General features: G+C 42.5%; 1 protein-coding gene and 1 pseudogene across 1 annotated transcript; both read left to right on the forward strand.

The window, feature by feature from the left end:
• Positions 1-32,483: 32,483 nt before the first annotated feature.
• LOC126263787 (5S ribosomal RNA) lies at positions 32,484-32,601 on the forward strand (annotated as a pseudogene).
• Positions 32,602-217,932: 185,331 nt separating this feature from the next.
• LOC126263343 (Krueppel homolog 1-like) lies at positions 217,933-222,769 on the forward strand (the record flags this gene model as incomplete). Its single annotated transcript, XM_049960432.1, has 3 exons — positions 217,933-217,934; positions 217,979-219,342; positions 222,666-222,769. Coding segments are annotated over 3 exons (1,470 nt in total), but the record flags the coding sequence as incomplete, so codon positions are not given.
• Positions 222,770-288,358: the final 65,589 nt, after the last annotated feature.

Here is a 288,358-nt window from a genome sequence, read left to right on the forward strand (position 1 = left end):
CAGCAGCCATCTGTTGTGACTATGCAGGTGCACAATCACCATTGAAGAGTCTTGCGGATAATAGAGCAAGTCCATAACCACCACTTGTGCACTCACAAAGTTTTTGAATTGTCCTGAGAACCAGCAATGCTGTTAACCAGTCCCTTGCTGAATTAATAACACACGTGCAAACACTAACAGTCCCTACTTCTCACATATTGTCCATATACTATGACCAATAGAAACATGTGCAGTGAAATGTAACTTACAAGTTACTTAATTTGATGACCTGGTGTCAATTACAATTTTATAACAGAAGAATACAATTACAAAGGTACAAAATACATCATTAAAGCACATAACAATACAGATAACATTTGTAGTACAGGTTTTACAATAGAATAGAAATAAACATATACATCAGTGTTACAAAAATAATGACATAAGTACATACATAAAGATCAGAATAAATTTTGAGACATCAACTTCACACATGAGCATTAAAACAAAACAGAATAAATAATGTCTAAACATCTTTACAAAGAAAATAACATATTATTAATGCAAATTATATTTGAGGATAACAGTATTCCTCATCATAGTGAATGTAGCTTAGTATTAGAAGAGAAAAAAAATTCTATGAAACAGTACACAGAGACAGGAAGAAAACAGATACACATGGGTACACAAACACATAGAGGGATGACACAAAAGGAATGGATAGGGTTCGTTTACAGTGTAACTTTTGGTACTGCAGTATTGTGCGAACAAAACCTTTTTTGTTCTTGGAGATCTCCCTGTGTTCATCATTATTCCCAAAAAGTCCTATCTGTACCTCTGTTCTGTATTCCAACCATAAGTCTTTCAAAATAAATATGGCTCATTGTACAATACTCATTTAGGCCCAAATCTTTTTTTATATACCTTGTCAATGCATTGCTTCCAATTCATCATAGTTAGTTTCTTATATAGTCTACCCCCTCTTAAGCTAACTTAAATCTACTGAGCTCAGATATATATACCAAGGGACGAGGCAATGCAGCATCACATAAAACAATAAATATGAACAGCAATGAAAAAAAAACGCAGATTTGCGAAGCAAGCAGCCTTAAGAAATTAGCAAAGCAATTGTAATATTACAACTAATCTAAGGCAATGTGCAACAAATAATAACAAGAAATCATTAGTAAAACTGGCTTAACAGAATAATACAAAGTCAAATTCAATAACACTATGCCTGGCAAACAGCAGCAACTTATACCTAAACATGACATAGCTCAACCAGAAAAAATATCACAGTAAAAATGGCCATGTTTAAAACTTACGTCACATCTTAACACTAGAGTGATGCATCACAAAAACTTACTCTACGAAAAAAATTAACAAGTAGTTGAAAAGAAAATTATGTATGCAGTTCCTGTTATTAGTCCCTTCTTATTGGTCTTTCCATTCCAAGAGCTCCTTTTTCGAAGAATGTGGGTCATAAAATAATTATTTAATAGATCTGTTGACAGAAAGTGTCCACATTAGCAAATGAATTTTTTTTTTTTATAAAACCTATGCTGCAACACAGCTGGAAACTAGATATCAAATGAAATAAGCAACTATGAAAGGCAAAGCATAAAAAATCATTCAATAGTCATGTGACATTTCATAAGTTAGTGGAAAAATCTCTCAACTAGAGAGACAGTAGTCATAATCAGGTGTATAGACATAAAAATATTTCTCGTCATTTCATTAGGCATCCAGTGTAATCATATGTTTTCAAGTTCGACGGTGTCGTTTTTGCGATGCTTTCTACAAAAGAATGTCAGAAGCGAGGTTAATGGCCTCCCTTTTTGTTTTTCTACCTGTGCCGCTGGAAGGCTAATGGCCTTTTTCTTTTTTTTTTTTTTTTTTTTTTTTTTTTCGGGCGGCTGTCGCCCAGGTGGGTGCCCGCGACGCATTACGTGCAGGTGGTCACTTAACTTTCGTACGGAAATATTTACGACAGCAGTTTTCGCTACAATGGCAGTCTTATATAAAAATTTCATAGGTCAAGCATTTGTGTTACAAATCTGTAGAAACAAAATCCTATAAATATAAGTGTCCAAAAAAAAATATTCGTCAGCATTGTGATACATTCACGCATTTACACACATTTCATAATTCTAAAAGTACGATTCTCGGTTTCCAACATCCTTTTCCACAAAGCAGAGTTCCTATCCACTATTCATTACTCCTTACCTTATTACACATATACAAATTCGTCGACGCTTCTTCAATATTTCCTGTTAATAAATACGTAGCATAATCAAATAACTCATATAGCATCAGCTTCTTGACCATAAACATACCTCAGCAGCATAATACATATCGTCGTCATAAAAATAACATCATAACACCTCAGTCAAATCTCAAAATCGTCGTAGCTTTCTCCAATAATTTCAAAACCTAGAAAAATTCTCTGCTCATTTCAAAAGTGTCATCTGCCTCAAACATACTTTAAAATCATGATTCCATACCAAACACATCATTCAAAGCTCACATTGTATCACAATGGTTCCGAAAAAATATGAACAGTTTACAAAGTACAGACAAAATACAATTTCATACGTATGAAGTTATTCAACTGTGTAATTACGTAAACATCTGTCACTGACGTAGTAAAAAAAATGTTTGTCTCTCTCAGTTAAATGATCTGATAGCTGTGTAATACTGTGTTGGAGAAATATGGTACCGATGTGTAAAGTTGTATAAGCAAATACCATATTAGCTAGGGCTCCTTGTGCTAGCCACACACATAGTACACAAAGTAGGCGTGTACCCCCCTGAGGATTAATGTAATTATACCCTCAGGTGTTACAGATTACAGCAATGGAATGAAATGTATCACAGAAAACTTTCTTTGTAAAAAAAAAAATCTTTAAAATAAATGTTTTAAGTATAAAATTAATCACTCAAATACGTGTCCTGTAGCGCTAAACTGTGTGTCATGTCGCAACATAATCTCTGTGGAAGTCTCGTAGTTATCGTCCTCCGAAAGCTAAGTTCTGCAGAAGTCAATGTACTTACCTGATGATACACAAAAGTGAAATGCTTTGCGTATAGATATCTTAGTTATCACGCTTATTGTTGTGATGAAGAAAGTACTGTGCTGTAACGTATTGTTGTGCTACGGAAAAGGCTGCCTCATTGTTGCTATACCACAAAAGTTACTACTAAAACATGTTTTACTTTCCAGAAGAATTCAGAAAAACTGTGCAGATATAAAACAGAAACACTGAAAAAGCAACATTGTAAATTGTCACTCATTAGTAGCGTCGTGATAAAATCGTGTAGCTTTCAAATAAACTAACCACTGTGTCACCTGGTATCTCTCAGAAAGCACCTTGAATCCATAATGTATTTGCAAGTAAACCAAAATGTTGCATTAAAAAAAAAAAGCAGATTATCTTTCAATAAACGGTTTTACGTGTGAAATGTGGTGTAATCCTTTACTCTTCATAGTACGCAGACTTTCAACTGAAAAGCAATTGTCATGTTTTATACCCTGCTGTGCGAGTCATTGTCTGTCTCTTTGTTGCCGCGCGCCGTTATTGGGATTAGGAGACCTAACTTCTACAAATTCACTCTGACGAGAAGGCCCAGCTCTGTTATAATCCCGCCAGTTCTGATGAAATTCAGGTCTGTCGTTATGTCGGTAGTTTACATAGTTTCTTGTTTGTCGGTCATGTGGTGGAGAATTTCTCCCGGAATCGTAACTGCGCGCTGAACTGTTGCGTCTGAAAGTATTCTGTCTCCCTTGATAATAATAGTTCTGGTTACCATATTGTCTGTTTCTAAGGTAATCTCTGTGATAGTCATTACCGCGGAAAGGTGATCTTTCCCTGTAATTATTACTACTCTGCCAACGGTTGTTATACGGGTGGTGTCTGTTTCGGTCACGATTTACGTTATAAGAATAGCCTTGTCGTGTATTATTTCTGTCATCGCGGAATTGTGACAGATGTGATCTGTAATTGTTGTGCTCGTGCATTCCGCGATTGTCAGTGTCAATTTCCAGTTCTTGTAAGAGTCCTTGAAATGCTTCAATGTCGTCTTTGCAACGTCCTGCCAAAATAATGTGTCGTAAATGTTCAGGTAATTTCATTAAGCAAATGCGGATGAGTTCTGAGGGGCTGTATGGGTTTGACAGGTACTGATTCTTGTGCAACATGTCTTCAAAATATTTCACAAGACTGGAGAATTCAGATTGTTCGAAATGTTTCATCATTATGATGCCATGTTTTACTCGGTCTTGTGTGGCTTGAGACCAATATGCTGAGAGGAAGGCATGGTAAAATTCTCCTTCACTGTGGCAATCGTGAATGACCGATCGCATTCTTACAGCTGGTTCATTCTCTAAGTAGCCACACATAAATTCTAATCTGTGTTCTAACGACCAGTTGGGAGGAAAACAATGAGAGAATTGATGGAGCCATGCTTGTGGATGAATGTCGTTGGCAGAATTTTTAAACGTTTTGAATTTACGTGTAGTAATGAACAGCTTATAGTCAAAGTCATCATGTCGGCGAGTCGCATATCGGTCATTGTTAGGTCGTGTCGGCGGTTCCATCTCAAAATTCGGTGTGCCTTGCCAATTTCTTTCATAGTTTCCGAAGTGTCCTGTGTTCTTATTTTGTGGTTGTTCCGTATTTCTATGTCCCTCTTCCCGTATTGGGGCGCAAGTGTCCTCTGAAATACGTAATTCATGTACTACCTGTGTCAGCTGATCTTGTACTTCCCGGATTTCTCTTTGGTGTTGATTCAGATTTTGTTTCAGTTTCCTAATTTGTTCGCACTCTTCTGTGTCATTAAAGACTACCGGTTTTGTGTCGTTCAGATTATCATCTACCTTCGTAGATAAATTAGTGAACTGATCCGAAAGTTCGGCTACTTTCTCCGATAGTGTACTTATTTCCTCAGTGTATTTTTCTGAACCAAGTTTCAGAGTATCTACTGTGTCCTTTAAATTTTCTTGAGTTTTTGCAAGTTGCGTAACCGAATCGGTAAATGCAACTGAGTCAATTTTAGCCGACAAGGTCTCATGATTTTCATGAACAATGGTTTGCAGTTCTTTTATAGCTGCTTCGTGATTCTGTAATGCATTTTCATGCCGCGAAAAAATAGGTTGGAAATGCTCACAAATTTGTGTTTTTACGTCATTACAGACTTTTTGACATTTCGATTCAATGTGATGTAACTCAGTAGTTAAATCTTCACGTGTTTGTTCAACCGTGGAGTCTAACTTTTGAAGCTGTTGCTGTGTTTGACTCTGATTTTGTTCCATTTGTTTCTGATTTTGTTCGATTGTGTCTAATTTTTCAAGCTTTTGTTGTGTTTGTCTCTGATGTTGTTCCATTTGTTGCATTAGCTGTAATAACAATGCATTAGTGTCTGGAATCTGTTCCTCTACGCTTTTCGGCAGTGCATTTGCACCGGCAACATTCACATTTTGACAAGCAGAAAATGTGTCTTGACTTATTTGAGAAAACGGTGAGGATCCAAAACCTGAATCTACAGTATTTGTGAGATCGTCTCGTGTCATTTCGGATTCCTGAGCCGCGCTATTGCCGACCGATCGATCGATAATGCTTCCCTGTTCTCTAATTGTTTCGCTGTCTACACCATTGTTTGCAACCCGCTCCATTTCCCTATGCGCAATTACCAAATTACTACTTTGAACGTCTGTTAATTCATTACACAGTGGTGCTGGCAAGCTACGCTCGTCGTCACTATTATTTCTCAGTTTGCTTTGGAGCCTAGTGTTACGTTTTTCACACGCCATTATTGTCACAGTATTTCACACGACAACACAGAAAAACTCAATTTGAAGAGCAAAAATAAGAGAACACTTTAACATAACACTGAAAATAATATCTAGTTAATTGCAGCTGCGAAATACTTGGTGCAAATCTACATGCATACCACAACTGTTTTATTGTACAACAATGAAAAACTACAACTACAATGGAAATTCTCTCTACAATTACGCGCTAGCAATAAACAAAATCTACACTAATTACACAAACTACAAGAAAAAATCAGAAGATTCCAGTGAGGTATCCTCGGCTAAGGGTCGACATATGTAACGTCCCCTTTTAACAATTTTACACAACTGTGCTTAAACTGACACACAATATTTATAGCGCAACGCAATCTGACTTTCAACACACAATATTTTGTTAGCGCAACGCAATCTGACTTTCAAAACACAATATTTTTGTTAGCGCAATGCAATCTGACTTTCAAAATTCTCTACAAGAGAATGGCCCTGACTAACATTAACCTGTACCTTTCACAAATCACTAAATCACTTACCTCACAATAATCTTCGTTTCTCCCACTACTGCAATACAGCAAGCGCCACTACTGCCAGCTAAATAAAAGATTCAAACTATGGAAGGCACTAACTACTGATAGGGATAGTTAGCAAATGAAAGATATTAATAGAGAACAAACAATGTATTTACCTTGATATCATGACAAATTACAAAACTCCGCCATCTCTCTCCCCACATCCACCACTGCTGGCGGCTCACCTCCAACTGCGCAACGCTACGCGCTGTTCACAGCCAGCTGCCTAGCACTACAATGGCGAGTATTACAACAATGCAAAGCAGCCACAGACTGCACACAGCACAGCCAGTGATTTTTTTTATACAGAGGTGGCATTACCAATAAAAAAACCTAAACAGCCTACTTACAATAGTAGATGTACTGATAACGATCTCAACGTCGTCGGCCAGCAGCTAGCATAGTCGCATAGCTGCTAGAGCGCCATCTGTGTCCACTCTTCAGTACGGTCTGCTCACGGCCAGAGGGCTCAGTGTGGGGCAGACGTGTAGAGCAAGCAGGTAACCATGCGTGGGGAAGCACACGTGCTTCCTACAGCTAACTGAGCGAGTTTGAAAAGAGTCAAATTGTGGCCTTCCGACTGGCGGGATGGTCATTTCGGAGAACTGCCACACAAGTTGGGTGTGCCGCGTCAGTTGTGCAACGATGCTGGTTTCAAGTGAACATTCTCACGCCCTTAGACGAGATTCTGGACGTCCATTAAGCACACACGAACGTCGGAATCGTCGTATTGTAAGCGCAGCAGTGGCAGATTGTACAGCTTCCACAACACAGGTAAGAGGGCTTGTGAGCACAGATGTGTCAACACGAGCTGTTGCGAACCGGTTATCAGCAGTGGAACTATGGGGACGTACATCTCTAGCCTGCCTTCCACTCACGCCGCGGCATCGACGTGCAAGGCTTGACTGTTGCTGTCAGAGGATCACTTGGAAGATGGAATGGCAGATCGTGGTCTTCAGCGGTGAAAGCAGATTCTATGTTCATGCAAGTACGAAGCAGACCTCGTGAGCGCTGTCTCGTAGAGTGCATTCCCAAGGTACGCTGGCCCCTGCCAGGTCTTATGGTCTACGGTGCAACTCTCGTTCACCTTTGATGACTCTGGAGGGGACGCTGAAGAGCTGGGTAGGTGCAGAACATTGTTAGACCCTTTTTTTCTGTTCTTGTGATGTTCCAACAGGATAACACTCGCCCACACACTGCACGTGAAACTCAAAGTGCTCTGTAAGACGTGCAGCAACTTCCGTTGCCAGCACGATCTTCGATCTTGTCTCCAATCGAGCTCATGTGGCATATGATGGGACGAGAAGTGGCTTGGGAGACTGGTCAATAAGTAACTCTACGTTACCAGGTCGAGCAGGCGTGGGAAACGTATCCCAGGATAGCATACGACATCTGTACGATCGACTGGATGCCGGAGTCAGCGCCTGCATTGCTGCCCGTGGAGGCTTGTACCTGTGTTGACACCTGGTATCTCAGAACCGATTGTGCAATTGGTCTGTAAAGGTAATCGCTTCGTGTACTCCATAAGCGCTGTTGCAACAATAAATCTTGAGTGAAATGGAAAACTCTAAAAGGGTGTACTAATTTTTTTCCGTCAGTGTAGTTGTTTGTCAGTTTTACTGTATAGTTTAAGAATGCCGCTCATATTTACAAATGATGATATCTTATCTTTGTTGGGGTTCTGTAATGAAACGCTGCAACTGTTTGTAGAGAATGCGGTAGATGATTTTCTAACCGCAGAGTATCATATTGACACTCGTATTTTCACTATATTGCGTGAGACTGGTGCTGTCCCCAGCGATCTTAGTAGAATACACTGTTCGAGCCGGCCGGTGTCGCCGAGCGGTTCTCGCCGATTCAGTCTGGAACCGCGCGACTGCTACAGTCGCAGGTTCGAATCCTGCCTCGGGCATGGATGTGTGTGATGTCCTTAGGTTAGTTAGGTTTAGATAGTTCTAAGTACTAGGAGACTGATGACCTCAGATGTTAGGTCCCATGGTGCTCAGAGACATTTGAACCATTTGAACACTGTTCGACAAGAACAGTCAGAAGAATACGGTGGCCACTAAGTATGCACGGCCTCTATCCTTATCATACACAGCGACTATAATGAATTCTCTCTACTTTAAATGATGTAAGTATGTGAATGCAGCTTGCCGCTAACTTGGTGTAATGTTTTGTCTGTACAGAGGTGTATCTGTCGCCTTTATTACTCCTTCACTCTCACACATAAATCGGTACAATAAAGTCAGGGCTTCGTGGTTTATATGTAGGCTGATCCGTGAAAAGACAGACAAACAATTATGCTAATGGAGGATTCTGAGTATTTTCTAGAATTTCATTCGCTCTCTCTCTCTCTCTGTCCTTTATCTGTATACAGTTTAAATATATTATTTACGTGAAATCAGCCTAGTAGAATCTCTGGTGGAGCCCTTCGTCTTAATATTCAGCGGCTGGCTGCTGGAAAAGATCTTTACATTTGTTATTATTATTAAGCGCTGCATTCAGTTGGGAAAATCGATCGTTTGAACAATTCGTTCAGTTTACGACAGATCTAAAATTTCAGATGTGGACGAAGCCTTTTTGGACGATTTAAAAAAACTCAGAGATTGCAGGCTCTCTTCGTCACAGCTGAAACTTCCCAATTAAATACAGGGCCCAGACAATCATCAATGATTCAGACAGAGAACTCATTCGTCATTCACTCTAGAATAAAATGGTCACAAACCTTATTTCTGAGGAAAACTGTATATTGAATCCATCTCCGTACATGTTCCGTTTTCTGTGGATTTCAAGTCTCATATAATTTGCTTTTACAGGTTTTTCTTTCTCTTTATCTATCACGCTAGCGGCACAAACGTTCCTAGCTCGCTTTAACGCGAAGAAGAGTAAATATATCTCTTTTAGCAATCCGACAATCTTCCAACTGATACTTCCGAAGCTGTTCCCTTCTCCCTCTATAATAACCATGGAGCATACATATCTGTACCTCTGTTGTTCCAAAGAATAAACGTACTAGAAAAATACCTTGGCGTCGACGAGCTGTCGGCGCATATATTACTAGAAAATCCGATCAGATACTTTTCAAACGTAAATAAATGTGGATGATTTGATTGACCATTATTAATTATTGCGTGGTAGAGGGTAATTTTCCGTGGGGAGATTACAATGCCCCTCGCAGCGAGCGAAGTTTGTGAGCTCAATTTTGATTCATCGAACACACTTCGCGAGCTATCTATTAGCGTGGATAACCCGGAAGTGACGATTGTCAGTCCTCCGACTGAAAAAGAATATTATGTTTGAGACAGACGAAAAAAAGAAATGTTGAAGACAGAAGAAATGAAGAGACAGGTACCGCGGCTGTATTGCTTTTACGTGCATCTAGTTGTTATGTTTACTGTGCACAACCAAGGAAGATGATCTTTCATGAACTGTTGTCAGGGTCTACCCATTCGGGAACTTTCTTAAGCAGGGAAACCTTGGAAAACCTCTTAAGCCTAGACCCCCCGCCTACGGTACATAGAAGATAGGAAAGCCTATAGAAGAAAAAAATATAATTTTGAAATTCATAGCTAAAGGAAAGACAGGGATCAATTTGTATCACGATTTGGAGAAGAGTGGTTTGTGCCTCTAGCAAAAAAAAAAAAAAAAAAAAAAAAAAAACGTTTTACAATAAATAACGTGAATTCTCGTTTTACAATCCTGCTCCTAGGACAATATCTTGCGGTGCTAAACTCCCCCGGGTCTTGCATGTCCCCGACGTCCACATTTGTAGTCGGTCTTCTACGCGGCCCCCTTTGTAGTTGATCTTCTACGCGGCCCACAATGGGAAGAGTAGAAGAGACAGGGATACTCGAATTCACATGCAACATTCATTCCAAAAGAATTAGCAATGACCAAAAGGGAAACTCTTCCTGTAAGAGAACTGGTTAGGTTGCACCGTCCAAGATTCTCCTTTTTGAAAGCAAAATCCTTATGGCTTCATGGATCCTTTTTGTTACGACGTACTTCAAGGAATTCAACCATTAACTAATGATGTTGCCAAAAGCATCATCAGATTTACTCTCGTTTGAATACTCCTTTTGACTTTGCCTCCCCACTTGTGCTTATAAGTCCAAAAGTTCTAACACATTTTCTATCACTGATTTGTTCTTCGGAATTTAAAGGATTCATGTAACTTACTATAGATTTTGGATTCAAATCATCGAATAATGGAAAGTGTAGTTCATTTTATACCAAGACATCATCCATATTTCCTTGATAAGTCATATAATTTTGCTATATTCAAAACTTTTTATTCCAAATACATATATTTCTTCGCTTGAGTGCTGAAATGTAAAAGTTATTAACATTGAGGAATGCGGATTCACTTCTTTCATTTACTCTCTGATTCATACGGCGTTCATCCATGCTCATATATGGAAATGGATTTTTTCAAACAAAATTCTCAAACGAACACAAACCATTAAATTACTACTAATTCTATAAATATTACTTTCTTTAATCATCCATTAATAAATTAAAAACTCTTAACCTCTAATTATAACACCTATTCCTTTTAAAGTTCAACATGAATCAGTTTATCCTCGCGTTTGGTGCGAGTCTCTTACAAAGCACATCTGTGTCGTCTATATGGATTTTAATTCTCGCGCCGACGTCAACTGTTTTGCGCGGGAAATTATCTTTGCGGCGTTAACCGTCACTCATGATTCACTACCACAATACATCCCTTCACACGTTTACACATGTAAGCGTTCACATGAGATTATATATGAATATTCACTCGGAACCTCTTTTGATTATTCAGCGTCATTTGCGGTAAACATTTCATTCTTCTTGAAGGTCAGTTAGATCCTTAATCATTCTTGATGACATTAGCAATGCTAAAGTTCTATGTTCACCCAAACCACAGGTGAAGCCTATCTCCACTATCTTCTTTACAACACTCGATAATAATAGTTAGTCACTATTTCTATACTCTGTCACTGATTAACTATTTCAATTTAAAGGTTTCTATCACTACACACACAGTTTATTGTTATGTTTTTTACGAGCGTTCATTTCTGTCACTTGGAACACCATTCCTCACTATCTTCTAATCTTCATTATATTTTTTTAAGTCGTTATGAGAAAATAACCCTTTTATTTTGTTCGCTCCCGGGTATGCTAACAGATAAGCCCCCGGATTCGGAATTTGTAGGATAATGTATGGTCCAGTATATAGAAACTCCCATTTCTTTATACTTTTCTTTATTACGGATTATTTGGTATGTCGTTTAACTAGTACCTTCTCTCCGACATGGTATGTCTGTACCCTTTTGATTAATTTGTCATATCGTTGTTTTCTCTGATCAGCCTTTTTCGTCATATTTATGATAGCTTGTCTTATTTTTTCTTCCCAAGGCATCTCAGTTTCCTGAGTTTTGGGGATATGGTCAGTCCAGAAGTTTTCCTCTTTTGCTTCGAACATCAATTCACGAGGTGTATATCCAGTTGAGGAGTGGGGCATGTTATTGTATATTTGCTCAAACTCTTCCACATAATTTGCCCACGCAGTTTGCTTATTATGGCAATACGTCCTCATAAATCGATTGAATTCTCTAAAAATCCTCTCAACCAAATTGCCTTGTGGGTGGTAAAATGATGTTAGTATGTGTTTCACACCGACTTGAGACAAAGTCTGCTTCCATCGAAGTCCCGTGAATATTTTAGCATTGTCTGTTATGATTGCCTTAGGTGTACCAACATGTGGAAGATAATCTCTTATCAATCTTAATACAATTACTTTGGCTGTAGCCGCCTTTATCGGGTACAGCTTTACGTATTTCGTACACACATCGAGAAATGCCAACACATATTTAACACCACCTCTTGAAGTAGGTAACGGTCCACACAGATCGCACGAAATTAATCCTTTTGGTTCTTGTACTAATATAGAGCATAATGGATGCTTAGTCCCTTTTGAATCCGGCTTTGTTTTTTGACAGATTATGCATCTCTTTAAGACCTCATGCACTCTGCGCGTCAGGTATACAGACACACCAACGGACTTTGTTTGGCCTTCCACAGCGGAAAAATAATACGCCATTTACCAGCTTGTAATAATTTGCCATCTGATCCGAAGGTTGCTGTTGTAACATTTGAATGACACTTCCCCATTGAGCATCTTTTTTCTGTAACTGGGCCATATGCACACACAAATTGACGTAGTACGTCTTAAATGGATTTTCCTGCAGCAGCAATACAGGGAATTCTGAGGTAGTATTTACATCAATCTCTTTTGTTAAACCCTGCGGTGACCTTGATAGAGCGTCAGCAATAATGTTTTGCTGCCCTGAGACATGTACGATCTTAAACTGGTATTGTTGCAGAGCGAGCGTCCATCTAGCCAGTCTGGGGTGTAACAGTTTACACGTTTGTAACAACGTTAGTGATTGGTGATCGCAATATACGATAGTCTTCGACCCATATAAATAATAATGAAATTTTTTAAATCCCCAGACGACCGCAAGAGCCTCTAATTCTGTCGTCGTGTACGTTCGTTCACAGTTGGACAAAACACGACTAGCAAACGCAATAGGACAAAAGGTAAGCTGTCCGTTTATCTTGCGTACTTGGAAAAGGCACGCTCCAAGACCCACATTTGACGAATCTGTTGACAAATAGAATTCCTCTTGCATGTCCGGATGGTACAAAAGCGGTGCCTTTACTAGTTGCTTCTTTATCTCTTCGAATGCTTCTTGACACTCTAATGTCCAGAGCCAGGGCACATCCTTCTTCAGCAAACTATTTAGAGCTGCTGCATTCATGGCCTGATTCGTTATAAATCTTCTAAAAAATGAGGCAAGACCCATAAACCCTTTTAATTGCCTCCTATTTCTTGGTGTTGGAAACTTACTAATCGCAATTAGCTTCTCCTTGGTTGGTAAAATTCCCTTTGCGTCAATTATATGCCCCAGGAACTTTATTCTGTTTAGTGCAAAATGGGATTTCTGTAGGTTAGCAGTTATTCCCATGGTTTTGAACACGTCCAACACCCGACTCAGTAAGGTAATATGCTCCTCCCAGGTCTTCGATGCAATAAGCATATCATCAACAAATACTGTTATCCTGCTTCTTAGTTCTGGGCCTAGTGCATAATCTAGAGCTGCTATAAAGATTCCAGCACTAATGTTGAGTCCGAAAGGAACTACAGTAAATTGGTAACTTCTTCCGGCATAAATGAAAGCTGTATATTTCCTTGATAACTCATCCAGCTTGACCTGCCAATAAGAACTCCGCAAATCAATGCTCGTCAAATATTGGACATCCTGGAACCGTTGTATAAGTTCGTCTATGTTTTCCGGATGTGTTCTCACTGGGATTATGATTTTATTTATTTCTCTGGCGTCGAGTACCAGTTTCACAGTCCCATTTGCTTTTGGCACGACCAACAATGGGGAGCAGTATGGGCTTGTAGAGGGTTCGATCAGACCCCATTTCAACATGCGATCTATTTCTTTTTGAACTTGAGCCTTTAACCTCCAGGGAACAGGATAGAAAGTTCTACAATACGTTTCGTGCGGCTTAACGTAGAGATGGCATATGTATCCCTTAATAACTCCTGGCCTTTCATCAAACACGTTTTCATACACTAATAATAATTCTTTGAGCTGCTTCTTCTGATCTTCAATAATGCAGTCTGATTCATTTAACTTCTCATACACTAATTGACCGAAATCTCCTTTGACTTGGAACTCATTCCTTACGTGCTGTTTAGAATTTTGTGCAGTCCTGATTACTTGCACACTGATCCCACTATTATATTTTCTGGTAAGGCTTTCTTTTTTCAACAAGTCCAACTCAATTTCTTGTTTATTTACATTTAACCAAATTTTTCCTGTTTTAAAATCTATTCTGCATCCGTATTGACGTAGGCTGTCGACTCCGATAATGCAGTCTACCACCAAATTTTTCACAACAAGGAATGTGCTTAATATTGCTACATTTCCTACTTCTACACAAAGTAGTGACTGCACTTTTACATTAGCCGATCTAGCCCCAACGGCGCCTATTATTCTGCAATTTTGTACTGGAAAAATTGGTACTCGTCTTATATTTCTGATCTTGTTGAATAGAGCCTCCGAAATAACATTTGTGGTTGCAGCTGTGTCTAAAACCGCCACTATAGGTACAGTCTCCAAAATGACTTGCACTTCGGCTACTGCCACCTGTTCCTTATCCTCATCTTGGGGTTCTAAGTCCTCGGTCAATTCATCTGCCAGTAATCGTCCATCATTATACGTTAGCATGGGTACACATATCCTGTTGCCCCTCAACCAATTGTTGACCGCTCCTCCGGGGCACGAGTGGGTCCTTACAAGTTTGTTGGATTTTGATTCGCCTGGTGGTTAACATCGTCCGTCACTTCGGTAATTACCGGTTGATTCGCAGATGTCCGTCCCCACTGATGTTGGTTATTTGAGTTTATTCCCCCCGGTTGGTTCCACTTTCTATTACTGTTATTGTTCCAGGCTTGCGGTCTAAAATTCCTTTCGTTCCCCCATACGGGATTGTATCTTTTCCCATTCCTGTTGTTCCTTGGATAGCCCCTCGCAAGACTATTGCCGGTATTATTATTGAGATTTTGAGGGGTTTCTCCATTATTTATCGATCTCTGTGCGTTCCCTTGCCTACCATTTGGCGGAGGTTCTATCTCCCTATATTGGAATCTGTTGTTACGGGCTTTCTGGTTGTTCTCTTCTATAATGTCTATATGATCTAACGTCGTGAGGAACGACTCCAGGTCTTTATCGTTCCCGTAAATTAATTGATTCCGGATGCTAGTTGGTAATCTTGCCTTAAGTATGTTTATTATGTCTGACAAAGGCATAGGTCTGTCCCAATATCTAGTTTTATTTATATATTTTTCAAAATACTTCCTAAGGCTTCCCTTTGAAAAAGAGAAAGTCTCTGGGTAGAGCACCTCCTGCCTTAGGCGTTCCTGTACCCCTTCTGACCAGAATTTTGCTAAAAACGCTTTCTCAAAATCGTCATATGTCGAGCAAACAGAAGTCATGTCCGAGGCCCAGATCGCCCCCGAACCTTGTATATACCCCGTAACGAAACTGATCTTCTGCCACTCCGACCAATTTCTGGGTAGCACTCCTCTAAAACTTCGGATAAAAACAATCGGATGGACCCCCCTTTTGTCAGTGTTAAAAATCTGAAATTGCCGATGCTTTATCATTTTTTCTTCGGCATGGCAAAGGCTTTCGTAATCTCCGTCAGATAAAACTTCACGCGAACAACTAGCTCGTGGCAATTTAATATTTGAGTTACTCACACAAGTCGGTATTGTGTGCGAATGTGCAGTAACTGGCTCTATCGTCGCTGCCAACTTCTGCTGCTGGCCTGTATTTATTTGTTCTGAGCCTTGTTGTGAAACGCGTATCGACTCTTCTATCGTTTGTTTCCAATGCTCGAAATCAGCACCTAACTGCTGTCGCACTTCCTCAAGTCCTTTCGCAAACAAATTCTCTTCCTGTTTGCCACATAGACTCTGGAATGCTGCTTTAACATTTTGCTCAACGTTTTCACACATTAGCCTTTTGTTTTCTAATGTGATTTCGGATAATTTACCCGTTAATACATTAATTTGATGGTCTATAACGTCTTGACGTTCTGTCAGATGTTTAACACTTTCTTTTAGGTTCGTCTGCGTACGTGCCAATTCAGGAAGTTGCGCAATTGCACATGACATGGCATCTTGCTTTTGTACTAATTGCGGAACCATTTCCATCTGTTCGCGTACGGTATCTATCTTAATAGCCACATACTCCTTCATTTCTACACGTACGCGGTGAGTAGATTCCTCACATTGAGCTTTCACCAATTCTATTTGTGCAGTTAATTTTCGTTCCGTCTCTTCGGCCTGATCTTTAAGTTCCTTTGTCTTTGCCTCTATCCGCTGCTCTAATTCGGAAAAACTGTCGTGTAACTGCTGCTTAATCTCAGCTTTCAGATTTTCCTGCCCCTCAGTAACTGAGGCTAATTTCGCGTTCAAATCATTTTGCCCTTCATTAACTGAGGCGAACTTCGCGTTAATGTCGGTTTTCAAATTTTCCTGCCCCTCAGTAACTGAGGCTAATTTCGCGTTGATGTCGGTTTTCAAATTTTCCTGCCCCTCAGTAACTGAGGCTAATTTCGTATTCATATTATTTATGGTCTCAGTTATCATCTGCATCTGCCTCATGATAATGACCAATGGATCTAATCCATGTTGCGTACTTGCTGTTACATCTCCAGCTGTGTCTACCGGGCGTTCTATTGCGCTATCTGTAGCGATCGGTTCTACAGCAATTCTTACTACATCATTATTATCAGTGCTCACAGCTGAAGGCTGTTGCGTATTGCTCTGCTCTGCTTGACTCATCTTAAACATTGCCCTAGTTAAATCCATATAAATGTTCTACCGTCAATATGTATATATCTCCCTTCACACAAGAATACTTCTGTGGCTACTTTCTTATAGTACTTATACAGGTAAATGCAACTAGGGCAGTTCAATCAAACTACATCTGGCATGAACCCAATTAGTAAATGTTCAAATTTACGTCTACTTCCTCAATACTAACGAGCTTTAATAAAAAATTATAGAACTGGCCGTTTTTCTGCGCCCAGCGTGCTGCTTTAATTTGTAGATCCACTTAATTCGACTGCGAGTATTTCTTCTCTTTTCCAAGTTAAGTTGTCTCGTCGTAGTTCACATGAAACAGAGAACAAAATTATTTTAACAACGTCCAAAATCGTGTCCTGTCACGGATTGGCCATTATAATGAATTCTCTCTACTTTAAATGATGTAAGTATGTGAATGCAGCTTGCCGCTAACTTGGTGTAATGTTTTGTCTGTACAGAGGTGTATCTGTCGCCTTTATTACTCCTTCACTGTCACACATAAATCGGTACAATAAAGTCAGGGCTTCGTGGTTTATATGTAGGCTGATCCGTGAAAAGACAGACAAACAATTATGCTAATGGAGGATTCTGAGTATTTTCTAGAATTTCATTCGCTCTCTCTCTCTGTCCTTTATCTGTGTACAGTTTAAATATATTATTTACGTGAAATCAGCCTAGTAGAATCTCTGGTGGAGCCCTTCGTCTTAATATTCAGCGGCTGGCTTGCTGGAAAAGATCTTTACATTTGTTATTATTATTAAGCGCTGCATTCAGTTGGGAAAATCGATCGTTTGAACAATTGGTTCAGTTTACGACAGATCTAAAATTTCAGATGTGGACGTAGCCTTTTTGGACGATTTAAAAAAACTCAGAGATTGCAGGCTCTCTTCGTCACAGCCGAAACTTCCCAATTAATTACAGGGCCCAGACAATCATCAATGATTCAGACAGAGAACTCATTCGTCATTCACTCTAGAATAAAATGGTCACAAACCTTATTTCTGAGGAAAATTGTATATTGAATCCATCTCCGTACATGTTCCGTTTTCTGTGGATTTCAAGTCTCATATAATTTGCTTTTACAGGTTTTTCTTTCTCTTTATCTATCACGCTAGCGGCACAAACGTTCCTAGCTCGCTTTAACGCGAAGAAGAGTAAATATATCTCTTTTAGCAATCCGACAATCTTCCAACTGATACTTCCGAAGCTGTTCCCTTCTCCCTCTATAATAACCATGGAGCATACATATCTGTACCTCTGTTGTTCCAAAGAATAAACGTACTAGAAAAATACCTTGGCGTCGACGAGCTGTCGGCGCATATATTACTAGAAAATCCGATCAGATACTTTTCAAACGTAAATAAATGTGGATGATTTGATTGACCATTATTAATTATTGCGTGGTAGAGGGTAATTTTCCGTAGGGAGATTACACGACGTTAGAGAAGAAGATGGATGACAGAAATCTTCTGCTTGCTAAACAAAACCGTGGTGTAGGGGTGAAGCTATGGAAGCTCAGTATGTGTAGTCAGGGGACAGGCATGTCACTTTTTTTACTTTATTTATTTATTTATTTTTTTTTTTTTTAAGGATGAGATCGAAAGAAAAGAAGGAGAAAAATCAAGCAGGGTAGCATCTCGTATTAGTAATCAAAAAGTTCTGGGTCGCAGGTTCCAACCCAGCTACTGCATAATTCTGAATAAAAGCATCGGAAATGGCGCTCAGTGCAACGATACGCCCTCGTCCTGCCGACGGCCTTGTCAAAGAGGGAGGAGACGTGGACAGAATCTCGGGGCAACCTCTCGCCCTAGGGAAGGGAAGGGGAATCTGCGTCTAAAAAGTGGAAAATTGGAATGTTGTTAGTCTAAACTAACACCGCCTGAAGTAATCCTTTTGAAGTGCTCTGCGAATTAGATGTTAATTGTTTGTTTTCGGTCTTAAACGTACTGCAGTTTGTGCGTTTCCCTTTCATTTACAAAGCATCCTGCGTGGTGTTTGGCTTTTATTATACCATTTTATGTGTCTTGAAGGAGGTAGGCTTCTCCCACTGCTAGCGAGAGGCAACGAGACCGTTAAATGCTTCTTCAGAAACTACCTCAATATTAATGGAATCAAAACGCCGACTCTGAGGAATATGTAATGCTAACAACAATGATGGGAGTAACCGACGCTGCAAAACACACATGTAGTATCATTTTTGACGGCGCTCGAGCGATATTGAAAAGTACTGGCGGCTATTTTACAACATAATATCAGCAAACATGATGTTGCTATGTGATGTTCCTCGTGCGCTGCAGTGTAGAAGCTCCAGCTGGCGACTTTGGAGGGGAAGGGAGGCTTTGGTTCCCGTCTCACGAAACTATTTACAGTTTGCTATTTGTGACTTGTGGAAGGTTCTGGGATATATGTTTATAGAATACTGCCCAGTTTTATCTCTTGATGGTTTTCTTTTAGGCGGCAGGAACCCAGAGGGCACAAACCTTGAGTACCCCAACTGCCCAAGTGTGTCAGCTCTACCAACAGAGATGTCAAGCTGAGCATCGAGTTTCTTGACTGCAATTCGTCGATCACCTCGAATGAGAGTGTCCGCACGTTCCAACATTGCAGAAGTCATAGCTGTGTGCGGCCGACCGGCACCCGGGAGAACGAGCGGGTTTGTGCGACCTTGTTGCGATGACGACTGATTTTGTTCTGTGACAGGTCTGCATAGACATCCTGCAAGCGCGTATGAATATCTGAGATGCTCCCGTTTTCCACCAAAAGAAGTTCAATGACAGTTTCCTAGTTGGAAGCCACCTCCGTTACAGATGCCAGTTTGAAGGCTACATATAGTGCAGCCACACACTGCAAGTTTATGAAACTAAAGGGGCTGTAGCGGGAATTGGCAAAGAAAAAAATGTGACTTCCTTTACTTATTCAGCGCTCCTCGTACTTCTTGTGCCGTTATTCCGCACGCTCATTGTCAGTCACGGCCCGTCGGCTTCAAAACGACCAAAAATGGTTCAAATGGCTCTGAGCACTATGATATTTAACTTCTGAGCTCATCGGTCCCATAGAACTTAGAACTACTTAAACCTAACTAACCTAATGACATCACACACATCCATGCCCGAGGCAGGATTCGAACCTGTGACCGTAGCGGTCGGGCGTTTCCAGACTGTAGCACCTAGAACCGCTCGGCCACAAAGGCCGTCTCAAAACGCCTACTGCGCTGCTCCTGCAGTTAGGCGAGATGGGATGAGAACGCGGCCTGTTCCTTGAGAAGGAAACGGTGGTACTCTAGAGAGAGAGATTGAATGTGTTTCTGGTCTGGGCAGCAAGAACTTAACCGTGGACAGCTCTTTCGGGCTGCGCAGATGAAGCAGCAACATCGGAATGGACGACTGGGGGCGGGCGAGCAGTGGGTCTGCACTTGGACAGGGGTGCAGAGTGCATGCGAGTGGTTCCTGGCACGGATAGTGTATTCGGCTCGTCGCTTCAGGACTGCTACGGTGGTAGTGTAGGGTGCTTGAAACTAGCGGTCATTCGCTCAGCGCTGCTATAATTGATTTTGGCCTTATGAAACAGATCCGCACATCTGCGACCTTGGACTGACGTCAACTGTATGCGACACACGAAAATATGTGCCGAAACGGGGCTCGAACACAGATTTCCCGTTTGTCGCGAGCGACCGCCTTAATCATTTCGCCTATCCGAGTACGCTTCTGGAACTGATACAAACTTCTGTACGCCACGTATTCACAAAACTTACGCTCGCACAAATTTTCATGTGTTGCAAACAGCTGGCCGCCCGCTGTGACCGAGCGGTTCTAGGCGCTTCGTTCCGGAACCGCACTGCTGCTACGGTTGCAGTTTCGAATCCTGCCTCGGGCATGATAGTGTGTGATGTCCTTATGTTAGTTAGCTTTAAGTAGTTCTAAGTCTAGGGGACTGATGACCTCAGATGCCAAGTCCCATGGTGCTTGGAGCCATTTGAAGCAAACAGCTGACGTTAATGCATGGTCGCAAAATTCGAATCTGTTTCGCAGTGTTCAGAACAGCTGTAATCGTCATTGTCACTATCTGTTTCTTGTGGTATTCTGGCATGGCTCGCTATACTATTTTCTCTTTACATATATTAAATTCAACATCGGTTTTCACTACAGTGGTTGCCTTGTTAGAAGGGTAAAGAGCTAACGGTATACAAAATGATGTATGAAGTATCCATGCCTCAACGAACTAAAACGACGATATAATATTTGTCTTCCTGTGCGGGAATCAGGAATTGTGCGAGCATAAGGGTTGTGACTGTGTGATGCATGGAAATTTGGATCAGTTCTGGTGGCGTGCTGGGATAGCCAAAGTGATTACGGTGGCCGCTCCCGATAAGCAGGAAGTTCGAGTTCGAGTCCCGGCCCTGCACCAATTCTCATGTATCGCAAACAGTTGACGTAAGTGCATAGTCGCAGAATGTGGATCTACAGGCACTGTATAAAAACAGACATTGTAACCATAAATGATGATTTTGACGTTTTCTTATATCTTGGTTTGTGGTGTTTGTCAAGATCCTTTCTGGCGTCAACTGATTTTATCGCCACCCTAAGTGCGGCAGATGTTATTGAAGCCCATCTATTCCAAGATCGTTCAAGTTTGATTTATTATTTTTATGAAGTCAATTTTGAATTTTTTCTATTTCTAAATTGTTAAAATGCTGTTTGTGAGGATTCTCTTGTAACTAAAGTTGTCTAATGGTTGAAGAAATGCCTAAATAGTCGGCTGGTACACAGTGGTAAACATTTTGTATACCGTTAGCTCTTTACACTTCTAACAAGGCAACCACTGTAGTGAAAACCGATGTTGAATTTAATATATTTAAAGAGAAAATAGTATAGCGAGCCATGCCAGAATACCACAAGAAAATCCCTCAAAAACGCAGATAAGTACCTCCCAGCTTCGACCAAGACAAACAGACCGAAAGCTGAATGTAATACTGAATGCTATCAACCTGATGCGCACAGATAAACAGACAAAGAAATTCTTGAACAGAGAACATACACAGTCTCCAAATGACGAACCTCCGCTACAGGAGAAGCCAGTGCCGAGAACTTGAGATGGATTATCTGCAGGAATCTGAATCGCAACAGAAAGGGCATAGCACCAGTGAAAGCAAACCTGATCGAGTGGGGCTTTATAGTCGAATATGACGATAGATAAAATTCTCGCGAATAGCTGATATGGAACACCTCCTGACCTGACCTCACTGTCTCAGTAAATGTGGCCTTCAGTGAATCTTGGCAGGTATTCAAGGAAGCACTGGACGCAGGCCAAGTTTGCGCTGAAAATCGTTGACAGTCTAACAATAAAAACTAAAGCGAAGTAAGTATAACGAGACCTCAGTGAAACATTCATGGTTGAGAGGTTATTAGAATATCTCTTGCAAACGAGGTCAACGTATACATGGAGTTACATAACTGCAGTGGTAACAAAAACAAATTACAGTCGGCAAATGGAAATACATAATTTCGTCGAGCCTCCTCTTACATCGTTCCCTATTGCGATACGAGTTCAAATGCTACCAGGAGCCGTGCTGCAGCTTCTTTGACAGTTTTTGAACTCATAGCACGCTTTTCACTCATTCAATGAGGACTCACTGTTCTTCAACAGCGTTTCGACAGAATCGCATATCGAAGGATCTTTTAACGCCAGATTAAGTGGAAGCTTAAATATTTTTTGTCAAAATTATGTAGCTAGATTTAAAAGAGTGATTCCATGAGTCGATGTGGAGAATATGTACAGCAAACTAGTCAACCCCTTCCGTACTACATATGCTCATAAAAATTATCTTGATGACTTTACCCAAGGAGCAACTAGCGTAGCTAGAATCTCCCCCGAAATATAACACTTTTCCTTCTCTTAGTAGTTTAAATATTTTGCAATTTGTCAAATATTTTCTCTTTTTGCTTTTGTCTTACTCGTTCTTCTTCTTTAATGTAATATTTCTGCGCTTTGTTGAACGTTTCCTGTCTTGTCGTTATCTGATTTTGGGAAGAATGTGTTGTATCTCTGTGGTACGGGTATGATTTTTAATCTCTTCTTTCTGTCATAATTATCCATTTATTCTTATTCGGTACCTGAAAATTAAGGTATCTCCTTGGAACTTTCCTAACGCATCATAATTGGTTTCTTATCGGACTTAAAATGATTCTCTTTATATTATAATTCTGTCATGATATCGCACTTCCACTATCATCCTCTTGAAGCTTCAGAAATGTTGTAAGTTTTCCATTCCATTTCTCTTCTGGCATCTCAAGTTGTATTGCGGGCTGGTTTATATCTCAACTATCTGTAGTAAATGGAATCATCACTGGTTTAGGAGGCCATTATTCCAATGGTTAAAAATGCCTATTTCGTATGGTATCCTCTGTTGTGTTTATTATCAAAATAACATATATCACTGCAATTTGGCTGACTGAAATTGTCACTTAGCTTTTAACCTAATTATGTTGTAGGAAGTTTGCAGTGAGTGGACTCAAATCCACATCAGCTACTAAAGATCACTGTCACTGTAAACGGAAGCGTTGGCCCACGAAGCGGCAAGTAGATGAAACACAACTTGTTCGTGCTGGTCGTTCCGGGACCAATCTCAAACTGTAAACGAACGCAGTAGCTGCCCCTTCATTTAAAAAAAGGTAGTGTCATGTAGCCTACCTTCTGTGTGTTAAAGGTTAAGGCACTCTTACTACGTGTCCATGTAGTTTCGTGCTTTTCTGTAACATGTCATATAATTGCTATTCCAAATAATTGTTAGTTTCTCTCCGCACAGATGTATAAGTTAGATCATTCATTTCTACATGAAACTGGCTAAAAGATTTATGCTGACGTCATGGACAATGATGGGCGACATTCATGGAAATCACCAGAGAGCGTATTACCCTGAGGTGACAAAAATCATGGCATAGCGATGTACACATGTCCAGTACACGGGATATAAAAGGGCAGTGCATTGGCTGAGTTGTCACTTGTACTCAGATGATTTGTGTGAAAAGATTTCCGACGTGGTTATGGCCGCACGACGGGACTTAAAAGACTTCGAAGGCGAAATGGTACTTGGAGCTAAAGGCAAGGGATATTCCGAGATCCACTGTGTCAAGAAAGTGTCGAGATTTCACGCATTACCTCTTCACCATGGACAACGCAGTGCCTGGCAGCCTTCACTTAAAGACCGAGAGTAGCAGCGTTTGTGTAGAGTTGTCAGTGCGTGAAATAACTGCAGAAATCAATGCGCGACGTACACAAACGTATCAGTTAGGACACTTCGGCGAAATATGCCGTTAATAACTATGGCAGCAGATGAACAACATGAATGCGTTTGCTATCTGCACGACATCGCGTGCAGCGCCTTTTCTGTGCTCCTGACCCTATCAGTTGGACACTAGACGACTAAAAAACCGTGGCCTGGTCAGATGATTCCCGTTTTCAGTTGGTAAAGCTGATGGTAGGATTCAAGTGTGGTGCAGACCCTACGAAGCCATGGACTCAGGTTGTCCAGAAGGCACTGTGTAAACTGGTGGTGGCTCCCTAATGGTGTGGGCTGTGTTTACGTACAATGCGCTGGGTCCTCTGATCCAACTGAACCGATCAATGTCTATAAATGCTTATGTTCGGCTGCTTGCAGACGATTTGCAACCATTCACGGACTTCATGTTCCCAATGAATGATGTCATGACACCGGACTACAGTTGTTCGCGATTGGTTTAGAGAACATTCTGGACAATTCGAGCGAATTATTTGGCCACCCAGATTTCCCGACATGAATCACATGATTTATGGACGTAATCGAGGGTTCAGTTCGTGCACAGTATCCTGCACCGGTAATCCTTTCGCAATTATGGACAGCTATAGAGGCAGCAGGGCTCAATGTTTCTGCAGGGTACTTCCATCGACTTGTTGAGTCCATGCCACGTCGAGTTGCTGCAGTACTCCGGACAAAAGGAAGTCCGACACGATAGTAGGAGGCATCCCATGGCTTTTGTCACATCAGTGTAAAGACTATTGCACTCCAACAAAACAATAAAGGCTTACGGTGGATCTAAAGACCGACTCCACTCAGTCTTTCATGACCAGTCCCGAAAGAAGAAATTTAGTTAGTAAATTAAGACATTTGCTTTATAGAAAAAGCAAAATATACTGATTAATTGGTATTGTTGTTTCATTTATTTTTTTGAATAATAGCCTTCGTAAATGGAGTTTGTAGATCATGTGCGTAGATCCCCGTCACAGTCAGCCTTTGGGTTTTTATATACATGCATATCTAGTCCGTTATAGGGCTAGTGTTACATTAACCTCACATATTCTGTAATCGAGTTCCAGCACTGTTAGTTCTCTGTATTTGCGACAGCCGTGCCCCATGCGTGCATTGAGTGATGTTAGCTATATTCTCCATCTTAGCTGTAATAAACAGTGTACTCCACTTAATCTTGTACCATCAGAAAGTTTCATCTACAATGAAGAAAACCTGCCGCCCGGGAACATAACAGCCAATAATATCATAATGTTTACTGTCATTGGCAAAAATGGTTCAAATGGCTCTGAGCACTATGGGACTCAACTGCTGAGGTCATAAGTCCCCTAGAACTTAGAACTACTTAAACCTAACGAACCTAAGGACAACACACACATCCATGCCCAAGGCAGGATTCGAACCTGCGACCGTTGCGGTCGCGCGGTTCCAGACTGTAGCGCCGGAACCGCTCGGCCACCAGAGGCCGGCTTACTGTCATTAATAGACCTTTTCCTGTTATCTATTCGTCTTCGAAGGTCACTTCTGCTTTGTGTCTTAATTTTGCGTTTAACACGCTAGTGAAATAGAAGTACGTAGTTACATGTATGTCTCATGATAGCATTTCTGTTATATTCAAACAGCTGTTTAACAGTGACACAGTGGTGAGTGAGTTCAGTATCTAACTATCATCCTCAATTAAAAGACTAATAGGAAATTGTTTCTTATAAAGCATTTACAGCTTGTTTACTTAGTGTAAATGTAATGAATAACACAATATATGAGAAATCATGTACGTGGTATGGTACCGTAGTGTTGCTGTGCACAAATCAGAGCGGAAGTATGCGGCGGAACAACTGTGTAGAATCATTCTTTGTTTTCCTATTCTGCAAATTACGCATCCAGGTAGTTCTAAAATATTCATTGCATGGCGTTGAAGGATAAGGTATTGGCAACTGTAACTGAACTGTGTAAAATGATTTTATTTACGTGACATAATTTGTTAATAACTGAACTGTAAAATGGAAACATGCACCTTTCATAGGCAAAATTTTTAACTTGCATTTCTGAATTTAGTGATCAATTTTGCTAGATAAGTTCACTATGACCAGTGCTTTCTGAATGTGCTTGCGTCTACTGTTTCAGCCGTATTAACACACTGCCCTTTTATGATGCGTCATTAGGGAGTAATTGCTGTAGTTAGTGAACCAAGAAGGTTACCTTTTGTAAACGGTAGACACTCGAATGGTGTGTTACTGCCAAGAAACATACATCGAAACTTGGATCAGAGATAAGTGAAAGAAACACGCTGTGAGACGAACACTTTTATCCGAAGACAATACGTACAGTGAAATAACACAATTTCAGAGACTTTACTGGTCTCAGACAGATATGTCTATAGACTGAAGCTGCGAGTGAAAATTTGTGCCAAGGCCGGGAATCGAACCCAGCTCTCCTGCTTACTAGGGATGTGCGTTAACCACTAAGCCACCTGGGCACAGCGGTTAACACAAAGCCTCCCTCCTCGAATCAAATTAAAGTAGAGTGGGGCGCCAGTGAGAATTTAGGTCAAGGAGGGTAATTCGTACAGTTGTGCGGACTGCTGTGCCAAGATAGCTCAGTGGCTAACGCACCTTCCTAGTGAACAGGGTACGAGGGTTACATTCCCGGTCGTGGTACAAATTTTCACTCGCAGCTTCTGTATATAGCACATAAAATACTTACACTGAAGTCACAGAAATTCATGATGGTCCCTTTGACATGAAAAAAGCCGGGAAATGGTTCTTAATAGGATGTGTGATCATCACAGAGCCAGTGCCTGCTCTGCTACGTGTTCCCATGCTGGCCAAAAGGTTGGTGAAGAGCTCTTGAGGTAGGGCGTTCCATTTCTCCAACGGCTGGATGGTTCAAAATGGTTCAAATGGCTCTGAGCACTATGGGACTTAACATCTGAGGTCATCAGTCCCCTATACTTAGAACTTCTTAAACCTAACTAACCTAAGGAGATCACACACATCCGTGCTCGAGGCAGGATTCGAACCTGCGACCGTAGCGGAAGATGAGTCGGATTAAGTTATTATTCCCACAGAGGACTGTGGGCTCTCGGCTACCCGCATCATATATCTATAATTAATATTAAATGAACACTTGAACGAGAGGCGTTTGTTATCCAGTATCAGGCTTCAAAAAGTGAAAATTAAAATACTAATTTATTTAAAAAGTTTAGCAATTAAAACTTAGAACTTGTAAACAACGTCTGTCAGTATCAGCGAAACCTGTGGCTAGTCATGGCATCAGCTGTCAACTCAAAATTTTTTTCAAGCATGTGTTATCCTAGAGATTGCGCTAGTCCTTTTGGAATGGAGACCGCCGATTTCCTTCCCCTAAACAGAGTTTTTCCTCAGTATAGGACGTGTAATATTAATTCTTTGCGTTCTTTAATTTACGTTGTGAAAACTGACGTGTATACAACATTTCACAATGAAACTGATATGTGAAACACGTACGAAGGTTGGACTGGAGAGGCATGTTGCACTGTTGACATAGAAAAAGCGTATGGTAATGTTCCCAACAACAAAGCGCATGAAAAGTTGAAAGAGACAGTATTAGATCAAAAATTGCTAGAGGCTGTTATCAAGTTATGTGAAAATAACATAGCGACAGTAGTGATTGGGAATGGTTGGTCATGAAAATTCTGGGTGGAGGTAGATGGAGCAGTAATTGTACGTGTGGAAAAGGCAAAATTCTTGGGGGTATTATTTATTAAACAGAGCACAAGTAACGGTGAAATCATCAGTAGGGTTAATAATGAACGAGCCGTAACAAAAGCGATGAATTCTGTTCTATGGAACAAGGAGGTAAGGACAACGAAGAACAAAAGGTCCAGAGCAGCGGTCGTCAAACTGCTGCCCGAATCAACTATTCGTGCGGCAAGTCGTTCTAAGCCGATGTCATAATAATATGCACCTAGCAAGTAACTGCCGATTGCAAAAATTTCAACTAATGTCAAGAGCGCCTTTTCCTGCTGCGTAATACACAGAAATTCTTAAATACAGTAATATTGTAAGATGCACTTAATTTTAATTAGCGTTGGTGAATTCGGCCGTGAACTGAGTAAAATTATTGGCGGCGTACCTCAGAAGCAGAAGGGTAATTAGCACACCGACTGCGGGTTTGGGGGAGGTGTCACGGAAAATGTTTTATTGTTTGTCATCCAGTACTGACAATTCGCAGGCGTGTACGACGTGGACCGTTAAGAAAATTTCAATCGGAAGTAACATGATTCGGGAACGTGAATAACAGAAACGGTCATCTTCAAGGCAGGTGCACATTGCGACGAACTGCGGTGCTTGCCTTGTGCCCCACTTATAGGTGTCGGAGCCTCGTCTGCCGCGAGTCGAAAGTTAAAATCAGACCACCAGCAAATATTTGTTATTCAGTGTTTATTATTTCCAGCATGATTCTGAAGTATATTGGGAATAATCGATATTTCTGTCAAAAGTCTATCCAGGAAGTCAGTTCTGTTTGTATTCACACTGGTGTTAGTAATAAAAGTGCTTTCAACTACATCTACATCACTACTTTGCAATTCACACTTAGGTGCCTGGCAAAATGGTCGTCGAACCACTTTCACACTATTTCTCTACCGTTCCACTCTCTAACAGAGCGCAGGAGAAACGAGCACTTAAATCTTTCTATGTGAACTCTGACTGCTCTTACTTTATTTCAATGATCATTTCTCCCTGAGTAGGCAGTATCAACAACATATTTTCGCATTCGGAGTGGAACGTTGGAGACTGAAATTTCGTGAAACTATCAATCTACAAACGCTTTTGTTTTAATGACTGACACCCTACCTCGTGTATCACGTACGTGATACTCTCTCCTCTATTTCGCGATAATGCAAAACAGGCTGCCCATCTTTGAACATTTTCGATGTTCTCCGCCAAACCGGTCTGAAAAGAATTCCATATATGGTGAAAGAAGTGTCTGACATTTCGCTGCAGTGGAGCACTGACTGAACCCAACGGTGACAGACGAAAATTTGTGCCCCACTATGAGTCGAACCTGGATTTCCTGCTTTACGCGAGCGGTCACCTTAACCGCCTCGGTTATCCAACCGTGTCCCTGCGCTGAACCAAATCTCCACATGCGTCACGCTGCAGAATCGCGTCCCCCTATCCATTAATTCATTTGCTCGCACCGTAAATGTATTCCCGCAAGGGCTCAGATAATGTTGTGCATCTGCACTGAAATATAGTAACGCAGTAGGTCATATAATATGGATGGTACCCGTTCTTTTGGACGTGCACATTCGAAAGAACAGACGCCATCCATATGACAGAAATCCCATATTGGAAGCAATACCCTAACAAAGGACGGACAAGCGCAATGTAGACAGTCTCTTAAGTGTTCTGTCAATAAAACGCAGTCTTTGTTCCCCCCTCCCTCAGCATTATGTTATCGTTCCAATTTAATTTGTTTGTAATTGTAATTGATAGGTATGTAGTTGCATTGACAACTTTACGTTTGTGTGATTCACTGTGCAACCGAAATATAACAGATGCCTTTTAGTACTCATGTGGGTGACCTCACTTGCAATTTATAGTCATTTGCCACTTTTCACACCATATAGGTATCCTGCCTAAATCATTTGCAATTGTTTTTGATCTTCTGAGGACTTTATTAGATATTAAATCACAGCATCATCTGCAAACAGTCTAAACGATTTCTCACATTGTATCGTAAATAATTTATACAGATAGGAACAGGAGAGGGCCTATAATACATCCTTCAGGAACGCCAGATATCATTTCTGTTTTAGTCGGTGACCTTCCGTCAGTTACTACGAACAGTGATCTTTCCGACAGAAAATCACGAACCCAGTTGCACAATTCAGATGATAATTCATAGGCACGGAATTTGGTTACTAGTCACTTGTGAGGAGCGCCATCAAAAGCGATTTGCTAATATAGAAATATGGAGTCAATCTGAGATCTCCTGTCTGTAGTACTCATTATTTCGCCAGAACAAAGAGTTAGTTTGAGAACGATATTTTCTGAAACAGCCCTAAGTGTCGTACAGTTCACATTTGGCCCTGCCTTCGGATGTAGACTTGCTCTTGGTTTCGACAATATCCGTACCAAGGAACAATAAAACTTAAATACGTCTCTTCTAATACAGCAGAATATGTACAATGACACTGAAAACATTCTCTAAAATTTATGACCGTGTCTTATATTGCAAAATGCAGTTAAATGGAAGTAAGGGTGGTTATAAATAAAGTACAGTTATTCAGAGAGGACCAGTATGGCCTGTAATTATCGTATAGCAGCGAAAGGTGACAGATATTCTGATGTGTTAACACGGAAATTAGTTCCAGTTTTGGCCACCAGGTGAAAATCTGGTGCTGTGCATGCAAGAAAGACATATAGAAATGTTTCCTTATGGAATAGATTAGGAACGGGAAGTGGACAGAAAAGGTCAAACAAGCGAGAAAAGCACAATGTTGATGACATTATGAATCACCGCTTACACAGTTCGTCCCTTGTCAGCACCAGAGACGTCGACGAGATGATTTAAACGCCATATTTGCACCTGGAGGAAAAAATTGAAACCAATTTTTTCCAACTTAAATCGGTTTGGCATTAATACATTGTAATATCCATTGGGGGAACTAATTTATGTAGGTTGTCAAGTAATAATAAGATCAATACATGAGCGGTTCGTCCGCAGCTCGTGGTCGTGCGGTAGCGTTCTCGCTTCCAGCGCCCGGGTTCCCAGGGGGGGGGGGGGGGGGCTGTCAGGGATTTTCTCTGCCTCGTGATGACTGGGTGTTGTGTGCTGTCCTTAGGTTAGTTAGGTTTAAGTAGTTCTAAGTTCTAGGGGACTGATGACCATAGATGTTAAGTCCCATAGTGCTCAGAGCCATTTGAACCATTTGAACGATGAGCGGTTGGAGATACGCTCCACAATGTAAATATTGGCTGTTGGGCAAAGAAGTTTGACGACCAGAGAGTAGTTTTGCACGGAGCAGAAGCCTGAGAAGTTAGCAAAAAGACGATAATAATAATAATAATAAATTTCTGGGTTTCTTTAGAAGAAGCTCAAGATGTATTAGGATGGACGGGAAAAATATAACATAGACAAAGCGTGAAAATGAACAGGGATATCGATCATGACATCCAATAAAAACAGCTGATGTTGGTTGGCCATGTGAATAGCGCGAAAGAAGTCAGAATACCAGATAGGGTACTGAGTTGTATACCTTCGCACCGGAAGAAAATGGTTCGCCCGCAAGGTGATGCGGAGGCAGCAATGGGAGCAAAGAAAATGAACGTTGAGAAAGTCAAGACAGAATAATATGGTGAATGGGGGTGGAGAAACCACGCCAACCGTAGATAAACTGCAAGAAGAAGAAGTGGAAACCAGCGCATTGTGATAATGAATTATAGCAGTCCTTGCCGATATCTCGGAACGCAGGAAAGCAGTTATACCGGTAGCCGAGTAGTACGAGACGGCTTTTGAAGTAGAGTAAAGCCTTGCACGTGGGATATGTAATGAGGGCAGTGGAGTGCGTGACCGACGCCTGTCCGTGTTGCTCTGCAGGCAGTGGCCGCACCGGTCGTAGCACTCAGCGAGCCAGCAGCTCCGTGCGGGCGATAAGGCAGTCCCTGGTGGCCTAATGCCCCAGTGGCACCCACCTACCTGCAGCTGCACCTGCCGCAGCGCCCACCGTGATAAGATACCAGCTGGCGTGGGTGGGTGGGGGCGATTCCAGCGCCGCCCCCCCCCCCCCCCCTCCTCACCACCGAGGTTCTACGTGGCGAGATGATGAAACACTACCCAGGTAGGCGGCAGACCTCGACTCCTCTCTAACCTGAAACACCGCTAGCAGCCACTATCAACATAGTTATTTACCTTCCTTAGTATTTCCATTACTCAATCACGCCAAAATAATCGTAGCTCTACGAGAATCACTCATGTATAAGCCGGACTATCGCAACATAGCTTTTTGTTATCGATAGATACCAATACAAGTGCAATGAAAAACTTTTTCCAGTTCATAGCGGAGATGGTACAGCAGCGAGTAACTTACGCCGAAGAAACATACAGTCCTGACTGCAGGGTTATAATAATTATTTATTTAACAATGACGCGTTTCGCCTGTATCAGGCATCTTCAGGTTGGATGATATTCAATTATGTACACGGCCATCTCCTCTCCATCCTACCACAATTGATGCCCTAGCACAGTGTTTCACAGCCTGGGTGTAATTACCGCCTGAGGGGTAAAATAAAAGTTATAAGGGATAAAAATTAAATCATTCGATTCTGTTTCAGTCACGAAACTAAACTATTTTCAAAAGATTATTACTATTATCACAATTTCGTAAGACTTCAGTAATAATTATATGAGTTATCAATAATTGGCAACGGTCTTGCCACAGTGGCTACACCGGTTCCCGTCAGATCACCGAAGTTAAGCGCTGTTGGGCGTGGTTGGCACTTGGATGGGTGACCATCCAGGCCGCCATGCGCTGTTGCCATTTTTCGGGGTGCACTCAGCCTCGTGATGCCAATTGAGGAGCTACTCGAGCGAATAGTAGCGGCTTCGGTCAACAATACCATCATAACGATGAGGAGAGTGGTGTGCTGACCCCACGCCGCTCCTATCCGCATCCTCCTCTGAGGATGACACGGCGGTCAGATGGTCCCGATGGGCCACTTGTGGCCTGTAGACGGAGTGGTATCAATAATTACTTTTTCTCATTTAGTAGCATTAATGCTGTGGAGGTTACAAGTTCCTCACATACTCCACTAACTACATACATTATGTTGTGCTTTGTCCCGTACATTGCAGGTGATAAAAGTGAGAAATATACGTACAAATGCTAAATATCTCAAGAAAATATCTTCTCCAAGTTATACGTAGTACCTATAGTAGTCCAAAAACGGCTTCATTACAAACTTCGAAACGTATAAATGAATTGACAAAACGACACAGCAGTAATTATATATGGGCTACTATAGTGCCTTGCAGATTATTATTATTATTATTATTATTATTATCATTATTACCATTAATGGGCATGGTCAAACACGAAGCATTACAGCCAGAAGCCTTCCAACTTCTGCCAGTTCAGAAATGTAAGGAGAGCAGCAATCAAGTGATTTACAAACAGTAGGTATAGTGCACACATTTTAAATTGGTTGATTTTAAATGGGGTTGCAATGTGCAGGTAAGCAAGTGCCGCAATGAAGAGCAGTGATGAAGGGGAAGTACGTTTTGCAGTAAGTGGATAGTTAGCTTTCTTATCTGAGGAGTTGTGGGTAGTACTTGCGATGCACCCAGAATTCCTTCGTCATTCATTCCAAAACACACCACACACAAACACACACACACGCACACACACACACAAACTAAATATCATTCATCTTTCATCATTTTGAAAATAAAAGTGTTACAAGAAAAGTATTTCATTCTACAGTGTAGTTAGGTTTTAAAGTGTGTGTGTGTGGGGGGGGGGGGCTGCAACGGATGACTGGGGAGGGGAGTACTAGCTAATGTCTGATTGCACTCAGGGGTAATGTTCTAAGAGAGGTTGAGAACCACTGCCCTGGAGCAAAGCATTCCACTCGACAATACGCGAGTCAAATGGTAAATGTGTAAGTTTCTGTTCGAATGACTCTCGTATATTTACATGCGGTGAGCAAGCATTCAGTCTATGGTGGACGATAAATGGTGCACAAGTCCCGTTTTGGACCCTTCATTCGAGAACATTGCGGAGGCATTTAAAACTGTCATGGCGCCTTCATAGATATAGTAATAATATTTTAACTGACACCTAGAAACAATGAAGCTGCCACCATGGAAACTACTGTTGGTGGTGACCTGGGAAAGATAGCTACTGAAACTGTTGGAACAAATATGCACTTCGTGTGACTATTTCAAATCGTGATCGACCTCATCTTAATGTCGGATGTCAGAAGATGTTCTAAATTGATATGGTCTGATGCAGGCTGTATTTTTTACAACCAGGATGCTGGGGAACATTAGCACAACTTTAGCACATTTTTATTCATTCTTCGTTACTACATGGGCAGACTGTTAGTAAAAGAGTGAATGGCCTTTCAGACCATGATTCATAAACTTTAACACTAAAAGACTTTTGTACTCAAACAAATGTCACATATAATTACAAACAATGTAGGAAAGTTGATCCAACAGCAATAGAGAGTTTTTTAAACCTCGTGAAGTAATAAGAGTGGCAGGATGTTTATAGTGCCGATAACATAGATGTCAAATATTATGCTTTCCTTAAGAAAAAAATGTCTCAAATAGCTCTAAGCACTATGGGACTTAACATCTGAGGTCATCAGTCCCCTATACTATTTAAACCTAACTAACCTAAGGACATCACACACATCCATGCCAGAGGAAGGATTCGAACCTGCGACGGTAGCAGCCGCGTGGTCCCGGACTGAAGCGCCTAGAACCGCTTGACCACCGCGGCCGGCTTTCCTTAAGACATTTCTCATGTTCGTTGATATCTGCTTCCCATTAGAACGTTCAAAACAGAGTACTAGCAGTAAAAGGCAACCTGGTTATCCGACTAGTAGGATAAGGTCATCATGTAGAACAATGTGGGAATTCATTAAAATTATAGTTCATAATCGAGCTACAGTAGCCCATTACAAGCAATACTAAGGTGCTTAAAAATGTTATTAGAAGGCAAAGAGAAAGTGATATGTAAATAGAGTAGCTAAGTACCAGGATAAATTAAAACTGTATGATCAGTCGTGAAGGAAGTGTCTGGTCAGCAGCACAAGGTCGAGGATATAAAGTCAATACGTAGTGATGATGATGTTTGGTTCATGGGGCCTCAACTGTGCGGCCACCAACACCCGTACAAAGCTCAAATTTTTACACATTCCAATTTTTTGACACTGTCACGAATGATGATGATGATGAGATGATGTGGAAAACACAAACACCCAGCCGCCGGTCAGAGAAAAAACCCCAACCCGGGACCCCGTGATCCAGAGGCTGCAACGCTAGCCACTAGACCACGAGTTGCGAACATCAATACGTAGTAAAAATGTCTCTGATATTAATAAGTCAGATACAGGTACAATATTTAACACTCACTTTCTGAACATAGCTGGTGAAATAAATAAAACCTAGGTTCTACAGGAAATCGTATAACTCTATTGAAAAACGGCTTTCCGGGACTGATATCTGAAATACTCCTCTGTGATACTGACAAGGGAGAGACGGAGGCAGTAATTAAATCACTGAAGACTAAGGACTCTCATCGATGTGACGGAATATCTAGCAGAATACTAAAGTACTGTGGTGGACATGTTAGCCCCATACATAGCCATACTTTCAATTTTTCTTTAGGAATGGTCAATTTTCTGAACGATTAAAGTACTCTATACTAAAGCTGATTCATAAAACGGGAGAAAAGAATAATGTAGACAATGTTAGACCTATTTCTATGCCACCAGTGTTTGCTGAAGTTATTGAAAAGGCTGTGTCCGTAAGGATAATTGATCATTTCATTTTACATTGATTTCTGTCAAATGTACAGTTTGGTTTTAGAAGTGGTCTAACAATTGAAAATGCTGTATTTTCTCTTCTCTGTGAGGTACTGGATGGATCAAAAAAGTATCTCGAACGCTAGGCATCTTTTTTAATTTAACTAAGGCGTTTGATTGTGTTGATTACAAAGTTGGACCGTTATGGAATACAACGAGTAGTTCAAAATTGGTTCACCTTTAAGAACAGACAACAGAAAGTCATTGTCCATGTTGTTGTTGTTGTGGTCTTCAGTCCAGAGACTGGTTTGATGCAGCTCTCCATGCTACTCTATCCTGTGCAAGCTTCTTCATCTCCCAGTACCTACTGCAGCCTACATCCTTCTGAATCTGCTTAGTGTATTCATCTCTTGGTCTCCCTCTACGATTTTTACCCTCCACGCTGCCCTCCAGTACTAAATTGGGGATCCCTTGATGCCTCAGAACATCCTACCAACCGATCCCTTCTTCTAGTCAAGTTGTGCCACGAACTCCTCTTCTCCGCAATTCTGTTCAATACCTCCTATAAGTTATGTGATCTATCCATCTACTCTTCAGCATTCTTTTGTAGCACCACATTTCGAAAGCTTCTATTCTCTTCTTGTCTAAATTATTTACTGTCCATGTTTCACTTCCATACATGGCTACACTCCATACAAATACTTTCAGAAACGACTTCCTGACACTTAAATCAATACTCGATGTTAACAAATTTCTCTTCTTCAGAAACGCTTTCCTTGCCATTGCCAGTCTACATTTTATATCCTCTCTACTTCGACCATCATCAGTTATTTTGCTCCCCAAATAGCAAAACTCCTTTACTACTTTAAGTGTCTCATTTCCTAATATAATTCCCTCAGCATCACCCGATTCAATTCGAATACATTCCATTATCCTCGTTTTGCTGTTGTTGATGTTCATCTTATATCCTCCTTTCAAGACACTGTCCATTCCGTTCAACTGCTCATCCAGGTCCTTTGCTATCTCTGACAGAATTACAATGTCATCGGTGAACATCAAAGTTTTTATTTCTTCTCCATGGATTTTAATACGTACTTCGAACTTTTCTGTTGTTTCCTTTACTGCTTGCTCAATATACAGATTGAATAGCATCGGGGAGAGGCTAAACCCCTGTCTCACTCCCTCCCCAACCACTGCTTCCCTTTCATGTCCCTCGACTCTTATAACTGCCATCTGCTTTCTGTACAAATTGTAAATAGCCTTTCGCTCTCTGTATTTTACCCCTGCTACCTTCAGAATTTGAAAGAGAGTATTCCAGTCAACATTGTCAAAAACTTTCTCTAAGTCTACAAATGCTAGAAACATAGGTTTGCCTTTCCTTAATCTTTCTTCTAAGATAAGTCGTAGGGTCAGTACTGTCTCACGTGTTCCAACATTTCTACGGAATCCAAACTGATCTTCCCCGAGGTTCGCTTCTACCAGTTTTTCCATTCGTCTGAAAAGAATTCGCATTAGTATTTTACAGCTGTGACTTATTAAACTGATAGTTCGGTAATTTTCATATCTGTCAATACCTGCTTTCTTTGGGATTGGAATTATTATATTCTTCTTGAAGTCTGAGGGTATTTCGCCTGTCTCGTACATCTTGCCTACCAGATGGTAAAGTTTTGTCAGGGCTGGCTCTCCCAAGGCTGCCAGTAGTTCTAATGGAATGTTGTCCACTCCCGGTTCCTTGTTTCGACTTAGGTCTGTCAAACTCTTCACGCAGTATCACATCTCCCATTTCATCTTCATCTATATCTTCTTCAATTTCCATAATATTGTCCTCAAGAACATCGCCCCTGTGTAGACCCTCTAAATACTCATTCCACCTTTCTGCTTTCCCTTCTTTGCTTAGAACTGGGTTTCCATTTGAGCTCTTGATATTCATGCAAGTGGTTCTCTTTTCTCCAAAGGTCTCTTTAATTTTCCTGTAGGCAGAATCTATCTTACCCTCGTGAGATAAGCCTCTACATCCTTACATTTGTCCTATAGCCATCCCTGCTTACCCATTTTGCACTTCCTGTCGATCTCATTTTTGAGACGTTTGTATTCCTTTTTGCCTGCTTCACTTACTGCATTTTTGTATTTTCTCCTTTCAGAAATTAAATTCAGTATCTCTTCTGTTACCCAAGGATTTCTACTAGCCCTCGTCTTTTTACCTACTTGATCCTCTGCTGCCTTCACTACTTCATCCCTCAGAGCTACCCATTCTTCTTCTACTGTATTTCTTTCCCCCATTCCTGTCAATTGTTCCCTTACGCTCACCCTGAAACTCTGTACAACCTCTGGTTCTTTCACTTTATCCATGTCCCATCTCCTTAAATTCTCAGCTTTTTGCAGTTTCTTCAGTTTTAATCTACAGTTCATAACCAATAGATTGTGGTCAGAGTCCACATATGCCCCTGGAAATGTCTTACAATTTAAAACCTGGTTCCTAAATCTCTGTCTTACCATTATATAATCTATCTGAAACCTGTCAGTATCTCCAGGCTTCTTCCATGTATACAGCCTCCTTTTATGATTCTTGAACCAAGTGTTAGCTATGATTAAGTTGTGCTCTGTGCAAAATTCTACCAGGCGGCTTCCTGTTCCATTTCTTACCCCCAATCCATATTCACCTACTACGTTTCCTTCTCTTCCTTTTCCTACTATCGAATTCCGGTCACCCATGACTATTAAATTTTCGTCTCCCTTCTCTACCTGAATAATTTCGTTTGTCTCATCATACATTTCATCAATTTCTTCATCATCTGCAGAGCTAGTTGGCATATAAACTTGTACTACTGTAGTAGTCGTGGGCTTCGTATCTATCTTGGCCACAATAATGCAGTCACTATGCTGTTTGTAGTAGCTTACCCGCACTTCTATTTTTTTATTCATTATTAAACCTACTCCTGCATTACCCCTATTTGATTTTGTATTTATAATCCTGTATTCACCTGACCAAAAGTCTTGTTATATAAACTTGTACTACTGTGGTAGGCATGGGCTTCGTGTCTATCTTGGCCACAATAATGCGTTCACTATGCTGTTTGTAGTAGCTTACCCGCATTCCTATTTTCCTATTGATTATTAAACCTACTCCTGCATTACCCCTATTTGATTTTGTGTTTATAACCCTGTATTCATCTGACCAAACGTCTTGTTCCTCCTGCCACCGAACTTCACTAATTCCCACTATATCTAATCTATCCATTTCCCTTATTAAATTTTCTAACCTACCTGCTCGATTAAGGGATCTGACATTCCACGCTCCGATCCGTAGGACGCCAGTTTTCTTTCTCCTGATAACGACGTCCTCTTGAGTAGTCCCCACCCGGAGTTCCGAATGGGGGACTATTTTACCTCCGGAATATTTTTACCCAAGAGGACGCTATCATCATTTAATCATACAGTAAACCTGCATGCCCTCGGGAAAAATTACGGCTGTAGTTTCCCCTTGCTTCCACCCGTTCGCAGTACCACAACAGCAAGGCCGTTTTGGTTAGTGTTACAGGGCCAGATCAGTCAATCATCCATACTGTTGCCCCTACTGAAAAGGCTGCTGCCCCTCTTCAGGAACCACACGTTTGTCTGGCCTCTCAACAGATACTCCTTCGTTGTGGTTGCACCTGCGGTGCGTCTATCTGTATCGTTGAGGCACGCAAGCCTCCCCACCAACGGTAAGGTCCTGGGTTCATGGTGGGGTCATTGTCCATGGTATTGAGAATTTCTATGATGTGGGCCGAAGTGGGGCATGGTTAAATTGGGGGGGGGGGGGGTTGCTTCATGGGTCTGTGCTGGGGCCACTCCTGCTCCTTATTTATATAAAATATAAATGACATGCCTTCTAGCGTTACAGGTGATTCTAAAAGATTTCTGTTTGATAATTGGTAGTAAAGGATGTTGTGTGCAATGTGTGGATTGTTTCAGACAGTCCAGTTCATGACATAAGTTTGTGGCTTGTAGAAAATAATTTACGCTAAATCACAGTAGGACTCAGTTTTTACACTTCATAAAACAATTAAACAAAACCAGACGTTTTAATTAAAGAGAAAGAGCATATGATAAGAGAGACTGAACAGTTCGAATTTGTAAGTGTTCAGATAGATAGTAAACTGTCGTGAAAGCCCACGTTCAGGATTTTGTTGAAAGACTTGATGGCGACAGTGTCATTCACTGACGACATATAGTATTATATTTTTTGGTATATCTTCCGAATATCAAAAGGTATTTTTGGCTCGGAAATCCGGAGTTCGGGCAATAAGTGGTGTAAGTTCGAGAATCTCTTGTCGATCCTGTTCATAAGTCTGGGTATTCTGAACTGGCCTCTCAATATATATACGCTCTTTAATGTCGTTTCTTGTTAACAATGTCAGCTTATTCCCAAAAATTAGCTGCTTTCACTCAGTTAATATAGGCGGAAATGCAGCCTACATTTCGATCGCACCTCCTTGACTCTTGTGCAGAAAGGTGTGCAGTATTCTGCTGCGTCCATTTTCAATAAGCTAACAGAAGAATTCAAAAATCTTAGCAGTAATCCCCCGCATTCAAATCCAAACAGAAGAGTTTCCTCATGGGTCACTCCTTCTATTCTGCAGAGGAGTTCCTTGAAAAATTAAGCTGATTCCTGTGCTACATTGTTGATTGCATTTAAATAAACTTAGAGTTTGCCGTCTTCTTAGGATTCGTAAACATTTTATTTTATCTATTATTACTTTTTGCTGTAATTTCATGCACTAACACGTTCCATAACCATGGAGATTTGCTCCTCTATTTGGTCTTCCGGAACTAGACGTATAAAAGAAAGCAAGAACAACAGCGTATTTTTTTTAAAGCTACAGAGATAGCCCATGCGGCGACCACATATTCTGTTCATGAGAATTTTTGTAGCCAGTCGGCAATCACACACGTCACAAGAATCGAGACTATATTGTTGCGTATTTTGAGGAAATATTTTACAAAGACAAAGGCAGACGTGTGTCACTGGCATTCCAACATAAAACAGTAAAACAAAGGCAACGACATAAGGTGTCAAACACTCAATTTATAAGTGCAACGAAGCGAGAACTGCAACCTCGTGTGTATTAATAGACCCTAGCCAATCAGCAATGAACGCCCAAAATAATATAATTATCGTATCTCGAGAAATTAACGCTGTTCAAGAATGTAACGAAAATTATAAACATCTTTACAACACTAAGTATGTCACTAGCAAAATCTATATAAGTGCATTTGGTGGTCAATCATAAATTAAAAAGTCGCATTCACATATGGCATTTGTGATGAGGCATGAACAAACAGGAGGGACCAATGAAGGAAACATAAACACCGAGACATTTACAGTGAAATAGTCCGGAAATCAACCATGATCACTAATCATACGTGGCCTTCACGTAATGTAGGTGGCTGCAAAAATTGGTAGTCACTTATAACCGTTTTGTCTGTGTTTTCGTAAGATGTGTGACATGTGGTACAGGATTTATGGCTCTGAGCACTATGGGACTTAATATCTTAGGTCATCAGTCCCCTAGAGCTTAGAACTACTTAAACCTAACTAACCTAAGGACATCACACACATCCATGCCCGAGTCAGGACTCGAATCTGCGACCGTAGCAGTCCCGCGGTTCCGGACTGCAGCGCCTAGAACCGCACGGCCACCGCGGCCGGCGGTACTGGATTTATAATAGCATTTTGACGTAAGTATCTCTTTACGACTGTTACATTCTAACTTTTGACCTTCCAGGTCATGTCTGTCACTACATTATACACTCCTGGAAATTGAAATAAGAACACCGTGAATTCATTGTCCCAGGAAGGGGAAACTTTATTGACACATTCCTGGGGTCAGATACATCACATGATCACACTGACAGAACCACAGGCACATAGACACAGGCACAGAGCATTCACAATGTCGGCACTAGTACAGTGTATATCCACCTTTCGCAGCAATGCAGGCTGCTATTCTCCCATGGAGACGATCGTAGAGATGCTGGATGTAGTCCTGTGGAACGGCTTGCCATGCCATTTCCACCTGGCGCCTCAGTTGGACCAGCGTTCGTGCTGGACGTGCAGACCGCGTGAGACGACGCTTCATCCAGTCCCAAACATGCTCAATGGGGGACAGATCCGGAGATCTTGCTGGCCAGGGTAGTTGACTTACACCTTCTAGAGCACGTTGGGTGGCACGGGATACATGCGGACGTGCATTGTCCTGTTGGAACAGCAAGTTCCCTTGCCGGTCTAGGAATGGTAGAACGATGGGTTCGATGACGGTTTGGATGTACCGTGCACTATTCAGTGTCCCCTCGACGATCACCAGTGGTGTACGGCCAGTGTAGGAGATCGCTCCCCACACCATGATGCCGGGTGTTGGCCCTGTGTGCCTCGGTCGTATGCAGTCCTGATTGTGGCGCTCACCTGCACGGCCCCAAACACGCATACGACCATCATTGGCACCAAGGCAGAAGCGACTCTCATCGCTGAAGACGACACGTCTCCATTCGTCCCTCCATTCACGCCTGTCGCGACACCACTGGAGGCGGGCTGCACGATGTTGGGGCGTGAGCGGAAGACGGGCTAACGGTGTGCGGGACCGTAGCCCAGCTTCATGGAGACGGTTGCGAATGGTCCTCGCCGATACCCCAGGAGCAACAGTGTCCCTAATTTGCTGGGAAGTGGCGGTGCGGTCCCCTACGGCACTGCGTAGGATCCTACGGTCTTGGCGTGCATCCGTGCGTCGCTGCGGTCCGGTCCCAGGTCGCCGGGCACGTGTACCTTCCGCCGACCACTGGCGACAACATCGATGTACTGTGGAGACCTCACGCCCCACGTGTTGAGCAATTCGGCGGTACGTCCACCCGGCCTCCCGCATGCCCACTATACGCCCTCGCTCAAAGTCCGTCAACTGCACATACGGTTCACGTCCACGCTGTCGCGGCATGCTACCAGTGTTGAAGACTGCGATGGAGCTCCGTATGCCACGGCAAACTGGCTGACACTGACGGCGGCGGTGCACAAATGCTGCGCAGCTAGCGCCATTCGACAGCCAACACCGCGGGTCCTGGTGTGTCCTCTGTGCCGTGCGTGTGATCATTGCTTGTACAGCCCTCTCGCAGTGTCCGGAGCAAGTATGGTGGGTCTGACACACCGGTATCAATGTGTTCTTTTTTCCATTTCCAGGAGTGTATTTCTTTTTTTTATTTTGTATTTCTTACAGTAGCGTGAGCATGGTCTTCGACTGAAACCGGATTATCAATAAAATGCAACTCAGCATTGCGTTAATCATTTTTTTTTAAAAATATTACCACTAGCCTCGCATCTAACAACGCAAAATACTTGAAAATAATAATTTTTTTAGAGAGTAACCTATACATATTACTGTCAGCTGCTGTGTGCTCTGTATGTAGTAAAATAAATGTGATGTAATTGACACACGTATAGTAATGTGGGATGCGAAGTATCCAAACCAAATCCCAATAAAAAACATGAAAAAGAGCATATGTTCAGCAATAATTTGTTAGGTCATAATGGCTTCCAACAGACACTTATAAACCGGCCGACCAATGGACTGTAATCAACTGCGGCTCCCGTATTGCAGTCCAGTGGCTAACCCCTGATTGATGATACCCTCCATCTACAATTATACGAACAGATGGTAAACATGTTTTCTGCGGTTAGCAGCAAAAAATACTTGGTATTTTCATATTGCTCACACTGGAATTTTTGGGAGACATTTTACGAAGAGACAGTAAAAGCGAGAAAAATGTGTCCATTGTAATGTCACCGCACAATCATACTTTTTTCACGTACGCTCAACGCTAGTTCCGCTTCCATACGCCTTACAGCGTAATGGTTCCGTTTGCTCATAGGTCTTACATCCATCCGCGTATTTTATCTTTCTCCTTTCAGTACGAATTTTGCATACTACAGTTGAACGATGACTTCACAAAGGTCGTGAAACACAGCATTGAGCGAGGTTCTGTTGGCTACAGCCTTCTACACCTCGCAAAAAAGCAGATGCGACTGACTGTCACATGATCCATAGGCATGCATACAGAAGACAGTATAGTATTACTGATATTTAAAAAGAAATGTGATATTATATTTATCGCTTTTGCTGGTGGCAGTGCTCCCGAAATGAGAATGGTGCATAGAAAATTTTTACGTGTTGATAATGAAACTATAGTCAAGCATCAGATTCCCATCAGACCGACGAGAACGTTGACCGACAGCATTGTTTAGGGGTCAGTGTCCGATCCCAAAATTACGCAGTTTGCGTCATTACCTTGCCCGGAAACTGATAGAAACGATCGGTAAAAGACATCTGAGGGACGCTGAAATAAAAGTTTGATAAAGTAAATGCCGATTGAACACCAGTAGCGTTCGACTGTGGCCACTAAAATTTTCGTCGACAACTCTCCTTTCCTGTAGCCTGAAAAAGTTCTAAAATGCAACTAAAATGAAATTGGCATTAATGGAAGAGGAAAGTGGGTTCTTAATTCAAACGCGGGTATTGTAATTAAATTAGAGTAATTATTTAGCCAAAAGTTACAGACACGAGAGCGGCACTTACATTTTGTGAAACAGCCGTCGAAAACAAACGAGAGAGAGAGAGAGAGAGAGAGAGAGAGAGAGCGAGCTCACAGCTCCTTCTTTTATACAGTCCAAAACAAATTATGGCGACTGCCTTCAGCTTGTTCTACAGAGCAACATATAAACGTTTTTCTGGAATATTCTTTATCTGAACAGCACAAAAATAAATTCCCTACATTAAGCCGTGACCTTTCCTCCTCACTTTAGAGATTTATATACACAGAGAAAATTTATTCTTAATGTATTTTAGCCATAATCGAACGATTGGGGCATATTCTATTTATTTTTCAAAAAGCAATATTTCATGGTGCTCAAATAAGTAACAAAAACCAAACCCAAAACACGTTTTATAATTCTACAACAAATGTGTGCCATTGATATAGAACTGTAGTTGTTCGCTCTTGTCCTGACGCCCTTTTTGCTTACTAAACGACCTGTGTCTTTTTTTCAGACAAAGGAATCTATTTTTACAGATACCTACAGCTACTCCTAAAACAGGGCTACTTATTTTGCTCAACAGGTACAAATTCGTGCAAATATTTCAAAAGCGATGATCGTCAGGTGAAAAATGAAAGTTTTAAAAACAAATAAGTCACCGGGACGGGAGGAAACCTAGTTCGATTTTACAAAGTGTATTCTGCGGCATTGTCCTCTTACATGGCTTGCATTTGTGGTGAATGTCTAGCCCAGCATAAAGTTCCAAACGACTGATAAAAAGCGCAGGTGACTCCAGTATATACGAAAGCTAAAACAAAGGTTGGTTGTTTTGGGGAAGGAGACCAGACAGCGAGGTCATCGGTCTCATCGGTTTAGGGAAGGACGGGGAAGGAAGTCGGCCGTGCCCTTTGAAAGGAACCATCCCGGCATTTGCCTGGAGCGATTTAGGGAAATCACGGAAAACCTAAATCAGGATGGCCGGACGCGGGATTGAACCGTCGTCCTCCAGTAAAACAAAGGACCTGCAAAATTGCAGACCAGTATTCCTAACTTATGTGTGCCGCAGAATCCTTGCCCATATTCTCAGTTCGAATATAACAGACTTCCTTGAGATTGAGAAGTTTATGTCCACGAATCAGCATGGTTTTCGAAAGCATCGCTCGTGCAAAACTCAGTTTGCCCTTTCCTCACTTAACATGCTGAGAACCGAAAAGCATTTGACATGGAGTACCGTTACAGGCTGTTAACGAAGGTACGAGCATTTGGAATAAATTCACAGATATGTGAGTGGCTCGAAGACTTCTTAAATAATAGAACCCGGTACGTTGTCTTCGATGGCGAGTGTTCATCAGAAACAAGCCTATCGTCGGCAGTGCCCCAGCGAAGTGTGATAGGACCGTCGTTGTTCTCTATATACATAAATGATTTGGCGGGGAGGGTGGACAGCTATTTGCGGCTGTTTGCTGATGATTCCGTAGTGTACGGTAAGGTGGCGAATTTGAGTGACTGTAGGAAGATATAAGACGACTTAGATAAAATTTCCAGTTGGTGTGATGAATGGCAGCAGGCCCTAAATGTGGAAAAATGTAAGTTAATGGGGATGAGTAGGAAGAGCAAACCTTTAATGCTCGGATACAGTATTACTAATGTTCTGCTTGACACAGTCAAGTTGTTTCAATATCTGGGCATAACGTTGGAAGCGATATGAGGTCGAACGAGGATGGGAAAACTAGACGGGAAGGTAAATGGTCGACTTCGGTTTACTCTGAGGATTTTTGGAAGGAATGGCTCACTGTAAAGGAGACCGCATGTAGGACGCAGGTGCGACTTGCTCTTGAGTACTGTTCCAGTGTTTGGGATCCGAACCCTGTTGGACTGAAGGAAGACATCGAAGCGATTCAGAGGCGGGCTGCTATAGTTCTTACCGGTAGGTTCGAACAACACGTGTTACGGAGATGGTTTGGGAACTCATATGGGAATCCCTGGAGGGAAGGCGACATTCTTTGCGAAAAAAACTGTTGAGAAAATTTAGAGAACCGGTATTTGAAGCTGACTGCCGAACGATTCTACTGTCGCCAACACACATCGCGCGTAAGGACCACGAAGATAAGACATGAAAAATTAGGACTCACGTGGAGGGATACAGACAGTTCTTTTTCCCTCGCACTATTTGCGGGTGGAAAAGAACGAGAAATTACAAGTAGTGGAACAGGGTATCCTCCACCATGCACCGAACTGTGGCGAACGGAGTATGCATGTAGTAGTGCGATATTCCGCAAGGATCTTCACATCCAGGTTGATGGCAGAGAGAGCTGCTGACGAAATCTATCGCCCAGCAAATTTGGGAGGTTAACCTTACTCGTCACTACATGTCATTCTATTTCATCGCTCAGTTACATTAGAACTTCAGCTTACATATGATGTTCTTCACCATGTTCACAATAAGTAAAAATGCTTTATTAGAAAACCACTGTTAATTGCAGTTACAATATGAGATGGAAGGGGGAAAAGCATTTAAAGCGTGTACGAGTATAAAATCTCTTGCTTCATCGAGGAAGAATCAAAGAAGTTACAGCTGCTACTTTTTTTGAGATCGACAGGGCATTGAAAACTTTGAGCTGAAAAGTGATATCCTTCACATCAACAACTCTACTCCGCAAAACCCCCTTGTGCTTTTGCGTGGGGTATAAAGTTTACCAAGCTGTTGTCGCATTCCTTTTCCATTGAGCAGGTGGTACGCAGGTTACACGTCAGTACAAGGCCCCATTTTCTCTAATTTTATTGTCCTGTCTGTAAAGCGACAAGTAGTAAAAGGTTCTAAGAGAAAATGTTCCTCCCTGGTTTTACCAATGCGCTGCTGCTGTTGCTGCTGCTAGTGTTCTATGTGTCAGACACAAAATCTGTCATGTAACAATCACTTTTCGTTTTAAGTTTGTTACTATTTCTCATAAAATATTATCAAGTATTAATAATGGATACACGTGAACATTCTTTGATTATTTCAAGAGTTATTTTTGTCTTCAAACGTAAACTGCATTTGAAGTATAATGGTTGATCTGCTGTCAGTAACCGGAATAGCGATGGCTTTTCTCTTTTCTCTCTGAAAGGTAGTGCAAGACACAGACAAACACTACAAACACTTTTACGAAACTGAAATGTAGATTAGAACTGTATCTACTACCATAAATCATAAAACGTACCGTGTTGTACGCTAAAAAAGAATTTTTCAGAAAAATGTGTACAGTACGTGATAGCGGTTAGCAACTGGTAATATGATGTGTTACATAGGGTAGTGGAACCAATGCGAGAGTGGTGTTCTTGTAAGGAAAGCACACAACCGCTCAATGAAATATAAATATACACGACATGCTACTAGGCGGGATGTGCAAATAAATTTAAGCTGTGCTGTTTGGTCGCAGCATTAGCACCACAGCGGAAATATCGACAGATTCCGAAAGAAGTGCCAAAAGTATGTGACAATGATTGTGAAACTCTTTGCTACTCGTATCGCAAACTAATTTTAAGTTTTGCGCAGGTGCATTTTACTTGGACTATATTTTACGGCAATGTGTGGGCGCAAAATTATTGCCATCAACACGGGTGCACTGTGGCTACAATGCACGGTACACCAGTGCAATGTTGCTGCTGGAGCGGCTTATGCAGGCAGTCGCCAAGGTATGCCTGAGATGTCGCCGGTATCGTCGGTCTGGGGTGGAGAATGCTTGGAATGGCTGTGCCATGTCTGTGTACTTTTCTGTAAATGCTTCCCTCTCACCCTCAACGCCCCCTCTATCTCAGGCCGAAAGCGCTGGATTACAGAGGCGTAACAGTAACTGCCTCAGCATCCATACTATACAAACCACTGTGGAGTGAATATCAAAAGTTACTTGCCCCTGTACCAGTTATTAGGGCATCTTCCTTTTCCTATTCACATATGGAGTCTAAGAAAAATGATTGCTTACATGTCTCTGCACACAAAAATTAATTTAATCTTGTCCTCAAGAGCCTTATGGGAGTGATGTTCCTCACTTAAATCTGGTCCTTAAAACTTTTTAAGCAGTCTTTTACGGGATAGCTTGCGTCTGTTCACAGCGAATACCAGCACATTTTTAGGGCAGTTCCATGATGTTGTTGCATATTTGTAGATTCGCCACGTAAAGTGGATTTATCGCGGTTTATTAGCAGGCTTTTTCGGAATAGGCTGCGCCAATCTTCCGGCATCTGCCAGTTCAAGTGCCTTGAGAATCTTCATAAAGCTCTCAGAAGGGGAAAAAAACTGTGACAAATTGTGATGCCCTCTTTCTTGTATGCTTTCAGTGTCTCGTGTTAGTCCTCTTAAGTACGAGTGTCACACATTTTATCAATATTCTAGGATCAACTGCACGAGTGTTTCCTAAACAATCTGCTCCTGTAGGACCCCTCGTATTTCCCTGATTTTCTACCAATGAACCGCAGTCTGCCTCCTGCTTTACATGCGACTGAGCGTTTCGAGCTGGGGCAAACGTTTCGTCGTACAGATAAAAGTATTCAAAATATTACAATAGAAACTGAGTACAGATTTTAAGCTGTTATCAGTTTCAATATATTGTTGCCTTGGACACCATTGCACATGTCTCACATCAACGCAAGCTTAAGGGATTCAGTTAGACCACTTCAACGCACTGGAACTCATCGACCAAAAAGTGCTTACCAGCAATAATTTCTCTGTCTTCCAAAAGATGTGAAAATCAAAATATGACGGGTATGTATGTGCGGAGGGTATCAAACGTCACTTAGCGCAAATTATTGTGCTAAAAGGTTCCTATCTAAAGATACAAGGCAGTGTATTGTAGGGAATAAAAACAATTTCATACAAGAATATACATGACTCCTTAACGTTAGTCATTCATTTCGCTGGGCATGATACTAATTTCTTTAACGGAGCGATCAACCCGCTACAACAAGCGTTCTCAAATCTATCGACGCCAAGAACATATTTCCACCAACTGTGAACAACAGAGACCTTTTAAAGTGTCACATCTTCACATTCTAGATGTATTTTATTTTCTGGTTGAGCTATGTTTGAGCTCGTGAGATCATTTTGCATTTTAAGTGAGAGAAAAACTGTGTTTAGTTGTAACTAACACAAGGCTTATATGTCCTGGTGCTTTCAACCTCATTAAGATACTTGATAAAACTAATGGTTCAGGTACTGGTAAATAATATAAACTGAAAGCAGTTACGCTGTGAACGATTACGCAGAAATTACTATTTGTGGAAGTAGTAAATTAACATCATTCGTACTACAGAAGGTGAAATATGTAAAAAGTAAAACAACAAAAATGCTTAAATTTTTTGCTCACATTATGTATAATAATGCTCCACTCGGCTCCACTATGTGCTGTCACAGCAGTCTGATTACAGGGAATTATGTATGATCGTTTCCATTAAATATTCAATTAGCACAGCCAACATCGCTTCAGGACATATAGTATTAGGAAGCATTCGTATACTTTGTGAGTGACTGCTACATTATCATCATGAAAATCTCGTACCCCGCCTTCTGTCAACCTTTCTAAATTAAGACGTATCAAAATCACTTATTGAAGTATGAAGAACTATTCACTAATACAAAATTGACTGATTCTCCACTTAACAGCTATGAGACTATCGTTAATTGTACTTGCTTTCTTCATGCCATCAACTTTTTGCTTTTATTTTCATTATTTGTTTGCATTTAATTATGGAGACGTCATATGTATCAGTGTACACATGGTTCCATAATATTAATTAATGGCTTGATTGACATTAAGTCTGTAAATGTATTACTCTGATTTATGTGAAATTGAGTCTACCTAAATAGCAAATTACTTAATGAGACAGTACGTTACGTTCTTTTCCAATGATCTCACAACATTTAAGTTATCCTTTGTTTTCTCCTTGAAAAATTAATTGCTACAAAAATTCTAATTTGTACGATGTGGATTAGCACAGGTGTATCACACAGGTGAATGTTTCATATAAACCTATAAGTTTATATTATGTTTGTTATAACCAGAAAAAGAAATTCATCTTAGCAAGATCAATCATTTAAACCTATTACATCCTATCGAAGGAATCGAGAGATGTGGAATTTTTCGTTTATTCAATTAATTATAGCAGATCAGCATGCAGTTTGTGAAGATAATTGTATGGCTTGTCTGTGAGAGATGTATAGTGATTCTTGAAGTCTCTTGCTCTAATCCAGGGGTGCCAAAACCGTCGATCGCGATCGTCTGGTCTATCACCACAGCTTCGTAAGTAAGTCTTTCAAAACCTTTGTCCAAAATCTGTTTAAATCAGCTGTTTTTGTAATATTCTACACTACTTGCCATTAAAATTGCTACACCAAGAAGAAATGCAGATGATAAACGGGTATTCACTGGACAAATATATTATACTAGAACTGACATGTGATTACATTTTCACGCAACTGAGATATCAGTACCCAGAACAACGACCTCTGGCAGTAATAACGGCTTTGATACGCCTGGGCATTGAGTCCAACAGAGCTTGAATGGCGTGTACAGGTACAGCTGCCCATGAAGCTTCAACACGATACCACAGTTCATCAAGAGTAGTGACTGGCCTATTGTGACGAGCCAGTTGCTCGGCCACCATTGACCAGACGTTTTCAGTTGGTGAGAGATCTGGAGAACGTGCTGGCCACGGCAGCAGTCGAACATTTTCTGTTCTGCTGAAATGTAGGGTTTCCCAGGGATCGAATGAAGGGTAGAGCTACGGGTCGTAACACATCTGAAATGTAACGTCCACTGTTCAAAGTGCCGCCAATGCGAACAAGAAGTGACAGAAACGTGTAACCAATGGCAACCCGTACCATCAAGCCGGGTGATACGCTAGTATGGCGATGACGAATACACGCTTCCAATGTGCGTTCACCGCGATGGCGCCAAACACGGATGCGACCATCATGATGGTGTAAACAGCTAGTGATACGAGGCCATTGGGATCCATCACGGCGTTCCGTATTACCCTCCTGAACCCACCGATTCCATATTCTGATAACAGTGATTGGATCTCGACCAACGCGAGCAGCAATGTCTCGATACGATAAACCGCAATCGCGACGGGCTACAATCCGACCATTATCAAAGTCGGAAACGGGATGATACCAGGCAACCCCGGTCAACTGCTGTTTGTGTATAAGAAATCGGTTGGAAACTTTCCTCATGTCAGCACGTTGTAGGTGTCACCACCGGCGCCAGCCTTGTGTGAATGCTCTGAAAAGTTAATCATTTGCATATCACAGCATCTTCTTCCTGTCGGTTAAATTTCGCGTCTGTAGCACGTCATCTTCGTGGTGTAGCAATTTTAATGGCCAGTAGTGTAGTTTGTTGCCAGTGAGTGTTTCGCTCGCTATTTGTAGGAAAATCTGACAATACTGTCTTGTCTCTTTCATCTCCATGTGCCTTTTACCGCTTTTAACGCTCGGGCCAAGCAACAGTGTTTTGTTCTTGCATTGTGAGGTTATTGCTTGCGAAGTGTAACTTGGCGCATTGTGAGCAGGTGTTGCGGTGAGCGGGGAGGGTTATTAGGTGCGGTGTGCGGTATGGTCAGAGGGAAGGAGCGGGGTGAACAGGCTCCGTCTCCAGTAGGTAACATAAACCTCTGTCTTGGAGCCTCCACGAAACAACATGTGCTACGAAGGTAATATTCAGTTAAATACTTTGTATTATCGAAGCTGAGATTGTTGTATGTGTCGATGTATCAAAAAACCGCCTCATCACTCATTTTAGAAAAAATCGCGATCAAAATTGCGCATCGTTATACACCAAAGACACAGCACAGCTTTTTAGTGACAATGCAGTCAACACCGGCAAATAATATGCTTTACAGTGCACTCTTTCCTTTTTTAACGAGATTGTGCATTCATCCTGTTCACGATATTAATGTACATCTTTTTCATATCCACAAATACAGGGTGTTTCAAAAATGACCGGTATATTTGAAACGGCAATAAAAACTAAACGAGCAGCGATAGAAATACACCGTTTGTTGCAATATGCTTGGGACAACAGTACATTTTCAGGCAGACAAACTTTCGAAATTACAGTAGTTACAATTTTCAACAACAGATGGCGCTGCGGTCTGGGAAACTCTATAGTACGATATTTTCCATATATCCACCATGCGTAGCAATAATATGGCGTAGTCTCTGAATGAAATTACCCGAAACCTTTGACAACGTGTCTGGCGGAATGGCTTCACATGCAGATGAGATGTACTGCTTCAGCTGTTCAATTGTTTCTGGATTCTGGCGGTACACCTGGTCTTTCAAGTGTCCCCACAGAAAGAAGTCACAGGGGTTCATGTCTGGCGAATAGGGAGGCCAATCCACGCCGCCTCCTGTATGTTTCGGATAGCCCAAAGCAATCACACGATCATCGAAATATTCATTCAGGAAATTAAAGACGTCGGCCGTGCGATGTGGCCGGGCACCATCTTGCATAAACCACGAGGTGTTCGCAGTATCGTCTAAGGCAGTTTGTACCGCCACAAATTCACGAAGAATGTCCAGATAGCGTGATGCAGTAATCGTTTCGGATCTGAAAAATGGGCCAATGATTCCTTTGGAAGAAATGGCGGCCCAGACCAGTACTTTTGGAGGATGCAGGGACGATGGGACTGCAACATGGGGCTTTTCGGTTCCCCATATGCACCAGTTCTGTTTATTGACGAAGCCGTCCAGGTAAAAATAAGCTTCGTTAGTAAACCAAATGCTGCCCACATGCATATCGCCAACATCAATCCTGTGCACTATATCGTTAGCGAATGTCTCTCGTGCAGCAATGGTAGCGGCGCTGAGGGGTCGCCGCGTTTGAATTTTGTATGGATAGAGGTGTAAACTCTGGCGCATGAGACGATACGTGGACGTTGGCGTCATTTGGACCGCAGCTGCAACACGGCGAACGGAAACCCGAGGCCGCTGTTGGATCACCTGCTGCACTAGCTGCGCGTTGCCCTCTGTGGTTGCCGTACGCGGTCGCCCTACCTTTCCAGCACGTTCATCCGTCACGTTCCCAGTCCGTTGAAATTTTTCAAACAGATCCTTTATTGTATCGCTTTTCGGTCCTTTGGTTACATTAAACCTCCGTTGAAAACTTCGTCTTGTTGCAACAACAATGTGTTCTAGGCGGTGGAATTCCAACACCAGAAAAATCCTCTGTTCTAAGGAATAAACCATGTTGCCTACAGCACACTTGCACGTTGTGAACAGCACACGCTTACAGCAGAAAGACGACGTACAGAATGGCGCACCCACAGACTGCGTTGTCTTCTATATCTTTCACATCACTTGCAGCGCCATCTGTTGTTGAAAATTGTAACTACTGTAATTTCGAAAGTTTGTCCGCCTGAAAATGTACTGTTGTCCCAAGCATATTGCAACAAACGGTCTATTTCTATCGCTGCTCGTTTAGTTTTTATTGCCGTTTCAAATATACCGGTCATTTTTGAAACACCCTGTAAATATTGTAACATTTTAAGATGCTTATTATTTCACTGGAAATCATAGTAGATTGGATATTCTCAATTAATTTGTTGATTTTTATTCATAAATCTGTATTTCCTTGTTGACTGACATTCTGCAGCGAAAAAGGTTGGAAATATGACTCAACTGCTGCACTCTTAAACAGGTGTTCCTCGCAGTAAGGGATACCTTCTGAGGTTCCTTACACAGCTGTAGTTGTTATAATGACCCAAATAACAAGAACAGTCTCCGTCTCCTGCAGCTGCTATGTTTACACAGACTCTATACATAAAATATCGGACATTACTATCAGTTCAAAATAAGCGGAATGGATAGGTTCACTGCCCAACCCAATATTTCATGTTAAGATTTCTTCTTAATGTTAATTACTATTAATTAATATTTAATAATTAATTAATACTCAGCATATAATCATACTTAAACTTCCGCCCCTTAGGTAAGGTACACACAACCAAAAAAGAGTATTGTGCTAATGCCCTGATACAGTATTAGCATCTGCAAACCTTATTTCTCCTATGTGATCAAGAATAATTTACTGTTTGTCCCTCCATTCTGTATAATGCCAGTTAAGTACTACTTCTTAATCTTTTAATTACAATAGACAGTAATCTGACCCTCTCCCAAACGGCCAGTGAGTTGTCAGAATATTCAGAGTAGAGTTTTCACAACATAAATACAAAAAATGTGCGTCTGGTGTTCCTTTTTCACTTTCATTTGTTAAGGACGATCGTAAAATCGGAGCACTATACAAATTTATTTTCTGTTACAGTCACTGGGTCAGTTAATATTACTGCTTTCGACTATGGTATTCTGGTTACAAGAAATGGTCCCTTTAACAATGCCTACAACTTTCTTATTACCTATCTTGCACCTCACTGGGGTACCTTCCTGCCATTCCGTTTTCCATTTGTCTTCTTCTTACATTAATGATCCCTTACTGTTTCTCATTGGCAGTGATAGAATGGCAACATTATCTTCTGGCCAATCGATCCACTTCAGGATTGGTTCCTCCTCTATATGTACTCCTACAACACTGCTGGAGAAACATTGACAAAGTTTGGTAATTCGTTCAGTACTTTTTCAAATTCACTTACTGGTTCCAGCCACTTCGAATGTTTATTTGCAGAATAAATTCAGCTTAATCTACCTACCACACATGCATGACTCTTTCTTACTGGATTACCCTGTGGGCGATATCAGAAAGTTAAAATATGTTCTACATTTTCCCAAGCTAAAAATTCCTTTAACTGTCTGGCCATAAGTTGTGTTTTCTTGTTGGACAATAGAGTCTTAAGTTTACATTTTTGAAATAATTATCTAACTGAACGATCATACTAAGTGTTATCACATTTTTTGGAGAATATGGTTTTATTCGCAATGACCAGTATTCTGTACAAAACAAAGATGTATCACATTCCTCCTCAGCCTCTAGGCAGTGGACTGTAAAACTCTACTACTACCAATTCCCATAGTTCTCCTGGAATAATCAGACACAGCAATGATAAAAGCATTTCAAATGGTAATACTAATAATAATAGTAATAGTAGTATTAATAAGAATAATAGTAATAGTAGTAATAATAAGTGTTTCATACACTCCTTTGGTCCCAAATGTGCATAACCTATGCGCACATACCTTGTTAGTCAGAATGAGATTTGTGTGCGCTGATATGAAACTTCCTGGCAGATTAAAACTGTGTGCCGGACCGAGACTAACTCGGTTCGCAGAACAGCTTCTGTAAAGTTTGGAAGGTAGGAGACTAGGTACTGGCAGAAGTAAGGCTGTGAGGATGGGGCGTGGGTCATGCTTGGGTAGCTCAGTTCGTAGAGGACTTGCCCGCGAAAGGCAAAGGTCCCGAGTTCGAGTCTCGGTCCAGCACACAGTTTTAATCTGCCAGGAAGTTTCATACCTTGTTAGTAATCACACACTCTCTCTAGATACATGTAGTAACCATTTATCTGTTTTGTTGTCCTTATGAAACCAAATTCTTGTCTTTATTTTCCCAATTTTTACTGTTGCTTATGTTGTTTTGCTGTAAACATTGAGTGTGGACGTTTAGATTGAGACCTTGTCTCTGTAAAGTTCCTACCTTATTCTAATAGCTATGTGTGATGTTTTGTTGGTTACTGTTATTGCTATTGTTGATTTCTTACCACTATTTTGAGTGTCTCTCAACAGTGTCTGTTCCAGATATTCTAGTAAATTATTGACTTCATCCAACTTTTTCCAAAAATGTAGTCTCTTTCTCCCCAGGGCAAGCAAGTGATAATTACTTCCAACAGATGTTCCTCCCTTATGGAATTGTACGTGTATTTTGTTTTATTAATATACCAGTCAACCAAATCTCTCTAACCCTTCCAGGAATTAGTGTTGTATGATTTGAAACAAAAGAGTTCTAGATGTGGCTTCTTCTATGCACTATCAATCGAATATTTTTATGTAAAAATGTTTTGAAACTTTAGCAAATTTTGAAATGTTCTAGTTGTAACATTCTCCATTGTGCAGCTGTGTATCTTGCTACAACTTGTATTTTATTGTAACCTGTCCACATGGCTTTAAAAGATTTCAGAAATAAAAGTGGTTGTATATCTCCTGATGGGGAAAAATTATGAAATTCGTTATTTAGTTCTTTTCTTAACATAGCAATTAAATCATCACAACTATTACTTCATGTCTTACTTTCTGCCAATAAATCTTCAGTCTCTCTACTTCTCGTTTTGCATGCTGTAGATTTAAAATATTATTATGTAATCTCTATTCTTCAGTGTTTATGTAATTGTCATTGCTGTTAGTTGTTGATCCTGTGTCAAATATGACTACACTAACTGATGTGGTACATTCTAAAAAGGGTCCTTAGGTTTATAGTGGATTTCCTTGTTTCATTATTCCAGCTATAATTCAGGATTCTCCAATCTAGGTTCTGTTTCATTAATAACTGATAACAGTGATTCAGTATTCTTATTTGTAAACTTTTGAATGTGTTTAGTTTCTTAATATTTCTTCCTCTAAAATAAATTTCAATTTTTTGAAATAAATTGTGTGGTTCGGACTTTATTGTATGTACATCTTATGTACATATTTTCTTAAACAGTGATGACTTGTTAGTACACATTTAAAAGAAGTGTATGTCACTTTCAAGTTCTAATATAAGTGTCAAAATTTTGTGTTTGGAAGTTGCACATATTTATGTATTTGTATATTTCCGTTTCTCTGTTTGTAACTACTCTGTGTGAACTTCTTATTAATTTTCCATATTTGTTTATGGTACTGTACGAGTACATTTTCTAATCAGTAGTAATTGATTAATTTCAGAATCATGGTTCGTTCTTCTTCTTGTAATGTATTGCTGTTGTTAATACGATTATAATTTCAGTTCCAAGACCGTGTACCTATTTGTGGCTCGGACCTCATTTCTTGAAGCAGGATTCTTTATTAAGCGGTTGCCAAGTGCGAGAGTTTGCAGCTTTCAAACACTTCTGTATTTAACAAAACTCCTCAAACTCCCGAAAAACACTCCTTAGTTTTTCATAAATTTGCGACTCTACTAAAGCAGTAGCCCAACAACTTGAAGATAAATGCATAGTTTAATCTTCTCTTAACATACAGTGACTCTGGGTTGGGTCTGAAGATTTACAATAAATAATTTAGGAGCTCTGCAGAAAAACAGCAGATATGTTGAGGTTGATCTTGTTTTGTTACATTGTGTTAGCTTTACTTTTTTAGTGTTGGATGGGGCTTGGGCAGGTGGGATTACGTCTGTTTATTATTTAATAATAACCATTCAAATGAATAAATCAGTGTACACAATTGTTATGCTGTGTTACCTTTTACAGCAGGGAAGGAAAGGAAGTGAAACGGATTAATTCCTGGCGAGTTTGGACTGTGTCAAAATGACGACTTGCGCGGTGCGTAAAAACTGAGCAAGTATAATTCTTCCCCTTTTCAAGAGCTTGTGGTATCTGACTTTCCGATTAGTTTTCTCGTAGTCCACTCGTCAGTGAAGCCCTCTGCCTCCTGCATGCCGATCTAAAGGGAGACAGGTATTTATTTTTTCTAGATCGTAAAACTAAACACAATCGTAAAATATGGCACTAGAGAATATGCCCCCTTTCGTATCACTCTCGCTAGTGTATATCCCTTTTGTGTTCTGGGTCTAACGATTCCATCCACAACCATCCTCAAATGCGGGCGTTCCTGATTTTCAAAACTATAAAATTATTTTTCTCTCACTTCGCAGCTGAAATCTCAGTGCACGCCCGAGCATACAACTTAACGGGCGGGAAGAAGGTGGAGGCTGAGTTTACAGAAAGCGACGAACCAAATGGACCAAACTTACATTTTTTTCTTTTTTCAAGACAAGTAATACCTCTTTAAAATAACAAGTTTAACATTCACAAAAATACAGCTCGAGAGCTCTTTAGGCATTAGTAAGATTTCAACAAGGTAAATCCGACTTCACTACAATTACAGAAAGAGCATTACCATAACTTGAAAATTTAGATAGTGAACTTCAAACAAGGAAGATGGCCCTTATTTAGAAAAAAAATTTACAAATTCAGGATTACCATTAAAATAACTCTATGGCGATTTTGGTGCTACCAATTTAGGAACCTTTCAAACAGGAAGTTAACAAAATTCAAAATTTTATAAGTTCAGCCGTTGACAATATTTTAAAATTTACAAGTCTAGGATTACAACAAAGATTTGGAATGCCCTTTGGTAACAACGATTTTAAAATTTACAGCAATCCAAAACTAAGAACTGAAAGATCTTCAAGTCAAGCAGCAATACCAAGACGAGGCCGAGCTGGCAGAGGCAAAGCTTGGCTAGAATGGCTTAGGGTGGCGGACACCTTGATTTATACATAATTCGTAGATACATGCTGTGGTAGGCGAGGAGGCCACGCCGCCTCAGTGGCTACCGCAAGAGAGGAGGCGCGGAGGCGCGACACCACGCCGCCCACACGTGCTCAGCCGCCGTGGACTAGCCACGCCCGGTGAAGCAGCGGGTAGTGGATAACACGCCGTAGACAACGGCTCTAACGCTGCGACCAACTCGGGGAGCCGAGGGCAAACATATTATTCATGCAACACTGAGCATCAAATAAGTGAATTCCCAAGGACCAACACAAGAATACCAAATGCAAACGCCGTCCCAGACACCGACCAAAATGAAAGTCTTACAATGAGTGCATAATTAAAAGAGAGATTAACCTGTTAATCGTTTAACAGTACCGTCATTTGAGGTTACTTTGCTCCACTTTTTACAGATTTTTCAAGAAAATGGTTTCAAAACAGGGGTTCCTTAATATTTTTGTTTCTCAGAATGATTTGATTAGTTACAACAGTCTTTTGCAAAGTAATCTGTATTTATATCTCTTAAAATAAGCTCTTATTTCTATTTTTTATTGTTTTTTAAAAAAGTGGTGCAAAGTTTTCTTACCCTGGGGATACCTCGCACCAGATGCCTAAATTTCATTAAAAATGAGAATTACAGAGGTCTGAAGTTATGTTTGACCATAGGAATGAAAGGGAATAAAGCCATTACTAAAGAAATAAGGACTACAGAGTACTGGAGCAATCATTGACCATCAGAATTAAGAAAAATAACAATCTCGTTAGCAGAAACAAATTTTATAACCAAAATAGTTTAACAAATTAAACATTTAACACAAAATGTAGCCTATATTGTGAGTTAATAGGTCCAATATCCCTCAAGCTGCCACGTTTGCTTATCTGTTTTGGAGGCTGAATGGTGCAAATTATTTCATCGAAGTCATACTTCATTTCATCTTTCGGCATTGGCCGCTTCCATGATCTTAGACTTTTGCATTGAACTTATGGTAGCTCCGTCATCGCTTACATCAGTAATTAATCCAGGAAACTATTCCCCCTCATATCTGAAGATCACATACTGGCCCACAGTGTGCACAACTTCACCAAATTCGGGACTTTTCTTCTTCGACCTTGTTATTAACTGGGTTTCATCCACTTCAGACTCTACAGGTGATGGTGACCTGAATAGGGATCTCAGATAATCCTCATCTTCAGAAGAATCTCAGAGAGATGGCGTCAGAATCTTCTCCTAAACTGCTATCTTGAGTTTTGTGACTTCTTCTGTATTTCTTCAAAACCCTTTTCAGCATTACTGTCACACTTTTACCAGGTATGACTGAAAGCTTCTTTCTTCCTCTGTTACTGGCAACACCAATAGTCCATTCAGTTCTCTTATTCTCATGGGCTTCACGAAAAAGTCTTGTACCGCATCTTTGTCACAAGTTGGTGACGGAAGATGTCAAAGAATTTAATCAACATTGATTGGATAAATGCTGTACTTTTGGAAACCTGTCATTAGGTTCTTTGCTAAGTTCTTGCCAACTATATCCATTAATCTCTTTAACAGAAATGGGAAATGCTGTTTCTGCAAGACAGTGTCTTTGAAACCTTGCTTGCTACTTTTCCACTCTGCAAGGACCTGTCTCCAGGCCACTTTCATGGGCTCGAAGAAAGAAGCGTCCAAAGGCTGTGTAATGTGAGTACTGTTTGCTGGTAGACAGATGAACGAAATGTTATTCTCACCACAAAGCTCTAGAACATAAGTTGTCAAATGTGAGGACAAATTGTCACAGATTACTACTTTTTTCCTTCGAGCTTTCTCAGTCTTGGTAGCATCAACTTGGTGAACCACTCCCGAAATGTATTACTGTCAAACCATCCAGTAGGATTATGTGAGTAAAGGCAGCCAGTGGGCCCATTTTCTGTCCATGTAGACCATACATGTGCTGATTTGTAAACAAATGGGGGCAAAACTTCTCCCTCAGCATTGCCAGCAAACATTACAGATATGCTGCTATTGGAGGAATTACAGATGTTTTCTGAATATTTTGAACCTCTTTTTGTGAATACTTTCTTTTTCCCTGCATCGTCAGTTAGGTTGGTTTCATCAAAATTCCATATAGTACTAGCTGGCGCATCTTTCAGTTCAACTTGCAAATGTTGAACATATTCTCTGAGAACACGCTCATCAACTGCAGCTCTACTCCTTTTAATGTTGGTTGCAAAACGTACAGAAAGTTCAGTGTGGCGTCTGGTGAAGCCCAAGAGCCATTCATAGCCTGGAAAAGTGTCTTTGAATCTAGGAATTTTACGTCCCTGCCTGGCAAGGTATGACTTCACAATCATTCGGAGTTCCATTGGAGTAGTAGGGAACCCATGTTTACTCTGTTCCAAAACACATTTTACAAACTCTGCTTCTTCGTCATTAGTAAAAATCTGTGGGAATCCTGGACGTGAATTACTTCCTTCCTTTGACTTCAGTGTATTAATTATGGTTCCTCTTGGGATATTAAAAAGTTTTTCAGCTTTCGTTAGTGATATCTCCTTTCTCCTAATGGCTTGTAGGCATTTCTCCAGAGCTTCTGGGCTGTAATCACAGTATCGCCTACTTATACTTCCGTGGCATTTTCACCAGTCTGAAAGAGATTACAAACATTGTTCCCTGCCAGCAGCACACTACGGAGGTAAAATAAGTCAGAAATGTTCATAGATGTGGAACAAATGCACTCTGTGGAGACTTTGCACCACTTTTTTGTGGTGCAATGTTTCCCCAAAGTAAGAAATTTCGTAATCTACAACAGTAAATTGAAAATGAGACAAACAATAATCCATCAAACGAAAAACTACGATACTTTTCAGCAGCTAGACGTTCTGAGTAATTAAAATAATGGTGACTGACCTTCACGGTGACCAGTTCACCCTGTGAAAAACACAGATTTCTCCAGATTAATTTTATACACACTTATGAACGTCTTTACTAAGATGCTCGTGAAAAATTCAGAATGGCCGACAACTGAACATGCAAGCAAGGGTGCCCACCTGTAAGTGCTACCTTTCATAAAAACATTGTTCACGGATATACAGCAAGTAGTGTAGCATCTATGAACCAAAGAAACTTTTTTTTCAAATGGAGAAAAGTTTACCGTATGGAGCAAAGTAACCTCAAATGACGGTAATGACCAAACACAGGAATTAATTTTTTTAAACAGCCAACTGTTAACAAGACCCCACCAAAAACACAAATTTACTTAAGTAAGCTTAAAAGTAAAAAGAAATGTTAAAGCGCTAATACCTCAGCACGAGATCACATTAGTAAGAAAATATACAACAGTAAAACAATAAATTCCTTCTATTATGAGAAGTGCTGGATTTCACCAAGACCCTCCAATGTGAGTACAGAAAACGAGCCAACATTCATCGGGCCACTGGCATTTGCTTACCACGACCATACCGGATGTTACAATTCATGCACAAGTCGGGCAGAACTTGATACATTAAAGGTCAGGCTCGATATTCGACCTCAGTGCTCACTAATATATGCTCAAGAACATATTACAACCAAATAAATTTCACACCCAAGCAACAATGAGACGATCACCGAAACGCTGAACAAATTGTAGTTAAAGGAAACAGTTTAAATAGACTCAGTTACATCACGCATACGGGGAGTTCACACAGAGAGATGGAGAGCGAATTCAGTAACGTGAGTAAGGAAGAACGGAGAGCAGCGGGGAGACCAGCCTAACGAGAGCAACTCCAGCACCGGAGCACAGGTGCCAAAATCCATAAACAGCAGTACGTTAGCCAAAAATAAAGTAGGACGGGTGGGGCACCACGGAAAATCAACGTGATCACGACGCCCACATCAGCAGACAGCCATTCGCCAGGCGCAACAGCGTAGAGCCCAACATTCCACACCAACACACTTCCATTCAGGTAGCCACCCACTTGGACGAGCGACTGCCGATCATGCCCCGTAATCGCACGCTCACCGTTCGTCATACGTTCCTCTCTCCCACTGCCCCACCGTCCGTCAACAACCTGCGTCCAACTTCATCTAACGAAAGAACCAACTACAAGAAGACCGAAGCGCCGCGCGGTGGCATGACGGGAAAACGGATCACGCTAGTAAGCAGCGATATAACAGCTCGGGAAACGAGTCGACATGGCTCAGCAGTCAACAATTTTTCTGTTCCCATCAATAAACGTAAGACACAGAATACGAGATTTCACACTGGCGACAGATTCGATGACGTAAATATATACATATTTCTCGAATTTATTGTATACGTATGTGTAAAGCAGCAATACTATTGTTACATAAACGTTTGTTTGTTTCGTGCTATATGTAACAGAGCGCATCAGGTCGGGTGAACTACAGCAATACGGAAATATTTTCCAAAATTCTGAGACAGTAAAACCAGAACATAAAAATCTGAAAAAAATTCGATTCTGAAATATTTTCCGGACAGCAGCAAAACAGCTCGTGAGGTAAAGAACAGTCGTAGCGCTTGTTAAAGTTAAATGCGGGAATGGCACTGACTTTTTATGACACCCACTGTGCCTTACACATACAATTAGGTTTCTTACTTTTGTAATAATTTTTGATTACGTAAATGATTCAAATGGCTCTGAGCACTATGGGACTTAACTTCTGAGGTCATCAGTCCCCTAGAACTTAGAACTACTTAAACCTAACTAACCTGAGGACACCACACACGTCCATGCCCCAGGCAGGATTCGAACCTGCGACCATAGCAGTCGCGCGGTTCCAGACTGTAGCGCCTAGAACCGCTCGGAAAATGATTCACAAGATGCAGTAACGCGCAAACACGCTTAGTATGCCCAAATAGTTTTGCAAATAAACATTTTTCGGTAGCAGAGGTAGGCTACGGCTAACCGCCATCTGTGAACTATTTACGTACTGAACATAAGACGAATAAGAAAGAGAAGGTTATTTAATCTGCGAGAGTCAGACAAGTTTTTATGGTTAAAACTAAGTTTGAAACAACAACCGTGGAAAGTTCAGACGAAGAGACCACTTCAGATTCTGTACCCGAAAACGGTCAAAGAAGCGGTAGCGATGATGTTGCGCCACGAAGTGACGCAGCCTCACAGCCGGTGAACAGTACTAGTTCCGAAGTGGCAAATCCTACACCTGAAACTTTTTTGCTATTATGTGATAGGATAGAGGCTTTAGTCAATCAAAACTTGACGAATACAATGAAAAACTTGATAAAAGATTTGGCAAAAACAATCAAAAACAGCACAAGACTTCAGCAAAGTTCGAGGCTTCGACTGACGATGTTAGTAATCTTCCTGGAATGCAGAACACTTCGAAAACAGACTTTGCGAATCACTTCATTGAAATAAAACGTGGCGACTTAGAAGAAATAACTAATGACATTTCAACACTGAAAACTGCAGTAAAAGACATGCCAGAACAGATTAAGAAACTGACAGCTAATTTTGATACAGTGCGGTTAGAACACACAACATTACAGTCCACGGTTCAGCTGGTAGTCAGACAAGTGGGTAACATAGCAGCAAAGCATGAAAACCAATTTGATCATTTTTTACAATAAACTGAGACTTGAACTGATAACAGGTTAGAGACAGAGCTACAGAAGGCCTTTGAGCAAACGATTAACGATGAGTACACAGGGCACTATACGTCAGTGTTAAAGATATAAACTGAGTTACGTCAGATACAAAGAACACTTACACAGGATCTACCTAAATGGATCATGTGAAAACACAAATAGAAATGCAATTAGAGAAATCAGAAGAAGAATGGAAGAACATTAAGGAGCAAGCAAGGAATGATAGTAGCTGTACGGTATGAATAATGATGAATGTCACAGTAAGGTTTCTCATTCAAATGTATGTACACAAGGAACAGTAGCTAGCACAAACATGAATCCACAAAACGGTGTTACATTTTCAACAATTATACTAGGAGAAACTCTTTTAAATTATTGTCGATTACAGGTGTTCATCCCGGATAAGAAATCTGTTCACCAGCTATTTTTGTAAAAGCTTTTAGAAGCGTGTTGCCTAAAGTTTGGTCAGAACAACAAAAGATGCAGTGTGTATTAGGTTTTACACAAGATAAGGTTGCACTTTGGACATCCGAGGTGCAGAGGGCTGTCACACAATGGCACAATTTGGAAATGCTTTTCTTGCGAAATCTTGGTCGCGTTGTTTGCAGGAAAGATTAGGAAAAGAAGTATTTAGTCCAGAGCCATGCAAAATCAGGCACGGCACGTTAAGAAAATATTTCGAAAAGCACATAAATAAAACTCGTTTCTGGGATGAACCCTTGGCTCTTAGTGAGGTTCAACATATTTCAAAAGGACAAATTTCACTTCACATTAGAGAAAAACTGGCACAGGTCTCAGAAAACAACCTACAATACTCTTTTCAGTCCTCGATGCTATTCGAGGACTGAAAAAAGGATTGTAGGTTGGTTTCTGGGACTTGTGCCAGTTTTTCTCTAGTGTGATGTGAAAATTTCCTTACAAACAGAGATATGAAGGCTACTAATAACAATAATAACCAGAATGGGTATCGTAAAGGTGGGGCCGGAGGACAGGGTACGCCCACCCGGCCGTAGTATAACGGCAACATTCAAGGGCGAGCAGCTCACGCGCGTCCCGCCTGTGTTGACACACAGCAGCCTGCGTCCATGACAGTGCCTGGCACAGCCGGCGGCAGCTCTCCGAATCATAAAGGCAGATGCAGGAATGATGACAGGTATTATACCGGTTATTCGAACCAGGTTAACGGCAACTGGAATTTCAGAACAACAGAAGTCAGTGGAGACCACCACATATAGTCACTTACAGTACAATACAAATAGGAATTTTCAGAATCCACACTGACAATACCACCAGGGAAAAAAATGGTTCAAATGGCTCTGAGCACTATGGGACTCAACTGCTGTGGTCATAAGTCCCCTAGAACTTAGAACTACTTAAACCTAACTAACCTAAGGACATCACACACATCCATGCCCGAGGCAGGATTCGAACCTGCGACCGTAGTGGTCGTGCGGTTCCAGACTGATCAGGGAAACCAACCACAATTAAATAAGGGGGAAAAACACTTACCAGCAATCGGATGCAGTCTAATGGGAAGTCACAACAGGGAAATCCAAATCCAGCAGTGAATATAATCAAGGTCACCGATAACACACATTCGGTGGCTACAAATACATCAAACTAGAATTGGTCACATTATACCCTCCGGTGATGACCATGGAACCGAGTGGGGGCCTTCACACGTGAAGAGTAACCTGTAAAGGTATAACAAGGAAGTCGATATTAGAAAGAAAACTAACAGCAGTGACATTGATTGTGTAGGTAATACCAAGACCAAAAAATAGTGAGAACAGGCTATAGATCGGAGCACAAGATTAAAGAACAAAATCACAACAATGCAAACAAACTGGTGCTATTCTACCTTATACACAGTAGTTCAGTAAAACAAAAAATTGGTACACTTAAGTGGCAAATGAAACTGGATCATGAAAAGGAAATTGTACTAGGATACATTTGTTACTAGCAGGTAAGAAGCGAGGAAATGTACTTATAATTGTCAGGCAAGATGGTATATTGATCACTATAAGTTAAGTAATAGAGGAACCCGGAGTCTATGGGTACGGAGTCTATGGTCAAGATGAGTGGACAAAGGATGGAGCAAAAAATTGACCTCCTTAAAGGAATGGTGTAAAGGGAAGGACACAGGCAGATTTTTCTTCGTGTTTGCATAAATACACGTAATCCTTGCGAGTTTCACGCTAATATTACTCTCGACACAAACAACAGATGACTGCTCGGAACGTACAGAAAAGTACAAATACTGTTAAGCACACTAGTTAAGCTTTACGTTTATTTTTAAGATAATTGTATGAGTGATCAGGCCTAAATTTTGGAACTGGAAAGAAAAATCACTCCTAACCTACAGAAGAATAGAAGTACAAACCACTTTAGAATCAAGGAATTTTATTTTGTAGTGAAGGGCAGGACCCAATTGTTTATACATTTTTAGCATACACTGGTGCTCTGACAGAAGTATAGAAATTAATGAGAAGACAGAAATATATGTAGCAGCACGAAAAGAGCTCAGCTTTAGCTCACACTATTTTCATTTAATAGGTACGATCTACGTAGCAAGCCCCTGAAGGCGAATTAACAGAAAGGTAAGTAAAAACTCAGTGAAATGAACACAAACATAACTGACACAATCAGATCAGTGGATTCGGTGAATCTTGTAGGAGAATAACAAACGGTGCACATTTAAATCTAAAGCTACATGTATGAAGACGTCACTAAGAAGGAACAAAGAAAGAAACGTTAAATAATCTTCTCTCCCCCCCTCCCCCCCCCCAACTCCGAACGCTTGAAGGTGCTCCGACATTTTGATGAAAATGTCGCCAAACAATTAAGCAAAGCGCATTTACAATGAGGAAAATGAGTGCTGTAACCTTACAAGGCGTGCTTTCCATACTACCCGTTTATTCACACGATTCGTGTTCCGGTAAGCTGGATGCACAAGGCAGTCTCATGTAATCCGTTTTTGCTTACGCTCTCAGCAACAGTGAGAGGAAACCTCAAATAATCGTCTTGTAAATAATAAATTGTAGATAAATGCGTATGCGGTTTGTGATGTTCTCGAACAAGTAAGGGTTGTACCCTTGAGCGAGGGCAATACGAAAGAAGATTGTTATGAACTTAAATTAGAAAATTATTATAAACTGAGTGACTACTTTCGGGTAGTGCAAATATAATGAAGTAAAAGATGTGTTTTGAGGAAATTTTGTTCCCGTTGAGGAGGAAAAGTCGTTCCGGGCTTGCAACAGTGGACAGTAAATATTTCTAAAGGCAGCATGGCGTATGCATAAGCCTACCATACATCCAGTAACAAACTGACAGTCCTCTTTTGTGGATCAATTGTGCGGCGTCCCCGTAATTTTTTTCGGGATACACAAATATCCCGTGTATTAAAATTCTACAAATACATTTTATGCCACAAACGCTGATTTATATTAAAGTTACTTATAATTGTCTGAAAATGTTGGGCTCTATTACTTTGAAAGTACGTCGTAAAATTACCTTATTTTCTAGGTTATCGCTTTATTTATTTTTGTTAGATTTATGTTGAAGTAAATGTACGCTTCCACACAACACTACAATGGTCAACAATCGCCTCCCCTCCTTCCACACCTTCCACGCCTCCTATATCAGAACTGCAGTAAATGATGCTTGACTTAGCTGAAAAGTAAAACTATTGCTTAGCGAAGGTTTAAATTTAACCACATATTTTGTTTCTTTATTTGAATATCAACAATTCTTACTTATTTTCTGTGCATACTTGTGCCGACCTCAGCTCAGTGGTGACTGTTGAGTGTTGAATGTTTTAAGTGGTGCATGTGCTCTTGTTCAGTTTTGTGAATCATCATTCCAGTATTGTTTTAACATTCAGTATTCTTAAAATATTTTTCTGCAACATATCTACAAATTACGCCTAAACGAAAGTGCATGTTTTCATCTAAACTCAGGGAAATGTATCCTTTCTGGAAAGCACCAAAATATATTGCACAACTTGCCACAACACATTTTATATTGCACATCGTGAAAGTACAGACATTTCACAGCATGAGAAAACTAAGAAACAAACTGCGTTCAACAGCCGCTGCAACATCATCTTCCCCAGTACAACATTAGGTATGTTAACAGAATATTGTAATACTGAAACCTTATACTTATTATTAACTATTGCAACTTTTTTATTTTATTACTAACTTTTATAAATTCCTGGTCTTAGGCAACGAAGATTTAAAATCGGTTGTGTCAGAAGGAACTTTTGCATATCACACTGTGTGTCAGAGTCACAGCTGTAGTTCCACAGATAACACATCGAAAATGATTAAAAATCTTTATGACATCATGTTTAGTCATGCAAGGACAAAAACAGAATGTACTGTTAATAATGTATTGGCTCCATTGTGCAAAGAGCTTTTTACTGAGGACCTTAATGAAATGAATTTCATAAGCATTTTTATCGATACCAGCAATCATAAATAACTAAATTACTTCCGCTCATTATCAGATATTCCAAAACCCGAAAGTGGGGCATATTTAAAGTTGTTATATTTCTGTTCTGTTGAAAATGAAATATCAGCTGTCTTATCACAGCGTGTACAGCACGTCCTACAGGCCCATAATTTGGAGTCAAAATTTGTATGTCTCTCAACTGATAATACGAATAGTATGTTTGGTGGGGTTAAGAGAGAAGGTAAATAAAACCTTTTCAGCAAATTTGAAGTAAGTCTGAAAGAGTCTCTTGTAGGGAATGGTTTCATGGCACATATAAATCACAACAGCGTAGAAACAGCAGTAGACCAGTTACCAATAGATACAGAAGATACTGTGTGTAAAATTTCTAAATATTTTCATATATACGAGTACAGTGTTAGGGTGGAACAACTAAAGGAATTCTGTGAACTTGTGAATACTGAAAATCAGCAACTGTTGGGTTATAGCAGCACAAGGTGGTTAGTATTTTGCCTGCACTTGATTGGGAAACTGTATCCTGGTTCAATATCATTTTTCCTGTCAGAATCAGGGTGCCCTGCTGCTTTGTATTCATTTGTCAGTAACGAGGAATCAGTTATGATTATGGTTTTTGCAATCAGCCAGAAACTGAAAGGCAGAATATTTGTGTTGCAGAAGCATTAGGGTGTTATAAGCAACTAAAAAGAAAGGTAAAATGTAGGAGAGAGAATTTTATGAGTCTCCAAGTTTAAATACATGTTATTGGGGTTGTTTGAGTGTGACCGCCCATCTCAAGACAGATTTTATTCATTTGTAAATATGTTCTACAGTGTAACATATGATTGTCAGTATCATGGAGTCAGAAGTTTCCACATGGGACTGACTTCGTTGGAAACAAAACCGAAATGGTCAGATGTGGATGCCTGTATTCAACAATACAGGGTAGAGGTAATGTAATCCTTGACTGTTCACTGTTGTCTGATGAATTTTGTATCGCTAAAACAATTGTAGTAGTAAGTGGCAGATGGGTGGAAATTTTCAAAGTATTCAAGGAGAAAAACATTGCAATAACAGTCCTCCCTGGGGTTATAGAATTTATCCTTTGCCTTCTAGGTTCCAATGCACCCATTGAAAGTATTTGTTCAAAAATGAATAAGTACTGGTCATGAGAAAAGATCAGTATTTTGGAATCTACTACTGCAAATTCTTTAATGCTAAAACGTAATTTACAATTCCATGCACGGAAACGTGTGACAAATTGTTGCGTGTCAGAAAGATCTGTGAAAATATTCACTCCAGTGCAAAATATGTAAATAATCAAACATGAATGACTGCATGAGGTTTGTCCTACGCATGAAAGATTTGTGAGAAAAGTTAAATTGTTGTAAATTTGATACTGCTCTTTCTTTTAACTACTTTATACAAGTTTTATATAAATAATGATGGCTTTTTATTGTCTTTGAAATGCTATTTCCTTATATGAATACCGACGGTAAAGGTCGTCATCATAATATTCCAGTCACAAAAAGCCATTGTTGACTGGTTTGGGTTCCACTTAAACGATATCCATAAGTCATTTCAGTGAATGTCCAGGTCGTCTTCGTCCCCGAGGATGATACTAGAGTATCTTTGAAGGTGTCCCGTCCATTTAAAAAATATATATGGGAGCCTTATGCATGCACATAAACATGAAGCTGTGCTACTTACCGGGATCTAGTAGTAAAGAAGGGACTCTCGACTTCTTCAAGAACATTGCTACTCTTCTCTGGATGTGGTGGAGCCCAATGCACATAAAACCATGATGCAAGGAAGCTCTCGGGAACCCACGCTCGTAACACACGACCGGTTATAAAGTACGCCGCACCGCTCAACTATGATGAATAAGAAGACCAGTTGCTTCGCTGTGGTACCGCATTGGTTGTTGCGTACGCACTCATGTTCGCCCCAGATTCTTCCGTCTAGAGGACATAGGGGGAAATGAGAATTTAAAAATAGGAGCGAACCTCACACAAACACATTTGCTTGTTCATAATGAGGGAATCTGTAGAGAAATGAATAAATGTATCCTTACTAAAAGTTCATGGGTTAACGCAAAAGGAGAAATCCCGAGAGACTCCAGACCTACGAGTACCAAGAATGAAATGATGATGCAGTGAAGGAGAACGTAGAATTTTTATGTATATGTGTATGAAGAATAAGATCTTATCCAATTTCTGTTAAAATACACTCCTGGAAATTGAAATAAGAACACCGTGAATTCATTGTCCCAGGAAGGGGAAACTTTATTGACACATTCCTGGGGTCAGATACATCACATGATCACACTGACAGAACCACAGGCACATAGACACAGGCAACAGAGCATGCACAATGTCGGCACTAGTACAGTGTATATCCACCTTTCGCAGCAATGCAGGCTGCTATTCTCCCATGGAGACGATCGTAGAGATGCTGGATGTAGTCCTGTGGAACGGCTTGCCATGCCATTTCCACCTGGCGCCTCAGTTGGACCAGCGTTCGTGCTGGACGTGCAGACCGCGTGAGACGACGCTTCATCCAGTCCCAAACAAGCTCAATGGGGGACAGATCCGGAGATCTTGGTGGCCAGGGTAGTTGACTTACACCTTCTAGAGAACGTTGGGTGGCACGGGATACATGCGGACGTGCATTGTCCTGTTGGAACAGCACGTTCCCTTGCCGGTCTAGGAATGGTAGAACGATGGGTTCGATGACGGTTTGGATGTACCGTGCACTATTCAGTGTCCCCTCGACGATCACCAGTGGTGTACGGCCAGTGTAGGAGATCGCTCCCCACACCATGATGCCGGGTGTTGGCCCTGTGTGCCTCGGTCGTATGCAGTCCTGATTGTGGCGCTCACCTGCATGGCGCCAAACACGCATACGACCATCATTGGCACCAAGGCAGAAGCGACTCTCATCGCTGAAGACGACACGTCTCCATTCGTCCCTCCATTCACGCCTGTCGCGACTCCACTGGAGGCGGGCTGCACGATGTTGGGGCGTGAGCGGAAGATGGCTTAACGGTGTGCGGGACCGTAGCCCAGCTTCATGGAGACGGTTGCGAATGGTCCTTGCCGATACCCCAGGAGCAACAGTGTCCCTAATTTGGTGGGAAGTGGCGGTGCGGTCCCCTACGGCACTGCGTAGGATCCTACGGCCTTGGCGTGCATCCGTGCGTCGCTGCGGTCCGGTCCCAGGTCGACGGGCACGTGCACCTTCCGCCGACCACTGGCGACAACATCGATGTACTGTGGAGACCTCACGCCCCCACGTGTTGAGCAATTCGGCGGTACGTCCACCCGGCCTCCCGCATGCCCACTGTACGCCCTCGCTCAAAGTCCGTCAACTGCACATACGGTTCACGTCCACGCTGTCGCGGCATGCTACCAGTGTTAAAGACTGCGATGGAGCTCCGTATGCCACGGCAAACTGGCTGACACTGACGGCGGCGGTGCACAAATGCTGCGCAGCTAGCGCCATTCGACGGCCAACACCGCGGTTCCTGGTGTGTCCGCTGTGCCGTGCGTGTGATCATTGCTTGTACAGCCCTCTCGCAGTGTCCGGAGCAAGTATGGTGGGTCTGACACACCGGTGTCAATGTGTTCTTTTTTCCATTTCCAGGAGTGTATTTCTTTCATGTGAACTATCATTTGAGAAAGAGGTGGACATTCCTCAAAAGCAAGAGGTACCATGGGGAGTCTTGGGAACCGAAAAATTACGGATGTATCAAAGAACAGTCCAATTACCCATACCATCCCTGATTCATCCTACGACTTTAACCAAAAAGACACCCGAAGGGAACATACAGTTGTGTATGAATTTTGTCTTGCATTTTTTATCTTATTTCCGTTTTAAGTGCGAGAAACTGTGAATGTTTTACTAAAAACATTTGTTTTATTGTTTTATTGAAACATGAATGTATAAAATACATACAAAGAGAGAAATCACCTTGAAACAAAGCTAATGCGACGAAAGGCAGCTTCATATTACTGTAAAAAATTATATCTGAAAGAACCACGTACGAGGCCACCTAACCTCAACGAAACATGGACAATAATGAACACAAAGATTTTAAAATACCCGAGGACGCTCTGACACAAGTGAAAGACAGTACGTAACAAACACTTTGTGAAGTGAATCACAGGGCTCACCCGTGTGAGTGTGAACTCCACAGACTTCGCCTAAGGGGGCAGTGAAGAGTTAGAATAAATAATTTCTGAGCCAGATGAAACATTACTCTATTTATAGAAAAACAGTAGAAATATTACGGTTGATTTTGTTTTGTCACACTGCGCAATCTTCACTTTTATAACATTGGATAGAGCTTGGGCAGATGTCAGTACGTCCGTTCATTATTGAATAATAACCAAATGAAGAAATCGATGTACACAATTATTACTGTCCTGTCCTTTTACTGCAAAGAAGGCGAATGAGTCATGTGTTCTTCGAGGTCTTAAAAGGAGGTAAGTGAAAAGGGATTAATTCCTGGCCTTCTTTTTCTAGACGTAAAACTAACTACACCGAAGCGCCAAAGAAACTGGTATAGGCATTCGTATTCAAATACAGAGATACATAAACAGGCAGAATACGGCGTTGCGGTCGGCAACGTCCATATAAGACAACAAGTGTCCACCGAGCGAGGTGGCCCAATGGTTAGCATAGTAACCTCGCATTCGGGAGGAGGACGGTTCAATCTCGCGTCCGGCCATCCTGATTTAGGTTTTCCGTGATTTCCCTAAATCACTCCAGGCAAATGCCAGGATGGTTCCTTTGAAAGGGCATTTCCTTCCCTGTCCTTCCCTAATCCGATGAGACCGATGACATCGCTGTCTGGTCTCCTCCCCCAAACAATCCAACCCAACAAGTGTCTGGCGTAGTTGTTAGATGGGATACTGCTGCTACAATGGCAGGTTATCAAGGTTATAGCCGGCTCATGAGCGATGGATCACAGCATCTTCGAGGTAGAGATGAAGTGGGGATTTTCCCGTACGACCATTTCACGAGTGTACCGTGAACATCAGGAATCCGGTAAAACATCAAATCTCCGACATCGCTGCGGCCGGAAAAAGATCCTGCAAGAACGGGACCAGTGGTAACTGAAAAGAATCGTTCAACGTCTCAGAAGTGCAACTCTTGTGTCCTTGATGACTGCACGTCACAAAGCCTTACCCCTCGCCTGGGCCCGTCGACACAGATGTTGGACTGTTGTTGACTGGAAACATGTTGCCTGGTTGGACGAGTCTCGTTTCAAATTGTATCGAGCAGATGGAAGTGTACAGCTATGCAGACAACCTCATGAATCCATGTGAAACGCCTGATTAAATCTGCAGGACAGAACAGGTGTTGGAATTGTGGAAAGGGGGCAAAAATGAGCGGCTGTCAGTTACACTCGAACACACATAACTTTATTCAGTTGCCCAAACATTGCAGTGCAAATTTACGAGATTAAATATCTACTGAATACGTCACACAATCTTATGGCTCAAGGGCACAATCTCTTTAAGTTTTAAAACAGCTGAAGGTCCATGATTTAAAACACAACTACAATAAATTTTCAAAGGCCGAAAGCGCAAGGCTTTATCCTTAAATAATATTTCAAATGAGGCTGAAGGCCCAAACAATCTAAGACCTGACAAGTAAGGAATGTTAATTTTAAAACGGCTGAAGGCCCATAATTTAAAAACACAATCACAACAAATTTTCAAAGGCAGAAGGCCCAAAGCTTTATCCTTAAATAATTTTAAAAAAGGTGGCTGAAGGCCCAGGCAATCTAGGACTTAACAATAAGGAATTTTACTTTAAAACAGCTGAAGGCCCATGATTCAAAAAACAACTACAATAAAGTTTTACAAGGCAGAAAGCCCAAGGTTTTATCCTTAAATTTTTTTTAATGACACTGAAGGCCCAAACAATCTAAGATTTAACAAGTAAGGAATTTAAATTTTAAGATGGCTGAATGCCCATGACTGAAAAACACAGTTACAATGAATTTTCAAAGGCAGAAGGCCCAAAGCTTTATCCAAAAAATATATTGTAAATGAGGCTGAAGGCCAAACCAATGCAAGACTTGACAAGTAAGGAATTTTCTATTTTATAGCGGCTGAAGGTCCATTATTTAAAACCCAACCGAAAGCATACAAATTCAAACCATCGGCTATGAGCCATTAAAATACACAAACACCAAAAAGAAAAGGTAGAACAGCCAGCGGCGCTCAGAAGTTTCCGGGGGTCGGTCTGCACTTGAAATATTAACGTTCGATTAGGGGAGACAGGCAGTCGGTCCAACTATATCGGATGCACCGGCAACCCAACCAAGAGAGTCAACGGACCCACCGACAAGACGACTTGCTTTCCACCCGACTAGTACACAAGGAACTCCAAAGCCAAAACATAAAAGGCGTAGCCGCCCACAACCAAGTATGCATAAACTGTCAAAACTACACACACGTGTTGGACAGCGACAACACGGTGAGGAAATAACACTGCCTGAATTTTACGCCAGCGGCCAGGGCAGGTAACCGCAAAGCTAACGGCCACAAGGAAGAAAATTCCGCTGGTGCACGTGGGCTTCAAGTAACCAAAGTAACCAATATACAGTTAAATTCCACCGGATGGTGGCCAAACTTTCGTCACTCGAACACTCGCTATTGCTCACGGGAATACCCCCAACAGCCAACCATGAAAACCAACGGCACAATGTGAACAGACTGGCTTCGGTAATTAAATCACCTCTCAACTTTGATGTCCTGGGTCGGTGAGCCACGAACCTCGCACCAGTCGGAACGGGTCCCACAAACTCCGACACTTGCGTAGAGACTGGCAGCGGGCTCGGCCCACTGTGCCGCATGGAGATTTCCTCTGATCCACACCAACCGACCGACTGCCGCACACCGGCTAGCCGCAAACTATAAGCCCCAGACCAAAGTTAGTACAAGGTGCGAATATCGATACACACCACTGCTGCCACCCGTAGAAAGAGGAAGAACCACGGTATAATCGCAATAATAGTGGGAAACCAAACGCCGAGTAACAGTCAAGGTTTAAACTATAAGCCGGGGCCAGCACCGCTCAACCACCCACCCTCAAACTTAACCCAGGGAGGTGGTAATCCAAACCCTGAGCCACTTGAACTTAACTTGAACAAGCTGAACCTGATATTGCTTACCTGAGCTGTTCTCCTCGACCAACAATATATGCATGATAGTGCAAGGCCCCAAAAAACGAGGAGTAAATTTACTAAAGATTCCCACCGCTCACCTGCCTCCCCTGGAAATTGCGAACATAAACTTGGTTCCCCTGCCTGCCCTTAAACGTTTCCCGATTACGATAGTTCGCGGGCCAACCCGGCGTCATCTATTGGCTCTAGGAGCACGAGGCTGAACACAGGAACGTACCAAATGAGCCGTACTGCCGCATCTGAGACAACGCCGGGGTTCCCTTTTGATAGCTTCAACGGACGTAGATAATCCGGAATCGGCGCCGACGTCGCGCGCCTTAACCTCCTGACGTACATCGTTTTCAAGGGGTAATGCGAATGCTGCTATGACCACATCACGGCGCTCTCCCCAGGTTGTAGGCTGCTTACGGAAAACAAAATGCGACTTACCTCATTTCGACTCATTCCATGTTTTTAGAAATTTCAAAGCAGCGCAATATTAAAGGTAGGAAGTCGAAATTCGGAATTTACATTCTCTTTACAGGAAAAACAATCTATAGAGGTTTTCATTAAGCTACCTATTTTACTTTTCTTTCTAAACTCAACTTGTCTTTATACATAAGATACAAAGCTAAGACGACAACACTGAGTTTAATGTATATAATACTGAAACTACAAACTTTCACTACGATATTAAAATTTAACAGAGGTGCAGAAATTAAGAAACAGACAGTTCAGAGGTCACTATTTACTCTCGAATCTGTTTGAAAAATTTTGGAAATCGAAAGAGTTATCGAGTACATATTTACTTAAAAAAATTGTGATCGTTGCTAGTTTACAACTAACAAGGATACAGAGAGCTACGCGCTCGTTTGATGTTACTGTATTGCTACAGTGAGATGGCTTAGTTCTGATGATGACATGTATACATGTTAGTGGATTTTGGAGTTTGACATGTGCTGAAGCAAAATCTTTTGTATTACCGTTTGATAATCGCCCAAAGGCTAAAACAACAATAGTGAAGTAGTTTCTGCAATCAACAGCGAACGTGATGATCTTAGTCGACGCTGTCGACGCTGAAAGTGGTTTTGGAGCGAATGTTTCCTTCGCCGTCCGCACCAAGAGAATATGAAGACCGAAGCGACTACACTTGGGAGGTTATTCGATCATCTTCAGTCATAAGGGAGGTGTTAGGCTCCGCTGCAGAATGAGCCGTGATTCTGTTCGCGCCCGGGTCCGCTTAGCCTTAGATGGCGTTAATGTCAACTAATTGCTTTTCAGTCGAATAAGAGATGGCGCTTATCTAGTGCAAATGTATGAAATTCAACTAATCAAATTAATGATTTACTGGCAGTTCCATGTATCGTTTTCGATATTCTGTTTCGTGCACCGCCCGCAATGTTATAGAAAACTGCGTGCCAAGTAGAATAGATTTTTTCCACTTTTAAGGTGGGCAGTTAACTTTAAGCAATTAGGAACAAACAGGGTAAATCCTCTCTAAACTATGTAGAGTTCTGAGTTCGATAGGCCAATCTTAATGATTAGAAACAACTAATACTTGTGCGTGTGAATGTTGGTCAGAAGATACTGCTTCGTTAAAGGACAATAGACCTCTCCTCCGCATTAAGAGAGGTATAACATTTTAGTTCAGTTTTGGTGAGCTGAGTTGTGGACCTGCGGACTGACGATCACTGAACAGTGCGTTCTCTATCGCTTTCTGGCTGTTGGCACAAATAGTCATCATGCCCTTGTAAAAGACAGTGATATCCAAAAATAGCAGGAAACAAGACTTACAAAAATTTCGGATTTCAAGAAACATTCAAAAACCAAATGAACAAACCAAGTAAATTAATTCTACCCGCCGCCCCGCAAACTCTGCTAGGGGCGCTTTGAATGAGGTGTCTAAATGTCTGCGAAGGAATGGCGACCCGTTCTTCATCTAGAGACGAAAAAGAAGGTAGTGATGCTGGGCGCTGGGGTCTGGAGCGGAGAGGACCCCCTAAATGAGGGTAAAGATGTTCAGGTCGGGATTTCGGGCAAGCCAGGCCCTTTCACTATTGTTATTGTTCGCAAATTGCTGCCTCAGAGATGCTGCATTATGGTACCTTACAGTACATTGCCATGATGATGAAAACAACCTTCATCTCCAAACTGTTCCTCTGCTATACGGTATACACGATACTGTGAAACGTGCTCATATTCTTCTGCATTTAGCGTTTTCTTAAGTGCAATAAGGGCACCACACCCTAAGCACGGAAAAAACTCCTATACCGTAACACAGCCGCTTCCGTACTACACTGTTGACACTTTACACGATGGCGGGTAACATTCTCCATGCATTCGACAAAAACAAATTCTTCCATCGGATTGCCACTTGGTCTATTGCAATTCATCACTTTAAATCATTCTTTCTCCATATGGTTAATCGGTGTGCTAGGTGAACTGTTGGTTGTTGTTGTGATTTCAGTCCTGAGACTGGTTTGATGCAGCTCTCCATGCTACTCTATCCTGTGCAAGCTGCTTCATCTCCCAGTACGTACTGCAGCCTACATCCTTCTGAGTCTGCTTAGTGTATTCATCTCTTGGTCTCCCTCTACGATTTTTACCCTCCACGCTGCCCTCCAAAACTAAATTGGTGATCCCTTGATGCCTCAGAACATGTCCTACCAACCGATCCCTTCTTCTAGTCAAGTTGTGCCACAAACTCCTCTTCTCCCCAATTCTTTTCAATACCTCCTCATTAGTTATGTGATCTACCCATCTAATCTTCAGCATTCTTCTGTAGCACCACATTTCGAAAGCTTCTATTCTCTTCTTGTCCATAATATTTATCGTCCGTGTTTCACTTCCATACATGGCTACACTCCATACAAATAGTTTCAGAAACGACTTCCCGACACTTAAATCCATACTCGATGTTAACAAATGTCTCTTCTTCAGAAACGCTTCCCTTGCCATTGCCGGTCTACATTTTATATCCTCTCTACTTCGGCCATCCTCAGTTATTTTGCTCCCCAAATAGAAAAACTCCTTTACTACTTTAAGTGTCTCATTTCCTAATCCTAATTCCCGCAGCATCACCGGAGTTAACTCGACTACATTCCATTATCCTCGTTTTGCTTTTGTTGATGTTCATCTTGTATCCTCCTTTCAAGACACTGTCCATTCCGTTCCACTGCTCTTCCTGGTCCTTTGCTGTCTCTGACAGAATTACAATGTCATCGGTGAACCTGAAAGTTTTTATTTCCTCTCCATGGATTTTAATACCTACTCCGAACTGTTGGTAGCACTTTGGAACTCATGAGTGAGTCTGTCCAATGATACCAAGTGAGTTTTTACTACTTTCCCCGGCAATTCTTGACAGTCCTTATCCATCAGAACATGAGACCTGCCTAGTCTTGGTATAGCTGCCGTTGTTCCTTCACGTTACCACTTCGCAGTCATCGACTTGGGCAGCTTTAGAAGGGTTGAAATCTCCCTGATGGATTTGCTACTTGTGTGACATCTCAATGAGTAGTCCACGTCACAGTTGTCCCGACCGACGAATTTTGCTGCTAACGCTTCGCTGTTGACAACACAATACTCCTCACCTACCTTTACAATGGCGTGTCCGCCTCTAGGACATCTAGTGGTCAATTCCACGTTACATACGAGTCTCTTGGTACTTTTCGATCAGTTGGTGTAACTTGTCTCTCGAAGTGGTTTTTCAGCACGAAAGAAGTAGTGGCTGATGGAGCTCTTCGACATCTCACGGCATATGCAGTGACCGATAGTGAGATACGAGTGAACAGTGTGGCATTACATTATTTAATAAGTTATTCGTAAAAAAAAGTGTTGTATACCAGGAGTAAATCTAATGACTGTGAATACGAATTAGCTTATTTTAAATTGGTCTAAACTTGTAAATACTTTGTAAATACTTTGACATGTCCTATATCGTCGTAAAAAGATATCTACGGATGAATAATGCTACTACTACTACTACTACTACTACTACTACTGTTTCATTGTCATCGCGTCGGCCATTCATCGAGGATCAGCAACATGTCAGCATACTCGTTGGAAGCGAATGCTGTATTTATTGCGCATCAGTATACGTGGCAGACCTGAATCTCATTCGTTTGTGCATTCCGACCTGCCTTGCAGGCGGCAATTTAAGTATCAATTCTACAGACTGACAGAATATGACTTCAGAAACTGCGTCGATCAGAAACTGCATGACACCTGATATTTCACCATCTTGTCCGCTGGTAGTGTCGAAGGTTCATTGGACTATGCATTCAGGAAAGCTGGAATTCATTTGAGCACCTCACATAAATCAATATATCGCCACCATAACATCCAACTCTAGACGCCGAATTACTTAGTGTTTTGCATCCGCCCCTAAAAGTATAAATATTTCTAGCCTCATAACTCAAATTCGTATCAACTTTTATTTAAATTGATATGCGCACGATTTAAATTTATCAGCTACATAACAGAAAAAATTAAACTTCTGTCAGAATTTAACGTTTCAAGCTAACATAGACCTCAGGCTAAGCCATACGTCAGTACTCCTACACAACCAACATTTCAACGAGAGGTGGGGGATTGGGGAGAGGGTGCGAGTGCGCTAGCCCCGTCTAGCTTATTGTTGTTTTAATTTCTTTGTTAAGTGACACGAACTGAAATAACGAAATAGCTTATCCGAAAATTATGTCAGCTGTTTTACTAAATATTCAGGAATGCTTGTTTGCTCTCACCTCAGCGCTGCGCCACTAGCATTAGCACACTTTCAGTCACTTTTGTCACTACAAAATACTGTTCCAATCTAAAATAGCAAGTATTGTTCTTTGGTGTCTGGAAGAGGAGAAGCACAGCATGAAATAGGTGCGAAATGCAAGTTGTACTAAGCACATTACACACAAGAGAAGTTTGTCAGCCTGCGGCTCGACACCATAGAGGTTATGCATTTTGTAAACAACTGCTTCTGCAACAGAATATACACAATTGAATCGATCTGTTATGCCTTTCATAATAAGAGTGTAACTGAGAAATACTTACACCATTAGAACGTTGCTTTGCCCTTTTTGTGTCGTACTAAAATCTAGCAAAAAATTCGTGAGTGGGAACCACCATACTCTTGGGAGGTATGCGGCTGCAGAAGCGCATCCACTCTCCTCATCATGTCGTTTTTCTTTCTTTTTTTTCTGGTTACTTCTGCGACGTAGTTGGACCTCAAAGTTTAAAATTTCGTCTCGCAAGCTTCGGCGGTCGCACCTGGCAAAACTTTTCCCACCTCCTTCGTCCCTTAGGCTCCCAGCAAGTAAACTTCTTTGGGTGCTAGAAAATACAGGATGTTTCAGCCATACTTCTGTCCACATGTGTAAGTCTGCTTGCATATACCTATAATGTAAAAATGTAAAGACAACATAAAATTATCTTCTTATGATATAACTAATGTTTTGCATCAATAGGCACCTTTTGATAATCTGCTGTTAGTGCAATTATAGCGCTATTTGTCCATTTCATTGCTAAAAAGCACCACAAAATTATTGATTTCTAATCATTATAAATATACTGTGATTGCTTCAAAAACTGGAGTTAATTTATTAACAAATGATGATGAAAACTCACTGTGTAGGTTTAATACAGTAATCGTTACCACGTGCCTCCTGCTAGATATCGCTGTATGTAAACATACACGCCACAGCACGTGCTTCTGAGTACGCGCAGCATTGAGAATATTTGGAATTTTAGATCCCCATGTTCAGCACAGTCAATCGATCATTGACGTCAGTGACATACTGGGAACGTGGTTGGCAGCTGATTTATTCGCAGGCACGCGTCGCGCACCCACTGCGAAAGTGGATTTTGGCCAGCAAGTCGTCTGTGTAAAACGATCTTAAGGATGGTCAGGAAAACATAACACTGGAGTCGAAACTGCCAGAGAATACAACAGGAAAGGTAATTCTGTACCTTGCGAAATGCGAAGAAGCGCTTAGTTCCACCAGCCACAACAAAACACTTCATACTGCGCCCCCAAGCAGTCCATACATATTCAGTAATACTCAAGTCGAGTGATTAGGTGGACGAAAAGGTAATAAAGTTTTACCGCGTATTTGGTAAACGAAACTTGATAAAAGGTACTATAAAAACTGATGAGATGGCCAGTTTGGTTAACGTTTCTAATGGAAGAAAAACCTATCATTCCTGGCTGTCCACTTGATAGTCAGCGTTTCGAAACCAGGGTTTTAGGATTGGTCGATGTGGCTTTTGTCCGTCCTGGAGCTGTTGGGTTAATCTTTCCATGATACGTCTACAGTGGTTTCTCGTCACAGCCTACTAGGCTGGCTAAACGCCTACAAATTTCTCCATGATCGCCATAACTGTTGGAAATAATTTAGCGAGAAGCCGTGACAGAATGTTGGTACTAGTGTGGAAGGAATGCATTTATTCTGTTTCTGAGGTTCACTGGCAGAAAGGTCTGAATATTCAAACCCTCTTTGGGTTTGGAAGTATCTTGGGAGATCAAGGAGTCGATCTGCTGTCCTCTGTTGTATAGGAGGTAGGTAGTGTGCCGTCTAGGGACAAGAAGGTGTCTAGAACTGTTTAACATTTCTGAATTCGATAAATATTGATCACCAAAGCAACAAGATTTCGAGAGTACGTTCCCATGTGCTGAAGTAAATCCTTATTAGTGATTTATCAGTTTTCTAAGCGAACGTTGCGCTTAAGTGAGCGAGCACATTCGGTTTTGTATTAGGGCGAGGGGCAGTTGGCTATCTGGAGGTAGTATTTAATGAAAGAGATGGACTTAGTGAGATCTATGTGAAGTCAGTATGCTAATATAAGTTCGTAGGCTTCCAGGGCCGTGTCAGTTTCAATAAAATAGTTTTGGGTATTAGGTGACATCATTATGAAACACGAAAGCAACTAAAGTACCGACGTTTCGACCGACTTTGCAGCGGTGCTCTTCAGGACGACTGCTGCTGTATTCTTGTGATGGCCTTCCCCGATGTACTGTCTCATTTCTATTGTCTGTTGGCTACCGAAGTCACACACTGGGATGCCATTGTATAATTCGAAGAAAATTTTGCTATGAAGGAGTGGCCGTACGGTAGGTTATTGTCTGTATTCTCCGGTAGGTCGTTGGCAGGCAATAGCGAATCGGCAGCTTGTGGTGAACGGCACTCGTATTGTTTTCGCTTGTTTATAGCGTTGAATCCGAATCATGTGGAGCTGCTGGCCGGAGAAAACTTGCGGCCCGCTAGCCTGGGATCGCTAGCAGGCAGGCAGTCGGTATCTTGTAGCCAACCTCCCTGTTCTTGTTGTAAAATTCAATTATTTCGACACCGTGCCTCATTTTTCGTCGCTGCATCCACGGCTAATGAGCAAGCACACGAAATTCTTGAAAATTAATAGACGAGCCGCAATTCTGCTGGTGTTCTGCTATAGCCGATTTGCTGCGTTGCACCAGTCGCGCGTAGCGTTCATTTTTTGACACCCGGGTGCTAATCGATCCCTCAGATTGCCCACACAGGTTTAGAAGCACTTTCCGGTGCTATAGGTAAGTGTTGCTTTTAAGTCAGCGTGTATATACCGTCCTTACACCAGGTTGCGAAGTCTGTAAATAGTTGGACGACTGGGAACAAGATGGTGAGGTTTAGCAAAAGCCAAAAATTTATGCTTGTTTAGAATGAAACTTGAAATTGATATTTGTTTAGGTGACTCTTTCCCTGTTTACTCTGGAGTGGGTTCCTGTTTTGTTGTTGTGATCAGTATCAGTGGAATTTGTGTGCAGCCAATTGGAGTTGGTGTATTGAAGTGTTAACGATGAACAAATTCGAGTCCAGTGGTTGGACCTTGGAATCTTTTCAGAAATTAGTTGGATAACTGCAGAGATTTTAATTATTGAATTTGGAATTATGAGAAGTTCGACCCTGTCTTGTGAGTCAACGCAAGTTTTGCCTCCTTTATCTGCTTTTCGTGAGTCACTCTGTTTAGAGTATGTGGCTCCTGTCTGTGGCAGCAAACAGGGTTCGATGTGAAACTGCAGAAACTCCGAACAATGGACGAAAAGGAAAGAATCACCTGGAGGTCCTGTCGGGATTGGAATAACCACATAAAACTTCATTTTCACCTACTGGAAGCATAAACCGTCGCATAATCGCCGGCTGGAAGCATTGGTCATGCGCTGCACGTCAAAGAAATCATTGTGAAGTTTATGCTAGCTCATTGCGTTTAGAGAATGGTAGACAGGAAATTTTTTTCTTTATTCCTCTGTCTTTGTAGTTAGTACTGTGGGCTGCTGGAATGTGTGTCGAATATGAACGACTTACTGGGGAAATGGTTGAATAAGTAGTTCGGAGCTCTTATCACACTGATTTCTGGGAAGACACAAAGAACGAAGATGGCGGAAAGGTAGTTACCTATTCAGGAAATGGTTATCCCAGTTCAGCAAATGGTGGATGAAAACCATCAACTGTGCAGACAGACTTAAAAGGGTGGACGTGGGGAAGAAAGGGAAATGAAAAAGAAAGAGGAAGGGCAGAATGAGAAGGAAAAAAAAGTCAACAATCCGGAAAGAAAAAGAGAAAGAGATGAAGGTGAATATCAAGAAATTAGGCCAAGATATCCTGAAAGTCCTAGCGTAAACTGAGAAAATGGGGAAACAAGAAGGACTCTTCTGTAGGAACAAGTGAGACTATAAGAGAAAGTTTGAAAGAGGATGACAAAATTTGTGATTATGTGACATATGAAGTTTGCTGCACGAGTCAACGTGGGGAACGCCTGTCATCTAATAATCAATTAAAGCTCATGTGCTGAGATTCCAGAGAAAAAGAGTTTCAGTCATGAAACTTACATAGAAACTGAAACAGAAGTAATAAATGAATCTGAAGAAATGAAATCAAAAATGGCTCTGAGCACTATGGGACTCAACTGCTGAGGTCATTAGTCCCCTAGAACTTAGAACTAGTTAAACCTAACTAACCTAAGGACATCACACACATCCATGCCCGAGGCAGGATTCGAACCTGCGACCGTAGCGGTCTCGCGGTTCCAGACTGCAGCGCCAGAACCGCGCGGCCACTTCGGCCGGCTGAAATGAAATCTTCTAGGGTTCTGGCCGCATCTGGTATGGAGGCCTGTCAGAAATGAGATCTGTGTCAATGTCAAAGCTAGAGCGATTATGTTCCGCATGATTTGATGGAAGACACGCCAATGTTTAAAGAGATCACGATCTTTTGAAAGATCGTTTGAAGAATTAGAATCTTTTATCCAAACGAACTTGATAGATCCTGACTCTCGCCTCAAATATTAAACGTTTCGTAACTGGAATCGAGAGAGATTCACCATAATCAGAGGATAATTTGGACAAGCTCAGAACAAGGATCGAAAAGGAACATTTTAACTGGAAGCAACACTTAATAATGAGAGAAAACTGATGTTTGATTGTCAAGATTAGCTCACTTTGAAAAACGAATAGCTGAATTAATGCGACACAAGTGGCGCTGGAATTGTCAGCATTCAGATGGAACTGTTTCCACATGTAGTCTCTAAATGTAGACACTGACACATCAGCGGCCTGGTCTGTCTGTGATCCCTACGAACAAACCGGTAGCATGGCCCAGATCGTCCCAGAAAAGAAAGCCTATATAAACGATGATTCAGACAACGGTTTGATCCTATTAGTGCCCCTTGGCCTTGTTTCCAGTGCCAGGATCAATTGTGTGCAGAGGCAACTGTCAGACATTCAAGTGGGGTGCTGTGAGTTGCTACAGTTCAGCAGGATAGCCGTTGTATCGCAGTATTGGTGTGGTGGCAGTGCTGTTCGATGGTATTTTTTTCTTTCTCCCGCTATTCTTTAGAATAGAAATACGACTGAGAGTTACCCCAACTATTTAGGTAGCCACGTTCACCTTGTGGTGTGGTCAGATGTGATCATCTCGTTCTGGGAGAGGCCGTGACATTACTCGAAGCGTCATTCGTGGCCATGGAGTGCATGCGCTTCTGGTGAACGAGCCTAATTACGACATGCGTTGCTCTGAATACTGCATCGGAAACGTTCATTAGCGGTCCCATATCAATCGTGTTGACTGGTACACTTATGAAGTAGTCTTGATATGGGTCACAATCTTTGCTTTGATTTGCAAGATAGGGTTAAACTCGTTGGTGTTCCCAAACAAATCCCTGAAGCACTCTAACTGCACTCAGAAAAATGCCAAGGTCCGACTACTGGACTTGAAATATATGCCGCTAATGACGTCCGGCAGCTACCGAGAAATTCCTGGCACTAATCTAAACAAAGGCGAAACGAGGTAACAGTTTAAAGTCAACATGCTAACAATAAAAAAATACCATACTTCATATTACTATGAAAAAAACGAATTTAGCATAGTGAATAGTGATTTGAATAAAATAAATTTGCGTATTAGGCCACGTCATAATGAACCAGTAAAAAGAAAATACCGACCTTTTGACAGTGTCTGCAGCGGTCCTCCTCAGTGCAGCCAACTGGATTCAGGTGACAGCTTCCTCTATGCACTGTCCTATTCCGATTGTCAGGTGGCTGTCCTACAGACTGCCTCACTTGGAAGCAGAGAAGATGTGACAACAAACAGAAAATTGTAGAAGCAAAATATCCAAGGCAAAATATTTCACTTCAAGAAAGAGTGGCCCTAAGTAAACTAAGGTACAAAGCAGATATTGAAGCAGACAAAAGTAATGCCGTAGTAGTGATGGACATTATTATGTATGAGGCCAAAATACGCGAGATTATGAGACGGTTCTAGAATCGATGTTGACACAGTCAAGATATTCAAATCGACAATTCCAGTGCCACCAAGAAAACAAAGGGCACTAAAAGTGCATGAGAGGTTCTGTTCTCTAAGACCGATGGTGAATGGGATCAACGCTCCCGCATATTATCTGGTGAAACATCTGGCTCAAACGTTACACCATCTGGTTGGCCACATGGAGTCTTATGTTAAGGATTCAACACATTTCACTCAGCTCATTCAGGAACAGCAAGTATTAACTGTGGTTATAAGGGTCAGCTTTCATACAAAATTTCTGTTTATCAACGTGTCTAGAGCTGAAATCATTAGTGCTACAGGAAGAAATACCACCAGACATCTGCAGCTCGATGTAGTTGTCCTTGTCATCAACATATTTTAGCTGGCAGGGCAGTTCTATGAGGATACAGACGGATTGTCGTTGGGTTACCCTCTTTTAACCTGGATCAGCTGACATAGTCGTGGAAGCATACGAAAAAGAAGCGTTAAGTTCCACTCCACTGTACCCACGTTGTTAACTGAGATACGTAGACGAGACGTTCGTCGTAGTGCCGCATGGCGAAGTAGAACTGCAAAGATTTCATCAGCACCTCAACAGCTTATATAGAAACATAAGAGTTCGCGCTAAAAATAGAAAAGAACAGAGCGATACCTATTTCGAACTGGGGACTCCACAACACATCTAGTGGCAAACTACAACATAAAGTGTAAAAGAAGCAGATGGACATCAATAGATATGTGGAAACGCACCACCATCCAGCACGAAAGAACTCTTGTCTGCATAGGCCGACACGAAGCCACCGGATTAGCGACATGTCAACCTCGAACACGAAATGAAAAAGCTCTGGACAACGTTTCATGTGAATGGATGTAGTAACAGAATCATATAAGGGACTATAATGTATAGTGAAGATGGAACATAGAAAGGAATAGAACTTCTCCCTGTTCCACGCTTACCTTATGTGAGAGGCCTGAGCCCCGTGTAGGCAATGTGCTGCTCTGTGGAGGAATTAAACCAATATTCCACAGCAGCCCAAGACACGAGGTCTTTCGAGCCCCACGAAAGATTCCGAACACGCTTTGACTTCGGTGTAATTCTGGTCTTGGAATATATGTCTCATTTCTATTCGTATCATTACGTTTTTCTTTCAGTTAACTTCTGCGCTACATTGTAACACTTCTTTTTATCTATGGTGCAAGTTTCACCGAGCTATGTTACTTGGCAATGATAATCTTGCAAAATATTGTTTCGTCCTTAAGATTTGCATACCAGCGTATTTTAGTATTTTATGACATGGCAGTACATTGTAAGATCCTCCCCTGTCATTCTCTCGCTGGATATAATTTCCGTCCACCTTCTGATGTGTAGGCTACATACTAAGTAAACTCCTAAATTTTATTGGTAGATCCTGTGGTGCCAGGTCGCTGGTTACGACGTAAGTCGACCAATGCAGTATAAAGATTACGTTTATTTTGTTGTTGTTGTGGTCTTCAGTCCTGAGACTGGTTTGATGCAGCTCTCCATGCTACTCTATCCTCCGCAAGCTTCTTCATCTCCCAGTACCTACTGCAACCTACATCCTTCTGAATCTGCTTAGTGTATTCATCTCTTGGTCTCCCTCTACGTTTATTTTATTGATTCCAAAAAAGTCTGTTGTGACAGTTACCATATTTTTTTCATAACCATGTGCCACCACCGTACAGAAAGCTGTATATGCAAAACACAAAGAATGCTAGTCTGCAGTCTTCCGCGGCCATTGTCACTGAAGTTAAAATCTTCTGCGTTATTAGGCCGCGCCATATTTGCACTAAAATGATCGACGTTTCTACAGCTCTGTTGAGATCTTCCTCAGGATCTTCTGGTATTCTAGCAGTAGTGGACATCAGAAGATCCTGAGGAAGATCCCAGCAGAGGGTTCGAAACGTCGATCTTTAGTAGAAATATGACGCAGCCTAATAACCCAGAAGATTTTAACTTCATAAAGAATGCTATTCAGTTAACGCTCCAGATGAGTGCGGCCTGCTAGCCAGGTGTCCAAGCAGCGACTCACTCTCAAGCATACTAAGCACGCCAGAACGGTATATTACTCAAAGAAGTGACCGGAAACCCACATTCAGAGATAGGGTAAGATAAGGCAATTCGGCAATATTTTCAGTAACACGTACTGTTTTATTAGAGCAAAATTTTGTTAAGCGACTACGTATATGAGCCACAGTTTATAAACGTGTTATAATATTCTCATTATTGACACTGTTCATAATTGTAGATAAACTTAGAGCACACGCAAGAAAGTAATTTTGCAATAGGTAAGGTAGTTCTCCCGTAGTGGTAAGGTTTCATTCAACCTACTGCGTCAGTCCATCTTGAGAAGTGGAGTATTCACAACACATATCACATTAACAGCTTCCTTTGTCAGATTTTTTCTGGCAGCTTTCATGGGAGGACGCTAAGCAAAAATGTCACTGTGTCCACGGTTCAGCCGGCCGGAGTGGCCGAGCGGTTCTAGGCGTTACAGTCTGGAACCGCGCGACCGCTACGGTCGTAGGTTCGAATCCTGCCTTGGGCATGGATGTGCGTGATGTCCTTAGGTTAGTTAGGTTTAAGTAGTTCTAGGGGACTGATGACCTCAGAAGTTAAGTCCCATAGTGCTCAGAGCCATTTGAACCATTTTCCACGGAGCACCAGTTTTTTCCTTCACATAAGATAAGTACATCTTCAAATCTAATCATCACTTTACCTGTTGCCGCTGGCCGCTGTGGCCGAGCGGTTCTAAGCACTTCAGTCCGGAACCGCGCTGTTGCTACGGTCGCAGGTTCGAATCCTGCCTCGGGCATGGATGTGTATGATGTCCTTAGGTTAGTTAGGTTTAAGTAGTTCTAAGTTTAGGGGATTGATGACCTCAGATGTTAAGTCCCAAATGCTTAGAGCCATTTGAACCATTTCCTGTTGCCTGGACATTGTTAGGAAGGAATGACGGGAACTTCTGGGGCCTTGTGTACAGTTGGTGGAACTGGAGGTTGATGAACTGGAACCTTGGTTGACTTCAACTACTGAGTCGTTAAAGGAGCGTCTCTGCCATCGATATTAGAGGGACTTGCCGCGACCACAATGTGGCGAGTGTTACCTGCGACCAAGGCGGTAATGGAGTAGCGTCGGCCGGCGCAGGGTCTCCTTAAGTTAACCGCGGGCGAGTATGCCAACGCACTGCCGGCAGGAGTGGGCTGAAAAGCAGTCAGCGTGTCTACAGAGCCACCTAGGTGCAATCACTGAGCTACGTGGACAGTGTCGAGCTGCTGGGAGCGGGTACAGGCCGTCATTGATCGCTGCCGTGTACGGAGTACGGCGTCCGGATGGGTAGTGTGCAGATACTGGCAATGAATGCAGGCTGTGTGCCTGTCTTTGTTCTCTGCCGTGTACGTAGCACGCTGCCCGCCCATATTCTCTCTCTGGTGGCTTTGAAGTACAGAGCGTACGTTCATGCTGCCTTTGTTGCGTTCACGTGGTATCAGCATGTTTTGCAGCTACCATTGCAAGAGAACGAACAGCCAGCACACCACTCATCACCGGAGTGAAGTCATTGACTGTTTCTTGTGGATGACCGAACGTCTCTTCTAGTAGATTATCTGTCTGTTTTCCTCTTTACTGCTGCGTACTGGTACGGTCGTGTGGCTGCTACCTCTAGTGTGGGTTAACAGTATTTAAGCAACGTTGTGAGCAACCACTGTGCTTTTATGTTTTGAGTGTCAGCGATTGGGAGGCACTGTGATTTGTCAACGTACAAGCCACACTTTTAAGTTGTCCTGTCGTCTGTTACGGCGTTTTCATTGTTGGTTGTGTCTTTTTGGTTACGTTGGTGCCAAGTATTGCTCCGCATTACTGTTCTCTTCTGAATTCGTGTCTCTTCATTGAAATTAATACAAGAGGTAGAGCACATCAAAACAAATGTATTTAGTTATGTTACACGTGGTCCCTGATGGCAATTTCTGTTACTGTAGATATACACACAGAAGGTAGTTTAGCAAGCTAATTACAGCCATGGCATTCATAGGAAATGCTCTGAAACCTGATTGGTAGGTAGTCAGAGAGCGCACAGGATAAGGTTAAGATTGTGGATGGGGCTATAAACAGTTATTGTGAGTTGCACAATCAAACATACAATTTTATTTTTCTAAGAACAACTTATTTACACATTGGCTTAAAAGATCACAACTAAACAATATGGCTGAAGGCCTAGTTAAACAAAACTTGAGATACTTTATGGGGTGAGAGCCCAAAATCACACAGCAAACACAAGAACGGCTGAAGGCCTGGCTTAGAAATCAAAAGCAATTAAAAATAGAAGGTAAATATTGTTTTTTTTAACATGCAATGAAAACAATTAACAGCTTAAGGCACATTAATAAACAATTTTTTAAGTAAGAAAATTTCTTTTTAATGGCCTAAACCTGATTAACTTTTTGTACGGTTGAAGGTCACAAACAAATTTGAAACAACGGCTGAAGGCCTGAACAACAAGTCAGATAAATAATTTAGAATAAACCCCTTGCTTCTTACAAAAAAAATTCCTTTAGAGAATACACACGGTTGAAGACCTTATTAAGGGGTTCACGCAAATCCTCGGCTGAAGGCCACAGATAACACATGGAACAACTAACGGCTTAGGTCCTAGATTGCAAACACTTTCAGTTAGAACAATTCCTAAGAATTAAAAAAAAATCTAAAACAATCAATACAATTCCTAAGAATTAAAAAAAATTCTAAAACAATCAATGTTCAAAATTTTAATTTAACACGGCTGAAGGCCTTTATGTAAAATTAAAGAAAATGGCTCTGAGCACTATGGGACTCAACTGCTGTGGTCATAAGTCCCCTAGAACTTAGAACTACTTAAACCTAACTAACCTAAGGACAGCACACAACACCCAGCCATCACGAGGCAGAGAAAATCCCTGTAAAACTGAATTAATACACGGCCAAAGGTCTCGCACAATATTTCAGCTAAAATGAAAATCACAGTTTAAAACAAACAGAACAAGTGGTGCTCAGAAGTGTTCCAAGGGTCGGCTTGGGAAGGTAGCTCTAACGTAAAGTGAGGTGAGACAGGCAGCCAAGAGTTGAATTTAGGTAATCAGATGACAACCCAAACTAGCGATGGCCCATGGACCGACCAACAATTTAACCAATGCCCTTCCGTCCGACCAACGGCACAGTGATGGAGAATATCGGCCGAGGATGAGAATACAAACAGCACTACGCCTCCAGAAATTGGCGTCTAAAAACAGCCAGCGGAACGATAACCACTCTAAGCAAATATGAACCAAACAACTTAAAAGGCTGTCGAACTACACGCCGTGCTGGACAGCAACAACACGACGAGGAAAAGGCACACTGCCTACAAACTATGCTAACGACCAGGGCAGGTATCTGGAGCGTTAACGGCCACAGGGCAGAAAATACCGCTGGTGCACTTCACTGATAAGTAACAGTCAAATTAATAATTAATCACAACATAGGAAGATGGCTGCAAGGTTTTGCCAACCCCAACACAGCATACGATGCTGCTCGCCCGAACTGCCAAAGGGGCAACAACCAGCAAATGAACGAAGAGATATCACAGTAGCTGATGTTTCATAACAGATTAACTGATCAAGAACTTGTCGATCTCGCAGCTAGCGCCTCACGATTCGACAGCGTGTGCACACCGCCAGCGGCCCTGGCCTCGTCTCGCGCAGCGGAGACTTGCTTGCTGCCCGTCCCAACTGACTCCCTAGCACATAGCACCACCACCCGGAAATACTAGTGGTCACATCAAAGGTAGTACGACAGTACTAGTATCGATAAGCGCTGCTGCTGCCTCTCAAGGAGGCAATCCAGCAACTTGGTTACGCCAGTAAGTAAAGAAGAAACAAGCCACTCGATGTAAAAATATCAAAGAACCAATGGCATGAATGACAGCCGACTACTGGCTGGTACACACACAGTACATTTTCTAATCATTGACTGTCCTGTCCGTTCGAAGTTTCTGTGGCATGTTGGCAATGGCGCCAGCAGCGACGTTATTTCTAGAGACGAGGTCTTCTTCTGTTTCCACAACAGTTTCATACACCAGCTGCTTCAGACGCTCCCAGAGAAACAGACAAAGAGGTCAGGTGTTCTGGGTGCACCTCCGCTGATCCATCGACTCCAGAATGTGGCTCACAGGAATGCTGAAATGGGCTGACGCCCAACTGTGCTGGAAGTGCATCCTTTGTCTAACTTTCAGAGGTACATCCTCCAGCAATTCTGGCAACACGTGTTTACATGTCCCACAATGATGCGATATTTCCGACTGTAGAGGTGGAATGCGTAATATTTCCGGCTTAGTCAGCCGTCATATTAGGCTCCAAGAAGCTGTTCCCAGAGCAGTAGAGATGCAAGAAGTTTATAGATCACGAAATGTGGTGTGAGGTACCAGTGACAGATGTTAGATTCGGTACCATTCCCGTGAGAAAGACCGCCTGCATAATGCTACTGCTCTGTGATTGGCTGCTGTGTTCGGAGTAAGAGCGCCAAAACGTTAAAATTTTGTTATTATTATTAGATAAACTACTCATTGGAATGACTTTATTTTTTAATATAAATATCTCTCATCAGCTGACTATCAATCAGCCATTTTAGAATTATTAAAAACAATCTAAATCAAAAACAAAAGACTGACGAAATTGCAGACGAAGCACTTCGGAAGCGTTCGCGTCACGCCTTTTCGCCGGCCAGTGTGGCCGAGCGGTTCTAGGGGCTTCAGTTTGGAACCGCGCGACCGCTACGGTCGCAGGTTCGAATCCTGCCTCGGGCATGGACATGTGTGATGTCCTTAGGTTACTTAGGTTTAAGTAGTTCTGAGTTCTAGGGGACTGATGACCTCAGATGTTAAGTCCCATAGTGCTCAGAGCCATTTGAACCATTTGAACCACGCCTTTTCTGGTGTGGCGCGCGAAGTGTTTCGGCCTGTTCGCCACTCTGGATTAGGCAGTCCAGAAGAACAGACATTTTGTCTGTCGTAGGGTGTGTTTCCAATTTTTATTTAAGTTCGTGTTCGTCACGCTGGATTAGGCAGTCGAGGTGTACAGTCATGTTGTCTGTGGCAGGATGTGTTTGCCAGTATCCATTATTAAAAGATTCACTTCAGTAGTCATGAGGCACAAACACGTGCCACAAATAGTGTAAAGATACATTTTCGTAAACATTGTGTTTGATCATATACTTTGCTGTATCAGAAGGTGTTGTATTAAGATCATGTAGTCTTCTCGTGTGGCTATATTCAAATATGCGAGTGGCATCCCAAAGAAGTGATAAATTATTTCAGAACAGAACCTCGCTAAAAGTCAGTTTCAACCTCAAGGTACAGAATCTACGATCTGCGTACTGTTTTCTGCGCTGCGGACATCAACTTGAAGACAGCAGGTTAGTGAAGTATAACAGAACCTTCGTATTCCACACAGCGCAGTGGAAACAACTAGACAGGCGCCTCACGTGTACTGCATGCACAGAAGAAATGTGCTCAGTGACATGTCATCTGCAGTAATGCAGAGGATCGCTATTAACACCAACAGTCAATTCATCCTTCCTTTCTTCTCGTCAATGGAAGAACTTATGGTCCAATTAATCTTCATGATCGTCGTCACAAGGCGGTGATGCTTGTGAATGAGTCCCGGTGTGTTTCCACGCAGACCTCAGAGCCAACAGTACGCACACAGAGGTGTTTTGAATGTCAGTACCCATTGTCAGTCAGCGACACAGACACAGTATCCAACGTCAGCACCTCTAACGAAATGCTCTCTAACATTACAAGCTGATTTCAGAGACCATATGTCCCTGGTCGACATATTTTTGTTTTGAAATTCTCTACCTCCTGGATTAATTTGAACGAATAGTTTCGGGATGCCATGTATATGTTAGTGTAATTGTATTTAACATAAGTGAGGGGCTGGTTTACAGTGACAAGATTTTTCATCGTCCTCCCCTATTTTTATTAAGTTTGGTTTCTTTTCCATTGCGTATTTAAGTGATGAAAGCCAATCCGATGTTACTTGAATTACGGAAGGAAATTTGATTCTTTTGAATTTGGTGTTCGCTGTTAGTACCAAGCCCGCATCTCGTGGTCGTGCGGTAGCGTTCTCGCTTCCCATGCCCGGGTTCCCGGGTTCGATTCCCGGCGGGGTCAGGGATTTTCTTTGCCTCGTGATGGCTGGGTGTTGTGTGCTGTCCTTAGGTTAGTTAGGTTTAAGTAGTTCTAAGTTCTAGGGGACTTATGACCACAGCAGTTGAGTCCCGTAGTGCTCAGAGTCATTTGAACCATTTTTGTTAGTACCAAGAGTGTGTACACAAGATGCCATTTATATGAGAGGGCTATCATGTTCAGTGTTGAATCTGATGATCACCAGGTAACTGTTTTGGTGTTAAGATTTAGAGCGTTTGTTGCAGTAGGGCTATGCGAAGCATTCAAGATCTGTGAAATAATTTGGTGAATATTTCTTTACATGTGTTTTAGACATATGTCGAAAAGTTTTTTTAAAGACATGGATAATTAAGTTGCTCCTGTAGATGCAGAAATTTTTTTATGATTGGCAACTTCAAAGATTTGTTTAACTTACTGCCTAGTGTAACCAATTTCAAATGCCTAATGAATTGTGTCGTAATTATTTGTAAAATCGCTCCAGCTGCCAAGTAAGAGAATACAACGTTTATAAATAAATAATGACCTTGAAGTATGTCCAGTAAAACCTCCAACAGGTTCCACATCCGTCCCCCATCCCTCCCACCCACCTACTGTATTTGGGCAATGATTGCCTCTTTACCCTGCTCTGCCACGGTGTTGACGCCTTAGATGCGTTATGGTCCACCTCAGTGGCTGTGTGGTCATTGTGGCTGGATGTCAATCGAAGGGCCCGCGGGTTCGATTGCCAGCCGGGTCAGGGATTTTTTCCGAACGGAGACTGGATGTTGCGTTGTCCACATCATCGTTTCATCATCACCTACACTCAAGACGCCTAAATGGCATCAACTAAAAAGATTTGCACCGCTTAGCAAAGTCTTCACACGGAACGGAGAGAGGTAAAGAGAAAGAGAGAGAGAGAGAGAAGAAACGCATTTGGAATCTTCAAGATATCTTCCACAATTTTCAACAACTTGTTCTGTTCAGGTAAAGGTGTAACTGAATGCTCTTCTCCCATATTTTGCAGACAATTGTTTTGGGCTTCACTGCGTCATTTATCTCAGTATCCAACGTTCCAAATTCGACGTGACTCCTTTTTATGCCCAACTTGGTTCACAGAGCATCCAGATACATAAAATTATCACTTGCTCATTTCTCACTGATGGACAGCTTCTCTGTAACTCTTTACTGAAACCATGAATTTTTTTTGTTTTCACTAGCAACACTTACTAGCTACATGCTCTCTTCCTTGGGTTACAGCTAAATCGTACTCAAGTTTTCTGAGTTGTATCGTGGTTAATCCAAATACGAACACTCGTATCTCAATAACATTGTTGGCAACACAATGTTCTGCTTCACCTGGTGAAACAAATAGCCTGCCGAGTTTTTGCATTTGTGGATGTTCAGTGTCTCATTGCCCACCAAACCCTTTTGATTTTATTGTAGAGAACACCATTCAGTTTCGATACTTAGTATTAATTTTAGTATCATGTTTCCATACTCTTCCTGAAAGCAAAAGATCCGAAGATTAGCAATTTCCGCACACTTCTTCACTTTTCATTTTATTCGTGTCTTTAGTTAGTTTCTCACGTCTTCCTTGAAAATCAGTAGCTTTTTTTTCCTTAGATGAGATGTATAACCAAGTCCTGAAAAGATCGAGACAATATTAGCAAAAAAAGTTGAAAATAGGTTTTAATTGGCTGTATACGTACCAGATAATTCTTTTTTGTAAGGAAGGTAGTTTAGTAACTGTAAACTGAGGCTTAGGTAATTTGTTTATATTTACGTGTGTGGAATACAGGCCTACGGTAATATTTGCAACAGACGTCTTTCAGAAACGAGTTGAACTGATGTAAGAGCATCATGAATAGTCGCCCAACTGAATGACCCAACATGGAGTCCAGTTAGCGTAACGCCAAGCATTGACTTTCTGCACATAGTTCACAAAATAAAGAAACTAAATTACGTGCGTAAAGCTATAGTCTTGATAATGTCTGTTGTGTATAAATAAAGTGTATTTTCTTGCTTCTTGCCATTCTAAAATGGATTTACAACAACGATGGGACATATTTAACAAAATAATGAAAGTCTTCACATATTTCATAAAATAAAGCAACTAAATTATTTACGTAATACTATGGGCTTCTTAATATCTATTGTGTATAAATAAAGTGCTTTTACGTGAGAATATGGGCTTCATAAAGTCTATTGTGTATAAGTAAAGTGTATTTTACTTTCTTCTTACAGTACTACTGTGGGTTTCGCAATATCTATTGTGAGTAAATAAAGTGTATTTTACTTGCTTCTTGCAGTTCTAAAATGGATTTACAACAACGATGGAACAAATCACCTTGGGTCACACAACAGTAACTTCAGTCATTGCTTTTTACGGAGTGCGAGAAAGCACAGTTGTGGCGCTACACGAAAATACATTGTCACGATGGCATCTGCTGCAAAATTAAGAAACATTAATGTCTGTTGTGTTTAAATAAAATGTATTTTCTTGCTTCTTGCCGTTCTAAAATGGATTTACAACAACGATGGGACATATTTCATAAAATAATGAAAGTCTTCACATATTTCACAAAATAAACCAACTAAATTATTTACGTAATACTATGGGCTTCATAATATCTGTTGTGTATAAGTAAAGTGCTTTTACATGACACTATGGGCTTAATAACGTCTATTGTCTATAAGTAAAGTGTATTTTACTTGCTTCTTTCAGTACTACTTGTAACAACAACGACGTTGTACTATTGTACATATAAATAATTTTTTTTTTCATCTGAATTTTCGTTAAACTTGTGTAATTAATGTTCTGCTTTCATTTCTTTTTTTTGTTTCATGCCATTGTCTTAACAAAACTGTAAACAAGTTTCAATGTGAATATTATTGTTTATGTCAAATGTCAAGCAATATTGTAATAGAATTGAATTGCAAAAAATTTTGGAACTGTTGTAAGATGTTTAAAATTGTAACTGTGCGTCTGGTCTATACGTAGGCAATGTGTTAGGATATGTAGAATGCAAAACCTCCGGTGAATACCCTGTCTATAAGGGAGCGGTAAATGGTGGATGGCAGGCGAGCGCGGGAAAATGCGCACGGGCACTGCACGGCACAACGGGCTCAGCAGTAGTAGTTGGAGTCTGGCATTGGTTTGAGCAACACCTTCTGGAGCGAGGAGGCTCTCCTGAAAGACGTAGTTTCACTGAGCCTCGGGTATGCCGTTCCAAATCCCACATAGCATGGCAAAATTCCATAGGCACTAAATGGAGAAGTATTGCGACGCAAAGAAGAATTAAAGTGCCGATACGTCAAGAGCCATAGCTGGGGTTGTATGTGTGCTCTGTGCCTTGCCATCTCGCCGCCCGCCAACCGCCGCATCGATACAAGCGGGTTGAAACTTTTAGTACTGTATTCGTATGGACCAGAGAGTGAACGGTTCAATAATAACCTAAATTTTACCAGAACTTTCCCATCATTCAATTATCCTCACAACTAACCTAGACAGGGTCCTTTCCAAATGTTGTGCAATCCGAGTGTCCCGAAATGAAAAATAAAATTTTGTGTTAATAATAATTACTTGCACATCTAACTAAGTTAGAATGGTGTTTAAAGAACTGTTTTGTCAATGAACCAGTAAATGAATAACGAAGGTCTAACGAAGTTGAAAGATAACTTTAATATTGATATAGTAATGAAGTTTAATTATTTCGAGACAAATTAAAGGTATTTAAATGAGAAGTAAATAAGATAAAAAGAGTAGTAACTCATATTCTGGAAATCTTGAACGCATGATAATTTCAGTAATCAATTTTTTTTATATATAGTGATCATAACAGTTTCAGGGTCCCACCCCCCACCCCCCCCCCCACCCCCTCTTTTTATTCATTTGAATTCTGAAGTGTTCTAAATTGATTTGACCAGCAAAAGTTAAAGTCAATATAAAAGCCAAAATTTATCAGTGTTTTATCTTTATCAAAATTGACATTTTGTGTGTGGCTCGAAAGTGCTATTTCTAGGGCAACCTATGGCCGATTTTAATCAGATCAATAGACAGTACGAAGTTTTGTAGTATACATTATAGTGTAGTGTTATGTATTCATGGTTTTTCCATATCAGTGCAGAACGTGAAACTATCAGTTCAATAGATTTTCTGGTTCAAAAATTCTACTATATTATGCAGTGTTACTACGTGTTGTTTTGCGTGAATATACACCAACTTGTACAGGGAAGAAACTCAGTTAATGCCTAATTAGGCTGGCGACCGTATTCTGGTTTGCTTTTGGTCCATCCTGACGTGTAATTGCATTTCGAACTTACTTGACGGATCATTGTTGTTACAGAATGGGTGTAAGTCTGATTTGCCACCATTCAGGTACACGCGGTCGATATCTATACGAAAATCCTTTCTCATAAAGTGAACCCCGCTCAATTACCATAGCACAGGCTTTAACGAGTATTGTGTGCCCCAGGCGAACGTTACATACTATAGGCTTCATAATATCTATTGTGAGTAAATAAAGTGTATTCTACTTGCTTCTTGCAGATCTAAAATGGATTCACAACAACGATGGAACAAATCACCTTGCGTCACACAAGAGTAACTTCAGTCATTGCTTTTTACGGACTGCGAGAAAGCACAATTGTGGCGCTACACGAAAAGACATTGTCACGATTGCATCTGCTGCCAAATTAAGAAACATTACAATCGATGGGTTTATCGCAGCAAGCTTGAAAATTACCTATACTGTCTAATTGCCTTACTTACCCTACATCACTCAGAAAATTGGAAGACCTGAAGTTCACGTATATTTCATAACACTCAGAAGGATTCTAATGAGATGAACCATCGGCGACGGAAGCCTCCATAGTTCTATTTCATGCTACAGCTTCATTGTGGCCGTGGCGATTATCAGCTCAGAAATACGACTGATTGTTTCAGAACGCAACACCTTCGACATTTTTCACGCTCCGGGCCTTGACAGTGAGGGTGTGTCACCGAGATCGTTTACATCGACACCCGGAGCAGCAAGTGCGGACGTGCGGAGGGAGGCAGCTGTCAGTAACGGCAGAACAGATGCCCCGGTGGCCACGCGAATGACAGAGCGGCTCCAGATTAGCCGCTAGCCGACTTATGTCGCGGCGCTGTACCAGCGGATGGTCGGACAAAGGCCGGGTGCCGAGATAAATAATGAGGCCCGCATAAAAAGCTGCAGGCCGGCTCGACAGGCGAGCCTCCCCCGGCAGAGGTTGCAGGCGAGGCGAGGCAGCCGAACCGCGTGTACAATGCGCTGCCCTGCGCTGCCCAAAACTGGTTCCCAGCCCAGCCGGTCACCGCTCCTCTCGCCGGCTTTTATTTGGGACGTTTAGGCTGCGACCCCACGGCTGGGTCGTACGCTCGTGCACCGCCTCCCCCGAGCTCGATGTGGCTGTCCTGTGCCCAGAGCACTCGCCCCGGGTACGTCTGCCCGAGCCAGTTCCTATCGGCTTCTAAAACACTGCTCCATTTTTACAGCAGAGCTCTTCGCCCTCTATCAGGCCACCCAATACATCCAGTGACACAGGCTTTTTAATTGTGTCATATGCTCCGATTTTCTCAGTGCCCTTCAGAGCCTCTCTGTGCTGCACACAATCCGTCCCTTAGTGCAACGGTTCCAAGAAAGTTACCACTTGCTTGTTTTTGAGGGCGCCACCGTGAGGTTCGTGTGGGTTTTGATGGAAAACGAGGCTGCTGACGCTGCTGCCAAGGCTGCAATCCTCCTACCTCAGCGTCCTACCTCGGCCTGCTAGTTCTTTCACTCTTTCTTATGATCTCCGTGTTGCCGTCAGTCGGCAGATGGTGTCACTTCCGCATCGTCACTGGTCTTCTCTTCACAGGAATAAGCTCCGGGGAATTAAACCTCTCCCGACGGCTTGGCCAACCTCCTCTCGACCCTCTCTTCACACGGAGATCATTTTAGCTAGGTTGCATATTGGGCACTGTTTTAGCCATCGCCTTTTGTTACGTGCTGATTCGCAACCACTTTGCTCTCATTCTCATCAACCTTTGACGGTTCGTCATTTCCTGGTCCGATGCTCTTTTTTAAACCGCCTCCTTTGGAAAGTGTGTTTGTCGTCTAAGTTATCGACAGTTTTAGCGAACGACGCGTTGATCGCGTTTTACCTTTTATGCGTCGCAGCAATATCTCGAAGAACATTTATTCTTTGTTTAGGGACCTCCGATGTCTCTACGGCGTATTTTGTGGCCCTATCTAGAAGGGCAAGTCCTTGTTTTTACCTCTGTTTCCTTCTGTCGATTGGGCTTAACATATAATCGCCTTTAACTTTTTCTTTTTTTTTTTAAGCATTATTCCTCTGACTGGTTTGATGTAGCCCGCCAAGAAAAACTCTCCTGTGCCAACTTCTTCATCTCAGAGTGGCACTTACACCGTACGTCCTAAATTATTTGCTGGGTGTATTCCAATCTCTGTCTTCCTCTACAATTTTTGGTCCTCTACAGCTCCCTCTAGTACCATGGAAGTCAGTCCCTGAATACTTAACTGATGTCCAATCGTCCCGTCCCTTCTCCTTCTCAGTGTTTTCCACATATTCTTCTACGTATTGGTGTTAAGGTCAGCCGGCCGGAGTGGCCGAGCGGTTCTAGGAGCTTCAGTCTGGAACCGCGCGACCGCTACGGCCACAGGTTCGAATCCTGCCTCGGGCATAGATGTGTGTGATGTCCTTAGGTTAGTTAGGTTTAAGTGGTTCTAAGTTCTAGAGGACTGATGACCATAGATGTTAGGTCCTGTAGTTCTCAGAGCCATTTACACCATTTTTGTTAAGGTTATGACATGGGTGCTTATGACCTCAGTTGTTTTTGGGCGCTAAACCAAAATCACCCACTTACATCCTCTTGTAGACAGAGATTTCAGAAAGAAAACAGGGAGAAGGAATTAGGAAACCTGCTGTGGCCAGTGACTTCCCCAGCTCAGTGGTAGACAAAATGTGGGAACAAATTTCAAAAAAGAAAGAAATTCCTGTCGGTCTAAAGGGAAGGACTAATAAAATCAATTTGCATAGTCAGCATACGTTATGTAGGCAATATTTCTCAAAAAATGGCAAATTTAAGCAGATCACATAAGTGAAAGTAGCTTTCTCCATAAACAACAAATTACAACAGAATTCAGTGCACACCTTAAGTAATAAAAAAATATACAGAATACTTAGTAGTGACGGCAGACATAGCCTGGATATATCCTTTTGAAGATGAAATAGCTTCAGCTGCAAGTACTTTATGTATAAGCGCGACCGGTTTCGCAGCATTTCAGCTGCATCGTCAAGTGCAGTCTGTGCAAAGTAATAGACAAAAACTCATTTAAGGTAAGAAAGCGTAACTACAATGAAAAGATATACCGGATGAACATACAAAATCAGGTTTTTTGTGATTATAAAAGAATATTAGATGATTCATCATTTGTACTCAGCAGTTTTTTGCTGTGTAACGGACACCAATTATAAAATAGCATGAAAAAATATAGAAGGCTCCCGTGATACGCTCCAGGACAAACGCTAAAAGAAGAGCTTCCCATTAACACACTATGTGCTAGGTAAAACACTAATAAATTCTACTCACCAGGTGTACCAGTACCTGGTGCGATAACGGGCCATATATACCGAAAAAGTGATTAAACAGCGGCAGAATACGATCATCTATTGGATTAGATAAAATTAAGCAGCACCGGCACTTTATTTGGTACCCAAAAAGGATTGAAGAACATGTTGGTAAAGACCCACATTATTCAGCATTAAAATTTGGTTCATTCCCCAAAAATTCAATATGAAATTATTTAAGGCTTAGAACGGACTGACATGAAGTGAAACAAGGCTGAATATCGCGTTGTTCTTAAACAGCACAGTCGGCAGAATTGCGAAGACAGCTGGCGCATGGGTGTGTACTGACACGTGGCTTGTCGAGACATAACTGCTGAACTGCGGATGCGCCATATAGCGACATGGAGAGAAGATTCATGTGGAACGCTTATGCCTATCAGCGGAGAGTTAGAAATGTAGATCGATGGCTGTGGTGATGGAAAGGCTGGGGTGATGGGGAAGCTTGGTGGTCCCATGCAGTGTGTGAACACCGGCGTAAATTCTTAGCAACAATTATTAGCACCATCGTTGTCCATGGAAAAACATTACGTTGGCGATTGAGAAATTGTTAAAATATGGTATGTCATAGTTTAAAAGTTTTAATATCCACCGTCTTTGAACCATTTTACAACCACTGGTACCTTAGTATGTACCCACTTCAGTGCGTTAGTTGTTTTTCTCTCCGTCTGTTTTCCCGCAAACACGTCACATAATTTACAAGCCGATATTTTCTACATGGTCGTAAGTGCAGTGCTAAGTGTACTACGCTTGTCAGTAGACACTAAGCATTTTGCATCTGCGTGTGCACACTTCAACACGTCACCTGCTACCTTGGGGAAGTAAGCATTCATGGTTTGCTCTAGCAACATGTACTTGGATGTACTCACCAACCTAAAAACATACTACTCTTAATAGCTATAATTATTAATCTGCAAATAAAGTAAATAAACATGTATTTGTTCGATAGTGTAAAGTAGCTCAACATGATACTAAAATTGAACTTGTATTCTATGAATTGTACTCTCTGACTTCTTCCATCAACCATACTTTACATATTCACATATTTTAATCATTGATATTATACTCTCTGATGATCTTAGATGATGTGTATCTTTCACGACTTTTGCGTGTTTACTGTCTGCAGTGTTCAATGAGACTGTTAAACACACTCTAACCTACTTATGTGATGTACGGCATTATGTAAAGTATGTGTATTTTACATACCACTGTGGGACATAGTCGTATTTTGGTATTCTAATGACTTGAACGCATTTTTGATCCTTCTAATGTACTGCTTTTCTTCTAGTGATGGTGGTTACGAAAACCCAAAGTGGTAAGGAGTAAGGGTAAAGCTAAACATGTACAGCTGTTCGCTACATAAAAATGCTTTCCTTATGCTGCAAGTAAACTACGTTGGGTATTAATTCGTTATAGGTACAAAAATTAATTTACTAAAAAAGAACTTTCTGAGTTTGTAAATCACGTAAAGCAAAAACCATTTATATTTGTTACTTATGAGATATAACACATCGACGTCGTGAAGTACATTTTCAGGTATTATGCGCCACCACATAGTCACGCAAGTACGGGTATTATGATACCAACCCACGACAGTCTATACGTACTTTTGCGGACTTTCACATCCCAATATAAAACAAAAACGGAAGAAGGGCACTCTATTGTCGAATAAAACCAATAAATAAGAGTAATCAGTCGTGGAATGTCATATACGAGGATTTAAAGAAGGATAAGGGTTTAACAGCCCATCAGCGACAAGTTTATTAGTCTTGGAGCACAGGTTCAGATTGTGGAAGAAAATCGGCTGTGTCCTTTTAAAAGGAATCGTCTGGAAATCCACAAATCTTCAGTACAGAACTTTATTCCTGGGAACATTTAGAAACAACAGTATGTGAGAAACATTTATTCATTATGCGTCTGTTATGGAACAGGCTCAGTGAACTGTGGCTTGGCATCATTGTAATGAGATATAGTTAACAGTGCTAGTAGTAGAGCTACAGGGGTACCACCCCACTCCCCATTGTTGCCAGATGTATCCAAGATGGCAGCGATGATAGGAAGTTCAAATTCCATCAGGAAAAAGCAACACGCCTTAGAAAATGGCGGGAAAATAGGTCACTTGGGGTACCTCCACTAACCTAAGTCACCCAACCGCCGCCTCTTCCTACGAAATGGCGGGGAGAGGACTCAACCTGTGTTGGACATAACCTTTTATTATTTTGCATGCACTATTTATTTAAACAATTTGGTGCAGTACAACCATCCAATGTGTTCACCATGAGGCCCAGACTCCAACTGACTTCGTTCACAGTACTGCCACCAGAGGGCACTGCCATCCATTCCGTGATGTAATCCAAGATGGCCACTGTGATGTCAGCTGATGACACGAGTACTGTTACCCAAGATGGTGGGAAACTGTGTTCACTATGAGGTCTGGATCTAGTACACAGTTCTGCCACCAGAGGGCTCTTTTGTCTGTTCCATTACGTAATCCAAGATGGCGGCCATGACATCAGCAGATGACACAAATATTGTTATCCAAGATGGCGGGAAACAGTGTGTTTGCCACAAGGTATGGGTCTAGTACACAGTACCACCACCAGAATGCTATCATCCCTCTCATCTTTTGGACTGCTTGAGAGGTTCCATGCCCTCTTTTGCATGTCTCCTCTTATTATCACCACTTTTATTAATGTTCTATGTCATTTCACGGAATTAACAGACTGAATAAGGGTATTGTAATAGTATTTGCACTGAGAGCTCAAAACAATACTTTTCACTTGATTCCTATACATGCTGGGTTAGTTCTGTGGGTGGCCTGTGTGAGACAAGCATTGGAGGATCGACACACGGCATTTTCGGTTGGGGACTACACTTCCCTGAATTTCTGAGGGGTTCGTACAATACGCTTAAACGCCTGGCGGAACGACTGGCATTGGTCGAGTTTCACCTATTGTATGCAGGGCGAAACGACCTGTGAGACGTCTGAGTGTCACTGCAGTTTATGTGTTTACCATTCCGGCGCATCCGGAATGAAGATTCCTGGCACCGACTGACTGGATTGTCCTCTAGATTGGGAGAAAACTTGTGGACTGTGCCCCCCTGAGTGCGACTGTCTGGCATCGGATGGTCAGTTGTCTAGGCAGGTTGTTTTCATAGACGGTCAAACGGCAAGTTCAGTGCCCTTAGCTGAATAGCAGGAGCATGATTGGTCAACTTAAACTGAGGTTAGTTGACGTCATAAAGCCCTGTTTGAAATTGGAGGGAATGGTCACTATTGGCACGAATGATGTTCTGAGACAGTGTGGGGGAATTTTGGAATCGGAACTGAATGCTGATTCGCAGTTTTTCGAGGAGAGTAGGGAGTAGAGCAATGTTGGCTTCGCTCTTGCATTGCGCGGGCAGAGGGATTTGGAGTCTGATCTTCCTTGGAGTCGGACAGTCTTGGGACTTGGTCGCTCTTTTTCGGAAGAACTTCGAATTCTGGGACAACCTTTGTGGTCAGGGGTTGACATAGAATTGCTGTACGGCAGAAGTCGGCGCCTACAAGATCAGGACGCTGCCTACCATCGACGTGCTGCAGATTTCAGTACTGGTACAGTATTTTTCGGCTCTGGCATTGTAGGACCTTATCAGTTTTATACTGAATCCGTCAGCAGCACGCGCTCTCGCTTTGCTACAAGTTGAAACTTCCCCTTAGAAAATTTATTTACGACTGTGCTTAACCTGACACACAATTTTTTTTTTAGCGCAACGCAATCTGACTTCCAAAAATCCATACAAAAGAATGGCCCTGACTAACATTAACCTATACGTTTCACAAATCACTTACCTCACAAAAATCTTCGCTACTCAAGCTACTGCAATATAGCGAGCGCCACTACTGCCAGCTAAATAAAAGATTCAAAGTACTGAAGGCACTAACTACTGATAGGCATAGTTAGCAAATGAAAGATTTTGATAGAGAACAAACAATGTATTTACCTCAATAGTCATAATATATATAGCAGTTCATGACAAATTTCAAAACTCCGCCATCTAAAAAATGATTCAAATGGCTCTGAGCACTATGGGACTTTACTTCTAAGGTCATCAGTCCCCTAGAACTTAGAACTACTTAAACCTAACTAACCTAAGGACATCACACACATCCATGCCCGAGGCAGGATTCGAACCTGCGACCGTAGCGGTCGCGCGGTTCCAGACTGTAGCGCCTTTAACCGCTTGGCCACCACGGCCGGCTCGCCATCTCTCTCCCCACATCCACCACTGCTGTCGGCTCACCTCCAACTGCGCAACGCTACGCGCTGTTCACAGCCAGCTGCCTAACACTACAATGGCGAGTATTACAACAATGCAAAGCAGCCACAGACTGCACACAGCACAGCCAGTGATTTTCATGCTTAGGTATTAATTATAGCATTTGCTGCTGCTGTTTGCCAGGCATAGTGCTACTGAATTTTAATTTGTGTTACTCTGCTAAGCCAGATTTATTTTTTTTTGTTTGCTGCACATTGCCTTATATTAGTTGTAATATTGCAATTGCTTTGCTAATTTCTATAATGCTGCTTGCTTCGCAAATCTGCATTTTTTTCATTGCTGTTTGCGTTAATTGTTTTGTGCTGCTGCATTGCCTCGTCCCTTAGTTTAGCATCTGAGCTCAGTAGATTTAAGTTAGCTTAAGAGGGGTAGACTATATATGAAACTTCCCCTTAGAAAATTTATTTACGACAGTGCTTAAACTGACACACAATATTTTTTTTTTTAGCGCAACGCAATCTGACTTTCAAAAATCCATACAAAAGAATGGCCCTGACTAACATTAACCTACACGTTTCACAAATCACTTACCTCACAAAAATCTTCGCTACTCAAGCTACTGCAATACAGCGAGCGCCACTACTGCCAGCTAAATAAAAGATTCAAAGTACTGAAGGCACTAACTACTGATAGGCATAGTTAGCAAATGAAAGATTTTGATAGAGAACAAACAATGTATTTACCTCAATAGTCATAATATATATAGCAGTTCATGACAAATTTCAAAACTCCGCCATCTCTCTCCCCACATCCTCCACTGCTGGCGGCTCACCTCCAACTGCGCAACGCTACGCGCTGTTCACAGCCAGCTGCCTAACACTACAATGGCGAGTATTACAACAATGCAAAGCAGCCACAGACTGCACACAGCACAGCCAGTGATTTTCATACAGAGGTGGCGTTACCAATAAAAAAAACCTAAACAGCCTACTTACAAAGTCCATCGTGCTTGTTTCTCCGTATCCCATTTGAGCTCTCACTACTAATTGCGATATTGCTATATAGTCAGGAGATTAATAATCGATTCATTAGGACCTCCACTGATTATCGTCAATCTATTGCATAACAAAGAGTAGGAGCCCCTTGTTCTCGGGCCAACCCTTATTCTCATAATATTTCAGTATACCCTATTCTTTAACCTACTGTGTGTGTTGACATTCCTGTGAATTTATCTTCTGATATATAATAAATCTCATTGTAATATTTAATCCGCATATCATTTCGTACATATATGCAGAATCCCGTTTCCTGTTCTTTGGTATGATGAAGTTCTCTTTTTTTTAGTAGATTACGATTTTTATTAAATTATTGTGAGGGTGCACTCCTTATTTTGCCAACTATCAGGGTCCACCATCATTTCCTTCCATTGCCGTTGTGCGCATAATTAATTAGCTGGTAGATAAGGAGGGGGTGGAGTGCATGACTCGTTCTCATGCAATATTCGTCTGAATTGAAGAGGTACAAACTCTTCTCCACCCCGGCACCTCCACGCTTTCTCTCTCGCGCGAATCTAACGAGACACATCTGACATGTATAGCCTACGCGCGCATGAGCATACTGATATCACAGCGTCTAGCCCGCACACATATACTGACATCCCAGATCACGGATATAACGAATTGTGGATCTACACTCGAATGCTAACTCGGGTCTACTGTGTGTCCTGGGAGCCTTCTGTGACATGTGCACATACACAGATATACAGAAAACAGAGCAGACGCTCTCCAAATTTGGAGGCAACTGGATACAATCAAGTACAGTGCTATACTACACTTCCCTATCAGTGCATATGGGATAAGTGTTGACAGATGTGCTACATTTACAGGCAATTTTAGAACACAGAACGAGAGGTTTTGTCATGATCACATGGATAGATCTGACATAAAACCGATAGAATTGCGAAAAATAACAGGGTAATAGACATAAAATATCAAAAAAATATAAATTGACTGAATATACCCCAAATGCGGGGAATTCGAGGAAGGACTTGCGTATCTTCTGGTTTGTGCAGAACAATTTGTTTATGGGAACAAGTATGCAGCAGTAAGAGGAATCTGAGAAAACGTCGACATGGAAGTGAAGGGAATCAGGGAAGCAGTCAATTTTTCTCCATTGAGGAAGCATTATACAGTATGTCTATTCAGGTACCAGTGATATACGCAAGTTGACTACTGTATTTGATGCTTTTCAGGAAGACACAGAACCACCCGCCTCCAAACTTACATGCATCTGCGTTAAAGGATAACACAGAGTGGATGGGGTGATCGATTGAGATGGAGCTGTAACGAGGTACGATTTAACAGTGGACTGGTGATGCATTCTAGAGAGGGAGAAGTTGCTGCAGGTTAATTTTTCCACTGTTCTGTCAGGTTGCATCACTTGCATGACATAGCCGGCGTTCTGCTCATATAGAGCCACATGTTCTGTATGTGGTTTAAAGTACTGTCTACTTGCGATCGCCGGCCTATGTGGCCAAGCGGTTCTAGGTGCTTCAGTTTGGAAACGCGCGACCGCTACAGTCGCAGGTTCGAATCCTGCCTTGGGCATGGATGTGTGTCATGTCCTTAGGTTAGTTAGGTTTAATTAGTTCTAAGTTATAGGGGACTGATGACCTCAGATATTAAGTCCCATAGTGCTCAGAGCCATTTGAACAATTTTACTTGCGATCGTTAACCTGTCGGTCATCAGAGAACTTCCAGCTCATGTGTGATGAAACGTGACACATTCCTCTAAATGAATTATGATTTATGCAATGTACTCCAACCCCAGTCGCATCTTGGGTGTAAAATCAAGACTTCAGCTTCATAACTAAGTTAGCGATAAGTGCTTGTGAGGCACTGCAATCCCCGTGTATACATTTACCTGACAGATATGCTGTTTACAGACTTATAGCGGAATGACTTTAAATTTTCACTTGTCGGACGCTGCTGCTATGAGTTCACTTTCAAATCTGTTACTATATATCGATAAGGAGTGCTAACCTCCTCGACATGGGCGCATCTCATGAAATCTGCACTTGGGTGGGCGAGGACTCGGTAAGCTCCATTCATTCACGAGATGTGGAATGTAGTGGTCTATTCTGATCGGTTGCAGATTAAATTCGTGACAGTGCTAAAGGGCGGGTTGGTCAATGTCAGAGCAAGGGGGATCTTTCATTCTCTAATTTCACCCTAAGACTGTGAGAATGCTCTGTGACTCCCATCAGCATAGAGATAGATCGTAAATTAAGCACTATGCTTGAGGTGTTAGAAATATGTAGAGCACTGTCTGATATACTTTGATGTTGTATGTGTTCGAGAATTAACAATGAATGGACTACTGCATAGTCATCTATCCACATTTGGAATAATACTCGGAAAGTGGAGAAGGGGTGGTTTATCTACGATATTGAAATTGGAAAACACGATGTCACATCATTGGTCGGTGTTGAAATTAGTGTAAATTGCTAAAATTATTCACAGTATCAACTGTGATGCTTATTATTTCAGTACATCGGTGGTGTCTTTTCCATCTTATCTGTACAGTGCCATGCTGTTGGTTACAATATAATGATTCACTGACAGCGCTTGTTTGAGTTGGAGAAGGAATTTTGTGGCAGGATGACACCTTCTGGGGATGGCTAGCACCAAAACAGTGATACATACATGACTGCAATATGAGGAATTGGTCGAAACGGAATGCAGAGCCATCAGCTCAAATGGTTCAAATGGCTCTAAGCACTATGGGACTTAACATCTGAGGTCATCAGACCCCTAGACTTAGAACTACTTAAACCTAACTAACCTAAGGACATCACACACATCCATGCCCAAGGCAGGATTCAAACCTGTGACTGTAGCAGCAGCGCCGTTCTGGACGGAAGCACCTAGAACCGCTCGGCCACAGTGGCCGGCTAGCCATCAGCTATTCGGTCAATGAGACAGATGAGTTTAAATGTGAATGCACGCCAACATTGTAAAACTCGTACAGTTTCCTGATGTTATAAATGACTTTTATCTAAAATCAACCAGTGTGTGCGGTGTGTTGTGGCAACAGTAGTAACAACATGATTTACACAATGTGACGTCTAGAGGTAGCCCAGCTGACCTATCTTCCCTCCAAAATTCAAACTTCCTGTCAGGGGGCTTGGCAGCAGGGTGTGGCACTTTCCATTCAACTTGGGTAACAGTACTCGCGTCATCAGCTGACGTCACAGCAGCCATCTTGAATTATGTCAATCGCGTCTTGGATAACTGTACTTTGGGGTGATGTCCTCGTTGTCTGTGAGAGGCACTGGATCAGAACGTCTTAATTTCAGTTTATTACCTGACACAGACCTTCAGGTCGCGGCAGAAAAACAAAATGTTTGGCAGTGTACAATGCACATAAGAGCAGAAAAAAAATAATGTTTCAATCAACGACACAGCGCCATAGGGCGGCATCTCTTGCGACTTACAGTACAGTCCACAGGATACGATCATCCTACCCGAGTACAGCTGATGTGACTTTAAACTGGTCAGTGCAGTTGATCAACGCCTGTATATTTAATAGGATCATCACATGTGTTCTATACCTGCATGCATGCAGTATTTGTTTTTTATATATGGGAGGAGGGAGATGCAGTAAAAATCTTACCTAGTTCTCTATTGGATGAAGTTAGTTGACCTTTTATAGTTCGTAATTTTTTTCTGATGGATGGTACAGAATAACGAAGATGGATCTGAATGGACTTGGATCTGTAGTACTTGTATGTAGTTTGGGGGTGCACCTCTGTGCAGTATCAGAAATCCTCTTCCTTCTCTCAGTTCCTGTTTCCCTCGAATGGTCAAACCACAGTCCTGTCGCAGCTTAGTCTGTTTCTGCATGGGTTGAGGAAAGTTGTAGATAAAGCTTTCTCCAACTTCTACTCAGTTCTGACTTACATTAGAACAATCACATGCACGAAGCTACAGGAACAGTAGCGTAGAGTCTAAGGGGTAGTTGCAAGATGCAAAGGGGCTACCTAAAACCATGTTGGAATTTTACTGTAGCTGATAGGTTTGAGAAAGATGGCTCGTTTCGAGATATGAGAGTGTCAGAAATATGATTCACTAGTCACTGTAATCATTTGAGGACTTCTCCATAGGATCCAACGTCGGTACATGGTTGAATGGAAAGACTTGATCCCAAACCATAGACATCATTTCTAGCAGATAGCATAACACTAGAGATCTAAAAAGCTTACAACCTCAATCAGCACACCATCTACTACTGTTTGTGATCCTTCTCAATCAGTCATCGCCTATAACTCAGTGGGTATAGCGCAGAACCTCTGACATGGTATCAAGACAGAATACATTACAAATACTGGCGAAATATTTAGTGGCGTCAGCGTGAGAGGGTTGCAAATAGCGGTTTCATACCATGTTCCTTAGCCAAACCACTTTCAAAATCGAACGATTTTATGACGAGGTTACATCGTGAGTTACGTATAACTGAACTGTTGGTCTGATAACATACAGTCCTACAATTACCGTCTTTGTCTGGAAAAACCACATGATTCGTAGGTAATGTCATATGTGGATTTGTAAAGCTGGTATAGCTTTTAACATGGATACTTGTGTGCACATGTAGAACCAAGACCGCGTGTGATAGTAGCACACAGTAGTTGATGGGATCGGATTTTTAACATCTGGCGGTTTGTAGGACGATTAAACCTCTTTTTCTAAGACACAGTGGTAGCACTCACAAGAAAAACTTATGAGACATTCCCACCCATGGTACTAATTCGTATCACCAGTGATCAGTTATTGATGAAATGTTAGTAGTAGGGGCTGTGTGAGAGGTTCGCCTTGAACATTAGGCTTATAAAGTATGTGTTTGTGTTCCAACATGTGCAAAGGAAATTAATATGTCCATTTGTAAGGAATGTATGGATAGCAAAGGGAACAGTAGTCAAGTCATTTCTGTTTCCAGAGCCACAGCTGTCAACATGGTGTATTTACCGTACTTCAGATCGCTATCATAGCATTTGCTTGTAAGTACAGGGATAAAGTATATATGTGACCGATACCTTAGGGTGATGGTTCTACCTGTGCGTGGTTGGCGTGCAGTGCTGGTGACCACTGTGGAGATGATTCATGTTCCCCATTAACCATAGGATCTGTCTGAATGGAGAGACCTGTTGATATGTAGGAACGTAGACACCTTAACCATGTTGTCCTCTTGCCAGCTGAATAGCGAACTAATACTTGGTATGTGTTGAATAGCTTTTGTGATGGTGTGGAAATTTGAGAAGATTCACTATGGACGTCTGTTTGTGCTGGGCTATTATACCTGCCATGTAAACTGTTCAGTTGACTGCTTCTTCACATTTTGCGTCTTTATTTCGTTGAGAGAACATTGATTGTGGTGTATGCATCTAACAGGTGGAGGACACTTTTGCTGGTTCTCCAGACATGAGAAACACGTTATTTGACTTTGTAAATAATAGGGGTGATTTGTAATCTGCTGCATCACCGACATTGAATGTAAATATCAGGTTTCTCTATTTTTTTCGAGTTTCCGAGTAAATGCCTTCGCAGACGTGACTAGTTTCTGGTTAGTCAGTGGTTTACATCACGCCCCACCTAGTTAAAATTTCGGATTTCTAGAGAAATAATTTCAGTCTATATCTTCGGAATTAAATCGCGCGATCGATAGGATACTGCTGTGTGCTTGATGTCGAGAAGTACCCCAAAACTGGTATGATGTTCCAGCAAGCCATGGGAAATTAAATATGTTCTTGTAATCCCAGAATATGGAGATGGATGTAGAAAAGCGGGCAAGGAAGCAGGTTTGGACCAGAAACAGTAATGCATTTGTGCTGAGGGGAAAATGAGGTTGAATTTGTAGAACAGTTCTGAGAGTGACTTCAATCCAGTGGGGGTGTTCTGGTCACATGTTGGGGGTGTGCCCGCCTGACCCCACGGTAAATATCTAGTGCCATGAGTACACATACTGTGCTGTATGTCTTCGCGGTATATGTACAATTGATGTAAAAGGGCTGACTTTGTATGGTGCAGGATACGAATTGTATGTTTACTACATCGACACGGTACACGGCGATATATTTCTGGGTTGGAGATCGGATTCATGCTCTAATATTTAAGCTTCTGTCCTCAGTGGGGGAGCAGTGTAACTGAGTAAGAGTGTTTCCATATTTGAGGATATGTAGGGGCACTTTGCAGGGTTTAATTGTCGGTGCAATATGGCGATCTGTGTAAAATTTTTATTTGGCTCTGCAAGTCTCGTCTGTAGGAAGAAAGAAAAGGCAAAAGGTGCTTCTGAGGGTGGCCCATGGACGCCAGAGCGATGCTGTGGCGGCCGCAGCCAGAGTGGGGTCAGGGCCGGGAGCAGCAGTGGTAGTGGCGCCTGCTGCGAGGGCAGCAGCAGTATCGGGCATCGTGTGGCAGGATGTTTTTTACTAGCGATCTTTTGTTTAAACTGTATTCGATCGATTTCACCAACCAATAGGATGCTGTGAATTAAAAAAACTATCCCATACATGTGAAAAATATCGATTTATTTAATTTGCATAAATTTTTTACATCAGTGTGGTGTTAGCAGTACAATAGTTAAGGGGAGGGTGCGCGTGAGTGGGTGACATGAAGTAGAACAGCAAATTAAGTGCAGAACACTAGGTTAAGTATTTGTGGGACACTATGGAGTTTCCTAGAGATTGACTAGGTTCTTATTTTTACATAGTGATGTGATTTGAGAACTTTGTTAGATGCACGATGTGTCAGCTACACATCAGACGCGTTCCATTAGAATCACTAGCAGATTTCTAGAACACTATCTGGGAGGTCAGCAAGCACATGCGGGCTCGACGCTGTGACGTCAAAATGTGCACGCATGCAAGCTATACACGTCAGACATGTCCCATTCAAATCGCGGGAGAGAGAAAGCAGTCGAATAGATCAGAGGTATGATAGCACTCTTTGGTTGTGGTACAATGTACTAGGCAAGGACCTTGTGGCGACCACACTGTTTCCCACCATCTTGGGTAACAATACTCGCGTCATTAGCTGACGTCACAATAGCCATCTTGGATTATGTCACAGAATAGATGACAGCGCCCTCTGGTGGCAGTACTGTGGACTAGGTCAGTTGGAGCCTGGACCTCGCGGTGAACACACTGGATGGCTGTACTGCATCAAATTGTTTAAATAAATAGTGCATCAAAAATAATAAAGACTTATGTCCAGCACAGGTTGAGTCCTCTCCCCACCATTTCCTAGGAAGAGGTGGCACTCGGGTGACTTAGGTTAGTGGAGGTAGCCCAAGTTACCTATTTTACCGCCATTTTCTTAGGTTGGTAGAAATAGCCCAACTGACCTATCTACCATTCAGAATTCAAACTTCCCAACAATCCCTAGGATGAGGTGGTGGTCAGGTGACTTTGGTTAGTGAAGGTAGCTCAAGTGACCTCTTTTCCTGGCATTTTCTTAGGTGTGTTGCATATCCAGATGGAATTTGAACTTCCTGTCATCGTCCCCATCTTGGTTACATCTGGCAACAATGGAGAGTGGGGTGGCATTCCTGTAGCTGTAATACTAATGTTGTTTGTTATATTTTTGCAGTAGGTCGGTTGATATAGTAATTGATTTGAAGTAGTATTGACAAAGTTAGTTGAGTTTATCATCTGGAGTTAGTTTTGCAGTTTCATTCTTTATTACATTACATTTGAAGTCCCACTTAATTTTCATTTGATGAAAACCGCTCGGGTTTTCAGTTAGGTGGCGGTGTTCAAATTACCGCAGCATTTCGAACAATGTCATATTCGCCATCTACTGGCGAGTCTTCGAAACATCGTGGTATTTTAACAGTTCCAGCCAACTGGAAACCCGAAAGCTTTTGATCAATTGTGTACACTGGGACAGTGTATATTGATTTTCATCTCTATGAAGAGACTCTTCTCTTGGCTAACATTACATTTTGCGATAGTAGAAATAGCTATGGAAATAAATTCGAAACAAAATATAGCATGAAATTACTAAAAATATGCATTCTGTTTCGGTTGTAGGTATCTTTCTGTCCATTTGTGAGAGGCACCATAGACTTTCTCTCTGTTTAAAGAATGTTTTAAGAGTAGCATATTTGATTTAGTACGTCAGAGCTTCAATGAATGTACCGTAAATTACACTTATATATAATGCTGAAGACATTATATGCACAAATTAATATAAAATTGACATCATAGTGAAAAGTAATGACATCGTTCTCTTCAAGTAGTTAAATTATGACGCATGAGACAACCTTCCAGACCAATAGTTCACTTTACAGTGTTGTAAAGTAGTTCACCTGTATAACATATCTTCTTTATCAAAAATTAGCAGTAGTGGAATTTGAGGACATAGTCATTCAATTTCAAATGTTTCAAGTAAGCATTAGTCCAGTAGCAGAAATCTACTACATTGAAATGAGTTATACACAAAGCTTTATCATGGCAGCCGCTCAAAAAGTATCAAGTAAACAAATTCTGCCGGGTGCAGCTTTGATAATGATGGGCAACAGTAGGTACACAGCAGGATACCGTTAGCGTATTTTTAAGGCTCTCACTTGTGTTTACAACAGAAATCTCATTACTCCCTCACGTACCTTAAGCAGTTCCTTTTTCTTTTACAGACTGGAGACTGTGAAGAGTTGTAAAAATGTGTCAGTCCTATTTGAGAAATACTCCGGAACTCCCATGCCAGTCAGACCCAGAGTTGTTTGTTACTGCAAGCGCCAATAGAATCCAGTCGATCACGACGGGTAGTTGGTTGAGATGGGACGACATGCGCACTGACGTTCACAATGATACTGCAGGCTGATTCAAATATCAAAGTTCTTTGTCATAAATGTTGTGTATCAGCGTATACGTCAAAAAAATATATGACATAGCTTGCAGAAAAACAAAATTGTAAATCTAATCTGGGAGTGAAACACTGGAAAAACGTCGCCATTCCGAACTTCAGGCTTTTAATTTTGTGGGGCATTGTATGCTTATTCCACGCAATGCCTGTATTGTATTGTATGGAACTGGGGACCTAGAAACGACGGAGAGGCTTCGTCCCTGCCGTAGCTCTCAGTGGTTCACAACCCCAGAACGGGCTACAGCAGTCCACTCACCCCACCAGCGCCCCACATCGAACCCAGGGTTATTGTGCGGTTCGGCCCCCAGTGGACACCCCCCCCCCCCCCCACCCGGAACGAAAGGGGTGACAAACGGTCGGACGAAGTCAGAATTAGAATTGTGGGTGTAGTTAGTGATTTTTCATGCAACAGACGCTAGATACCATGCTATATACCAGACGCACATGGGAAAGCTTAATGTTCCCGCAGCCGCAGAAGCCAAAAAGGAAGAGGAGGATGATGATTGCTCGTGGAGACGCTTGGAAAGCACTGCAGCTAGGAAGAAATCTGACCATTCTGACTGGGAAAAGATATGTAAGGCATTATGGTGGTGGTGGTAGGGGTGGTTAAGTTCCTATGGGACCAAACTGCTGAGGTCATCGGCCTGTAGGCTTACACACTACTTAATCTAACTTAAACTAATTTACGCTAAGGACAACACACACCCATGCCCGAGAGAGAACTCGAACCTTCTCCGGGGGGAGCCGCGCGAACTGTGGCAAGGCGTCCTTAGACTGCGCGGCTACCCTGCGCGGCGTAAAGCATTGTCTTGGTGCATCAATCCACTAGATCCCATCGACATCCTGTTTAAATAGTAAATATTATGAGTCGCAGTATTGCACCTTCTATTGTTAATGTGGACCAAGCAGTTTCCAATGGAAGGCCGCAGATGCAGACATTCGAAGAAACATGGCCAGGAGATTTCCACGTTTCCGTATCGAAAAAAAGTTTTACCGCTGTCAGCAAGAAGAAAAACAGAAGGTCGGTTCAGAGTGTGTATTTATTCAGAAGTGATTGGCTTGATGTGTTGCAGATCAATTAGTGTTGCAGACTTGTTGAAGCACGAACTAGTACCCTCTTCAGAGATGATGGCCAGAAGAGATTCACTGCCAAATCAAAGTTGAAGGCACTGCTGGCCATTGAAGCATGCGAGAAACTTCATTCATCTCCGAATACAGTTATCAATTATCGGTATGCTGCATTCTGCACAACTGTTTGGTCTACACAAGGGACAGTCTTTGACTTTGTTCAAAAGGTTACTTACTTTGTGGAAAGCAAGCTCACAGACGCATACCTGGTACTTGATCGATATAGCACGTACAGAATCAAAAACGTAGCTAGTTTTGTGCGCTCGAGTTGATATGTGACGAGAAAACATCAATTCAGTCTATACAGAGCTCTCTCACCACAGCAAGTAGTACAGAAAGTCACTGAAAACAAACTGCAAGTGATCGACATCCTATGTAAACATCTGGTTGAGTGGCGCCTTTCTATCAAAGAGGTCCACAAGCTCATTCTCACCAGTGACGACTATGCGCTAATTGAAGTAACAATCGGAAAATCAGAGTCAAGAACAGACTTGTAAGATACATGGAACATGAGGAAGCGATGTTACTCGTATAACTGTTCAACAGGGATTGCGGCTGACAATAAAGAATGTAAGTGATCACATTAAGGTGATGTCGGACAACACTGTTGTGTTGGTTTTTCTACTTCACTAGTATGTTGAGAGTGGAATAGCAAACTAGGTAACCCTGGAGCCAACCTCCCCGAGGAGGACATCTATAGATGTTGGAGCAACAACACTGAAGCATACTGATATTGGCACTAACCTTCTTCCAGCACACTCTCTGTCGCGATGTGGCACTTTTGGGAGCATTCGTGGAATGGGAAAACGAAAACAATCCAGAAGTTGAAACGGGGCTATACCATATCATCTATGGGTAACATAGCGTCAGACCCATCAGACAACGTCAAAGTGGCAAGTGTTGTCATTGTAGCGTGCTACAGTCCAAAAGTAAAAGAAAGAATATCCGATATGCTGTTTTCGTTTGGACTAGAAAAATGGCAAAACCGAGAGGACTAAAAAAAATGTCAAAGCCGAGAATTTCATCTGCTCGCGAAATAAAATCGTTGCCCCCCATGAATGACACCTATGCGCACGTTAAACGAGCACACATGCAGTGTGCAATTTGGAAGTCTGCAGTGGAGCTGCGACCACCGCTGTTGGATATAGATGGAGCCGCGACGAAACGTCCAAAGTTGTACGATAGTGAGATTACCGCACAATTTACCTTCAGTTCCGGTACATAGTCTTCAGATGATTCGATGCGGATGCTCCCAGGGGGCTCTAGGCTCAAAGTGGCGATGCAGCTGTGCGGCGGAAAATCTTATTTGTTCAATGTTTTGTGATGATAGCAACTGTAAATATGTTCATAAAAATATCAAACACGATTTGCACGACGATGAAAGCGTTTACGTTGATGATAAAAGCGATTAAGTCACCACCTCCACCCTTTGGCAAAATATATTATGGAATTATGTTACCAGTAACAAATTTAAGAAATAATTATTTTATGGCAAAGTTTCTGATATTATGTTTAATTATCTTATATTTCTTGTTGTCTTCCTGTTCTTGGCATTTTAGGGCTATAAAAAAATTGCTGAGCAGAACCGGAGTAGCACCCAACGAATAGCATTCTTACATACATTTTTCACCAATATGCCACTATAATAGGTGTAAACCGTTTCCACCTCAAGAGCAAATTTTTAAGTCTGCCAACGGACTATATTATATACAGTAGATCGTCCGATCGTCCTGTTCTGGATGGGAGCCCACTCACGTCTGCGCATTTTCCTCATGTTCTCACATCCAAGAATATCTGTTTTATTCTATTCAATTCTTTTCATCTGCACACCAAGCCAAACGATGACAAGCTACTAGTGCAGGACACCAAACAAAGGCCCTGCAAAACCATGTAATGTGAAACCAAGGTAGGAACATAAACCAACAAAAACTGTCCTTAGGACTCATTTTTTTGGATCAGTTATAACCTAAAATATGTTCACTTTTTTATAGTTGTTCAATGAATAAAACCCAATGATGATGGCACAGGGGGGCCGAAACATGTTTGGGGTCACTTTAAATTTGTAAAAATAGTCTGCTGAACAGCGTGGGTGACAAGTTGCTCCCTAGTTCTAAATTCCCATAAATTTAATGAATATTTACCAACGGAGCAAAGTGTAGTCGGTTCTGAGGATAAGAGAGTATGTGTACTACGATACAGTTCCGCATATGCCCCTACTTTGTCGACCAAAGGACGTAAACATATAGGAATATCATCTACTGATTTCTGCAGGAAAGTCACAGGTACATTTCCGAGGACAACTGTGATACTCACCTCTAATCTGTCGAGAGTACGTGCATTTGTTCGGTATACATCTTCTTTGGCTAACCCCATAAGAAGAAGTCACAAGGGTTGAGGTCGGGACTTCTCGGAGGCCTTTCATGGGGTCCTCGCCGTCCCAACCAACGCCTGGAAAGCGTTCGTCCAGCCAGTTACGAACGATACAGGAAAAATGAGGTGATGCTCCGTCTTGCTGAAAAACGATATCCACAACATTGTCTCATCGTGCTATCAATGGCCACACATATTCATTATGCATATTCATGGTGTCTAGGAACATGAAGTGACCAATAAGACGAGCCGCATTCATACTCCGCCGGACTGTCAATTTTGATCTAGTTCGTGATTTTTCAGCTGTCATTCCTGGATTTTTTTCTGACCAATAAAGGGGATTGTGTTGATTGACGAAATGCCCAACATAAAATACCGCCTCATCGCTCCAAATATTGTTCTTGAAAAAATCCGAACAATCGTTATGCCATGACAACATAATTTTCCCATATTACATCTACGTCTCACAGTCCTCCAATGAAAACTCTTGAACGTAATGGGGTTTACAGTTTTCGAGATCAAGTCCTTCTTTAACATATCACTCACCGTTTGCCTGCTGATTCTACCCGCACGTGCTGCGTGGCGTGTTGATTTACCAGGATTGATCGTGAAGATGTCCCTCAGTACCGCTCAGTTTTCTGGATGTCGCGCCACCGAAGGGGCTCCTTCTCGGGGTTAATTCGCAACTGACCCAGTCCTCATTCCCTGGTGTGACAATTACTAATGGTTTAAGCATCAAATGTGGCATGAGGATCATGAACACCCCGCCACCAGCGGTGAAGAAAGGCTACAGATCGCCACAACTTAAACCGCGAAGCGACCTGGGCGCGCTCTTGTGAAGTCAACATTCCTGCTCTCTGCTCTCTCGTCGTTCACCGTAATAAAATGCTACGGACGATCAACATATTGTCAGGGATCCTGTAACAAAACACGACAATGTTCATTAAAAATATCAACAATCACAAAACTTATGGGCATTTAAAATTAGGGAGCGACTCCTCATCCACCCTATAAACATCACATTTTATGACTGGAGAACAGGAATGTGTATGCTGCCAGACAGACCCCAAAATAAGGATGAAATGAATATAACAGAAAAAAGGATGAGGCTGAATAAGGTTACAACTAAGAAAAATATCTCACCTTGTCAAAGTCTCCTTTAGCAAACAATATTGAAAGGTCTCTATTGGATTCCTTTCATGTTAATTTCTTAAAACTGTTGTCATTTACGGCATACATTCCACTTCTAGAATTACTGTGGTGTTTCTGACTATCTGGGAGGAGACTGGGCAGTGGAACTTGTTACTTTTACACATAAACAAGAACGATCTGTCGCACTTTAAAGCACAGTTTATATGTAATTCATGTCACAAAGTCTCATACGGAACCTACATCCGCTTTCTTTTATATACCGTATATGATAAGATACTGTCATCCCCCTTCCCTTCTGTGTGAAAGGATGAATGAGCAAATGTGTTTCTAGTTGCATGCTTGATGGTAGCAGACAAGCCTGTCTGCTAGAGAAGAGTAGGACCAATGTCGGAACAGGTAGCTACGCTTTCTAAAAGAAAAGAGGTTTCTATTCTTGGTATGGTCCTGTCCGTCGCTTGTCATGTTGGTATAGGAAGCTGCCTCTCTGGTCACTGCCGTTTGTATCTGTGAAGCACCCTCGGTATGGGCCCACGCCAGTCGGTCCGCAGTGAGCGTCAGAAGTGGTAAGATCTCTGGCTAAGTGTGTCTCTGCTAAGTCCGTAGGACAAATGGATTTCTTAAGTTCAGCCTAACTGAAAATTTAATCACCTTTATTTCAGGTTTACATCTAAAATATCTTATGTTATCTTAAATTGCAATGCAGTGTAATTAGAGTGTGAAGTTCAGAATATCTTCCGGTAGTTGCTTAGTCACTACTTTGTGAGCAAAGTGGAACCACATGTTGAGGATCAGTAACTCTAACTAAGATCATCAATCTTAAATACGAATGTGCGTGAGATTATAGCGTCTCCTCTTGACAATATTTTTCAATATAGCAACTTTTCTTTATGTTCAACCCACGTGGGGTATACTTTGTGAGACCATTATGACGTGCTTATACAATTGTTTGACCCATCAGGTTAATAGCAGGACGATAGTAACCAGGTTGAGGTTTTTCTTTTGTAAATTGCGTTTCGATGTAATTTATTTTAAGTATCAAAATTATTGTGGAGTTACACTCTTTGTGTAAACCAAGTTGACCACGTGAAGCATGTGGTGTAATCATCAAAGTAGCCCTCAGCTATTGTTCTTGGGAAGATTTCACAGAGAGTTAGTATGAATTTAGTATACCAGTGTGTGGCAATTTCATGATGGACAGGATTACGCTACGACCGTAACTTCTTTGGATGAAAATTGAATCGGTTGGTTGTGGTTAATTTCCTCTTGCATATGTTTCAAAGTTCTTTGTGTGTTATTTTATGAATGCAGTGTTGTATGCAGTCTCCCAACCTTGGCTCCATATTTGATGTGTTCTGTAAGATTACAAACTCACATTTTCACAATTCTAAATAAGGCACCAGTTTAGTTATGAATCAAGTTTAATATGCTGAAATTTTAATGGAACAATGATCAATTTTAAAATAAATGTCCAAACATAAACTGATTTATTTCTTTTTATTTAAATTCTCTTATATATATCACCGGTTGTCGTAAGATGACTATTAAAAGATTATAATTAATGTTAGTCTGGTTGGGAATTTGGTAAGCTAGACTGGATACCTGGTGAAACAGTTGCTCAGTAATGCAAGGTTAACTTCACCAGATAGCTCACAGCTTTTAATCCGCTTTTATTGTCTTGATTATCAGCAGCGCTCTCAGAACTACTTAATGCATCAACATTACACATGGCGACCCTGTTCTGCAATTCCGCTAGACTCTGGAATCTCTGAAACGTTAGATTGCGAGCGTTGTATAATCTTAATTTTTTTCCCTGCAGCGTTCAAACAACTTCTGCGTTGTTTCTGAGCAGACTTTCAAAATATTCATGGCGTTGTTGAGCGGCGTTGTGTTGTTTCTCTTGTTGTTTTGTTTTCTATATTTGTGTGTTTTATATGTGTGTGTGTTTTTTTTCTCGCTTGTAAATTGCACTGACTTCGATCAAAGATAAAAATTTGTTTTTCTTGTGAAAAAGTGCGTACTAGGTTGGGTACCTTTCGTGTAACTGTTGTAATTTTTGGGGGATACATTTATTGTGATTAGTGTGTTGCGTACTGGATATAAATTGAACTAATGCAGGCACGTAACCAAGCTAAAAGTAGCCGGTCCAACAACTTAAGCAACATGGACCAAGGGGATAATTTGATTTCGAATATTAACGCGTCGGACGGTTCAGAAAATGCAATGGGGAATACTTCAGACGAAATGCAAAACAGGACGAACGGGCTCACAGCAGAGCCAGAAATTAATTTGCCTCCAACTAACCAAATCGATTTGGCAGATCTCATAAAAACCTTATTGCATCAAAATAAAGAAAACCGCAAGGAAATCAGAAAAATCGTTCCGAGAACAAAAAATATCATCCGAAAAATCGATCCGCGATCTAGGCGAACAAATGACGTAGAAATCTGAAAAATCGATCCGCGAGCTAGGCGAAAAAATAGACGAAAAACTAATCCAGCAGACAAATAAAGTGGACAAGTCGATGCAGAGAGTGTCCGATGATATCTCAAAAAGAATAAATAATCTGGCAAATGAAATAAAAAGTAATATTATGAAACAATTAGGTCATACATTTGAACAAATCGATGATCGTCTGCAAGTCTTAGAACAGGGCAAGTGGAGTTGCGATGCGGAATCGAAAGAGAGCGAGGAACAGCTACTTAGGAATTTCCAAGCGCTGAGAGAAGAATGCCAAAGGGAACACGAGCAGGTACTCACCAGGGACCAGGAGGCGGAAACGCATTGTCCCCCGTCCGTTAGCAACACCGTAGCGGACAACAGTCAAGCGATTCACGCAGTCGAACAGCAAGTAGAACAATTGAAGCACACTGGGGCGGAGGACAACAGACAAATACATGATAAGATTGCGGCATTGGCAGACATCATAGGCACGATGAAGGTGACGGAGAGCGATAACAATGTTACACCGGTAGCGGTCGGAGAGCCCGAAGAAGTGCATTCGCTTCTTAGATTTCAAAAGGGACAGTTCGAAGTGAACAGGAGACAAAACTTTAACAGGCGAATTACAAGAACGCGTGGTGCATCTGGAAAGCTGCGTTGGGTGTGATTCTGAACTCGCCAATAGCACTAAAAAGAGCTGTATGAACAGTGCAGGGAGGGACACCGGCCACGAGGGAGATTTTGACGACAAGGAAGAATGTATTTTGAGGGGCAGACATGAGAAAAATAGAAACATTCCAGGGCCTCACCGGGAGGAAATGCGGGGATTTGATTTCAAACATTTCCTTATGGTGAGAAAGTTTCAGATATTTCGAAATTCGCAAAAAGGAATATATCCATGAGCATGGCTCGAGCAATTTGAATTCTGTCTTCCCCCCAACTGGACAAGTTCACATAAGACAGAATATATGTGTGGCTATTTGGAAGGCGAACTGGTGATTCGCATGAGGTCGGCAGTGCGACACTGCAACTCCACTCGGGAGTTTCGACAAGCCTTTCTGTCCGCCTATTGGTCGGAAGTGGCACAAGATAGGGTGAAGCATGGCATAATTACGCTGCCAAATTTAAACCAGTTAGTTTCGGCAGCCCAGCACGCCTATTCGACCACATGCTGCAGGCGAATGAATTTCTATACGATCCATACGGACCTTCGGAACTAATTAGGATATGCATCACCAATTGCCGATGCACTTGCGCCACGTCATTCTTGCGGGACGATGCAAAGAGGACGTGGAAACATTTAAGACACTTCTCCAAGAGTTGGAATATAATACAGGAGAATGCCCGCCTAATCAGACACAAAGTTATTACGGGGCACAGCAGCGCGATCGCAGTCGTGGCCGCCGTACTAATCAACGGCGTGACTGGTCGTCGCGACGCGAACGGAACAATAATCGGGACCGGCCGTATAGAAACTGGGGTAACAGTCGCGAAAACAGGTGGAACAACGGAAATGATCGAAGGTGCTTCACAGATACAAACGGAAGTGACCAGAGAGGCAGCTTCCTGTACCAACATGACAAGGGACGGACAGGACCATACCAAGAATAGAAACCTCTTTGCTTTTAGAAAGCGTAGCTACCTGTTCCGACATTGGTCTTACTGTTCTCTAGCAGATAGGCTTGTCTGCTACCATCAAGCATGCACCTAGAAACACATTTGCTCATTCATCCTTTCACACAGAAGGGAAGGGGGATGACAGTATCTTATCATATACGGTATATAAAAGAAAGCGGATGTAGGTTCCGTATCAGTCTGTGTGACATGAATTACATATAAACTGTGTTTTAAAGTGAATCATGGACCTTGCCATTGGAGGGGAGGCTTGCGTGCCTCAGCGATACAGATGGCCGTACCGTAGGTGCAACCACAACGGAGGGATATCTGTTGAGAGGCCAGACAAACGTGTGGTTCCTGAAGAGGGGCAGCAGCCTTTTCAGTGGTTGCAGGGGCAACAGTCTGGATGATTGACTGATCTGGCCTTGTGACACTAACCAAAACAGCCTTGCTGTGCTGGTACCGCAAACGGCTGAAAGCAAGGGGAAACTACAGCCATAATTTTTAAAGAGGACATGCAGCTTTACTGTATGTTTAAATGATGATGGCGTCATCTTGGGTAAAATATTCCAGAGGTAAAAAAGTCCCCTATTTGGATCTCCGGGCGGGGACTCCTCAAGAGGCCGTCGTTATCAGGAGAAAGAAAACTGGCATTCTGCGGATCGGAGCGTGGAATGTCAGATCCCTTAATCGGGCAGGTAGGTTAGAAAATTTAAAAACGGAAATGGATAAGTTAAAGTTAGAGTAGTGAAGTTCGGTGGCAGGAGGAACAAGGCTTCTGGTCAGGTGACTACAGGGTTATAAACACAAAATCAAATAGGTGTAATGCAGGAGTAGGTTTAATAATGAATAGGAAAATAGGAATGCGGGTAAGCTACTACAAACAGCATAGTGAACGCATTATTGTGGCCAAGACAGAAACGAAGCCCAGGCCTACCACAGTAGTACAAATTTATATGCCAACTAGCTCTGCAGATGACGAAGAAATGAAGAAATATTTGATGAAATAAAAGAAAATATTCAGATAGTGAAGGGAGACGAAAATTTAATAGTCATGGGTGTCTGGTATTCGAGAGTAGGAAAAGGGAGAGAAGGAAACATAGTAGGTGAATATGGATTGGGGGAAAGAAATGGAAGAGGAAGCCGTCTGGTAGAATTTTGCACGGAGCATAATTTAATCATAGCTAACACTTGGTTCAAGAATCATAAAAGAAGGTTGTACACATGGAAGAATCCTGGAAATACTAGAAAGTATCAGATAGATTATATAATGGTAAGACAGAGATTTAGAAACCAGGTATTAAATTGTAAGACATTTCCAGGGGCAGATGTGGACTCTGACCACAATGTATTGGTTATGAACTGTAGATTAAAACTGAAGAAACTGAAAAAGGTGTGAATTTAAGGAGATTGGACCTGGACAAACTGATTAAACCAAAGGTTGTACAGAGTTTCAGGTAGAGCTTAAGGGAACAATTCTCACAAATGGGGGTAAGAAGTACAGTAGAAGAAGAATTGGTAGCTCTGAGAGATGAAGTAGTGAAGGCAGCAGAGGATCTGGTAGGTAAAAAGACGAGGGCTAGTTGAAATCCTTGGGTAACAGAAGAAATATTGAATTTAATTGATGAGAGGAGAAAATATAAAAATTCAGTAAATGAAGCAGACAAAAAGAAATACAAACGTCTCAAAAATGAGATCAACAGGAAGTGCAAAATGGCTAAGCAGGTATGGCTAGAGGACAAATGTAAGGATGTAGAGGCTTATCTCACTAGGGGTAAGACAGATACTGCCTACAGGAAAATTAAAGAGACCTTTGGAGATAAGAGAACCACTTGTATGAAGATCTAGAGCTCAGATGTAAACCCAGTTCTAAGCTAAGAAGGGAAAGCAGAAAGGTGGAAGGAGTATATAGAGGGTCTATACAAGGGCGACGTACTTGAGGACATTATTCTGCAAATGGAAGAGAATTTAGATGACGACGAAATGGGAGATACAATACTGCGTGAAGAGTTTGACAGAGCACTAAAAGACCTGAGTCGAAACAAGACACCGGGAGTAGACAACATTCCATTAGAACTACTGACGGCCTTGGGAGAGCCAGTCCTGACAAAACTCTACCATCTGGTGAGCAAGATGTATGAGACAGGCGAAATACCCTCAGACTTCAAGAAGAATATAATAATTCCAATCCCAAAGAAAGCAGGTGTTGACAGATGTGAAAATTACCGAACAATCAGTTTATTAAGCCACAGCTGCAAAATACTAACGCGAATTCTTTACAGACGAATGGAAAAACTAGTAGAATCCGACCTTGGGGAAGATCAGTTTGGATTCCGTAGAAATATTGGAATACGTGAGGCAATACTGACCTTACGACTTATCTTAGAAGAAAGATTAAGGAAAGGCAAACCTAGGTTTCTAGCATTTGTAGACTTAGACAAAGCTTTTGACAATGTTGACTGGAATGCTCTCTTTCAAATTCTAAAGGTGGCAGGGGTAAAATACAGGGAGCGAAAGGCTATTTACAATTTGTACAGAAACCAGATGGCAGTTATAAGAGTCGAGGGACATGAAAGGCAAGCAGTGGTTGGGAAGGGAGTGAGACAGGGTTGTAGTCTATTCCCGATGTTATTCAATCTGTATATTGAGCAAGCAATAAAGGAAACAAAAGAAAAGTTCGGAGTAGGTATTAAAATCCATGGAGAAGAAATAAAAACTTTGATGTTCGCCTGTGACATTGTAATTCTGTCAGAGACAGCAAAGGACTTGGAAGAGCAGTTGAACGGAATGGACAGTGTCTTGAAAGGAGGATATAAGATGAACATCAACAAAAGCAAAACGAGGATAATGGAATGTAGTCGAATTAAGTCGGGTGATGCTGAGGGAATTAGATTAGGAAATGAGACACTTAAAGTAGTAAATGAGTTTTGCTGTTTGGGGAGCAAAATAACTGATTATGGTCGAAGTAGAGAGGATATAAAATATAGACTGGCAATGGCAAGGAAAACGTTTCTGAAGCCGAATTTGTTAACGTCGAGTATAGATTTACGTGTCAGGAAGTCGTTTCTAAAAGTATTTGTATGGAGTGTAGCCATGTATGGAAGTGAAACATGGACGATAAATAGTTTGGACAAGAAGAGAATAGAAACTTTCGAAATGTGGTGCTACAGAAGAATGCTGAAGACTAGATTGGTAGATCACATAACTAATGAGGAGGTATTGAATAGAATTGGGGAGGAGTTTGTGGCACAACTTGACAAGAAGAAGGGACCGGTTGGTAGGACATGTTCTGAGGCATCAAGGGATCAGCAGTTTAGTATTGGAGGGCAGCGTGGAGGGTAAAAATCGTAGAGGGAGACCAAGAGATGAATACACTAAGCAGATTCAGAAGGATGTAGGTTGCAGTAAGTACTGGGAGATGAAGAAGCTTGCACAGGATAGAATAGCGTGGAGAGCTGCGTCAAACCAGTCTCAGGACTGAGGACCACAACAACAACAGTGCGACAGATCGTTCTCGTTTATGTGTAAAGGTAACACGTCCCACTGCTCAGTCTCCTCCCAGATAGTCAGAAACACCACAGTAAATTTAGAAGTGGAATGTATGTCGTAAATGACAACAGTTTTAAGAAATTAACATGAAAGGAATCCAACAGAGACCTTTCAATATGAGACTCTTCTGTAGAGTGGAATCGTCCGGAGGGCTGAGGCGTAGTTTATGGCGGAAGTGAACGTCGCGGCGCTGCCTGCTACGTGCTGTATTGGGGGGACGTGCGTTTCAGCAGAGACGACTGCCAAGCACGTGGCGTGAGGAGACCCAATAACTGAAGCGCAATCCAGCAGCCTGCAACCAGCAGGCGCGCTATGCAGAGGCCGGGGCCCCCGTGGTACCCTGGCAGCCGCTGCTGCTTGGCACAGATGGCGCCGCAAAATTACTTCAGGATTGACATTTCGGCAGGAACACGTGGAGGCTCAGAGCTAAAATGCCACATCCCGCACAGAACACATGTGTTGTCTTATGTTTCATTCGGTGCGTTCAAAGTCGAGAACTATTAGATGTACAAAGACGGAACAGGTATCCGTGTCTTCTAGAACAGCTGCATTAATTTTACATTTTAATTTTATTTATAGCAAGAGGTTTTTAGACGATATACGGGAAGTTTACGAATAGGCATTTCCTGACGAAATTACCGAGCTTTCGAAATGCGGGAAACTTATTTTAGTTGAATTTATACGAACGAAATCTGAAAAATACATCGCATTTTCATTTGCTTCAAAACCGCATCTCTGTCAGAATTCTGAAACACGAGATAATTTGAGGTAAATATGACATACAGTGCTGGGCTTGAGCGTGAAAGCCTCAGCGGTTGCCTGTCTGGTTACACAGAAGAAAACTGAGTGCTAGGTTTATAATTAACGTGTTATTACGTTTTTTGATCAAAATTACTACTTATTTGTAACACAACAAATAAATACGCCTGTTAATCGAGGTGAGGATCCTGTAGTTTTTGAAAAAAAAAAAAAACACTGATAGTGAGACAAACTGTCTCAGCACTGCAACAATTCTAATCCTGAGATGAACTTCATTCGAATTCAGCGGCTGATAACAGCCTTCTCGTTAAAACTTAAGAAAATCTAATTACGTTCTGCGGGTGCTTTAACCGTACACTCCCAGCATTCAGCTGAATCTCCATGTGCACATCTTTTTTCTGACAACAATGCAAAAACTCTATTGATAATGCTTTCGTCACTATAACACTTGTTTGAAGTGACACTGCACTGCCAATTTAAGGTAAAATTTCGTATAACTCTATTGAGGGTTCTTTGCTTCAAAAAAGCGGAACCCTTGTAGAATCACATTGTTGTCCGTCCGTCCGTATGTCTCTCTGTCTGTCTGCCCGACTGTTAAAAAACTATTTTTCACAGCAATAAGTAGACGTATCAAGTTGAAATTTATGTCAGATATTGAAGTCTTTGGTCCCTTGGGGATGTACAAAATTGAAGCTTCTAAGCCAGCGCAGTCAATACATATGGCCATTTACGTGACGTATTTTAATACTCACATATTCACTCATCAAAACGCGTAGGCTGCTTCTTGTTGGTCTAGAATCTTGAAATTTCGCAAGAAGCAAGGTTTCACAGTACATCCACAGGGAAAAAATCCGAAAATCTGCGCGAAAAAAGTATTTTTTTTCCTTTTGTTATCCGACGTCAAACTTGAAATTAAAACAATCAGGAGTTCTGCATTCAGGGTGAACAGGTCACAATGTTAAAACTGAAACAACGGGCAAGGAATGACTTTACTGCTCATATGACGCGTGTCGTAATTTATCCTTCTTCAGATATCCAGGAGCTTGAATACCCAGGCTAGTCTGCCAAAGATTTTTTCACATATCTACCTACAATAACCGCTCATGTGAAGATGGATAAGTTCCGAAAGGAGTCGTATGAACAAGAGAGTCTTTCCTCGCCTAATGTTTGACTTTTACCACTGTGACCCAGTCAGCTCGAATGGAGAACTAGTGATTATTATAATAATGGTCGCCTGCCTCCTGCATGCCTTTATGGTAAATTTATATTATTGGAATTAAAACTTTCTCGAAAATCTTGGAATCCTAACGGACCGACATCTTGCCAGTATCAACAAGCGAAAATGGTCGAGATTCTCGATTCCCGGAATGGATGAACTGCCTATATGCACAGTTGAGCTTGTCCATACTGATCCCTCAGTGGACCAACTGTTTTCAGATATGCATCGTTTGCCGTGCTTTTCCAATGAAGAGCTGTCTACGGTTGACAGCTTATTTCCAGTCTTCAGAGGTAGCTTTCTTGCTGACTGCCTAGATTCCAGGCAGAGTATTTTTTTTTAATTTCTTACAAGTAACCATTAATGTGCGTCAATATCAATTCTACTGTGTTGAAATGAAAGCACCGAGATAACAGCCCAATAACTGTATGCCCACATATTTTTGCTTGTTAGTCCAGTTCGAAGAAGGGGAACTGTGATTTATGGAGAGGTCCATAAGTAGTGGATCTGAGCTGATTTCAAATCAGTCTCCATTCTTCATCATGTCATCGATGATGTCACCATGAAATTCTGCAAGATTTCCCCTTCCCCTCTGACGTCGCAAAAGACCTAACAGAATTGCCCTACACATAAAATTCAAAAATACTCAGGAAATTAAAAAATCATCCAGGTTGGTGGACCTATCCCAAATGTTCTAAGCATAAAACCCAAGATGGCAGATATTAGTGCAACCTTATAACGTCAGAATCCAAGATGGTGAACCTAGCCAAACTGTCGTAAGTACAAAATCCTAGATGGCGATCCTTAGCACAGCACTACAACATTGCAGCTCACTAATGCTCAGTATAGAATGGCGGAAAAATTCAAAACCCGCCCTGGATTTTTTTTCAGGCCAAGCTGTTCTAAGTTTAAAATGGTGTGCTGTTTAAAAATTTACTGTAGGATGGTATAGGAACAACTGCGTCTTTATTTAGACTAATTCTGTACCACCTCCACACCATCTCCACCACCCCCACTGTCCCTGGTGCCCCCACAACCAGAGTCCTGACACCCTACCGCCTTCCTACGGAACCTTCACCCACTTGGTGCCAGATGTAACGGGACCGGGAGAGCCGGAGAGGGTATGCACTGAGCAGCTTCGCCATACCACGCTCAACTGATCGTCTATTGTGAAGTGTGGAAAGGAGTTGGCGATCTCCTAAATCGCTACAGAGCACACCCACAGTAAATTACAAGTTTAAGGAAATTCGGGAATACAAGGTAGTAATTCCGATTTCTGCCACTAGTACTTTATTTGTGGTGGTGCTGGATTCCTTCCCACTACTCCTCCGAAGTCAGAACCCTTCTGTTGTAAGCGAAAATGACAGGAAAATTTGAAAATGTAAGAGGCATACTTATGTTTTAACCTGTACCGAAAAATGGAGGGAAACTCAAAATTGTCCTATGAAATGTCATCAGCTTTGCAATGGAGCACACATATCAGTATGTCGTACAGTACTGTGTTAATTGTCATGGAAGGGAATTCAAAATCACAGATGCACACTCATCCTCTGCTGAGAACTTGTGCTGCAGGATGTTCAGTTACTATGTTTCCAAAATTCACCACAAAAATTTATGTGCATGGTGGACGGCAGCCATCAAACAAGCAGTAATCTGTCTTCAGAATGAGATTTTCACATTGCAGCGGAGTGTGAGCTGATATGAAACTTTCTGGCAGATTAAAACTGTGTGCCGGACCGAGACTCGAACTCGAAAGCAAGAGATCGTCTGTGAAGTTTGGAAGGTAGGAGATGAGGTACTGGCAAACGTGAGGCTGTGAAGACGGAGCGTGGGTCGTGCTTGAGTAGTTCAGTTGGTAGAGCACCTGCCCACGAAAGACAAAGGTCCCGATTTTGAGTCTCGATCCGGCACACAGTTTTAATCTGCCAGGAAGTTTCAGTAATCTATCTTGTACAAAACCAAGTCCCAATTCTGTCAATTTTCGCTTTTTATTGTTAGTGTTGTGTCATGAAAATATAGTAATAACAATGTGTACTAGCTCCACAGCAACCTTTATATCTTATCACAGACCTACTTATATCAATAAGTCAGAGGCACTTCTTCAAAGGATAATCAGATACTCTCTCCCACTTGTAACAGGTATTTCATTCCACGACATCTTCCCCAACGTTCCACACCGTGGTGGACGTTTGAAGGTACGACCAGCTGCACAGGATGACTGACTGTGTGACCTTCTACATCTACATCTACATATATACTCCACTAGCCATCAAGCGGTGTGTGGCGGAGGGCACAATTCGCGCCAAAATCATATCACTCCCCCCCTCCTGTTCCACTCGCGGATCGCTCGAGGGAAAAACGACTGTCTGAACGCCTCAGTACGAGTCCTAATTTCCCTTACCTCTGAATGGTAATCTTTGTACGATTTGAAATTTGGTGGTAATAATATATGCTCTACATCCTCGGCGAAGATCGGATTTCGGAATTTAGTTAGCAGCTCCTTCCGTTTAGCGCGTCGTCTATCTGCAAATGTGTCCCACTTCAAACTTCCTATGAGATTTGTAACACTCTCGCGATGGCTAAATGTACCAGTCTCGAATCTTGACGCTCTTCTTTTGATCTTCTCAATCTCTAAAATCAGAGCCAACTGGTAAGGATTCCATACAGACGAACAATAGGCTAAGACTGGACGAAGAACATATTGTAAGCAATTTCCTTTGTTGAAGGACTGCATCACTTCAGGATTCTACCAATAAACCGCAATCTAGAGTTCGACTTGCCCGTTACTTGCCTATTTCGAATAGTCACACCCGGATACTTGATGGATGTTACCGCTTCCAAAGACTGATCATTTATTTTGTACTCGTACATTAATGGGGAGTTTCGCTTTGTTATACGCAGAAGGCTACACTTACTAATATTGAGAGTACAGACGATTATTGTTCTCATCCTCCAATCTCTCCCAGATAGTGCTGCCTCTATACGTTCTCCTCTTCTTCCAGAGGTGCAGTGGGCTCATCTCCTTTTGTATCAGAACGAGGTCCTCAGGGCGGAATTTGATGAGCCGTCGAAGTGGAACTTTGTGGACGTTGCTCGCGTACAACAGGTATTCTTTCGTCCTACATTTTCAAAAGCTGTTGGAGAGTTGCTGTCTTAGACGGAATTCTTTTGCTAGGTTCGTGGTTCGACGTAGGCTCTGGTCCTGTCTGAATTGTTACGAATTAATCTCCACTCATAAAATGTGGAAGTGTTTCAGTACGTCTGCACCACCTCCTTGTGTGCTGGGCCTTGAGTTCACAGCTGCTTCAGTACTAATAAAGGTTTATTTGTTCTTCATGGAGCCTTGCGTGTCCCAGTACTTTCCGCAGGCAACACTTTATAGCGTCGACCACTCTTTCCTACCACCCTCCCCATCAAGCCGTTCATGAAATAATGATTTGCCATATCGTGGTGAACGAGGAATTGGTATCCCTTTGTGGTGGTTAACGCCTTCCAAAACTGTGCTAGTTCCGTGTTTACGCTGTGGAATGTTCTCTCGTTACCTGTGTATATCTTACGGGATAGTTTAGGTTTTCCAGTGAATCGTTGTGTTAATAGACTCTATAGATTTCAAGGTGCACTGCTCCTGTGGCAGCACATGTGTCAACAGCAAAATGTTACTTGTGGTTTTCTTTTCCACTTTGATGAACAGTGCTACTGCAAATGGTGTAGCAGGCATAACTCGTTCAGACTGCTGTGGAGCTTCAATTTGTAGCCCTCGTGTTTTCTTTAGGATCTTAATCGCGAACTAAGAATGTAGGATTCTTTTGATTGCGTAACGAGCTCTGAGCATCCAAACTTTAGTTCAGAGTTCGGAAGTACAGAACGAACGCCAATATGATGGAGGCAGACATATGTCTCTCGAGTAACGAATGGTATGAATTGATGGGAACCGTAAAGGAGCGTCGGATGTTTACGTTCTTAATTAAGGCTAGTGGATTGTTGTTGACCTCCGCCTTTCATGAAAGAGATGGTCCGTGCGATTTCTTACACTCTTGGCAGTGGTAAGTTATTCTTAAGAGTGTGTAATTCTCTGGCGATGGATTCTCTCTGGACTACTCGTGTCCAATACATTTGGGCAGCTCGATGATAGTTCAGTTGCTCTAAGCTCTCCAGAAGGTTTCTGCTTATGGTGAATGTTGTGTAGAAAACGGAGAGTCCACGCTGTAGTACAGATGAGCCTTCCGCATGAGCTGAATTTAGATACGATCATGAGGCTGGTCGGTGTAGATATCGACAGAACTTGGCTATTGTTTATCTTCTCTTCAGGAGATACTCGGTTCACTGTTCAAATGGTTCAAATGGCTCTGAGCACTATGGGACTCAACATCTTAGGTCATAAGTCCCCTAGAACTTAGAACTACTTAAACCTAACCAACCTAAGGACATCACACACACCCATGCCCGAGGCAGGATTCGAACCTGCGACCGTAGCAGTCCCGCGGTTCCAGACTGCAGCGCCAGAACCGCTAGACCACCGCGGCCGGCGGTTCACTGTCGGATTTCAATTGGCCAACAGTCAGGAGGGCGTACAAGCCAAGGCGGTCCATTCCATCAAATTTATGGGGGACGTACTTGATCTCTGAGGAGACCTTCTGAAAGATGGTCTGCTGTCTTGTCTTGTCCTGAGTGCGGGAATCGTGTGAGTTTGTATCTCCATTACACGATTACAAACGAAGGTGCCTCCTGTTTGTATCGCAACGAATCCAACTTAATGTGACTGTAGCGTTCGTCCACAACGTCACATGTGCGATTTTAAATTGTGTTGCACGACAGAAGTAATACAGTAGGCAGGTTCCTACTACCGCCGCAAAAAATTCCAATCGTGGCGAGGCCACGTTCTTAATAGGGGAAGAAAGTTTGTTTTCGGCACAGACTAAGGCTGTCCAAACGTACAAAACTGTGCCACACGTAGAAGAAGTGCACCTGAGAGCCTCCTCCACGAGCTCTGGCTCGCCATCTGTGACAATGATGGTTAGACAAATATCGAAGTGTGCGCCACCATGCTCCTAGATACCAGGGTATGAGATCATCACAGCCATGTCCCCTGCACCGTGTGTCCTAGAATGACAATTCTGCAACAACATATGCAGTGGAGAACAGTCCAAGCGGATCATAGAACCTAGCCGTACATTACAACACGTGTCGTTTGGTGCCTGGCTCCTCTGATGACTTGCTGGTGATTTCGCTGGGGTCGATAGAGAAGGAACCATCCTCAGTGTTCCGGTATACACCTAGGTCTTAGGTTGGTGCATGAGTTTTAGATCGGAAGGGAGCTGGTTGGTTAGTGGTAAGGTACTGGTATCACAAAATACAGTTAAGACAAGTTAATGAAAAACAATCAAATCTTCACAGTGAGAGTACACACCAATACGAGAATGACAGTAAATAAAAATTTAAGGTTTCAAATGCCTGCAATTCATGTAGTTAAAGTTAGTAACTGATCAGGAACAACCAATTTAAAACGGCTGAAGGCCAAATGGCATGTATCTTCCACAATGAGCTCAATTGAGTTAAAGTTTTAAAAACTGCAGTTAGAAGAAGGCAAATAGAATTACTCGAGTTCAATGAATAGTCAATAGCCCGGGGGCATTGTCAGAGACTGAAAACTCAATTAAAACAACTAAGCAACTGAAAATTTGTCATAATGTCCAGTCAAAGTATCTTTCACTGGTAAGCCAAAAAAATTCGTGCTACAGTTACGGTGCAGTCCAGTCAAGAAGATAACGGCACAAGGCAAATAAAAATTATTCTTAGCAACTACACCAATGGCTTAAAGCCCAATAAAGTACCTTTCGTTGGTAAGCCCAAATAATTTATGCTACGAAATGGTACAATACATTACAGTTGATAAGGTTAGGATGCAAGGCCTATCCAACTGCACGAAAGGTGAAACGCCCAATGATAAAGCGCATAATAATAAGACATGCAAATACCAAGAATCAGTTACAGATTACGAATCAAAATGCTAAAACTAAGATCCTTGTCAGAAACAAATTTTAAAATTTTACTTACAAGGAAGTCTAACAGTATTTTAAAACAAGACATGTTCTGACTTAATGGCCAGCAGCCACTTAAACAAACTTAGCATCTGCCCTTGAATTTGTTGACCTTAAGAAGTACATAAGTTATTATAAAAACAAGTTCTTATGGCCCAGTGGCCAATCAAAGTAGTAGACTGTTTATACTACAGGAGGCCCTTAGGCAAAACCAACGCTTAACCTCTGGGACAGTGAACAACCTCAGTAGCCACTCGAATCTGCCGCGAAACTGGGCAAGGTTCAGGCAACACGACCAAGTAAACAACTGGCAAATAACAGACAGAGGGCTAGTTCACAGAAATAATATATGGCAAGCAATACGGAACTAAAGTACTCATCTGGCCGGCTGTCTTACAAAACTAGATCACTGTTGACGTCTGACACTGCACTAACTGAGGTACACAGTGAGGCCCCTCTTAATAAACCTTAAAGTAATGGTTAACGTGATCTGCAACGTACACACAGCATTAAAGAATAAGAGGTTGAAAGCCAATGTGCAAGCAAGTTTAACAAGCACTTAAAGCGACAAAAACAAATTGAATAAACACTGTTTTTCGTAAAACGCAGTACATTGAATAACATGTGAGCTCAGCAAATTACAGGTAACCTTAACAGTAGAGCCTAGAACACTGTTAACACCTTAAAACACTGGCAATGTCAGGCGAAGAAAAGGGCAGGTAATCTACGAAGTTCTCCACAAACTGCAGTCATCGACTGTGTGGCTGGTCCTGGCGGAGGTTCGAGTCCTCCCTCGGGCATGGGTGTGTGTGTGTTTGTCCTTAGGGATAATTTAGGTTAAGTAGTGTGTAAGCTTAGGGACTGATGACCTTAGCAGTTAAGTCCCATAAGATTTCACACACATTTGAAAATTTTCTCCACAGACTGTGAATATGTGCTTAGTTATCAAAAACAAGTAGGCATCTCTGGCCCACAATATCAGACGGGAGCCGTTCATAAATACTAATAACCCGCATGAGAAACCAGGATGCTCAAATTTAACGCCAGTAATCAAGCACCTCACCACAATCCACAGCATGTGCAGCCAACAGTTTCACAAGCAGCCTTGCTTCCTGCAATGGTTATGTAGAAGAAATTCAAATTGTCACACAGTGTGACGGAGACGACATCGCTCCACAGGCGAGGCGCCGCCTTCCAGCAATGTGCGGCCAGCACGGACGCCTCACATGTCCTCAATCAAAATCGAGCTCCACCCACCACAAATGCGCGCCACTGACTTCTCATACGCGCCCTCTCGCAATCCAGCTGGCTCATGTCATCCAGCAGCGGCCAGAGGCAAAGCTAGTGTAAGTAGAAATGATATTAGCAAAGACATCACGCGTGCTTGGCGCAGGGTTCTTGACCTTGACTTACCAAATAGTTTTAAGTTGTTTGGAGTTGGTAGCTCATTTCGGTAAGGGAAGGCTGATCGATTTCATTAGGGCTACTTCATAGTATATGGTGGTCACCCAATTATCGTAATCTACTGCTACTGCAAAGTCGTCCACCTGTGTTAACCAAAATGAAAAATGCTCTCATCGTAGCACAAAAAAGGTGAATATGGCCTGGGCAGAGTCTGGCACGTAAAAGAAGGGAATTAGCTTTTGACTTATCTGGCAGCTTCAGAGACATTTAAATAAAAACTTCTTGACATGTTTGTGCTTTTTTACGTGTTAGTATGAGAACCCCTGTCATGTAGTATAGTGACGAAAAAGATAGCAACGCCAACAATAAATTAATGTAGAGAAGCGAAATTTCGGTCAATCATTTGCCTAGGTAACATATTTAAGTGATTAACACTGCAAGATCACAAATTAATGTAAGCGTGAGATAAACCATAGCAAATGTGAAATGCTGGTACATTAATACTCTATGCGAGCGGTTCTAGGCGCTTCAGTCCTGCGCTGCACGGCTGCTGCGATCGCAGGTTCGAATCCTACCTCGGGCATGGATGTGTGTGATGTCCTTAAGTTTGTTAGGTTTAAGTAGTTCTAAGTAACGGGGACTGATGACCTCAGATGTTATGTCCCATAGTGCTCAGAGCCATTTGAACCATTTTGAATACTCTATGTAAACGCCAGAATGCTGAATGAAAGCATGCAAACACGCTTCTATTCTTGCTGTGAACATTTCCGGAATTACACAGCTCTATTCAGCACTTCAATTCTGTTAGTACTTCCCACAGTGAAACAGAAAATTGCATCATAGGCACCTATTTTTAATGCATTTAATTCCACAGAATGTGCTTTTTGAGCGTATAATACAAATTAAACTTCCTTTCACATTCTGTGTTTTCTCGTGAAAACCCTTCCTCAGTAAATCAGCGTCTGAAAAAAAACCTGAATGTCGGCTTAGCTGCACTGACAGTAGGTTCTGGTAGTGAGTGCTTATGTGAATATGTTTCATTTCTTGTGCTGCACTCACATCAGTCGCCTTTCCGGCACACTTTATGGTGTTCGGCTGGTGGACAGTTTGTGAAAATAAGCTACACCCCCAGTCCGCTCCATCGCATTTAAATTGTTTGTATGTTTCTTCACAGATCTCCTACAAAAATGAAGATAATCAGTTTCTTTAAATTTAAGCCTGTCGTTTCCTCCCAGCGGTTTTCCATCCTCAATCGACGAAGCCTACCACCAAGCATCTTTCGGATGTGGGCAACACAGTCCACCCTTTCTATTGGAGTATCTTATGTATTACTATTTTGAAAGACGAAAAGTCCACATCAACATTTCCCAAATGCCTGGAAAGGTGGGCGTGTTGGTGAGTGCAGTGTTAAATACAAGTATTTTACAACTTTAAAGGTATTTCTAATGTTGCTATAAAGATAAAATCCATGCCATGCGAAACATAGGCTAAACTCCGTAAATAAGGGAAAAATATTTTTGAAAAATTGGTTTTTCTAACCCAAGACAATGACAGCCTCCATTAAGCGGATTGTTCAAAAACAATGTAGGTCGCAAAAATCACTCACGTTCTGCATCTCTGTGAAGATAACCTCTCAGCTTTACCGTTGCAATGGTAGGAAACGCTGCTGGTGTCTTTAAGGTATCCACACGCAAATCAAACGAGCCTTTTTCGACTTCATTCAGGTATCAATCTACGGTAAATTATTGATCGTCATAGCTACATTCGCGACAGACGTGTTTCTCTCATAACATGTTTCCATGAGCACGAAATGGAAAAGACATCTCGAGAATCTCTTCTGTGGCTTTAGTTAAAAACTGAAACATCATAAGAAAGACGGAAAATGTTGCATAAATTATTATTCTGGTTCTCATAGATATATTTGGACACTTCACTCATTAGCGGCACTTGCCCTATTGAATGCTACTTAGGAACATAGATCCAAAAAGTCCTTCAACTTGCGCTACGCTACATTGACAACTTCCTGACAAACAGATATTCAAGAGTATCCTGTGGAAAGGAGAAGTCTTCTTCGAGTCTTACATGGTTCTGTACTTGACCCTTTGCTTTTATCTCTGTATTTCTTCTTTTTTTTCATCTGATTGGTTAGATGTGGCCCGTCACGAATTCCTCTCCTGCTCTCCTGTGCCAACCTCCTCACCTCGATGTAGCACTTACTCAATTATTTTCGGGATATATTCCAACCTCAATCTTCCTCTATAATTTTTACCCACTACAGCTCCCTCTAATACCATGGAAGTTATTCTCTCGTCTCTTAACAGATGTCCTGTCATCCTGTCCCTTCTTCTTGCCAGTGTTTTCCACATATGCCTTTCCTCTCCGATTCTGCACAGAACCTCCTCATTCCTTTCCTTGCCAGTCCACCTAATTTTCAACATTTGTCTGTAGCACCACATCTCAAATGATTCGATCCTATGCTATCCCGGTTTGCTCTTGATGTCCTCCTTGCTCCGCCCGTCATTGGTTGTTTTGCTGCCTAGGTAGCAGAATTCCCTAACTTCATCTACTTCGTGACCGTCAGCCCTTATGTTAAGTTTCTCGCTGTTTCTTCGGTTTACTATCAGTCCATATTCTGTACTCAACAGACTGTTCATTCCATTCAGCAGACCACTAATTCTTCTTTACTTTCACTGAGAGTAGCAATGTCATCAGCGAATCATGTCATTGATATCCTTCCACCTTGAATTTTAATTCCACTCCGGAACATAACTTATTTCCATCATTGGTTCTTCGATGTACAGACTAGACAATAGGAGCGAAAGATTACATCCCTGTCTTACACCCTTTCTAATACGAGGTTTTCGCTTTTGGTCTTCCACTCTTATTATTCCCTCTTGGCTCTTGTACTGTTGTATATTACTCTTTTCTCCTTATACCTTACCTCTGTTTTCCTCAGAATTTCGAACATCTGGCACCATTTGACATTATCGAACGCTTTTCCCAGGTCGAGAAATCATACGAACGTGTCTTGATTTTCTTTAGCCTTGCTTCCATTATCAACCGCAACGTCAGAATTGCCTCTCTGGTGCCTCTACCTCTCCTAAAGCCAAACTTATTGTCATCTAAGTCAGATGGTATATCACCAGACTCGCATATTCCACACACCAACGTGAATAGTCCTTTTGTTGCCACTTCCCCGAATGATTATACAAGTTCTGATGGAACGTTATCTATCCCTTCTGCTATATTTGACCGTAAGTCTTCCAAAGCTCTTTTCAATTCCAATTTTAATACTCGATCCCCTATTTCTTCTAAATCAACTCGTGTTTCTTTTGTTATCACGTCATCAGACAACTCCTTCCCCAGACAGAGCGTTCAGTGTATTCTTTCCACCTATCCACTCTCTCTCCTCTGCATTTAACAGTGGATTTCCCGTTGCACTCTTAATGTTACCACCGCTTTAATTTCGTCGAAGGTTGTTTTGACTTTTCTATATGCTGCGTCAGGTCTTCCAACAATCGTTTGTTTATCGATTTCTTCGTATTTTTCATGCAAACATTTCGTCTTACCTGCCCTTTGTACTTATTTCATTCTTCACCGACTTCTATTTATGTCTTCCTGAATTTCCCTGGACATTTTTTAACTTCCTTCTCCCATCGATCAACTGAAGTATTTCTTCTGCTACCCATGATTACTTCGCAGTTACCTTCTTAGTACATACGTTTCTCTTTCCAGCTTCTGTGACTGCCACTTTCAGAGACGTCAGTTCCTCTTCATTTGTACTGCCTGCTGAGTTATTCCTTAGGCAGTATTTATAGCCTTAGAGAACTTAAATCATATTTCTTCATTCTTTGGTACTTCCGTATCGCATTTCTTTGCGTTTTTGTTCTTATTGTCAACTCTTAAACTTCAGCTTACTCGTCATCACAACTACATTGTGGCCTCAGTCTATATGTGTTCCTGAGTCCATCTTACAATCTAGTATCTGAATTCGGAACCTCTGTGTGACCACGATGTAATCTAACCGAAATCGTTCCTTATCTCCCGGCCTTTTCCACTTATGCCTCTTCCTTTTGTTGTTTTTGAACAGAGTATCCGCTATTACTACCTGAAAATTATTACAGAACTCAATTAGTTTTCCTCCTCTCTCATTCCTAGTACCAATCCCACATTTTCGCGTAACACTTTCTTCTACTCCTTTCGTTGCAAACGCATTCCAGTCGCCCGTGACTATTAGATTTTCATCTCCCTTTACGTACTGTGTTACCATTTCAATATTCTCCTATACTTTCTCTTTCTCTTCATCTTCTGCTTGCAAAGTCGGGATGTGTACCTGAACTATCGTTGTCAGTGCTGGTTTGCTGTCGATTCTGGTGAAAACAACCGTATCACTGAAATTCTCAAAGTAACACACTCTCTATCCCCCCTTCCTATTCATAACGAATCCTACTCCCGTTATACCATTTTCTGCTACTTTCCATATTACCCTATACCCTTCTGGACAGAAATCCTCGGCTTCTCTTCATTTTACTTCAATGATCCGCACTACATCTGGATTGAGTCTTTGCATTTCCGATTTCAGTTTTTCTAGCTTTCCTACCACGTTCAAGCTTCTGATATTCCACGGCCCGACTCATAGAACGTTATACTTTCATTGGTTATTCAATCTTTTTCTCATGGTCACCTCCCCTTTTGCACTCCCCTCCAGGAGTTCAGAACGGAGGACTATCCCGGAATCTTTTACCAACTAAGAGATTATCAAGGCACTTTTTCAGTTACAGGCCACATGTCCTGTGGATAACGTTATGTGTCTTTAATGCAGTGGTTTCCATTGCCTCCTGCATTCTCATGCCGTTGATTATTGCTGACTCTTCCACCTTTATGGACAGTTTGCCACCCCAAGGACAGGAGATTGCCCTGAACCTCAGTCCGCTCCTCCGCCCTCTTTACAAAGCTTTGGCAGAATGAGGGGTGACTTCTTATGCCGGAAGTCTTCGATCGCCAAAGCTGATGAATTGTACTTAAAATTTGAGAGGTAATGGGGTTCGAAACCGGGGCAGAAGACGTTTTGGTTAGTAATCAAAGACACTACCCCCCTGTTTTGATCTGATTGTGTTTGTTATCGTTCGTTGCATTTGTTCGGAGCGGATGTCCCATGACACCCGTTCAAGTTTATCGTTGATCTATGCACTCAGTTTTTTTCTTAAACATACTGGGCAGCTAACCCTCTGACTGAACACTCTGAGCTATCGTGCCGACGCCCTAGAGCCCTATTTGTAATACGTTTTTAAAATTGTTTCTAAATCATCTCCCTAACAAGCTAGCTTCTTTCACAGCACCGACAAATATTCAATGTAACGGTATAATTCATGGTCGTCCGTTAATCCTTATATCACGCCGGAAGTTGGCAGCAGTCAATAATCCTGCCGCATCTCTTTTTACATGAGGTAGTTCATCACGCACGAATAATAAAAAGTTCTTGCAACTCGAGGAGGTATTAAATGCTTGCGTGAGATGGTTGCAACATTAGGTATTTTGATCAAGTTAGTCCTCGATATAATCGGGATGGATGCGACTGTGTAAGTGAAATAAGCATGACACGCTAAGTGATTGTCGTCGGTTTCTTAGTCATTGTATTCCTCAATAGTTCTCCCCTCACACAGACCCCAATATGTATTGCAATATCTGATACGTCTAACGTATCCACTGGACGTGTAGATATCTCTGAATCTTTATCCAGGTAGTTTTTTTTTTGTGAGGTGTGATACTGTTTTACTATCATTCAGCGGCTGATGTTAACCCAAACAGGAATACTTTGATGACACGTAGTGATGGTCTGAAGTTTCGTGAATACAGCAGTAGCGTCAATAGAACCGCCCTTATACTTCTTTGGATTACAGCGAATTCAAGCTACTTCCGCCTGCCATGTTGGACAACTCTGCTTGAGAACCAACGGATTTCTTACCAAAATCTACCTAGTTCAGCGGTTTTTAAAAGTGCGGAATACAATGACAAGAGTGAAGCTGAAATGCTTTTCGTCGCTCCCGTTATTACGTCAGAAGCATATGGAGGTTCCAGGCGCGTCATAAACCCACCCTGCTTCTGTTATCACACCGCCGCTATCTCGCTCACATATGCTCAGCGCTCAATGCCTACATCGGCAGTACCAGAGCCAGCGGACGAAAATAACATCACCAGCCCGCTGCATGCCGTAGGAACGTGACAGACTGATTACAGACGCTGTCAGGTCGTGGTATAGCGTTTGAATTACATGTCCGTAGATACATACATTTGGTCTTAAATAAATTAACCGTCTGATTCGTCGACAGATATAGCAGAATAGCTGTCTGATAAATTTAATAAAAATGAAGCAGTAAGTATTGCCTCAGCCCATTTGTGATGAATCATCCTCAAGTTCGAATTATTGCATTTATTAATTCTTGGTTCTGCTGTAAGGCTGAGGTTCAGCACATTTCTGCACGTTTTTGAGAGGGCTGTGAATCTTAACTACGGGGGGATAACATATAGAAATGTTTTAAAAAGAGCTGGTAAAAACATGAATGCTAAAACCGTTAAAACAAGATACTTACATTGTCTGGTGCACGTGACATGATGATGTCCCATGTACTTCATTTCGCTGTTCACAGAAAGTTAATGTTGTTGTTGTGGTCTTCAGTCCTGAGACTGGTTTGATGCAGCTCTCCATGCTACTCCATCCTGTGCAACCTTCTTCATCTCCCAGTGCCTACTGCAGCCTACATCCTTTTGAATCTGCTTAGTGCATTCATCTCTTGGTCGATTTTTACCCTCCACGCTGTCCTCCGATACTAAACTGGTCATTCCTTGATGCCTCAGAACATGTCCTACCAAGTGATCCGTTCTTCTGGTCAAGTTGTGCCACAATCTCCTCTTCTCCCCAATTATGTGATCTACCCATCTAATCTTCAGCATTCTTCTGTAGCACCACATTACGAAAGCTTCTATTCTCTTTTTGTCCAAACTATTTATCGTCCATGTTTCACTTCCATACATGGCTACACTCCATACAAATACTATCAGAAAAGACTTCCTGACACTTAAATCTATACTCGATGTTAACAAATTTCTCTTCTTCAGAAACGCTTTCCTTGCCATTGCCAGTCTACATTTTATATCCTCTCTACTTCGACCATCATCAGTTATTTTGATCCCTAAATAGCAAAACTCCTTTACTACTTTAAGTGTCTCATTTCCTAATCTAATTCCCTCAGCATCACCCGACTTAATTCGACTACATTCCATTACCCTTGTTTTGCTTTTGTTGATGTTCATCTTATATCCTCCTTTCAAGACACCATCCATTCCGTTCAACTGCTCTTCCAAGTCCTTTGCTGTCTCTGACAGAATTACAATGTCATCGGCGAACCTCAAAGTTTTTATTTCTTCTCCATGGATTTTAATACCTACTCCGAATTTTTCTTTTGTTTCCTTTACTGCTTGCTCAATATACAGATTGAATAACATCGGGGAGAGGCTACAACCCTGTCTTACTCCCTTCCCAACCACTGCTTCCCTTTCATGTCCCTCGACTCTTATAACTGCCAACTGGTTTCTGTACAAATTGTAAATAGCCTTTCGCTCCCTGTATTTTACCCCTGCCACCTTTAGAATTTGAAAGAGAGTATTCCAGTTAACATTGTCAAAAGCTTTCTCTAAGTCCACAAATGCTAGAAACGTAGGTTTGCCTTTCCTTAATCTTTCTTCTAAGATAAGTCGTAAGGTCAGTATTGCCTCACGTGTTCCAGTATTTCTACGGAATCCAAACTGATCTTCCCCGAGGTCGGCTTCTACTAGTTTTTCCATTCGTCTGTAAAGAATTCGTGTTAGTATTTTGCAGCTGTGGCTTATTAAACTGATTGTTCGGTAATTCTCACATCTGTCAACACCTGCTTTCTTTGGGATTGGAATTATTATATTCTTCTTGAAGTCTGTGGGTATTTCGCCTGTTTCATACATCTTGCTCACCAGATGGTAGAGTTTTGTCAGGACTGGCTCCCAAGGCCGTCAGTAGTTCCAATGGAATGTTGTCCACTCCCGGTTCCTTGTTTCGACTCAGGTCTTTCAGTGCTCTGTCAAACTCTTCACGCAGTATCGTATCTCCCATTTCATCTTCATCTACATCCTCTTCCATTTCCATAATATTGTCCTCAAGTACATCGCCCTTGTATAGACCCTCTATATACTCCTTCCACCTTTCTGCTTTCCCTTCTTTGCTTAGAACTGGGTTTCCATCTGAACTCTTGATGTTCATACAAGTGGTTCTCTTTGCTCCAAAGGTCTCTTTAATTTTCCTGTAGGCAGTATCTATCTTACCCCTAGTGAGATAAGCCTCTACATCCTTACATTTGTCCTCTAGCCATCCCTGCTTAGCCATTTTGCACTTCCTGTCGATCTCATTTTTGAGACATTTGTATTCCTTTTTGCCTGCTTCATTTACTGCATTTTTATATTTTCTCCTTTCATCAATTAAATTCAATATTTCTTCTGTTACCCAAGGATTTCTACTAGCCCTCGTCTTTTTACCTACTTGATCGTCTGCTGCCTTCACTACTTCATCCCTCAAAGCTACCCATTCTTCTTCTGCTGTATTTCTTTCCCCCATTCCTGTCAATTGTTCCCTTATGCTTTCAGTTTATCCAGGTCCCATCTCCTTAAATTCACACCTTTTTGCAGTTTTTTCAGTTTTAATCTCCAGGTCATAACCAATAGATTGTGGTCAGAGTCCACATCTGCCCCTGGAAATGTCTTACAATTTAAAACCTGATTCCTAAATCTCTGTCTTACCATTATATAATCTATCTGATACGTTTTAGTATCTCCAGGGTTCTTCCATGTATACAACCTTCTATCATGATTCTTAAACCAAGTGTTAGCTATGATTAAGTTGTGCTCTGTGCAAAATTCTACCAGGCGGCTTCCTCTTTCATTTCTTAGCCCCAATCCATATTCACCTACTACGTTTCCTTCTCTCCCTTTTCCTACACTCGAATTCCAGTCACTCATGACTATTAAATTTTCGTCTCTCTTCACTATCTGAATAATTTCTTTTATTTCCTCATACATTTCTTCAATTTCTTCGTCATCTGCAGAGCTATTTGGCATATAAACTTGTACTACTGTAGTAGGTGTGGGCTTCGTATCTATCTTGGCCACAATAATGCGTTCACTACGCTGTGTGTAGTAGCTTACCCGCATTCCTATTTTCCTATTCATTATTAAACCTACTCCTGCATTACCCCTGTTTGAGTTTGTGTTTATAACCCTGTAGTCACCTGACCAGAAGTCTTGTTCCTCCTGCCACCGAACTTCACTAATTCCCACTATATCTAACTGTAACCTATCCATTTCCCTTTTCAAATTTTCTAACCTACCTGCCCGATTAAGGGACCTGACATTCCACGCTCCGATCTGTAGAACTCCAGTTTTCTTTCTCCTGATAACGACATCCTGTTGAGTAGTCCCCGCCCGGAGATCCGAATGGGGGACTATTTTACCTCCGGAATATTTTACCCAATAGGACGCCATCATCATTTAATCATACAGTAAAGCTGCATGCCCTCGGGAAAAATTACGGCCGTAGTTTCCCTTTGCTTTCAGCCGTTCGCAGTACCAGCACAGCAAGGCCGTTTTGGTTATTGTTACAAGGCCAGATCAGTCAATCATCCAGACTGTTGCCCTTGCAACTACTGAAAAGGCTGCTGCCCCTCTTCAGGAACCACACGTTTGTCTGGCCTCTCAACAGATACCCCTCCGTTGTGGTTGTACCTACGGTACGGCTATCTGTATCGCTGAGGCCCGCAAGCCTCCCCATCAACGGCAAGGTCCATGGTTCATGGGGGGAAGTGTTCTATTGTACATATAAATATTATGTTTTACTCTTCTGAATTTTCGATAAATTAGTGTAATCGATGTTCTGATTTCATTTCTTTTTTTCCATGTCATTGTGTTAAGAAAACTGTAAACAAATTTCGATGTGAATATTAATGTTTATGTCAAATTTCAAGCAATATTATAACATAATTGAAATGTAAGAAACGTTGAAATTATTGTAACATGTTTAAAATTGTAACTGTGCGTCTGGTCCATACGTAGGCAATGTGTTAGGATATGTAGAATGCAAAACCTCGGGTGAATACCCGGCTTTTAAGGGAGCGGTAAAAGGTGGATGGCAGGCGAGCGCGGGAAAATGCACACGGGCGCTGCACGGCATAACGGGCTCAGCAGTAGTAGTCGGAGTTGGGCATTGGTCTGAGCAACACGTTCTGGATCGAGGGGGCTCTCCTGGAAGACGTGGTTTCATTGAGCCTCGGATATGCCGTTCCAACGCCTATACAGCATGACAAAATTCCATAGGCACTAAATGGAAAAGTATTGCGACGCTATGAAGAAGTAAAGTGCCGATACATCAAGAGCCATTGCTGTGATTGTATGTGTGCTATGTGCCTCGCCATCTCGCCGCCCGCCAACTGCCGCATCGATACGAACAGGTTGAACTTTTTAGTACTGTATTCGTATGGACCAGTGTTACTTTTATTCCATACTGTTCAATAACAACTTAAATTTTACCAGAACTGTCCTATCATTTAATTATCCTCACAACTAACCTAGACAGGGTCCTTTCCACATGTTGTGTTCCCGAAATGAAAAATTAAAGTTTGTGTTAATAATAATTACCTGTAGACCTAGCTATGTTAGGATGATGTTTAAAGAACTTTTTTTGTTAATGAACTAATAGACGAATAACAAAGGTCTGACAAAGTTGGAAGATAATTTTGATATCGATTTAGAAATGAAGTTTAATTATTTTGAGGCAGATATAATGGTATTTAAATGAGCAGGAAATAAGATAAAAAGAGTAGTAACTCATATATGGGAAATCTTGAGTGCATAATGATTTCAATAATTAATTGTTTTAATACAGTGATCATAACAGTTTCAAGGTCCCCCCCCCCCCTTTTTCTTAGTCATTTGAATTCTGAAGTGTACTGAACTGATTTGACCAGCAAAGTTAAAGTCAATATAAAAACCAAAATTTATCAGTGTTTTACCTTTATCAAAATTGACATTGTGTGTGTGTTTCGAAAGTGCTATTTCTAGGGTAACCTATGCCCGATTTTAATCAGATCAATAGACAGTAAGAAGTTTTGTAGTAAACATTATAGTGTAATGTTGTGTATTTATGGTTTATCCATATTAGTACAAAAAGTGAAATTATCAGTTCAGTAGATTGTCTGGTTCTAAAATTTACCATATTATGCAGTGTTACTACGTGTTGTTTTGCATGCGCGTACACCAACTGGTACAGGAAAGAAACTCAGTTAATGCCTAATTAGGCTGGCGACCGTATAATTAACAAATTGGTAACATCTTCTGTGTTGTTTCTTGTCCGTCCTGACGTGTAGTTGCATTTCGGACTTGCTTGACGCATCACTGTTATTACAGAGTGGGTGTAAGTCTGATTTGCCTCCATTCAGGTACACGCGGTCAATATCTATACAAAAATCCTTTCTCATAAGGTGAAGCCCGTCAAATTACCATAGTACAGGCTTTAATGAGTATCGTGTGCCCCAAAGGGCGGCGTTACAAGCCCTGACAGTAATGCTGCAAACCTCAACTGGGGAGAGATTCAGCGACCTCCCTGGACAAGGTGTAGTTTAGCAAATACGAAGACAAGCAGCAAAAACTCTCGCCGTGTGCGGGCGGGCATTACCTTGTTGAAATGCGAACACAGGATAGCTTGAAATGAAGGGCAGCAAAATGGGGAGTAGATCATCATCAACGCACCGCTCTGCTGTATAGGTACCGCGCATGGCAACCAAAGGGTCATGTTATGAAATGAAATGGTACCCCAAAGCACTATTTCTGGTTTCGGGCCATACGGTGAATGACAGGTATGTTGGCATCCCCCCACTGTCCGGGGCTTCTCCAGACACGTCTTCGGCCTGAAATCACATTGACTGGAGTAGCCCCGATGAGCGGCGAAGACGTGTCTGGAGACTACCCAGACAGCGAAGGGATGCTAACCTGACTGTCGCTTGCCATATGGCCCAACAACCAGAAGTGATGATTTGGGGTGCCTTTCATTTCATAACATGACCCCTTTCATCGTCATCCGTGGCACCCTTACAGCAAAGCGGTACGTCAACGATAACCTACGCTCCGGTTTGGTGCCCTCCATTGCAAGCCATCCCGGCTTTCATCAACAAGATAATGTCCGCCCACACATGGCGAGAGTTCCTACTGTTTGTCTTCGTGCTTGTCAGTCCCTACCTTGGCCAGCAATGTCGCCGGATCTCTTCACAACATAAGGTTTGGAGCATTATGGGCATTGCCCTCAAACCAGCAACTTATTGACTATTTATACGCTTTAGCGCGACTTGTACTCTGCAGACAGATCTGAGGCAGCAGTTAGACTGAATTTGGCTCTGTAACCTTTAGGAGGACATCCAACCACTGTCAGTCAGTGCCAATTCGAATAACTATTTGCATAAAAATGGTTCAAATGGCTCTGAGCACTATGGGACTCAACTTCTGAGGTCATTAGTCCCCTAGAACTTAGAAGTAGTTAAACCTAACTAACCTAAGGACATCACACACATCCATGCCCGAGGCAGGATTCGAACCTGCGACCGTAGCGGTCTCGCTGTTCCAGACTGTAGCGCCTAGAACCGCACGGCCACTTCGGCCGGCATACTATTTGCATAAGGGGAAGAGGTGGACCCCAGTGCGACTTGCTCAAATTGTGAAGTTCTTTCTCTTGATTAAATCATCAAGTTTTTCTGAAATGGAACTCATTTGTTTGTCTGCACGTGTACATCACATCTACCGATTTCTGTCCTTCGCAGTGCGTTTCTTTCCCCGTAGAGTATATTTAAGTTTTACGTTCCTGCCGACGTAAAGCGCCATGTCCTCTTCGCGCGGCGTGGTATTCCTGCTCCTAGGAAAACCCAGCTTGACCTCCTGCAGAGAGCGTTGCGGCGTGGGAGTGGCGCCCATCCGATGCTGACTGTACCTGCTGCCAACAGCCAATCCGATACGGTTCGTGGGTTCACAAGCAGAAGCAGCGAACCAAAGGAAGCTAAGCCAGGCAAGACATCTCACTAAGAACAAATAAAAAGAAAAAATAGAATGGCTGTCTTTCCCCAACCTAAGAGAAAACGACCGAAAAAGCCAGGACTTCCTTCACTTAAAAGCTCGCACAGCCATAGTCTACAAACCTGTGTTCACATTCGAGGTGTAAAGTCCACTTCACTGATGTTGTCAAATTTGTGACATTTTTTTGCTATGACGCCTCTTAAATTAGCTCCGTAACACATCTCTTTATCAAATTTTCGAACGAATGCTTTTCAAATGTGGTATTGCTTTGAACTGAAAGTTACTGGACTTTGCGCTAAAGTTATGGAAACAATTTTTATTAGAATTCAATGAAAACATTTCGTATACTTTTATTATTAAAATCACTCTTTGAAAGTATGCAGGTATCAGGGACACAATGTGGGTAGCGAAAGGTTATTTACAACTAGTACAGAAATCAAATCGCACCTATGCGCACCTGAACAGTAGTTGAAAAAAGGAATGAGACAGAGCTGTATCCTATGCCTAATGCTTTTCAATCTGCATATTAAACGGAAATTAAACTGCATTGGTAACAGTTTATCTGCTTTACATATTTCTTAAATAATGTTCATGTTGCAGACGCATGAGACAAGCTAATTAAGGAATAAAATCGTGCGAGTGCTATCCACTCTTCACCACAATAAATGCATTTCCATATTATGCAACATTCCACTCACAATTTGACGACTGCACACAACGGAAACACAGTTATCTTAGTGTATTGTTGATTAAATTTGTTAACGGTTACATAACCATTAGAGAAATTGTAAGTAGTATTTTCATAAATGGAAGTTGATATCGCAATCACTGTACATTCATTCAAATTCAAAACTAACATGGACTCTTGTAATATACCTCTTTAAAAAGAAAATCAAAGAAAACTAACATGAAATACTGAAGTTCATTACGCAGGACTTCGATTGACATCGTTAGAAAGGATTACAGAAGAACATAATGAGAGTTCCTCAACTGCGCAACTCGCATTATCAAATTAACAGGAGAAACAACCCAATGAACTCCGCATCAAAAATGCGCAATCAACCAGATGAATGCGAGTTGCTAAGAGTGCAGACTCTGAGATTTGAAATTAACACCTCGTGCTATAACCAAAAGCAGGCCCTCAGAATCACCCCAGCATGTCACCTAAATTGACGCAAGCTTTCCTACTCCATCTTCACAGTAAACTCGGGGTGACCTGGAAATCGCTTCCTTGCGTGAGAATTTGGCATGGTTTACTGGTGTCAGAAGGTACATTTTTAGGTTACAATCAGGATTCAGGCACCCTGTTTTGACAGAAGTCAAAATAACAGTGGAGACACATTAAATGCTTTGAGAATGCACAGAAAAATGAAGTTAGTTTATTTCATTGTAATACTAGAGGATAAAGTATAAGGGCTTAGTGTGCGTTTGGAAAATTTAGAGAACTCTGCAGAGATAGACGTCTCAGCACCATATTATCACAGGATTAGACGTGTTACGTAATATTTTATATTAATTGTTATTGGCCTCTTATATTAAGAGAGAACATAAATTCAAACACTGTGAGATAATTAGATTTTGTTGTGATCAGCACACAGAAGTGAGTGCTTCTGAGTAAATACTGAAAAATAATTCTCTTTTGATTGTAACTGTATATAGATACCCACTTGGAAATTTTGAACAATTTATGAGAAATCTGGTGACTGTCAAACAGCAGCAAGCAGCAAATAGTCTGAGGCGACTTCAGTGTAGATTTTCTAAGGTATCTGATAGGAAAAATAATCTGGAAAATTGTTTGGGTTATAAAATTTGATTACAGTAATTTACTTTCCATCACGGGAGGATAAAGAGAGTAGGACCCTAACTGATAACGTTTTCTTTGGTGAAGCTCAAAGCAAGAAAATAACTGTTTACTCATAATAAATGCTCTCTTGATCATGATGCACAGTTAAGCAGAGTAAATCGCATAGTGCCTTACAGTATGCATACTCCTCAGAGGAAATCAGTTACAAAAATTAATGACTCCACAACAAATGTTTTAGGAATAATTTACAAGATATAAAATTAATAATGAACCAAACGCTAACATGAAATTTAAGCTACTCCATAATATATTCATATCGTTATTTGAAAATAGCTTTCCATATAAGCGAAAGAAAGACACTAAACAGCAATAAAGGGAAAATGTATATGTTGATGAGAACAAGTAAAGATCCTGCAGTAATGTACACTACAAAAACACCTCAAAATTACTAATAAATGTCATTAGAAATCAAGGAACATGGACATAACGTCAGAAATCAGTAATTCAGACAACAGACTTATGGCTGTATGAAATGTAGTGAAATGAGAGACAGGACAACCAGACACAGAAGCCATCGCTATCGAACTCAATGAAACGGCTATAAACGATGAGTCACAGGTAGCAAATATATTTAATAACCATTTCTTAAATGCGATAGAAAGAACTCGGGCTAACAGTTCAAGAGCAAAATCACAGAAGTTTGTTGAAAAATAAACTGTGATAAAATTCGATCTTATGAATGTATCACCAACTTATCCTTCCGAAATAAAGTAACTTATACATTCTCTCAAAAATAAAAGCTCTGGTTTTTATGGTGTTTCCATTACAGTACTAAAAATTTGTTCCCACACAATAAGTGTGGTCTTATCTGAAATATGTAATGTATCACTAACTCAAGGCATTTTTCTACAGAGACTGAAACACGCCATTGTTAACCCCCCCCCCCTTTAAGAAAGGAAATAAGAGAGATGTCAGTATCTACTGACCTTTGTCATTGCTGACATCATTTTCCAAAATTTTTGGGGGTGATGTATTCCAGAACAGTATCTCAGCTTAGCAACAATAATATCCTCAGTAAATCACAGTTAGTGTTTCAGGAGAGTTTTCCTATCGATAATGGCATTTACTTGTTCAATCACCAAATTTTACAACCATTAAATAATAAAATAGCACCAGTTGGTATTTTCTGTGACTTATCTAAGGTATCTGGTTGCGTGGATCACAGTATTCTCCTGGATAAATTGATTGTTTATGGTATTGATGACATAGCCAACCAGCGGATAATGACATATTTAATCAAAAGAATAATCCAGGGACATCATTTCGACTGGCGAGAAATCACATATGAGATCCATAAGAGATCCGCGGACCGCGAACGGAACGCCCGACGCAGGACGGGCCTCAGAGAGCTGGCACAGATGGCGACCAAGCCGGGTGCGGACGTCTGAAGGAGCATCGGGGAAGACACAACACCTTACAAGCAGCGCCAGGCGGGCGCGGACGGCAAAGAGAGCACCCAGCGCCCTCTGGGCATAAATACTGGACAAGATCCTCCAACACGACAGTCTCAGGTAGCACCTGAAGAAGGCAACGAGTTACGTGGCCGAAATATTGCGCCAGAGCGAGGCAAACATCCGGCAGGAGAGCTTCTGTAAAGTTTGGAAGGTAGGAGACGAGATACTGGCAGAAGTAAAGCTGTGAGTACCGGGCGTGAGTCGTGCTTCGGTAGCTCAGATGGTAGAGCACTTGCAAAGGTCCCGAGTTCGAGTCTCGGTCGGGCACACAGTTTTAATCCGCCAGGAAGTTTCATCCTGCAGTAGACCCGATTATTCCACATGTCAAGATCTCGCCGGGAATGCCTGAAGAGTTAAATCCACTGCTGTTCAAATGGACCAATGATGTACACAATTATAATATTAGAAGAAAAATCCGTAACAACAGGATTATGTTTTATGGACATATGATCCGAATGAGCCCTGGAAGACTCACCAATCGTATGATCATCTACTTTCAGGAGAAGAAAACAAAATGGGCCTGGTTCACAGAGGTGGACAAAGATCCTAAAGAACTTGGGATCACCCATGATGATATCCTGGAGCGTGTCCCATTCAAGGAGAAACTTATGGCGTGGCAGGGTTTCCAGGAAAAGTCAAAACTAAAAACAGGAAAGGCTGGGACCCAGGAGAGGAAGGAGGAACAACGAGAACGAATGCGGGAGCACTGGGGAAACATCAGAACACGTAAAGCAAGACAGTTGAAATAACGTGCTCCAAAGATGGACTATACGAAATGAATGACTCCATTAGAAGAAAAATGACATTACTCCACATTAACTTTCTCTTTTGCACAAAAAGGAATGAACAATGCTGCAACTAAAATTTTTGATCACTTTTCCAGTTGTAATGTCTGTTGCAGCGGTCTCTCCGCGATATTTTCAGAAATTTTATAAATTATATAACTCAGTACATATCTCGAAATATCTCTTCTTATCTTACCGATTCCTAAACTTTAATATACGATGATTATCAGTGCAAAGTAGTTTCAAGCCCTATTATTCCTTGGAGCGTCCATTTACTCCATGGAATAGCTTCTCTGCTATCTGTTTTCTCTTATGAAAAGAATGAGGCAAGGCTTGCCGATTAGCCGTGAAAGAAGGAGGATGTATATGTATGTATTGTTGAGCTAGTCGCCATCTTGATGAGATTCTGTATGAGAAGGAATTTAATACATGAACTAAACTAAAGTAAGTGTGTTCGCGTATTATTTAACTGATTATTATTGACAGTGTCTGCTTACTACGCTGTGTTGCACGGGATCAGTGGGGAACGTCTGATTTACACTGGACGAACCTGCAGTTTTGTATGCTCACGATATTCAGTTACTTCAAATAAATAGGCTAACACGGTCTTACCAGCAGATCTCCGGTCTTCGCCATGTGATCACTGAAAGTTAATAATTATTACAAATGTTTTCAGGAGATCGACTGACAATTTTCGTCGCACCGAGACTTCGAAATTGCTTCACTGCCTTATGGAATTTAAGTTAAGCTCAATTTAATCAGGATAGAACTGTATTGAACTGTGTGAATGTGATAAGCCTGCTTTGTGAATGAAAATTCCCTTAACGTACGCATGTTTTTAGTATCCTGATCAGTGAAGCTAAATCAGGCCGGTGTGAGAGGTTTTTAAATTTTTTGAATACCACAAAAAAATTAAATTTGGCGACCGTGACAGGACAACATTTTTGAGCATTACTTAAACATTGTGTGAATTTTATGTTGCATGTGCACGAGAGAAAAGAAGACGAGGCCTGTTCCAGAAGTCACAATTTCGCCACAACCTACGAGAACGTCGTTCAGGGCAGACAATATACAATTAAATTTTTGTAGATATAAATTTAGAATAACTATTTAAATGTCTATCGGTTTGAATCAGATTGATTGAGTGACTGTTGGGTTGAACTTTAGATAGGAAGTGTTTATTATAAGTGAGTATTATGCAAAGTTTAGGTCAGTGACATTATTAACTCAGATGCGAGTGACTTTATATATTTGTTGTTCTGTGTATTAATGGTTCTTACTAGGGCGGCTTATAAAATGGCAATGCAACAGCAGAGGGAATCACAACAGCCCTCATCTGTTTCTGAGGTTAGTGAAACATTAGACGCTAGCTTAACTGAAGTAGTGCCTAGCGGCAGCATTAATCAGGCCCCACAACAAACCTTAAGTGTTTCGATGTCATCTGAGCAGGACGAAATAAACACATTGACTATAATCATGCAGCAGTTAACACTGTTAGCCAAAAATGTAACAGACTTAACTAAAGCGCAAATAGAGACTAAAAGGGAAATGAATGAACAATTAGCAGCCAATCAAGTGAAAGTGGAACAATTAGCAGCCAATCAAGTGAAAGTCCAGGAGCAATTACTAGCTAATGAAACCAAAGTTGAATGAGCAATTAGAAGCTAATCAAGCGGAATTAAATAATAAATTAGTAGATAATTTTCAGAAAATTGATGATAAATTAAATAAAACTGCGGAAGAATTGAAAATTCAGAATGAAAAGACAGAATTAAAATTAGCTGCTCAAATTGAGCAAGTCACTCAGCAGTGTAATGAAAATGCGAAGAAATTACGCCTAGAGCTAACCGAGTATGTTGCTACTAAGCTTGATTCTATTAAAGAGCAAGTCGAGTCAATTCCACAGATAGTTCAAGCACAAGAACAGATGCAATGTTCTATGGCGGTAATTCCGGTATTAGTTGAAGTTCAAGATGAATTAAAGCAACAGGTAAATGAGATGTCAGCAGATATGGAGGATTTGAGACAATCACAAGACAAGATTCCGAAGGACAACCAAAATTTGGATAAAACCATAAATAAAATAAAGGAGAAACAAGACGAGGTTGATCATAAGGTAAACATTCTCTCGGGATAATTCTCGCAGCTAAGTTTGGAAAGGCAAAGCATTTCTTCAGAGAATATTGAACATACCATCAGAGCAGCTACACAATCTATGACCGAGAGTTCTGAAGAAAATTTATTTAATAAAGGTTTGCGAGAATCCAGAGAACAACTAATCGAAGAACTTAAACAATCGAAAGAAAACATTGAGATAACCTTAAACCTATCTCCAGAAGATAGGAAATGAACCCATAACAACCTTAAACAAGATAGCAGATGGACCCATAACAAGATCTATCAATGAAACTACATTACTTAACCGATCAAGTACAGAAAGGGACATTAATGCACACGTTCGTTTTTGCAATCAACATCAATCACAACACTATGAGGGTATCATAACAACTGTAATTGTAAAATAAATACTGAGGAGAAAATGTTGAAACAACGTCAATTCCAGATCTTCAACCCAGACAAGAAAAATGTTCATCCCGTAGTGTTTATAAGAAGTTTTAGGGGAGTGTTGCAAAAAAATTGGAGTGAGTGGCAGAAGGTTAGTTTCGTGACCGGTTATATTCAGGGGTCAGGAGCTATATGGGCATCTGATATGATATCAACTTGGGACACATATGAAGATTTTGAACGAGCTTTTTTATCCAACTACTGGTCCGAAGGAGTACAAGAACGTTTAAGGCAGGAGGTATTACACCCGAAACCTTTTTCCTTTTCACGTGGGTCTTTAAAGAAATACTTTGAGAAATATATAAACAAATCGCGGTATTGGGATAAGCCTATGCCTCTACAAGAAGTGATTGGCATATTAAAATCTCGACTTCCGGCCAGCATCAGAAATACACTCCTGGAAATTGAAATAAGAACACCGTGAATTCATTGTCCCAGGAAGGGGAAACTTTATTGACACATTCCTGGGGTCAGATACATCACATGATCACAATGACAGAACCACAGGCACATAGACACAGGCAACAGAGCATGCACAATGTCGGCACTAGTACAGTGTATATCCACCTTTCGCAGCAATGCAGGCTGCTATTCTCCCATGGAGACGATCGTAGAGATGCTGGATGTAGTCCTGTGGAACGGCTTGCCATGCCATTTCCACCTGGCGCCTCAGTTGGACCAGCGTTCGTGCTGGACGTGCAGACCGCGTGAGACGACGCTTCATCCAGTCCCAAACATGCTCAATGGGGGACAGATCCGGAGATCTTGCTGGCCAGGGTAGTTGACTTACACCTTCTAGAGCACGTTGGGTGGCACGGGATACATGCGGACGTGCATTGTCCTGTTGGAACAGCACGTTCCCTTGCCGGTCTAGGAATGGTAGAACGATGGGTTCGATGACGGTTTGGATGTACCGTGCACTATTCAGTGTCCCCTTGACGATCACCAGTGGTGTACGGCCAGTGTAGGAGATCGCTCCCCACACCATGATGCCGGGTGTTGGCCCTGTGTGCCTCGGTCGTATGCAGTCCTGATTGTGGCGCTCACCTGCACGGCGCCAAACACGCATACGACCATCATTGGCACCAAGGCAGAAGCGACTCTCATCGCTGAAGACGACACGTCTCCATTCGTCCCTCCATTCACGCCTGTCGCGACACCACTGGAGGCGGGCTGCACGATGTTGGGGCGTGAGCGGAAGACGGCCTAACGGTGTGCGGGACCGTAGCCCAGCTTCATGGAGACGGTTGCGAATGGTCCTCGCCGATACCCCAGGAGCAACAGTGTCCCTAATTTGCTGGGAAGTGGCGGTGCGGTCCCCTACGGCACTGCGTAGGATCCTACGGTCTTGGCGTGCATCCGTGCGTCGCTGCGGTCCGGTCCCAGGTCGACAGGCACGTGCACCTTCCACCGACCACTGGCGACAACATCGATGTACTGTGGAGACCTCACGCCCCACGTGTTGAGCAATTCGGCGGTACGTCCACCCGGCCTCCCGCATGCCCACTATACGCCTTCGCTCAAAGTCCGTCAACTGCACATACGGTTCACGTCCACGTTGTCGCGGCATGCTACCAGTGTTAAAGACTGCGATGGAGCTCCGTATGCCACGGCAAACTGGCTGACACTGACGGCGGCGGTGCACAAATGCTGCGCAGCTTGCGCCATTCGACGGCCAACACCGCGGTTCCTGGTGTGTCCGCTGTGCCGTGCGTGTGATCATTGCTTGTACAGCCCTCTCGCAGTGTCAGGAGCAAGTATGGTGGGTCTGACACACCGGTGTCAATGTGTTCTTTTTTCCATTTCCAGGAGTGTATAATGCTGTATATTAATGAGCATGACCTTGACTCTTTCATGACTACGCTTGACACTATAGATATGATCGAGAAAGATGAACATCAGCCAAGACAACCGGTTATACAGAGGAGAGCGATTGAGGCGCCAAACGCAAACCGGAACGGAAACGGATTTAATAATTATTATACTAGGAATAGTCAAAGATTCAATGGAAACAATTGCAACGGAAATGGAAATTTCAATAATAGTGCTGAGAGGGGCAGATTCAGAGACAATCGAACAGGTCGCAGATACAACCCAATGTTTGGAAATGCAAGAGATTATCAGAACCAGCAGTTTTCAAACAATAATAATGCGTACAGAAATTCTGACCCTCGATTTGAAGCAAATAACACAACCAGTCATCAACAACAACCAATCATTACAGAAGTAGTAGATGATTCAAGAGGAAATAATAATCGACATTTAAACTGAAGGGGGCCGCTTTATGCTCCGTAAAGTCGGCCGGGAAATACAAAAGGGGCAAACCTGTTTTAAACGAAATTAATTCCGTGGCAATGTTGAGATATAATGAGGGCGAATTAATGACAGATGAATTGACGAGAGACTTAGAGGCCTGTGTAGTCGAAGATAAAAGGGTTCCTGTGTCTGAGATCATCACAGAAGTGGGAGGAATTTTAACCAATGTTGTATTGGACACAGCTTCATCTACAGACGTAGTATCCGGAACTTTGTTTCGCAGAATTAGTAAAATTAAGAAAATCCCTGTTCTACCAGTACAAAATTGCCGAGCTATAGGTGCAGTGGGAGTAAAATCCCGGAACGTCAAGATACAAACGCTTCTAGAGATAAAATTGGGAAATGTAGCTAAACAATGCACATTACTTGTAGGGGAAAAGTTGTTAGTAGATTGCATTCTTGGCATTGGAACTTTGCAAGCCTGCAATTGCAAGTTGGACTTGGTAGAAGGAAAGGTGCATTTTAAAATCGAAGATCAATTTGTTACACTGATTTTACTGAGAAAGGAGGCAGTGTATGAGCGATATTTCCGTGGTGCTGCTGTGCAGTTGATTTGTGCTGAAAATAATAATATGTACCGACTACCGATCAAGTCAATTCAAGTAGAGGATTTCAGACAAACAGTCGAACAGTAGATTGCTGAGTCAGATTGCCTAACGGATAGTCAGAGGTAATAATTATTCAATATATTAACAGAATATGAGTCAGTTTTCGATGAAAAGCCCGGAATTATTAGAGGATATGTTTGTACATTACAGATTAAGCCCCATAAGACATTTTGCCGCACACACTATCCCATTCCCTGGCGATTAAAACAACCAGTTCAGGAGGAGATACAAAAAATGTTAAACTGGAATCTTATTGAACCGTCGAACAACCCATATTGTTCTCCGTTGCTTGTTGTACCCAAGCCTAGGTGTGGAAAGTATAAGACGAATGGATTTTCCCATTCCTCAGATGGAAGATTGGATGGATCAGGTCCATATTTGAGTTCAAAATGACTCTGGAGAAATTCGACTAACCCTTCTCTTCCAGGAATCTTTAATAGTTGACCATTCCTTAGACGAATTTCGATTGTTTCATGCCACGGATCGGAGCGTGGAATGTCAGATCACTTAATCGGGCAGGTAGGTTAGAAAATTTGAAAAGGGAAATGGATAGGTTAAAGTTAGATATAGTGGGAATTAGTGAAGTTCGGTGGCAGGAGGAACAAGACTTTTGGTCAGGTGATTACAGGGTTATAAATACAAAATCAAATAGGGGTAATGCAGGAGTAGGTTTAATAATGAATAAAAAAATAGGAGTGCGGGTTAGCTACTACAAACAGCATAGTGAACGCATTATTGTGGCCAAGATAGACACAAAGCCCATGCCTACTACAGTAGTACAAGTTTATATGCCAACTAGCTCTGCAGATGATGAAGAAATAGATGAAATGTATGACGAGATAAAAGAAATTATTAAGGTAGTGAAGGGAGACGAAAATTTAATAGTCATGGGTGACTGGAATTCGTCAGTAGGAAAAGGGAGAGAAGGAAACATAGTAGGTGAATATGGATTGGGGGGAAGGAATGAAAGAGGAAGCCGCCTTGTAGAATTTTGCACAGAGCATAACTTAATCATAGCTAACACTTGGTTCAAGAATCATGAAAGGAGGCTGTATACATGGAAGAAGCCAGGAGATACTGACAGGTTTCAGATAGATTATATAATGGTAAGACAGAGATTTAGGAACCAGGTTTTAAATTGTAAGACATTTCCTGGGGCAGATGTGGATTCTGACCACAATCTATTGGTTATGAACTGCAGATTGAAACTGAAGAAACTGCAAAAAGGTGGGAATTTAAGGAGATGGGACCTGGATAAACTGAAAGAACCAGAGGTTGTAGAGAGTTTCAGGGAGAGCATAAGGGAACAATTGACAGGAATGGGGGAAAGAAATACAGTAGAAGAAGAATGGGTAGCTCTGAGGGATGAAGTGGTGAAGGCAGCAGACGATCAAGTAGGTAAAAAGACGAGGGCTAATAGAAATCCTTGGGTAACAGAAGAAATATTGAATTTAATTGATGAAAGGAGAAAATATAAAAATGCAGTAAATGAAGCAGGCAAAAAGGAATACAAACGTCTCAAAAATGAAATCGACAGGAAGTGCAAAATGGCTAAGCAGGGATGGCTAGAGGACAAATGTAAGGATGTAGAGGCTTGTCTCACTAGGGGTAAGATAGATACTGCCTACAGGAAAATTAAAGAGACCTTTGGAGAGAAGAGAACCACTTGTATGAATATCAAGAGCTCAGATGGAAACCCAGTTCTAAGCAAAGAAGGGAAGGCAGAAAGGTGGAAGGAGTATATAGAGGGTTTATACAAGGGAGATGTACTTGAGGACAATATTATGGAAATGGAAGAGGATGTAGATGAAGACGAAATGGGAGATAAGATACTGCGTGAAGAGTTTGACAGAGCACTGAAAGACCTGAGTCGAAACAAGGCCCCGGGAGTAGACAACATTCCATTAGAACTACTGATGGCCTTGGGAGAGCCAGTCATGACAAAACTCTACCATCTGGTGAGCAAGATGTATGAAACAGGCGAAATACCCACAGACTTCAAGAAGAATATAATAATTCCAATCCCAAAGAAAGCAGGTGTTGACAGATGTGAAAATTACCGAACTATCAGTTTAATAAGTCACAGCTGCAAAATACTAACGCGAATTCTTTACAGACGAATGGAAAAACTGGTAGAAGCGGACCTCGGGGAAGATCAGTTTGGATTCCGTAGAAATGTTGGAACACGTGAGGCAATACTAACCTTACGACTTATCTTAGAAGAAAGATTAAGAAAAGGCAAACCTACGTTTCTAGCATTTGTAGACTTAGAGAAAGCTTTTGACAATGTTAACTGGAATACTCTCTTTCAAATTCTGAAGGTGGCAGGGGTAAAATACAGGGAGCGAAAGGCTATTTACAATTTGTACAGAAACCAGATGGCAGTTGTAAGAGTCGAGGGGCATGAAATGGAAGCAGTGGTTGGGAAAGGAGTGAGACAGGGTTGTAGCCTGTCCCCGATGTTATTCAATCTGTATATTGAGCAAGCAGTAAAGGAAACAAAAGAAAAATTCGGAGTAGGTATTAAAATTCATGGAGAAGAAGTAAAAACTTTGAGGTTCGCCGATGACATTGTAATTTTGTCAGAGACAGCAAAGGACTTGGAAGAGCAGTTGAACGGAATGGACAGTGTCTTGAAAGGAGGATATAAGATGAACATCAACAAAAGCAAAACGAGGATAATGGAATGTAGTCAAATTAAGTCGGGTGATGCTGAGGGAATTAGATTAGGAAATGAGACACTTAAAGTAGTAAAGGAGTTTTGCTATTTAGGGAGTAAAATAACCGATGATGGTCGAAGTAGAGAGGATATAAAATGTAGACTGGCAATGGCAAGGAAAGCATTTCTCAAGAAGAGAAATTTGTTAACATCGAGTATAGATTTAGGTGTCAGGAAGTCGTTTCTGAAAGTATTTGTATGGAGTGTAGCCATGTATGGAAGTGAAACATGGACGATAACTAGTTTGGACAAGAAGAGAATAGAAGCTTTCGAAATGTGGTGCTACAGAAGAATGCTGAAGATAAGGTGGGTAGATCACGTAACTAATGAGGAGGTATTGAATAGGATTGGGGAGAAGAGAAGTTTGTGGCACAACTTGACTAGAAGAAGGGATCGGTTGGTAGGACATGTTTTGAGGCATCAAGGGATCACAAATTTAGCATTGGAGGGCAGCGTGGAGGGTAAAAATCGCAGAGGGAGACCAAGAGATCAATACACTAAGCAGATTCAGAAGGATGTAGGTTGCAGTAGGTACTGGGAGATGAAGAAGCTTGCACAGGATAGAGTAGCATGGAGAGCTGCATCAAACCAGTCTCAGGACTGAAGACCACAACAACAACAACAACAACATGCCACAATCCTGAGTACCTGTTCCTGAGGTTCCTTCTGGTCTCTCAAATCCGTTACGTCTCCTCTACTGTACGCCAATGCGACGCCTGTCCTCCGTGCCGTGTACCATGTTCCTGTTCGATCAGTTTCACCGCAGTTCAGCAAGACATCGATGAAGAAAATTTTTCAGAAGATTGTAAAAAATTGCATGTGTAAAGATTTTTTTTTTTGGCTATGAGGCAGATTTTATCTTTCCTATGAATTCTAGAATATCTCTCAAATTTCTAAATTATTCTGTCTTTCCTATCATCTATGATACCTAGTTGGGGTCTAAGCCTCCAGGTTTTCCGGGGTTTCCCTGTGAAGGCCAGTTCCTGAATAGGTAGACCTGATTAACAACTATATAAGTCCATCTTCTCTGGTTGTGTGCGTGGGATGCGGGTATGCCCCAGTACACGTGAAAGCAACAACTAGGTATCTAGGTAACGAAGATCGGTGTTACCTATACCAAATCTCTTTCAATTCTTGTAATCAAAAAATCTTACTAACTTCTTAAAATTTATAGGAACATATGTTCCACAAATTCTAACGAGTTAGCTAAGCTAATAGTTAGCTCGCAAAGTGGATACATATCAACTTTGCTCGCTGCGAGGGGCGAGGTAATGTCTGTTGCAGCGGTCTCTCCGCGATATTTTCAGAAATTTTATAAATTATATAACTCAGTACATATCTCGAAATATCTCTTCTTATCTTACCGATTCCTAAACTTTAATATACGATGATTATCAATGCAAAGTAGTTTCAAGCCCTATTATTCCTTGCTGCGTCCATTTACTCCATGGAATAGCTTCTCTGCTATCTGTTTTCTCTTATGAAAAGAATGAGGCAAGGCTTGCCGATTAGCCGTGAAAGAAGGAGGATGTATATGTATGTATTGTTGAGCTAGTCGCCATCTTGATGAGATTCTGTATGAGAAGGAATTTAATACATGAACTAAACTAAAGTAAGTGTGTTCGCGTATTATTTAACGGATTATTATTATTGACAGTGTCTGCTTACTACGCTGTGTTGCACGGGATCAGTGGGGAACGTCTGATTTACACTGGACGAACCTGCCGTTTTGTATGCTCACGATATTCAGTTACTTCAAATAAATAGGCTAACACGGTCTTACCAGCAGATCTCCGGTCTTCCCCATGTGATCACCGAAAGTTAATAATTATTACAAATGTTTTCAGGAAATCTACTGACAATTTCCGTCGCACCGAGACTTCGAAATTGCTTCACTGCCTTATGGAATTTAAGTTAAGCTCAATTTAATCAGGATAGAACTATATTGAACTGTGTGAATGTGATAAGCCTGCTTTGTGAATGAAAATTCCCTTAACGTACGCATGTTTTTAGTATCCTGATCAGTGAAGCTAAATCAGGCCGGTGTGAGAGGTTTTTAAATTTTTTGAATACCACAAAAAAATTAAATTTGGCGACCGTGACAGGACAACATTTTTGAGCATTACTTAAACATTGTGTGAATTTTATGTTGCATGTGCACGAGAGAAAAGAAGACGAGGCCTGTTCCAGAAGTCACAATTTCGCCACAACCTACGAGAACGTCGTTCAGGGCAGACAATATACAATTAAATTTTTGTAGATATAAATTTAGAATAACTATTTAAATGTCTATCGGTTTGAATCAGATTGATTGAGTGACTGTTGGGTTGAACTTTAGATAGGAAGTGTTTATTATAAGTGAGTATTATGCAAAGTTTAGGTCAGTGACATTATTAACTCAGATGCGAGTGACTTTATATATTTGTTGTTCTGTGTATTAATGGTTCTTACTAGGGCGGCTTATAAAATGGCAATGCAACAGCAGAGGGAATCACAACAGCCCTCATCTGTTTCTGAGGTTAGTGAAACATTAGACGCTAGCTTAACTGAAGTAGTGCCTAGCGGCAGCATTAATCAGGCCCCACAACAAACCTTAAGTGTTTCGATGTCATCTGAGCAGGACGAAATAAACACATTGACTATAATCATGCAGCAGTTAACACTGTTAGCCAAAAATGTAACAGACTTAACTAAAGCGCAAATAGAGACTAAAAGGGAAATGAATGAACAATTAGCAGCCAATCAAGTGAAAGTGGAACAATTAGCAGCCAATCAAGTGAAAGCCTGCTTTGTGAATGAAAATTCCCTTAACGTACGCATGTTTTTAGTATCCTGATCAGTGAAGCTAAATCAGGCCGGTGTGAGAGAGGTTTTTAAATTTTTTGAATACCACAAAAAAAAGAAAAATTAAACAGTGTTACAAAAAATGGTTCAAATGGCTCTGAGCATTATGAAACTTAACATCTGAGGCCATCAGTCCCCTAGAACTTAGAACTACTGATACCTAACTAACCTAAGGATGACACACATCCATGCCCGTAGCGGTCGCGCGGTTCCAGACTGAAGCGCCTAGAACCACACTGCCACACCGGCCGGCTCCAGTGTTACAGAAGTCTGACAGGCAGCAAGATAAAATTAGAAAACAAATGTAAAAAGTTTCTCCTTGACAACTTCTTCTATGCCGTAGAAGAATTGTTGTAGAAGATTTATTGTAATGAGTAACAGGCGGTGGATGGGAATTTCCAACTGATACTTCAATAATTAAAAAAAAAGAAACAATCCTAATAAATACTCAGCATGCAGCCATAATAGTAAATTAATTTTCAATGTGAATGTGAAAGGTCTTGTTCACATTATCACCAGTTATCGTGAAAAATAATTCATTGGGACATAAAACTAAGTTACTAATTAACTAACCTTTCAGCCACCATCAGACAGTTAATAGTGCCTGCTTTATATAAAATAAAATGTAACTCAACTGATACAGAATCGTGAAGCTATATGTACCATTCATGTTACAGGATAAGCAGAAGAGAAAATTTGGAAATTTTTGGTAAGTTCCTATGGGACCTAACTGCTGGGGTCAGCGGTCCCAAGGCGGACACACTACTTCATCTAACTTAAACTTGCGCTAAGAACAACACACACAACCACGCCCGAAAGAGGACGCGAACCTCCGACGGGGAGAGCCGAGCGAACCGTGACTAGGCGATAGACCGCGCGGCTACCCCGCGCGGCGCGGAAGAGGAAACCAACGAGAAACTGAAAAGTGTATAGAAGATAAAGGAGGAAAAATAAAAACTAACGTTTGCTGATAATAGTGGGGTTCTAGGAGAAGCAATAAAGGATTTGGAATAGCAAATAAACTGAATGGATAGGGTCTTGATAAAAGCTTATTACATCACCGCTCATTAATTTCTATAAACGTAATAACAGACACGCAATTCCATATAAGTGCTACGTAATACCATGGCTACTGTCGAGTAAGCAAAAGAATAGAACAGGACTGGTAAACATGTAAGGTTTTTGCGTTTGTTTTCATCTACATATAATAATATTCGGAAGAGTGTTGTATATAAACTGATACGTTAGTTTACCTGTGTGACGAATGAATGCCTATTCCATCCTGGCCTTTTGTTCCCTGTAGTGTTGCCATGTGCGCAGTGCACTTCAAGCAGTGGTACAATACATACGGTGTGGTTACTGCCCTTCAGTTCCTTAGTTGTCGGTGCACACATCGTTATTATGGCTTCAAGAGTGGTAACATCCATGCACAAACATGTTGCAATTGTAGCACTCAGACAAGCAGGTTTATTTACGCCCCAAAGTGCGAAACAATGTGGCTTGTGTATAGGGGGTGTGCAGTACACTCTCCACTGCCAGAAGACAACAGGTAGCAAAAAGGACCTACCACGAGCAGGATGACATCGTGAAAAGCTAAAAGTGATGTCAGATTCGTTAGAATTAGTAGTAAGAGAAATAGCTTCGAAATAGCAGCACAAATTCTAGCAGAATTGGTGCAAATGGACAAGAGAAACGTTACAGTAGAAAGGCAGCTTGGCATGTGGCAGCGAGGAAACATCTTCTCAAGCCCGTAAATGAAAAGAAGAGATGCGACTGGGCTAGGGAACGTAATAACTGGACACGAAGAGTGGAAGAAACTGTTATTCACAGGTGAATCGAAATTCGAGATTTTTGTTACCATAAGGAGAAGGTTCGTCGATCTGAAATAGAAAGGGTGGTCCAGCGATGCATTCTGCCTACAGTTACCTACGGTGGCGGTTCTATTATGTTTTAGTGGTGTTTTAGAGGAGACGGAGTTATCGACATTATGAAAAAAAAGTGTCTGTGGACCACAAGCACTACCACTGCATACCTCAGAATCATACGATACCATGTGGTTTGTAGTTATCTCGGGTTCACATTACCACAGGGTGATGACCCAAAACATCAGTCGGCGTTCTGTAAGTAGTACACAGCGTGAAAGGAAAACCAAAGGTACTGGAAGATATGCTGCTGTCGTCACAAAGCCCTGATTGTAATCTTATTGAAATGATCTGGGATGAAGTGGACAGACGTTTCCGGAAAGTTCACATAATAAGCACGAAATATCTCTGGAATGTCGTTAAGGATCTGTGAATTAATATGGTCTTGCAACACCTACCACAACGTATTGATTGCATGCCTTGAGTTTGCGAGACAATAAGTCCAACGGAGGAAACTTTGATGAAAATAAAATATAACTTTTCTGTTTGTGTTACATACTGCATTATATGGTAGGATAGAAGCACAGCAATCAGTCTCAATCCCATTGGTTTATTTATTATTCTTGCATATCAAGACGCACTGAAAGCGGCCATTTATAGCTGATATCTGGACATACAAGATTAATAAAAAACACCAACGGGACTGCGACTGATTCCTGTATTCCTATCCTACCACATAATACAGTACATAACACAAACATTTGTTAACGTTTAATATAAGCTCGGTTGCTAGGAAGTCGCTACCGGATGTAGTTGTCTGGAGTGTAGTCTCGTACGAAAGTGAAAGGTGGACGATGCGCAGTTCAGACACGGAGACAACAGAAGCTTTAGCTGGCTCTGGCTCTGAGCACTATGCGACTTAACTTCTTAGGTCATCAGTCGACTAGAACTTAGAATTAATAAACCTAACTAACCTAAGGACATCACACACATCCATGCCCGAGGCAGGATTCGAACCTGCGACCGTAGCGGTCGCTCGGTTCCACACTGTAGCGCCTAGAACAGCACGGCCACTCCGGCCGGCTGCTTTAGCTGGGTACGTTGAGTAACTGATGAGGAGCCATAATTTACACATGTTGTTGTGGCTATTGTTGGGTCTATCTAATGTTGTATTGTATAAAATCAGAAGCCAAGATCGCTTGCTGCGATATAATTTATCACATAACCAGTTTCCGCAGTAACTAACTGTCATCTTCAGATTCTCAGATTTCTCAGATATATCACTTTACACCAGTCTCGTCTACATACTGAGAACATGCTCCAGTTATAATAATACAGCTCCACACTATTTTATAAATTTTACAAACCAGCGTGGAGCTGTATTATTATAACTGGAGCATGTTCTCAGTATGTCGACGAGACTGGTGTATAGTTACATTTCTGGGAGATATGAGAATCTACGAATGGCAGGAAGTTACAGTCGAAACTGGTCATGTACAGCAAGCGAGTTTGGAATCTAAAATTATGTATTAATAAGGAGGTACTGAATCAATTTACTGGGGTAAGAACTTCGTGGCACGACTTGTCTAAAAGAAGGTATTGGTTAATATGACACGTATTGAGGCATCAAAGAGTCATCTGTTTGGTAATGAAAGGAAATGTGGGGTAAGAACTGTAAAGAAAAACCAAATCTTGAATATAGTAATAGATATAGGTTGAGAAAGTTATGCAGAGAAGAAGAGGCTTGCACAGGATAGAGTAGCGTGGAGGGCTGCGTGAAACTGTGGTGACGTCCGAAAAGCAGGGTGCTAAAGCTAGGTTGACACCTTGCTACGAAACCATAGAAAAGAATAGTCGCTGCTTGCCACACTGACGAATGACCAACGCCGGCGTAGCCACGCCTACCAGAGCTTTGCTATGCCACTGTAGTCGATGGTCTACCTGTACTTACAGCTGAAGAGATGATCAAAAAAATGGTTCAAATGGCTCTGAGCACTATGGGACTCAACTGCTGTGGTCATAAGTCCCCTAGAACTTAGAACTACTTAAACCTAACTAACCTAAGGACAGCACACAACACCCAGCCATCACGAGGCAGAGAAAATCCCTGACCCCGCCGGGAATCGAACCCGGGAACCCGGGCGTGGGAAGCGAGAACGCTACCGCACGACCACGAGATGCGGGCAAGAGATGATCACTCGGTCCAGTTCACAGTCAACGGTCAAGACGACAGCATCGTCTTACTTGGACCACTAGTGTATTAAATGCCTTACGCAGCATTTACGTGAACATTGTGTCAGTTATTCCTCAAGTGAGCAGTGCTGTAGATTTGTCTGTATTACGTGATACTTCAATGGTCAGAGACAGTTGTATATACTCAGGATATTTCTGTGGAAATGGATTATGCAAAGTTCTTAAGTCTTCTGTTGTGGCTTACCAACACAAGTACAAGGATAGCGAACCAATAGGGACAAGAAAGGAGGCATGAAGGGTGCCAAAAACAGAAATAACAATCATCCATTTATTGCACCATTACACACGCACATCATGATATATGAGACATTACAACTGCCATACTCAAATCTATTACAACAAACAATATGTATCACGAAGGGCACACACAACAGAGTTTAAGAAATTACAATGGGACATCTACTCCGCTATGACAAACAGTGTGCATAATGAAGGTCGCACAATTTTACCAATGTAAGAAATTAAAATAATACTAGCATAAAATTAACTAAAATTCCTTGAAGGAAATGTTTATGAGAAGAACACGACGGGGCCGCAAGGGAGGAGGCAACACAATACTTAACTCAGGTGCACCATAACAAACAACGGACACCAGGCCGCGGCAACAACGGACACGTAAGGCACGCAACTACTCTCTCCGTTGCGGTTCCGCGCGTTCCACCCAAGTAATAGCTACCTGAAACATTTAAATACTTGGAACAGTACACCAGTGATCAGCAAATTAAAAAAAAAATAACATGACATAAAAATACAATAATTTAAGGTCTTTCGGTAATTAACAGATTACGGAACAGCTAAAGGGGCAAGTGCCACTATTAAATCTTTCGTAATTATACTACTAAATTTCTCAGTACCCAAGTTGCAATGAACGCAACAAGAATTAAATCATTTAAGTGATAATGTTACTTTAAAATAATAATAAAATCATTTCATACAGGAGAGGACCAAGAATGGCCCGATCAGTACTCCCCAGTGAAGCAGTTCACACAAATGGTACTCCACGGCTCCGAGCACACAGCCCCATACAAAATGCAACACAACAACAGCGACCCGGCGTACTACCAGAACCACCAGGCAGTAAACCAAAATCGTACTAAGCCAAAACAAGGACCGATTTTTAAAATAACGAGACCTAGCCCGGGCCGGACAACAGACCAAATGCCGGGAAATCCATAATAAACCTCAGCCAACTTAAAACCAAAACAACAATTTATGAACAATATGCAAAACACCAGACCTCTCAGTCCAAAGGCTTCCGTTTAGTCGCGAAGGTGGCTCCGACCCGCCTGCTGAGGTGCCAAGCGTCGTACGGAGTGCCGAATCAAGCTTAACCTTCGTTAACGGAAAGCGGAAGCACCACAAGACAAAAGAAACTCCAATCTAACCGCGCAAGGCAAACTCTAAGGAGTGTCACTCGAAGACTATGCACTTGAAGATCAAACATAAGCACCCAGACTAACGTGCCGCTGAACGACGCACTTCCATCACCAGCGTCTAGTAGAGTACGGAGAGCAGCGTACCCCATCGATATACATCCATGGGACGGTAAACGAGGATAGCAATCCCAGCGACAGAGAGACAGAAGGACGAATTGACATCCCGCCGCACATAGAAGGTATTTCAAACTCAGGCTCGACAAACTACAACAGGCGAGATTTTGCTCCCCTTGCGACTCAAGTTAAACGGCACACCACGCCGCTGTCCACACTATTAACCGTAAAATCACGGTCCGGTCTTCCATCGGGCCCCACTCGGCGTCCAGACGCAAACAACCCCAGCCGAGCCGAAATGTCTCCACGCCAAGGCAGCCACCACTTTCCTCCCCACACGCCTCCAGCTAAGCTGCGGCCAGCGATCACACACGGAAACAAACGCCTAACGCCAATGCGCCGTCTGAGTGAAAACTCAGCACTGAGATCGATACGGACTTGGAAATAAGCGAGCACCGTAACATCCTCATGCGTGTCTTCAGGCAGAAATTGGGTTTCCTGCCCGTAGTCTCTATCGTACTCGCACTCGACGCCGATAACCGGCAGAAAACGGATTTTCTTTGTTGACGTAAGTAAATCTTCGTATTTATTTCGTATGAAAGTGAACCAATATTTTACGTGTTATAAATCCACTCTGTCTCCTTCTGGAACAAACTTACATTCTTACAGCACAACAGAAACCAGTGTTTGGACTGAAGACCATAACAGTAGCAACACAGAAAAATCTGCCACTTTACAGAGTACGTCCATTTTGACACTGCTGCTCTGATTTAATATCTGTGATGGGTCTAAATCAAAAAGTAAGTGCTCTTTTATCTAAAACTTAATCATCCACTGGCAGGACGCGATCTTTTCCTTGCCAGAAACAGCCTGCACTTGTGGGAAGATTCGTTCAGAGGAGGGCGAAGAAACGAGTATTCCGCGGTAGAACGATGCGAGTGGTCTGCCGGCTCCTAAGCGGCCGACGGCCCGGCGTCCTTTGTTTGGGCGGGCAGCCGGCGTCAGGTGTGGAGGGCGGCTGCAAGGCCGAACCGTGGGGCCCCGCCCGGGGCAGCGGGGTCCGTGTCTGGGGTCTGGGGTCGCCACACGTGCAGCCTCCTGCTAGGGTCACCAGATAGCGCGGGGGGCAGCGGCCGGCGCGCACTGGACAAACCGAGCCAGGCGCCGCACTACTTGTTGCGTCAGGCGTTCTGTGATGAGCCCTCTACACCTTCAGTGTTAAAGTCAGGTAACATTTATACCCTACACCTTAGTTATGCGCGACATACTCCTGGTTTGAGTAGCAATGAGGATATGTTTAATAGTTTCCCTCACAGGGATTTAAATACACTTTTCCGTACAACATAAGGACGAAAGGGTATGTTCAGTACCTTCTCCCAAAGGGGTTAAAATACACTGTTCTGAGAAAAGTAAGGACGAAACTAAGTTTCACATAAGTTTTTACTGGCAAATAACATAGCTCGATGAATCTTGGAACATACTGTAAACCTGGTATAGAAAGAGATTTTCCTTCTGCAGCAGAGTGTGCGCTGATATGAAACTTCCTGTCAGATTAAAACTGTGTGCCGGACCGACACTCGAATTCGGGACGTTTGCCTTTCGCGAGCAAGTGCTCTACCATCTGAGCTACCCAAGCACGACTCACACTCCGTCCTCACAGCTTTACTTCTGCCAGTATCTCGTCTCCTACCTTCCAAATTTTACAGAAGCTCTCCTGCGAACCTTGCAGAAGTAGCACTCCTGAAGGAAAGGATATTGCGGAGACATGGCTTAGCCACAGCCCAGGGGATGTTTCCAGAATGAGATTTTCACCCTGCAGCGGAGTGTGCACTGATATGAAACTTGTCCGCGAAAGGCAAAGTTCCCGAGTTCGAGTCTCGGTCCGACACATAGTTTTAATCTGCCAGGAAGTTTCAAACCTGGTATAGTTTGAGCGATTTTCAGGTTCAAATATGATTACCATGGCTGTTTTTTAACTTCTGCGATATTTATGTTAATGAACACAGGGGCTTGTATGAAAGGATTGCATACATTGAAGTGACAAAAATCATGGGATACCTCCTAATATCGTGTTGGATCTCCTTTTGCCCGGCGTAATACAGCAAGTTGACGTGACACGGACTCAACAAGTTGTTGGAAGTCCCCTACAGAAATACCGAGCCATGTTGCGTCTACACCCGTCCATAATTGCGAAAGTGTTGCCGGTGCAGGCTTTTGTGCACGAACTGATTTTTCGCTTATGTTCCATAGATGTTCAATGGAAATCATTTCCGGCAATCTGGGTGGCCAAATCATTCACTCAAACTGTTCAGAAAGTTCTTCAAACCAGTCGCGAAGAATTAGATGGTACATTGTCATCCATAAAAATTCCATCATTGTTTGGGAACATAAAGGCATGAATGACTGCAAATGGTCTCCAAGTAACCGAATATAACCATTTCCAGTCAATTATCGGTTCAATTTTACCAGAGGAACCAGCTCATTCCATGTAAACACAGCCCACACTATTATGGAGACACCACCAGTTTCCACAGGCCTTAATGACAACTTGGGTGCGTCGCTTCGTGGGTTCTGCGCCACACTCGAACCCTACCTTCAGCTCTTACCAACTGAAATTGGGACTCATCTGACCAGGACACGGTTTTCCAGTAGTCTAGGGTCCAACCGACATGCTCACGAGCCCAGGAGAGGCGCCGGAGGCATTGTCGTGCTGTTACCAAAGGCACTCGTCTGCTGCCATAGCTTATTAATGCAAAATTTCCTCACACTGTCCTAACGAATACGTTCGTCGTACGTCCAGCATTGATTTCTGCTATTTCAGACAGTGTTGCATGTTTGTTAGCACTGAGAACTCTACACAAACGTCGCTGCTCTCGGTCGTTAAGTGAAGTCCGTCGGCCACTGCGTTCTCTCTGGAGAGAGGTAATGCCTGAAATTTGGTATTCTCGGCAGACTCTTGACACTGTGCACCTCGGAGTACTGAATTCCCTAACGATAGCCGAAATGGAATGTCGTATGCGTCTCACTCCAACTACCATTCCGCATTAATTACCACAATCACCTGAGTACAAATGACAGCTCCGCAAAAGCACTGTCCTTTTATTCTCTGTGTACGCTATACTACCGCCAGCTTTACACGTGCCTATCGCTATCCCATGACATCAGTGTACGTTAGTGAAAACAGGAGCTTGTATGAAAGGATTAAGCGCTAATTACTACAATAATTTTCTAAAATGCGGTGGAAGTAATGTAGAAAAATGTAGGTTTTCGAAGTTAGCACGAATCTGGGGATAAACTGACTGGCTTATACTTCCTCCAAAATTGTCAGCTACCATTATACTTATAGTTAGTACATCAAAAACACAATGAAACTTTGACCACCCAGAAATAAATAAATTGATCAAACGTTTTCTAAAGTGCTTTATGAAGACTCCTAAAGGAAAAGTCTACGACGGTACATAAATCAGTGTGACCCATCATCAAAATTATAAGTATAATGAGAGGTACTTAGATAGTGTACCACACTGCACATAGCTCCACATTTAGCTGAGTATAATACCTTCGATTTCATCCATCTTTGACATAAATCCTCATTTCAAAACAGCCGTTGTAGTCAGAATTAGGGTTATCTGTTCATTTATCGAGACAATATCTGACATTTGTGGCCAAACAAACTTAATTCCATGTTTCCGCAGGTATTTGACATTATATGTTGTACCTGAATCACTGCCAGAACCACAACAGCTTGCAATGGGAACATTTGTTTTTCTTAATTGTAGGCACATTAACAATTACAAATGAGCCTTCGTCTACATAGTGATGATTAATGTATGTAGTTTTTAGTTCCACACTGTAATTGGTATCAACATTGTTTAATATTTTGTGTACCTCTAATCCTGGGGTAACAATGATCAGTGGTCACAGTTACCCCTAAACGTAGTAATCACACACATATCTTAGAAATCGCATTATAGTGGCAGATATATACAAGTGAACAGAAAACTAATCAATGGTCTGTTTTGAGGATTAATCGAATAACATACATGATACGCTTGAAATCATAGACCACTTTGCAGTTCAGTGATATCGGTGGATTTGGCACAACCTGATTTTAGCACACTTTTTCGTATACAGTTATAAGTGACAACAGGTTCATCGGCTGTTGCGCAAGAGAATCAGCACTACATGGCGCCATTTAGCGTATGTCGGTGGAACTTTACCACTAAATACTATATACTAAGCACGCAACCGAGAGTCATCTGCAAAACTTTTGTTGTATGAGTGGTCAAAGTGACCACGGCGCCCAAAGTATACCCGAATTACGGTCCATAAAAAGAGCTACTACAGTATAGTCCAGAAGGTAAATGAAAAAAAAAAAAAAAACGATATGAGACGAGCAGAAAAGATACTTTTAGAATGAGATTTTCACTCTGCAGCGGAACTCTGCAGCGGAGTGTGCGCTGATATGAAACATCCTGTCAGATTAAAACTGTGTGCCGGACCGAGACTCGAACTCGGAACCTTTGCCTTTCGCGGGCAAGTGCTCTACTACCTGAGCTACTGTGTGCCGGACAGAGACTCGAACTCGGGACCCGAGTCCCGATTTCGAGTCTCGGTCCTGCACACAGTTTTAATCTACCAGGACGTTTCAAAGATACTTTTATTCAAAGAAAATAAATACATTGCGAATTATGATGACCCCTCTGACTTGACAAAAGGCGGGATTGGGTGTGTGATCACCATGGACAGCGTCGCGGGGTAGTCGCGCGGTCTTGGGGGCCTTGCCGCGGTTAGCACGACTCTCCGTCCCCCCCCCCCCCCCCCACACACACACATAGGAGGTTCGAGACCTCCATCGGGCATGATGGGTGTGTGTGTGTGTGTGTGTTGTCCTTAGCGTAAGTTATTTTAAGTCAGATAAGCCTAGGGACCGATGACCTCAGCAGTTTGGTCCCATGGGAACTGACCACACATTTCCACCATGGACAGGACTGCGTGCTCCCATAGTGGCCACAAGGGGATAACTGCTGGATGGTCGTTAGCGAAGTGGACGTGCTGCATTACGTCTGCCCACACGCTTTCGATGCGGTTTACGTCGAGGGAACGAGAAGGCTAATACAGTATCTTCTCGTTCCAAGAACTCTTCTACCTGGGCTGTTCGATGCAATCAGATTGAGTACGCTCTTATCCGAGAAGAACACCCGGTCCCTCTCCTCGTAGGCCCATTCGCAGTGCTGCTGTGCATGTGATAAACGGTGTACAACGCCCTCGTCATCGGGCACAGAGACCACCCTCAGCAGTCTTCGCGCCACTGTGGAACGTGGGACCGCGTGTCTTGGTGTCATGTTAATGTGGTTGCAATTGCATCTCCCCTTCAATGTGAGTCTCTTCGTGACTGTTGCACAATGTATCGGTTATTTTGCTACCGTAGTTGACCGTGATCGACTACCTTCTCTCCTTCGGGCAGCAGTGTGTGTGATTCGGAACGCTCCCCATGCAGGTGAGACAACGGTGTGAAGAATAAAAAACGTTCGCTACAGTCGTCACACTTCGCTCTTCTTCCAGTTTTCCAATGCTTGTTCCCCGTATGAAGTCATCCACATGTTGTGTCCGGGCCGTGTCTTACTGAAGAACACCGCCACACTGCATCATAGCTACACTCTGGTTGACACACACTGTCTTTTTTTGTTTCTTCAGGTGCCTCATTTTGCGGGGCCAGTCCCATTTGGCGCTACTGTCACGTGACGTCCAACTTTCTGTGCACCACTGGGAGACGCAGGCAATGCACATCCGCACCTTCATCGTTTTCCTCAAAGTAGTTAATATGTAATATTACTTTATCTGTCTCTTCCGTAAGTTTTGCTGAGTAGTATAAAACCGAGATTATTCTTCAGGTGATTATTATTTTACGTAGCTTGAAACAATAAAACAACTTTTGGCTAACTTATTTTAATAATACAATTGGGACATAAATTTAGATACTGTAAACGATCAAGTAATCAAGTGGTGACTTAATCTCGTTATGTTACTATGAATGAAATAAAGTGTGATAGTCGAGAGTGATTAAATAGTCATGGGGGATTCTCATTTACTGCACAACTGAAAATGACTAAATCTGTACTCATATACCCTGCTTGTAAGCACTTAAAATGCAGGATCTAGACGATTTAAATAAAACATAATTGTCTTATATTAACCTTCCATCGGGCGCGGTTGTTCAAATTGATACACATCGATACTTGCTGTAAATTATTTGTCAGCAATTGGCAGCACTGGCGCCTTCTTGCTAGTAGCTTCCCTTCTCCGAAAGCTTTCCACTGTTGTGTGCTTCAGTACCAACGCGACTGCTCTGTTGCCGATATATTAGCCTATTGCTCAATTTGATACACCGCTCACGTTCCCGTTTCATTTCGACAGGTAATTTATTTGATTATTAACATAACTTAGCAAGTAGCAGAAAGCTAATTTAGAATGTAAAATGCACTTATATTCTTTTTGGAGCGTTTATTCGACTTTTACAGTTGTCTGAATATCAAATATGAAAGTGCTACACCGCGACCGATTGCGTTTTTTAATAGGAATTTTATGATTTTACGTGGGATATACTTCATTGTGGCAGGCTAAAGTAAGACATAACCTCCTTGACCCAAATCATGTTGTAGAAATCCAAAAGATGCTATTCAGAGAGGATAATAATGAATTTCAACAAGATTATGAAGACGAAATGGACACAAATGGTGTGATGTAGTTGAAATCCGGCCGGAAGATTCAGAAACAGAGGAAGACGACAGTGAAGATGACGAGAAAGTACTTGAGGAAAATAGCCATTACTATTTTGGAAGGGACAAAGAGACAAAATGGAATAAAGTTCCAGCAGCGCAGAGAGTACGATTCAGGGCTCTCAATATTATTTGGAAGTTACCTCCACCTATAGGTGTGGCTAGAAGCAGCGAGAAGGCTTTTGGAATGCTGGAATTGCCTCATAGATGACGAAATTTTGCCTGTTATAGTTTTATGTACAAATCAGTATACTGAGAGCGTCTAAGCCTCATCCCAGTGAGAGAGAGACGTAAAACAAATAGACACTATTGAATTGAAAGCCTTCATTGGTCTCTTATTTTTAGCTGGAGTAAACGAAAGTAACAGACAAAGCTTAGACGATCTGTGGGGAATTGATGGGGATGACTGTGAAAAGGGGCCAAAATAAGGGGCTGTCAGTTACACTCGAACGTACAACTTTATTATTTGATCGAACATTACAAGAGCCCAAAAAATTTTTTTTAAACACACAGCTATAATCTTTGGAACTTAACTACCGGTTGAAAGTCACTTTAATTTAAAAACGTCTGAATGCCAGTAACATAAACGCAAGCATAATCAGAAATTTAAAAGGCAAGCCTTAGCTTAAAACAGTTCTTTAGTTAGGCTGAAGTAAACAAGTTAAATTCAAAACGGCTGAAGGCCGAAGACTTAAAAATTCAAAACTTTTTTAAAATGCCAAAGGGCTTTAAACTAGTACTTTAAACTAGGTTGAAGGCTCAAAAAATGGTTCAAATGGCTCTGAGCACTATGGGACTCAACATCTGTGGTCATCAGTCCCCTAGAACTTAGAACTTCTTAAACCTAGCTAACCTAAGGACATCACAAACATCCATGCCCTTGGCAGGATTCGAACCTGCGATGGTAGCAGTCACGCGGTTCCGGACTGAGCTAGGTTGAAGGCCTTAAGAGTAAAACAACTCTAATTTAAAACACAAAACCGGCTAGAAGCCGTAGAAGTACCAACAACAAGAACAAATTAAAAAAATAAGGCAGTCCATACAAGGGCGCGCAGATGTTCGAGGGTCGGCCTGTAATTCAAACACTAACGCTCGCTTAGGTGAGACAGGCAGTTGGGCCAACCATTCACGATCCGACGACAACCCAACCGACCGACAGTCAGCGGACCCACCGACAAGGTAACTTCAACGTCACCCGACCAGGGCACAACAGGGAGTTCAATGGAACAACGTAAAAGATATTGGCGCCCACAACAAATCATACACGGAGCTGCCAAACTACGCACCGTGTTGACAGCAGCAACACGATGAGGAAACTACACTGCCTGAAATTTATGTCAACGCCCAGGGCAGGTAACCGGAATGTTAACGGCCACAAGGCAGAAGAAAAGGATTCCTGAAACAACTATTTCATGTGTCAGTTCTATCTCACTTGGTTGGAAGAAGTTTGGACACACAGGGATTCACAGGGATCTTCAAGTGAGGCTACGACATTGTAGGCCGACGTGTGGAGATGAAGCAGAAGACGGAAGCAGAAAATGAGAAAAAACAACTGCAAGCAGGAGGAAAAGGTGTAACACCTGCACAGTATAGAAAAGACTGACAATATATTGTTGCAAAATGTGTCAAAAGCCAATCTGTTTGATGCACATTGAACCGTTTTGTTCTGAGTGTGGTAAAATTGCCCATATCTTACCGCAGTCCAAAAGTGGCGATGATACAACTGAATAAGTAATGTTACCATTGTTATTGTGCGTTAGTCTCATCTTTGCCTTTCTGTAAGGATATTTGTCATTTATAATGTGTTTAATTAGTGAAATGTAATACAGAAGCAAGTGAAAAAAGGCGATGTTATCGTTTGTTATCACAACCCAACACTGACGAAAAGAAATCTGAATGAATAATATTTCTATTGCTGTTGTGTTGTTATTTCTTCTTTGTCTTTCTTTAAAGATATTTTTAATTTATTGTGTGTTTTGTTAATGAAATTTAACAAATAATCACATTAATAAGCGATATGATCAATTTGATACACCGCGCACGGAGAAGGTTACATTCTGGCCCCACAAGCAGATAGTTCCAACGTTGTTGTGTAATAAGTACGCACTTTGCATACACCAAGAAATGCACTCAGTCACTCGAAATACAATGACGCAATCCTCGTACTATTGTAAACAAACTGGCCCCAACCACATTCACGCCAGCTGTCAGATAATGCAGCGCTGGTGCGGTTCTAGACGAATCAGAGCAAAGAATATTTGTGATAGGTTCGCGCTCACGCCGTGTATTGGCGGTTAGTAAATCTTTCCACTTTACAAGTTTATATTTAAAGAGACGTGGTCTAATTAGTCTGTATATCTAACAAGCTACTTAATAAATATATCTGGTACCAAGAGGAAGCCGGCCGGAGTGGCCGAGCGGTTCTAGGCGCTACAGTCTGGAACCGCGCGACCGCTACGGTCGCAGGTTCGAATCCTGCCTCGGGCATGGATGTGTGTGATGTCCTTAGGTTAGTTAGGTTTAAGTAGTTCTAAGTTCTAGGGGACTGATGACCTCTGAAGTTAAGTCCCATAGTGCTCAGAGCCATTTTGAACCAAGAGGAAATTCCAGCAGAGTGCAACTTAGCGTTTGGAAGACCCATATATAAAAAGGAAACCAAGAAATAGGTAGCAATTATTGTGGCGTGTCACAAGGAAAGACAAAGTGGTTTTCTAAGAGGTAGATAACGTCTTTACTCCAACACAGATCAAGGAAAACAGGTTGGAAAGTAATCTAAGCAGTCTTTTGATTTTCACAGATCTTGAGAAAGGATGTGAAACAGTGCCACTATATTCTTAGAAGTGCTGTGGTTAAGAATTACCAAACATATATGTACGTTGTGTCATAAATTTCTAAAAATGGTTCAAATGGCTCTGAGCACTATGGGACTCAACTGCTGAGGTCATTAGTCCCCTAGAACTTAGAACTAGTTAAACCTAACTAACCTAAGGACATCACAAACATCCATGCCCGAGGCAGGATTCGAACCTGCGACCGTAGCGGTCTTGCGGTTCCAGACTGCAGCGCCTTTAACCGCACGGCCACTTCGGCCAGCCATAAATTTCTACAATGCGGTAGAATGTGTCATTAAAGTGAGGAAAGAAATTTGTAGAGAGGCATTAAGAATTGAAGCACTGAAACGAGGATGCCGTTTGTTTCTCACGCTCTTTAAGAGAGCAAAAGCTACTGAACCTCTGACGTAGGAAGTTCATGTACATTGAGATGGAAATGGGGAACCAGTATATGTACACACTTTTCTGTGCTGATGATCAGGTGGTTGCAGCAAACGATGAGGGGGATGTATCTTACAAGTCGATGGAAGAATATGAAGAATGGTGTTTTGAAAGTAAATTTTGTGAAGACGGAATATCTATGTTGCGGAAAAGAGGGAAGTAACTTGGACATTGTGAGACATCAAATTAAAGTGTACAAAGAGTTTAAATGTCTAGTTAGTATCTTATCACATTATGGATGATGTGACCGAGATATCCAACAACGCATAAGGCAGAGAAGGGCGCCTATCCAAAAATTAAATTCAGTATCTTAATTCTCATAAACGAGTTCAAAGGTTAAAATGTGATTATACAAATCCGTCATGTAATCAATAGCAGGTTACAGGAGGAGTATTGGGGACTAACAGAAATTAATAAAAGGAGAAAGCTTTGGACATGGACCACTTGAGTAGAGCATGTAGAATTTCCCGACTTCACTGCGAGAGAAATGAGGAAAGAGAAATGACGCAAACCCATTATAAATTACGGGTACAATAGTATAACGAAAGCTTGTAAGGTTAGAATATGACAACAGAACAAAAGAAAACAAACGGCCAAAGAGAGCACTTTCATGGCAACCCGCTGGAAAGAGAGAGGGAGCACCGAAAGGATTGCTAAGGGGTATCCAAGAAGCTATGGGGAGAATAGAGATAGAGGAGGATGAGGAAGAATGGCAAGATCGAGGCGTTTGGCGACGTAAATGCGATCTGTGGCGACAGTAGAAACCCAACCAAGAAGAACATATTTAGAGACAAAACACATACACAACTTTTGAAACTGAGAGCCTGATCGCGTTTAGTACTGTGTTTCAAGGATTTACGCCTTGGTTGCACCATACCTCGTTATAAATTCCGAGATAGTGAGGCGTGATGGCGTGCGGAGCTGATATTTGGCAACTCCGACGACTCCTGCATTGTGGCAACTGTCGTCGGAACGTGACGTCGGGTGGCTGCTGCTTCAAAGTGAACATAATTTGAACACACGGCACTGACGTAGTCAAGGAGTATATTTGTTTGTACGATGCCCTACTCCTTCACAACAGCGAAACAATTGAATTTCATTGAGCGACATGAAACGGTCCAGGTCATATTCATATCAAGCTATTCAAATCTTATATCGCGTACACATGTTGTTTTACTAGCGACCCTCCTTTCCACAGGCGGAAAATTAGTTCATCCAGGAATAAAAATGCACCGCTCACTTCGCCGTTTACTCAGTAGTAACCATGGTCTTTCTGCAGATGCCACTGATACAGAGCAGATATTAATTTAAATGTTTTATACGTGCCGTCACACACAAAAGCCGACCCATTAGTCATGAAGTCACGTCAACAATCATGGTCGACATCTACCCATCGTTTGTCGAAATAAGCTCTCTTATAACGAAGATACATAAAGATACACTGAAGCATTTATCTTCAGATAGACGTATTTGTAATATTTGAATATAATGACGTTTCTTACTGAATATGATAAATAAAACAAAATAATAAAAGTATTAAAAATATTTATGTAGGCTCCGTTGCACATGTTGGTTCAAAAATGGTTCAAATGGCTCTGAGCACTATGGGACTTAACATCTATGGTCATCAGTCCCCTAGAACTTAGAACTACTTAAACCTAACTAACCTAAGGACATCACACAACACCCAGTCATCACGAGGCAGCACATGTTGGTACTGACCTATTAAAACTATTGACAAATTGTGTAAACTGATATTCTGTACGAACACTGAATATATTCAAAGTCTTTTACAGCTCTCTTGAAAATGATCGTTATATGTCGGGAAGCTCGTCAGTTGAATCATTACCCAACCTTCCCTCTACTTCTTTCTCTAGCTGTCCGCCTCGATAGCCGAATGGTCAGCGTGACGGACTGCCGTCCTAAGGGACCCGGGTTCGATTCCCGGCTGGGTCGGGGATTTTCTCTGCTCAGGGAGTGGTTGTTGTGTTGTCTTCATCATCATTTGATCCCCATCCGGCGCGCAGGTCGCCTAATGTGGCGTCGCATCAAATAAGACCTTCCCAGTAAGGGGCCTCCCGGCCAATGACACCAAACGCTCATTTCCATTTCTGTGGCTTTCGTACTTCTCCTGGCTTCTCTCTCCAAGCCAATCTGCTTTCTATCAGAATTCCTCTTCGTGTCAATGAGTGACGTAGCGCTGATCACGTATTTTCCAGCTAAATGACTGATAATCATAATTTCTTTCTTCAGCGTGGCAATATCATCATATACTCCAAAGTATGCCCTGTCACAGATCTTGAACCTTAACATGGATTATTTTCAAAGGGATCAGATCCCTGATGCAAATACAACGGATCTACATCATCATCTTATACATGCTTATTCTGTTGTTCACACTTGTACGAGTATATTGGCATAGAACCTCTTCGGACCACTTCTCTGCTGTTCCACTCTCGAACACCTCGGGAAAATGAACACCTAAGTCTTCCTATTTGAGCTCTAATTTCTCCTATCACGATGGTCATCTCTCTCTGGGAAGGTGGGAGTCGACAAATGTTTTGCCATTCGGAAGAGAAAGTTGCTGACCGTAATTTCGTGAAAAGGTCTCACAGCAGCGAAAAATTCTTGTATTTCAGTGATTGCCATCCCAACTCGCTTTATCATATCCGTGACAGTCTCTCCTGTGACCTTCTTTGTTCGTTCCCCTTCGTCAGTCCTATCCGGTAAGGATCCCTCAACGCGCAGCATTACTCTAGATGAGGACAGACAAACGTAATGCAGGCAGTCTCTTTCCTAGATTTGTTGCATCTTGTGGTTTGGTTCACTTCTCCCACAAAATTTTCTGTGTGACTGGTTCCAATATTGAAATGCATAGTAATAGTAATCAATAGGTATTTAACTGAGTCTACAGTCTTTAAATTTGTTTAAAGCAATTTGTTTAGTTCTCACGTGGAGGACCTTACATTTTCATTATTCAGGGTCAAATTCTCCGGTCATCTTTTGTAAACCAAACGGTAATTCGTTTTCATCTTACGATGACTTTACTGGATGGTAAATGACAACATCATCTGGAAACAATCTAACAGATCTGCATAGATTGTTTCGTAAATCGTTTATGTAAGATAAGAACAGCGTAGAATCTGTAACACCTTCCTTATGGAACCCCAGATATGATTTCTGTTTCATTAGATTTCTGACGGAAAATCACGAATCCAGTTGCACAACTGAGACCTTAGTCCATAGGCGTGCAGTTTGATCAGAAGTCACTTCTGAGGAACGGTATCAAAAGCATTCTGTCGAGAGTAGTTATTCGTATGGAAAAAAGTCAGTTGTGTTTCACAAGAACGTTTTTTCTAAATATATCGCTTTCTTTGAGGTATTCTCATAATACTGGAACTGAGTTATAATACAAAGAATCAGTGCATATTTCTAGCTAGAAAACCACAGTCTACGAAAAACTGTTATTGGAATATTAAAATCAGTTTTCCGAAATCTGTCTGATATTCAGTTATTGAAGAAATGGCTCCATGGTTGTAGACAGAATTGGAAGAAGTGTGTGAACAACTTGATTTCGATCAGAATTATGATCCTTAGATTCGTAAAACTTGGTTTCAGATGAATGTTGGAGTCGACGATTCCTCCCAGAAAGCTCACTACTCGTAGCAGCATTTCTGGTGTTATCCCAATTAACTCTCATTATTCTGTTACTGATCCGTCAGCCTATAGATTTCTTGTTGTTGCAAATTCGATTGCTGAATCGCACCATGTTTGCACTTAACTAACAATTCGCGAAGCAAAACGAACAATGATATTACGTTACTTCTTTAGACCGTATGAAACAGAAACCATTTAACATGTTACCGTGCTAGCCGCCTTTGGGAACGTGTTGCACAGATATGTTATCTGTTGAATTACTGGATGGTTTGAACAACGCGCAACGAAAGTCAGCAAAGCACATTTTTAGAAAATAAATTGGAAATGTTTAGAATTAAGCTGTAAGGAGGACATTTTACTACTTTACAGAAAGAAACAAAAACGATTTAATTTTTGACATTTTTCTCGGTGCGGCCCCCCTTAAGGTCCTTTTACATGTACGATTTTTGTTTTCCGTCCTCTGGGAGATGCCTTTTATTTTTCCTTTTATTTTTTGTGATCTATTAGTAATACGACCTAAATGTTGTGGTAAAGTTAATCCGCCGGCCGAAGTGGCCGTGCGGTTAAAGGCGTTGCAGTCTGGAACCGCAAGACCGCTACGGTCGCAGGTTCGAATCCTGCCTCGGGCATGGATGTTTGTGATGTCCTTAGGTTAGTTAGGTTTAACTAGTTCTAAGTTCTAGGGGACTAATGACCTCAGCAGTTGAGTCCCATAGTGCTCAGAGCCATTTGAACCATTTTTGAAAGTTAATCCGTTTAAAGATGGGTTCTTTTCTTCTGCTAACGAGAGCTATTGTATGCGTGTAATGATCCAGTCTACACCTTAGGGAACCTATATTCAGACCGCACAAGCTAGTTGTTCTTTCAGCACTGAAGTAGTTTGGAAAGGAGTCGAAAAAGACAGTTGTGTGGAATTTAAAATGTTTTTAAAGATATCGGGAAGATGAACGTGAAATTATTAGTATAAGTAATTTTGAAAATCTGACTGTCTTGTACACAAACTAAGACGTCGCTTGTTAAAATACAGTCTCAGCGTTACATTCCTAACGAGATGCTGAATTTGGTTGATAACTAGTATCTGCACTCACAAGGAGATTATTTCCAGTGGAAACATTGTAGTCTTTCTGAGGACCGTTATCACTCGCTGTGTTGCATTCTTATCTGTCATGTATCTAAATGCTGTTGCCAAGACACTGAAAGCCTGTTATCTGTGAAACAGATACGGAGGAACTGACGTGTGGGAATGTAAGAACAGGTCGAATGCAAGCAGAGAAGGTTGAAAATTCGTATCTCAAGTCTCCAAGGAAAGTTGTTATGCTACCTATAAATACATCATGCATTCCGAACGTAACGAAGTCTCGTAGACGGAGTTAGGGACGCTACTGCAAAATCTAGGGCGGCGGCAGGCAGGATCTGATGACGCAACCCGTGCGACTAGCTGCACTCCTGGTTGCATAAGCTGCAGGATGGCGCTAGATTGCGTAGAGTGAAATAGTGGGGAAATTCGGGGTGAGTGTGAGTACTCCACCGCTGTCTGGCAACGATTCTGGAAGGTGCCTAAGCCAGGACGACGTCGCTGACTGCAGGCGAGCGATAAGGTTTTGCGCGTCGAACTCCGCGGTCGCTGAGTGACGCCGCGTGCATGCTGGCGGTCGGGCCGAGCGTTGGCCCGTCCTAAATCAAGGCGCGTTGAGATTGGTCAAGGTGCCGCCGCTCGCTTCACCTCTGTTCGCCTGTCTGCGCGCTGCCCCTCTCTCTCTCTTTCTCTCTCTCTCCTTCTGCTCCGCCAGTTCAGCTAACTCTCACTTCTCGCTGTTGCCGAAACGAGACGGGCTCTACCCCCTCCCCCTCCTTCCCCCCCTCGTCCTCTTTTCCGCCGCCACAACACCTCAGCAACGTTGTCCGCCTCCCCTTCCCTCCCACATTCTTCCTACTCTCTGCTTCTCCCGTTGCCACCTACGTTCCAACGACGCTCCCCCACCACAAGGCCCGCTCGGACGCACGCGTCTATCGAGTCTCCAGGGCTTCGCTCGTGCGTCTGCACCTAAAAGGTCGATAGTCGCACGGAATAGCCCTTCTTCTCTTCACGACACCCCAAGACGGTGCTCCCTCCTCCGCCACCACCCTCGCGCCCCGCGGCGACACATTGTTTTTCGGGGATCGGGCGACCCCTTGGTACCGCGGGCTGGCTTTTTTGTCTCAGCGCGCACGCCCGTTTAATAATTCCCCCGCGTCCTCCCCTCGCTCGCGCGCGCTAGCGGGTGCACGGCCGGCCGCTCCCCTCCCCTCTCCCCCTTTCCCCCCACCACGAGCGCCGCGCCTTAATACCAGGGGCGTCCTTTGTACGGAGTCGCCGCGTTTCGGTCGGCAGCCAATGAGCGCGCAGGCCCGGCGCGGCAGCCAACCAGAACGCCGTTGCAGTGCAGCAGGAGGGTTCCGAGGTCGTTGCCCCCGCGCGGCGGCACCCGACGGCGGTTTCGCCCGCGCTCCACGTGCGGCCCACTGGGTCATTGCCCAGGCTGGGCCAGGGGCCCGAACCGCCTCTCCCCCCTGCCCAAACAGCGCGCCGCCAGACAGGAATATCGCAGGCCCGGCTCCGGCGTTGCCTTTCTTTCGACTATCTCGTTTTCTCGTCGCACTCGGAAAGGCAGGAAAAAAAACGCCGATGAAAAAAAAGTGCAGTCTCCCATAACTCCCAAAACTTGCATAGCGATGACGCCACGCGTGCCGAACGAAAGCAACAGGGAACACGCGAGAACAAAGAGAGTTTGGAGCACGATGAGTAACGAGGGCCTTTGTTATTTCTGCACCGTGGGACGTAACCTGAGGGGTCCGCTTTGTTATAGCGCGATTAGGCAATTGAGGAATTGCATGTATGCTTTGGTTTTTCAAACTGGAATACATCAATAGATATTCATTTTAAGTAATTAAAAAACATCATCATCTCAAGAGGAACGCTGTAACTACGGGTATTCATGTCGATTCTACTTTCACTAGCCCATTCTAATAATAAAAATTCTGTCCTCTTAACAACGAAGTATATCATTTCTGTGATTTCGTTCATTTACAGTACTTTCTTGAATTTCTTTTATGTAAGCGTTATTTTGTAGATAATCAGATAAAAGTGAAGTGATATGACTAATGTAGATATTATAAGTAAATAACGTTTTAAGGGCGCACGAGTGAGCATATAAAACTCACCTGTGACAAACTCATTTAGCTCTACACCCAACACATTCCACTTTTATGAGTATATTTGCTAGCAATATATCTCTAGGAATGTATACTTATCAGAGTGATCTCATCTAAAATCACAGCTCTACGCATTCAAACAGCAAAGCTATACCTGTACCCCAATTGTTTTACTATTGGCCCTACCCGTCCCTGGAACAAACCAACCTGCACTCCGCCTGCAATTCAGTATGCTGTTACATTTTAGAAAGCGCTGAAGCACTCGGTTTGTTAGTCTCGCTACTTATCTAAAAAAAAATTACGTATGTAGGCACTTGTGTTTGTCAAACAGTGAAGGAAATGCTCACTCCCTCTCCTACTTGCTACGAGTGTTTCCCTCTACATTTCTCAGTCAGTCATAACACTTTTTGCATTCCCTTCATTACTTGCCTGTTACCACATTTCTCTTTCTCTCCCTCTCTCTTTTTCCGCAAGTCCGCAGCTGCAAAGGTTTAAATCTGGTTGCGTGTAATTTGTCGTTATTATTCTGCTACTAACAAAGAAATATAAACTGTTAGTGTCTTTCCTATTTATAGCGTCACTATTTCCAAGTACTGGCCTCTATACGAGACATGTATGTCATAATGATTGTAATGTACGATATTAAGAATGCCTGGCTGGATTTAAGAGGTCTTTTCGGGACAAATAACCAACAAATCTTAACTAGGTATTAATTGTGCAAAGACGAACTATCTATTTAGCAAATGAAAAAGAGTAAAATTCTGCGTCTTCCTTTTCGTTTGCAATCAAAACTACCTACTCATAGACTGAAATGAAAACCCTTATAACGAAATAGCACCAATATTTCTCTGGTATCATAAGAAAGTCTTTATAAAACGAATAGTGCCTGAATAACTTCACTTGCTGATGATGGAACATGTAAGTATAATTTGTATCTCTAAGTATTTGTCAGTAGTGAAATGATTCACAAAGAGGCTGCTGAACATAGTCTAGGAGAAGACGAGTCACAGTCGAAACAACTGCGGCATTTCATTCGTATTCCAGCCTTTTTATCTTCAAATGCGTCACAGAGAGAGCCTTTTAAAGTGCTTTACAGATCTTGTGAGTGCTCCTTTCCTGTGCAGGTGTGCTAAGTGGCCTTATTTGCAGTTAGAGAAGAGTGTGCTCTACAGGCCGGAGAAAGCGAATGGCAAATGGAGGTTGGCAATCATGACGCTCTCGAGCTTAACTTGTGCAACGTGCTCTCGCCACGAAGCAGCAAGACTTACTCAACGAATCACGGAGCTGCTGGCACGGGTAAGTGGGTTTCTTCTACACTCCAAATAGCAGACTCCTCACAATGGCTATCTTTACAAACATTTGTTTGTTTTTTATGTCGGTTTACACCAGAGTCTGCAATCCCGCGCTTTGACAGAGACACCTTAGCCCATAACACTGTCAACAGTATGACGTTAGAGCCTGTGGAAGAGAGGGTGCTTCCAAGCCGAAATATGTAAAATAAAAAAAATAAAAGGACAGCTGTTCTCCGAAATTCGTCGTAGCGTGGCAGAAGACACAGCATCTGTGTGCTACGTATTGACGCCGTCACTTGAGTAGGACGGAGAGTTTGTTCTAGGCAGTTCGCGTCCCGCGAAGGAAGACGTAGTGTCTTCTTTCCGAAGAGCCAGGCTCGCGGAGCGTGTGGGATGGTTTTGAAACACTCGGCGGAGGACGTAATTACGTCTTATCGGTGCAGCCAGATGCTTAAGAAGGCGCACACGTGTCGCCCTCGTCCTCGAACCGTCGCCAAGAGATTGTACAACATGTTGTGGCGAAAGGTCGCATGGCTGCCACACCGGGGCAAGACCGTCTTAAGGCTATGCGCCCAAGATAGTGCAGGGTCACGCCGCGCTGGCGAGCGCGGGATCCCACACACACACACACACACACAGCACGGAATAAAGAAGTAGTATCGAAGTCGTCGCATGGAAAGTCTTCTTTACGTTGTGTAACCATACAAGTCACGCTTGGTATTTTGTCACTCGAAGCAGCTTGTTTCCAGCAGTAATCCTGTGTACTACCTCGAAGTTGTTCTCCGTTCTTCCAGTTCTAAGCACTGTCTCTGCATCTGCGTATCTCATATAGTTCTCCTTCTCTACAAACTTCGAGTGAATATTAGTCGGTTCGCCTGCGAAGAGTGTTCAGAAAGTTTCACTAGCCTGCCGTCTTTCCAGCAAGCCGTTTTCATAGACATCTTCTTCTCATAACCACCATGATTCTTCTCTTCTGTGACTTAGGCCTACAAAGTCGTTGTTGTTGTGGTCTTCAGTCCTGAGACTGATTTGATGCAGCTCTCCATGCTACTCTATCCTGTGCAAGCTTCTTCATCTCCCAGTACTTATTGCGGCCTACATCCTTCTGAATCTGCTTAGTGTAATCATCTCTTGGTCTCCCTCTACGATTTTTACCCTCCACGCTTCCCTCCAATGCTAGATTTGTGATCCCTTGATGCCTCAGGACATGTCCTACCAACCGACCCCTTCTTCTAGTCAAGTTGTGCCACAAACTTCTCTTCTCCCCAATTCTATTCAATACCTCCTACAAAGTCAATCGAGGTAAAATGCAAACCAAACTGGAGTAAGATGCAAACCAAATTAGTTAGTGATCACCTTAAGGTTTCCACCATCAGACAGAAACAAGAAAAAAAAGTAGACGTAGTATATAAACAAAACAGAAAAAAACAAGATCCCGAAAACAATTTCCTAATGGTTTCCACCACCAGACAGTAACAAAAAAAAGCAGACATAGCATATAAACAAAACAGAAAAACAAGATACCGAAAACAGTTTCCTAATTCTAGCTACTCTGGAAAAGCAGAATTGGGAAGAAAAAAAGGAAGATAAGGATTTAGAGTCTCTTCGACGACGAGTTGGGGTACAAACTCGGATTAAGGAAGAAAATCAAGGGAGCTATGCCGATATTTACCTTAAGCGGTGGGAGCCACTCACATTTTCAAAGAACGTAAATTGCCTGAAAAGAAATAATAGTAAGAGCAGTGCACCATATATCAGACGCTGTAGATTTCATGTCATCGTCTATTTATGTAGGCATAAAGAAAATAAAAAAAAAATATTCCTCACAAAATTTTGGACGTACAATTTATGTTCCTATGTAGCAGAATAACTTTAAATTTTTCCACATTTCTTTAGGAAATTGCATTTTCTCCCCACTACCTTTTTTTCGTAGATAATTCGAGTATATCTGCTCGTTAGCATAAGAGTAAACAGTTGCCAACAGCAGTAGCAGTGTAACTTCTGATGGGAAAAATGTCAGTTTACGATATGGTTTTCCGACACCTTCCGAGTGTCGCAACGAATGTATCGGAAATCAGAAGCAACGAAAGTTAACGAAAGCGTTACATCATGAAATACCTAGAGACATTCACATACGTTGATGTAATTTCCCCATGCAATGTACCCGCTGCTCTGAGGTATTTACTCATAGTATATTTATAGATCACTCGGTTTTCTTCCTGGAGCTCAAATCCATTGTTCTACTACTCTTTCTAGTTTTTCCCTACTACTGTAGTATGATACTCTATTTTAAGACTCCTAATTGCTATACGAAAGGTAACAACTGCTTCTCGGGTTAGAAACAATTTCTGAGAATAACTGTGGAGAACATTACTTACTATCTCATACGCTTCAGTGCGAATATGTACTACGTGCTGTCATCAACTTAGACTGGAATGTGTCACCAGACACGCCAGTGACGACGACGTTGACGACATGTTAACTGTAATCTTCCTTTACCGCCGTCTCTGAAGATACGTCAGCGATTTAACTGTGGTGGTAAAGTACAATACAAATTCCATGCTCTGCATACCACTCTGTGTTGGATGACTCTATCTGGATGACTGAATTACAGCGATGAAACTCGAGTTGCACAGTATCTTTAATGAATCAGAACCTTTAGTTGAAGTGTGAAATGGTTACTGTACAAGTGAGCACACTCTAGGGATCAGAATAGTCTTTGCACAGACTTTCCGTCTAGTTTAAAGTTTTTCAGATGCCGAAGTTATCTTTCCCCACGAAAAAAATAGCGACAGGAACTATTCTGATTTCTCAGTTTTTCTGTCACTGTGCTTTCGGGTGAATTTTTCTGTCTTGAAAATGCTTCTTTTATGAGTGTGAATTGGATTTTATGCCTTGCGCACGTGTTTACGAAGAGCGTCTAGTTTCGGCGATCGGTTCGCAGCGAGCGTGTATTTTGACGGTGCTGCAGATTCGCGTTGCGGTAGGCTGTTCGGCGTGGCCGGTGCGCGGTTTCTCCGCAGCGAGATCTGGCGCTGCACCACGGCTGGCCGCCACGCGCGGAAGCCGGGAAGGGCGCGCGAAACCGTCGTCGGGTGCCTCCACGTGCCGCGCTAGTAGGCCAGGAGGGAGGCGACGGCCGCGGTCGGAGCCGCTCGGGCGTCGTCGGGCGCGCTCGGCGCGTGTAGGAGGTAAACACGCCAGTCGGCGCTCAGCTGGCCCCTCACACACACCAGGCGTGATAATACGCTGACGTCACCGCGGCCTGCGCTAGCCGCGACTAGGAATACCGCTAGCGCGCTCCGCACCACCGACCGACCTACGGCGCGGCGACAGTCACACACCCTCTCGTGGCGAGTAGTGCGTTGCTCTTCTAGCCCGTCGACTCGTCGCACCCGCCGCCCGGCCCGACATTTTTCGGCGGCCCGAACTCTTTCGGGTTTGACATGTTACCGCCGCCGGCGCGCTTGTCAAGAGCCGGCGACTGTTTCGACGTTTTAATTGTCTAGGTGAGTACAATTTCATCTTCAGCACGGCACCCTTCCCTGGTGTGAATGGATTACTACACAATGCCCGAATATTTGACATTCAGCCATTGAGCGAAAGCAGAAAAAAATCTTAGCTGATAACTGATCTTCCACAATGTCACACACAAAAAGAAAGGTGTATATGCCTACCCATCCCACACAACTACAAAAAAACATTTCAAGCCGGAAAAATATTTTGTTTCATACATTTTATTTCACTGACCGTTTTTCGATTTATATGTAGAGTTCTCTGCCTGTAATAAAATTTAAATCTCAACTGTATTCGTTCGAGAAGCAATTGATCTATAACCTTTCCAACCAGAACTATGGTGAGAAAGGGCCCTGCCATTTTACACGCTAAGACAGAATATAAACCAAAAAGAGATTTGCAATTACTAGGAGCTACATATTGGTTGGAGTGTTTATATAACATAATACTTCCTAAAATTTTCGGAATTCCACTGTGTGATGCGACGTATCTCTTAGCATTTATAAAGCATGGTGAAAATCCGTACTGAAATTCCTTCCGCCCCCCCCCCCCCAACCCACCCACTCGCATCAACCATCACAACCACCAATACATGTACATATACCGTTCATTTGTGATTGTTCTTCGAGCCACAGCATGCGCTTGTAATATACTATGTTTTACTTTACTTACATCAGTGAATATATTGCAGTTTTAACCCCAGAATGCATCTGAACCCGTAACACACTAGTAGCAACGGAAAATCTGTATTTCCAGAACCCTCAGAATAATATGTGTTTCTACTCATTCGAAGAATCGCCAAAAGAGATATTTGTATGTCTACAGTAGAATAAAATGGCAAAATTTGTAGTTGTATCCCATGGCTATCCAATACCTTCAGGGTGTCTAAACAAATGTCAGTGCCATGTCTCCAAAATTGGTGTTAATGTACGTTGATTGAAGTGTTGTATCATTGAGTAACTAGAAATATTCACATACTTTGACAACTGTGGTAGTTTATGCAATTACAGTCTACTTTTAAAATCAGCATGAACTTTTGATATATTATATTCTTGCATGTCGTTCATCGTCGCTACGAAGGGTAGCAGATATGTTGACATTTTCACTGTTGCGGCATTATTCAGAACTTTTATCTCTTCAAACCTGAAACTTTAATAAATGTATATCATCATAAGAAACGTTTACGAACTCCTGCGTTAAACTATAATCTTCCTTTCTGTACATCGACATTGTCGTACACACAATGCAATTGGCATACATTTGCGTCGTGATTTCTTAACATCTGCTCGAGATCTAGGACGTTGTATGCGGGCGGGTCCGTAAAGCTGGGTCACGTCTCATCAGTTGTGCAGCAGCTTCGATGGTTTTCTTTCGAGCGACCACTAAAATCCTCCCGTTACTGTCCAACACACTCTCCAAATGACGTTCGAGCAGTAACCGAGCCCCTTTCCGGGACGTCGGAGATCGCAGCTTTGCCAATTCCTGTTTCGCAGGTAAGCCTATGCACGTAGGGGAACCTTTGTCACATTGCAAAAAGGGAGTTGCGCGAGCTACAACGAGTCACGCCCTTCTCGCACTTTGTAATTGAAAAATTGGCTGTGAAATACCAGTGCCTGCCCACTCCGAGAGGAATTTAGGCGGGAGATAATGTTAAAAGTAGAGGTCCTTAATGTCGTTGACGAGTATTGTATGGTTCTATTGACATTTCAGTGGCGTACTGCGTTAAGCAAGTTGAGAGGGGTGGAGGCGCAAATGAAATTGAAAGGCGGGACGAGTGGTATTTTTCTAAGTGTGTCGTATTTTATTAATAATATTGAAAATGAGAGGAGCAATGAGATAATTGTTTCAGTGATGTGTGTGTGTATGTGTGTGGAAAGATAAGAGGAGACTTTGTAACGGACCTGCGCCGGGAATACGCACGCACGGCCAGCCTGCGGTTGCGTGCAGCGCGCTGCGTACTGCGCATGCGCGGCGCACCGCTGCGTCCCCACCGAGAGCTCTGTTGGCGAGGTCGGTGATCGCTATAAAAACCTCGCGCCGGCTCCACGTGGAGGCGGCGACAGCGGTTTCGCCTTCAAGGCCGCCTGTGTGCAGGCCGCGGTACTGCGCCTCCGGCGCAGCTCCCTGCGGCGACTCATTTAAAACGACGTGCGAGCGCTCCTGCGATTTTAATTAGACTACGCTCGCGGGTCAGTCGCTCTGCACGCGGCAAACTGCACGTTCCTGAGCTTTAGAGCTACGGACCAGCTCAAAAGAAGGAAGATTTCGCGCGTTTCGCTACGCGTTAATGGCCATTACCTATGTCAACTGAGAGAGATCATCATATCGTCCTCACGATACGGTTGGAATTTTTTCGCACAGCTATCACACACGCAGTGGGTGTGGCAAAAGGCAACCCCACCTGACTGACGCAACGATCTAAAGCCTTGATTAGCTATCCAGGGCATTCCAGAACGTTATCGCCAATGAGTAACTGACACGAGTACGTTAATTCACCCGCATTTTTGTTGATTTTACGCAGACCGAGTACACGTGCACTAATTACATCGTACTGTACCTTGGATGAAAACTTCAGTCAAACGACTACTCAACAGCGTGTGTTTGCTTTCACTTCACAGTTCCTTATCATTTCTATGATATTTCTATTACAATAGTAATTACCTCACTCAAAATTGCAAAATGAAAATCAATGAATGTAAAATTTTGGAGAGCGCAGGGGATGGCAAACAGAATGCACAACTGAATCATCAAGGCGAAAGACTAATTTCTTCAGGTTCCTCGGAACTTGTATCGCATCGGATAGAAGACGTGCAGCGGATGTGAAAGAGAGAACAGACCGAGCAACAAAATCACTTCTCCGGAAAAGAACACAAATGGCTTCTACAATTTAATGGTGCACATATTATGCAGCATACAAAGGTATGGTTGGGACAAACTGTCGCTGAGTGACGCGGTAATCAAAGACTTGGAGAGTTCTGAGATGAGGTGGTGCGTGAGAATGTTGAAGATACAATAAACAGATTCTAAAATTAAAATCGAAACTGCGAGGGGAAACTCTATGGTTTGCCAAGTACCCAATCATTCACCGCAATTGACTTTCACGTTCATGGGAGTGATGGATGGAAGACGACAGGAAAGTTTTTTGCCTCGATAGAACAAGTTTCCAGCCTTGTTGTGAGAACGGAGGAGCTAATTGATGGATAAAAAGCTAATGCAGACTGACAACCGACATTAATGACGGGGAGTGCGTTCACGGCCTTTAAGTTCTCGGAATTAGCCGAGCGGTCTAGGGGCGCTGCGGCTTGTCCCGGCAGAGGTTCGAGTCCTCCCTCGGGTAAGGGTGTTTCTATTTGCCCTTAGGATAATTTAGGTTAAGTAGTGTGTAAGCTTAGGGACTGATGACCTTGGTAATTAAGTCCCATAAGATTTCACACACATTTCAACATTTTTAAGTTCTGCCGCCCACTCACACGTAAGCTCACACTGAAGTGGTGACGGGAAAGTTACAATCGTGTTAAGGTACTGTAGGCCTTAGCTATAGAGTACTGTAATCCTACAAATGTTGGTAATTTTACAAATAAACAGTAATTAATGGAATTAACGAATTTTGCCCCTATTTTCCATATAATTGCGAACCAGGTGATGCGGGCACTAAGGCTCGAATTTCCGTCCAAATCGAGGTGCGACTCCCCATTTTTCAACTACGTTACATGTCGTTACCTATTACAATATACTTGGCGACAATCACGGCAGCCTCAGTCATCGAATTAGAATTTCTATATCGTCACTCTGAAGCAGTATAAAATGCGGGACTGAGATCAGGGACAGGGGCATATTGTAACGATCCCCTCTTTCCAGTCCCTCCATGGTGGCTCCAAGTTCACTGAGCCTGCTATGAAATAAATACCAGGGATCTTCCCAAGGGGCGGAAGTCGGCCGGGCCGGGACGGTGGGTCCACCACTCTCCCCTCCTTATGCCGCACAGGACAGAGTCGAGCTTCATCCCCATAAGTCGTTGCTTATATTCTTATATTTTGGGAGGAGATAGTATGGATAAAAACAAGAAAAAATTGTCAAGTAAACATAGGCTCTAAAATGCGTACCTTCAAGAGCTATGATCACTTCTTGAGCAGAAGAGATGTTTCGCAGTAGCCAAGATGATCAGGCAGAAGCTCATAAATCTTAAGGTATTCTCTTTGGAGCCCACATGTTCTAGATTTTTTTCTTCGAATGATCGTTCCTGTCATATCACTGATGATTGACCATTCCTCGTGGGATATGCTGTGTATTATACATTATATAATTTAGATTTATTTCACAAGTAAACACTCCGCTTGCTCCCTATATGTTCCATCCTGGATTGTGACCTGTAATTGCTGCACTGCGGTGTGAAACTAGCAGTTCCACTCCCAGCTCGGCCGCTGCTTCCGCGCTGCAATTGCTCCAACTGGTCTGTGTGTCGCAGCGTGTAACTGACCTTCCCAGAGGAGGAATACCTGTTACATGCACGACCACGAAGCAGCGCTGAAGACTGTCATTTGGGATTCGTTAATGCGACAGCGGTACGTTACGGTAGGCGTGCTTTCTCCTATTTGTATAATTGAGTCTCCGCGTTAACGGTAGGTTATACTGAAAACGGGGCCGTCGTCTTCCCGTGACGCTAAGTGGGCCACTGTCCAGCGGTGCATGCTGCGCAGACCACGGACAGGAATGCCGTTCCGGAAGATCAGTGACCCCGAATACCGTCGCAGGTATCCCTCGTGCAAACGGTGTGTCGCCGAAAGAGAATGACCTGCACAGGTGGAAAGCTTTTTCGGAGTCGCAGTTCCACTGCTCGAATCAGGAAACGGACAAATGGTTTTTATTGACGCAGAGCTTCTGCAAGGTCGAGAAAGTTGCCACGGAAATGTCACCTCAGTAGAGGAGCTTTCTCGTCCATCCAGTCCGCTAAACCTTCTTAACCAAACGAAATCAGTAACAATCAAGGGAGAAGTTCTTCCAGTATAAGTGAAAGGACATGTCTCGAGACAGACGTAAAAAGAAGTAAATTTTAATAAGAACTAGAAGATGACATAGAGCTGAGTCTCTAGACTCGGAGGCGTCCGTTTTATTAGAAGGTACCCTGAAGAAAAGTCGAAAGAAAAGTCATTTTTGTTCTTCTTGGGAGAAGGGAAAGGCTAAGAGAAAATAACTTGTAAAGGACAGAGTCGAGCTTCATCCCCATCCTCCCACAAATCGACTGAATACTTTGCAATCTCGTAGTGTACGACAGATCAAATCCTAATCTTCCATTCATCTACGGAAAATTACAGTTGGCCCAATTTTGACATTGCAAGAACAGACATAATGTCTGATGGGATTTCCGCACTCTCTAGCTATAAAATGTTATGTATAATCTGTCTTGATTGCAAAAATGTTTAATCACATGACCGGTTTCGGTTCCTCTAGAACCATCTTCAGATCTGCAATTTCGGTTACAGGAGTAACCCGTCCACACATAGCAACCTTCTTATGAACAGATGTGACGCAGCATGTGAAGGTTGCTGTGTTGCGGACGGGTTACTCCTGTAATCAAAATTGCACTTCTGAAGATGGTTCTAGAGGAACCGAAACCGGTCATGTGAATATACATTTTTGCAATGAAGACGGATTATAAGTAACCAATTTTGACAGCTAGCATCACTCTCGATTTGTATTGGCGAAGATCCGCTGCGCCCAGCCCATGTTGTATTAACATCTGGCTTCATCCTGTCTTCCTGACTTCAGCTACACACTGCAAGAACGAAACTGGAAATACCTGCTCAAACACGACATGACATGACACAAAGCCTGAATAACTGGATCGCAGCCAGTTTCACACCCCATGATTTATGCGACACATCGCCAACGGTTAGCGTCGGCTAGTTAAATAAATAAATAAATGAAGCGGAATTTTACGGCTCCATTCGATAGAGCGGGCTCAAATATTCCTTTTAAATGAGTGTTCATACTGATAGTAAAGCACGAAGAATAACCAGCACTCCACCAGCGACTGTCGTGAATAACGCTGCTGGCGGCGGCAACACAGAGCGTGGACCTTGCCGGACGCGAGACACGGGGTAAATACGGCAACGAAGATGTGGCGAACAAAGCATTTACTGTCCGTTGACACAGGGCGTTGCATGAAAAACTTGATGAGTAGTATGTGTCTGGACTGACTTCAGCTGCACATTGCAAGAACAAAATTAGAGATAGCTGCCCAAACAACAGAGGCTCTTAGGAAAGGCACCCAACATCTAAACATCTAGAAAGCTGAAGCTTATTTGGACAGTTGCTGTGTATCTTGTGATTCTATAACGTGGGTCGGTGGCTTAGTCGGTAAAGTGCCTGGACTTTAAGCTGATGACCTGGCGCTCTATCCCTATCGGCACATGAGACCTCTTTTTGGTACTTTCAGCTCCCTCTCTCGGAAGCTGCGGTTTCTGTGACACCAAACTTTGTCATGGTAAGGATTATATGAAAAAGTTTGAGGTCCTACGTGAAGAGTTCGTTGTGTAGGTTCAGGGGAGGATTGGATGCTACCTTCGAGAAAGCCAAGAGAGATTCATAGTTTCATGCTCGTCGAAGAAAATACGTGAGTGCTTTTCTGGCTATCTCCATGTCGACAAGGTGGAAAGCTGTAACTCTTCATTTTCCTTCCTCCCACAAACATTCTAGGAAAAAAGATATCATGTGTAACCAATCTGAATAATTGCTCCAAGAAAAGAACTAGTCTAGTTTAATACTTGGCGATATTTTAATCTCTGAGCAAGCTGCGAAATGGTTATTGTTAATTACCCGTATCACGAGATCCCACTTGAGCTCCAATTTAGTTTTTCTTAAACGACTGCTTTAACAATTTGTCGATCGCGACCATAGTCCCTTCGATTCTCTTATACTCATGTTTTTTCATAATTCTTTACGACATTACCATATGAGAATTTCATATTGCTATATCGGGTCTGACCAGCCAGCTTCATCCTTAGAATAAAGGCATGAGCTGCAAGCATTACAATATACATTATCTGATCAAAAATATCCGGACACCCCTAAACAACGGGTAATTGACTACTGGATGTCGTAAGAGGCGGACCGCCAGTATAAAAGGAGGCGGAGAGTATTTTGTCGCCTGTAGAGAAACAGTAATACCAGAATGGGCCGGTCAAGAGCTCAGTGATAACGAACGTGGAATAGTCGTTGATGTCACCTACTAAAACTGATCTGGTCGACTGCTGATGATGTGACTGAGATATATGAACGCGAATGGGTGGCCACAACTAAACTAAGACAAAGCAGACATAATGTACTGACGGACAGGAAACGCCAAGCATTGCGGAGAATGGCTGTAAAAGTCGACTGAAAACAGTGAAAGGAATCACTCGTTATATGTGAAGTACTACCACCAGTCCAGACAGCACAATGGCTGTGCGTTTGGTGTTAAAAAGAATGGGACACAATTTGCGAGCAGTACCACATAAGCGACGCCGCACGGACAGTCGATGACTAGATACTACGGGGATCGTTTCTAAAGTAATACCTCCTATTTTTATTCATAGAAACTACAGGAAATACATTAATCACAATAGCACATCTAAATAGATCAATATTTCAGCTACAGATCGTTTTTCCACATAGTCACCACCATTCGTTACGCGCTTTTGCCAACGATGAACCAGTACCTGCATGTGCGCTTGTAAAAATAGGGATCAGGTGAGGGGAACCACTTCCTTACAACTTCGACAACAGCTTCAGAGTCTTGAAAATGTTTGCCACGTAGTCCATCTTTCAGAGACACAAAGAGATGGAAGTCCGAAGGCGCTAAATTGGGACTGTACGCTGGATTTGGTAAGACAGTCCAGCCTTATTTTGCAATGAGTTGTGTAGTCGCAAAGCTCATCCGGGGCCTGGCGTTATCAAGTTGCAGGTGAAATTTGGTCTTCTTCTCTGGCCTTACCCTGGAAATTCGGGTGTTCAGCTTAGTCAGTGTCCTCTTATAGCGTATTGAAAGTTTCTGCATACTCCAGGACATCTAAAAGAACCACACCCTTGCTATCCCAGAAGGCTGTGCACGTCACTTCGCCTGCAGACGTCTGTGACTTGAATTTCTTCTTTGACCGAGAATCCGCGTGTCGCCATTCCATGGATAGTCTTTTGGATTCCGGCTCGTAGTGGTGACTCCACATCTCATCTCCAGTGACGATGCTATTCAGATAATTGACGCCTTCGGCGTCATATTGGTGCAGCAGATCCCAATAAATTTGCATTTGATGAGTTTTTTGCTCTTCTGTAAACATCCGCAAGAGCCATCTCGCACAGACTTTGCGATAACCAAGATGTTCCAACATTCTTTCCAGGGCAAAACAGCCGACGTTCTGCTTTGCATACAATTCTCTGGTCGTGAGCCTCAGATCAGCACGGATGAGTTTATCAAGACGCTCTTCATTGCGAGGGATGACAGCTGTGCAGGGTCGACCGGGCCGCGGCTTTTCATGCACACCCTCTTCACCACCTTGAAAATGCCGTAACCATCGCCTCACGTTGCTCACGTCTATTGTAATGTCTCCATACACCTTCAGCAAGCGTCGATGGATTTCAATCAGCGCAGTTCTTCAGCAGTGAGAAATTCAGTCACACATTTTGGAACATTCTTCTGCTGGTGCCAACTACCGCAGGACAACAGAACAACCTGCAAATGAATGAGGAAGGTTCAAGCATTAGCACTACACCAACGACATCTGGCACGGACATCCAAAGTAACCACAAAAAAATAGGATTACTTTCGGAACGAGCCTCATAGTTATTTGGAGTAATGAATCAAGCTACACTCCGTGGCAGTACGATTGAGGGCTTTGGATTCGGCGAATATCTGCAGAACATTGCTGCCATCAAGCGCAATGCCATCAGTAAACCACGGAGGTGGTGGTGTTATGGTATGGTGGTGTGTTGTGATTTGGATATTGTTCCATGCTTGCGCTAAATGGGGAAGGATACGAAAAAAGTTTACGGTATTGTGTATTGCGTAAAGCAGAGGAACATTGCGGAGACGATGATTTTATCAGTTTGTCGTACAGCAGCATGTGTGATCCAATAGTTCGTGGACAACAACATTCATGACACCCAGAGTCCCAATCTGAACCCAAAGAAATACTTTTGGGATAAGTTAGAACATCGACATTACCCGATATCTCAGCACCCAACAATCCTATCTTCTCCCGTTTCGGCTGTTGAGAAAGAGTGGTCTGGCACTCACCCACAGACATGCAGACACAGTGGAAGTGTCTTCAGCAGAGTTCAAGCAGTCATAAAGGCGAAGGATGGGAGCACACAATATTAATATCCATTAGAAGTTGTTCGCCTAGTTTTCTCAAATTGGTGTATGCTTTTCCTCACAAGATGACTACTGGCTGGTCGAAACAGGTTACGGCGTTGTGAAATGCTCGTGTGATAGCGTCGTAAAATTTATAAAGAAATGAGTGAACGTAATCAATCACTAAATCTTCGCGAACAGAAGGTCTTTTTTCCAAACTTACATTCTGAACTGAGGTGATGATTGAGGACGTGACATATCGACTCGAAGTGTTTTTTCTTTGATTTTCTGTTTTTGGTCAGTAATCTACTGATCAATTTGATGCGGCCCGCCACGACTTCCTTCCTGTGATAACCTCTTAATCTCTGAGTAGCGCCTACACCGAACGTGTTTGATTAATAGTTGAATGTGTTCCAGCCTCTGTTCCAATGGTTCCAATGGCTCTGAGCACTATGGGACTTAACAGCTATGGTCATCAGTCCCCTAGAACTTAAACTACTTAAACCTAACTAACCTAAGGACAGCACACAACACCCAGCCATCACGAGGCAGAGAAAATCCCTGACCCCGCCGGGAATCGAACCCGGGAACCCGGGCGTGGGAAGCGAGCACGCTACCGCACGACCACGAGATGCGGGCCCAGCCTCTGTCTCCCAACAGTTAACGCCCTCTATAGCTCCCTCAAATACCAAGGAAATCATTCCGTGATGTCTTGACACATGTCCTATCTTCGTAACCCTTCCGGTTAAAGTTTTACCCGTATTCCTTTCCTAGCCGTATCTTGGAAGAACCTCATGTCTTACCTCGTCAGTCCATGTAATTTTCAGCATCCTTGTGTAGCACCATACGTCAAACGCTTCGATTCTCTTCTTTTCCGATTTCTCCAGCGTCCGTGATAACAATTTCATACAAGCTTTGCTGCAGAAGCCCATTCTGAGATACTTAGTCCTCAAGTTAAGACGTATATTTGATACTCCTCTTAGCGAAAAATGCCCTCTTTCCCTTGTTGTGTTACTCTTGCATCCTCCTTGCTTCGTCCGTGATAAATTATGTTGCTTCTTAGGCAGCAGAATTTCTTCAAACGTCTTCACATGGTCGCCAATTCAGACGTTAAATGCTTTTTCATTTCTTCTACTCCTCGTTACTTCAGTCTTTCTTCGGTTTGTCTGTGCTCATGGACTGTTCATTCCGTTCATCAAACCCTGTAATTCTTTCTCACTGTTACTGAGAACAGAAATTTTGTCAGCGACAGTTACCATTGATAATTTTCATCCTTAATTTTAATCGCGCGCTTATATGTAAATGTACAGGGTGAGGCATTTAAGGCAGGTTACCCCAAATATATCCAGAATGAAGAAATATATCGATATGAGGTTTTCACCAAGTTACAGCGGACAACATGGAGAGTTTCCTGGCGTACGTAATAATTTTTGTCATTTATATTATGGTACGGTTTTGTGTTTATTATGATATCTGTCATGCCAAGAAGCTCTAAATGTTGCCCTTGAGCATTGCTACACCCTATAAACTGATTCTGGAGAAACAATACTGCACGTTGAATTTCACTCACCAAGTTTAATACTTCTATACTTTTATCTGTGGCGAACGAGATCTATAAGGATACACCGACGAGTGGCTTTATAACATGGGCCCGTACTGCCGTTAACTACAGATGAAGTTCAAAGAGCAGTATTGTTTCTCTAGAATCACTTTATAGCGCGTAGCAATGCTCAAGGTCAACATTTTGAGCACTTGGTATGACAGCCGTGATAATAAGCACACGAATCTTACCTAAGTTACGTGATTGCTTACTTTTGGTATAATAGGGCAGACGTTTGTGGAACCTCTTCTCCTAACGGCGGGAGAGTGGCTCGCGGCTCGGTACTATTTGATCAAGTCTCATACATGTTACGTTGATGAAGTTCTCTTAGAGCATCTTTCAAACGGCACAGAAAAAAATCTGTACTTTTATTTCGAAAAACGAAGTCGATGGCGTAATTCTGCGACTATAAACGATTAAAATTACTTGCCAACGCCAGAAAACTTGCCATGTTATCTGGTATAACTTGGCGAAAACCATATCTCGACACATTCATTCATTCTGGATATAATTGGTGTAGCCTGTCTTAGCTGCCTCACCCTGTATGTACAAGGTGTCCCAATGGACACCGAAAACCTTAAGGGAAAGGTTCTTTACACAAAAACAAGACAAAAGTCTAGTAAACAAGGACTCTATAGTGCATACCTTAAAAGGTATGAGATCTTGCTCATCTTTAATACAATGAAACATAACTCTTCGACTGCAACTCTTTGCTTCTCGTCTTTTTGAAGGAGGTAGTACGGACGAAAACAAGAAAAAGATGTGTGGTAAACATGAGCTCTAAAATGCATATCTTATGAGCTATGAGTACTTCTTTAGTTTAAGAGATGTGTCTCATGCTAGCGAAGATGAACAAGTGCTCATAACTCTTACAGAACGTGTTTTACACACCTATTTCAGACCCCATGTTTACTAGACTTTTTTTTCTTGCTTTGGTCAATATTTCTTCCTCCCAAAATACGGAAAGCAAAAACCTTGCAGTAGAAAAGATCCGTTTCATCGGAGACGAACAAGTGCTCGTACCTTCTAAAGTATGCATTTTACAACCCATGTTTCCTAGACTTTTTTACTTATTTCTGTACAAGGAACTTGTTCTTAAAGTTTGTTGGTGTCTGACACCCTGCATATTAATCTCCGTGATTGCTTCTTCGATATCGATGTTGAACGGTAAGGGAAACTACATCTGTGCCTTTCGACTTTCTGAACCCAAACGCTTCTCTCTAGGTCTGCCATTCTTACCCCCTCAAAAATGGCTCTGAGCACTATGGGACTCAACTGCTGTGGTCATAAGTCCCCTAGAACTTAGAACTACTTAAACCTAACTAACCTAAGGACATCACACACATCCATGCCCGAGGCAGGATTCGAACCTGCGACCGTAGCGGTCGTGCGGTTCCAGACTTTAGCGCCTTTAACCGCTCGGCCACTCCGGCCGGCATCTTACCCCCTCCTCCAGTGTTCAGTACCTATTGTGCTTTACGTGTCTTTTACTATAGGCTAGTGTAGACCTATTTTTCTAAGAATTTCAAACATCTTGCACCATATTATATAGACGAATGTTATGACTACCTCTGTTGTTTGATAACGATCACGATATCTTGCAAACATTATGACCGACGTAGTTTAAATAAATGCGCCTGTAGTGGGGTTTTGGTTAGGTCCAACAGGTCGGTGTTATTCGGGAACAATGAGGGGCACTACTGGCCGTTAGGGGGTTGTTGCGGGGTGCAGAGGGGTTGGCTGGTCCCGGGCGCACGTGCGCGGGCGCTGGTCCGGCGCTGCTGTGCTGCGCGCTGCGTGGCGGTGCGTGCTGGGTGCTGCGTGCGCCAGTCGCCGTGACAGCAGCACGCTGCGCGGCCGCCGCTTCAGCCACACCTGTGCTCAGCTGCACCTGCCGAAACTCCGCCACGCCGCCGAGAGGTGGGTGTCGGCCGCAGCCACACCGCCTGCGCCCCACTGTTGTATGCTGTCCCGCGATCCACGTGCGCGTTGCTGCCCTGCCCTGCCTATGCCGGACGCCGCTGGTCTTCGTCCCTTAGCTCGTACTCCACTTACCATTGGTATGTGAAGGAACAAGCTCACTGTTCTCCTGCGTGTGTTGTTCAAGTACACTCACAGATTGCTCTTCCTGAAGACTGTGTCTCGAACCTCTCGGAACACTTTCTATTAAAGTCCTTGTGAGTGTACTGCCGCGTCATCTTACAATACACTTAAAACGCTAAAATAACAGACGTTTCGGCACTTTTGCATCTACCTTACTCAGGGGATAGACTTTGTGGCCCGAGAGAGGCCTTTGTGCCTTAACAGAAAGCTGCTGCAACACTAGTGAAACATCTGTTATTTTAGCATTTTAAGTGTCGTGTAAGATGAATAGGCAGAAAACCCACAAGGGTTTTAATGAGATTGGCTGTGGCCATGGAAGTCAAATTATTAGTCAAACGTGAGATTTGCTTTGCGCTGGATCCAATCCATCGTCCATTCAGTTCCAGTCGCGAAGCGTGTTGCTCTTATTTGGCCGGCCGAAGTGGCCGTGCGGTTAAAGGCGCTGCAGTCTGGAACCGCAAGACCGCTACGGTCGCAGGTTCGAATCCTGCCTCGGGCATGGATGTTTGTGATGTCCTTAGGTTAGTTAGGTTTAACTAGTTCTAAGTTCTAGGGGACTAATGACCTCAGCAGTTGAGTCCCATAGTGCTCAGAGCCATTTGAGCTCTTATTTGGACATTCATAGCCTTATCTGTTATATTTGTCCTATTGCGCCTTTTTTGTACTGATGTTGGTGGAGAAATGCGAAGGGGCGAAGAGCCACATCCGTTTGAAAACTGATAGAGGGAGAGTGATATTATGTACAATACGTCAACGACACAGTAGATGCACTGGTGTTGATATTATTAGATGATACGTGAAGGAAAAACATCGCCTTGTAAACAAAAGAGCGATTAGCGCTTTTGGTAGGAAGTGACCCAACCAGGTAAACCGTAACGAATGACTAAGAATTACTTCCTGGGTAGTGAAGCGTGCGCTGCTTTACTTGTATTCTGTTCGTGCACGTTTCTTCTCTTAGTTATTCTTTCTTCCACTGGCTGTAACGCATTTAGTGGAGGGTAAACTCTCCCCAGGCCCGTCTTTGTACTGTGTCGCCACTGGTTTAGAAGACGCGCTGCGCAAGGAGCGGTTTAACTTTGTGCAACCGCCAGCAAGTGCTCCTTGTTACGTAGCTGGATAGGCAGAGTGGAGACTCGCCTGCTCGTTCTTCCGTTTGCACGCAGACTGTACCACGTATTGTGAAACTCGAACAAGGTACTTTAGTTTGATGACTATTCGAAACCCACGCGGGTTCGTCATTACTCCCAGTCATGCTGTGACTAACAATCTGTCCTTCTATCTCTAGTCACTGTCATTATTTTTCTTCTCAAAACTTTATTCCTTTCAATTAGGGAAGCTGCTGAGAGCTTATGAGAAATGAGGAAACCTTAACATTCTGCAGAACACTGATAGCATGAATATTGAAATGCACAATCTGCTTACGCATGCACATTTTAATTAGTTTCTAATATCTGTCAAAATGTATGCCTTCGACCAAGGTAATATTTTAAGGACGTATCACTATTCATGATTAAAAAAAAATTAATTGAAAATATCTGCCCACTGCATGGCAAGTATTGGAACACAGTTCGTTGGGCAGTTTATGTCATGTAGAAACAAATAAATACAAAACATTATTGTTATTATAGAATATTTCACTTCGCCTGTAAGACTACAACGGTGGCTAGTGCAATAATTTAACAGCTGTAACAGTGTCTCTATGACTTCTTATACATCATAATGATTTAAGAAGATCATAAGTATTCAACACATACAGAATCTTCTACCCGGTCAGCACCACGTTATTGATATGAACTGGTCTAAACTTCACAGCTTCCTATTTTTTTAATGGTCCTTGTGATTTTAGTATCTCGTCGTTCTTTATGCAAATACATGGTACTGATGGGGCAACACAGTATGAAAGTAAGTAACCGACTCCTATCACACTAAGGGTCAAAATGTGCGAAATTTAGATATTGTGATTACTTTGTATTTCAGATTATTCCAGTGTATTAGAGACACATTACCATTTTTTTTCTCCGTGGGATCTCTGTTGTGCAATATAGAAATATCAACCACACAACAACATTGCACGACCTTTTAAAAAGTCGGGTCGCCAACGATAAGTCGTCTCTGAGAAGTGGGCCGCTTGCCTCACGACTTCTCGGCATCAGAACTCCCGGCGCCGCAATTGGCGCGCCGGTCCACCCACGCAATCCTTATCGCGAAGCCTCTCCAGCCTTGCGTACAGAAAGAATCGGCAGATAGCCCGCTCCGTGACCTTCAGATTCGTACCATGCCATCAGCGGAGGCAGTCTGAGGGACTGGCGGCCCCAGATACTGCGTGTGCTGCGCAAACTTAGTCCCTGTGGTCCAGTGTGGTGCACAAGTAGCGATCGTGCAGCGGCCACAGACTGTATTTATAATGGAGAGTAACACCAGTTGCTGCTGAATTAGAACACTGGTAAAGATGGATGAGAGAACCGTTGCTTCGTAACTGTAAACCATGTCGTATTCTGACGGTCTCCCTAGACTAGCATCCTTTTGGAATTCATCGCCGAATCGACGTATTTAAGCATGAAACGCCACTAGGATTCTTCTTTGTCCAGCAATCGGTAGAAAATACCAAGTTCTGTCGTTAGCCATAGATAATAGAAATACAGCAATAAGATTTTTCCTTATCGATAAACCTGCACAAATTAATCGACTGGTTCAGCAATGAGTAAATCAGTGAAATAATACAGTGAAATAATACATTCACAGAATTTTTTTATTTTAGCAGTGGAGTGGGGGGGAGGGAGGCCAGGACAAAACTTTACACACATAGGTCGCAGAAAAGAGGAGAATCGAAGCATCTGAGAGATGCTGCTGCAGAAAGGAATTGGAAAATAGGTGGATGATAAAATAAGAAATGAGGAGATTCTCCGAAGAATCGGTGAAGAGATGAACGTGGAAAACACTGACAAGGATTGGGATGATATTACATGTATGAAGACGTCAAGGAATAACTTGAAAACTGTAGGGGAAGATTGAGAATGGGATATATCTAACAAATAATTGAGGGAAGTAATATTCAAAATAAGCGCTTTATTTCTCGACTTAGCTATTTGCTTATTTCGCCCCCTTCGGTATTTCAAAGCTACCTCTGTTGCTTAAATCATAGTAAAAATAAAACAGTAATCACGTTGCAACATACTGAACTCGTCTGTGTTGAGAAACCAACATCTGATGCCTTCCTTAATAACGGACTCTTAAGATCGGGGTGGTTACAGATACGACACTTAAGCGGATTCTGTCACTGTGACAGCGTACAACACATAAAATACGTTAGTTTCACATTTAAAATAGAATCACATATGACGTGGTCAATGTCTTTAAACGTTTCTAAAAATAAGGGAAAATGTGGTAATGTTACTTTCTTTTTTCAGTTTACCAATCTTTCCACTCGTTCGATGCTGACCTCCATCTCTTCTAGTCTTGTGATAATCTTTTTACACTAACATCTGTCATGCACTCTCGTCTTTATCTACCCTAGCATTTTCTCTTCTGCTCCTAGAACGAGAATTTTTCCTTGACATTTCTTTAAATATCTCTATAAACCATTTTCTTGGTTGTTTCCAAAAGCCACTGAAAAATGTTCAAGGTATCGGAATCGCTGGCTTTGTGTATTCAACTCTTCAACCTGCTGGTTTCATCTAACCAGCTTCGTAACGTAATCGAGCTGTGAGCATGGGGACCTCGAACGTAGACTCCTGCATTTCCAGAGCCTGCTGCAAGAGTTTGCTGGAGAGCACAGAGATTCTCATCCACTGAGACATCGAAGAGGCCGTGAGACGTGTCTGGTCAGTGCGAGAAAGATAAGGGACCTAATGGGGGCTGATCCATCAGCAAATTTCATTATAGTAATTTCTCTCTTACATTGTGAAAGGAATTTCCCTCAGTACTTTATTATTTACGATATTAATCAGTCGAAGCAGCGAAATACATAACTTTAGCGCAAGTGAAAGAAACAGTGATTTTAATTCAGAATTTTACTAATCGCTTGGAGATACATTATGAAACGCGTGATAGTATTTTACGCGGGAATGAGAGTTTCGTAAGTACGTAACACAAACGAGGAAAGTACTGAACTTCAATCAGAGTACGTATCACCAACTCTTGTATTAACCGTTCATGCATCTACAGTTACCATTTTTGTGCTATTCTTTTTCTTCTTCTTCTTCTTCTACTACTACTACTACTACTACTATTCCTACTAGTAGTAGTGTTTTGGCGGTGGTAGCGGTATTAATAACGTCAAATGTAAATCATATATCAGTACTATTGCTACTAAAATTACTACACTAAAGTGTAGCACACTGTGAAGGTACTGAAAATCTGTTTAGTTCAATACTCTTTAAACCGTGCGAAATATTAAATATTATCACGCGAAACACATCTCACTACGGCTTTTCTTTGTGTTGTTGTATCTACATTTTCTCTAAGCTCTGGACACGATGTAATGTCCTTTGTTTATCTATTCCTATTACAGGACTTGTTAAGGTAATCTGAAGACTCGGTGCTTAACATCCGGCGCTACTGTACGTTTTTCATTCAACTTGTGAAACTTTCGCCAAACCTGCTTGGCCAGCTGTGCTGGAAAGAACGTGGAAGTTTTCGCAGCAGCTCTGTTTAACGACATGCAGCAAGCGCACTAGTGCATCTTCCGAGGGTTAGTTAGTTTCGCAGGCACAGTCGTTGCAAACCAGCATTGAGTCCTGGAGAGTGTTCTTTCTCTCCGTATACAGGCGAACTGTGATCGCACACTAGCGATTTTCATATTACCATACAAAGCAAGTCCAAGACGAACCCAAAAACATTATAAATTTATTGCTTTTGACTGGTAGCTACACGTTAGAGCTTTTTATCGGATAAAGAGCTATAGTTAGCGCTTGTGCTGAGGTAGCCGTCGAAATGTATGCCCATGGCGCCTGGTGGGTATACTACGTGCGGTGCCTTCTGCCTGTGGCTGCAGCAGCAGTATGGGCGCACGGATCACACAGCTGCTGTCAGTATACAGTCGGGCGAATGTGTATGTGTGTGTTTATGTTTCTCTTCTGCACCACGTGTTGTTTGTGTAGGAAAGAGAAAAATATTCAGATCAAAAATTGACCTCTCTTTTCTATCCCGGAAAACACAGATATTCGTGTTGCAGCGAGCAAATTCGTGGGATTTATCACTCGGTTATGTGGCTCTGTATACGGATCTCATCCATGAAATCATGTCCGAATTGCTTCGGTCGTTGCTAAGACTCTCATCCTTGTCTGAAAGACTATGCAGAGAGAGAAAAAAAAAGAAAGGAAACGTCTAGCTGGCAATGAACAGTCTGTTTACGATTACGATGAATGTGAAGTTGGTGAAATTATTGATATCAACAATTTGGCGTTTCTTTTTATAGTTTTCCTCTCACATTTGTAAGTAAAGTCTCCAAAAATAGCCTCTACATATAATGTTTAAAGGAAGCGTAACATAGCTGGAAGCTACAACCCCATGAATTTCCGTACTACCAGTTTTGTATCTTCCACTCCATAGCGAGGCATTTGTTAATCTCAGATCTAAGTGAAAAGCTTTTGTAAGTTCTTGTCTCACCTTTATACCTGTTTACACCTCTCATATCACTCTCGAGCCAATTTCTACTACGCAGCAAGGAGAACCCTCATTGGCCAACAAGCACGAACTTTGTTCTGTGCATGCGTTCTAATTGACCACATCCCACGCCAGTAGAGAGCGCTGTTGCACATTCTCTGAAACGACATTTACGGGAATAGCGTTGAAAGATCTGCTAAATCATAAAAAGAAGTTATTTTACAACATCGATATCTTCAATGAATACCCTCTGACATTACGATATTCACAGTGTGAACTTCAGACTACCGGTTCACCTCCGCCTTCATTAAGGCCTGAATCCTTCGCACGTTTGATACTTGTAGCACCACCACAACTATTTAAGTTACCTGCCGTGGTACTCCATTACTACACTTTGAAATTAGACTGCAAAAATGTAAATTATCAATCGGATAAATTCGTGCTTTAACATTTTATATTCTTGGTGGCGAGAAACGTCAGATACTGATTACCAGCCACATTTATCCGAATGTTCGTAGCTCAAAAATAGTGAAAGCTTCACGAGGGGGGGGGGGGGGTATGAAAGCTACACGAAAGATCGTCATCTGACGATCAGCGAAAGTTTAAAATTAGGTTATACAATTAGACATAACATAAAGGGCAGAAATAAGGTGTATCGAGAGACATAATAAGCAGTGGGAAGTTATTTACTGAACTTGCAACTGCGCTGTATTACAGTTACTCACTGGTTCTGGCCATTAGGGGTGATCTTCATGTCTCTTCGGGTTGGTTACTGTTAAACACTTCAACACCGTCACCATCAATACTTGCCGATTTCAGAGTTGAAGGAGAGATACGTGGCGACGCAATGGACGTGTTACACCGTAACCAAGCCGAAAAGTTCTGAAGGTGGCCAAAACATGAAATCAACATTATCATATCAAAAGTGTCCCTGTAGTAAGTAATCAGTTATGAAATAGCATTAAATGAACACAACTGAGATTGGCACTGCCTCGTTATTGTTTTTTTTTACGTTGAAATATTCCCGTTTGATAACTAGATAGTTAAATATTAAGAAAAAAAATAGCAGTAGAGTGTATACTTGAGTTCGAACAGCAGCATACTGGCATTGCAGGATGGTTCCGCAGGTGGTCAGACCAAACTGTCACAAAAAAGTACCTGATAATGAAGCAGTAACCCCACAACGTGTCGTAGAATCTTATAATAGAAAAGTGATAGGTGCCAGATAGTTGTACTTCTCCAAGGACTCGTTCACTGGCACAGTAACAGGTGTGAACGTTGCAGCCACCGTGCCAGAGGAGGCGGAGGTAAGGAGTGGACCCTGCTCGCTGCAACAGGGCAGTCGCCGGCCAGCCGCAGTGGGCAGCACCGCGTCGCAGTGAGAGCGCAGCTAGGCTGGCGCAGGCGTGCGATGTGGCTCTGCTGCGCCTGACCTGCCCCAAGGAGCGCTCTCCCACTTCCCGGCCCGGCACGTGGAGCTCAGCCCGTGACGTAGCGCGCGCTCAATGGCCCCGCCGCCAAAAAGTGATGTATCTGCGCGCGCTTCCCCCCCCCCCCCCCTCAACCCCCCACTCCCCCAGCCGGGATCCTCCCCACCACCGCCAGGCAGCGCCAACCCCCGCCCCCCTTCCCCCCCCTCACCCTACCATGTGGCACTCCACCCCTGGATGCGCCTCCCACCACACCCCCACACCCCTCCACGACGCACACAACACACCCTCTGGCGCTGTAAACTTTTCATATATATATGTTTTTTCCCGGCACGTACCAGCAGCGCGGGTCTATCCCACACGGACCCGCTGGAAGGGCCCCTGCCCCCTCCCGGCCGCGACTAGGACTAGTCGACTCGACGGGACGCGAGACTTTTCTCCTCAGTTCTTCGAACTACTCTGACAAGCACTGTACTGTTCCCCCCGTGGCTCTCTCTGGACAGGGGCGCCAGTGGTGTGCGTTCTCCTTCTGGACGCGGTCAGAGCTGGCCTGCTCTCGTGCCCGGCGGTCGAGTTGTCAACATTGTTGTCGACGCTGTTGGACGTTTCTCACCATCGACGGTCCCGGTCTAGTCCGAATGCGCTACTGCTACACCGACCATGGAGGACATTTGGGAGAAGACGCAGAAGGAATGGATCAGGCATCTCCTGCTCGCGTACAAGCCGGCGACGTCCACCGGTAAGAACACTTACCGTTGTTCGCTAAGGTGTTGTCCTACCAACTTTCAGGATGCGTATTAATTTCGGTCCTCAGTCATCACCAAAAACTGATATTTTTGTCGCATACGGCCGTCTAACTGCATGTATAACTGTGAAAATTACCATCCGTAACGAGCGCTTCCCTTCAGCAGTGTGGCAGCAGGCGATTGTCGTTCCCATTTGCCGCGCCACCCCCACAGTCTAGGGCGACAACGTGGGCGCACGGCGGTTGCGCGTGCGCACGCGTAGGGGGTAGTTTACCCCCATTGCGTGGGACAGCCCTTTCCATTCCGCCCCCGACGCGCACACACCTGCGCGCATACCCCCGGTGCGTATACGTGCACCACGGTTTATTCGTATATAAAGACTTTCCGTCGATCGCCGCGCGCCGAAATCGCCTGCGATTCCCAGTCGCGCGAGTCGGCCGCGAGTGTTGAACTGTGTTCCGTGCGCGTAGTGCGGGCTCGCGAGGAGGTGTGGCGTTGGCCGTTGGTGGCAGTGACGAGTGATCGCTAAGTTTGTGTTTTGGACAGTTTAGCCGATCTGAATGTTGGACTTCCGTACGTTCGATCTGCTGGTGGAGGATACGGCGTCAGTGGAACATTAAGAAATGTGAGTTACACACTCGGTTCTCGACGTGTGTTGTGACAGCGAAATATGACCTTTTCCCGTCCACGGTTAACTACTCTGGTGGTTCGTTTCGTCCTGAATTTGTCGTCATAGCCGTCTGGAAAGCTCCAGACAGCTTTAGCACTACATAAAAGAAAAATGTTTGCCCTTTTACGGGACATTTGGGCAATGTGAGGTAGCCTCTGGTGACTGTTACGTTGTTGGTAAGGCTATTTAGAACTAGACAATAACTTTCTGCTAGAAAGGCACCACAGATTCTAATTCCCGTCTCAAACACGGATGCGTGTGCTGTTGAGAATGTGATTCTCACCTAGTTGGCACTCCACCATCCTGGGTATCAGATTTTGTTTTTATTCGGTGCTCAACACTATTGCTGCCTGCACACTACAACGCTCGTCTACGAATCACGAAAATGATGTTCTCTACGGTTTTTCCCTTGTTTAACTGATCTGTGTGTTCTCTTGAAGCAGAGACGGGGTACCAGGCAGGATTTTGTGCAAACGAATGTCGGATCGCACTGTCCATTCATTCTACCAGGCCACCTGTCGTTCATCCGGTGTGTCCATTTCACGTGGGTCGGAGACACATCCCTACTACGCTATGTGCGTAAGGGTTTACGAACAGTCCATCTTGTCTTATTAGAACCCGTAAAAGATGTAGAAAGAAAGTATATCCCATGATGTCACGATAAAGGTAAATGTACAGAAAAATATACCCGTTATTCGAGGCCGCATACGTGGTTTAATAAAATGATTTAAAACATGAACTACAGATATACAAATGTTTCCGTTACATGCATGTAGATGTATCTAAAGGCTTTACGGGACTTCTTGTCTTGTGCTGTGCTGTCGAATTGTTTGTGATTGTAAAATTGAGTGAAACTTGTTTAACGTACCATGCATTTATAGTTTGCTCTAACAGTTTTTTTTTTCCTCGGTGACAATCAAGGCTATGTCAGTCTCTCTGCCGTAGGTATTCTATCAGGCCGTCAGTCCCTTAAAACCTCATGACAGCAATGGTGGAGCTCAGAAAGAGTAGCGGAAAAAGCCGTCGCACACTGGCAAGTGACCAGACGGAAAACACCGGGCGAGGTGGCGCAATGCAAGACATTTCACTCGTATTCGAGAGAACAGCGGTTCGAAGCACCGTACCTTGTGGCGAGGAAGAGCTTTGCAAACTACAGCCTGATTTAGGTTTTCCTTCGTTTCTCTAAATCTCTTAAGAAAACGCTAGAATGGTACTGTGAAAAGCCTATTTTCTTCGCTATTATTTCTCAATACGAGGTTGTGCATCGTCTTTAGTGAGTTCGTCGCTGACAGGACGCTAATGTTAACAGAGTATCAACGAAGTTTTTATAACAAGTGGTTTCTTGTTGTTTAGCGACCTGAACCAGCATTAAGCGTATGCTTAGTTAAACATTAAAAACTTAACGCAGCTTCCTTTCTTTCCATTGAAGTAGCGCTGGTTACGCGCCTGGACACGACTTGTGTTCCTGTCCACAGTATTCTGCTATCAGAAATGATGAATGAGTTGCAAAATGATGGTTTTACTTGGCATCGAAGACTGGTAGCTGACCTGAAGATGATTGCCCAGACGAAATATCGTGCGATGAATTAAATGACGACAGGCTCCAAGCCGTAAATTTGCCTACTACGCCATTGCTCTCTTCCTATATCTATTGTGATTTGCCCAACCTAAAGTTAACGTGGACTCGAATCACGGTGCATTAAGAGACATTTCCATAGATTAACCTTATGTCCGCAAACTGGCACTTTACCATTGCGCAACCGGTTTATTTTTCTTTATTTTTTAAAAATTTTGAATATATATATATATATATATATATATATATATATATATATATATATATATATATATATATATATATATATAAGGGAGCTGCTTTTCTACCCTTCAGTCGTGTCTTTTGCTCGCCATTATAGCATTTTTCGCCGTTATGGGCTACTCAGAATCATATTGTTGTCACTAAAATTTCTTTTCCTTGTAAATGATACCGAGGATCTCTTCCTATAGGCAAAGGTAATAAAATTAGAATTTGCTTGTATTCTCTGTCCCTCGTAGGCCACTAAGTCACAGAAGAGTGCGTGTAGAAATTATTTATTGTTTCAGTGAATTGGTGCACGACATGTTGAGGGTGCTAGAGATAGCTGGTTTTATTTTGTTGCGGTGAGATTTGCAACTTGGAAAAGTTGTTGAAAAATCATGGTTGCACTTGGTGTATACATCAATTTATTACACGCCGGATTTCGGTCATAAATAGACCATCTTCAGGTGTATCAAAGTTCATCTGAATACGGTCTGTTTATGACTGAAATTCGTCGTGTAAGGGATTGGTTAGTAAAGCTGCGTTCAACCGTGATTTTTCCAGCTGTTGCTGGGCCTCTTTCGGTGGCAGTGCAGTGCAGCAGGTGTGACCGCCGGCCTCGTGTCTTGTTGCAGACCTGCTGTGGAGTCCCGTGCCCGGCATGGTGGGCTACTTCAACGGCGAGGGCCAGGCGCAGGGGCAGGGCCCGGCGCCCGCGCCCGGCCCCGGGTCGGCGCCGCTGCAGGCGCCGCAGGGCGAGGAGCTGTCGCCTAAGCGCGTCGTCTGCAGCCCCGACCTGCCCGTCTTCTCGCTGACGCAGGCCTTCGAGGAGGCGGGCAAGGCGGCCCAGCAGGCGGCCGCCGTCGCAGCCTCCGCCTCCGCCGCCTCCGCGTCCGCGTCGGCAGGCGCGGGCGTGCAGGGCGCCACCGGCGCCTTCCAGTGCTCCTTCTGCCAGAAGACGTTCTCGCAGAAGAACACCTACCAGAACCACGTGCGCTCGCACGGCAAGGAGGGCGACGACCCTTACCCGTGCACCATCTGCGGCAAGACGTTCGCGGTGCCGGCGCGCCTCACGCGCCACTTCCGCACGCACACGGGCGAGAAGCCGTACCAGTGCGAGTTCTGCAAGAAGGCCTTCTCCGTCAAGGAGAATCTGAGCGTGCACCGACGCATCCACACCAAGGAACGGCCGTACAAGTGCGACGTGTGCGAGCGCGCCTTCGAGCACAGCGGCAAGCTGCACCGGCACATGCGCATCCACACGGGCGAGCGGCCGCACAAGTGCCAGGTGTGCTCCAAGACGTTCATCCAGAGCGGCCAGCTCGTCATCCACATGCGCACGCACACGGGCGAGAAACCGTACGTGTGCAAGGCGTGCGGCAAGGGCTTCACCTGCTCCAAGCAGCTCAAGGTGCACACGCGCACGCACACGGGCGAGAAGCCGTACTCGTGCGACATCTGCGGCAAGTCGTTCGGCTACAACCACGTGCTCAAGCTGCACCAAGTGGCGCACTACGGCGAGAAGGTGTACAAGTGCACCATCTGCAGCCAGACGTTCACGTCCAAGAAGGCGATGGAGGTGCACATCAAGAGCCACTCGGAGCAGCAGCAGCAGCAGCAGCAGCAGCAACCTCAGCAACCTCAGCAGCAGCAGCAGCAGCAGCAAGCTCCGGCGGCGAGCTCCGCGCAGCACCAGTGGCACACGCCGTCGTCGCAGCAGCACCACCACCAGCAGCAACAGCCGCAGCAACACCACCAGCCGCCCCAGCACCAGCACCACCTACCTCCGCCGCCAGCGCCGTCCCCGGAGCCTCGTCTGGAGGCGGAAGTGGCGCGCAAGGCGACAGAGGTGGCCGCGTCGGTGGAAGACGACGCGGGCAACCCCGTGAGCGTGCGCGACATGTGCTACTACTACTTCTACCCGCCGTCGGGGGCTGCGCCCGTCCCACCCGCCCACGCGGGCCAGGCGGCGGTCCCCGCCGGCGCCGGCGCCGGGGGCGGCAGCGGCGGCGTCAGCCCGGTGCTGCTGGCGGCCGTCGCGGCGGCGACGTCGTCCGAGGGCGTCGGCGGCAGCCTGACGCCGCCCGCCAGCGTCGAGGACGACGAGCACTTCGCGCGCGCCGACACGGCCGTGCCGCTGAGCGAGCCGCCCGTCTACCTGTTCCCCGAGCCCTTGGGTTCGATGCGCGGCCGCGCCACGCCGTACGACTTGCCCGTGCCGGCGTGCCTGGCCGCCTCCAGCCCGTCGCCGCCGCTGACGCCGCCCTCCAGCAACCCCGTCTCGCCCGTACCCGCCGCCCCCGCGTCGCCCGACCGCCGCGACGCCTGTTCGCTGCCGCCCCGCAAGCGCTGCAAGCAGATCCTCAAGTCCATCGCGGCAGCGGCCGCCGCCGAACCCGCCATCCGCTACAGCTCCGTCATACACTACGCGGGGGCCTCGTAAGTGCCGTCGGACACTTCCGTCGCTTAACGTTCCGTCACTCGCGAGTAAAACACTGGGACTTCTCACAAGTGAAGCGAAGTGACTCCGCGAGTGACTACAATACAGACAAATTGTAGGCTAGTCAGAACGACTGTTCGGGGTACTTTGCGTCTAGCCTATAGCCGAGTGAGATGAGAAAATGCGAGCTCAGACGCGCATTTGTACAGTGTTCTGCTCCAGTTAGTGGACTCGTGTCTAACTGGAGGACGTCAAAATTTTCATAGACTTGTAGCTGACAGCAGTACTGTTATTACTAAAGGTACATGTCTCTCCGCTGGTCCTTCCTAAACCAGGTATCCGTACGCCAGTTGAAACTGTTCGCCGCTATATTTGAAAATATCCCAGTTATTCTAATTTATTTGTTACAGTAGTCATGACTAACTCTAAGAACACTCTTGCCTTGGTGGCGTAGCTGTTTGGATACAAATCAAAAGACGGTTCAGCACTACAGATATATTCACTTGTTTCTGGTCGTTAATGACGTTACCTTTCAATACTGTCAGACAATACACTGACATTTTTGTAGCATCTTGTTCCCGCGTAAACGTCGTCTCACGATTTTTATCATATATGGATGACATTTGAAACTAATAATACAGTCCCGTTTACGAGTATGCAGGAGCATTGAACGCATTGTCGTCTGATATATAATTTGTCTGTTTTGGCCGCATCGACAAAGGGGTCGGTAGCCAGTGAGACCAGTAGATTTATATCGAAACAGCTGCTCCCGCCAGCCACCGCGCCGAGCCTCTTACTAGAGAAAACATTAGTATTTTGTTTTATTACATAAACCAAAGGTACCATAAAATACTTGGTCTACATTTTCTCAATGCCCAAATAAATACACCTATCCTTCCTGCGAGCTACTTCATAAGCTACACATGTTCATTAGTCCGATTCCTGTTTAATTTATTCACAGAAAGCAGATAAAACATTCAGGCTGAATGGCCTGTTGGAGGGATAAGGACACGACGGTTTCCGCTCCTTTCTTTTTTTTTCTTTTTTTCTTTTTTTTCTGTCCGTGTGTATCGAATGTACTTTTTCTTTAAGAGCTCGCTCATCTCTCTTCTTTTTTATTGTTTTTTTTTAATGAGTAACGAGGAATAGCGCTCAGTGAAATTCGTACCCAGCTGATCTCAAACAGACTGGATTCACTATGATCCTTTCACAGAGGGTTACAAACCTCGCGAGCACGACTGAGTGTCAAAGACTGCACTATGACGAGTTGACAAGACTGTACGTACAAGCAGCACTGGGTTTCTCCGGATCATTTTAGCAATAAAGAAACAAAGAAATGTAGTAACCTGCGTGCAGGTACCTCAAATCAGAATTTTGCTCTGACTGCACAAAAAAAAAGTTTTTTGATGTGTTTAGGAGCATTTGCGATAACTGGTAACGAGAGAGAAGAAATTATTTAGCTAAAAATTGTTGAACACTTGTGCTAATGTATATTTTACTTTCGCTGTTTCTTAAAATCAAAGTACAAACGAATCAGTAGCAAGAAGAAATAAACTGTAAAGATTCATGAGGCCTTGTGACAGTGTTTCTACATTTTTTTGTGAAAGACAGTTTTTCGTATACAAGAAATTTCAACATTTTGCATCCCGAAAATATTCAGAAATGCTAGTTGTTTATTCAGGTGCCAATATACACATTCTAAACCGTTGAAAGTTAAGTAAGTTTAGTCTTTGGAGCTGGCCTTCAGAGCCACGTTTATGTCCCCTTGTGTGGATGGGGTCCCATAAAGCATTTTCCATTTTTATGTGCACAGTTGCCTTCTTTGGTGCCTGATGCAAAGTGGTTGAAACTGATCTGATTCCATCGTACATACATAATGGCCTTTCGAAAAAGAATGTCAGTGTCAGACTATGTGTTGAAACGTGTACAATATTAAAATTGCATGGAGTATATTATAGATTTAAGAGAGCTCGTCTAGTGTCTATTCCAGAAGTCTTTGTTGTGTTAATGAATGGCAAGTTCCTTATGAGTCAACATATGTATGTCCTTTGTGTTGTAATTATGTATGTAATAATAGTATGAGTCGTTCATGTTATACAGAAGTGGTATGTGCCATGTGAAATTGACTAGATTATCTGTTGTCATAGTTTAGATTGTCATAGCTGAATGTTGTGCACAATCATAGCAGTGTATGATCTTTATACATATATCAGGGATTATTATTTCACAATTTTTTGAAATATGCCTCACAAGTGAATCATTTTTGTACAACAGTTGGGAACAAATCCTCAAAGAACAACAGTTATTTTATTGGAACAAAAACAGCTGCAATTGTTGTTTCAGTTTTTAATTAACAGAGTACAAAGTGATTTAAGATACTTAAATGCCAACAATGTATTTGTGTGGTGAAATGAGCAGATTATTTCTACACTTTATTGGCTTCGTCTGCCTAGTATTCTGATTTCTAGAAACAGTTATTGATATTGTTATTTTAATAAGAAAAATACATCTCTTTATAAACTGTGGTTTATGGAAATCAAATTGTAAAGTTGTTTTATATATTTGTTGTTATTTTAAAAACAATTGCAAAGAAAAATTTAATGATAAATTATGAAAGTGTTAATTTAACCTCAGGTTTATTGGTTTTTCATCAAAGTCGATGTACATACTGTAATCATGCTTTAGAAAGTCAATAGTGATCAACCAGAATCTATATGACTCACAAAAAACAAATTGTTTGTATCTCAGGATTACAGATTAATACTTATGTAACTGCTAATGCAGAGCTAGCTGTTCCACACTATTATCATATACACAAATACATTATCTACATTTTGTTAACTTTTTTCTGCAATTTGTGGGGTAGAATCACGTATACAGATGTAAAATTACGTAGAATACTTCTTCACCCTTATTTTTGCACCAAGAAATGCTGAAATTATTTTAAACTTTTCTTAAAAGTTCCATACAAGTAATCTCAGGAAAAATAATTAGTGCTATTGCTGTTACATTACGTAAGTAACAGCTCACACTAGATATCCTGTCGTACCTGCAATACGTAATACCAAAAATCGTGATGTGTAACTTTGTGTCATAACTCATATGAGTTTCTTCTTTTTACAGTAGACAACTGTGACCCACATCGTTTTAAATACTGGACTGCTGTGGCAGACATAAGATTTGTTATTAGCACTGTAGAGCTGGTCTTCAATTTTGATCGAGCATAAGCAAACTTTAATTCTTAATTGCTCATAAACTATTACCTCAGGAACGATTTAGGGCTACTTTATGTATACCTCTTTGCCATAGCACTTACGAGTGCTTTAATTTATTTCAGTAAACTGATAGCATGGAACTATATGTTGATATAATTATATGATTATAATATACAGTATGTACAATGAAATGGAGTATACCAGAGACATGTCATATAAAATGTGTTCAAGATTACCATATTGATTCTGTATGTGTGTGTTAAAAAGACAATCTCAAATTATCTACATATATACCTATGCAACCACAAATTGTTTAACTAATGATGACATCAGTTTCGGAAATATATGTGTAAATAAATGAGAGTAATACTTCTAAACAGAACATTCCTTATTTGTGAAACCTTTGACCCATTCATATAACTGATCCATGAAAGTATGAGAATAAATTTACATATAATAACAGAAGACAGAGGGTACAGAATGAAGGGATTCATACATATTCCAGTTCTGTGTTTTGAGTAACTAACATGAATGTAATGGGATAATGTTTTTTTCTTTTACATTTTGCAATGCAACCACACAAGCGTTTTACAATGCCTTAACCGATTTCGACCAGCCAATGGTAATTTTCAGACTGTCAACAGATCAATAGTGGAGACAAAAAGTATTACAGAATCTATAAAATCTGTCAATTAACTATATACACAATGACAGAAAACAATAAAATCGTACCTAACTGCACTTGCTACAATCGACTTTCAATGTGTTGTTAAAAATTCTGGACGCAACCCTAGGTAGAGCTCAAGGGTTTGCAGAAGGAGTGAAATCTTTTCTTTATCTATTACGACATGTCTGCATTCTCAATGAAAAATTTGCTTCGGTAGAATTTGTAGTTATATTCATATAGTAATGATATACAAAAAAGTTTTAAACACTTTTCAAATTTCAGCATTTGTAATGTAATGGGAGAAGTTGAGATAGATTCGGTACAGAAAGTTTGTGGTGTCATAGCGTACACAGTCAGTAAAATCCATATAAATTCCAAGGTTGCAAATAGTAACATCTCGGCACAATTTGTATGATATTTATGTAAAGATCGGCAGTTCAATTTTTGACACAGTGTAACTGAAGCTTCTGGTAACGAGTGCATGTTTACATCAGTTACTTGTAATTTTTTAAAAAAAGTATTGATAATCGGAAATTTGTGGTTTTCCTTGGAGAAGTACAAGAACAACAGTTCATGATTTTCTTTAACTGATAATCGGCCATGCAGCCAACTCACAAGTCGTCCCGGAGCTTCAGTAATTTCGTTAACCCGCATTACATGTTCCAATATGTTTTCTTTGTCATTTATTTTACAGTCATCACTGTTACGTTAGAATCATGGACTTATAGGACAAATACCTTATTACAGCAAGTTAAATGTCACATATTTACGCGAGGTGTGAATCAGTACGGCGTACGCCGATTGCAGCTACAAAATATTATACAGTTATGTGCTAAAAGGTGAAGCGGGGCGCTTTCTCTTTTAACTTTGTTTGCGAAGGTATGACTTTAATTAGCCACACGACAGCTTTATAAACACATTGAGATTTAACACTTACTGTGCGAAATCTGAAAAAAATGCAGGGATATAATTGACAGCATTGAAAACGATGTAACATGCAACATTTCGGTGTAAAGTGTTCGTGAATGGAACACGAGTCTCCTCATGATGTTGAGCATTGAGCCAAAGCTTCTAGAAACAACTCGAAGTTGGTGGATACCATTACACTTCATGCAAATCGGTAGAAACACAGTGAGAAGCTGGCTCGAATAGTTATGTAAATGCCCTTCCAATAGTCTGCAGATGCAGGCTACCATTCCAATCATTATCTGAGCTGAACTGTTTGGAGTTTGGACTAGATCCACTGAGTTGAGTTATTGGTGTGTGGTAAGAGAAACGCAACAGCAAACTTAAAAGTAACTGGTAGAAAAACAGGAGAATCCTGGTTGCATTTATGCAGCAGAGCGAACGTGTGTCACGCTGGAATGCTTATGACCAGCGACAGGTTCACTCAACGCTGGTATTCATTGGTGAGAATGTATTTTTACGACTTAATTTCAACACATTAATTGCATCAACTTTTAAGAACAGAGATTATCAGAACATCATTGCGTTTAATTGAGTACAGCTGTATGAGAATGAAACAGAAGTATATCAAGGACGTTTGTAAGTTTTTCTCAATTTATTTTGCTTCAAGCAGGAGTGGAAATTAAGGGGTGTATCCAACCAAAACAGCGATTTAGTTCGTGCTGTGTGCTGTAGTCCAGTAAAACATGAGTAATAGGTAACTCAAAGTATCACCAGAGCTACAGAGCACATTTGGGTTGTAATCTCGCGTGGGTGAGAAGGTAGAGCGTCCAAACCCCACTGACGACAATCTTTTTAACTGTTTACATGGGAAACTGCCATATGGGAGGACATGTTTCTGACATGTAAATGCATTTTTCGCAATTTGTCGCAATGTTCTTTTGGCAGTCTCTTTTCGCTTCATTAGCTGAGTGTTATGTACTTGTTACTGATTTTATTATTTTGTTTATTATTAAATATTATTATTACTATTACTTCCGCTCGTGTGATGCAATTGTTTCTTTATCTTTCTGTTCTGACTGTGCATTTTGTGAAACTACAAATGTATACGTTTACTACTTTCAAAGAGACGAAGCGAAAGCAGATTGTCAAGAGTACGTTGCTGTAAACTCCAAACAGCCCTTTCACATGTCATAAACGCTTTGTTCTATATAACACTTTCACGCATAACACAGTAAAAATGTCCTTAGTCGAATTTGAACCCTGTACTCTTGAAAGAAGGATCTAATGCTCTTTCAACTACCCCACGGAAGCAACAGGTGTTAGTTACTTACAGTTATGCTTTTTATGTGTTTCGTTGTTCTGGTGTTACTGTTAGTTAATGTTTTCGCCCGTTTCGCTGGACGACAGATCATAGTACGAACCAAATCGGAGTTCTGGTTGATACTCTATCAACATACAACGTTTAGCACCGTTCTGAGTGTCTGACATCTGGAGGTTTGGGTGTAAGATCAATCCCGCTATCCAGTAGGCATTCAGTGCTTTCTTACCATGGGAAAATTGGACAAATATGTACACCTGAATCTGAATGCTTTGTGTCTCAAAATGTTCAACTGTATGTGAATTCCTAAGGGTCAAAACTGCTGAGGTCATCGGTCTCTAGACCAACACATTACTTAAACTAACTTATGCTAAGAACAACACACACACCCATTCCCCCATTTCTGAGGGATGGACTCGAACATCCGGCGGAAAGGGCCGCGTGGCGCTTTGTGTCTCACTCACCTAATTTTTGTGCTACGTTTTGATCATCTATGTTAACAAGGTTAATAAAACTAATAAATTTTCGAGGTACCGTTTGCAGAATAATCCGAAACGACACTTGCCATACGAGGACACATGAAAGCTTTAGGTTCATCGAGCAGCTTCAGTCTGTTAGAAACTTTCATAACAGCGTACGTATTACGCTTTCATACGGATTCATTTGTGTGCGCGCGCACACACACACACACACACACGCACACACACACACACACACACACACACACACACACACACACACATATACATGCACGCACTTACTGATGGAACTAGGACGGCTCGCAGAAATGTTTCCGTCGCGAAAATGGCTCAGCCACAAGCTACAGATTGTTTTCAGAAGTAGTTTTCACAGCTAAGAAACTGCGTGTGAGATTAGACCAGAGATCGGGACCAGGATCTGAACCCGGAATTTTGCCTTTCTCCGCGATATCCCTTTTTATTGTCATGCATGCCACAGCATAAGATACTTTATGTTATGTTTGGCCGGTAGAGAATAGAATTTTAATAGTCAGGAAGTTCCAAAACAGCGCTCACGTCGCTGCAGAGTGAAACATTTATTCTTGAATGTTATAACTGAAGTCAGTGCTGTCATGTAGTAATCCAAAATAGATGCGACTGACCTGAATGCATAATTTCACCAGCACTCGTTACAACTTCTGCTTCCATTTCCATAAATTTCTAGCAGGAATGAATCAAACCATAAATTTCTAGCAAAAGAATGATTTCGTAGGCATTCGTGGAAAGAAAATCTTTGACTTGGAACTCAGCGAACTCTGTTGTCAACTGACAGGACTGTACCTGCCAGACCACAGAGCCAGAAGTTTTCGAAGTTTTCTGTCCCGTTTAAGATCTGATCCAGCAAGAATGTGATGGAGAACAGTAAAATAATTTGCTTGAAATAAAAACTGGGGAGGTTACTGTACAAGAGCAGAACAACTTCTAGGACCAAAGAAACAACATTACACAAGAGGGTTGAAAAAAAAAAAAGGATCTGAATGAGACAAGCACTGGCAGAGGTACTTAAGATCAACAAAAGAGTTCTCCCTGATGTCAAACACTGGTATGGAATTGCGTAAAAAGCTCTAGAAACTGTATCGTAGAAACACAGACTGGAACACTTGCAGCAGAAGATTTTTATTTGGTGCATCAGAAGGGTGTAAAAAAAATATATTGTTCAGACAAAGTAAGTAATGAAGAGACACTGGAAGAAAAGTTGAGGAAGATTAGGATTTAATGTTCTGTTGATGACAAGGTCGTTAGAGACAGTACCCAAACGTGAGTAGAACAAGGATGGGGAAATATATGTATGTTTCAAAGGAATCATCCCGATATTCGCGTTAATCGATTTATGAAATCACGTGACGCGGGCGAGAGCTGAAATCACCCCTCGCGAATGCGAGGCCAATCACAGTGCACCCTCACTCGGTAAGAAGGAACATAAAAAGTATATCAGGAAAGAGTCCTGTCTGAGAGGTTGTAAAGGATGGAGTGGCACATGGTTCTCTGTCTGCATACTATTTTACAACAATCTTCTGATGCACCAAGCATGAAATGAATGTATATCTTCTCCTACAAGCGTACAAATCTGTGTGCTCTTACAATACAGGTTCCAGAAAATTTTGCGCAATTACATACTGCAACCTCTGAATGTTTGTCATATACAGCAAACAAAACTTGAAAAAGAAAGGTCTAGTAAAAATGGGTTCTAAAATGCATACCTTAAGAACTATGAGCACTTGTTCATCTTGCTACTGTGAGACACATGTCTTCTACTGAAAGCTCTTTGCTTTCCGTATCTGAGAGGAAGTAGTATGAACCAAAACAAGAAAAAAAGTCCACTAAACATCTGCTCTGAAGTGCATACGTTAAGAGCCATTAACACTTGTTCATCTTCGATACTGGGGAACGTATCTCTTGTACTGAACAAGTGCTCATAGCTATCAAAGTGTGCATTTTAGAGCCCACATTTACTGATTTTTTAAATTTTGTTTCGGTCTATGCTACCTCCTCCCAAACTATAGATACCGAAATGTATACTACACTTTTTTTCCTGTTTTGGTCCACACTGCTGTCTGTGGAAGTTTGAGTGTGGAGTTCTGCGTCATCCCGCATTTGAATGCAAAATATTGTATTCAGCACTGTTATTTTGTTATCGTAAGACTACGAAAAGATAAGAAGAGAGAAGTAGAAATTAATCCTTTTAAGTATAGTGTCCCCCGCATGCAATGAGCTGGAGCAGCCAGGGAATATTAGAATTCTGGTCCAGCTTTGTCGGAAACATTGCGCCACTTCACTTGGCACACATACTCATTACGGCCAGAGAACAAGAGCAGGTGTTTAAAGTGATGATAACGGAAGCACAACGACTGAGCTAAGCATGATTGTGAAAGTAAGTTTTGTAGCTCCTACGTCGGATTTGCTATTTGATGAACACCTTATCGACAGAACTTGACAGTATTATCCATATTAAATTATAATCATAAATTTGCTATTGCCTATAATTGCGAACAGTAAGTAGTGAATCAAACAAGACAAATTCTCTGTGTTAATTAATGTAGAGACTGTTCAGCTCGTATTAAAAAAGTAACATAAAAGGGCCTTGTACTAAGCACACGCATAAAAAGGGTGGAGGAAAAGAAATTACAGTAATTCTTAAAGGCAAAACGACAGCTTATAAAAGCCTTTCACACAACGGAACATACGAAATGAAACATTGTATCGAGATAATGCATCACAGAAAAAACAACAGGAAAAACGTTGACAAAGCTACATTAACAATACTGAATAAAATGCGTATGCTTATCAAAGAAACTTGCAGATAGAAAAATATATCAATAAAGAAGAAAGAGAGGACGTGAGTCGATTTCTCTGAAAGAAGGGTATGGGGGCAGCAGCATAAAAACTATGACACAATGCAAATCCACGAAGTAAAACATAGAAATATGGAAATGAAAACTGCATCATTGGTGACGTAACTATGACAGGAATGAATGATACTTTGGTAAAGTGAAAATGTTACGTTTTCTGGATTTCATCAGCTAGCGTTGGACGAGACAACTCTGCAAATAGACTAGGACACAGCCAGTGTTTCATCATGATTTCACTATTTGATCAAAAGTACCCGGACATATTCATATTAGGTGCATTGTGCTGTCACCTACTGACAGATACTACATATCAGCGACCTCAGTAGTCATTAGACATGGCGAGAGAGCAGAATGGGACACTTCGTGGAACTCACGGGCTTCGAACGTGGTCAGGTGATTGGGTGTCACTTGTGTCATACGTCCATACGTGAGATTTCCATACTCCTAAGCATCCCTAGGTCCACTGTTTCCGTTGTGATAGTGAAGTGCAAACGTGAAGGGACACGCACAGCACAAAAGCGTACAGGCCAATCCCGTCTGCTGACTGACAGAGGCCGCCGACAGTTGGAGAAGGGTCGTAATGCGTAATAGGCAGACATGTATCACACAGGAGTTCCATACTGCATCAGGATCCAAATTTCATGGTCGAGCGGCTGCTCATAAGCCACACATCACACCGGTAAATGCCAAACGACACATCGATTGGTGTAAGGAGCGTAAAAATTAGACGATTTAACTGTGGAAAAACGTTGTGTGGAGTAGCGAATCACGGTACACAATGTGGCGATCCGATGGCAGTGTGGGGGCATGGCGAATGCCCGGTGAACGTCATCTGCCAGCGTGTGTAATGCCAACAGTAGAATTCGGAGGCGGTAGTGTTGCGGTGTGGTAGTGTTTTTCACGAAGGAGGCTTGCAGCCCTTGTTTTGCATGGTAGTATCGCAGCAAAGGCCTACATTGATGTTTTAAGCACCTTCTTGCTTCGCATTGTTGAAGAGCAATTCGGGAATGGCGATTGCATCTTGTAACACGATCGAGCACCTGTTCATAATGGACGGCCTGTGGTGGAGTGGCTAAATGACAATAACATCCCTGTAATGGACTAGCATGAATCCTACAGAACAGCTTTGGGATGTTTTGGATCGCCGACTTCGTGCTAGGCCTCATCGACCGAAATCGATACCTCTCCTCACTGCAGCACTCTGTGAAAAATGGGTTGCCGTTCCCCAAGGAACCTTCCAGCACCTGGCTGAACGTATGCCTACGAGAATGGAAGCTCTCATCCAGGCTAAAGGTGGGCCAACGCCATATTGAATTCCAGCAATACCGACGGAGGGCGCCACGAACTTGTAAATAATTTTCAGCCAAGTGTCCTGATACTTTTGATCAAACAGTGTATGTTTGGTGGTGATGCCATACTTATTAATTTAGACATATAGGGTAATGAGACATATGTAATAACCAAAAGATTTTAGGAAATATCTACCATGCTTCAGTAAAGCAAACTGGTTTCCGGAAAGGTAAAAAGCATTTCAATAAAGTTTTTATCTCATATGAAACTACATGAAAATTACGGGAATGTAACAGAAACAGTTTTTTAGGGCATACCGAGGAACAGAAGAAAATATGAGTTTGTCCGTAGGAATGAAAGAAGAGAGATACTAACCGAGTCCTGCAATAAATTTCAGATGGTAATAGCGAATTATGTGTTCAAGAATCAGAGGATGAGGTATACTTGGAGAAGACAAGAAAGATTCCAGATGGATAACATCACGGTTAACCACGTATTCCGAACTCATACTGGATGAGCCGGCCGGTGTGGCCAAGCGGTTATAGGCGCTTCAGTCTGGAACCGCGCGACAGCTACGATCGCAGGTTCGAATCCTGCCTCGGGTATGGATGTGTGTGATGTCCTTAGGTTTGTTAGGTTTAAGTAGTTCTAAGTTCTAGGGGACTGATGACCTCCGATGTTAAGTCCCATAGTGCTCAGAGCCATTTGAACCATCATATTGGAGACCAGTGGATTCCACTATTAAACGCAGAGAAGAGAACAGGTAGGTGAAACAGTACAATGAAGGGCTCAATGAGGGGAGAGGGCTTGTCTGATGACGCGATAGAGGAATAAATAGGAATCGGTATGGAACACGTTTGGGATCCAGTATTTGAGTCAATGTTTAAAATAACTCTGGAAGACTTGAGGTCAGATAACAGAGAACGAATGGATAACATTACATCGGAATTTTTAAAATGATCGTGGGAAATGACAACCAATCGATTATATAAGTTGGTGTGTTGACTAAGAGGCTTTCGACGTACCGTCAAACTTTGGGAAAAATGTCATTCACGCAATTCCGAAAAAGGCAAGATAGGATAAGTGCGAAAACTAATGCACAATCAGCTTAATAGCTCATGCATACAAACTGCTGCAAAGAATAATATACAGAAGAATGAAAAAGAAAACTAATGGTTTGTTAGATGACGATCAATTTGGCTTTAGGAATGGTAAAGACACTAGAGACGCAGTTTTGACATTAAGCTTGATAATGGAGGCAAGACTAAGGAAAAATCAATACTTGCTTATAGAATTTTCTGATTTAGAAAAAACATTCGAAGATATAGAATGGTGCAAAGTATTCGAAATAGAAAAATAGGTCGGTGATATTATGAAACGTCCTCTTAGAAAAATTAATGAATTACTGTGCTCTTACATTATTTGATTTTCTAACAGCTGAGCAAAACTGAACGTACTCAGACATTACTCTCTTTACTTATTCTGATCAACACTAAACTGACACACAATATTTTTAGCGCAACGCAATCTGACTTTCAAAAATCCCTACAAAAGAATGGCCCTGACTAACATTAACCTATACGTTTCACAAATCACTTACCTCACAAAAATCTTCGTTACTCGAACTACTGCAATACAGCGAGCGCCACTACTGCCAGCTAAATAAAAGATTCAAACTACTGAAGGCACTAACTACTGATAGGCATAGTTAGCAAATGAAAGATTTTGATAGAGAACAAACAATGTATTTACCTTAATAGTGTTCAAAAGTGATAATATACGTATCAGTCCATGATATCCAATATTACAAATTTACTCTTTCTGATGGACACACGTCCAGATCGTCCGCTCTCAAAATTCCGCCATCTCTCTCGCCACATCCACCACTGCTGGCGGCTCATCTCCAGCTGCGCAACGCTACGCGCTGTTAACAGCCAACTGCCCAGCACTACAACAGCCAACAGCAATGCAAACCAGCCACAGACTGCACACAGCACAGCAAGTGATTTTCATACAGAGCGCTACGTGTCGTTACCAATATAAAAACCTAAACAGCCTACTCACAATATGTACAGGAACCAAGAGCGGACAAAAAGATTGGAAGACAACGAATGGAGTACTGGGATTAAAAAGGATGTAAGACAGGACTGCAATATTTCGCCTCTGCTGTTCAATCTATACATCGAAGAAGCAGTGACAGAAATAAAACGGAGGTTTAAGACTGGGATGAAACCTCAGTGATAAGATTAGCTGGTGACATCTGTTGATGGAAGTAAACAATATAATGAATACAGAATAATGGCTTGAATGTGAACCGGAAAAAGACAAAAGTAATGTGAAGTAGCAGCATTGAGAATAGCGAGAAACTCGAATTAAAATTGGCGATCACAAAGTACACTCCTGGAAATGGAAAAAAGAACACATTGACACCGGTGTGTCAGACCCACCATACTTGCTCCGGACACTGCGAGAGGGCTGTACAAGCAATGATCACACGCACGGCACAGCGGACACACCAGGAACCGCGGTGTTGGCCGTCGAATGGCGCTAGCTGCGCAGCATTTGTGCACCGCCGCCGTCAGTGTCAGCCAGTTTGCCGTGGCATACGGAGCTCCATCGCAGTCTTTAACACTGGTAGCATGCCGCGACAGCGTGGACGTGAACCGTATGTGCAGTTGACGGACTTTGAGCGAGGGCGTATAGTGGGCATGCGGGAGGCCGGGTGGACGTACCGCCGAATTGCTCAACACGTGGGGCGTGAGGTCTCCACAGTACATCGATGTTGTCGCCAGTGGTCGGCGGAAGGTGCACGTGCCCGTCGACCTGGGACCGGACCGCAGCGACGCACGGATGCACGCCAAGACCGTAGGATCCTACGCAGTGCCGTAGGGGACCGTACCGCCACTTCCCAGCAAATTAGGGACACTGTTGCTCCTGGGGTAACGGCGAGGACCATTCGCAACCGTCTCCATGAAGCTGGGCTACGGTCCCGCACACCGTTAGGCCGTCTTCCGCTCACGCCCCAACATCGTGCAGCCCGCCTCCAGTGGTGTCGCGACAGGCGTGAATGGAGGGACGAATGGAGACGTGTCGTCTTCAGCGATGAGAGTCGCTTCTGCCTTGGTGCCAATGATGGTCGTATGCGTGTTTGGCGCCGTGCAGGTGAGCGCCACAATCAGGACTGCATACGACCGAGGCACACAGGGCCAACACCCGGCACCATGGTGTGGGGAGCGATCTCCTACACTGGCCGTACACCACTGGTGATCGTCGAGGGGACACTGAATAGCGCACGGTACATCCAAACCGTCATCGAACCCATCGTTCTACCATTCCTAGACCGGCAAGGGAACTTGCTGTTCCAACAGGACAATGCACGTCCGCATGTATCCCGTGCCACCCAACGTTCTCTAGAAGGTGTAAGTCAACTACCCTGGCCAGCAAGATCTCCGGATCTGTCCCCCATTGAGCATGTTTGGGACTGGATGAAGCGTCGTCTCACGCGGTCTGCACGTCCAGCACGAACGCTGGTCCAACTGAGGCGCCAGGTGGAAATGGCATGGCAAGCCGTTCCACAGGACTACATCCAGCATCTCTACGATCGTCTCCATGGGAGAATAGCAGCCTGCATTGCTGCGACAGGTGGATAAACACTGTACTAGTGCCGACATTGTGCATGCTCTGTTGCCTGTGTCTATGTGCCTGTGGTTCTGTCAGTGTGATCATGTGATGTATCTGACCCCAGGAATGTGTCAATAAAGTTTCCCCTTCCTGGGACAATGAATTCACGGTGTTCTTATTTCAATTTCCAGGAGTGTAGATGAAGTTCATTAATTGTGCTACCTTGGAAGCAAAATAATTCATGACGGACGAAGCAACGAAGCACATACAACACAAAAAGCAGACTAGCGTAGGAAAAGAGGGCATTCCTGATCAAAGGAGTCTACTTATGTCAGACCTAGACATAAATTTGACGAAGAAACTCCTGAGAATGAATTTCTAGAGCAAAGCGTAGTATGGTAGTGTGTCATGGAATGCGAAAAAACCGGAACAGAAGAGAATCGAAGGGTTTGAGGTGTGGTGGTGCAAAAAAGAAAGTTGCAAATTAAGTTTACTGAGAGAGTTCTCAGCAGAATCGGCGAAGAAAGGAACACATGTAAAACACTGGCAAAAAGAAGGAACATGAACATAGGATATGTGTTGAGGCTTTACTAGAGGGTGCTTTAGAACGTACAAATTGTAAGGCCAGGCAGAGATTGGAATACATCCGACGTAGGGTACAATTGCTACTCTGAGATGAAGAGGTTCGTTTAGGAGAGAAATTCGTGGCGACTCACAAGACGAAGTAATTCCTCATAATTCGGAAGGATGTTAGGAAATCATGTAACACCGAAGCATCCGATGGGCGTTTGGAAACGTATGTACTAACAACAGTACCATCGTTTCATGTGTTCTGTTGAACGTTTATTTAGATAGTTTACTGAAAAAATCGAAGCCCTTGGCACATGAAGCTACAAAGCAATATTTATATCTATCTCGTCGACATCGATTATAACCAATTTTCATTAGAGGTAACCAGTAAAAAGTAAACACAGGAAGCAAAGTGCTGCAGCTCTACAAAAAAGACAGTAAAGGAGAAGTTCAGGCTATGGCAGCATTCAACAAATAACAACCATTCACGGATTACAAGAAATCGGCGAAGACACTGTAATGACATATCACCTCGTCTGTTTGATGAAGAAATATGGAACCAAAGGATGAAAATAGGAATCGGATAACTGAAACTAGAGTTAAAGTACAGTTAAGGTGTACTGACGTCTCAACTGCATAAAAGTTGCTAGGTCCACCGAGACGGATATTCTTTTCCGTGAATTATCACAATAGGAGTGTTGGATAACTGTACATTTGAAAGACAAACATTTGACTAAGTTAACTTCGAATACCAACCGTAAGGGAGTATAACATGGTGTGCGTAATACAAACTTGGAACTGTGGGTCCAAAACACAATACTGCGTAATGTCCTTAAACATAGTTAGCATGGACATGATTTTCCATGGAATCACTCTTCTGACCTTGCAAGTGGCCTATTGTTCTCTTTCACCTATCTTTATCTCCTCGTGCAGGTCTGCTGTTCTTACAATCTGAAATAATTTTACATGGCTGTTTAATGTCCTTTCTTACTGTTTGATGCCAGAAGCTGTTTTCAAATAACGACATGAATTTATCATGGAACAGCTTAATTTTTATGTCAGAATTTGGTTAACTTTAAATTTCAGCCCAGGTCATCAGTCGCAGACTATTCTTAAAAACTTCTTTTCTGGTGTCATTAAATATTCTGATTCCCACTGAGGAGTATCTCTACTGTAAGGCAGTATCTTATTATGCTAACTAATTGTGCATCATGATCAGAGAGAGCATTTGTTACTGGTTATACAGTTATTTCCTTGCTTTGAGCTTCATCAAAGAAATAATTATCTAGGCCCTTCAGTCCGGAACCGCGCGACTGCTACGGTCGCAGGTTTGAATCCTGCCTCGGGCAAGGATGTGTGTGATGCCCTTAGGTTAGTTAGGTTTAAGTAGTTCTAAGTTCTATGGGAGTGATGACCTCAGGTGTCAAGTCCCATAGTGCTCAGAGGCGTTTGAACCATTTTTTTCTTACTGTCTTTATCCACCCATTCTGGAAAGTTAATTATTTAAATCAAATTGAAGGATTCAAATAAGTTTTCGAGATCACGTGTCCTATCAAAATATCTTTAGAGAATCTACATTGAAATCACCACAGACTATTAAGTACTCGTTTCTCTGTGACAGAGTGACAGATACCACAGTAAGGACTCCATATTCCTCATAAACATTACGAAATTTCTTAGTCGGGATACAGTTGTCAAAAATTAAATAAATCATTAAATTTAAAATAATGAAAGAGATGAAATTTTAACAATAGTAAGCGTATCAAAAGATCTTACAACAGACGTGCGATTCGAAGTGTGGATCGTATGCTCCTGTGCCATCGGTACAATTGAAAGTGAACTATTGTTAACACTAATTCACAAGCATATGCTTCTATTTGCTGATCACTACAAAATCTACGTGTCTCAATGATTCTGATCTTGTGTTTTGTCTTAATACATGGAAAAACTCTTCAAATGGCTCTGAGCACTATGGGACTTAACATCTATGGTCATCAGTCCCCTAGAACTTAGAACTACTTAAACCTAACTAACGTAAGGACATCACACAACACCCAGCCATCACGAGGCAGAGAAAATCCCTGACCCCGCCGGGGATCGAACCCGGGAACCCGGGCGTGGGAAGCGAGAACGCTACCGCACGACCACGAGATGCGGGCGAAAAACTCTTCCCTTCCCCACAGTAGTTCTACATGAATAAGACGCTGGAGTGTGACCTTTTATATTTAACTTATCTAACCTTGTGGCCAAGTGGTGCTCAGATAGGCATAGGCTGTGTTTCTTCTCCGAGTTCTGAATTTTCCAAACAGACAATGAGCTCTTCTTTCTTATTACTGAATCCTCCAACGTTCTGATGAAATAAGGTAACTCTACTTTTCTGTGCGTTCTTGGGCGTTTTGTGGGACTCTCCTGTTATGTATTTATTTCATAAGAAGTTGCCTGAATCAAATGGTTCAAATGGCTCTAAGCACTATGGGACTTAACATCTGAGGTCATTAGTCCCCTAGACTTAGAACCACTTAAACCTGACTAACCTAAGGACATCACAAACATCCATGCCCGTGGCAGGATTCGAACCTGCGACCGTATCAGCAGCGCGGTTCCGGACTGAAGCGCCTAGAACCGCTCGGCCACGACGGCCGGCGCAAGTTGCCTGAATCCTGAATCTAACCTAAAAAGAGTACCCAAGTCACACCAGTAAGGGCAGGGGTCTGGCTTTATGTGACAGTGAGCAAGAAGCTCATCCATTCTATCTTTCCTTCTCTTATTCAAGTGTAGGCCATGTCCAGTTTATATCGATCTCCCAATTGTAGCAACAGGTACTGAACTCATGTGCGATTTCATTTCAGTCAGTAGCAGCCTCTTCAACTCTATGCTCAGCAGTGTTGAACCAGGGTTGGTCATGGCGATTTAGAACCTCCAAACAACTCACACTTGTGTGTGGAGATAGTTCCTACTCCTATTTCATTCAGGTCAACCCCTAATACTGTAATTTCTGTCTCTGACCAGGCTGTTCCCTGCTCCACCTAGTCTAAAAACCTGATTCTCTTCGTCAAAATTCTTACACGAGTTCCGTGTGTTATTTGTCACCTGCGTAAGGATAGCACGTGGCTTCATAATACTTGTGTCCTGTTATCCTGTTCCTAAATTGTCCTGTAGCGTCTGGCGTACACCCCTGGGATGGCTATTACCTGGCAGCAAGACTCTTTTCTTCCTATTATCTTTTGGTGCTGACCTAAACTTAATTTCTTTGCTAGAAGCCTGCTGGAAGCTGCTGTGATATACAGCTGCAGGAGACCCTTCCCCTTACTTCGAATAACAAGGTAAACTTATTAGATACTGTGAGCTCAAATGCAGATGAAGTTACAGAACCCTCCTTTTTCACCCTATATTTGTTACCTTTATCCAGTTCTGCTATCTTTTTCCCCCTTCAAATTACCTAGTTCAAACTTTGTGTAAGGTATTTCAGCCTGAAGAGCACAAAATTTTGCCTCCTGTTTAGCGATTCTCTTATCTCTCTCGTGGATCCAACAGCTGTATGGGATAGCCTTGCTGAGCTCCACATTCTAGACAGTCGCCCCAGTGGAATTCCTAGACACAGTCTGCATCTTGCATTCCCTGTCTGACTACCTTACGGCAACGTGCAACTTCTCAAGCATGGAAACACAGATCAAACGCGGAAAAAAACCATACAATTAAATCACTTAACACACTTTTCACTATACCAATTTTCGTTATTGATTAGCCGCAAATATTATGGTTCAATGGCTCTGAGCACTATGGGACTCAACTTCTGAGGTCATCAGTCTCCTAGAACTTAGAACTACTTAAACCTAAGGACATCACACACATCCACGCCCGAGGCAGGATTCGAACCTGCGACCGTAGCGGCAGCGCGGTTCCAGACTGTAGCGCCTACACCCGCTCGGCCACTCTGGCCGGCGCAAATATTATGCTTCGGCAGGTTGAGACGTATAACGTCAAAGTTAAATATTCCGCTTCAAATAACAATTCATTTCTCACTTAACTGCAGTGTCTATTTACTAACTTATTCAAAGTAAAACGTAACTTTTAGTCACTACGTATCACACTTATTATTTCATATAAGACAAAGTTTACTGTCAGCAGAATACGACCAGTTACTACTGACAGATCACGAAATCGTCAACTGCGCAAAGAAGGACATATAAACGAAAGACCTTATACATAATATACGCTTTACAGAAACGCTTTTGCTATGAAAACTATGTGGCCTCATCATCAAGTACCAAAGATGCAACAAAGTAACGAGTTCTGTAATTACAACCAGTGTTCCACCAGAACAGGTAAACGCTATAAAGAAATCAGTCAGTGACAATTACAATGAAATCAACACCCTTAGCTGCTTACAGGCGTTGACATATGTCAACGGGGACAGATGAAAATGTGTGCCCCGACCGGGACTCGAACCCGGGATCTCCTGCTTACATGGCAGACGCTCTATCCATCTTTTTTTTCTTTTTTGTTTAAATCTCATTTTATTCTATATTGTTCGTTGAATTTGTTCGTGTCGGACGTCCGATGACACCGGTTCAGGTTGTTCGTTGGTCCGATCACTCAGTTCTTTTATTACAGAGGGTAGCTAAACCCTCTGACCGAACACGCTGAACTACCGTGCCAGCGTCCATCTGAGCCACCGAGGACACAGAGGATAGCGCGACTGCAGGGATTTATCTCTGGCACGTCTCCCGCGAAACCCACATTCTCAACGTATTGTCCCGCACTACATTCGTAGTGCCCCTGCCCATTATACTCATTACTCGCGGCGCGTTGCCGAATCCCGTAAGAGTTCGGGCACTGTTTGTGGATTCGCACAGGAGAAGAAGATGGTCAAGTGGCCGATGAGCCTAAGAACACCGTGAATTCATTGTCCCAGGAAGGGGAAACTTTATTGACACATTCCTGGGGTCAGATACATCACATGATCACACTGATAGAACCACAGGCACATAGACACAGGCAACAGAGCATGCACAATGTCGGCACTAGTACAGTGTATATCCACCTTTCGCAGCAATGCAGGCTGCTATTCTCCCATGGAGACGATCGTAGAGATGCTGGATGTAGTCCTGTGGAACGGCTTGCCATGCCATTTCCACCTGGCGCCTCAGTTGGACCAGCGTTCGTGCTGGACGTGCAGACCGCGTGAGACGACGCTTCATCCAGTTCCAAACATGCTCAAAGGGGGACAGATCCGGAGATCTTGCTGGCCAGAGTAGTTGACTTACACCTTCTAGAGCACGTTGCGTGGCACGGGATACATGCGGACGTGCATTGTCCTGTTGGAACAGCAAGTTCCCTTGCCGGTCTAGGAATGGTAGAACGATGGGTTCGATGACGGTTTGGATGTACCGTGCACTATTCAGTGTCCCCTCGACGATCACCAGTGGTGTACGGCCAGTGTAGGAGATCGCTCCCCACACCATGATGCCGGGTGTTGGCCCTGTGTGCCTCGGTCGTATGCAGTCCTGATTGTGGCGCTCACCTGCACGGCGCCAAACACGCATACGACCATCATTGGCACCAAGGCAGAAGCGACTCTCATCGCTGAAGACGACACGTCTCCATTCGTCCCTCCATTCACGCCTGTCGCGACACCACTGGAGGCGGGCTGCACGATGTTGGGGCGTGAGCGGAAGACGGCCTAACGGTGTGCGGGACCGTAGCCCAGCTTCATGGAGACGGTTGCGAATGGTCCTCGCCGATACCCCAGGAGCAACAGTGTCCCTAATTTGCTGGGAAGTGGCGGTGCGGTCCCCTACGGCACTGCGTAGGATCCTACGGTCTTGGCGTGCATCCGTGCGTCGCTGCGGTCCGGTCCCAGGTCGACGGGCACGTGCACCTTCCGCCGACCACTGGCGACAACATCGATGTACTGTGGAGACCTCACGCCCCACGTGTTGAGCAATTCGGCGGTACGTCCACCCGGCCTCCCGCATGCCCACTATACGCCCTCGCTCAAAGTCCGTCAACTGCACATACGGTTCACGTCCACGCTGTCGCGGCATGCTACCATTGACACCGGTGTGTCAGACCCACCATACTTGCTCCGGACACTGCGAGAGGGCTGTACAAGCAATGATCACACGCACGGCACGGCGGTGCACAAATGCTGCGCAGCTAGCGCCATTCGACGGCCAACACCGCGGTTCCTGGTGTGTCCGCTGTGCCGTGCGTGTGATCATTGCTTGTACAGCCCTCTCGCAGTGTCCGGAGCAAGTATGGTGGGTCTGACACACCGGTGTCAATGTGTTCTTTTTTCCATTTCCAGGAGTATATATATATATATATATATATATATATATATATATATATATATATATATATATATATATATACTAAGATGGTATCTGTTCTTTCGGACATGTCCGAAAGAACAGATACCATCTTAGTATTTATAAATCAGTCACAAGTTCATCGTTCCAAGCATTCTATACAACGTCCAACTATAGCAACAGGATGTCAAATCCCTGCTAAATATTTGCTGCAGATGAGATGAAACTGAAGCATTAAACCTCGAAACATTGTATCCTGATAGTAAATGAAACTGTGACCCAATGCTGTATGTTTTACGCCCACGTGAGACTGTTGGTCATAGAAGGATATTACGAGGGCAGAGAAACCGGCGAGCACAGCGATGCGGCTGGCTGGCTGCAGCAGGCGCAGCACAGCCTCTCATTAGCCGGCGGGCGTCGGCTCTTCATTCGCGCTGACCCGCTTCCGAGAACCTCGGGGTGCGACCTGAATGCAGACACTCCCTCCCCTCGCCTGCTCTAACGCTTACAAATTTTATACGAAGTAGGTCAGAATGATGGAGTGGTCGGAGTTCGGTGTAGTATTTTCTTAATGATTTCTTTACTTCACTAAGAGCTCCCCTCAGCACTTGGCCTATCAATAACTTTCTTCTAAACGATGAAATACCCAGAAAAGTAATGAGCGAAAGTGAGTAAAAAGTGTAAAGATCTTGATTTATTCGATTCTGAAACTATGAGCTGTACGAAGAGGAATAACTGTTGACCTGTTTCACTGCTGACCTGTTTCAGTGACGCTGTATGTCGTTTCAGCTATACGTTCCGCCATTGTTACAGTAACATAAGCGCCTCGCAGAACTGAGCGAAGGTCACCTGCTATGTCACAGAGGACAGCTAGGGAAGCCGTATCACTATCGATATACGGGGTGAAACTTATTAACGTTTAAAAGCCCCCAAAGCGACGTAGATGACATTGAGACACGTACATTAATACAAGTCACGTGGGGCCGTAAATATCGGGAAATGCCCGAAAAGTGAAGTACAGTGTGCCGTTACCAGATGACGCACCTCGACGCATAGGGAGTTGTGGAGCCTATCACTATCTCACACCTGGTCACCCCAACCCAAGTCAAGCGCTCGGTGTGGTCCCATGTCTACGTGCGCGACTTTAGCGCGTGGCATGCAGGTCTCGAGTCTTGCGTCTGGCAGGCAGTATTATTTTGTACTGCGTTACACAGATATGTGTTTACAGTGAGGTAATATTCATTATTTTATTCACCGATCTGGTGATCTACTCCGGTTAACTGCAAAGTACAGCAGAAGCAAACCTACCATATAGCGTCACATGTAAATAAATAAAAGGTTTCTAATTGCAACGCTACCAGTAAATGACCTACGTGTTCTTTACTACATAAAGTCTGCAAATAAGACAAGCAGGGACAAAAGGAAAGAAACGCGAAATAGAAACAGCTTTTCCTTTTTTACATGCAGGACATTAAATTTGTAATTTCTACCTGTACAACAGATCATATTTACAAAAGGTGTTCGAAAATAACGTAACCTAGCGGAGCGATGTGGAGTGCTGCCCGCTGCCGACTAAGCTAGGATCGACAAGCCTAATGGCTGCACGTGTAGCGGGGTACGTCACTGGTGGAGTCATATGTTCAACATATGTGGATGACTTTTCGAATATTTCCCTACATTTGTGGCCCCATGGGTGTCAAATTACTTGGCAGCGTCACATACGTCGCTTGGGGGGGGGGGGGATGAGTGGTTTAAATGTTAATAAGTATCACCCAGAATGAGAAATTTTATGAGAGACTCGCTCCACTGACTGGCGTACGATGCAGAGAACGTTCATACAACCATTTCAGACAGATAGGAAAGTCATTCTTTGGGATGTTGTTCAACGCGTGCGTCACACTGCCCTGAACGTCCTTTATGTCGTCGAAACATTGCCCCTTCATGTGAATTTCTGCACTTTCTCGTTTTGTAGTGTGTTCCTATTGATAACAACAAGTCTCGTCACCCGCTACGTTTTCCTCCAGAAAATAAGTGTCCGCACGTTGCATTTCAATCAGGTTCTAGAGATAAGATGTGAGCGACTCACTTGGCACGCACTTTTCACTTCTCCAAAACATTCTGGGAATGTCTTGAACCCTTTGCATCATTGCGAATCGTGACCCAACAACGTTGGTAAACTACGGCAGCACGTAACACTGTCTACAACTGCATCTGCATCTATACTCCGCAAGCCACCTTACGAAGTATGATCGAGCGAGGTGGCGCAGTGCTTAGACACTGGACTCGCATTCGGGAGGACGACGGTTCAATCCCGTCTCCAGCCATCCTGATTTAGGTTTTCCGTGATTTCCCTAAATCGTTTCAGGCAAATGCCGTGATGGTTCCTTTCAAAGGGCACGGCCGATTTTCTTCCCCATCCTTCCCTAACCCGAGCTAGCGCTCCGTCTCTAATGACCTCGTTGTCGACGGGACGTTAAACAACACTAACCTAACCTAACCTACGAAGTATGATGGAGGCTACTTTGTATAACAGTGTCATTTCCTTCTTTACCTGTTCCACTAGCGTTTGGTTCGTGGGACGAACGATTACTGGAAAGCCTCCGTGTGGGCTCAAATCTCCCGAATTTTACCTTCATAACCTTTTCGCGAATGCAGGAGGAAGCGATATACTGACTGATTGCTATAAAGATGTACGCTCTCGGAACTTTAACACTACGCCATAACGTGATGCAGAACGCCTCTCTTGAACGCCTTTCTTGCAGCGTCTGCTACTCGAATAGGCTGATGGCCTGAGTGACGCTTTCGCACTTACCAAATAAACCTATAACTAAACGTGCTGCTCTTCTTTGGATCTTCTCTGTTTCCTCTATCTCATACTGACGAGCAATATTCAATTAAAGTTCGGGTCTGTTTTACACCAGCTGGTGTAAGATGTTATTTCCACGAATCGATTCTCGGATTAAAAGCTCAAGCTAATTTTTGAATAAGCTAATTTTTGAATAAGAACAATCTCGCATGATTCTCTTTCCCTACTACCAGCCCTAATCACTCGAGTCCCCTAGTCTACAGCTAGTAATTTAAAATCTCCAACTAACACCGCACTATGTGATCAAAAGCGTCCGGACACCTGGCTGACAGTTATTTACAGGTTCGTGGCGCCCTTCACCAGTAATGCTGGATTTCAGTACGGTGTTGGCCCACCCTTACCCTTGATGAGAGCTTCCACTCTCGCAGGCACACATTCAGTCAGGTGCTGGAAGGCTTTTTGGGGAATGGCAGTCCATTCTTCACGGAGTGCTGCACTGAGGAGAGATATCGATGTCGGTCGGTGAGGCCTGGCACGAAGTCACCGTTCCAAAACATCCGAAAGGTGTTCTATAGGATTCAGGTCAGGACTCTGTGCAGGCCAGTTGATTACTGGGATGTTACTGTCGGGTAACCACTCCGCTACAGACCGTGCATTATGGTTCAAAATGGCTCTGAGCACTATGGGACTTAACTTCTGAGGTCTTCAGTCCCCTAGAATTTAGAACTACTTAAACCTAACTAACCTAAGAACGTCACACACGTCCATGCCTGAGGCAGGATTCGAACCTGCGACAGTTGGGGTCGCGCGGTTCCAGGCTGTAGCGCCTCGAACTGCTCGGCCACCCTGGCCGGTGTGCATTTTGAACAGGTGCTCGATCACGTTGAAAGATGCAATCGCCATTCCCGAATTGGTCTTCAACAGTGGGAAGCAAGAAAGTGCTCAAAACATCAATGTAGGCCTGTGTTATGATAGTTCCACGCAAAACAAGAACGAGTGCAAGCCATCTCCATGAAATACACGACCACACCATAACACCACCGCGTCCGAATTTTACTGTTGGCACTACACACGCTGAAAGTCGCCATACCCACACCCTGCCATAGGATCGCCACATTGTGTACCGTGATTCGTCACTCGACACAACGTTTTTTCACTCTTCAATCGTCCAATGTTTCTGCTCCTTACACCAAGCGATGCTTCGTTAGGCATTTACCGGCGTGATGTGTGGCTTATGAGCAGCTGCTAGACCATGAAATCCAAGTTTTCTCATTTCCCGTCTATCATAGTATTTGCAGCGGATCCTGATGCAGTTTGTAATTCCTGTGTGATGGTCTGGATAGATGTCTGCCTATTATACATTAGGACCCTTCTCCAACTGTCGGCGGTCTCTCGTTTGCACTTCACTATCACATCGGAAACAACGGAGCTAGGGATGTTTAGGAGTAGGAGAATCTAACGTACAGACGTATGTCACAATTGACACCCAATCACCTGACCACGTTCGAAGTCAATAAGTACCGCGGAGCGCCCCATTCTGCTCTCTCAATATGTCTGATGGCTACTGAGGTCGCTGATATGGAATACCTGGCAGTAGGTGGCAGCACAATACATCTAATATGAAAATCGTATGTATTTGGGGGTGTCCGGATATTTATGATCATATAGTGTATAATGTGCCCCTCAACTGCCGTGTCACTAGTGTCCCTAACGCAGGAGATCGATGAAAACATCCTATTACCATGTTTAATCCTTCCTTAACACTTATCTTCACCCAAATTATTTCCCTCTCTGGGTCTGTAGTAGCCTCACTACATATTATCGTGTTTTCTATTCCTATAAACATGCCTCCACTACGAGCTTTCATTCTAAACATTCCAATAGTAACTTAGAATTTCATTGCTATTAATCTCTGGTTTAGCCTGCTTTCTATGCCAAGTAATATGTGGATGTTGTTACTGTTTGTAAGCAAGATAAGTTCTGAGACGTTCCTTATGTCGCTCCTTCTGTTAACTACTACTATGTTAACATTTTCCTTCTCCGATCTGCTCTGCGGCAAACTACTCTGTCTGGACTCAGAACGCATCTAATCGGGCCTAAAAAACCCACATACTTATTCAACAGTTACTCACCTACCATAGTAGCCCCTTTCTACGACTTGTTCATGGAAAAGTACTTTCAGCAGCAGGGAATACCTCAAACTTGTTTTTAAGACGTATGGGGACTGTCGTGTAGACTGTACACGATTTCGCCTTCCGCCCAGAGATTCGCGACCGCACTATCATTGGCCAAATACAGTCAGATAACTATCGACTCGCCGGGACATGCGAATCTGGAGGCGCAGCGGCATCAAAGATCCCAGGAGACACTACAGGCTTCTGAGGTGCCAAAGCATTCGCCTCAGGTGTCCCAACGCCATCGCAGACCAAAGAATCAACCAGAAGCCTATAGACTGCGACCGACGCCCAACTGACTGGTCGAATGTACGTTGTTTACAGTCCAAGTTGCCACTGTCGTTACTGCTCTGACGTTGCATAAACGCCAAGAACAAAATCAGTATCTGATCTTTTTGTAGGGACCCTGTAAATGATCTAGTGGATGGCGTTGGAAGCTCCGTGACTATATTTGCTGACAATGTTGTCGACAGGAAGGTCACAGCGCTAGAAGACTTTACAGAAATGCAGCAATGTGTGCCGAGGATTGATAATTGGTGCAGTGACCTGTAGTCGACCTCGAACTTAAATAAATGTAACATACTGTTCAAACACGCTTGTGGTGAAAAATCACTGGAAAGAATAACCACGCTAAAATAAGTAGGAGTAACCATCCGAAGCGACCTAAAGTGGAATGACCACAAAAAATTAATTATCGGAAAAGTGGATACCAGGCTGAGATCCGGTGGAAGAGTCTTAGGTAAATGTGATTCATTCATGAAATAAATGGCTTACACAAGACTTTCTCGGCTGATTGTTGAGAGTTGTTTATCGGGCACCGGCCCTTACTAAATAGAATTAACATGAGAGATTGAGAAAGTCCAGTGGAGAGCGGCCCCGTTACAAAGGCCTTTCTCTTCAGTTTCCGAAGATTAGCCCCCATTGGGACTTCTTTCTTGAAGCGATTAAAAAGTTTTCCTTGATTTCATCGTATATGTGATACGTTTGTTCCTTTTCATGCAGCCATACGCTAAGAAGAAGACGTTCTTCAGCTGTGAAACAGCTTCTATACGCCTTTATAAAACAAACGTTTACAGCAGTATCATTTTGGTAGCAAAATAGAACACGGTCACATGCCACAGAATTAGCCAGAACCTCAAACAAAACAACACGGTCCCATGTCTTATCTTCAAAGAGTAATTTGAGTGACCTCTGCCAGGAGACAGACACACTTACTACGGGCAGGGAACATCATTTTCAACCCAGAATACATTTCGAGATCCACACAACAGTGAAACAATCGGTTACGTTACTTCAATGATTTCCGTTAGTGACTGCTTAGCATTCGGAAAAACGAGCCTGCGACCATCAAACTTCGTGTTAGTCTATCTCTACATGCCAAGCCTTCAGTGCGACACATTTTTCCTAACGTTGGATGACTTGGGGATATCTTGGTTCTAAAAGTCTGCATTTTGGCAGTTCAGGAAACTAGACGAACAAGTCTCTGAGTACCATGTTAGAAAAATACGGAGCTGTGAGACAACATTTCTAAGCCACAGAAGCAGCAGTGTGTGCCTGTGTCCTGGGCAAAGTGAGCTGGGGCCTTGTCGCGGAGCAAGAACATCTAATTGGAGAGCTTCCCACTATTTCTCATCTCGACAGCCTTCCTTAAGCTCGTCAGGAGATATCGGTAGTACGCTCCGCTGTCGGTTTGGCCCTTAAGAGAGTAATACGTTGCCGCCTAACCATGGGAGTACCAGAAATCAGCCTTAGCTTTCCCGATGTTGCTTCGGCAGTGGTGAATCATCATGTTACCACTGTCTTTGTCTCGGAGAGAAAACGATAGATCCAGAACTTATTCAGCTAAAGAAGTAATCTGGACTAGCGTGATGGTGCTACAACGTTTCCGTCTCTGATTTGGTGCAGCGGTCTTTTTTGAATGGTTGCCAACAGTCGCGTAAGCCAGCGGGTGACAACATTTCTCAAATGTAGATGGCTGTGCAAGAGTTTGTATTGATTTTCACTTTTTCCACTGTCGCCCCGATTGAGATACGCCGGTCTTCAGCACAAGGCTCTCCACTTCTTCTGCGATTCCCGGTTTTTCACTGAGAGATGATTTGCCACCTCGATGTTCGTCACTGAGCCTTGTTTCGCAGCGTTGGAAGCGTCGCCGCTACCTACCCGCTGTGTCATTCTGGTGATTGTGCATTATTGCTGTACTCTTCCACTCAGCATGAACTGTTGTCTTCCTCCAACTGCAGGAAACGAATTACCGCACACCACGTTGCCTCCTCAGTGGGTTGTGCCGTTTTGTTTCGGCTCTCTAACGGCGTGCTAAGCAACAGTAACTCGCGATTTCGATGCAACCCAGAATTGTACAACAAAAAATTAATTGGGTAAGTTTATTTTTTCGAGGGGATAATTTAAAACTACTGCTACTGCCCCTCGTACTTAACATGCTGGAATAATTAACACCACCAATTGTACCTCGGTTAGTCGAAAACAAAAAATTAATTACATAACTTTATATTTAGAGATGGTAATTAAAACTAATGTTATTGCCCCTCGCTTTTAATGATCTGAAAAAATTTGTGACGACGGCTGTGACTCATTTAGCCAAGCTCCACTTCCTGGCAAACGTAGTCCGCAGAGGATGTGGTTTACCTCTTCAACTTCTGACGCCGGACAAGGCTTGCAAGTTTGGTGTTGTAATAATACTATTTATCCAGGCACTATTTGTTTGCGTTTCTGAGGCTACACCATTTTAATATGTGTTCTTCAGCGCTGTTGTTAAGATACCTGCCTCTACATAAAATTCCTCGTTCTCTGCCATCCGCTTCCGTTATCTGATGCTCATTCTCTGTAAATGCACTTGAAAGTCCTTTAACCGATCTTTCCTAGAGTTTCTTTCTTCAATTCTACTTCTGTAATCGTTTTATTTTATTTTCGGTGTTCCGTACCTCAGTCGAAACGGAGACCTTGTAGGATCACTTTCTTGTCCATCTGTCTATTTGTCTTCTGTCTTACCGACAGTTAAAAACCCTTTCCTCAGGAACGGGAAGACGTATCACACTGAAATTTATGTCGCATACTAAGATCTACTGTCCCATGGAGATGAAAAATAGTCAAGCTTCTAAGTCAATGTAATCAAAAGATACAACAATTAACGTCACATTTTTTGATACTTGCCAATTCATTCATCAAAAACTATAGAATACTTTTTTTTTGACCGAGAACCACAAAATTTGAAAGAAGCAAGGTTTCACGGAAAAAGTAAAGGGAAAATATCAGAAAACTGTTGATTTATTATTATATCGCACCAGAAATATTGCTTTTGTCATTTGTTAACCAACTGCAAACTTAAAATTGAAACATTCTTGAAAGTTTTTAAATTCCCGGGACTGACATTTTGCCGGTGTGGATGAACAGTGTGTATACATAATTTAATTTGTGCAGAAACCTCAGAGAGCAAGTTCTACGTCCAACTGGCCAATTTATTTCTTACATAATTATGAACTTCATCCGGTTTTTAGCTTCTTAAATATTACCAGTCTCTCTGGTTTTCCACATAGCAGTTCCATCCGTTGTCACCATCTTCTATTAAACATTCCGTTTTCAAGTACTGGTTCGCATATTTTCTGCAGTACTCTTTTTCCCCATGCTCTAGCGATTGTTATTCTCTCATTAACTGGATCCGCATTTCAGTTCCGCGCCCGACCGCCGGTTCTGAGACCGTAACATTTAATTTTTCGTGCGCGTGTGTCCCAAATCACAACCATCAACTCCCAGTGGCAATCCTGACAATTCGGTAACCTTGATGAGCTTTTAAAGTACAGTTTGCTTACATCTTGGAGAGAGAGAGAGAGAGAGAAACCGACAAGCCAAAACATTATCATCACTATTACGTAAATTAAAGGGGGAGAGGGGAGAAAGAAAGGGAAGGGGAAGGAACTAATGGTATCTGAATCGTGGTTTGGTGCGGAATCAGCGACGACGAGTGAAAATGTGCGCTGCAGTTCGAACCTGGGATCTCTTCTTTACTAGGCAGTTGGGTTAACCGCTTCCCCACCCGGATACGCACCGACTATCTCGCCATGCTCCGTGGCCGACTCATTCTCACCTAGCGTTATCTGTCCACAATCCCCATTCATGTACTCCATGCTTGCCAGTTTGATTCCCACTGGAGGTTCAACGTAAATGTGCATCTGCGCTGACGGTTTTGGATTCATTCCACAGCGAGGCGAATGGAATTAATGAATGTGTGGTGTCTGTTCTATCGGTCATGTCATATAATTGTCATCAGTGCCCACCACGAGACAGAATGCCGTGTGATGGCGTAGCGAGCCCAAGCTACGACTTATAAGCGAAGCAGCGACGAACATGGAATCATTTTACTGATAATACGAACCGCAAGTACGAAAATCCATTGACGTAAGTAACTTGGACAGAGAGCCGACTGTTATGATTCGGCTCCCGAAAACGAGATTCTCGTAAACGACGAAACTGGTCGGCTGTTCGCACCGTACTGTCGGCAAGATCTATGGCAAGTGGTCTAAGAACAGGGAAACCACGAGTAGACCAAAAGGTGTTGGACGTCCACGTCTCATTACGAACATGAAGGTTGGAGACTTCACAACGCGGAGGTTGGGGACGAAGCAGGATAGGCGGCGATAAGTGGCCGATCTGTGGACAGAATACAATGCTGGTGCAGACAAAATTTCAGCCCACATTCGTTTTGTTGAGCTGTTAATCATTTTAAATGATGACACCGGCACATTTCTGCCATAAGAGTTCTTGACACTGCGGTACTCAGAATTGATGTTCTCCTCCAAGTCCCACAGCAGTGGTTAGCCTTTTATGAAAGGTCACGCTCATAGCTTGATCATGTCGGTTTCCGTGATGAATTTTTGAAGAATACTGTTTTCGTTGTATCCTTGCGGATGAGATTGGGATGACGGAAAAAGAAACGATAAATCCTGATGTTCCAGCATAACATCAAGTGCTGGCACGTTGGCCTGAACGAAACGGCACAGAAGGCTGTGAGACGACGTCAGCCAATAGAACATTGATTTGGATGACACCACGACAGGAGCGCCACCTACACAAAGGAAATATAAGCACCGCTCCAGCCAGCCTCGGGCGCACTAGAAGACCATCAATAGAAGAACTGAGCTAGAAAAACCACACTAGAAAAAGTGCACTATAAGAGCTCCAATAGAGGATGAGCTGTCACCCTAACTGTCTAGCTGAGACTTGAGATCTACATAAATTGCTTGCATGGAAATTCTATGCATCGAAGGACATTGATTATTTGCATGTCGCCAGTTGCTTGTGACACTTCATTGTGAAAAAGAGTTAATTATTGTCAATTCATTTACTCCATTAACATGATTTGCTTGTATGTTTTCTAGCTATCCGAGAAAATAACTTCCTAGGCACCCTATATTATATGAGTGGGCAGGGTCTCACATTGACGACGAGGATTTACAAGCAAACCCCGCGCCTCGCTGCCAAGGAATTTTCTTTTGCGTTTTGCTGGTGCTTTAATTCTCTCTCGTCTTTATTTTGCAGGGGCATTTACTTTCTTTAAGAGTCTCTTATCATTTTTGCTAATCAGTTAATCAGTGTTTTGGCCGGCCGTTGTGGCCGAGCGGTTCTAGGCGGTTCAGTCTGGAACCACGCGACCGCTACGGTCCCAGGTTCGAATCCTGCCTCGGGCATGGATGTGTGTGATGCCCTTAGGTTAGTTATGTTTAAGTAGTTCTAATTTCTAGGGGACTGTTGACCTCAGACGTTAAGTCCCATAGTGCACAGAGCCATTTGAACCATTTAATCAGTGTTTTCAGGTGGGTATTGCAGAAATTTTCTTTGCTTTCGTACGAATTTTTTTTTGTTTCCCTTGTCTGTTTCCTGCATTTGTTCTTCTAACATGCCCACCCCATCCATTCTACGCCCCGCTTAGGCACCACAGCTGCAGGATTTAGATGCAACACAGCTAATGCAGATGTTTCAGTTCCTGACTCAGCAAATATCTACACTGCTCAACATTGTGCAGCAGCTACTGGCTGATGTTGCAAGCCCAATGGTACAAACACCACCTACAGCAACACCTACAACTGTACAGTCTTTTCGTCAGTTTCGTGAACAAGAAGAGGAATGGCTCCCGTGGTTGCAACAATTTGAAGCCCACGTAATCGCTCACAATGTACCAGGTACTGTGAAACTACCCTATTTCTATATATGAAGATAGTATCTACTCTCTAAAGAGCAGATACCATTGATGACCGTGCAGCTTCTCCAGAATAAATGATAATTAATTAAATCCCTCAGCTGCCGACAAGTGTTGCTGATATACCTTCATGGGGACAGCTGAAAATGTGTGCGCCGAGCGGGACTCGAACCCGAGACCTCCGGCTTACATGACAGACGCTCCATCCATCTGGGCCACCGCGGACACATATGAGTAGTGCCATTGCAGGGACTTATACCTTGCACGTTTCCCGTAAGACCCACATTCCCAACTGTCCACAAGCTACGTACGTAATGTACCTAATAGATATTCGCCCATCCACTCATTACTCGCGCACACTAAGGTGACAATTCCCGTAGGAGTTAGGGCAACCTGTGCCCATTCGCACAGACGAAGGTCAATTGCCGGGTAGAGTAAACTATATATGAAGATATTAACTACTCTCGAACAAACAGATACCTTTGATGATCGTGCAGCTTCTCCAGAACTCTTACTGGAATCGTCACCTTAGTGTGCGCGAGTAATGAGTGGATGGGCAAATATCTATTAGGTACTTTAAGCATGTAGATTGTGGACGGTTGGGAATGTGGGTTTCACGGGAAACGTGAAAGGTATAAGTCCCTGCAATGACACTACTAATATGTGACCTCGGTGGCTCAGATGGGTAGAGCGTCTGCCATGTAAGCAGGAGATCCCGGGTTCGTGCCCCGGTCGGGGCACACATTTTCAGTTGTCCCCACCGAGGTATATCAACAGCACCTGTTGGCGGCTGAGGGTTTCAATTAATTATCATTTACCGTATTTATAATCACAGTAGGTAGTGCTGTGTTCCGCCTTCTAAATAAACTATTACTTAACGCCACTCTGAGCGAACTTTCGTATGAACAAGTTGTAGATTCGCTAACTAACTATTATGAGCAATACATAATGTGGTAGCAGCTAGATATCAATTCCTTAATTGCAAAAAACGGCCAGAGCAAACTTATTACGAGCGGTTAACAGGTTTGCAGGGAATGGCAATTAAATGCAAATTCAACCGTGCTTGTGGTGTTTTATACTCAGATCTTATGTTGCATGATGTGATTGTGTACGATGTAGCTGATGTCAAATTCGGTGAACAAATTTTGAAACAGTCAGATCCATTGTTTCGGCAGGTATTGCAAATACTAGATCAGTACGATTCAGGTGCCCTGTCAGTCAACAAATCTGAGCAGCCAGCAATCTGTCGGGTTGAGTCCCTTGTTTGCAATTGGCCCCTTCGGCGGCGGCAGCTTGCGCTCGCCACGCCAAGTAAACAAAACTAAATGGTTCAAATGGTTCTGAGCACTATGGGACTCAACTGCTGAGGTCATTAGTCCCCTAGAACTTAGAACTAGTTAAACCTAACTAACCTAAGGACATCACAAACATCCATGCCCGAGGCAGGATTCGAACCTGCGACCGTAGCGGTCTTGCGGTTCCAGACTGGAGCGCCTTTAACCGCACGGCCACTTCGGCCGGCTAAACAAAACTATACATCTACATACATACTCCGCAATCCACCATACGGTGCGTGGCGGAGGGTACATCGTACCACAACTAGCATCTTCCCTCCCTGTTCCACTCTCAAACAGAACGAGGGAAAAATGACTGCCTATATGCCTCTGTACGAGCCCTAATCTTTCTTCTCTTATTTTTGTGGTCTTTCCGCGAAATATAAGTTGGCGGCAGTAAAACTGTACTGCAGTCAGCCTCAAATGCTGGTTCTCTAAATTTCCTCAGTAGCGATTCACGAAAAGAACGCCTCCTTTCCTCTAGAGACTCCCACCCGAGTTCCTGAAGCATTTCCGTAACACTCGCGTGATGATCAAACCTACTAGTAACAAATCTAGCAGCCCACCTCTGAACTGCTTCAATGTCCTCCCTCAATCCGACCTGATAGGGATCCCAAACGCTCGAGCAGTACTCAAGAATAGGTCGTATTAGTGTTTTATAAGCGGTCTCCTTTACAGATGAACCACATCTTCCCAAAATTCTACCAGTGAACCGAAGACGACTATCCGCCTTCCCCACGACTACCAACACATGCTTGTCCCACTTCATATCGCTCTGCAGTATTAATCCCAAATATTTAATCGACGTGGCTGTGTCAATCGCTACACTACTAATGGAGTATTCAAACTTTACAGGATTCTTTTTCCTATTCATCTGCATTAATTTACGCTCCACGCCACTTAAGCAGCTCACTAAAAAGGCAGCTACATAGGCGAACAGAATTAAGTCTTTCCCTCGATGTTATTCATGGCAAAAACGCCAAGAATGCCCCTCCCGACAAGCTCACTGTTACGCTTGTGGTAGGAACGGACATGCACAATCCTTATGTTTGCAATGAAACAAACATAAAATTCGGCCCACTCACAAAAAGCTAGCCACAAGGCCCATGTTATTAATGTCATTAATGCAGTATATTCAAAGTCTGCAACAGGCATTCGCAAAACTGTCACGCGAGCAGTTTCTTCAGCGATACGCCGGTCTAACAAACTTTTTGTTAATTTACTTCTTTGTTGGAAACGTGGGAAATTTCAGTTTGACCAAGCTACCTCTGTCACATTGCTAAATCATCACACATATGAAAGGCTCCTCACGCCTATCTAAATGTAGGCGGACAAGACATTCCCGTTCTCGGAAAATGTACTTTGCGTGCCATGTGTTGCTCGCATACACGAAACTTCACTTTCTCTGTGCTATAATCACACGATTGTGCATTTGGTCTTGATTGGTTTGATTTGTTTAGCTTTAACATTCACCACAATGTGCTGTCAGTGTCTGCATTCCAAGTACAAGAATGTGTAGCTAGCTTTCTAAAAGACTTTCTAGAACCCTTTGTGAAGGTTTAGGCTTGGCTAACAATTACGTTGCACATATTAGTCTGAAAGACAATGCTCAGCCGAAATTTCGCTGGGCCGGAACAGTTCCCATTGCATTATGGGGCAAAGTCGCTGCTGAACTTAAAGAACTGCAAGAAGGCGGAGCTATTGCGCCCATACAATCCAGTCCATGGGCAAGTCCACTGGTTTTACTCCCCAAGCCTTCAGGTCACTTTCGCCTCTGTGTTGACTTTAGCCGGCCGGAGTGACCGTGCGGTTCTAGTAGCCACAGTCTGGAGCCGAGCGACCGCTACGGTCGCAGGTTCGAATCCTGCCTCGGGCATGGATGTGTGTGATGTCCTTAGGTTAGTTAGGTTTAATTAGTTCTAAGTTCTAGGCGACTGATGACCTCAGAAGCTAAGTCGCATAGTGCTCAGAGCCATTTGAACCCGCCGGCCGAAGTGGCCGCGCGGTTCTGGCGCTGCAGTCTGGAACCGCGAGACCGCTATGGTCGCAGGTTCGAATCCTGCCTCGGGCATGGATGTGTGTGATGTCCTTAGGTTAGTTAGGTTTAACTAGTTCTAAGTTCTAGGGGACTAATAACCTCAGCAGTTGAGTCCCATAGTGCTCAGAGCCATTTGAGCCATTTGAACTATTTGAACCATTTTCTGTTGACTTTAAGTCTACAGTCAGCCCACAAACTGTGATTGATACTTATCCATTGCCACGCCCAGAGGATCTCATGGACAGATTAGGTGCTGGTCGCTACTTTTCAAAATTTGATTTGCGCGATGCATATCTTTATCTATCGCTCGATAAAGAATCTCATTTGTGACATCGTATGTGTGTGTAATCTTATGGGACTTAACTGCTAAGGTCATCAGTCCCTAAGTTTACACACTACTTAACCTAAATTATGCTAAGGACAAACACACACACCGATGACCGAGGGAGGACTCGAACCTCCGCCGGGACCAGCCGCACAATCCATGACTGCAGCGCCTTAGACCGGAAGAATCTCAAAAAGCGTGTGTAGTAAATACTCATTTGGGTTTGTTTAAATATCTGCGTTTGCCTTTTGGCAATGCTTCCTCACTCGCCATTTTCCAACGGTATTTGGATGAGCTGACTGCTAAAGTGCCAAACTATCCAAACTATTTGGACGATATTGTCGTAGCAGGTCGCACACCTGAAGAATATATTGCAAATTTGCGTGCTATGTTTCGTATGTTATCTGAAGCAGGACTTAAGTGTAGACTGGAGAAGTGTGATTTTTTCTAAACCTGAGCTGCACTATCTTGGTCATGTCATAAACAAAGTATACATCCTCTTCAGTCACATTTGTTGGCCATACCAAATCAGCCAGTGCCTCGCAATGTTACAGAATTGCATTCAGTTTTGGGGAAAATGAACTATTATATACGGTTCATACCGAATGCTACGCAAATCGCAGCTCCACTGCATCGCTTGCGTCACAAGAATGTCCCTTTTATTTGGACAGATGAACGCCTAGTAGCTTTTCAAAAACTTAAAGATGCATTACTCAGTGATCGATGCTTAGTTCATTTTGATCCTAACAAATCAGTTGTATTGCAAGTTGCTCCTTCCTCTTACGGAATCGGTGCAGCGCTTTCGCAAAGAATTGATGATAAAGACAGGCCTATTGCTTTCCCATCAAAAGTGTTGTTCAAAGATCAGTGTAACCATTCGCAAATTGAGAAAGAGGTTTTGGCTATTGTGTATGGTGTCACCAAATTCTACCACTATTTGTATGGCAGAAAATCCTACTTAGTAACGTATCACAAGCCTTTGTAGTCCTTGTTTCATCTGGTGAAACAGGTTCCTGTACGAACTGTCCAAAAATTGCAACGATGGGCTTAGTTGTTGTCTCAACACCAGTACGAGATTTTGTATCGTCCGAGAGCTCAACATGGTTATGCGGATGCGCTTTCACGTCTTCCGATTGCCTCTGATACAGATTTTGACGCTTCTGCTGTGTCTCGTTGTTACATCGATGCTGAGGATTCTGAATTGCTTCAGTCTTGCCGGCTGAACTGTAAGAAAATTGCACAGGCCACGGAAGCTGATTCAGATTTGAACATTTTGCTAACATACATTCGCGCCTCTTGGTCTCGTTCCTTGCATACCATACAGAACTCTGTACTGCACCGATACTTTGCACATCGGCAGAGCCTCGCTGTACAGAAAGGTGTGATTCTTGTTCGTAATGACACTGAACAATCAACATGCTTTGATCCCTAAAGTTGTTCAAAAAGAAGTGTTGCAGTTACTGCACCAAGGACACTGGCGGATTGTTCGTACGAAACACTTGGCGCGTCGACATTGTACTTGGCAGGATACGGACACCCAAATAGAACAGATGACGTCACAGTGTCACATGTACGCAAAATCACTCTGCCACAAAAATATTCTGCTTGGCCAAAGCCGCAGTCACCATGGCAACGTGTGCACATAGATTTTGCAGGACCTTTTTGGAACACTCGTTAGTTGAATGTTATCGACCCGTGTAGCAAGTTTCCTTTTGCTGCGCCAATGAACTCGACAACGCCACGTAGCAAAATTCAGGTGTTGTCCTCTATATTTTGCCCCGAAGCATTACCTGAAGTCATAGTGTCAGACAACGGCCCTCAGTTCACGTCGAATGAATTTGAAACATTCTGTGAACGCAATGGCATACAGCATCTAACTAGTGCACCGTTCCCGTTCCCACAGTCAAACGGCGAAGCATATCGCCAAATTTCGCTCTGCACACACCACCGATTAATCATTGCAACTGTTTCTCGCCTCCTATCAGTTGCAATTTGGGTGCATAGATCCTGAGAAATCAGCACCCAGAACAACCACCCACGAAATGGACCATCACCAGCAGAACTGCTTCACGGCCGCCTCCATCGGACACTGCTCCACCTGCTCCACCCTCCTCAGCATCTAGCGCCGAAAGAAGGCCGCAAGTATCGCTTCGCACTGCACGTGGCACTTCATTGTGGGAAAGTCAAAGTTAAGCATTGTCAGTTCAATTACTGTAATAAACTCAATTAATGTGAATTGCTTGTATGTATTCTAGCTATTCCAGAAAGCAGCTTCTTGGCGCCCTGTCTTACACGAGTGGGCAGTATCTCACGCCAGCTAGTCCATTTCTCTTGAAAAACAACAACGTGATACTGTCTATCGAGAGTGTCGTACGGCCTCACTCTTTTAGAATCTACGAAGTGGTCGGAAATTTGGTCTGCACCACAATGCTGTATCGTGCGCTAGTGAGGAACTTTGTATCTGTGTATTTCCGCTCTTTCAAACAGAAAGCCTGAGACTAAAATTACTTCCGACTCTTGTACGAGAACAAGATACTCCCAAGGGCCACCAGATGTGCGTGTGATACCTCCTCATAGTATCTGTTAATCAGAGAAAAACTGTTCGTCAACATACAGTAGTGAAATATGTTCGAAATCCATAAAAAATGGATATACGTAATAGGCAAAGACGGGTAATATACACTACTGGCCATTAAAATTGCTACATCAAGAAGAAATGCAGATGATAAACGGGTATTCATTGGACAAATATATTATACTAGAACTGACATGTGATTACATTTTCATGCAATTTGGGTGCATAGATCCTGAGAAATCAGCACCCAGAACAACCACCCCTGGCCGTAATAACGGCCTTGATACGCCTGGAAATTGAGTCAGAGTTTGGATGTCGTGTACAAGTACAGCTGTCATGCAGCTTCAACACTTTACCACAATTCATCAAGAGTATTGACTGGCGTATTGTGACGAGCCAGTTGCTCGGCCACCATTGATCAGACGTTTTCAATTGGTGAGAGATCTGGAGATTGTGCTGGCCAGGGCAGCAGTCGAACATTTTCTGTATCCAGAAAGGCCCGTACAGGACCTGCAACATGCGGTTGTACATTATCCTGCTGAAATGTAGGGTTTCGCAGGGATCGAATGAATGGTAGACCCACGGGTCGTAACACATCTGAAATCTAACGTCCACTGTTCAAAGTGCCGTCAATGCGAACAAGAGGTGACCGAGACGTGTAACCAATGGCACCTCATACCATCATACCGGGTGATACGCCAGTATGGCGATGACGGATACACGCTTCCAATGTGTGTTCACCGCGACCATCATGATGCTGTACACAGAAACTGGATTCATCGAAAAAAATGATGTTTTGCCATTCGTGCACCCAGGTTCGTCGTTGAGTACGCCATCGCAGGCGCTTCTGTCTGTGATGCAGCGTCAAGAGTAATCGCAGCCATGGTTTCCGAGCTGATAGCCCATGCTGCTGCAAACGTCGTCAAGCTGTTCGTGCAGATGGGTGTTGTCTTGCAAACGTCCCCATCTGTTGACTCAGGGATCGAGACGTGGCTGCACGATCCGTTACAGCCTTGCGGATAAGATGCCTGTCATCTCGACTGCTAGTGAGGCCGTTGGGATCCAGCACGGCGTTCCGTGTTACCCTCCTGAACCCACCAATTCCATATTCTGCTAACAGTCATTGGATCTCGACCAACGTGAGCAGCAATGTCGCGATACAATAAACCGCAATCGCGATAGGCTACAATCCGACCTTTCTCAAAATAGGAAACGTGATGGTACGCATTTCTCCTCTTTACACGAGGCATCACAACAACGTTTCACCAGGCAACGCCGGTCAACTGCTGTTTGTGTATGAGAAATCGGTTGGAAACTTTCCTCATGTCAGCACGTTGTATGTGTCGCCACCGGCGCCAACCTTGTGTGAATGCTCTGTCGGTTACATTTCGCGTCTGTAGCGCGTCATCTTCGTGTTGTAGCAATTTTAATGGCCAGTAGTGTATAATATCTACAAGAACCAAAAGTAAACAGTAAGAATGGGGAGCAAGACAAATGTACTCGGATTAAAAAGGATGTGAAGCAAGGATGTTCAAATGGCTCTGAGCACCATGGGACTTAACTGCTGTGGTCATCAGTCCCCTAGAACTTAGAACTATTTAAACCTAACTAACCTAAGGACATCACACACATCCATGCCCGAGGCAGGATTCGAACCTGCGGCCGTAGCGGTCGTGCGGTTCCAGACTGTAGCGCCTAGAACCGCTCGGCCACAAGCATGTAGTCTTCCGCATTTACCGTACAAACTCAATATCGAAGAAGCAGTGATGGAAATAACAGAAAGACTCAAAAGTTGGATTACAATTCGAAGTGGAAGGATAACAGTGATGAGATTCGTTCATGGCGTTGTTATCCTATGTGAAAATGAGGAAGAATTAGTGACCTGTTTCATGGAATGGTATACTGAACACAGAATATGGACAGAGTAAAAATAAGGAAGACGAAGTATTGAGAAGCAGCAGAAATAAGATTAGCATCAAACTTGGGATCAGAACTGCGAACCACGTAATAGACGAAGTTTGAAAAAATGTAACAAATGTTGCAGAAAGCAAAGACGACTCAGAAGCATAGGCAAACAGGAAATTCGTCGCAAAAGGAGTCTAATAGTTTCAAAATTATCCATAGAAATTTCTTAAAATGCGTATCTGGAGCACAGAGTTGTACAAATGCAAATCATAGACCGTCAGACAACGGGAAAAGAAGGGAATCGAAGTAACTGAGGCAAGATGTTACATAAGAATGCTGACATTTATATAAATTGAAGGGGAAATTAGGTGGATTGCAGCATAATAGGAATCCTGAAAATTATATGAATCGAGGAAAGAAAGGGAACGAGGCAGATTACTGCAAAATATGGTAGGAAAGGAGTATTTAGGAATCACTAACTTGAGACAGTGACTCAATATGAGATTTGTTACGACACCAGGAAATAACTTCCATGGTACCAACTCTAGAGGCAAAGACTGCAGGAGAAGGATGTATACAACAAATAATTCAGGCCGCTGGATGTAAGTGACTGAGATGAAATTGGTACAGAAGAGGAAATCGTGGCACAACACATCCAATAAGTAGGAAAATTTATGACAAAAAATCAAAATATGATCATAAAAGACGTGAAATTTCTTCTGGTGTCAGTAATATAAAACCATATAACCTCTCTATCATATATCTGTCTCCATATCTCTTTAAGTCTTCCTTTAGCTCATACTTTCACAATTTTCTTTTAGTGTTGGATGTACATACCTGTTTTTCACTGCCTCAGCTGCAGCCTTTGACTTCACTACGAAATCCAAAACGGATTTATCAGTGTGCAGAATTGGCGAAAACTTCCGAGATACTTTTTCACCAGTATAATTACTTATTTTCCATGTACAGCAATCTACCATAGTACAGGCTATGTCACAGCAAGTACAAAATTTTAGTGTGTGGTCACGTAATAAAACCATGTTCCTCATCAAGTATTCAATCCCTGTTTCTCTACATCAAATTTGGTACACTTGAAAGATTTGTGTTCTTCGTCGATTGAAATATACGTTACAAAGCACACTAGGCAAACTCATTTATTCCGCTCGTAGATACTCCGTTGCAGGCAGTCAACCGTCCTTGAAGCCGCAGTTTCCAGCATTCCAGCAGTGCCATGTTAGCAATATTCATAAACGATACTGACCTTAAATCAACAAAATTCCCTCTATAAATATTCTTTTTTTATTTCTTTCGTTTGCACATTTACGCCAGGATGCTCGGTGCGGTGAGCAATTACGTTTTGTCCGATGAGTTAACTCGTCTAGGTGCTCAAAACATGTCGCCACATATTTACAAGAAACGAACAGCATTCGTTACTCTGCAACACGAATCGTCAGTCCGGCGTAATTCTGATATTTGAACAGCGATGCAAAAAGCGTGAAATAGCAGAATGCAGCGTCGACTTACGTATTGAATAGCAGCATCCGGTAAAAGTCATCGTTTTAACTATCTTCCATATGATCTGTGAATATGAGCGAGATAAATTCGCGCGCGCGTCCGCGCATGTGTGTGTGTGTGTGTGTGTGTGTGTGTGTGTGTGTGTGTGTGGAGGAATGGGGGAGACGGGCCATGTATCCATGTACAGATACAACAGCAAGTGTGAGATGATTATGGCTTAAATTATTTGGGATTCACAGATGCGTTGATCCATTACCATGACCAACATTTGAACCTCGTTTTCTTCCACAAGTCCTTCCATATTAACAAAGTTCGGAGATATTATAAGACCTTCCACGTGAGATACTGTTACTACGATGGATGTGCCGAAACGAAAGAAAACTACTTGCGATTCCAGTGCAAAGGATACGACTGATTTTCTTACTCATCTTTCACAATTCGAGCTTGTTCTCCTCGTCTGGCAACTTCGACGACGGCAACGGGAAGGTTATCCCTGATCTTCCCTCTTTATGTGCTGCATGGATTGTCATTTGGAGGGAATTTTGCAGTAAACAAATTTCTTAGACAATTTTCCCCAAGTCACTGTGTCTATTTTTAACGTATTTTTGTAGAACTGATATTTATATTGGAAAATGAAATGATATGAAATGATCATATGCCAGTGTTTGCCGGGAGGCCCCATTCGGGGCAGCTCGGCCACCGTATTGCAAGTCCTTTTTAGTTGACGCCACTTCGGCGACATGCGAGTCAATGATGATGAAGGACACACAACACCCAGTCCCTTGCCGGGAATCGAACGCGTGCCCCCTGAGCGACAGGCGGTAACGCTACCGCTACGCCACGGAGGCGGACATACTGCAAAATTTGATAATGCTATGCACATCTCTTACCTTAAATGTCCATTTAAACCTGGATTATATGGGTCAGCAGACTGGACTTGAATTGGAGAGGACGACGGTTTAAATCCCGTTCGCCCATCCAGCTTTATGTTTTCCGTGATTTGCCTAAGTCGCTTACGGTCACAAAACTTGCTTATTAAACTCTTCAGCAAATCCGATCAAAGGCTGCTGCAACGTTCCAAAAACAATAGGCTTCTGGAGAATTGTTTCTTAGGTACCGAAAACACACTGACCTTACAGTGTGCAAATGACAAACATTTTTCAGTCCCACACGTATCGTTCCTGCAGAAATAGTCCAGGTGAAATAAATTAATAACACCTGGCACAGAGGGTTACACGCCCACAGTATCCTGGAATAGAAGAGGATAATATTAATTTATAGTATAAATAAAAATTGCTGGTACTATGCTGTTATACCCCACGACGGACGCCATTTTGTATAGTGAGCAGTGTAAAAATCGCCCCACGTTCGAACGACAATTAATATTTTAATTACAGAATAATTGCATTTGATTGCGGCATTTGTAATTGATAATAAATAAAAGGCTTACGGGGATCCGCTGTAAAATTGTGAATATAAAATATTTAGTTGTTTTATTTATATAAAATATATCCGTTTAATTTTCCGTCGGTGCTTGCAGGAAACGATAATGGTTCAAAATGGTTCAAATGGTTCTGAGCACTATGGGACTCAACTGCTGAGGTCATTAGTCCCCTAGAACTTAGAACTAGTTAAACCTAACTAACCTAAGGACATCACACACATCCATGCCCGAGGCAGGATTCGAACCTGCGACCGTAGCGGTCTCGCGGTTCCAGACTGTAGCGCCAGAACCGCGCGGCCACTTCGGCCGGCAAACGATAATGGTATTGAAGAGGAAAGCACTTCCTCATGTTCAGCAAAATTATATTTATTTTCTCACGAACCGGCTTTCGGCCTCTCAGGCCATTTTCATGTGACAACTGAATGTAGCAAACATAGATGAACATGATACATTCGTAATTATTAACGAAAACCGAAAATATGAAATTAGAAGTAGAGGGAACCATATTGCTAACAATAAGGTGAATAACATATTTTACTATATTTTGTGAAGACTGTGTAGTGCAAGGAGTAATGAAAACGGGTAAGAAATTTAAATGTCTCCTATGATAAGGAGCTACGTTTAAAGATATTTTGTCTGATCGGATCAGCACTGAGCTTGCATAAGCCGCAATGCTTCATATTCTTTAGAATATAGTCCTGTTCATTCAGCGTCTCAATCGTGTTGCCTTTTTCAGCGAGTAATTCTAACGAGGCATTGTTTTCCTTAGGAGAACGCAAAGTTGACCTCGACGCTCGACAATTGCATGACAGTCACTTCCTGACGACGATGATGGAGCCAGTCGTCGAAAACTTGACATCTTATTCGGCAAGTTCATCTACATATTTTTAACCATTCTCTTTGGTTTTCCTAGTAACAATCTTAAACAGTGGTTACCATACACAAAGCTGACATTTCAAGAATTATGAAATCTGTAGAAGTTTAACTACAGATGAAGACTGAATCCTTTAACGTAAAGCTTAAGGAAAACAAAATTAATAACAGAAATTAATGTACCTATGCGTACCAACGTTAGTTGAGATGCAGGTGGACAAAGCGCCCCAGAGCGACAAAATAAAGTAAATCATCACTGCCAAGACCGACTTAGTGTGCACCATTTCATGTCTGATATCAGATGTCATAAAGGGGTACATGAACGCAAACGAGGCAGAAGTATTCAAAGTAAGTAAGGTATTCATCAGTTCGAGAGTAATCGCTATAATTGTTAATACATTTACCTTACAGTGAAATAAAGGTCAACGCCTTCCTGGAAAAATGTTTGCGGTTGCCTGTAATCCCATGTCTGTCTGTAACCAAGCGTGCGCCTCTTCGTTCCAAGGAAATCGAAGGCCACGCATATCTTTCTTTAGTGCTCCAGAAATATGGAAATCGCTTGGGGAGAGGTCGGGAACTGTATGGAGGATGTGTAAGGACTACGTAAGCCAAGCGAATCTTACGACACTGGTTCTTGGTTGGTTCGTCCTAATTTTCTCTTCTTTGTTAGATCTTTTGAACCAACCGTTGTAACGCGTTTTCTTTTGGTTTGTGTAATTTAATAACTTATTTCCTTTCTGACTGTTATTTTAGATTTTAATTTGTCGCCGTACAAAATCCCCAGATTCGCGCGGTTGTCCCCTAGGTTCAATATTAATTATTATTATATTTTCGCCCGTAGGTAAAGGGTGATGTCATTGTTGACCCGAGTCACATTACAGATTACAATACTTTAGGACTGAGATGTCATTCGGCTCTTATGATAGACGTTAACTATGCGATGTGTGTATCCACTGAAGAGCCAAAGAAATTGGTACACCTACCTAACATGGTGTAGGGCCCCCGCGAACACGCCCAAGTGCCGCAAGACGACGTGGCTTGGACTCGACGAATATCTGAAGTAGTGCTGGAGGGGACTGACATCATGAATTCCGCAGGGCTGTCAATAAATCCGTAAGAGTACAAGGGGGTGAAGATCTCTTCTGAACAGCACGTTGCAAGACATCCCAGATATGCTTAACAATGTTTGGCGAGTTTGGTGGCCAGCGGAAGTGTTTAAACTGAGAAGAGTGTTTCTGGAACCATTCTGTAGCAGTTCTGGATGTGTGAGGTGTCGCATTGTGCTGCTGGAATTGTCCACGTCCGTCGGAATGCAGAATGGACATGAATGGATGCAGCTGATCAGACAGGGTGTTCACGTACGTGTCACCTGTCAGTCTTGTATAGACGTATCAGGAGTCCCATATCACTCCAACTTCACAAGCCCCACACCATTACAGAGCCCCCACCAGCTTGAACAGTCCCCTGCTGACATGCAGGGTCCATGGATTCATGAAGTTGTCTGCATACTCGTACACGTCCAATCGCTAGATACAATTTGAAACGAGACCCATCCGACCAGGCATCATGTTTCCAGTCATCAATAGTCCCATATCGGTGTTTACGGGTCCAGGCGAGGTTAAAAGCTTTGTGTCGTGCAGTCTCAAGGGTACACGAGTGGGCCTCCGGCTCCGAAAGCCCGTATCGATGATGTTTCGTTGAATGGTTCGTACGCTGACACTTGTTGATGGCCTAGCATTGAAATCTGCAGCAATTTGCGGAGGGGTTGCACTTCTGTCACATTGAGTGATTTTCAGTCGTTGTTGGTCTCCTTCTTGCAGGATTGTTTTCCGGCCGCAGAGATGTCGCAGAGTTGATGTTTTACCGGATTCCTCATATTCACAGTTCACTCGCGAAACGGTCGTACGGGGAAATCCCAACTTCATCGCTATCTCGGAGATGTGTCCCAACTCTCGTGCTCCGACTGCAACACCACGTTCAAATTCACTTAAATCTTGATAACGTGCCACTATAGCAGCTGTAACCGATCTAACAACTACGCCAGACACTTGTCGTCTTCCATAGGCATTACTGACCGCAGCACCGTCAGCGTATAGTCGCTGGACAAAATAGAGGGGGGGTTGACAGTGGCAGGGGTGAGACACATAGTCAGTAAGAAGTGAACCTCAGGAAATAACTGTGGTCCCTCTGCGCACACAGACAGTGGGCACTGTGTGGACCCTGCGACTGGAAGCGAAGCGGACAGTAATATGACGGGAGAGTTGTCCGTTGGTAGCAGCGTCACAGGCCTAGATTAAGGTGCATAGGTTTGGAATGCTTTCCTCAAAATGATGGACACTGGAACTTGCGATCGACTTCCTTGCGTAAACGAACGGTACGTTAACGTTATGGATCTTCAAAACACTTTAAAGCAAGGGGTATCGATGTTGCGTCACACCAGTAGGAAGTGTTTATGTCCGAGAATCTAGTAATAATGAAACTGGGAGTAAGAAGAGCTTCTCTGAACTTTGGATCTTTCCTACTAAAAATACACCTCCTTAATCTTAAACCCAGGCAGAAACGACACTAGGACTGTCGAGAAGGTGACCGGTCAAAACGATAGGGTACATATTAAGAAGTTAAAGAATTTTAAGAATTTTTTGCTTACGTTAAGGCTAAAGGTAGAAAGTATATGTACGGGGTGTTCAATAAGCAATACAACTCATTTCTGCGAGATTTTATTTAGAATTCCAATGACCATATTATTCCCAACCTTCTTGGCTACAAAACCCTATTTTTCAACATAATATCCGTTCAACACTACGGCCTCAGGCCATCTTACTGTCCGCAGCTCGTAGTCGTGCGGTAGCGTTCTCGCTTCCCGCGCCCGGGTTCCCGGGTTCCACTCCCGGCGGGGCCAGGGATTTTCTCTGCCTCATGATGACTTGGTGTTTGTGATGTCCCTAGGTTAGTTAGGTTTAAGTAGTTCTAAGTTCTAGGGGACTGGTGACCTTAGATGTTAAGTCCCATAGTGCTCAGAGCCATTTTTGAAGCCATCTTACTGGGAGGATCCGTATGCCCACAAGTTATCAGTCTATTGGTACACTACTGGCCATTAAAATTGCTACACCAAGAAGAAATGCAGGTGATAAACGGGTATTCATTGGATAAATATATTATACTAGAAATGACATGTGATTACATTTTCACGCAATTTGGGTGCATAGATCCTGAGAAATCAGTACCCAGAACAACCACCTCTGGCCCTAATAACGGCCTTGATACGCCTGGGCATTGAGTCAAACAGAGCTGCCAATGCAGCTTCAACACGATACCACAGTTCATCAAGAGTAGTGACTGGCGTATTGTGACGAGCCAGTTGCTCGGCCACCATTGACCAGACGTTTTCAGTTGGTGAGAGATCTGGAGAATGTGCTGGCCAGGGCAGCAGTCGAACATTTTCTGTATCCAGAAAGGCTGGTACAGGAACTGCAACATGCGGTCGTGCATTATCCTGCTGAAATGTAGGGTTTCGCAGGGATCGAATAAAGGGTAGAGTCACGGGTCGTAACACATCTGAAATGTAACGTCCACTGTTCACAGTGCCGTCAATGGGAACAAGAGGTGACCGAGACGTGTAACCAATGGCACCTCATACCATCACGCCGGGTGATACGCCAGTATGGCGATGACGAATACGAGCTTCCAATGTGCAATTACCGCGATGTCGCCACCACGGATGTGACCCTCATGATGCTGTAAACAGAACCTGGATTCATCCGAAGAAATAATCTTTTGCCATTCGTACATCCAGGTTCGTCGTTGAGTACACCATCGCAGGCACTCCTGTCTGTGATGCAGCGTCAAGGGTAACCGCAGCCATGGTCTCCGAGCTGATAGTCCATGCTGCTGAAAACGTCTTCGAACTGTTCGTGCAGATGGTTGTTGTCTTGCAAACGTCGCCATCTGTTGACTCAGGGATCGTTACGTGGCTGCACGATCCGTTATAGCCATGCGGATAAGATGCCTGTCATCTCGACTGCAAGTGATACGAGGCCGTTGGGATCTAGCACGGCGTTCCGTATTACCCTCCTGGACCCACCGATTCCATATTCTGCTCACAGTCATTGGATCTCGACCAACGCGAGCAGCAATGTCGCGATACGATAAACCGCAATCGCGATAGGCTACAATCCGACCTTTATCAAAGTCGGAAACGTGATGGTACGCTTTTCTCCTCCTTACACGAGGCATCACAACAACGTTTCACCAGGTAACGCCGGTCAACTGCTGTTTGTGTATGAGAAATCGGTTGGAAACTTTCCTCATGTCAGCACGTAGCAGGTGTCGCCACCGGGGCCAACCTCGTGTGGATTCTCTGAAAAGCTAATCATTTGCATATCACAGTATCTTCTTCCCGTCGGTTAATTTTCGCGTCTGTAGCACGTCATCTTGGTGGTGTAGCAATTTTAATGGCCAGTAGTATAGATGTTCGAGTCAACGTCTCGCAGCATCAGTAACCTCCCCGTCAGTCCTGTACTGCTCCTCGTGGAGTGCACCCTTCACTGGACCAGACAGATTACGTCGGTAGGTGCGAGATCCGGGCTGTAGAGTGGATGAGGAAGAAGAGTCCACTGAGGTTTTTTGAGCTCCTCTCGGATGCGACCTGTGTGAGGCTTTGCACTGACATGGAGAAGGGGAAGTTCGTTTGCAATTTTGTGGCGACGAACTCGCGGCAGTCGTTTCCTGAATTTCAGTAGAGTAACATAAAGCACGTCAGGGTTGATAGTTGCACCATTAGAGAGGACATAAAATAGAATAACCCCCTCAGAGTCTCAGAAGACTATCGCCATGACTTTCTCTTCGGAGGAGAGGTGATGTGGCATCACTCCATGAATTACCGTTTTGTTTCTGATTCGAAGTGATGATCCAAGTTTCATAGCCTGCGACGATACACGACGAAAAATAGTCCCGATCAGACTCATAACGCTCAAGCAATTCCGCACTTTCGTTGCTCCTTACGATCTCCTGTTAGGCTGCGAGGAACCCAGCAGACATAAACCGTTGAGTACTCCAACTGGTGGATGAGTGTGTCAGCGCTGCGAACAGAGCCGTTCAGGCGAGCAGCGAGTTGTTCGACACCTCGAATGAGAGTGTCCGCACGTTCCTGCATTGTAGAGATCACATCAGTGTGCGACTTTCAGGCACAGGGAGATCAGACAGCTCTGCGTGACCTTGTTACGATGATGACAGACGCCTCGTTCAACGACTCACTATCATTTTGTTCACTGCCAGGTCTCCGTAAACATTATGCACGCACCTATGAGATCTTTGATCCCCTGGTTTTCAGCCAAAAGAATTTCAATGAAAGCTCTGCAACGCAACTCCGTTACGCCCGCCATTTCGAAGGCCACGTATAGCGCCGTCACCGACTGGAACTTTATAAAGTATAGGGGCTGAAGTGGGAATATTCGACGATGTCCCACAACAGATTCCACTCTTCTTAAACCTATTCTGGCCGAAGAAAAACATGTGTTGCATTACTTATTAATTGTCCCTCGTATAAGAAATTTGTCATTGGGCATGTTAATAACGAACGTCCTTACTGAACGTTCTGCAGTACATTACAAGTAAATGATTTCGTTTCAAGCTCATCTGTTTAAAGATTATTTCAACTTGTATTTTTTTTAAAAGTGGATAAATCATTTTATTAAATTTTTAACTCTGAAAACGTTTTTGTGTTTGTGGAAGTTGCTAGTTTAACGTGACTGCATTTGTGTACGTATAACTTGAAATGAGTTCGCAGCTCGTGGTCTCGCGGTAGTGTTCTCGCTTCCCGAACACGGGGTCCCGGGTTCGAGTCCCGGCGGGGTCAGGGATTTTCACCTGCCTCGAGATGACTGGGTGTTGCTGTGTCGTCTTCATCATCATCATCATCATTCATCCTCATTACGGTCGGAGGAAAGCAATGGCAAACCACCTCCACTAGGACCTTGCCTAGTACGGCGGTGCGGGTCCCCTACGCTCTGTAACGGAGTGTGGGACTTCATCTTCATCAATTTGAAATGAGCTTGAGCAGTTTCTCAGGTAGCATAGTGGCCAGATGTGTACTTTGTAATGTATCAAGCTGCATTCATTAAAAGTTAACGAGTAGTAATACTGATGTCGTAGAGCAAGGAGTATCTATTCAGCAATGCGCCGCGCGGGATTAGCCGAGCGGTCTAGCCGCTGCAGTCATGAACTGTACGGCTGGTCCCGGCGGAGGTTCGAGTCCTCCATGGCTGTGTGTGTTTGTCCTTAGGATAATCTAGGTTAAGTAGTGTGTAAGCTTAGGGACTGATGACCTTAGCAGTCAAGTTCCATAAGATGTCACACACATTTGAACATTTGTTCAGATTTGATCAGCAATGCTGTATTTCTGTCGGGCTGTTGAGTGTCGAATAAAGAGTTTAAAAGGTGGTTTTTTTTTTTTTTTTTTTTTGAGGCCAAAATCCGTGCATCTTCCACCCACAGTTTCCGTCATTTTGAAATTATGATTGTGTTATATTTTGGGCGTTGTGTTGTCATTATTCAAAACTTACAGACGGTATAGAAGTCTTGATTTATCCATAATTTCATCCCAACAATTGTAAGACATCCTGACGCCGTTACTGTTAAATTGTAGAGATTTTTCGGCTACGAAATTATTTTTTAAAGTGCAACTGCGTGCTCGGAGTAGGCACCGTGTGCCCCCACAGCGTGAGCTCGGCGACAGCTGGGAGGCAGGGCGGTGCTCTCGTTATTCCGAGAGCTGCCGCAGGGGGCTGTAAGGGTTCGCCAGGGAGACCGCATGTTGAATGCGCGAGGAGAGGAGAGGAGTGGAGAGCGGCGCTCTGCCAGGGAGATGTTGGGGCTGCCGCTGCTTGCAAGCTGGTGTCGGCGCGGGGCGTCAACCCTCTCCCCCCACACGTCACACGTCACCACACACAAACACACTCGCGCTGACAGCGCGCCACACGTCGTAGCTAACGATTCGGAACGAGCCGCTGATAAAAGATCGATCTTTGCACAGTCGCGATTGACATTCTACGACATGATTTTTTTAAAAAGTCATCAGAGTTTTCGTTGGTACTAGGTCTTGGTATTGTAGTGATAAAGCGCTCAGCTGCAAACCCAAAAGTCGCGGAATCGAAATCCGGTCGCCCAAAGAAATCTTTTGTATATGTGTGGTATCTGTCCTATCGGATATATCCGACAGAACAGACACCACACCTACAGACTGAACATTGGTAAAACTGACAAACTGCAGGAATGGATTCCCGATTGGAAATAGAGGAAGAAGGCTTCTATGAACATGTGTCCGGAAATGGACTGTGAGCGCGCGACGACAACTAATCGTCCAGGAACACAGTACAGAGGTGCATCGCATCCACGTCACAACAGATATTCAGCGTGACCTCCATGGGACTGAAGCTGATAGGGGTAGTAGTCACGCAGGTACAAATAATCGTACTTTGGCTTGCACTAAATTGGCGGGCCACTTACCTAGAACTTGTACTAGGGTTTGTCACAATATCCTATAGATCCTGGTCCTCCAAATAAGGTGTACCCACAGTCCTCCATCTCCCTGCACGTTCTTCTGTCTGAAACCACCCACGATCTTACAAACGCCCAAACAGGGCTTAAAAAATTGTGTGACGTGGTTGATATCTGTGAGGGTGCTTGTTTTGGTATAGTCGTGGCGCCGTTTCCATCTGCTTGTCCATACACGAACACCATCTCGGCTTGTTCTCGACGTCAATACCAGCTTACAGTACGCTGCGTCAGTGACATCTTGCAGCACACAAGGAACGCACGGCACGCGGTCAGAGGAACTGTCACTGGTCAGCGCCCTTCGAGTTGTGACTACAGGGTGGACCACTCATAGTGACCGGGCCAAATATCTCACCAAATAAGCATCAAACGAAACTCATCTAGCTTACAGGGGGAAACCAGACGGCGCTTGGTTGGCCCGCTAGATGGCGCTGCCATAGGTCAAACGGATATCAACTGCGTTTTTTAAAAATAGGAACCCCCATTTTTTATTACATATTCGTGTAGTACGTAAAGAAATATGAATGTTTTAGTTGGACCACTATTTTCGATTTGTGATAGATGGCGCTGTATTAGTCACAAACGTATAAGTACGTGGTATCACGTAACATTCCGCCAGTGCGGACGGTATTTGCTTCGTGATAAATTACCCGTGTTAAAATGGACCGTTTACCAATTGCGGAAAAGGTCGATATCGTTTTGATCTATGGCTATTGTGATGAAAATGCCCAGCGGGCGTGTGCTATGTATGCTGCTCGGTATCCTGGACGACATCATCCAAGTGTCCAGACCGTCCGCCGCATACTTACGTTATTTAAGGAAACAGGAAGTGTTCAGCCACATGTGAAACGTCAGCCACGACCTGCAACAAATGATGATGCCCAAGTAGGTATTTTAGCTGCTGTCGCGGCTAATTCGCACATCAGAAGCAGACAAATTGCGCGAAAATCGGGAATCTCGAAAACGTCGGTGTTGAGAATGCTGCATCAACATAGATTGCACCAGGAATTTCATGGCGACGACTTTGAACGTCGTATACAGTTCTTCCACTGCGCACAAGAGAAATTACGTGACTGTGACAGATTTTTTGCACGCGTTCTATTTAGCGACTAAGCGTCATTCACCAACAGCGGTAACGTAAACCGGCATAATACGCACTACTGGGCAACGGAAACTCCACGATGGCTGCGACAAGTGGAACATCAGCGACCTTGGCGGATTAATGTATAGTGCGGCATTATGGGAGGAAGGATAACTGGCCCCCATTTTATCGATGGCAATCTAAATGGTGCAATGTATGCTGATTTCCTACGTAATGTTCTATCGATGTTACTACAAGATGTTTCACTGCATGACAGAATGGCGATGTACTTCCAACATCATGGATGTCCGGCACATAGATCGCGTGCGGTTGAGCGGTATTGAATAGCATATTTCATGACAGGTGGATTGGTGGTCGAAGCTCCATACCATGGCCTGCACGTTCACCGTATCTGACGTTTCCAGCTTTCTTTCTGTGGGGAAAGTTGAAGGATATTTGCTGTCGTGATGCACCGACAACGCCTGACAACATGCGTCAGCGCATTGTCAATGCATGTGCGAACATTACGGAAGGGGAACTACTCGCTGATGAGAGGAATGCCGTTACAATTATTGCCAAATGCATTGAGGTTGACGGACATCATTTTGAGCATTTATTGCATTAATGTGGTATTTACAGGTAATCACGCTGTAACAGCATGCGTTCTCAGAAATGATAAGTTTACAAAGGTACATGTATGACACTGGAACAATCGAAATAAAATGTTCAAACGTACCTACGTTCTGTATTTTAATTTAAAAAACCTACCTGTTACCAACTGTTCGTCTAAAATTGTGAGCCATATGTTTGTGACCATTACAGCGCTATCTACCACAAAGCGAAAAAAGTGGTCCAACTAAAACATTCATATTTCTTTACGTACTACACGAATATGTAATAAAAAATGGGGGTTCCTATTTTAAAAACGCAGTTGATATCCGTTTGACCTATGGCAGCGCCATCAAGAGGGCCAACCATAGCGTCATCTGGTTTCCCCCTTTAAGCGAGACAATTTTCGTTTTTTGTAGTTTTTTCGTTCGACACTTATTTCGTGAGATATTTGGCCCGTCACTATCAATGGACCACCCTGTATAAACGTATGCTGTTATCACAATGTCATTCCTGCAGTTTTATTTCCTGCCAGTAGCATAGTACAGAAACGACTATATTCTGGTCATCACGAGAATAAACCTGATGTAAACATTACGCGATGTATTCTTCCGCGTTTGCTTGAATCTCTTTGGACTTCGTTTCACGTGGAGCAGAAGCCGGGCTGTGTCCAGTTGCATGGGGGCTTAATTAAAATGAAATGAAAATAATTTTAATTTCTGCTTTAGTAGCTGTTTGTCCGATTACGAAGTCTCGTAAACGGTTGGCCCTGACTAGTATTATTACGCAATCTGACTGCTTAGAACAATAACAAAGAATGAATGGAAATTTTCATTAACACAATTAATTAATTAAGTCCCCAGCAACTATAAAAACCTACGAAACCAAAGCACAAGTGTAACTGTTCTGTGTGTGGGAGTATGACTCAACGTACGCATCTGGCACGGTTCTTCTTCAACAACACAAGAAATTTTAAATATCATTTATACTGAATTAATTAAAGGAAATAGAAATACCATAATTACTCAAGAAAACCAGAATTACACTCTAATCCCAGAACACAAGCCAGATGCTTTGTTGACTGAACCTGTAATGAAGCATTATTTACGACATGGAAATAATGAAAAATAAATCAAGTTTCGTTACCTTCATATATTGACCAAAATCACTCTAATCATTACAATATATCTCCACACCGACTCGCTATTACCACATCTCAACAAGAACTTTTCAGTATCACATCTCAGCAAGCACTCCCTACTAGCACATCTGAACACGAACTGACTACTACGAGTCCTCGACAAGCACTCCCACTACGACATCTCAATAATCACTGCCAGTGGAGGCGGCGGAACAATACTCTCTAGCGCGATCTCTGGCGCTGTGGCTCAGTGTAGCCACCTTTCATATGCCCTTCCTCCACGGGCTAGAATTTGATGGTATTTTTGCCAGCATTGGTGGTGAAAATACCACCAAATTCGTCAAAAAAATACAGATAAAAATAAAAGATAATATTAATGCGTAAATATCATATAAGTAGATAAAATTTTGGCTTTGCACTGACCTTTCAATAACCTAATATATAGAATAAAGTAAGCAATACAAATTCTTTCATACATGTGACTTTACATAATAGTTTACACAAGTATTATGTGGTTAAACAGTTCAATCAATAGCGTCATCAATGACGAATATGTGCAGGTAAGAGTCTCATAACTTTTCACAAACAGTAATACACAAAAAAATCAGTTTATACAAATATTCACATAAACGCTTTCCATAGCTCAAGAATAAGCAGTTGACAGTTCCAGCAGTAGCACCCAGCAATGATCAACAGGTGCAAAAACCAACAAGTAACATTTTTTCAATAGAAACAGTCCATCAGTGGCACCCAGTAATGTTGAATAGGTGCAGACACCAACAAGTAACACCATTTCAGTATAAGCAGTTCCATTAGTGGCACCAGCAATGTTGAGCAGATGCACACAGCAACAGGTGACATCTTTTCAGTAGAAGCAGTCCATCAGTGGCACCCAGCAATGTTGAGCAGGTGCAGACACCAACAAGTAACACCATTTCAGTATAAGCAGTTCCATTAGTGGCACCAGCAATGTTGAGCAGATGCACACAGCAACAGGTGACATCTTTTCAGTAGAAGCAGTCCATCAGTGGCACCCAGCAATGTTGAGCAGGTGCAGATACCAACAAGTAACACCATTTCAGTAGGAGCAGTCCATCAGTGGCACCCAGCAATGTTGAGCAGGTGCAGACACCAACAAGTAACACCATTTCAGTAGAAGCAGTCCATCAGTGGCACCCAGTAATGTTGACCAGGTGCAGACAGCAAGAAGCAACATCATTTCAGTAGAAGCAGTCCATCAGTGGTACCCAGCAATGTTGAGCAGGTACACACAGCAACAAGTCACATTTCTCAGCAGAAGCAGTTCCATAAAATTCAGTATCATTGATCACACTGTTCATCAGAATTTATAAGCAGAAATTAAACATGTCCTAGTGGCACCAATCATGTAGAAAAGGTACAAGTAACAGTCCATAATTTTTACAATCACTGATCACACAGTTCATCAGCAGAAATTAAACATGACTAAATGTCACACATCATGTTGAAAAGTGCAGCACCATCACTAATCAGACAGTTCAGGCATGAACAATAGTTTGAATACACATACAGTCCTTTTACACTAAACATACAAATCATAACAAACACACAAATGATATCAGATAATTGTCCTATTAACTATTACAATACACAAATACCAGTAAACCTATAACATTTATGGGTGTCAGTGCAAGCCACTACCAACAAATAAAATAATATTTAGGAGATAGGTGGGTAGGATTAGGAAAGGAAAACACACAAAACACACTCACTCATCTTTCATCCACATTAAGTACTACTGTGTAATTGAATAGTGTTAACTGTGTAAATGTAACTCTGTCCAAGATTTGATGTTCATCATGTGTACCAAGTAGTAGTGGCAGCAATGTATAACAGTCAATAATAGTTAAGTCAACGTCATAGTCATCATGTCAAGACCAATGTTTGCCAAGCCAGATCAAAATGTACGGTTGCTGAACAACTGTCAGTGTACCAAGATATGCAAATGCTTCCTCTCTCAAAAAAAAGTATATACTGCTTAGTGATTTGACAAAGTGTGTGTGTAGACAATCTTCCTTCTACTTGAGTGTTCTAGTCTGCCATCTTCATCCTCCTTGTTCCATATGGACCAACAAAAAAAATATGCTCCTCACTTACTTTACCTCTTATCCACCAAAACTCCAATAATCATCAGCATAATCTCAATACTTCACTAATACCTCTTCAGTACGTCGATACATATAAACCTTATCATCAATATCATTTACCTTACCTCTTGTCCACGAAAACTCCAATAATCATCACTTAATCTTAATACTTCAATAATACCTCTTCACTACGTCGATATATATAAACCTCAGCACCAATATCATTTCACTTCCATAACAACTATTTCCTCTAGTCAGTCTCCTCGAACAAGTACAGACAAAATCCTAGTGCAGCTTCAATTCATCATCCCATACAATCCGAAGACACAGTGTCTACACACAACCTCTGTGTAATCCATCTGACCCAAATTTTCTACTCATTATAAATTATAAGATACATTTTGGTTCCTTGTCCATCATTAAATAAAAGAAATGCTTACATGACCTCTAACAGACTTAGTTCGAATAACTCTCAGTAATTAAGTACGATTACGGAGTGTGAATGATCATAATATTTCACAGTGTGTACACCACTTCAAGACTTATGGCAAACAGAAGCAAACATGTGGAGTATTTCTTGTGTTAAGTGTCACTTCCTATTTCAATTGCTCACGAAAAACGCAGTGTAACAACTGTCAATGGTCTAAACCTAGTTTTGGTATGTCATGTCGTTAGCTTCCTTCCTATTAGCATACATTTATACAGCTTTCATAAAACCTCCAGCTCATGTGACTTCTATGAAGTTTCTTGTACTAATGTCGTTTATGTCGAATTACTGCAGTTCATTTTCTTATCTTAAAAATATAAGGCACTGAGCATAAGCAAAACATGCAATAGCGAGTAAATATACCAGTAGAGAACTGAACGTCAACAAGTGGATGCAGCACAATTCCTACAACGAGGCTCTGCTAAGCGAACAATCTATAATTAATACCACAGTGTAACCTAAACTCTATGTTCGTACACTGTACATCAGCATTGCTATATTCAAAATTGAAGAGTAGTTATGACAACGAAACAGAAATGTGTAAATATGCAATCCATACAAAAAGCAGCAAACATATATCTTACATGATAAACAAGTCATTAGCATCATATCAGCATAAGCAAATAAATGTTCATACGTAACCTTAATAAGTAAATATGAAGGCGCAAGCAGATAAATCACAAAGTATAACTTACATACATATCAGCACAACTAATCAGGTGACAGTTATAATTTAAATAAATAAACACAGCAGGCACATAATAAAAAAATATGACATCAGTGAAAAGGCATAGCAGCCAAGCGATGCATAATATACATAAGTAATAACACTGTTCATTAATCAATAATTGTCAAAATCAGCAAATGTACACAAGCACGTCGCTTCACAAGTAAATTCATAGAACATGAAATTAGCACAAGGTATGAATAACGTAATCGCGAGCAGCAAATTACATCTAAAGTACGTACCTAAGTGGAAATATGTTACCTGAAAAATAAACTCAATTAACAGTTACCTTTTTATTTTTTTTACTTCTTCTTTTTTTTTTTTTAATTACACCCGTCCTGAAATTTTCTCCATAGCAAGTCCTCTTAACGTCGGACACACACAGAATTTACCTGAAGGTCTTAAATATTTTATACAACCGTATCCTGAAAAATACTGAACGTTAATAACATCATTTATAAAGTCACCATAGCTTTATACAGAATTTAGTCGGAAAAATTAGACTGTGTATTTGTTTACGGCTGTCAGTGCATTCGCACTGAGCGCTCGATCATCTGTAGGCGCGTGACGTAGGAAGTAATTGTTTGCGGTCAACGACTGCCTTGTGCGGCGCGCAGACTGACTGTTGCTTTGAGTATGTGCCGCCGCCAAAACACAGCGCGGTATCCTTGTACTCTCTCCATGTTTACGTAAACTGTTGGTTTCTCAAAAGTATGTCATTCCACAAAAATTTTAACGTTAGATATATGATGTATTCCCTTAGAGCGCCGAGATTTAAGAGTTTCTACTTCAACAGTGTTATCATGAATGATTTTGCGAACTCTATATGGACCGTTATAAAGCAGAAAAAATTTGCGACATAAGCCTTTTCCTTTATGAGACAAACGATGAGACTTAACTGACAAAATTTTTAAACGACCAGGACGTTTAGCTGATTTCTCTCTTCTAGCAGCCGCAGACGCAATATTTTGTAGACCCAGGTTGACAACTTCAGAATGCCGCAGTTTCCGTGAAGGCGGAAAAGGAACTATTTCAGAAATGCGATTTGACGGTGCTTTATTTTTTAATATCAATAGAGGCGGTAAAGAAGTTGAGTCATTAGGAAGTTCATTCAGAATGTTTTGAAAAATATGAAGATACTGATCCCAAGTTCTGTGATTCTGATGACAATAAAGACGGCACAATTTATTGATTTCATTCATCCATCTCTCTGAAGCATTAGATTGCGGGTGAAAACGTGAAATAAAAATTGGTTTAATCTTACGACGCCGTAGAGTACGAAGCCAAATTTTAGAGCGAAACTGTGATCCATTATCTGATATAACCTTATCAACATGACCAACTTCTTTAAGAAAATGTTTGATGAAAGCATTAGATACTGAACGAGCTGTTGCTTTGAGTAAAGGTGTAAAACACACATATTTTGATGTCAATTCCACTGCTACGAAAATGTACGCAAAACCATTAGTAGAACGAACCACTGGACCGAACAAATCGACTGCAGCCATGTCCTTTAATTCCGCTGGAATGATAGGAAACAACGGTGCTCTGTGAGAAATAGTTGGCGGCTTAGCCTCTTGACATAATTTGCATTTGGCAAGAACAGAACGAATACGTTTTTCCATATTACTGAAGTAGCAATTTTCTCGTAATTTATGAAAGCATTTTCTGGGACCCAAATGTGCATAAATGAAATGTGTAAACGAGGTGTGGCCAAATCATCCAATCTAACAAAGCGTCTAAGAAAATTACAGACACCAAGGAAACTACGAACATCACGTTTTGTGGAAAGAACAGCATAATTACGAATAGCGTCTAGTTTTTCTGGATCAGGAAGAATACCTTCTGTAGAAATAATGTGACCGAGAAATTTCACCTGAGAACGACCAAACTCAGATTTTTCCAAGTTCACTGTCATGCCAACTCGTGCAAAAATACGTAATAATGAATCCAAAATTTTGTTGTGCTCACTCCAAGAACGTTTAGCAATAAGAATGTCGTCAACATAAGAAGTAATATTGTCACGAAGATAAACAGGTAAAATTTCATTTAAACTGCGAATAAATGCTGCAGAAGATGCAGTAAGTCCAAACGGTAATTTCCGAAACTGGTAACAGTTACCAAAGGCTAAAAAGGCAGTATATTTTCTACAATCAGGGTGGAGTTCTATTTGCCAAAAACTTGCGCGCATATCAATCGTGGATAAAACTTTAATTCCATGGAAATGTTGAAGAAGTTCATCTAAATTTTGTGGACGGTCAGTTTCAGGAATAATAATATTATTTATCTGTCTGGAGTCCAGAACCAAACGAATTGACCCATCCTTTTTAAGAACAACGTGTAATGGGCTGGTATAAGGGCTGACTGCTGGCTCAATAATGCCCTGATCTCACATGTATTGAAGTTCATTCTTAACCTTGTCTCTGTAAGCCAAAGGAATAGCGTACGTTTTCCCGCGAAATGGTGTGTGTTCTTTTACTTTAAATAAATATTGTAAGCCTTGTATAGTTCCTGTGTGATGGCTAAACACTGTAGCATGTGAAGTCAAAATATGGTGCAGCTCTTCTCTTGCAACGTCATCTGGCACTTCAGCTTTTTTAACCTTTTCATTAATTAATTCTTCGCTACTAATTACATCCTCCATCGCGTCTCTGTATCTATTGTCATTGTCATGAATAAACACACTGTCGTCATAATGCTCAACGAAAACATCAGAAGTAAGAAACCTTAAATATTTTGTATCTGATTCAGATCTTGCTAAACACTCGAAAAATTTCAAACATTTCGGCATTTAAAGTTCAAAATTGCCTTATGTGTGTTAAGAAACTCCATACCTAATATAATCTGTGTACTGAGTAATGGAACAATAATAAAATTAGCAGACAATTCGTATCCTTGACAAACGAAATTTAGGTTGGTCTGTTGTTTAACTTCCACACCTTTTCCAGAAATCGCTCCTCGAATTGTAGTTTTAAAAATAGGTAACACAGGACAGGCAATAGTTCTTTCACATATACGAAAAACTGATTCACTAATGACGTTCAATGGGCTCCCAGAATCTAAAACTGCAGTGAACTTATTCTTACCCACACATACTTCAATAACAGGATGTAAAAATGCGTCTACATTATTTTCCTTTTCGTCTAACAAAATGTCTCTCATGTCTTCCAGGCGTACGTAGTGTAAAGTCGTAGTGTCATTACTTTCTGAACCGTCTATATTGCTGCCAGAAGCCGAAGCTGCTAGTCATTGTCGATTGTTTGCGTCACGTCTTTGATTATTCCCGACATTTCGCGGATCAATTTCTACTATTTCCACTTGTCTCTCTGAATTTCTGTCACGCGGAGGATGCCAATTAGGTCCTTCCTGTCTGTTAGATGCAAATTCTTGGTTGTGTCTGTTATTAAAATTTCTGTTTTCCTGTCTGTCTGCATAACTACTTCTTGTATAATTTCGACTGTCACTTCTGAAATTATTGTTAGACCTACTACCCTGGTTATTTCTGTAGTAAGAGTTTCTACACTCCTGGAAATGGAAAAAAGAACACATTGACACCGGTGTGTCAGACCCACCATACTTGCTCCGGACACTGCGAGAGGGCTGTACAAGCAATGATCACACGCACGGCACAGCGGACACACCAGGAACCGCGGTGTTGGCCGTCGAATGGCGCTAGCTGCGCAGCATTTGTGCACCGCCGCCGTCAGTGTCAGCCAGTTTGCCGTGGCATACGGAGCTCCATCGCAGTCTTTAACACTGGTAGCATGCCGCGACAGCGTGGACGTGAACCGTATGTGCAGTTGACGGACTTTGAGCGAGAGCGTATAGTGGGCATGCGGGAGGCCGGGTGGACGTACCGCCGAATTGCTCAACACGTGGGGCGTGAGGTCTCCACAGAACATCGATGTTGTCGCCAGTGGTCGGCGGAAGGTGCACGTGCCCGTCGACCTGGGACCGGACCGCAGCGACGCACGGATGCACGCCAAGACCGTAGGATCCTACGCAGTGCCGTAGGGGACCGCACCGCCACTTCCCAGCAAATTAGGGACACTGTTGCTCCTGGGGTATCGGCGAGGACCATTCGCAACCGTCTCCATGAAGCTGGGCTACGGTCCCGCACACCGTTAGGCCGTCTTCCGCCCACGCCCCAACATCGTGCCGCCCGCCTCCAGTGGTGTCGCGACAGGCGTGAATGGAGGGACGAATGGAGACGTGTCGTCTTCAGCGATGAGAGTCGCTTCTGCCTTGGTGCCAATGATGGTCGTATGCGTGTTTGGCGCCGTGCAGGTGAGCGTCACAATCAGGACTGCATACGACCGAGGCACACAGGGCCAACACCCGGCATCATGGTGTGGGGAGCGATCTCCTACACTGGCCGTACACCACTGGTGATCGTCGAGGGGACACTGAATAGTGCACGGTACATCCAAACCGTCATCGAACCCATCGTTCTACCATTCCTAGACCGGCAAGGGAACTTGCTGTTCCAACAGGACAATGCACGTCCGCATGTATCCCGTGCCACCCAACGTGCTCTAGAAGGTGTAAGTCAACTACCCTGGCCAGCAAGATCTCCGGATCTGTCCCCCATTGAGCATGTTTGGGACTGGATGAAGCGTCGTCTCACGCGGTCTGCACGTCCAGCACGAACGCTGGTCCAACTGAGGCGCCAGGTGGAAATGGCATGGCAAGCCGTTCCACAGGACTACATCCAGCATCTCTACGATCGTCTCCATGGGAGAATAGCAGCCTGCATTGCTGCGAAAGGTGGATATACACTGTACTAGTGCCGACATTGTGCATGCTCTGTTGCCTGTGTCTATGTGCCTGTGGTTCTGTCAGTGTGATCATGTGATGTATCTGACCCCAGGAATGTGTCAATAAAGTTTCCCCTTCCTGGGACAATGAATTCACGGTGTTCTTATTTCAATTTCCAGGAGTGTATTATTGTATGAATAATTTCTGTCTTGATGATACCGATTACTGTTTCCGTATGATTGATCATTCCGGTACGAATTACCGTTATTATAATTGTCTGTGTAATTTCTGTTAGAACGTCTGTTATTGTCATAAGGCTGGTATCTATTGTCCTGTCTGTTACGTCTGTCATTCTCAAAATTACCCATATAACGCCCGTTCCGATCACTATCCCTTTTCTCTGAAAATCTATTGTAATTACTGTTACTGAAAAAGTTACAAGAAGTCCCGTCGTCGTTGTCATACTCAAGTTCTTGTAACAAAGTCTTAAAAGTCTCAATGTCGTCTTTACATCTTCCAGCTAAAGCAATTTGTCTTATGGATTGTGGCAGCTTAGTTAAACAAATGCGAATTAATTCAGTCGGGCTATAAGGGTTGGAAAGGAACTGATTCTTTCGAATCATGTCTTCAAAATATTCCGCTGGCGTGCGGAACTCAGACTGTTTGAAATTACGCTGCATAATAAGACTGTGTTTGTCTCTGTCTTGCGTGTTTTCGGACCAATATGCCGATAGAAATGCATGATAAAAATCATTCACATTATTACAATCTCTAATGAGTGCGCGCATCCGCGTCGCCGGTTCATTTTCTAAATATCCACACATAAATTCCAGTTTGTGACTTAGTGGCCAATTTGGTGGGAGTGCGTACATAAATTGATCTAACCATGCACATGGATGTATGTCATTCTTAGAATTGCGGAGGATCTTAAATTTCCGAACAGTCAAAAAGTGTTTATAGTCAAAGTTTTCGCCTCGTGGCGACAAAGACCTACCGCGTCTGTCCCAGTTTGAATGTCGATTATTGTCAAGTTCGCGCGCCTGGCGCTCTCTTGTTGCGTCCCGTAAATGAAACAAATTATCTTCTTCAAAGCCCTCTGCTATCTGTGATTCTAAATTTCTTCTGCTGTCTTTTCCTACGATTTCGCCTTCAATTTGTTTGACTTGCTTTCGTAATGCCTCAACTTCCCTTTTAACGCGTTCATTAAATTTTCCCTGATTTTCAACATGCTTATTTATGTTCTGATACTCTTCGGTTTCTGCAAATGGCAATGGTGCTGTATCATCTGAATCTCTGTCCCCATGTAAACTAAGATTTGTCAATTTATCTGAAATCTCCTCAACTCTTTCCGATAAGTCACCTATTTTTTCTTTCTGTTTATTTACGTCTTCCGTAAGTGTCGCGACTCGGGTTACAGTGTTGACACATTTGGTAGTTAACTGTTCATATTGTTGTGTCAGATTATTTATTCTGTCATTTGGTACGGATTCCTCGATTCTCTCAAATATTTCTTTCTTATCGTGTGCACGTTGTAAATTTAACTCTGAAAATTTTTGTACTATCACGCGATCTCTTTCTTCCTGTTCTCTATCCTGTTCCCTTTGTCTAATCTCTACTGCAATTAATCTATTATTGTGAGAATTCAAAATCGGTTGTACTTCTTCTCTGATTTCTTTCTTTAACTCATCTTTCATATTTTTGAAACATGTCCCTATTCGTGAGTCTAACCGTGTTTCCATTGTTTCCAACTCTGTTTCTAAACGTGTTGCCACTGTTTTTAATTCAGATCCTAACCGAGTTTCCATTGTTCCCATCCGTGTTTCCATTTGTGAGTCTAACCGTGTTGCCAAAGTCCCCATCTCTGTTTTTAATTCAGATCGTAACTGTGATCCCAAATTTAATATTGCACTCATCAACTGTTCCGTATGATCTGGTTCGAAATTCTTTTCGCCCCTAACATTTCTCGCAAAACCAGTTTCCTTCGTCATAGCTGTAAAGCTATCTGTGTTCGATACTATTACAGAATCTTCTGTCGTTAATCTCGTATTCTGTGAATTTTCTGATTGAGAAAAATTTTGAAATGGTTCCGGACTATTTTCCCGACTTATTACATTTTTTCCACTTCATTATCCATCATACTGTTTTCCTCTGTTGGCGAGTTCGCCATGTTAACAATTTCGTCATTCTCACTATCCATCATTTTTGCCTTTTTCATTGATCGCGTGATCATTTACAAAATATACAAAACTCGTCACTATAAAAAAATTACACACAATGACACTTTATCATCAACAATATCATTCACACGAGATGTTTCCCTCAAACACGATCATCGAACAATTGAAATAATTGCACTAATTGTCAAACCCGTAGACAAGACAACAGAAATGAAATTTTGCAAAAAAAAAATACCATTAGAAGAATGACAATTACCAAATCTACACATGCAATATAGACTACAATTACTAAACTACAAATTACTACAACAATCCTACTGTCTACTATTTCTACAATCAGAAGAATTCCAAGGGACGATCCTGGCAGGGTCGCCACGTGCATAGGGGCTTAATTAAAATAGAATGCAAATAATTTTAATTTTTTGCTTCAGTAGCTCTTTGTCCGATTACGAAGTCTCGTAAACGGTTGGCCCTGACTAGTATTATTACGCAATCTGACTGCTTAGAACAATAACAAAGAATGAATGGTAATTTTCATTAACACAATTAATTAATTAAGTCCCCAGCAACTATAAAAACCTACGAAACCAAAGCACAAGTGTAACTGTTCTGTGTGTGGGAGTATGACTCAACGTACGCATCTGGCACGGTTCTTCTTCAACAACACAAGAAATTTTAAATATCATTTATACTGAATTAATTAAAGGAAATAGAAATACCATAATTACTCAAGAAAACCAGAATTACACTCTAATCCCAGAACACAAGCCAGATGCTTTGTTGACTGAACCTGTAATGAAGCATTATTTACGACATGGAAATAATGAAAAATAAATCAAGTTTCGTTACCTTCATATATTGACCAAAATCACTCTAATCATTACAATATATCTCCACACCGACTCGCTATTACCACATCTCAACAAGAACTTTTCAGTATCACATCTCAGCAAGCACTCCCTACTAGCACATCTGAACACGAACTGACTACTACGAGTCCTCGACAAGCACTCCCACTACGACATCTCAATAATCACTGCCAGTGGAGGCGGCGGAACAATACTCTCTAGCGCGATCTCTGGCGCTGTGGCTCAGTGTAGCCACCTTTCACAGTACAGTGGAGTACAATCATAAGCATACGTGTTTTGCTGTGTTATACGCACGTAGACTGAGTGATAGTGCGGACTCCATATTTAACTGCGCATTATACTTGGACAGCACAGACCAGGTAGGTGGTCCAACTAACCTGCTGTGACGTGAGCAGTTGCAGTTCAGACGCAAAAAGAGACGAGCAAAGAATTTGAAGAAAATGAAATAATATTTGGCAAATCTACAGCACTATCGCACGCTTCTAGGTGACCATGCTCTCGTTCTTACCTATCATAGTATTCTAATTACAAACAAGGGTGATGAAAATTCCTAATGTAACCACAGGGTCATTTTTCTGAGCAAGCTGTGCGTGACGCAAAAGCGTGCTGCAGGAATTTCACCGTACTGTTGAGTGCTGAAGCTACTGAAGGTATTGATTGCAGTCAGTCGTCTGGTAATCTTAAAGATGATTCCTTATCCGAATCCAAGAAATACTTTTCAGTTCTGGAACTGTCATCCGCTACGTTTCTTTCAACAACAGAACCGACGAAGCCACCCAGGCGCCGCAATTTCTCCGCGTCTTTTATGACGTGCCGTTCTATATCCAGCCTGCGTTCGGCAGCGACATGTGAAAAAGCTGCGTAGGTACGTTAGTTCCAGTACGTCTGGCAGCTTAACGATCTTGTTATTCCTCGGACCAAATGCCTTAACTTGGCTCCAGATCAGTTCTGTTGGGTTCGTACTGTAATGGTACAGTGGCAAATACAAAAAGCAGCGTTTATGTGGTGTGCTCGATGCTGTGAAAATGATTGTTTTTCATGTTTCTACGATACTTATCACTGTTTCGTGTGAGACTACATCTGTGGTATAAAAAATTGGGCTTACTCCAAATAAACAGTATTTTGTTTTTCATTTTTGCCCTAAAATTTAACTGTTATGTTTTCTTAATTTAAGCAAGCTTTATTAACAATATTTCATAAAATAAAGATAATTAAGAATTTATATTTGAAATGAAAAAGGAATTTCTTGCAATATGTAATTAGAAGCAAGAACACGTGCATTTTTCATAAAAAGTGATGATGAATTTTGCAATTACGAGACGCAGGTATTTCAAATTGAACGAAAAAAAGATGACTGCGGCGAGGCTTGAACCAGCGATATATGAGCTGCACTAGATTATTAATCTACTACACTACCGATTCCGCTACACATCCAATATCTAACTAGATCTCAGCTTTATCAAATAAAATCCCCGGAAAACTGTAATTTTCTGAAACACATTAAGAACAATCTATTTCTCTGCACACAATTCCTGGAAAGGGGTATTTTCTCATCTCGTAATTACAGCCCTTTATGTTTTTTTCCAATTAATAATTTCTGCACTATTACTGACTTATAACGAGCAAAGAAATTTGTTCTATTCATACATCGTACTAAAACTAATGCACAGCAGCTGCTATAAACAATAAAAACATAGAATTTGTATTATTTCCAATTACTTAGAATGTTTTAACAATTTGTAATTTATTTACGATACTGATACATTTAATTTGTTGTATGACATATTTTTCATCAACGTAGTTCATTTAATGATATACTTTTAATAAATCTTCACTTTTATTAAACAAACTTACAGTATCATAAAATCTGCTAAATGTGTGAAAAAATTAAACAATTACTGCAAGTTAGTTGCACAGATTTCAATGGAGGAGGGAGGGATAAACTTTCTGCCATAAGAGCAGGCTTACCTAGTTAGAGATCTGCCGAGCGCCAGACGTATATTCTCAGAATTTCTTCCTCGAATTAAGCCACATTTGATACTGGTAGATTTTACAGGTATTTAGCGAGGAATGCTCATTTGGCTGTACCAGTCTGCTTCTTGTATCGTTATTGCTTAGTCCGTTATGCTTTATTTTGCTTCCATGATAGCAGAATTCCTTCACTACGACTAACATGTGTTCCACAATTTTACGTTTGTCGCTAATCTCGTATCTGCTGTTCCTCACTACTGTTCGTCTTTCTTTGGTTAACTCTAAATTTATATTCTGTGTTCATCAGACCATACCACTGAAGACCTTCTGTAATTCGTGTCATCGGCGAAACTTACGTATCATCCATTTCCTCCACCCTGAATTTTAATCCCACTCCTAAACCTTTTTTTTTTTTTTTTCTTTCCGTCAGCAGTAGAGATGAAAACTGGACTCCTTCATTATACCATTATTAATTCTCTAGTATCTCTTTTGCTCTTCCATTCTTATTGTTCCCTCTTCGTTCTTGAACGCATTGTATATCATTCGTGTTTCGCTAAAGCCTAAACCTGTTTTATGAGAATTTCAAACATCTTTCAGTAACTTGTGCTGTCAAACGCTTTTAATAGCTATGGCCTAAATGATGTTGTTGTTGTGGTCTTCAGTCCTGAGACTGGTTTGATGCAGCTCTCCATGCTATTCTATACTGTGCAAGCTTCTTCATCGCCCAATACCTACTGCAGCATACATCCTTCTGAATCTGCTTAGTGTATTCATCTCTTGGTCTCCCTCTACGATTTTTACCCTCCACGCTGCCCTCCAGTACTAAATTGGTGATCCCTTGATGCCTCAGA

This window comes from Schistocerca nitens, chromosome 6, assembly GCF_023898315.1.
Source record: "Schistocerca nitens isolate TAMUIC-IGC-003100 chromosome 6, iqSchNite1.1, whole genome shotgun sequence".
NCBI lineage: Eukaryota > Metazoa > Arthropoda > Insecta > Orthoptera > Acrididae > Schistocerca > Schistocerca nitens.